The sequence below is a fragment of the Bos grunniens genome, chromosome 27 (genome assembly GCF_055505025.1).
Source record: "Bos grunniens cultivar Pamir isolate PY7600 chromosome 27, Bosgru_T2T1.0, whole genome shotgun sequence".
Taxonomy (NCBI): domain Eukaryota; kingdom Metazoa; phylum Chordata; class Mammalia; order Artiodactyla; family Bovidae; genus Bos; species Bos grunniens.
In genome coordinates this window covers 18124733-18401594 of record NC_141191.1, presented here as the reverse complement: position 1 = coordinate 18401594, position 276862 = coordinate 18124733, and the positions used below count along the sequence as shown (strand labels likewise).

Here is a 276862-nt window from a genome sequence, read left to right as displayed (position 1 = left end):
AAATGCAGGCTGTCTTCCCTGAGGGCTGATGTGTGATGCTAACTAGCTTGTTCTGACTGGAGGCTTTCCTCAAGCAGAGGGCAGGGAAGGGAGGTGGGGAGCAGTAGAAGTCTAGAGACAGGGTAGCGGAGGAGTGACAGGGGGGTGAGGAGGTAGCAGTTGGTAAGAAACCCTCTCGACTGCCAACTTCCCACGTAATTCTGCCAGGCGACGTGAGCCTCACGCTCTGTCTCAGCACCGTGGGCCCCATTTGCCACCGTCCAGCAGTGTGTCGTGTCAACCAGAAAGCCTGCAGTCCTTGCTGCTCTGAAGCCAAGGCTTCGTTCATCGCAGTTACAGTGAAAAAGGGTGAGAAAAGCAGGTGATAACACAAGACAGTCTCTGAAGCCATAGCTGGTCGTTTAAAAAGTCATGTATATCTGGTTCTTAAATTTGAAACAGAATGGATAATTCGCATGAAGGGATATTTGTCAAAGATTATACATTTTGATACAACTATGACCTTTCAGTCCCATAATTCAGTTTTAGAAGTCTATGTCAGGATGAAACTTGAACTATTTAAAAACATATCCTTTACATTAGCTAAGACTATCTCCATATCTTTTACTAAAACCACTTTAATAATTAGAGAAGAAGCGTAACCATGATATGTAAAAAACGTGACTTTACCTGTTTTTCTTATATCATATGCCCTATAAACACTAAATGTGTCAGGTGCTTGCTGTTTAATGCAGTATCAACCTGTTCTGTTGATGATTATTTTGATGGCTGACATCCTTTGTTTTGAACCAGATGGAATACTTTTTTTTATTGCTGCAGAGTCTCCTTGGTTTATATTTCCTTTTCCTAAGAGAACTATAGCTATTTCTGCGAGATGCTCAATGCCGAATGAGGCTAAGATAAGACATCAGATAAAGGATTCATCTGATCACAGAGGTCCTTGTGTTGCACTGGGCTTTTTAAATATATAGTACCATGTGCAAGAAGGTCATGCCTCCAAGATGAATGGAATATTTATTGAAAGTCTTGCAATTGTGTTCTAACAATTGTGTCTAGTTTTAAAGATTCATTTTCCAGCACTCAGATCCTGGATCACTCTGATTGCACTCCATATCTGCAGAGTGCCAGATTCGTAACAGAACAGGGGAAGGGTGTCTAGAGGCACACTCTAAAACAACAATGGAATAAAGCCCAGAAACAATGTCCCTGCCCTGCAATCAGCTGCACCACGGACTTGTGAGAGGAGCTGAAGAGGCCATGAAGGGAGGTTGGCTTGTCAAATGGGATTTTCCTTTTCCATCTAGAGAACATTTATAATTCCTCCTCGACCCGAGTACACAAAGGCCCTCTACTCTTCTTCCTACATACAGTCTCCATTTAGAAGAAAATTACTTCACCCGTTAGAATTTCACCCTTGATGCTGTAAATCACAGTGACTAAAGAGGAGTCTTGATCCTCTTTGCAAGCTGGGACTAGATTGTATCAGGAAATGTTTCATCACATTCTTTTCCTGTCATTAGAGTCAATTATCATGTATATTTATGCATTCCTTTGTATGAAAGTGCAGTTTGGGTCTGAAAAGAGCCTGTACAAAAGGGCATTTTTAATTAGACAGCCTATGTGTCTCCTGACTCAAAAAAAGGGAATAAAATGATATGTACCTATACTGGACAAGCTCACAGAAGCGAGTTTCACCGCTCAGCGGTCCTTATTTAATAGAGCTGATGAGTAGTCTGCTGCATTCTCACGACCTCACACATCACCCGCCAAACATCCAGCTGAGCTCAGACCCCACAGATTATTATTGGTAATGATGTTTAAAGCAAAAATGGTTTGAACATAGCACCCGGAGCTTCTAATTTGGCAGTTAGAGCAATCTTGTTGTGACTTGTAAACTTTGCACTTAATTTGCGGGGTATTTAATACATAAATTAGGTGTAGAGCTGAAAGCCATGGTGCAGATTTAATGCCTTAAATTGTGTCCAGTCTATGATTCAAAATGAGCATTCCTAAATTTCCAACCAAAAGAAAAAAATAATAATAATAATGCTCCTCTCCTAAATCTAGGTAAAGTATTCTTTGGCAGATTTCAAAGCCTATGGAATGTTAAGGGAACATTGTTTTATTTTCATAGGCAAAAATAAATAAACTCCCTTCCTTTAAGAAAGATCCAGAACCTTCTGAGAGAGAGCTCAAGTGCTAATATCAAAACTGAAAATGTCCAGCTCTTGCCTGCCCAGCTCTCGCCCTGACAGCTGGGGTCAAGGCACACAGTGGTCCATCCACACAGCGGGGAGCTCCCCCAATTAAACAGATCCACTTCTTCAGCTGATGACAAGAAGGGGCAGGAGCCATACTGAAGTAGATGCAGTGGTAAGGGGGCCAGCGGTTGCTGCAGCAACATCTGTTTTCAAAAGCAGCAGTTTTGAACAGGGTTCTGTGATAGAGACACCAATACCGCAAGCCACAGTATATGTCCCGTGGTGGCAGTTGTGGGTTTTCATTGCTGGGCAGAAAAACTTCTCTACCAGTTTAGGTCCAACTAGGGGGACTTGTCAGTTAAGTGAGAACAGCGAGATTAACAGGAAAAAAAAAATTATCACCCATGCATGTACAGTACCCTTTAGAGAGAGAGTAAGTAACTCTGGGAACAGCTGGGGATAAAGGTTATATATAGACTTAATAAAGGGGAAGGGACCCCTAGGACATCAAGTATAAATTTCATACACAGTTTGGACTATCTAGAATAGTAGGGGAAGTGTCTCTGTTGACTCACACTAATGCCAAATTTTACATAATTTTATGAGTGAACACATTAAGCCTGTTACCTAGCTTCTCTCTCATAGATCGCTTGACAATTCTTTCCCCCAAGTCCTTATTATCACACACCCCAGCGGTTCATCTGCTATTATTTCTCTGCATTTCACAAGCTATACTCATCGATGCTGCATGGGAATGTATTTAATTTCCTGCCCGAGTATCAGCCTGCTGGTCCAGACCTGCTTAGAAAATTTTCTTTCATCTTTCCTCTTACTTTCCATACCAAGAGAAGGAAACCACAGGAATCCAATTTCGATACTGACGATTCACCCCAGTCTGCTACTACTGCTAAGTCACTTCAGTCATGGATCTCATTACTGGTTAGCTTGTCTTTCTATTTTATCATGAGAATGGCTTGTTGGTCATATTAATACAATGCTTTTTAAAAAAATTTTTGGACTCTCATTTGTACTGGCTTTGACTTCTTATTGTAGGTTTTAGGTCAGATATTTGTAGAGTGCTTGGTAGACTTAGCTGCAAGTTGACTGATTGTATTGCTAGTCAGTGTCTGAGAGAACCTTGATAGTTCTGCTCAATTGTTACTATTATAAATATAGTAGTATTTATATTAAATATATAAATAGTATTTATACTAAAAGTATAAATCTTTTAGTGGACTATTTTTGAGTTCATTGTTTGGCAGCAAAATTGAGACAAGTGTATTAACAACAAAAATCATCATCGTGGTTCTCCTACGGTGATCTTCGTGCCTCAGTACTGTGTCAACTCCACAAAATGGCACCATCTCTCCTGAGTAGTTTTCTAAAAGTGTTTCCATGTGTCCAAATGTGGCCCACGCCGCCATCTGAATGACTGTGTAGAGAAGGGTCTGAGAATGCCATCTTGTGTGAGAAGAGCTTCTTGTAGGGGTGGTGGGAAAACAGTCCACAGTCAGCTACCAGGTTTCTAATTGCATCCTTGCATAATGTTGGCTGAAGAGACTGAAAAAGCTTTCAGTGTGTTTTTAAAAATACCTAAAACATCACTAAAGTTCATACCTGCAGGATTTGTGCTGAGTCTTGCCTCCAGTCTTTCTCTGTTGTGTGGAGTTTTGGAATCCGTCCAAGAGCACCCCTTCAGGCCTTCCGAGTAGTCTCCTTTCCTCTGCGTGCAGGGAGGGCAGCAGTCAGGCTGATTACATCTGAGCTGTCATGCCATCAGCCTGGTGACCAAATCAAGCCAACTGCCTAGAATTTCAGCAGAAACTGGAAATGTGCATCTAACAGGAATTAGCTTGAGCAAAGAGACTTCTTGGTAAAATGCCTGGAATGGTTGGTGCCATGATATTTGCCTTTTTTGTTGAAAGCAGATGTTCACCACGGCTCCCTTCACAGTGAGCCGCCAAAGCCAGCCTGCCTGCGACACTATCTTACAGCATAATCTTTGTGGTTTCACTGTCTTGGCGTATCAGTCCTGATTTCTATAACAAATACCTTTCCCTGTCTACTCATTATTATTCCTTTGTCTCTTCCTGAGAAATGCATTTATCTTTTTTATTTTCCGAGTCGGATGTATTCTTTCCTCACACACCTTCCCTTAGTCACATAAACCATGCAATTGATCGTGATAATTACTGTTAGCCTAATTTATACTCCTCAAGCAATTCATATTTTCTTGCACTGTCTACTATAATTTAAAAGGGTTACTTCTTATAGAAAAAAGTAAGATTCTTCAATGTCTTCTTTGATTTATAGTTGAATATGTCCTACACTATGATATTTCAGAAATCAGAAAGGCTAGTTTTTTGTAAAATATTTTAGACAACTCTAGATTTACATTCAGTTCTGTTCAGTTCAGTTGCTCAGTCGTGTCCGACTCTTTGCGACCCCATAAACCGCAGCACACCTGGCCTCCCTGTCCATCACCAACTCCCAGAGTTTATCCAAACTCATGTGCATCGAGTCAGTGATGCCATCCAACCATCTCATCCTCTGTCATCCCCTTCTCCTCCTGCCCCCAATCCCTCCCAGCATCAGGGTCTTTTCCAATGAGTCAACTCTTCGCATGAGGTGGCCAAAGTATTGGAGTTTCAGCCTCAGCATCAGTCCTTCCACTGAACACCCAGGACTGATCTCCTTTAGGATGGACTGGTTGGATCTCCTTGATTTACATTAACTCTGTACAAATACCAGAGTGTCTTCTTTAAGAATTCATAAAATAATAGACTCTTAGAGCTAGAGTTTATAAATTCTCTAAATAATGATTTTCAGATTAACATACAGGAATTCTACAGAGGTTTCACTGGAAAAAAAGGAAAAAGGACACTCCCCAAAACATGCATACACACACCACACACACACACACACACAAATCACTCACATAAACACTCCCATTTCAAATACAGCAGTTCTGGTATATTAGACTTCTCCCTATAACACCTATAGAAAAGGGTCATCTGCTACATAAATATCAGTGGAAAAGTTCTGATTACTGGGGTACAATCTCCTCATTGTTCTAAAAAGATAATAAAGGTCCAAATGGCTTAAGTAGTTTAACCAAGGCATTGGCTTCTTATCTTCTTGTCAAGTCCCTTCTCTACTCACTTTCTTTTTAAATTCTTATTTGTTTATAAAATATATGTTTAAGGTCTTTTAAATTATGGTTGTTTTGATTTTTTATATTTAACTTTTATATTTAAGTGGTATATTTAAGTATTTGGTTTACAATTATCGCTGTAAGTGGAGGCAGTTTGAGTTTTATGACATAACCAGAAAGCTCTTTTTCACTTCCCTTGAGCACCAAAAGCTATCACTGTGAACTGTGCTCAAAAGGCATATTTATGTATCTTAGTGCTGGCCTCACCAAGATTACAATGTATTTTTCTTATTTTATATACAGATCAGAGAACTATAAAATCCAGGACAAAGAAAAATGATACACAAATATAGCATGAGTTTCATTCTGCTTTTCAAAACAATTTACTACGCTTCTTTGGCGATTATGCAAAGTTTATCCAAATGCTGCTCAAGTCTGTTAATAAAATATATTTGACAGTCCTAAAAAAGTTTAAGAATTTCAGAAGTATTTATGGTATGTACTTAAAAAGGTTTTCTGGAGCTGTTAAGGATAGCAAAAAAAAGGATTAGAAACTCCACTATTTGATCTTAAAAAATAGGTTTACCTTACATAAATAATTTCAAAACCATTTTTTCCTTGATAATTTAGTGCAAAATACTTGCAGTTAGAAGTAAAGATGGCCTTGAAGTTTCCCAAGGATGTGATGTGATTAGGACCTTGAAATTTATCTGTTAAGCCAGGGAACTATTGTGACTGCAAGCTCTTCTCTTCTGTTTTCGTCATTTAGAAAGCAAGGTTAGCTAATCTCATAAGATTTCTATGAAAACCTATTATAAACGACAGTAGAAACCTTTATAAAATAAGATGCAAAGGAATCCTATTAACTATGAAATCTGAACCATGGCCATTATAATGACAACTACACTCATGGGTGATTATGACAAAACAACGAAAGAGATAGTATTTAGCTAAGAAAAAGCAAGAAAGAAACACACATCCTCTATATTTTGAAAATGGATTTTCCAGACTAAGTAGTATGTATATGTATACATATGTGTATATATATATACACATACATACATGTAGATGTAGGTACATGTGTATACATGAAAGTGAGAGTCATTCAGTTGTGTCCGACTCTTTGCAACCCCGTGGACTACACAATCCATGGAATTCCCCAGGCCAGAATACTGGAGTGGGCAGCCTTTCCCTTCTCCAGGGGATCTTCCCAACCCAAGAATCAAACCAGGGTCTCCTGCATTGCAGGCGGATTCTTTACCAACTGAGCTATCAGGGAAGCCCATGCTTATATATGCATACACATATACACACATATAAACTTTGCAACCAGACATGAGTTTCAAACTTAGTTCTATCACTTACAAGCTACAAGACCTTATTCAAGTTACTGAATCGATTTTAGCCTTATTTTGTTAAATGAAGTTTCTAAAAACCACTCTGTTGTTGCATGGGTGAGGTAAAACTGGATGAGAAACTTTATATAATGCACCTGACACATAGTAAACACCCTGCTTTCATAAACACACCCCAAAAATGTAACATCATACAGTTAGTAAGCTTTTGGATCTTGCAGAAGGCCTTGTTCTATAATGGCAACCAGCTCCTCTGCAGGTCTTATGCAAGCTTAGCCTTTAGAGACAGGGTGATATTTTGATACAAATCTTGACTTTGATATAATTGCTTTTCCACATGTGTTTTGCCTTAGCGCAGACTCATATAAATGCCTTGAATGAAAATCAGGGACAACAATTCACCTATGGGCAGATCTGGTCCAAGAACATCATGTTTGCACAAGCTGCAATTCATAATACATACTTGTAAAATCATAAATAAATGAATCTGATGGCATGAATAGTTTCCCATGAACCAAAGTTGAAGAAACATCACAGTCTTTTCATCTTTTCATGTTATCATTGTTATTATTGTCTCTTAAAATAGCACAGTCCCGCACATAAAAACCTTATACCCTCTATTGATCAATCCTCTGTCCAATCTTCCCTTGAAGGGTGGTCTCTCTTGTGAGGCAGTAACTTCTTTATTCCCTTGTTGGATTCTGTTGCTCTTGTTTCTGTGGGTTTACATTATTTTAACATTAAAAATCAATACTTGTAAAAGGTCATGAAATCAACACATAGAACTTTGGAGGCATAGTAGAATGAATATATTTAATTGGGAATAATGAATCATTTTGTTTGATTTGAAAAAATATTTAGGATTTAGTATTTGGAACCTCTCTACCATTAAATCCTATATGCAGACCACATGGAAAAATGCTACCTAAAGCAAGGCTAACAGCCTTGGGAGTCTTATCTCTGTTCCCACCTCGTTTGTCTCCTTCACTATCAATACCACTGCTGACACCATCAAAGTGGCTCCGAGGAGCAATCTTCAAAATCTGTGAAAATGGTCTCTCTACAGTCCGTCTGGGAAAAGCATGACTTCTGCTTCTGGAAGCAAGAAGAATTCTGCCTGAGGGATTGCTGAGCTCACAATAAAGAGAGGTGAGCAGGGAATACACAAAAGAGACTATTTAAATAACTAATAAGAATACAAAAGATGTCAGGACTTCCCTGGTGGTCCGGTGGCTAAGACTCCAAGTGCCCAATGCAGGGGCCATGGGTTCAATCACTGGTCAGGGAACTAGATCCCAAATGCCACAAATAAGAGTTCCCATGCCAAATCTAAGACTCAGCACAGTGAAATAAATAAATAGAAAGAACATAAAATATGTTCACTAATCTTCAGCTATTCAGTTCAGTTCAGTTCAGTTCAGTTGCTCAGTCGTGTCCGACTCTTTGCGACCCCATGAATCGTAGCACGCCAGGCCTTCCTGTCCATCATAAATTCCCAGAATTTACTCAAACTCATGTCCATCGAGTCAGTGATGCCATCCAGATATCTCATCCTCTGTTGTCCCCTTCTCCTCCTGCCCCCAATCCCTCCCAGCATCCAGGTCTTTTCCAATGAGTCAACTCTTTGCATGAGGTGGCCAAAGTATTGGGGTTTCACCTTTAGCATCAATCCTTCCAATGAACACCCAGAACTGATCTTTAGAATGGACTGGTTGGATCTCTTTGCAGTCCAAGGGACTCTCAAGAGTCTTCTCCAACACCACAGTTCAAAAATATCAGTTCTTCAGTGCTCAGCTTTCTTCACAGTCCAACTCTCACATCCATACATGACCACTGGAAAAACCATAGCCTTGACTAGACAGACTTTTGTCAGCAAAGTAATGTCTCTGCTTTTGAATATGCTATCCAGGTTGGTCATAACTTTCCTTCCAAGGAGTAAGTGTCTTTTAATTTCATGGCTGCAGTCACCATCTGCAGTGATTTTGGAGCCAAAAAAATAAAGTCTGACACTGTTTTCACTGTTTCCCCATCTATTTGCCATGAAGTGATGGGACCAGATGCCATGATCTTAAGTTTTCTGAATGTTGAGCTTTAAGCCAACTTTTTCACTCTCCTCTTTCACTTTCATCAAGAGGCTGCTTTTGAGTTCCTCTTCACTTTCATAAGGGTGGTGTCATCTGCATATCTGAGGTTATTGATATTTCTCCCAGCAATCTTGATTCCAGCTTGTGCTTCTTCCAGCCCAGTGTTTCTCATAATGTACTCTGCAGATAAGTTAAATAAGCAGGGTGACAATATACAGCCTTCACTTACTCCTTTTCCTATTTGGAACCAGTCTGTTGTTCCATGTCCAGTTCTAACTGTTGCTTCCTGACCTGCATACAGATTTCTCAGGAGGCAGGTCAGGTGGTCTGGTATTCCCATCTCTTTCAGAATTTTCCACAGTTTATTGTGATCCACACAGTCAAAGGCTTTGGCATTCAGCTATTAGAAGAATGCAAATTTTAAAACTATACTGGGATTTCACAACATCCATATCGGAAAGGTCAAAATAAAGTACGAGAAGCCTCCAAAAGGCTCCCCATGGGAAAAGGCAACCCAAGCAGCCAGAGGTGAACACAGAGAAAGACTATGGTGACCTGAGCAGGCCAGGAGGCTGAGCCCCGGGTCTGCAGCAAGGCAGGAAACCTGAGCACACAACTGCTGAGACCATGGAACTCGACAGGGGTCTACACAATATTGAACTGGAAGAGAGATAGAAATGTTTATCTTATATATTTTAAGACTGTTTCCTAGAAAATTCAAATGCACACTGCTCACTGAATCTTCCTTTCCTGGGGGCTTCCCTAGTGGCTCAGAAGGTAGAGAATCTACCTGCAAGACTGGGGCCCCAGGTTCGATCCCTGGGTCAGGAAGATCCTCTGGAGAAGGAAATGGCAACCCACTCCAGTATTCTTGCCTGGAGAATTCCAAGGACAGAGGAGCCTGGTGGGCTAAAGTCCATGGGGTGGCAAAGAGTCAGACATGACTGAAATTCACCGGTAAGATTCACTGAATCTTACCAAAAACAAATACAAATTCTTCCTGGAGAAAAGCCTCCTTTATATAAGCTCCCAGGTTACCCTGGGTTAAAATCAACCAATGTGAGTTTACAATCAAAGATCAACAAATATTGGGGAAGAAAATCACCTTGAAGTAAGCAGATACAACAAGTTTAAAGTCCTTAAGTAGTCAACTATTAGTCTCATTAGGACTATTAGAGGGAAATCTTTTATTATTTTGATAGGTAAGAATGAGCAAGACAGAAATTGCTTGACATATTGGAAAAGGATTCCAAAAGTAATTTTATAAATACAATGTCAAATTAAAAGCTCAACTGACAGATAGAAAAGTAGATAGACGAATTGAGATCAGTGGACAAGCAGTGAAAAAAAGGTTAGGGGTGAAAAAAAGATGTGTCATGCAACTGAGGAGGGGCACTGTTAGATTACACATATGTGAAGCCAATTCATGGAATCGGCCACCACAGCTGTGGCTAGAATGAGACGGGAGACTGAGAGGATTTGCAATGATGGACAAGAAGCATCCAATAGAGATATACACCATGTTCATGGACAGAAAGCCTCAATATTGTAAATATGTCAATTCTTTCTACACTCAATTCCAATCAAATCTGAAATTTTGTATGGACTTTGCAAGCCCATACTAAAATTATGCAGAAGGGTAAAGGGTCAACCATAGCCTAGACATTTCTAAAGAAGAATAACATATGGATTACTGCCTTACCAGTTATCCAGTTTTATAAAGCTAATATTATAATGTGACACTAGCATACAAACAATTGAACGGTGGAAGAAAAAACAGTTGCTAGAAATAAATCATACATGTGGACACATGTATGATATAGATATTGCTGCTGCTAAGTCGTTTCAGTCATGTCCGACTCTATGCTACTCCGTAAATGGCAGCCCACCAGCCTCCCCTGTCCCTGGGATTCTCCATCTAGAACACTGGAGTGGGTTGCCATTTCCTTCTCCAATGCATGAAAGTGAAAAGTGAAAGTGAAGTTGCTCAGTCGTGTCCAACTCTTAGTGACCCCATGGACTGCAGCCTAGCAGGCTCCTCTGTCCATGGGATTTTCCAGGCAAAAGAGTACTGGAGTGGGGTGCCATTGCCTTCTCCATAGATATTGACAGATATCAAATATACTGTAGACTACTGGGAGGAAGGTGAATAAAGTATGTTTGGGTAATGGGTTATCTCCCTGAAAAAAAAAAATAAAAGAAAGAAATTGGACTTCTACATTAAGCCATTTACAAAAATCAGTTCTCATTGTATTCAAAACCTTAAATGCAAAAGACTAATTTCCAAATCTTTTAGTAGAAAATAAAGGGGAATACTGCTTGTATCTTAGGATCCAGAAGTTTCTTAAAACAATTAAAGCAAAGTGGTTAATAAAATCAACTAAATTAATGTTAAGGATGGTCATTAGTCAAAATATAACACAAACTGGGAAAAAAAATACACAAATACTTTCAGAGAATTTTTTAACATGTTAAAGCCATATTAATATTATACAGCCTTGAATGGAATTACAGCCAGGTACTGAAGCTCTACTCAGTTGTAAAGGAAATCAATCCTGAATATTCATTGGAAAGACTGAATACTTTCCAAAGTTCCAATACTTTGGCCACCTGAAGAGAAGAACTGACTCATTAGAAAAGACCCTGATGCTGGGGAAGTTTGAAGACAGGAGCAGGGGATGACAAAGAATGAGATGGTTGGATGGCATCACCGACTCAATGGACATGAGTTTGAGCAAGCTCCAGGAGATAGTGATGGACAGGGAACCCAGTGCTGCAGTTCATGGGGTCACAAAGAATCGGACACGACTAAGTGGCTGGACTGAACTGACTGAACTGAAGCTCCAATACTTTAGGCACCTGATTCAAACAGCCAACTCATTGGAAAAGACTCTGATGCTGAGAAGGATCGTAAGCAGGAGGAGAAGAGGACGATAGAGGATGAGATGGTTGGATGGCATCATCGACTCAACTGACATGAGTTTGAGCAAATTCCGAGAGACAGTGGAGGACAGGGAAGCCTGGCGTGCTGCAGTCCATGGGGTCACAAAGTCAGACATGATTGAGCGACTGAACAACAACAATTAAGCCAAAGGCAGTAAAAAACAACTCATTACCCAAGAGCAGAATCAGCTATGTGCTCTGTGTTTCCCAACACAGGCACCACTGGCATTTGGCACTGGACTTGCTGTATGAGATTATACCACGTGCTGCTGGAGGTTTATCACACTGACTTTCACCTCCTAAATGCTAGTAGCCACTATCAGTTACCATGACAACAAAAATGTATCAACGTGTTTTAAGTATTCTCAGGAATTGGGCAGCGCCTACGCTGGTTGAAAATCAATTTGATTCTACCTAGAAAATACTTTTTTTTTTTTTTTTAAACAAATAGAATAAGAAAGAGAACTGACCATATTTGAGAGCTAAACTTCAAGTGTTGGAGCAAATCATGTGTCTTTGCAAAGAGTGAAGGAGTTTCCCACAGCTCACAGGCCTCTGAAGCCTCAGGAAGAAATTCAGGGGGAGGCTCAATGCGGTGTTTCTTTTCTTTCCTGGGACCTCAGAGTGCAACCTGGAGCTCTCCACCCAGAGAAAAGGCTAAGAAACAGCATTTGGGGAAATGCTCCCATTGAATGATTTCCCCAGGTAAAAAACAAGAAAACTTCCAAACCATCTAAGAAAGACAGTACAGTTTTAGAAGACTAGGTTTCTTGATGTATTATTGGGCATCAAGAAAGAGGTTACTGAGGGGGAAAATGTTCCACTTCATAGTCAATCAGGGCAGAAAGAGACAGAGGAGGAAATAATAAGGTGCTGACTCTCAAAGATAAAATCATGGCAAATCCTTGAGGCTTGAGAAGAATGAAAAAGGCATATAAAATTATAATTTCATATTATAATTTTATAATTGTATAAAATTATAGAGCAGTCAAATGTCTGTCTCAAATAATGGACACAGGGATATCCCTTAATGTGCCCAGACTCCATCCTACTTATCTAAGATTTATAGATTAAGTTTTATAATTATTGCTTGTTGTACAATACTGGGTTCACATAAATTCAGTTTTCAAAGGCTAACTCATGTAGGATGATTATATATTCACTTAATAATAAAGGAAACATGAATTATTATAAAAGCATTTATCTATAAAGATTAATTTTACAGGAACACTGGAGAGGGCTTTGCTCACACACACAAAAAAGCCTGTATAGTACACATAAAATAAAATAAAATTATATTTATCATGTATTATAACATAATAAATTATTACATATTATAATAACATACATATGCTATGTTATGATAATGTGAAAAAATAATATATAGTTCATATAGTAAATATAAACAAGATGAAAATGACTTGTGTAAGCTAAGAGCTTACATGGGGTCACAAAGAGTCGGACACACCTGAGCGACTGAACTGAACCGAAAGCTAATAGCGTTGGTATTCAGCTATTCGGCTTTTTAAACTACTAATGATTATCCATGGTTCTAAGAGTAAAGGTCATCATCAGTCTTCTACATCACATAACTAGATTTTTTCAGAGACCCATTTGCCTGCCTAAAGCCATGCCTATTCATTCATGCATTTATTCATTCAATAAACACTAGCTCGGTTCCTACCATTTACCAAGCACTAAAGAAGCACTTAGGAATCTCAGCCCCAGAAAAGATCACAGCTTATTAGGGAAAGCAGAGAACCAAAACAAACACTGTAGTTAAAGATCAATTTTTTCATAGGGAACACTGCACAGCTAAATAATAATATATGTATGATGGGGGCCATGGAGGCAGTACAGAAGGCAGTTTCAAAGTTCTTCCTAAGGTGATACTGACACCGACTTGGATTTTGAAAGATAAACAGTGGTTAACCAGGGGGAGGCATTTCTCCACCCTCCCCCATGATGCCTGCCATCATTGCCCTGCATCTCGCTCTCATTTTGCTGCTTCAGCCCTCAGATCCAAAGAGAAATATTTCTCATTTCTTTCTGTCTCTGATTCTGGGTTCCAGCTACACTTTGTATATAACAATCAGCCAAATTTGTATGTTAAGGGGAGCTAAAGAAATTTAGAAAAGGCAGATCCTTCTCAGCAAAAACAATTGCCTCGCTGCACACTCAAGAAATTCAGCCTGTGACTAAAGTTGATCAGTCCTGCCTTTGTTCCAGGGAGAACTGTCGCTGTCCTCTTATTCGGTGGAGCACCAGCCAAACAGGTCAGAGGCTGGAAGGGGACATGATATTAAAGGGGAAATTAAAGTGCGTTGGTTTAATATCTTCAAAATGCTATCAACAGATACGTGCCTAAAAACCTTCCTTAGGATTATAACCAAGAGAAGTCAACTCCTCCTACTCCCTTCTCCCTAACACTGTTCTTCCTCTTAGTTTGGGAATTTAATCCTGTATTTGGTCACAGACATGCCTGCTATAATTTTATTATAGAAGTTTTTAATTTTTGCAGCCAGAGTGGGAGAGACTCAAGCTCATCAACATATTGCATCTTGAGAAAAAAGATTATTGTAACAAGGTTCTTTTATTTAGGACCACAGCTGAGTTGGATATCTAATGAGTCATACACAAATGAGAAATTTAATACAGAAGCAAGTATTTTCACTACATAAAGAAGACATATTCTCCTTACAGGAGTTCAGCTTCCAGATTTAGAGAGTAATAAAAGAACTACTGGTACTATTTACATCAGCAACACAGATATTCCAGCTTTAAAAGGTGGCATTGATAATTATTATAAGCCTGACTTCTCTATCTGCTTTAATGAATGCTTACATGAATTATATGTATCTGCATGCAGTAAGCCATTAACCAACACATCTTACTTATTGCTGGTTCTTTTAATGTAAGTCAGAAAATCATCTGTAAGCTCATGCAAATTAACAAGTGAAGCAATAAGATTCTAACAGATGAGCATCAGACATTTCAAATAAGAGAAAAAAATTAATAAATATGCAGGGAAATAGCTTTTTCATACTGAAGAAGAGCAAGCAAGGTCAGTAACATATGATCAGTGATCATTCAATTAAGAAAAATATAAAGGGATAAGACCCAATTATTATAAAGTTGAATGAAAGTGAAAGTGAAGTCGCTCAGTCGTGTCCTACTCTTTGCGACCCTGTGGACTGTAGCCTACCAGGCTTCTCCGTCCATGGAATTCTCCAGGCAAGAATACTGGAGTGGGTTACCATTTCGGGTCTCTCTCTATATATGTGTGTATATATATATATATATAAATGAATGAAAGACGGGTCCATATATACAGACATATATATACACACACACACATATATATATAGTTGGCAGCATTATAAGTCAATGTAACAGTTTTAGAAAACAATTTGGAGAGACTCTCTGAGATTATATTACAGTCACACACTTGCACCAAGTAATCCCAAGCTTGGGAATTTCTCTTAATGAAATGATCCAAAATAAGAAAAACAATTTGGGTTCTACAATAATTTGGAGTTGGCAAACTTTTTCTGTAAAGGTCTAGATAATGAATACTGATGCTTTTGAACTGTGGTGCTGGATAAGACCCTTGAGAGTCCCTTGGACAGCAAGGAGATCAAACCAGTCAATGCTAAAAGAAATCAATCCTGAACATTCATTGGAAGGACTGATGCTGAAGCTGAAGCTCCAGTGCTTTGGCCACCTGATGCGACGAGCCAACTCACTGGAAAAGACCCTGGTACGAGGAAAGATGGAGGGCAGGAGGAGGAGGGGGTGACAGAGAATGAGGTGGTTGGATGGCATCACTGACTCGACAGACATGAGTTTGAGCAAACTCCAGGAGATAGTGAAGGACAGGGAAACCCAGCATGCTGCAGCCCATGGAGCTGCAGAGTCAGACGTTATGTAGTGACTGAACAACAACAATAAATATTTTAGGCTTTGTAGACCATAGTGTTTCTGTCTCAACTACTCAACTCTGCCTTTATAGTGAATAAACAGCCATAGATGATATGTAAATGAGTATGTCTAGCTACGTTCCAAAGAAACTTTACTTACGAAAATAAGTAGTGGACAGGATTTGGCTTTTGGCCTAAACCCAGCTTCATAGTGGTGTTTACTAGTGGCAAATGAGTGGAAAAATCTAAACAATCTTAACAATTAGAACATAGTTTCATTAAATATGATAATCCACTTAACAGTTGATTATGTAGCCATTAAGATAACAACAATTATAAAAATTGTAGCAGGATGGGAAATGTTAAGTAAGAAACAGGATCCATACTGTTTGGATAAAGAAAAACTCTGTCCATACAAGGAGAAAGATTGAAAGGGAATACATAGAAATTGTAAATAATTGTTTGCTATGATGGGTAAGACTTGGAGTTCATTATTTTCATCATCGGTATTAAAAATTTATTTGAGAGGTAACACAGACTGTAATCACTCAGAGTAACACGGCATTGCTGTCATCACATGGCCTCTGCCTTTTGGTTAGAAAAAGTGCTAGGAAAACAAGGCCGAGGCTGTTGGCACTTTGGTAGTTCTAGGGTCATCATAACCACAGACAGATTCCTAACTCTGGTCCATCATCTTGCAAATTGGCTACAACAGCCACAAATAATCAGATGAAAAATTTTCATGACTTCAGTCCCTTTGCACTACTGGGACCACCTCAAAGGGTCTATCAAGCTCTGGGTCAATTAACAGCATGTTCGTTATATAGGGTGGGAGCCTGTACATTTTAGCTCTTATCCTTGTAGCAGCACACCAAAGGCCCTCCTTAAATAAAATCCCATATATCAGCAACTGAGCATAGCTTCAAGCCTTGGTCATAAAATCTCTATACTATTGTATACTGCTTAATGTGTTTATGTTATCTCCTTTGGTCTATGGCACTCACTGTAAAAGGATATTGGAAAATTTTAATAGATTTCTTCATTTCTTAGAACACATGAAAAACATGCATAACCACTCTATAGTTTGCTAGTTAAGAGCAAGATCTGGATCCAGATAGCCTAGATTCAAATTCCAATTTCCTAACTTCCTAGATGTTATATATGAATTTAGTTAAGCTGGTTAACTTCCCTATGCCTCATTTTCTCATCTATAAAAAACAGATATATTAGCAAAACCTACCTCCTATGGTTATTCTAAAGATTAAAGAAATTACTGATGCAAATTATTTATAATATAGTTTGGCATACTTGGTTATAGTGAGGATACACTGTTTCTTAATATTCAGTAACTGTCTATTGTTATCTTTAAAAACTATATTCCACTAATATTGTATTTCAAATCACTATTGTTCATGGAAATTTTGTCTCACTACTGTATTCATATTATTTTCTCCTCAGGCAGCACATAAAAGAATTATGGCAATTTCCTAAACAGACAATGGCTCATATACCACATCTCATAAATCTATAGCATTGTAAAAAGTGCAATGGAAAAAAAAATCAGATTTACTCTGGTAATCATCTTAATTTCACTGTTCCTCCACAAACACTGCTTTCTATCTATGAGCAATACTGACAGTCACTTTCCCCCGCCTGCAGTCAGTCTCCAAGAAGCACTGCGAATAAGGTAACAAAAGTCATCTTAGACTTTCAGTGAGAGTTACATGGGAAACGGTGGGTCCTCTCCAGGATGTTTCTAGGAAACTGGTAAAAAATTTGTCCTGGGATTTGTGCTGTCAGACAAAAGCAAGGATCTAACTCAGCAACATAGTGAATGCTGTATTTTTTTTATTGTAAGTCATAATCAGCATTCATAGGATTTTCAATAGTTGCTGTCAACACCCTACACTTACGCTCTAAGTGTTGCTGATTGAGCAACACTTAAGGTATCAATCAAACTCTGAAAACACAGAAGAGTTGAAAAGTAAATAACATATATAAGTGGGTAATAGCATGCTTTATTTGATGCCATTTGCAATAATAAATATGTTTGTATTTTCCTGCTTATACTAACATCACCATTTTTACACTTGCCGATAGTCCTTTTGTAATGTATCTAGCACAAAGATGCTTTTCCAACTTTGCTCATCAGTCTTCTACAGATCTTCCCACTTGCCCATGAAGTTTAGCCAGCCCTCACAATCCTTCTAACCGAGTGGATGACCAGAGTATCGTTTAGAAGTAGTTATAATCTCAACTGGAAGGTCAATATAAAAAAATTTTATAGAAATTATTTCTGTGGAGAAGGAAGTGGCAACCCACTCCAGCTTTCTCACCTGGGAAATCCCGTGGACAAAGGAGCCTGGTGGGCTACAGACGATAGGGTCACAAACTGAACAACAAAGCCAGAAGTGCTCTTCCCTTGTTAATTAAAATCTAAAACTTTAGCTACATTTTAGTAGCATACACACATATCTTACTAACTGAAACTGAACAGAACCCTTACAATTAGTCTTGCTGTATTTTTGCATAAAATAATGAGTTGGCACTTGAGTTGAAAAAAAATGGCCTTCTGGTGTTTTGCTTGGAAAAAAAAAACTGCCTTTGTTTTGAATATGTTTGTGTACGTTTCCATGCATATATCAGATATGCACTGAACTAAAGTGATGAGAATCAGTTTGTATTTACTTTGCAGGAGGTATCATGTAAACATGCATACGTTGAATGTAATATGGATCATGTCCAAGTGAGTGTTTTGGTGGATACAGTTTATAAATATGTCAATTATATACCTTTGTGTACTTGTCTGATTTGGAACTTGTAAAGTGAGGACTCCTTTTTACACATTTAGTAAAGAAAATGTCTGAAAGTAAAATATTTCCAAATACAGTCCAAGAAGGAGATATAGTTAAAAAAAAAAAAAGTTTGGAATGTAACCACATTGTGGCTTACATAACAATGTATGCATTGTATGCTTTATTATGCAAGACATGTTTCAAGGAAACATATTCAAGATGCAAATTCCAGAGCTCCACCCTCACAGACTCTGATTCAGCAAATCCAGGATGGGGCCCAGCAATCTGCATTCTTCCTGGGTATCCCAGTGTCTCTTAGAGAGTATATCTCAGACTACACACTGATAAAGACTGTGCTAGACAATCTGGCCACCTCATGCGAAGAGTTGACTCATTGGAAAAGACCCTGATGCTGGGAGGGATTGGGGGCAGGAGGAGAAGGGGATGACAGAGGATGAGATGGCTGGATGGCATCACCGACTCAATGGACGTGAGTTTGAGTAAACTCCAGGAGTTGGTGATGGACAGGGAGGCCTGGCGTGCTGCGATTCATGGGGTCGAAAAGAGTCGGACACGACTGAGCAACTGAACTGAACTGAGACAATCAGTGTGGACGGTGATTGCAGCCATGAAATTAAAAGACGCTCGCTCCTTGGGAAAAAACCTAGACAGCATATTAAAAAGTAGAGACATCACTTTGCCAACAAAGGTCCATCTAGTCAAAGCTATGGTTTTTCCAGTAGTCATGTATAGATGTGAAAGTTGGATCATAGAGAAGGCTGAGCACCGAAGAATTGATGCTTTCAAACTGTGGTGTTGGAGAAGACTCCTGAGAGTCCCTTGGACTGCAAGGAGATCAAACCAGTCAATCCTAAAGGAAACCAGTCCTGAATATTCATTGGAAGGACTGATGCTGAAGCTGAAGCTCCAATACTTTGGCTACCTGATACAAAGAACTTACTCATTAGAAAAGACCTTGATGCTGGGGAAGATTGAAGACAGGAGAAGGGGACGACAGAGGATGAGATGGTTGGATGGCATCACCGATTCAATGGACATGAATTTGAGCAAACTCCAGGAGATGGTGAAGGACAGGGAAGCCTGGCGTACTGCAGTCCCCGGGGTTGCAAAGAGTCAGGTACATCTTACCAATTGACTGAACACCACCACCACCACAATCACTGTGTTTCCACACCTCTATCATCACAGAATATTGAGAGTAGGAATCCATATCATAGTCTGTAGACCTCTGTTGACACACTAAATGATTTTGAATCATGTTGTAGATGAGGCTTTCCTGCTGCTGTATGACCACCAGGCCAGGATTCTTGGAATCTTTCACTCTTTATCATCACAGTTTGCTGGTTACTTCCTAGCATCTCTTACCAGAGATGAATATTCCAGCAGTACAACTGGTGTGGGACTTGATCCTGCTTTAGCTCTAGTTTTGAAAGTTGCTTGCCTTAAGCCATTCAGCAAATCTGATCCCACTAATCACAGAGATTATTTCCAAAGGAGTGACACATGACTCAAGTCAGGCCAATCAGGGCCAGGAAAACTCACTTAGAGGGATTTTGTTTGAAATTTCAGGAAGAGAGACTCTGTTTCCTGGTGGAAGTGCCAAGAAGCATGTGGTTAGGAGCTGCTAGCCCCTGACTAGATTCCCCAACCCAGGAAAATAAGACCGAGAAATAGAGCCTGGAAGCTGGACCTAAATTTGGGATCTGAGCTCTGAATAAAGTCTCTTCTGTCACTTGGAACATTGAGTTCTGTGGGTCCCCAGATTCTAATTTTCGCTTTAGGTTGTCTGAGTCAGGTTTGCATTACACACAACCCAAAGTATTCTGACTAATGTATTTGTGAAATGAGAATGTTTTGCTAGATTTCTTCCTTTACAAAATAGCTATGATCTTTAAAATTCTTTTAAACTAAAGATTAGGTTGATTAAATCACCCAATAATATCCAGACAATGGTCTGCATACAAATGGAATAGAGACCTTATCTTCTATTAACTTGTAAACTGACTGAGAAATTTCCCAATTGACTAATCTTTGGCAAATATTTTGGGAGTTGCTCTTAATTGGCTTCCCTGGTGGCTCAGAAGTTAAAGCATCTGCCTGTAATGCGGGAGACCTGGGTTCAATCCCTGGGTGGGGCAGATCTCCAGGAGAAGGAAATGGCAACCCACTCCAGTATTCTTGCCTGGAGAATCCTGTGGACAGAGGAGCCTTGTGGGCTACAGTCCATGGGGTCGCAAAGAGTCGGACACCACTGAGCGACTTCATTCACTTAATTGGCTCAAGTACTAAAACAACATGAAATGGGGTATAATTTACTATCCTATGTGCTATGGGACACACTAACAGCTACCAACAATTGAATTCTTTTATCGATCTTAACCAGAGGAAAAGTGTGATCTAAGTGATGGGTAGTTTGGGTAAAAGGAGAAGAGGAAGAACGTTAGCAGAGATTAGTCCACTGAACCCAGACATCACGATGGATCTGATGGTATTAAAAATGGTCATTTTACAGGAAGGAAAAGAGTTATTAGCAATGTATCAAAGAGTTCTTCCTGGAAAGGTAAAACTATATTTCCCAATTCCCCAAACTATATTTCAATTCAATTCAACTGAATTCACTGTCATCCCAGATACACAACATTTAGAAATTTTTTGCTATATTCTAAATCCGCAGATCATGTTCCACATAATATAGGTTTAACACACTGTATTGGGGAATAATTAAATATATTAAAAATAACATTCATGTTACCACATTGCTTTCCAAGTTAATACTACATGTGGTATAATACATTCTGTCCATCTCTTTTGAATTAATTGGGATCACAAGCCCTCAGTTTTAGACTCATCATTACAAAAGAATCTGTCAGATAATATGAAGAGACGGGGCCAGGCATGCAGCTAGATCTTACAGAGCTTACATTTTTCACCTCTGTAAGTCATAATTTCAGTGTTTGCAACATTTTGAGTTCAGACACCACAGGCAGTAATAACCGGCTTAAATGCCTTCACGGTACAGCTGCTTGCAACAATGCCTCCATTCATAACTCTCAAAACACAAAATGACGGCTACAAGTGCCTTGAAAGAATATATGCTCCTCTTTACATTGTCCCACAGGTTAACCCCTAGGATGCTCTCAGCTGCACACAACAGTAGCTGTAAATGAAAGCCTTACGCCCCACGTTATTACACACAGCCGTGGACAAGTACATACATCGTCACGTTTTCTCACTGCGGAATCTATGTTTGAATTGCACTGTGAAATCACTCTTTTGTGTTCAGGCGAATTTGTTCATATTACCATAAAAACTTCAAAATATCTTATCTGGTTGTTGGGCAGGCTAAAGGAGAAAAGAAAGTGAGAGAAAGAGAGCTTAAGCAGAATTACACTCAAGTCTTGACAGAAGAGCTGCAGCAGAAACAGTATTAGCAGAGACCCTTCTTTGGTTGCACATTAACAAAACCCAGCTCAAACTGGCTTCTGGAAAAGGGGAGTGTAGTGACTCTGCAGTTAGAAATTGGAAATGGATTTATCTTTGCAAGAGATGGATCTGGAGGTTTAAAAATGTGCTTGGAAAGCTCTGCCTCTCTCCTTCCCCATATTTCAGCGATGCTTATCTCTCCTTGTCATATCATAGGTAGGCTCTCCTTATGTGTGTGTGGTGTGTGCGAGGCAAGGTGAAGTCCCTCTGCCCTAGATACACACGCGCCCTGCTTAGCAATCACAGTGGAATCGGACATCCTCCACCCATCAAAGCCCTATGTCAATCTCAGAAAAGACACTGATTTATTTTCCTTGAGTCACATGCACATTTCTGAATGAAGCCTCGGCACTTCCGGTAGCTAGGCTTGTCCACAAGCTTACCCAGGAAGTGGGGACAGGCCGTTCTGATTGACATCACAAGCTGGATCACTAATAATGGGGAAGGAAGAGACAGAGGAGGGTGGAAAATGATGCTGAGCAGACAAAATCTACAGCTTCCACCAGTCCCTGCAAACCTTCTGTCCTCCTGACAAAACTGCAAGCTCTAGAGAAAAGATTTTCACAATATGAGAAAGACCATCCCAATAAAGGGGATTCTATAGGTTTTTCATAACTGTTCATTTGTGAAAACTTTTAAACCAATCAGCAGAGAGATCATTTATACTTGAACCAATGCATGAAAGGTCACTTGTGCATAATATTTCCTATGTGGATGGCGGACATTCAACATCTGAAAATTCTAAAGGCAAGTGAATAATGTGAAGTCATGAATCTGGAGAATATAATGGGTAAATAGAAAATAAATCAGGTGAATGCCTTACACCCAAAGTCTGAGGGAGGTGGGAATCAGATTATAATGTGGGAAACAAATTACTACCCAATGAAATTTTATCACTTACATTTAAATTCAAAATGAAGAATCTCACATTATTTTCTTCATCAATTTAAAATTATCATTGGACTTCACTGTGAAACTTACAAAAGCTGGCTTTTCAGTATCAATAGCCACACCTATTTCACCTCTGAAATTAGCATAAACACTTACGTTCAAAACTAAAAGCCATCCCTACCCTTAAAGTGGGTGATCATTCTCATATCCTGGGTTTCCCTCATAGCTCAGTTGGTAAAGAATCCACCTTCAATGCAGGAGACCCCAGTTCGACTCCTGGGTCAGAAAGATCCACTAGAGAAGGGATAGGCTACCCGCTCCAGTATTCTTGGCCTTTCCTGGGGGCTCAGCTGGTAAAGAATCTGCCTGTAATGCCAGAGACCTGGGTTCAATCCCCAGGTTGGGAAGATCCCCTGGAGAAGGGAAAGGCTACCCACTTCAGTATTCTGGCCTGGAGAATTCCATGGACTGTATAGTCCATGGGGTCACAAAGAGTTGGACACGACTAAGCGACTTTCACTTTCACATTCTCATATCCTAGTTTAAAGGTTCTTTGGATAAACAATTCTTTCTTAATGTGCCTTAAACTAGTGAGATATTATTGAGACTAATTCAGTTCCAACTAACTGAATGGAGTTAAAAAGGGAAATGGTTATTCTTCAAGTGCTTTCTCTAAATTTTGACAAAATTGTAGACTTAAGAATTTACTCACAGGTTTGAAGATTCACATTGAAAGAGTTCAGTGTGATCTTCTATCTGGCAAAACAGGTTCTTATTTTTGAGGGGGGAAAAAAAAAATCCTGAACCTAAGCACAATAATTCCCTGCTAACAAATCAAAGGTTAGATCTGTACACTCTTCCTACTGTGTAGCCTTTATGTCATTATGACAAAGTTGTCTGCTACTGCTAAGTCGCTTCAGTCCTGTCCGACTCTATGTGACCCCATAGACGGCAGCCCACCAGGCTCCCCCGTCCCTGGGATTCTCCAAGCAAGAACACTGGAGTGGGTTGCCATTTCCTTCTCCAATGCATGAAAGTGAAAAGTGAAAGTGAAGTCGCTCAGTCGTGTCCGACTTAGCGACCCCACGGACTACAGCCTACCAGGCTCCTCCGCCCGTGGGATTTTCCAGGCAAGAGCACTGGAGTGGGTTGCCATTGCCTTCTCTGGCAAAGCTGTCTAGGAGGTGGAAAATGGTTAGACATCAGAAAAATAATGATAGAAACTGTAAAACAAACAAACAAAACAGACAACTATAAATTTAAAGATGCTATTACTGTGCACGGGCTTCTCCGGTGGCTCAGTGGTAAAGAATCCACCTGCAATTCAGGAAATGTGGATTCAATCTCTGGGTCAAGAACATCCCCTGGAGAAGGAAATGGCCACCCACTCCAGTATTCTTGCCTGAGAAATCCCACAATCGGGGATGGGCGACAGTCCACGGAGTTGCAAAAGAGTCAGACGTGACTTAGGGATTTAACACACATACACATTGCTATGCTTGCCTACACAAAAGAGAAAACAATAGCTAGGTTAAAAATTAAGACAAAAAGTATAATTCAGTAAGTTTGCTGATCCCAACAGTTTCAGAGACAGGTGAGAGTTTTTGCTGAACTCACAGTGTGGCCAGAATCACCTATCTGGCTATTTATTTAGCAGGGATTTCAATCAATCAGATATGATTTACTACACAATCTTTCAAATTCACTTCATGAAATCCTTACAGTACTTTTAATTATCTCTAAGATATAATAGAAAACTCTCTCTAAGAACATGAATTCTGTTTCACTATGCATATGAGATAAGGGGACTCACACAATTTCTTTCACACTTTTGTTTCTTTACTAAAATCCAACTGAAGTTACAAGTCATTTCTCTTTTGACTGTAGTTATCCCCAACTCATAAATCCCTTCTTGGTCATTGGCATTATTAATTCACTGAACTTTTCTTACTTTATAACAAAATTTGACTTTCTCTCAATTCTCCCAGGTATAGAAGCTTTAAATAACCACATTTATCATGCTGTTCTCAGAATGAGATTCACCGAGCATTTCTTTGTAGATTTTTTACTTAATATTTCCACATATTTTAATTTAATTTAATTTAATTTAATTAAGTTGAAGGACCCCATTTGCCATATAATCGATTCACTATTCTAGAAAACAAGCTAGAAGCCAAGTATCATTCCAAACTCTCATTTTTTTAATAGAATTATCATTAACTTAAAAGATAAGTTTAAGTTCTTATCACTCTAACCAAGTAAGCATTATTTCAGTTTATATATATTGTATGCCAGCAAACTAAATTAAAATATAACTAGAACAAGGAATAAAATTTGTAATGGTTAACAATTACAAAAGGTATTCTTTAATTAGGAAACATTTTGATCTTTGATTTCAGCTTATCTAGAGACATTTTCGAGTGGTTAAACCAGGCCATATAAAGGGTTATAAGGTGCTATGACTCAGTTTTACTACATGAGAGTGGACCCATTCCACCTTTGTCATTTAGAGGGCAACTCTGCAATTGCCTCAGTCAAAAAAAAAAATTCCTTCCATGCCTGGACTCCAATCTGCCTGAGCATGTCTAAGAAACTGACATTATAGGCATGATGATTCAGAAACCTCTTGGGATAGCTCCATCACTTTGGGCCCTATCTTATGGAACATAATACAAAGTTTAAAGAGTACTTTGTCTTCCTGGATCCTCTTCAATACCAAACACCACCCGGATCTGGCACTCTAAAGGATGTCGGTTCTGAAGCCTGATGGAACAGTTGCCTGGACCTACCCTGCCATCCAAGCGACAGGAAAGATTATGGTGCCTGCTGGAAGGGCTGCTGAGAGAAATCCTGTCTGGTCTCAAGGCCAAAAACTGTTGTATCTCTCCAGAGGAACTGAGAATCATTTTCTTCCTGGCCTCTGTGACCATGTAATTGATTAGATTTCCCTCTTCTTGTTGGCTGCGAGAAAACTTAGAGCCAACTTCCGTTTCTGGCACTATTAAAGACTAGATATCCTGCAAGACCTTGCCAAAAAAGATGACTAAAATGTTGAATTAAGGGAAAAAATAGGTCTTTAATTGCCCTGAGGAGATGGCACGAAAGAGCACCGCAGAGGCCAAAATTAAAGTGAAAGCAGAAACCCAGAAGTTAGACAAGTACCAGGGCCAGCTTTCCCTCTGACTGCTTGTGCTGAGCCCTGAAGACCTTGAGTTTCCACCATGGCAGCTGCATAGAGTGTGAGGTGCAGGAAATAAATACATGCCCAAGTGGGAAAGTAAATAGGGAGAAGGGTCCACATAGTGCTGAGATATCAAAGAGTTACATACACTCAGCCTTAGGACAAATGAAAAATAAACCCACCTCAAAAAAACAGACAACATAGCAGTTTGCCTGACTCAATCTTAGAGCAAAGTAGAAAAGAAAAAAAAAAGATATCTTGAAATTTATACCACTGAAGTTCAAATTCATCTATCTATGTGATATAGGACACTTGGCAGATAATTTTATTTGAAGTGGTAAAATACTTTGGCCATCTGATGAGAAGAACTAACTCATTGGAAAAGACCCTGATGTTGGGAAAGATTGAAGGCAGGAGGAGAAGGGGACAAGACAGGATGAGATGGCTGGATGGCATCACCAACTCGATGGGCATGAGTTTGAGTAAACTCCAGGAGTTGGTAATGGACAGGGAGGCCTGGGGTGCTGCAGTCCATGGGTCACAAAGAGTCAGACATGACTGAGCGATTGAATTGAACTGAACTGAAGAGTATGTGTGCCTAAGATGACTGAAAAAGCAAATTCCAACTCTCTTTGGAAGAACATTACTTCAAGCCAGACATTAATGAATTCCCATAGTTAAAAAGAATACGAGCTCCCAATAAATTCACAAACAATAAAGGAAATAGTAAAACAAGATAAACTCAAGCAAGAACAACAGAAGATAACCAAAAAGGCTTCAAATATTGGAACTGTTAGATCTATAATATTACATTATTATGTTTGCAATCATTAAGAGGTTAAAAAAATAATAACTTGAAAAATAGAACCCAGGAACATAAGACTATAAAAAAAACCAGAGGTTATTCTTAAAAGAATCAAATAGCAGTTTTAGAAATTAAAAACTCAATCAACAGGACAAAGAGAATACATGCAACTACAGAGAGATAAACTAGAAGATAAATCCAAAAAGTTATCCTGAAGGTAATAGAGTGAAAAAGAAAAATATCAAAAAGAGTTTAAGAGATGTGAAGAATTAAAGCAATAAGGTTTATCATCTATATTTTCAACCAGAGTTCCAAAAAAAGAGAGAGACTATTGAAGAGACAATATAAAGGAGATAAGGACAGAGCACCTCCTCAATGGTGAAGCCCATGAGCAGAGTACATGTGGCACTTTAGCCCTGGAAACCTTCAGATAGCACCAACATGATAAAGGCCAGACTAATTAGAAGTGGCCTATGATAAAGTGGGAGTGGATACTTAATCAGTGGCTGGACTGGCCTCAGAGGACCTCATAAGCCGGATGTGTAGATGCCATGAGGCAGAAAAGGTTAAGCCTAGTGGCTTCAGAGGGGATGAAATAAAATTATCACGGGAGGTTTCTGAGTATTGCTCCTTAAACGCTGCCTATTACATTTGGAAACTCCACAAAGGCAGAAAGGTAGCAAACCAAAGTGACACTAGCTGAGTTAATGCTTTATGGATTATCACCTTTACTAATGGAAAGGAAGAAATTTTCTATTTTTGTGAAAATAGAGCAATATAAAACAATCCAAAAATCCCTTGATTGTAACTTCCAAGAGGTCTGAAAAATGGAAAGTGAAGAAACGCTTAACATCCGCTCTCACTTCTTTGCCTTCTCTTTGTGTCTCCCTGGATCTAAAACTCTCCTTGGAGTTTTCTCTAGTAACCACTCCTTTCCAAATGCCCTTCTATTTGTTCCCAGAGCTTTGCATGCCTATCACAGCACTTACTCTATTCTACAGAATTTTAATCTCTTCATAAGCTGTTAAACAGTTTGCTCCCTACATGCCAAACTACATTCTTACAAAATCAGACCTCATATTATTAGTGTTTGCATTCTTAGAGTCTGTTTGGATCTAGTTCAATGCCTTGCATATAGTTCCGTATGTCCAACTACAGAATTACATACGTGTATTTCTAGTCATCACACCATAATGTGTCAAAAATGAACCATTTCTCTTTGGATTACAAATGAAATGCAAAGAACTACATTTAATAAGAGAAAGGGTTAAAGAATAGCATAACACACTGCAGCCAAAAAAATTAAATGTATTTAACATTTCCTTATACTCCTTCTTATAGCTGAATTCAGTGATTTTGCTAAACTATTTTGTTTCCAAAATTGTTGAAAAGTAATTAGCATTCCTTATTTTCCAGACTGTATAAGTTTTATAAAACTTTTCTCTTTTCAAACTTTTCTCCCCCCAGGGCCTTCCAGGCCTCCACAGCTGGATATATTTTGCCTGCATGAAATCAAACAGCATTAATGCCTCCCCGTCAGCTGGTGCTATCATTCAACACACACTTTATTCAAAATTAACACTGCACCAGATTCCTCGTTAATTGTAGTAGAAGGTTTTGGAAAAGCTGGTGCTCTCCTGGTATGCAATGTGGACCCCAAGAACAGAGTTACAAAAATAGAATAATAGGAACATAAAAATTACTATTTCCCCCAACAGTAAATTATGCCCTAAGAAAGATGCATAATAAGATAAGGGATATATTTTTTATTTTTAGTAAGTTTTCATTTTGATGTAATTTCAAACTTTCAAAAGTTGCATAAAATTTATAAAGTCCAGTATATATTTTATACCATTTTACTGTATATTGCCCTCTCTCTGTCTCATATATATGCATATACACATACTTTCTCTCATATAATTTGGAAAAATGTATGTAAAACGAAGATCATGGCATCCAGTCCTATCACTTCATGGGAAATAGATGGGGAAACAGTGGAAACAGTGTCAGACTTTATTTTTCTGGGCTCCAAAATCACTACAGATTGTGACTGCAGCCAGGAAATTAAAAGACGCTTACTCCTTGGAAGGAAAGTTATGACCAACCTAGATAGCATATTCAAAAGCAGAGACATTACTTTGCCAACAAAGGTTCGTCTAGTCAAGGCTATGGTTTTTCCTGTGGTCATGTATGGATGTGAGAGTTGGACTGTGAAGAAGGCTGAGCGCCGAAGAATTGATGCTTTTGAGCTGTGGTGTTGGAGAAGACTGTTGAGAGTCCCTTGGACTGCAAGGAGATCCAACCAGTCCATTCTGAAGGAGATCAGCCCTGGGATTTCTTTGGAAGGAATGATGCTAAAGCTGAAACTCCAGTACTTTGGCCACCTCATGTGAAGAGTTGACTCATTGGAAAAGACTCTGATGCTGGGAGGGATTGGGGGCAAGAGGAGAAGGGAACGACAGAGGATGAGATGGCTGGATGGCATCACTAACTCAATGGACGTGAGTCTCAGTGAACTCCGGGAGTTGGTGATGGACAGGGAGGCCTGGCGTGCTGCAATTCATGGGGTCGCAAAGAGTCGGACACGACTGAGCAACTGATCTGATCTAATCTGATCTGATATAGTATATAATTTTACTTACAAAGAAGAATTTATAAAAATTATTTAGATATGATTTTTTCTAAATCATGAGAGGAAGTTACAGACATCATGTCCCTTTACCCTTGAATATGTCAGTATGCATTTCTTAACAACATAGACCAAACAGAGACCACATGCAATTTTTAAAATTAGAAAATCTAACTGACATTACGATCTAATCTATGATCCATGGTAAAATTTTGCCAGCTGTCCCCATAATATCCTTTATAGCTTTCCCCCCCACTCCCAAATCCAGCATCCAAGCCGGGATCACTCATTGCATGTGATGGTCACGTCACTTCGGTTCTTTTAGTCTGGAATAGTTATTTGGCCTTTTTTTGTGTTTCTTTTTAAGCCTATAAGCCAGTTATTTTGTAAAATGTCCTTCAAATTGGGTTTGTTTGATATTTCTTCAGGCTTAAATTCAAGATATGCACTTTTGGCAGAAAGACATAAAAGGGAAATACATTGGATCAGGAGGCATCTGATAATTTGGTCCATAATTGGCAATATTAACTCTGAAAAGTGTATTTTAGCTACATCAGTAAATCAAGAAGTAATACAAACATAGATTCTTATGAAAGCTTACCCCAAAATGAACCAAATATTAAAAATGTGTGACATTCAGAGAGCTAGTATATACTCACACTAGCTCCCTTTGATAAATGGGCAGGAAAATAAGTGAGGTGTTAAAAACAGAACAAAAGAGAAATTGTTGTGGGAAAATTTGAGAAACAAGCATATTTGCCTATTAAGCCAATCAAGTTGCTAATAGTTTCAGGGTATATGTAGTAAATCGGGAGTCATTTTTAAAAACTAATTTGAATTCCCCTAGATTCCCTTTCCAAGACATGACTGGTAATTATGTTTATAAATCATAACTGGCTTATGACAATGGAATATTTGGTATGTGTCTGGCAAAAAAAAAAAGTCATTTCTTTTTAAGTTCCCTTTAGTTCAAAAGCACTTAATTTTAAACAGGTTGTAAGAATATGTCCTATGACACTGTCTTTCAGTTCAGGTCAGTCGATCAATTGTGTCCGACTCTTTGCGACCCCATGAATCGCAGCACGCCAGGCCTCCCTGTCCATCACCAACTCCCGGAGTTCACTGAGACTCATGTCCATCGAGTCAGTGATGCCATCCAGCCATCTCATCCTCTGTCGTCCCCTTCTCCTCCTGCCCCCGGTCCCTCTCAGCATCAGAGTCTTTTCCAATGAGTCAACTCTTCACATGAGGTGGCCAAAGTACTGGAGTTTCAGCTTTAGCATCATTCCTTCCAAAGAAATCCCAGGGCTGATCTCCTTCAGAATGGACTGGTTGGATCTCCTTGCAGTCCAAGGGACTCTAAACAGTCTTCTCCAACACCACAGCTCAAAAGCATCAATTCTTCGGCGCTCAGCCTTCTTCACAGTCCAACTCTCACATCCATACATGACCACTGGAAAAACCATAGCCTTGACTAGACACAGTCTTTAGCAAAATTATAAAAATGTAGATAAATATAAAATACACAGATTTATGTGTATGTATATAATACGCATGCACATATTGCTTACACATGCATATTTACAAAAACAGGAAGTGTGTTTCTTTCTATTAGTAAAGGTCAGAGCCCACAAAGCACTCTACTAATGTCAACTTGTTTTCTTGCTTTTCCCCACTGATGCAGTTTTCATGTGTAACCAGCTGCATTTGGGTTTAAGAGTAATACTCATAAATCTCCCGTGGTAATTTTATTCTATCCCCACAACTGGATATAGTACAATGCTATTTAGAGTAAAGTAGAAGAGAATTTCAATGCATTACAATGTGCAAACTATAATTTCAGTTCCAATTTTCAGAATTGTTCTGTTAGAAAAAATAACTTCACTGGAGGCTTCAGCCCTGTACTATTTTTATGCAACTCTCTAGGCATGTAAACTTAAAGACTCAGATTGCACAAAGAAGCTATTTTTCCTTTGTTTTGTTAAGAACTCCATTCACTTAGCACTCAAGTGAAGAGTGAGAGATCCTTTTTTTTTTTTAGATGATGCTATATGATGGCAAGAAGCGGGGCAAGCAGTTAGACTTTTTGCTTTTAGTCCTTATCATTCTCCAAGACTTAAAGACATTCATTTTAATGAGGCTAAACCACGTGCAAGGCATCATTTTAAACTATAGTACAGAGTTTTACGAAAAGGACACCCCATCACTTGAACTGGTCATCATCAAAAGGTTGTAAAATACATCAAATACAAATAATTTTTGGATAATGCTGTCATGCAATATAATAATAATTCACAAATGACTCTGAGAGAGAAGGCATTTAGAAAAGACTTCTAAAAACAGCAAGGAAACCTGGCGTGCTGCAGTCCATGGGGTTACAAAGAGTCGGACATGACTTATAGACTGAACAATGACCACAAAAACAGCAAGGGCGAGAAGCTGGAGTGAGGTAGATTGGACTGAGCTTTGTGTGTCCCTAGTTGAGAATCTGCTTAGAGTTTAATCCCTAGGGAAAGGGATTTAAAAAAAAAAAAAAAAAAACAAGGTTCCTTCTTAGACATCACTGAACAATCTTCCTATTCATTTAAACTTCTGCCATAAGAACCTAAGACAAGAAGTTGTTCAAAGGTAAGGAAAGTTCATGGCCACATGAAGAAAACTTCTTATGCACGCCTCTTCTTTGCTAACAGGTCTTTTTGTGTTAACTCTCTTTTGCCCTGTTCACTCTGCTGCCGACACAATTAGGCACTTTCTCTTTCAGTCACCTTTCAACAGCTGAGCTCTCATAAGTGTTTCAAAGGATATATGGAGAAACAGTTGAAAGCAGGCTTGCTCATGGCCCTGTCTTTATTGCTTCTGGCTCCAGAGAAGATAAGAAAACCCTGCCACTTCTCCTTCATGTCAAATAACTTTATCAGAAGGAAGAAATGAGTGAATTATTCAAAGTCGCTTAGTGAATCATTGGCAGAGGAAGCAATAACTGACTTTTGGACCCTGCGGATCCTCTTCCTATGCCCCTTCACTTCACATCCACGAGACAGCCCCATATGGAATGCACAGCAAAATGATTAACTAGGATCCAATGATTCCAGTATGGGTTCCTTACAATCTACAGCTACTGGCAGATGGTTCCGTGGGAGCCCTTAAAAATAATCTTGTTTATACTTGAGCCCTTACAAGAAAGTTGGTCATTTTTACTCTTTTATTTTTATCTCTATGGAAAAATCAGGAAGCTGTTTATATAGGGATGCTGCTGGTTGTCATGGATGAAATGCAGTGACTCTGAGGAAAGGATATTAAATTTTTAAGGAATAAGAACACATATAAAAATATTTTTAAAAGGGGGCAATGCGAAGCAGTTTTCTAATTTTGTTTTTACATCTTTTGCAATGCCTATGGGTGAGAAGCAAGAGTTTTTCTTTTTTTTAAAGCAGTCACTTCTTTTTTAAAAAGTCCCTCCAGTTATGAACGTTGGCTGTTTTCACAGAAGTAGCAGAGGCTAATTTGAAAGAAAACTAACTTCTATGCTGCATGAAGGGAGATGAAGTAGATAAGTCCTTACCGTTTAAGAATGGAAAAGTACTACTCTTGGGGCCAGTTACGTTCTTGCAAAGTGTAAATCATTATGTAATATTTTCCCTGGGACAGCCCTCTCTTTGGGGTCATGAAAAATAACATTTACCTTAAGTGATCAATTTGATCCTCACCATTCAATAGCAACGCTGTGTGGTTTTGAACCACACACTCTTTCTACCACAGGTGTACAGGAGATATACGAACCTCACTTTCCTCATCCAAAATGAAAGCCAACATAGAAAAGCGGCAGAGAATGTCAACTGACTGAACTCACCCAGAGGGAGAAAAGAAAAAAAAACTTACACCATGAGGGGTTGGCTTTGAAGTAGTTGTCTCTTTATTAACCTAAGGGACACCCGGAATCTCTAGCATATCTCAAATAATCCAGGTTCTTGAAAAAAAAGTTCTGGATATAATTCAGAAACAGCAAGCCCCCTGAGTGTAACATTTCCACAGCTGACTTGATTTGCTGGCTTGTGAGCCAGACATTAAAAACGTCTCCTGGATAAGCTCCACTGTGGCCTCGTACAAAAAACAGTCGCTCTTCTTTCCTCCACCCACGCTCCTGGGTGATACAGTCGGGAGTGAACTGGGGATTTGTAAAAAAGAGGCTGATTCAACCTTCCCTTGTGAATTTAACCTCTAAATCAGATTTTGAGAAAAACTAAAGTGAGGCAGAAACAAAAGTGCCAGGGCAGAATTCAGCCCTCTGCACAGTTTCTCCTTCAGTAACCCCTTCCTAGCATGTTTGTTTACAACCAAGGAACAGCAGAGACAACACAACAAAAAATTATCTACCTTTGAGAGCTGTTTAAAAATGATAGAACGAGCCCATTGACAACGATTGGCTAGTTCACAATAAGAGGTAAATTATATGCATATCAAGGGCTTCTCTGGTAGCTCAGATGGTAAAAAAAAAAAAAAAAAAAAATCCGCCTGCAATGAGGGAGACCTGGGTTCGATCCCTGGGTTGGGAAGATGCCCTGGAGAAGGGAACGGCTGTGCCCTCCAGTATTCTGGTCTGGAGTATTCCATGGACAGAGGAGCCTGGCAGGCTACAGCCCATAGAGTTGCAAAGAGGTGGACATGACTGAGCGACTTTCACTTTCTTATGCGTATCAGTGTGGAAAAATAACCAAGACACTGTTAAGTGGAAAAAGCAAGTTGCAGATTAGAGAGGAATTATTGAGTCCATTTGTGGGGGAAAAAAATTCATATCAATGTTTAACTTTCTGAAAGAATATGCATACACAGCTAATTGCCGTCACTCTAGTCCAGGACACCACCACAGAAGCACTGAGGGCTCTGTGTGCCGGATGATTCTTGGCTATGGAGGCTGTCCTATGCCTTGCAGAACGTTTTACAGCAATTCTGGACCCTCTGCCCTCTGCCCTAGCTGTGACAACCAATGTTTCCCACTGGCAACTGTCCCCTGGGAAGCAAAACTGTCCCTAGTGGAGGATCACTGCTCTGAGGAATGAAGACGGAGGAGAGACTTGACTTCTCATCTCTCCTCTTCTGAACCATTTATTTTTATTTTTTGTTTGCTTGTTTGATTTTTCCATGAACATATACTACTTCTGTAAGGGAAAAAAAAAAGTTGATTTTTGTTTTGTTTTGTTTTATAGGAACAAGGGAAGAAGTTTCCAAATTCACCTCATAGCTCATATAGAACCTGGAAGAAAAAATGAACTATATAACTAATAAAAATGCTCCATAAAGCTGTGTTGCCACTTTGATTGATTTAGTAGCTTCACGTAGTACATTTACTCTGAAGAGCTTAAGGCTCTGTTTAAAAAAATTTTTTTTCAGGAAACACATTCTAAAATTTTTATAGTCAAAAAAAAAAAAATGACAGTAACAGAAACAGTTACAGAAAGTGGCAGCCAAAATCAAGCTATTTAATGAATGCAATCAGCATGGGTATGCAAGGTTAGGGATTTTTTTTCCACAGCCTAGAGCCAGCCCTCAGCAAAACTGCGAGAAATGGGCAAGGTCTTCAATACTCTTCCATCCTCTCCTGCCACTGCCCTCAATTATCAATTCATTTATTTATGCAAATATGCAGGAGGACTATATTAGACTCTTAATTCTTTGGGATTTGAGAAGCACTGACTGCTTGGGGATAAATTAAATTATGGTCTTATCCTTCCCGGTGACCTATGCACTTGAATGTACTACTCAGTGACAAGGAGCGTTCTCCTGGGGCAACTTCAGAGACCAGTGTCTCCTGGCAGGAGTTCCAGGAGGAAGAGAGCTGTCTGCCAAGTTGTACTACAAAGGCAGCCGCCTTGGTGAGATCGGGGCATGGCCAGGCTGCTCCCAGGGAGACATGAGGGAAACCCAGGAGGAGAGGGCGGCCATGTTGTTGACTCAGCAAAGAAAAACTCTGGAGGAGGATAGGGAACCTAAAAACTTTAAAAAGAGAAAAGTGAAAGTGTCTGGTCCAAAATGAGGGGAAACCCAAGCAACATACCAAACAAGGTGAGGGCGGGGACGGGAAGGGAGGAGAGGGAAGAAGGCAACCAACAATATGGAAGATGGCAGTATGAGGGGGAAGGGTCTCAGGAAAACGAAGATGGAAAAGGAAGTGCCTCGCAGGTAGTGGAGCAGCGGACAGGAAGTTTAGAAAGTGGGCTTGGTTAGACCTGGCACGCTCCTTAAGACGAAGGCTGTTCCCTTAAAACACAGAGCCAGTGGCGATTGTAAGGGTGGGGTAGATGAGGTACCATTCCTGAAAGTCAGAGACATGGATAAGCAGGTTCTACTTTGAAAAAAAGAAAGAAAGAAAGAAAGAAAAAAAAAAAAAACCCACAATAACTAGTATTCGTCTTCCTCAAGTCACCATATTTTAACTTCATGGTGCTTATCCATTATTCAGCCGTTCCTTTCACCAGTCTGCAGCCAGGACTTGAACTGCCATTTCCTGGTTCCGTGGGTGGTTAGGATAATGAGGGGTATTCTACGGCTTCGCTTCATTTCTGGCCTCCCTCCCTTTTTGAGGGTGTGGACTTTCTTTGCTCTGCTCCATAAAAGATACTGTCACACAGAAGGCTGTCTGTGTGTGGCCCTGGAGCCCCTCCAGCCTGCGCCTTAATAATAACAGCAGCAGCCAGAAAAGGCAGAAAATGGATTATAAACCTCAATGTTAACGTTAGGACTAGCAGTGGCCATGGTGCTGGCATTCTTTGCTTCTGAAACAGAAACAGAAAGAATGAATGCTCAGGACTTGATATGAAATCATTATTTGCAAGAACTTTTCTTCCTTGTACCTCAAGTTGGTCACAATGTGGACTTATGAAAATATCAGGGTTCTTAATATTTGAAAAATCACAAAATCAAGAACTCTCCATTAAAAAGAGTCAATAAGACTTTTTACTCCTCCCTCATAATGTGATTTATGGCAGTGTTTAAACGGTTTACCTAAAATTGAAGCATCAAGAATTATGAATTTACAAACTGGAAGCTTTTATACAAACCACTTGTAACAGTGGTGTCTGAGCTGAAAGAAATGGAGTTCCTGAAGGCATGTTCAATATTTCTAAGAGTTAAACAGAAATTGCAAGTTCACTTTCAATGAAGTTGCATGGGCTAATTGAAGTGTCAGGCACCTTTGATTCAGTGTGGAATTATATTAATGTAATGTGGCAACACTGGTTATCTCTTGCTGATCAGAATTTCTGTTACAGAGACAAGGAGAGAGAAAGGAGAAAACAGGAAGGGAGGGAGAAGGGAGAGAGACAAGAGGAACAGAGCAGAATTTCATTCTAGACTTGCATCAGTCCTTGTTAAATTAGGTGATGTGTAATCTCACCAGCCCTCAGTTTGCTTGTCTGTAAATACGGCATAATTCTATATCATGCCTCTATTAGTGTCGGGAATAATCCATGTAAGCATTCAGATTACTTAGACTGGAATCACCAGTCTTTCTTGGGCGCTTACTACATCCTTGACACAATTTTAGGTCATTCTAGGTTATTCAACACAACATTATGAAGTTACCACAATTATTATCCCTCTTTTCAGATGGGGACTTGAGACACAGAACAGTTTTTAAAAACTTATCTAAGGCCACACAGCTAATGAACTGGGGTCTTAAACAAAGCAATCTGGTTAAGATTCCATGGCTCTTCGTTACAAACCCACACTATTAACCACTTTGCTTCGTACCCTTTATATGTATTTAAACCTAACGTGCAATGATTTCTAGCACCATTATTCTATGTCCTTGTTATTAAAAATGAGAAAAAGATGTTGCTATCAAAAAAGTAGTGTTTCGTAGACAACATTCTTCAGAGCTCAAGATCTGTGTTGGTTAAAATGATTAGTAATCATTGTTCCATAATGAGGAGCTTGACATTTTATGGTCAGTCATTAGTTTAGTCACTAGAATGACTTTGATATAGTGACCCATCATTCACTCTTTTTTCCGGGCATTCATTCATTCACCAACCACATGAGAGGCACTCTACAATATGCTGCTATTTTAACAGATTCAAATATAGTATTATTCTGGTGTACCTATAATACATGTTTTATGCTCATTAAATTTAAAATATACTTTTAGATTAGTAAGTGGATGCTCTGAAATCACAAATCCTTTTCTTGATCCACTTTCCTCTTTGTATTACTTAATTTTTAATTTATTTATGTACAACTACCTACAAAAATATATATTGTCACCCTGCTCCTTTAACTTATATGCAGAGTACATCATGCAAAATGCCAGGTTGGATGACGCACAAACTGGAATCAAGATTGCCAGGAGAAATATCAATAACCTCCGATATGCATATGGCATCACCCTTATGGCAGAAAGAAAAGAGAAACTAAAAAGCCTCTTGATGAAAATGAAAGAGGAGAGTGAAAAAGCTGGCTTAAAACTCAACATTCAAAAAACAAAGATTATGGCATCCGATCCCATCACTTCATGGCAAATAGATGAGGAAACAATGGAAATTGTGGCAAACTATTTTCTTGGACTCCATAATTACTGCAGATGGTGACTGAAGCCACGAAATTAAAAGATACTTGCTCCTTGGGAAAAAAAGCTATGAAAAACCTAGACAGCATGTTGAAAATCAGACATTCTTTTGCCGACAAAGGTCCATCTAGTCAAAGCTATGGTTTTTCCAGTAGTCATGTATGGATGTGACAGTTGGACCATAAAGAAGGCTGAGTTCCAATGAACTGATGCTTTGAACTATGGTGTTAGAGAAGACTCTTGAGAGTCCTGTGGACTGCAAGGAGATCAAACCAGTCCATCCTAAAAGAAATCAATCCTGAATATTCATTGGAAGGACTGATGCTGAAGCTGAAGTTCCAATACTTTGGCCACTTGATGTGATGAACTGACTCATAAGAAAAGACCCTGAGGCTGGAAAAGATTGAAGGCAGGAGGAGAAGAGGACAACAGAGAACGAGATGGTTGGATGGCATCACCGACTCAATGGACATGAGTTTGAGCAAAGTCCAGGAGCTGGTGAAGGACAGGGAAGCCTGGCATGCTGCAGCCCATGGGGTCGCCAAGAGTCAGACACGACTAAGTGCTGAACTGAACTAAATATACAAAAAATGCATTTCTTAAATATATACAAGGTCACATGATTCTTCAGAGAAAATGTAATCTGAATTGAATAAGTGTAATATAAATAAAAAGAAGGAAAAATAACCCCCAAATAATCCTTACATACTATGGATCTTAGTACAAAAAATATATACGGCACATGATAATCCATCTCCCTTGTCCTGATATGCAGTCCTTACAAAACCAATTTGTGAAAAGTTTAAAAATAAAAAGCTTCTTCTAACTACAACCAATTAGAATGCAATTAGCTACAGTGAATGGTCTATTCCTGACTGTCCAAAAGCAGGTTATTCAGTTTATGGATTAACCATACTCGTTTTTCTACCATTTTCTCATTTTATGCTTCCCTGCTTCTCTTCTTTAGCTTTGTACCTGTTCATTAACATGTGAAGATAAGAGGCTCAAAGAAGAGTTTGGAGGTAGAACACAATGAAGCACTTGGATCCCTCATTAGTAGCTCTCACGGGGCTTTAATGAGAGAAGAGAGACAGTACAATGAGCTACATTAGGTCTCATGTATCAAAGTAAATTATCCTCCTTTCAATAGTTCGACATCTTTACCTAGAAACGTTCTCCAGTTCAGTTCAGTCGTGTCCGACTCTTTGTAACCCCGTGGACTGCAGCACGTCAGGCCTCCCTGTCCATCACCAACTCCTGGAGTTTACTCAAACTCATGTCCATTGAGTCGGTGATGCAATCCAACCATCTCATCCTCTGTCGTCCCCTTCTTCTGCCCCCAATACCTCCCAGCATCAGGGTCTTTTCCAATGAGTCAGCTCTTGGCATCAGGTGGCCAAAGTATTGGAGTTTCAGCTTCAACATCAGTCCTTCCAATGAACACCCAGGACTGATCTCCTTTAGGATGGACTGGTTGGATCTCCTTGCAGACCAAGGGACTCTCAAGAGTCTTCTCCAACACCACAGTCCAAAAGCATCAATTCTTTGGCCTCGGCTTTCTTTGAGATCAAGGATTCCTACCTCCAAACTTAACAGGTGATATTATAAAACTAGAGCTAAGAGAAGGCAGGTGACTTGCTCCAGGCCACCCAGTTAGACAACATCACAGTCAAGATGAGAAACTAGGATTTGTCAATGCCTCAACCTCCTCAATCCTCTCTTCTAATTTTCATCCAAACTCATGTCTTCCCAGTATATTATTCTGCTTCAGCATTTCATAGTAGTAAGGAATTGAGTGAATTCAACTTAAAAAATTCCATTAATAATTACAATAAAATTAGCTTATTTGAGAACAGTTTTGATTCTTTCTTTCCCATTGGTGGGATAAACCAGTGTTTATCAATCTGTTGTACATCAGGTCCTTCCAAATCATTTAAACAAAGAATATAGATTGAAAAGAATGGATGCCAAAAGTTCACTTTCTCCAAGAGCATTTAGTTTGGAGGTAAACACTTGAATGTTTTTGAGATGGCATATGAAATAGAAAAAGTAAGATAGGAAAGAAAAAAGGGAAAAAGAGGAGATGGAGATGGTAATGTTTTTACTTCAAGGACGTGATAGTTTAATAGTATCATTGAGGGGCTTCTGTGGTAGCTCAGAGGTGAAGAATCCCCCTGCCAATGCAGGAGACATGGGTTCCTTCCCTGATCCAGAAAGATCCCACGTGCCTCAGAGCAACTGGCCCGTGCGCCATAACTATTGAGCCTGTGCCCTAGAGCCCAGGAGCCACAAATACTACTGAGTCCGTGTGCAGCAGCTGCTGAAGCCTACGTGCCCTAAAGCCCTTCCTCCGCAACAAGAGAAGCACCACAGCGAGAAGCCCAAGCGCCACAACTAAAGAGTAGCCCCCAGGCCACAAGGAGAGAAAAGCCCGTGTACAGGGAAGACCCAGCGCAGCATAAACAAATAAACAATCCTAAAAAATAACAGTATCATTGAAAACGATTTTTCCTGTAGACTCTTAGTGATTGTTAGACTATCTTATGATAGACACCTATGGCCTCTGCTTGTAATTATCTATAATATATTTGTAATAGATTGCAAGAGCAAATACTCTAAAATTGATACATTCATAAACTATTATTTACATGAACAATCAGCTCCAAAATGAAATTTCTTTCCCAGAGTTTGCCCATTGATGGATTTCTGCTTTAAGGAGAATAGTGTAAATAATTCAGTATTTTAAAAATTGTCTGCAAAATTCAAGGCAGGTAAATGATTATTGTAATTTAATGCAATTAGTGTTTGGAACTATACAATAAAACACATACCATATTCATGTATTATCTAAGATTTTGATGGTAATACTTTCTTAAACATTTTGCTCCTTTTATCATCAAACTGCATTTGTTTGTTCATTTTAAAATTGTATTATTCAATTCACTAAATTTTTACTTATAAAATCTCTAAACTTGTCTTCAGTTGTCAATTTAATTGACAAACATTCCTTCAAACATTGCACCACTAAGAATTAAAAGCAACTCTTTTTATGTATCTTTAAAATATGAATAAAAAATGAAACAAAAGATATGCTTCATTTCATATGGATAATGTTAAATTAATTGTATTTTCTAAAATTAAATTTTAATATCTCATAAGAAGCCAAGGACATTTAGGGTACTTTTTAAAATTTTCTACTTTTAAATATTTTTGTACCATTGCTTTTAACGATGCACCATTCTGTTTGTTAAGTACATTTGTTTTTATTCATTTATTAGGCTATCCGAAAACATGCATATAAGCTAACTAGTCATTTTCAATAAAAGAAAAATAAGCGGAGAAATGATTATGATAACACTATAAGTGTTATAATTTTTTTAAGTAAAGTAAGTGTCTAAATATTTGAATTTTAGTCTCAGACAAAATTTCAAAGAGTAATATTTATATAGTTTATTAAGTTATATTTCTGGGGACATTCATGTCATTATTATTATTATTATTGCATTTTGACTATGGTATGTCTTTATAGGGAACAACAACAACCAAGAAAAGTTAAAATAAGTACTTAACCAATTCCCAACCACTCTACTGAGGGCTTTTTACTTGTTTATTTTCACAGTTCTATGAGGTAGCCGTTTTTATTATCCTCATGTTACAGAAGAATAAAAGGTTTACAAGTTAAACAACTTGTCCCACAGCTCATATTTAATAAGTGGCTGAGCTGAAATTTGAAGCAAGTTCTGGCTCTGAGCTCCTTCGGCAGATAACAGGCACTTTGTCACTTGGCAACACAATATATAAGTTTACTTACAGAGTAACTTTATAAAATCTATCTAAAGGTCAAAATTCTTCAGACTTGTGTACCCATGCAAGAAAACAGAAAAGGTCATTCTCTGGATAACTGAAGAAAAAGCTTCTTTTAACCTAAATTGACTAGCTTACTTGATAAGAATTTCCATATTATTAATTCAGTTGCCCTCTTTGCAACATAATCTTTGAAATGAAGAACTGGGTTTTGGAATAGCATTTTCTGTGCATGAGGCTAAGACAAATGGATTGAATTGATTGAGTCAATGAAATAATTTTTTAGTTAATTACATTGAATATTTGGAGTTTAAGTGGTCAAAATAAATTTATAATCAGTATTTTTCTGATTCTCATAAATAGCCTTCAACCCCACACACATAGTAATTCTGGGTATCTTTCACAATCTTCATCTTTACTAAACATCAAAAATCTCTCCCTCTCTCTCAAAATCTCCAACCTTCTTTTGCATTTCTCTATATTTTTTTTATAATCACTGTTTGTAAGTTAGGGGAAATAACCAATTCTCTATCAATGCTTTACATATTAGATAACCCAACTGTTCTGCATTACAATAACTAGAAGTCAGAGATGTAAGAAGGAGAGAGAGAGGTCACACACGATGCGGACACAGACCAGATAAAATTAACTTGTCCTTTAAGACCAACGAAGACCTTCCAAGCGAATGCATACCACAGAATTTTTACTGCTTCATTGCTGTGGCAGGATTCCCAAACTTCAGTAAAAGTCAGGGATGTATGAAATCAGAGATGGTACAAAAATGGAAATCCAAAGGATATCTACAAAATCTGAGGAATAGCCTTGCCCTTTCTATTTCCTCTGGGAACAAAGAACACAGTAAATAACTTTATCTAGATGCTAAGGCAGGGAAGGCAATGGCACCCCACTCCAGGACTCTTGCCTGGAAAATCCCATGGATGGAGGAGCCTGTTAGGCTGCAGTCCATGGGGTCGCAAAGAATCAGACATGACTGAGCAACTTCACTTTCACTTTTCACTTTCCTGCATTGGAGAAGGAAATGGCAACCCACTCCAGTGTTCTTGCCTGGAGAATCCCAGGGACTGGGGAGCCTGATGGGCTGCCGTCTCTGGGGTCGCACAGAGTCGGACACGACTGAAGCGACTTAGCAGCAGCAGCAGCAGCAGATGCTAAGGGGTGAGATGTTCCCAAGAGCATGCTGGAGCTACCATCTCTTTTGAGAATAATCCATCCTAAAATAAATGAGTTACTGAGTCTTTTAAAAAAGGCAAAATAAAACACTACGAGCTTTATGCTTTGAGAAGCAAAGATGGTCAATTAATAACAAAAAGGCAAAAACAGTTATACTAAATATATAAGTGTCACTGGCAAAGCTCATTAACAATTTCCAAGAAATAAAAATAGAACCTGGGTAATAAAATAAAGTCTAAACTTTGTTGTCCTCTATGTTTAGTGTCAGTTACTCACAGGGGGATATGTGCAGAGGTCTCACACCCAGCCTTTCAGATGAGCATTCCTGGTGTTAAACAGCGGCGCCAGTACCTCAGGGAGTGGCCATGTACTTGCTCTGAGAATGGATCCTCCATTCAAGGTGGCGTTGGCGAGTGGCTCCTGGAGTCGAGATGGAGTTGGCGTCCACATGCCCAGCAGACACCACACCATGTGCAGAGACGCCGTGTCTCCCACTGCAATCCGGAGCATAAGAAGTGCAGCTGCACTGAGGGGGTTACTCCGCCCCCTCACCCCCTCCTCCAGGCTGGCTGCAGACAATTGGGTAAAGAATTCACCTGTCCACGTATGCTCTGGAGCAGGTGTCGCCAATCTCTGGGCCACAGATCAATACCTCCTGTCAGATTAGCAGCAGCATTGGATTAGAAGCAAAGTCCACAGTAAATGCAACGTCCTTGATTCATCCCCAAACCATCCTCCCTACTCCTGGTTCTTGGAAAAACTGTCTTCCATGAAACTGGTCCCTGTGCCATGAAGGTTGGGGACCGCTGCTCTAGAGCGAGCTCACACCTCTCCATTCTCTGATCAGAGAAAAGAACTTTGCCTCTGAGCCAGACTCCATCTTGTTCTATTGGCTCCAATGACACACGAGCAGAAGGACCTTTGTATGCCGTGTCACACTGAACCCTTAACAAGAAAAAATAATTACTAAGAGCATTACAGCTTTAGAAAACTGCTTCAGGCTATTTCTTCCTGCTAACTGTTTGGACAAACATTTTTTTCTTTTTTACTTAATACACTTCAAAGTAAAGATTGTTCATCTCGAAATGGAGCAGGACGCTATGGTCCTTGCCCCTCTGTGTCCTTGCCTGCCCTTTGTCTGTGGAAAACTTCAGTCAAAGGATAAGTGTATTCAGAGAAATGAGAACATGCAAAAACAAAGGAAAACAGCCCCAAGCAGACCAAATAATAATAATGTAGTCATTAAGTATAGTCAAGGTCCTTTAGTTCCTTCTCAAGGGCCGTAGATAATATTCTGAGCCATCTCCTGTGAGCTGTCTTAAAGATACTGAAACCCCCACCAGGTGGAAGAAATTAACTACATGATGACCAGACTGCAGCTGTGACTTAAAATGCCACAATTCCGAGAACTGGCTTCAAAGAAATGGAACCAAACTGACCCTAGAACTGAAGATTCAGTTAAGTTCAGTCACTCAGCCATGTCCGACTCTTTGCAACCCCATGGACTGCAGCACGCCAGGCCTCCCTGTCCGTCACCAACTCCTGGAGTTCACTCAAACTCATGTCCATTGAGTAGGTGATGCCATCCAGCCATCTCATCCTCTGTCGTCCCCTTCTCCTCCTGCCCTCAATCTTTCCCAGCATCAGGGTCTTTTCAAATTAGTCAGTTCTTCACATCAGGTAGCCAAAGTATTGGAGTTTCAGCTTCAATATCAGTCCTTCCAATGAATATTCAGGACTGATTTCCATCAGGATGGACCGGTTGGATCTCCTTGCAGTCCAAGGGATTCTCAGGAGTCTTCTCCAACACCACAGTTCAAAAGCATCAATTCTTCAGTGCTCAGCTTTCTTTATAGTCCAACTCTCATATCCATACAGAAGATTAACTGAACCTAAAACAACCAAGATGATGCTGGTCAGATCATCGATGACCAATCTGAAGATGACTGTCAGAGATGACTGGGCTGTTTCTGCATGTGGCCCCCTCAGCCTATAAAAGCTCTTGCCCCATGATTGTCAGTGGAGGGAGTCAGTCTTTGGACAGACATCCCCCCCTCACTACCCCCCACCACCAGTCCCAGCACCTGAAATAAAGCAAACTGTCTTTTCCACAACCTGGCCTCTTTAATGGCTTTTGAGCAGCAAGCAACCGGACCTCCACCTTTTGGTAACAATAGAACCTGGTTTTTAAATTTTGAGTTTTTCAGGTAAGTCAAGAAACTTGATGCTTGGGGAGGAATATTCTTCTCTTTGCTTTATCTTCACAGCCATTTATGGGCTATCCTCCTACCACAAACACACATATCTGTTCATTTTTCATCACAAACTACTTCAGAGAGCAAAGTGTAGCTGAGACCAGAAGCTGTTAGATTCTCTCTGCACGAAGCCAGTTGCTGTGCTAATGAGTCGAGTGACCTGTGGGCCAAGAGGATGTGAAGTGGGGCACAAGAAGGTTCCATACAACCCACCCCTGCGTCATTCAGATCCACTCAGACTTTCCATTGAAACGGGCCTGTCAAAGAACCTTTAAGGTGTGACCTGACTACAATCCCTCCCACAGACCTAGCACAGTAAAGACACAGGAGGGAGAGGGAAGCAAGTTTCAGTAGCCACTACTCCACACCTGACCCCTCCTCCAGCACTCATCCCAAACTGCCATCACTCTTGGCTGCCCCTTGGTAGGTCTCGATCGCTTGCCTGGTGGAGCAGCCCTTCATCCCTAAAAGGACCTTCAGCCCCAAATGAATCTAGTACCGAGTTGCTTCATCCTTGTTGGGTATTTATAATTATTGTTGGTCATGCAGGCATCCAGACATCTCACTGAGTTTCCTGGGCTCCAGGCACACTTCCTCCTGCCTCTACTGAGGAGCAGGAACTGTAACTGCTCATGGTAATGAACATGTAACTGCTTCCTTTGTCTTATGAAATATCCAAAATGACCAGGCAGTGGCCACAGTTTCAAATTCTGGGCTGTGCTTGTTGTACCATCTATGATAAGCACTTCTGGGTACCAAGACCTCTGATCCAATAGAGCCACAAATTGGCAAGGACAGGAAACAGTAATTCTGCAAACGGGTCACTGGGAAGGATTCCTGGGCCTGTGAATTCTGTTGGAGATGAAGAAACACATACCTCAACCGAAGGCCAGCACCCCGATACTGTACAATGCATTCTCCAATTGTTGCCTTAGATGATTCTTCGGTGAGTCATTTTTTCCCTCTATTAGGCCGACTGCTCCCAGATCATGTTTGTACATGATCCAGGGGGTCCCAAGTTCATTTACCCAGTGTTGCATTTCCTTGCCAAAAACAAAAGGGGGTTCTTTGATCTGAAGCACTGCTGTGAAAAACCAGTGCTGGCAAGTTAAGCAATCTGAAAGCCCTCGGATGGTAGATCTGGAAGAGGCACTGCAGGCATGCAAGGCAAATCCAAGTCTAGCGTTGACATCAGTTCTAGTAAAGAAGAAATATTGTCCCTGCCAAAGTGGAGGGTTCAAAGTCATCAAAGTGCAGCCAAGGGGCCGGCTGGCCTCTTCACAGCAGTTCCAGCCTCAGTCTCTGCTGTTGACAGGCTGGACCGTGAGGGGCTGGGCACTGAGTAACTAGCTCAGCCTGGGACCATGAATAGCGCCCACACCAGCCACGAGGGCCCTGCTCTCCATAGGCCTCTTGAATGAGAACTCTGTAGCCAAGGACAGAGGCCATTTAACCTACACTGGCTGAGTCTTCATACCCAGCTTGTTATTCAAGACTCTTAGTGTTGATGCTCTCTGAGGGCATTACCTTAACACACAAAGATCCACACATTTTGTGCCCATCCCTGATTATCCAACAACATGCTCTTCCCCCAGATGTCCTCATCTCCAATGTTCCACTTTTTCTCCTTCCAGACCCCTGACCGACTAGCCAAGCTATTCACCACAACCCAAGAGTACATATACATCCTATAGTTCCATAAAATATGAATAATCGAGGCCCTGCGTTTCTGTCCATTGGGAGGAATTCCCTCCCTTACTGCCCCTTGAGGCCACCCTGAAGCTGTAAGAGCACAGCTACTCCATGGTTAGCACCGAGATACTGAGCCAGGAGACTCTCTCAGCTCAAGGTCACCTATGTTCCTCATCACTGGGCTCCCTCCATGCCAACCAGCAGGAAAACATGGAATCCTTCTCGGATGTGAGATTTCACCAGCTTTCTTCTTCTGCCACATCTTTCCTAATTTCAGGTAGAGAAAATTCTCTCCTTTTAAGTGCTCATGTGATTGAAGAAGGCAATGGCACCCCACTCCAGTACTCCTGCCTGGAAAATCCTATGGGTGGAGGAGGTGGGTAGGCTGCAGTCCATGGGGTCGCTGGAAGTCAGACACGACTGAGTGACTTCCCTTTCACTTTTCACTTTCATGCACTGGAGAAGGAAATGGCAACGCACTCCAGTGTTCTTGCCTGGAGAATCCCAGGGATGAGGGAGCCTGGTGGGCTGCCGTCTATGGGGTCGCACAGAGTCAGACACGACTGAAGCGACTTAGCAGCAGCAGCAGCAGCAGCAGTGATTAGAATGAGCCCACCTGAGTGGTCCAGCATAATCCTCCTGTTTGAAGGTCTGTAGCCTGAATTCCATCTGTAAAATCACATTTTGCCACATAACATAACATAGTCACAGGTTCTGGGGTTTAGATATCTCGGGCAGGGGCATACAGTACCTGCCACAGGGACTACGCTAGCAGGTTTGGATAAGGAGCAGAGTAGGATACGAGTGTACTTAGAGATGGTAGGTGGAGCCACAGAAGCTGGAAGCTCTGAAGTTTCCTGTGATGGCCCCTGTTTTCCAAACAGCTGGGAAACAAGGACAGGAGGTAAGGGTAGAGCTTAGGGTTGAAGGTGCTGGAAAAAGAAAGGAAGCATGAAATAAGAGTGGGGAAATGACTGTACTTCATGTGTCATTTCCAGGCAAAATGAAGGATTCAGCTGATGCTCATGGCCAAGAATTTAAAGAGACAAGTCAGCCCAGGAGTTGTTGAGCCTGAGAGCAGTAGAATTGAAAAGAAAACAAAAGAAAAAGAGAGATGATAAACTCGATGACTTAATGAAAATGTAGGGAAAGGGAAAGGAAGGAACTCTGTTCAGGGAGTAGGTAGCATTTGATTAAAAAAAAGACATATTTCAGAGAAATAAGGAAGTCAGAGGTTCAGGAGAACTCATTTGCTGGGGATAAGGGGGGATGGGCTTCCCAGGGGGCATGTAGTGGTAAAGAACCTGCCTGCCGATGCTAAGAGAAACAGGTTTGATCCCTGGGTTGGGAAGATCCCCTGGAGAAGGAAACGGCAACCACTCAAGTATTCTCGCCTGGAGAATCCCACAGACAGAGGAGACTGGCAGGCTTACAGTCCATAGGGTCGCAGAGTCAAACATGACTGAATTGACTTAGCACGTACTCGAGGGGAGTTTAATAAATTCTATATTCGACAGTTTGTGTTTGATCGAGTAGTGAGGGCACCTGTCAGCCAACAAGAGATATAGACTTGCAGACTGAGAGAGTGGCCAGCTCAGATACACAAAGTGGGGAATCTTTGAGGAGCTGAAAGCTGTAGCTGTGAGAAGAGCTACATTTTCTAATCATCTCATCATAGGGGTCGCACAGAGTCGTCATACACGACTGAAGCGACTTAGCAGCAGCAGCGTCATAGGATTGCTATAATGATTATAGATTATGTTCTATAGATAATAGATAAAGATAATGGATAATGCTCTATCCATAGCATCTTGCATACAGTAAGTATTCAGTAAGCATTAACTCAATGTTATTTTCATTATTATTATAAAATGGTAGTGCTAGAATGAAAACCCAGTTCTTTCTGACTCTAAATGCTATTTCTCACCTAAATGCTAGATTTACATTAAGGGTAAACAAGCTACAGAACTCATTTCACATGGATTATCCCTCTTTTATTTGTCTTTTATTTTACTTCTAACAAGATCTTTGTTTGAAGGACAATAGACATGTTACTGATAATACCAAAGGGACTAATTAAAATTCCGTAAACCCAACCAATGTTTATTTATGGATATATAGACGTATATACATATAGATGTATGTAATGATGTATGCTAACAAGTTGAAATAATCAAATATCATTTCTAACCCCATTTTGTGCTTTCATGGCAGGCTTTGTTTGGCATGAAAATATTAGTGATGTCAATTTGACATATTCAAGAGTCTCAGATCTCTGTTCCAAAAGCCATTTGAATGTTTACTCAGAAACCACATGAAGTACATTCGTAGGCAATGCATCGACTGGAGGATTCATACAAATTGTGCTTTCTGTGGTCTTCTTATGAAATGTCATGAGCAGCAAAACATTTGTATTTTGAATGTCTCTGGCTAGGTACTAACCACTGGGCCATTATTCATAAAAGGCATGGAATTGCAAATTTGTGATGCCCAAGCCAGCTGTAACATCACAATTCAAAGCACCCTGAGCTGGCGTAGCTTTGGCTCCTTCCCCATGGGGCTCACCATCTGGCTCCCATCAAGACAGCCAGCACCCTTCTTCAGGGCCTGCTGCCATTCCACTCGCTGGCTCTTCTCTACTTCTGCAGAGATGCCCACCAGTCCAGGACTTCCCAAACCCATCAGCTTCTGTACTCATGTGTCTCTTCCCCCCAGGCTCGCTAGAGGCAGATGCTTGCCTGATTTCCCTGACATACATCTTTTGGTTTAACACAGAGGTATTGTTTCAAACTTGCTAATGTGTGTGAAACACACGGAGTTCCACACGCTTGCCAAACATTATGAATTGCTTCATCCCCAATGGCACCCCACTCCAGTACTCTTGCCTGGAAAATCCCATGGATGGAGGAGCCTGGTAGGCTGCAGTCCATGGGGTCGCTAAGAGTCGGACACGACTAAGCAACTTCACTTTCACTTTTCACTTTCATGCATTGGAGAAGGAAATGGCAACCCACTCCAGTGTTCTTGCCTGGAGAATCCCAGCAACGGGAAGCCTGGTGGGCTGCCGTCTATGGGGTCACACAGAGTCGGACACGACTGAAGTGACTTAGCATAGCATAGCATAGTAAATTTAAGGGGAAGGCAATGGCACCCCACTCCAGTACTCTTGCCTGGAAAATCCCATGGATGGAGGAGCCTGGTAGGCTGCAGTCCATGGGGTCACTAAGAGTCGGACATGACTGAGCGACTTCACTCTCACTTTTCACTTTCCTGCATTGGAGAAGGAAATGGCAGCCCACTCCAGTGTTCTTGCCTGGAGAATCCCAGCAACGGGAAGCCTGGGGGGCTGCCGTCTATAGGGTCATACAGAGTCGGACACGACTGGAATGACACAGCAGCAGCAGCAGTAAATTTAAAGCAAGGCCTCTGAGGCAACTCCCTTCTTAAGTGAGTTCTAGAAGAGGCTGTCGTTCCTTCATGCACATTATGGAAACCTCATTCAATCAGGTCAAGAATTTATATCATTAACAAGGGAGTCCAGGGACTTCTCTGGCAGACCATGGGTTAAGACTTTGCCTTCCAGTGTAGGGGATGCAGTTTTAATCTCCGAGGAGTTAAGATCTCGTGTGCCTCAGGGCCAAAAAAAGCAGAAGCAGTGTTGTAACAAATTCAATAAAGACTTTCAAAAAATGGTCCACATCAAAAAAAAAAAAATCTTTTTTAAAAAAGGGAGTCTTTTTCATCGTTTTTAATCTATAAAGGATGATAAGGATATGATGATGACAGTAAATAGAGAAAAGTGTCTAAATAAACAGCCCCATCACTTCCACATTTCAAAATCTCACAATACTATTAGCTTTTTCTTTCCTAAGAAGTAATGTTTTCATTTCCCTGGTGAGTGTGTGGTGTGTGTACATGAGTGTGCTTGTGTGATGTGTGTGTGCGAGTGTGGTGTGTGTGTGCAGGTGTGTATATGTGTGAGTGTGGTGTGTGTGCTGCGTGTGTATATGTGTGAGTGTGGTGTGTGTGTGCTGCGTGTGTATATGTGTGAGTGTGGTGTGTGCGTGCTGCGTGTGTATATGTGTGAGTGTGGTGTGTGTGTGCTGCGTGTGTATATGTGTGAGTGTGGTGTGTGTGTGCTGCGTGTGTATATGTGTGAGTGTGGTGTGTGTGTGCTGCGTGTGTATATGTGTGAGTGTGGTGTGTGCGTGCTGCGTGTGTATATGTGTGATGTGTGTGTGTGAGTGTGGTGTGTGTGCTGCGTGTGTATATGTGTGAGTGTGGTGTGTGTGTGCTGCGTGTGTGTATGTGTGAGTGTGGTGTGTGCGTGCTGCGTGTGTATATGTGTGAGTGTGGTGTGTGTGTGCTGCGTGTGTGTATGTGTGAGTGTGGTGTGTGCGTGCTGCGTGTGTATATGTGCGAGTGTGGTGTGTGTGTGCTGCGTGTGTATATGTGCGAGTGTGGTGTGTGTGTGCTGCGTGTGTATATGTGTGAGTGTGGTGTGTGTGTGCTGCGTGTGTATATGTGCGAGTGTGGTGTGTGTGTGCTGCGTGTGTATATGTGTGAGTGTGGTGTGTGCGTGCTGCGTGTGTGTATGTGTGAGTGTGGTGTGTGTGTGCTGCGTGTGTATATGTGTGAGTGTGGTGTGTGTGTGCTGCGTGTATATGTGTGAGTGTGGTGTGTGTGTGCAGGTGTGTATATGTGTGAGTGTGGTGTGTGTGTGCAGGTGTGTGTATGTGTGAGTGTGGTGTGTGTGTGCTGCGTGTGTATATGTGTGAGTGTGGTGTGTGTGTGCTGCGTGTGTGTATGTGTGAGTGTGGTGTGTGTGTGCTGCGTGTGTATATGTGTGAGTGTGGTGTGTGTGTGCTGCGTGTGTATATGTGTGAGTGTGGTGTGTGTGCTGCGTGTGTATATGTGTGAGTGTGGTGTGTGTGCTGCGTGTGTATATGTGCGAGTGTGGTGTGTGTGTGCTGCGTGTGTGTATGTGTGAGTGTGGTGTGTGTGTGCAGGTGTGTATATGTGTGAGTGTGGTGTGTGCGTGCTGCGTGTGTATATGTGTGAGTGTGGTGTGTGTGTGCTGCGTGTGTATATGTGTGAGTGTGGTGTGTGTGCTGCGTGTGTGTATGTGTGAGTGTGGTGTGTGTGCTGCGTGTGTGTATGTGTGAGTGTGGTGTGTGTGTGCTGCGTGTGTGTATGTGCGAGTGCGGTGTGTGTGTGCTGCGTGTGTATATGTGTGAGTGTGGTGTGTGTGTGCTGCGTGTGTGTATGTGTGAGTGTGGTGTGTGTGTGCTGCGTGTGTATATGTGTGAGTGTGGTGTGTGTGTGCTGCGTGTGTATATGTGTGAGTGTGGTGTGTGTGTGCTGCGTGTGTATATGTGTGAGTGTGGTGTGTGTGTGCTGCGTGTGTATATGTGTGAGTGTGGTGTGTGCGTGCTGCGTGTGTATATGTGTGATGTGTGTGTGTGAGTGTGGTGTGTGTGCTGCGTGTGTATATGTGTGAGTGTGGTGTGTGTGTGCTGCGTGTGTGTATGTGTGAGTGTGGTGTGTGCGTGCTGCGTGTGTATATGTGTGAGTGTGGTGTGTGTGTGCTGCGTGTGTGTATGTGTGAGTGTGGTGTGTGTGTGCTGCGTGTGTATATGTGCGAGTGTGGTGTGTGTGTGCTGCGTGTGTATATGTGCGAGTGTGGTGTGTGTGTGCTGCGTGTGTATATGTGTGAGTGTGGTGTGTGTGTGCTGCGTGTGTATATGTGCGAGTGTGGTGTGTGTGTGCTGCGTGTGTATATGTGTGAGTGTGGTGTGTGCGTGCTGCGTGTGTGTATGTGTGAGTGTGGTGTGTGTGTGCTGCGTGTGTATATGTGTGAGTGTGGTGTGTGTGTGCTGCGTGTATATGTGTGAGTGTGGTGTGTGTGTGCAGGTGTGTATATGTGTGAGTGTGGTGTGTGTGTGCAGGTGTGTGTATGTGTGAGTGTGGTGTGTGTGTGCTGCGTGTGTATATGTGTGAGTGTGGTGTGTGTGTGCTGCGTGTGTGTATGTGTGAGTGTGGTGTGTGTGTGCTGCGTGTGTATATGTGTGAGTGTGGTGTGTGTGTGCTGCGTGTGTATATGTGTGAGTGTGGTGTGTGTGCTGCGTGTGTATATGTGTGAGTGTGGTGTGTGTGCTGCGTGTGTATATGTGCGAGTGTGGTGTGTGTGTGCTGCGTGTGTGTATGTGTGAGTGTGGTGTGTGTGTGCAGGTGTGTATATGTGTGAGTGTGGTGTGTGCGTGCTGCGTGTGTATATGTGTGAGTGTGGTGTGTGTGTGCTGCGTGTGTATATGTGTGAGTGTGGTGTGTGTGCTGCGTGTGTGTATGTGTGAGTGTGGTGTGTGTGCTGCGTGTGTGTATGTGTGAGTGTGGTGTGTGTGTGCTGCGTGTGTGTATGTGCGAGTGCGGTGTGTGTGTGCTGCGTGTGTATATGTGTGAGTGTGGTGTGTGCGTGCTGCGTGTGTGTATGTGTGAGTGTGGTGTGTGTGTGCTGCGTGTGTATATGTGTGAGTGTGGTGTGTGTGTGCTGCGTGTGTATATGTGTGAGTGTGGTGTGTGTGTGCTGCGTGTGTATATGTGTGAGTGTGGTGTGTGTGTGCTGCGTGTGTATATGTGTGAGTGTGGTGTGTGCGTGCTGCGTGTGTATATGTGTGATGTGTGTGTGTGAGTGTGGTGTGTGTGCTGCGTGTGTATATGTGTGAGTGTGGTGTGTGTGTGCTGCGTGTGTGTATGTGTGAGTGTGGTGTGTGCGTGCTGCGTGTGTATATGTGTGAGTGTGGTGTGTGTGTGCTGCGTGTGTGTATGTGTGAGTGTGGTGTGTGCGTGCTGCGTGTGTATATGTGCGAGTGTGGTGTGTGTGTGCTGCGTGTGTATATGTGCGAGTGTGGTGTGTGTGTGCTGCGTGTGTATATGTGTGAGTGTGGTGTGTGTGTGCTGCGTGTGTATATGTGTGAGTGTGGTGTGTGTGTGCTGCGTGTGTATATGTGTGAGTGTGGTGTGTGCGTGCTGCGTGTGTGTATGTGTGAGTGTGGTGTGTGTGTGCTGCGTGTGTATATGTGTGAGTGTGGTGTGTGTGTGCTGCGTGTATATGTGTGAGTGTGGTGTGTGTGTGCAGGTGTGTATATGTGTGAGTGTGGTGTGTGTGTGCAGGTGTGTGTATGTGTGAGTGTGGTGTGTGTGTGCTGCGTGTGTATATGTGTGAGTGTGGTGTGTGTGTGCTGCGTGTGTGTATGTGTGAGTGTGGTGTGTGTGTGCTGCGTGTGTATATGTGTGAGTGTGGTGTGTGTGTGCTGCGTGTGTATATGTGTGAGTGTGGTGTGTGTGCTGCGTGTGTATATGTGTGAGTGTGGTGTGTGTGCTGCGTGTGTATATGTGCGAGTGTGGTGTGTGTGTGCTGCGTGTGTGTATGTGTGAGTGTGGTGTGTGTGTGCAGGTGTGTATATGTGTGAGTGTGGTGTGTGCGTGCTGCGTGTGTATATGTGTGAGTGTGGTGTGTGTGTGCTGCGTGTGTATATGTGTGAGTGTGGTGTGTGTGCTGCGTGTGTGTATGTGTGAGTGTGGTGTGTGTGCTGCGTGTGTGTATGTGTGAGTGTGGTGTGTGTGTGCTGCGTGTGTGTATGTGCGAGTGCGGTGTGTGTGTGCTGCGTGTGTATATGTGTGAGTGTGGTGTGTGTGTGCTGCGTGTGTGTATGTGTGAGTGTGGTGTGTGTGTGCTGCGTGTGTATATGTGTGAGTGTGGTGTGTGTGTGCAGGTGTGTGTATGTGTGAGTGTGGTGTGTGTGTGCTGCGTGTGTGTATGTGTGAGTGTGGTGTGTGTGCTGCGTGTGTGTATGTGTGAGTGTGGTGTGTGTGTGCTGCGTGTGTGTATGTGTGAGTGTGGTGTGTGTGCAGGTGTGTATATGTGTGAGTGTGGTGTGTGTGTGCAGGTGTGTATATGTGTGAGTGTGGTGTGTGTGCTGCGTGTGTATATGTGTGAGTGTGGTGTGTGTGCAGGTGTGTATATGTGCGAGTGTGGTGTGTGTGTGCAGGTGTGTATATGTGCGAGTGTGGTGTGTGTGTGCAGGTGTGTATATGTGTGAGTGTGGTGTGTGTGTGCAGGTGTGTATATGTGTGAGTGTGGTGTGTGTGCTGCGTGTGTATATGTGTGAGTGTGGTGTGTGTGCAGGTGTGTGTATGTGTGAGTGTGGTGTGTGTGTGCTGCGTGTGTATATGTGTGAGTGTGGTGTGTGCGTGCTGCGTGTGTGTATGTGTGAGTGTGGTGTGTGTGTGCAGGTGTGTGTATGTGTGAGTGTGGTGTGTGTGTGCAGGTGTGTATATGTGTGAGTGTGGTGTGTGTGTGCTGCGTGTGTATATGTGTGAGTGTGGTGTGTGTGTGCTGCGTGTGTATATGTGCGAGTGTGGTGTGTGTGTGCAGGTGTGTATATGTGCGAGTGTGGTGTGTGTGTGCAGGTGTGTGTATGTGTGAGTGGTGTGTGTGTGCAGGTGTGATCATGACCTAAACTCTTCCAATACTCTCACATATCTTTATCTCCCCACCCATACAAACCTAATTTCTAGAAAGAACTAAAGTCATAGGGATTAAAGTGAAAATACAAGTTAAAATCCATAATATTTACAACATACATTTATAATGCTTTATGGTTTAAAAGACAATAAAATATAGTATCCAGTTTATGCCTGACCACCATCCTGAGCAGGGCACTATCTTCATTTTTCAGCTGATAAAACTGCAGCTCGTGAGGATAATGAGCTTTCCCACTGTCACCTACACAGGATTAGGTAGAACTTAGCGAGCAAGTGACAATATTTAACCACTTTTGACCAAAAATTACAATTTTATTTAATTTAAACTAATAGGTAGGACTCTCATCCAAAGCTTTTCCTCGCATATCCCAATGCCTGGACTCTTAGTTTATGTGATTTTTTAAGTACTGTAACAGTGAAAATGGTTAGATCATTTCTGTAAAGCACTTGAAAATTGTATTGCTGGCCACTTGTTATGCCTTGGCCTTAAGATGAACTTGATTATGCAGTCATAAGTTAAGAAGCTTTACACACTCACCAGAATAAGCAGTAAGGAAAAAGCAGGTAAAATATCATACAAGTTCATAGGTTTCATTTGGAAATAGAAATTTCATGACTTACTGTTTCATAGGAATAACAACTAAACAAATAATGATATTTAAGCCATTAGATCTATGAGTGGAATATATATAATGTTTAGGAGAGACAGTTGCGGAGTTCCTAAAAATTGGGTTTATTAATTCCTGTTATGCGGATCTTCCCATATCTACCATTTACACCTTTAGTAGTAAACACTAGGGGGAAAAAAGTTATTTTTACTTAAATTCCTAAGATAGTCCATCGCTTTATAACAATATTACTAAAGTCGTTGTTTATTCATGTATCAACTGGGAAAGCAGGTACATACACAAACTGGAAAAAGGAAATAAAAATTTGTAAATGAGGAGAATAAATATGTTAAGGCACATATTTAGCCAATATAGCCTGGGTTATAGACGAAGAATTGACGCTTTTGAACTATGGTGTTGGAGAAGACTCTTGAGAGTCCCTTGGACTGCAAGGAGATCCAACCAGTTCATTCTGAAGGAGATCAGCCCTGGGATTTCTTTGGAGGGAATGATGCTGAAGCTGAAACTCCAGTACTTTGGCCACCTCATGTGAAGAGTTGACTCATTGGTAAAGACTCTGATGCTGGGAGGGATTGGGGGCAGGAGGAGAGGGGGACGACAGAGGATGAGATGGCTAGATGGCATCACCGACTCGATGGACGTGAGTTTGAGTGAACTCCGGGAGTTGGTGATGGACAGGGAGGCCTGGCGTGCTGCGATTCACGGGGTCACAAAGAGTCGGCCACGACTGAGTGACTGAACTGAACTGAACAGTGATAATGGTTAATTTCAGCTCAAGTTACACCACCACCATTTCTGGAAGAGAAGAACAGTATCTTTATATAAATACTGTGAGGTAACGTGTCTGTGTAAGTTGCTTCAGTCATGTCCGACTCTTTGTGACCCCATGGACTGTAGCCCACCAAGCTCCTCTGTCCACGGAATTCTCTAGGCAAGAATACTGGAGTGGGTTGCCACGCCCTCCTCTAGGAGATCTTCCCAACCCAGGGATGGCACCCTGGTCTCCTGCATTGCAGGCATATTCTTTACCCTCTGAGCCACCAGGGAAGCCCTGCAAGGTAACAGCTTTAGGTAAAATGCTGCATCATAGTAGTGTTATTATTATTTCACATAAAAAAGGAGCATTTATAACTCTTTTAAAGTAAACAATTAGATAATTAGTTCTAACAATGGAAAAAGAGATAGAACTCAGTGGAATTCTAAGATTACATTTACTCAATGGAATTCTAAAATCTCACGTCCCTGATGTTAAACATTGATAACAAAGTTAGCAACTTGCTAGGCTATCCTCACTCTGATTTTGCAAAGGACATGAGTGACCACTAGAATGCAAACCAAGGGATTTTTTTTTATCAGTTTAAAATTTTACCGCATTCTCTGCACTCAGCTCTTAACTCCAGCTTCCTTCATTATCAAATTCTACCACCATTAAATCTTGCATCAATTAAATAGATACAATAATAATGATCAAAACTGAGTGTTTATGGCTCATTTTCTCACTTTTCCCCCTTCTCTCCTTAGCCTAAAGTTGTAAGGAAAAAGAAAAGATTTATCTCGCCATATCTTAGCAAGAGTTCTAAAGCATGCCATTAGAAAATACACAGGTGTGCTGGATGAAATACTAACAACCCTTACAAATAAATGGTTGGGCTTGGGGCAGGGGAGGGGAGGGCAGGGAGTGAAAAAATTCCTGGGGGACTAGAAGTGACGTTAAAACACAGCCCTAAGAAGTAAATCATCAATTAAGCCAACCATTGACCTCGGTGCAGCTACCAGTTTCAGATGACCTTCAACTTTGGTTTGATTTCTACACAGTCGGAGACCTCTGCCGAAAATGAGGACCCAGGAACGCATCAACGATAGGGTGAAGAGGGCGAAAAGCCACTGTGAGAGGCAGACAAAAATGATGCATAAATAAATTGCAAAGAGACAATGCAAACTACACATTCTAGCTATAACTCAATACAGATAGAGACTAACAGTGACAAAAAGGGTTGAAAAATCCCAGGCATTTGGAAACTGAGGACTGATACAGTTTCATCTGAATGACTGCGCCCACTTCATGAGAATAAAGTTTGCTAAAAGGCCTCACCTAAAATTTGATTGCACTAATTAGCCTGTAAATCTGTTATGATGTTATTGTGTGGCATAAGCATAATACTGGCTCTGTATGTTCTAATAATTCTCTATGTGAGGACTCATTTTTTTAAACCATATGAAAAATTTTCAAAGCAAAATGCAAATTAGTATTTTCAGCCAGGAGTCTTGATGTTTTCTGAAAAGCGAGCAGGAACAAACATCGAACATTAAATCAAGGTGGTTCTTCCATTTGATTCACTCATATACCTCACTCTTCCTTTTATTATAAGTAATTTTCTCTAAGTTATTCATAGAAGTTTCTCTGATGTTCTCTATAAATTGTCTTACCACCACAGACCTTCTTGAAAGATTACACTGCATGCTGTACTCAACAGACGAGACCTGCCACATTTAAGCACTGTAAAAATGAAGTTATTATTTCCTGAAAACCTAGCCACCTTTTTTCACTGCAACATTTATTCAGTCACTTCGCTCACTGAGGTCATTTATATTCATTCATTCATTCACTGCACAAATATTTCATGATACAAGCTATGTGTTCTGTATCTCGAGCCATGAAGGATACAGTGATGAAAAGACACACATAGCTCTAGCTATTATGGAGCTTGAGTGAAAGTTGCTCAGTCGTGTCTGACTCTTAGCGACCCAATGGACTATACAGTCCATGGAATTCTCCAAGCCAGAATACTGGAGTGGGTAGCCATTCCCTTCTCCAGGGGATCTTCCCAACCCAGGAATCGAACCGGGGTCTCCTGCATTGCAGGCAGATTCTTTACCAGTTGAGCTACCATTGTAGCAAAGACACATTATACATAATATGCATGAATTATTTAATTAATTAAACATGATAAATCTGTTCTTAAAATTGATTTAAATTACAGTATAGAAAAATAGCATGTGCAGTTTATCAAAGCTGGCCCCCAAAAATCTGTATTTACAAAGAGCTAACAAATTGCCTTTGTATAGAAATAACTGATAGCCTTTTGATTTCAAAACTTGTAATCACAGGATAAAGCTGGAAACTGTTGCTTGCTTTGCACAAATGTAGAAAAAGTCTTCCTTGAAAGAACATACAATAGCCTTTTGAAGTATAATGAGCTGACTTTAAAGATGAGGTGCCAGAGGAACAAATGACCCATTCTATTCAAAGACATATTGTGCCCTTGGACAGTTGTTATAAGGGCGTGTAATCCCCCCTAGAGAAAACTGTGAGGATTTTCCTTCGCCTCCACCAAGAAAAAAGTCAATTTGTCTGCACTGGGTATTCGACCACGACCTATTGGTATAGCATCATTCCCAAGATAATGCAACTCACAAAGGTGCCCATTTGTTGGACTTGCTGGTTGGAGCCAAATCTTAAAACTTGAAGTGGTGAGGGGAGTCCTCTGGGGGTTTAAATAATTGGGAGACAGAATCTAATCCTTCACAGCACACTGCCTGCCTACCAAAGTTCTCCAGGGCAATTCAGCAGTGCAGACCAGGGAATGCCGGCGTCTGGGCAGGTTGACTGACGACAGGACAGCCTGGGAGCTGGCACTTCAGCTCCATCCTCGGCTCCCTGACAGTTCTTGAGAGACGTGGAGGTACATCAAGAGAGACAGATAGAAATTCTGTATCTAACTGCAGTGCATCCCTCCCACCCAAGAAGGAGGGAGATGAAAAATGGTTTGGCTTTTCCACAGCAATCTATGCAAATGATTTATCTTAATTATTTTTAGATTGCAATATGTTGCTTCATATGTCAAATGTACATTAAAGAGCAATTAGCTTAAATGTCAGCATTAAACGATTCACTACTTAGCATTTCAGGCACAGAAACAAAAAATAATGAATCCAAGTGTCAGTGTACACCAACCTGAGAAGTTTCAATAGCAGTATACTTTACTTTCAGCTTTGAAACTGAAACAAGGCTTGCTGTCTTAAGTCCCACCCAGGAGACAGTCCTGAGGAAGTAAAAACAAAACAAAATCCAAAAGACAGCCACAGGAGTTAATTAACAAAGGGCTGTAAGCCAAATCTGGCCTGCCACATGCTTTTGTATATAAAGTTTTATCGGAACACAGTCTTGCCCGTTGGTTTACATACTGTAAATGCTCTCAGGCTGTAATGGCAGAGTTGAAGAGTTGCAGCAGAAACCATATGGCCTGCCAAACCTAAAATATTTACCATCTGGCCCTTAACAGGAAAAGTTTGCCAACTCCATGTTTACGATGTATGCATCATTCTATAAGGCGTATCCTTGGCACTGATGCCCAGGTACTGCACAGAGAGGACCATGGAGGTGGGCATAGACCCTCCTTGAGCATTAAGCAGAGTACTGAACAGTACCAAACCACCCAAGAAGAGGGTAAAAATCTTTAAAAGGTTTAGAATGAGCAGTGCCAGGGCATCACACAGAGACAGAAATAGTTCCTGTTCCTATCAGCCATACTGGAAAACATCATAATCCCAAGGCATTGAGTGGAATTCTCAAAAGGATGTTGCCTTAACAGGAGAAGCCATTTTTTTTACATATGCAGAATGAAATTAACATTAGACTGTGGTGTTGGAGAAGACTGTTGAGAGTCCCTTGGACTGCAAGGAGATCCAACCAGTCCATTCTGAAGGAGATCAGCCCTGGGATTTCTTTGGAAGGAATGATGCTAAAGCTGAAACTCCAGTACTTTGGCCACCTCATGTGAAGAGTTGACTCATTGGAAAAGACTCTGATGCTGGGAGGGATTGGGGGCAGGAGGAGAAGGGGACGACAGAGGATGAGATGGCTGGATGGCATCACTGACTCGATGGACATGAGTCTCAGTGAACTCCCGGAGTTGGTGATGGACAGGGAGGCCTGGCGTGCTGCGATTCATGGGGTCGCAAAGAGTCGGACACTACTGAGCAACTGATCTGATCCATTGCAGAAGAAAAGATTATTGAAGAAAATGCAGAAAAATTACTGAAAATCAATCCCAAGAAGAAAAGATAATTAAGTGAAAAAACACCAGTAATCTATGGCACAAAATCAGAAAATCTCATGCATGTTTCACTGGAGTCCTTGAGAAAGAGGAAAGGAGGAAACCAAAAATATTGGAAGAAACAATGACCAAATATTTCCAAATTTGATTAAAACTATAAAACCACAGATTCAAGGAGCTCAACAAATAACAAACTCAAAAAACACAAAGGAAGCTAAACCAAAGTTCTCTATTTTCACTGTTTCTATTCAAGATTGAACTAGCAGTTCTACTCAGTACAATAATGCAAGACACAGAAATAAAATGCATCTGGATTGGAAAGGAAGAAGCAAAACTGTCCATATTCACAACTAACAAAATTATGCAGCAAATTCAGTGAAATCTACTGCTACTAGCACTAATAATTTATTTCAGTAAGTTTGTAGGATGCAAGTTCAATATAGAAAATCAGCTTCACTTCTATACACTAGTGAGAGACAACTGGAAACTGAAATTTAATAAGCACTGCCATTAATAATAGCATCAAAACATGAAATACACAGGGATAAATACCTGTACACTGAAAACTACAAAACACTGCTGAGAGAAATTAAAGAAAACCAAAGTAGCAGGAGAAATGTATTGTTTTATGGGAATAAAAGACTCAATATTGTTAAGATTTGAAGTACCCCAAAAAGAATTGGGGCTTCCCTTGCAGCTCAGTCGGTAAAGAATCTGCCTGCAGTGCAGGAGACCCAGGTTCGATCCCTAGGTTGGGAAGATCCCCTGGAGAAGGAAATGGCAACCCACTCCAGTACTTTGGCTTGGAAAAATCCCATGGACGGAGGAGCCCGGTAGGCTGCAGTCCATGGGATCCCTAGAGTCGGACACGACTGAGCGACTTCACTTTCACTTTTCACTTTCATGCACTGGAGAAGGAAATGGCAACCCACTCCAGTGTTCTTGCCTGGAGAATCCCAGGGACGGGGAAGCCCGGTGGGCTGCCGTCTGTGGGGTCGCACAGAGTCAGACACGACTGAAGCAACTTAGCAGCAGCAGCAGCAGAATAATCAAAACAACTTTGAAAAAAAGAAAATTGGAACAATGAATCAGAATAGAATAGTGGCTACACGAACCAATGCCCTGTAGCTGTGTGGCAGCATTTCAATTTTGAGCTCGAAAGCCAAGGGCGCTACTCTCTCAATACACTCTGCCTCACCCAAAATCCTCTTGTTTGTTTGTGGGTTTTTTTAATTTTTAAAAATGTTTTATTTATTTTGGGGGCTGCACTAGTTCTTCGTTGCTGCACAGGCTTTTCTCTAGTTGCAGCAAGCAGGGGCTACTCTCTAGTTGCGGTGCTTGGACTTCTCATTGCAGTGGCTTCTCCTATTGCAGAGGATGGGCTCTAGGCATGCAGGCTTCTGCAGTTGCGGCTCCTGGGCTCTAAAGCACCAGTTCAACAGTTGTGACTCATGGGCTTAGTCGCTCAGCGGCATGAGCATGTGGGATCTTTCCAGACCGGGGATCAAAACCATGTCTCCTGCATTGGCAGGCGGATTCTTTACTGCTGAGCCACCAGGGAAGCTCCATCAGTTCTCTCTTAATAAAGAATTACTAAATATTAATTCACCACACATCCTGATTCTCTGGGGATTCTCTAGTGGCTCAGGCTGTAGAGTCTGCCTGCAATACAAGACATGGGAGTTCGATTCTTGAGTTGGGAAGATCCCTTGGAGAAGGAAATGGCAACCCACTCCAGTATTCTTGCCTGGAAGATCCCATGTCTGGAGGAGCCTGGTGGGCTACGGGCCATAGGGTTGCAAAGAGTCGGATACGACTGAGGGACTTCAATTTCACTTTTCATACATCCTGAGATGTTCTACACTCTCAACTGATAGAAGACAATTTAAAATTTCAATCTCTTTAACAAGTGGTGCTGGGAAAACTGGTCAACCACTTGTAAAAGAATGAAACTAGAACACTTTCTAACACCATACACCAAAATAAACTCAAAATGGATTAAAGATCTAAACGTAAGACCAGAAACTATAAAACTCCTAGAGGAGAACATAGGCAAAACACTCTCCAACATACATCACAGCAGGATCCTCTATGACCCACCTCCCAGAATATTGGAAATAAAAGCAAAAATAAACAAATGGGACCTAATTAACCTTAAAAGCTTCTGCACAACAAAGGAAACTATCAGCAAGGTGAAAAGGCAGCCTTCAGAATGGGAGAAAATAATAGCAAATGAAGCAACTGATAAACAACTAATCTCAAAAATATACAAGCAACTCCTACAGCTCAATTCCAGAAAATAAATAACCCAATCAAAAAACGGGCCAAAGAACTAAATAGACTTTTCTCCAAAGAAGACATACAGATGGCTAACAAACACATGAAAAGATGCTCAACATCACTCATTATCAGAGAAATGCAAATCAAAACCACTATGAGGTACCATTTCACACCAGTCAGAATGGCTGCGATCCAAAAGTCTACAAGCAATAAATGCTGGAGAGGGTGTGGAGAAAAGGGAACCCTCTTACACTGTTGGTGGGAATGCAAATTAGTACAGCCACTATGGAGAACAGTGTGGAGATTCCTTAAAAAACTGGAAATAGAACTGCCTTATGATCCAGCAATCCCACTGCTGGGCATACACACTGAGGAAACCAGAAGGGAAAGAGACACGTGTACCCCAATGTTCATCGCAGCACTGTTTATAATAGCCAGGACATGGAAGCAACCTAGATGCCCAATCAGCAGATGAATGGATAAGAAAGCAGTGGTACATATACACAATGGAGTATTACTCAGCCATTAAAAAGAATACATTTGAATCAGTTCTAATGAGGTAGATGAAACTGGAGCCTATTATACAGAGTGAAGTAAGCCAGAAAGAAAAACACCAATACGGTATACTAACACATATATATGGAATTTAGAAAGATGGTAACAATAACCCTGTATACGAGACAGCAAAAGAGACACTGATGTATAGAACAGTCTTATAGACTCTGTGGGAGAGGGAGAGGGTGGGAAGATTTGGGAGAATGGCATTGAAACATGTATAATATCATGTATGAAACGAGTCGCCAGTCCAGGTTAGATGCAGGATACTGGATGCTTGGGGCTGGTGCACTGGGACGACCCAGAGGGAGGGTATGGGGAGGGAGGAGGGAGGAGGGTTCAGGATGGGGAACACATGTATACCTGTGGCAGATTCATTTCGATATTCAGCAAAACCAATACAATATTGTAAGATTAAAAATAAAATAAAATTTAAAAAAATTTTAAAAATAAATAAAATAAAATTTCAATATTTATAACTCAAGCATACTGCTTCAAAGTTTATCATGACATAAAATCTTACATGTAGCAGCATATTAGAAAGAAATTTGCTATATAAAAGAAAGTTATAGCTATTTAAGAAAGGATTGGCTTTTTTATGAGGCAAGAGGAGGAGCCTGGAGGGCTACAATCTGTAGAGTGGCAAAGAGTCGGACATGTCTGAAGGGACTTAGGACACTCTTAGAGACAACATAAACTGAAGCCTACCTAATAGAAACATTTATCACTATCTAAAGGTCTCTTGAGAAATTTGTATGCGGGTCAGGAAGCAACAGTTAGAACTGGACATGGAACAACAGACTGGTTCCAAATAGGAAAAGGAGTACGTCAAGGCTGTATATTGTCACCCTGCTTATTTAACTTCTATGCAGAGTACATCATGAGAAACGCTGGACTGGAAGAAACACAAGCTGGAATCAAGATTGCCGGGAGAAATATCAATAACCTCAGATATGCAGATGACACCATCCTTACGGCAGAAAGTGAAGAGGAACTCAAAAGCCTCTTGATGAAAGTGAAAGAGGAGAGTGAAAAAGTTGGCTTAAAGCTCAACATTCAGAAAACGAAGATCATGGCATCTGGTCCCACCACTTCATGGGAAATAGATGGGGAAACAGTGGAAACAGTGTCAGACTTTATTTTTCTGGGCTCCAAAATCACTGCAGATGGTGACTGCAGCCATGAAATTAAAAGACACTTACTCCTTGGAAGGAAAGTTATGACCAATCTAGATAGCATATTCAAAAGCAGAGACATTACGTTGCCAACAAAGGTCCATCTAGTCAAGGCTATGGTTTTTCCTGTGGTCATGTATGGATGTGACAGTTGGACTGTGAAGAAGGCTGAGCACCGAAGAATTGATGCTTTTGAACTGTGGTGTTGGAGAAGACTCTTGAGAGTCTCTTGGACTGCAAGGAGATCCAACCAGTCCATTCTGAAGGAGATCAGCCCTGGAATTTCTTTGGAGGGAATGATGCTAAAGCTGAAACTCCAGTACTTTGGCCACCTCACGCAAAGAGTTGACTCATTGGAAAAGACTCTGATGCTGGGAGGGATTGGGGGCAGGAGGAGAAGGGGACGACAGAGGATGAGATGGCTGGATGGCATCACTGACTCGATGGACGTGGGTCTGGGTGAACTCCGGGAGTTGGTGATGGACAGGGAGGCCTGGCATGCTGCGATTCATGGGGTCGCAAAGAGTCGGACATGACTGAACGACTGAACTGAACTGAACTGAACTGAAAGGTCCTACATTGGAGAAGGAAATGGCAACCCACTCCAGTATTCTCGCCTGGGAAATCCCATGGACAGAGGAGCCTGGCAGGCTAAGTCCATTGGGTCGCCAAGAGTCAGACATGACTTAGCGACTAAACAAAACAAAGGTCCTACATGTAGCAAGGTGCTAGAAAGAAATTTGCTGATATTTATAGCTATTTGATAAAGAAACAGTTCTCTTATGAAGTACAAAACTTTGTTTTTCTTTCCCCATAATATACTTCTCTTATGAGAAATTAGTACAGCAATTCAGAGCTTTTGAGTCACTGAAGGTTTCATGACTTTTAGTCACTGAAGGTTTCAAACTAGAAGATTAATACCATCCCCTTCTACTTATTTCTTCATTCCAATCTGCCACATCAATTCAGAAAAACAAACTATTGAAATTTTGAGCCAAGAAAGTCATTGTTTTCAATTATAGGAAGTTTGCAAACCACCCCATGTGTTTGCTCAGTTTATTTAAATAAATGAAATTCTCTAAAAACTCAATTAGCCTTGCCATATTGTCTCTCCTTATGGATCTCCAAACATTTCATTAGTTGAGAATTTTACAAAGGCACAAAGATTGTTTTGTTTCTCTATTTCACAAGGAAAAAGAGAGTGAAAATGAAATCTCTAATTACCACTCTTTAGATTTCTTAAATAGATACAAGACCTCTTGAAAGACAGCTTCTTTCTCATCCAATTCTATGGTTACAACCTCTGTCCAAACCCAGCAGTATTTTACTTACATTATCAAAACCTGCTGGAAAACAAGATCTCTGGCTGCTTCAGATAGAGATGTAAACCCTAGAAAATATTCCATGAGGATGTCTTAGCGACTCACAGATTAAATCAAAGATGTCTAATAGAATCCTCAATCTCTTTCACTTGCAGTTTATTCCAAAATTCTTTTAATCCTGAACAGCTTTACTTATTCCTGGCAATTGGCCTATTATTATAGTCTCAGTGACACCTAAAATACTGCATTGCTCCTAATAAACACTGGATTCATTTATATTAGATAAATATATAACAGCACAAATAAGTTTATATGTTTTGTGACACACACAGAGACAAACACAGAGCCAGAACAGAATATAGTTCAGGAAAAGAAGATGAATTAGGTGTAGACATGAATAGAGCTACCGCTACAGATGCTAAATTTACAGATGCTACAGATACAGATTGCAATTTATATTTTTTCCATAAATTGGAAGGGAATTTAGAGATCTCAAATTTCCATAGAATGTAGGAATTCCTTCTTCCGTATCTCTCATTTTGCCTGGAGCACATCCAATGACAGAGAGTGCATCATTTAAAACCACTGTTCCTTTGTGGGACAACTGAAATTTTTAGAAAGTTAATCATTATAGTGAGGCTGAAAGCCGCTTCATATTTTCTATCCACTAGCCTTAGATCAATCATCTGAAGCTAGAATGTCTGTTCTTTTATGGATGGAGGAAGGAAAAGGCAGTCTCGTAGAAAGAAAAGTGTAAAAAAAAAAAAAAGAAGAAGAACATGTTGTGCAGTGAAATAACCACTGGGTAAACTAATGATTAATAGGTTATGAACTAATTTGAGAAGGCGCTTTCTGAGAATAATGACAAGAAGGATATGTTTCATTAAGCTGGATGTGCCACTTTCTGGGCTCAGAATCTCATTTATAAAAATGATTTAACTCATCAAGGGTTTTGAGCTCAAACACTATCAAGAGGCAGAGAGGAAACATCAATGAACAAAAGATCAGAGGAGTATTTGGGGATTGTGTTGAACTGAAAAACACTGCCCCTCTAATGACATTCATATTCAATTTAAAAACCACCCTACTGAGAACCCGAATAGACACATCGACACCATCTGGCTCTCAGGCTGCTCGTTCTGTCCCTTGAACTAGACGGCTTTTCAACCCACTTATCTGGTTCCTTCCACCTATCGTGTCCACAGCTTTACCGTTAACTGACCCCTCACCACACTGGTCTTCTATGAGCATCCTGCTCTGTGCAGCCTCCCTGCACTTGGGTCTCTGTTCAGAGACATGGGGAAATTTGTATGTTATCTGTTCTTTCTGCTTTTGTGCATTTCACCACTCTCACTCACTTCTTCCAGCATGTTATTCCCATGCTCTGAAAATTCATTCCCACTATCATTTTAAAAACATTCCTGCTTTTCCAAGAATATCTGTGTTTTGACATGGAGTCTCAGGAAGACTCCATTTAACCCAAAGGTACAGCGGGAGAATGATGACAATCCAGGCATGATTCAGGACAACCAGGCAGGATGAATATTTGGCGGGGGGCGGTGGTCAGGGTTGTAGTTCTCAGTGTCCTTAAACCCCACTGTGTATGTGGCTTTCCAGGTTTTTAACACTGATATCAAATTTTAAAACAAGACATAAAAGCTTCCTGCTGGTGTTAAGCCTATGATTAAACTGGAAGTATCTGCCAAAATGTTTGTGACTATTTTTGAACTTTTTAGTCAAAACTAGCTGTGGTGAGCGGAAAATAACACTGAGTATAGGAAATTAAAAAGACACAAGGTCCTTCTCTGACCTTTGGCATATTGGTCTTTTTGCAAGAGACTTAATTTACCGGACACTAGTTTCCTAATCCACAAAATAGAAATATTGTTGCACACATTGCTTAATTCATAGAACTGCTGTGAGAATACAAATGGAGATATCATATTTAATTTGTAAACTATGGGGAATTATTTAATGCAATATATAATTAAGATGAACTTACTTGACTTCTGCTTCCATGATGTAGAAGCCAATATTTCTACTACAAAAGTAGAAAAAGAGGGAGAGATGTTTTTAATGTTCATAACAACATCAGACAGCTGTGAAAACAACAAGAGTAAACCAACTACAATTCAGGGAAGGTGGAAATATTATAAGTGTACCTTGTGAAAAGTCAGGCCTTCACTGTTCTAGGTTTGGGCTAGGATAGGATAGGTCCCAACCAGAGATCATTATCATGGAAAATAGAAACCAGAAAAGCATTCAGCAGTTGGGCAATGCTAGATGACAAATTAGAAACTTGAGGAGACCCAGAAATGCTGTTATTTTACCTCGGGGGACATTTGTTGAGCTCTGAGCCTACACAGATGGTTGTGGAGCTAGGCCTGAGTTCCTCCTAAGAGGCAGATGAGATTTCCTGCTGTTTCTTAGAGCTTAGGAAGCGCACGTGCCAGGGGAGAGAACTTCCTAAAGCATGTGATCAGTCTTTTCCCTTAAGACTTTCACCGTTTCTTGAAGTTGCCTGGGAGAGGTGGCTTGGGAGCTGAACTGGGAACTTTCAAAGCAGAGAGCTGAGTCTCATGCAGGCTTTTAGGTCTGACTGAAGAGAGAAATCATTGATAGGCTTTCAATCAAAATACCATACAGCCATATTCAAAGAACGGGAGCAAGCAAGACATTGAATTTTACAAACACTGAACTCACGCAGCCACCACACAATCCAACCTCTGATTGACTAAAGAGATGCTCCCCTTACTACAGTCCATGGGACCGCAAAGAGTCAGACACAACTGAGTGATTCTCACTTTCACTTTCCCCTTGCTCTACATCTCTTTGCCTACACTTTGGTGGAAGACAAAGTCAGCTAGAGCCTCTCTGGTTCTTATAAATATAATGTACAGCATAAAATTAAAAAATTACTAGATATATAAGAGCCAAGGAAATATGACCAGTCATCAACAGGAGAAAATAAAACAATGGATGCAGATTATTTTAATATAAGAGTTGGCAAATACTTTTAAACAACTGTGATAAACTTGGTTTTTAGGGCAATGATGTACACAACAGAAATGCCTAGATATATTGACCAAAAAGCATGTACATTGATGTTTATAGCTGTGCTGTTCACAATCATTAAAACTGGGAACCACCCAAGAAACAGTAGAATGGATAAATAAATCACGACGTATTCACACAAGAAAACACACATAGCAATGAAAATGAACAGTCTGAAATTACTCATGATAGTAGAGATGAATCAATGTCGAGCAAAACAAGTCCAACCCCAAAGAATACATTCTCTATGACTCAAGTTATACAAAGTTTAAAAGTCAAAAATTATCTATAATTGAGAAGTAAGGAGATAGTGGTTACCTCGGGAGTGGGAAACGGGTTTGGAAAGAAACACAAGCAAAGGTCCTCAGATCCTAGGAATGTTACATTTCTTGATGTGAAGGCTGGATGCCTGCATGCCTGCTCAGTCACTGCAGTCAGGTCCGACTCATTGTGACCATCTGGACTGGAGCCCACCAGGCTTCCCTGTCCATGGGATTCTCCAGGCAATAATATTAGAGTGGGTAGCCGTTTCCTCCTCCAGGGGATCTTCCTGACTCAGGGACTGAACCCGCGTCGCTTAAGTGTCCTGCATTCATTGGCAGGCAGATTCTTTATCACTGACAGTACCTGAGAAGCCCCTGAGGGCTGGATACTACAGCGAAAATTCTGAAAACTCATCAAGCTGTGTGTACTCAAAATATGTGCACTATTCTGTATGTATTATTGGAATGAATATTTTAAGACTGAAAAAATATATAAATAAATGTACTTATTAACTTCAATAAAAGTTCTCAAACTGAATATGTAGACACAGCCTAAGTACTCAGAGAATTTACTTACAACCTATTTTGTGTAATACAAATTCACCAGAGACAACAGTCCAAAGGCAATATCAAATGTCTTACCTGCAAAGCCAATCATTTCTACAAATCACATTGTCATAATTTCCCCTTATTTCTTTATTATTTGATTGAAAAAAAAAACAAACCTCTCAATACATTCTTTCATAGAAATGCTTTCTCATCCCAGGGCATTTGTGTGTATAGTAAAACATTCCTCTAAATCTCTTACAATTTTTTTTGACTGCACAAAAAAGTGGTATATTTTATTTTTTTAATTAAATGCTTTATTTTATACTGGAGTACAGCTGATTAATAATGTTGTATTGAGTTAGTTTCGGGTGCCCAGCAAAGGGCCTCAGCCATACATGTAAATGTATCCATTCTCCCCCAAACTCCCCTCCCATTCAGGCTACCACATAACCTTAAGCAGAGTTCCCTGTGCTATACAGTAGGTCCTTGTTGGTTATACATTTTAAATATTGCAGTGTGTACATGTCCATCCCAAACTCTTTGACTATCCCTTCCCCTCACCCTTACCCCTCTCTGTAACCATAAGTTTGTTCTCTAAGTCTGTGAGTCTCTTTCTATAAAACTCATTTTGCCTGGCACTGTAATCCTTGACTAAAAGCCTCTAACCGAACATCATCTATTCACAACATCATGAAAGGCCTCTGTTATCCCCCTTGTAGTTGGCTTGATCTGGATCTTCCAGAACTAGTTGCCACTATGTCAGAAATTCCTTGTTTAAGGGATATACAATCCTTTACAGGTTCAAAACTTACTCATTCACTTGTATATAACAATACAGTTAAATCTGAAATACTTGCCAACTGCAGCAATTTAAATCAATTTTATTATATATCAGTTCAGTTCAGTTCAGTCGTTCAGGCGTGTCCGACTCTGCGACCCCATGAATCGCAGCATGCCAGGCCTTCCTGTCCATCACCAACTCCCAGAGTTCACTCAGAATCACGTCCATCAAGTCAGTGATGCCATCCAGCCATCTCATCCTCTGTCGTCCCCTTTTCCTCCTGCCTCCAATCCCTCCCATCATCAGAGTCTTTTCCAGTGAGTCAACTCTTTGCGTGAGGTGGCCAAAGTACTGGAGTTTCAGCTTTAGCATCATTCCTTCCAAAGAAATCCCAGGGCTGATCTCCTTCAGAATGGACTGGTTGGATCTCCTTGCAGTCCAAGGGACTCTCAAGAGTCTTCTCCAACACCACAGTTCAAAAGCATCAATTCTTCAGCGCTTAGCCTTCTTCACAGTCCAACACTCACATCCATACATGACCACTGGAAAAACCATAGCCTTGACCAGATGGACCTTTGTTGGCAAAGTAATATCTCTGCTTTTGAATATGCTATCTAGGTTGGTCATAACTTTTCTTCCAAGGAGTAAGCGTCTTTTAATTTCATGGCTGCAGTCACCATCTGCAGTGATTTTGGAGCCAAAAAAAATAAAGTCTGACACTGTTTCCAGTGTTTCCCCATCTATTTGCCATGAAGTGATGGGACCGGATGCCAAGATCTTCGTTTTCTGAATGTTGAGCTTTAAGCCAATTTTTTCACTCTCCACTTTCACTTTCACCAAGAGGCTTTTTAGTTCCTCTTCACTTTCTGCCATTATTATATATATAATCTGCTAAAAAGATAATAAGCAAAAAATTGTATTAGAGTAACAGCTGTCCTATAAATATTACCATGTACTTTTTTTTCAGGGGAAAAAAAAACATTTTATACATTTCAGAAAGCTGTACTGTATCTTTCAATTGAAAATATGTCTTTGGTTCCACAAAAACAGATACCCCAAGAATCTTCTCAGACTTAATGAGTATATGAGCCATTTTTAATTACTCTGCTCTAAAAGCCATATTTTTTAAGTTGGTAATGTTCTCAGTTCAGTTCAGTCGCTTAGTTGTGTCCGACTCTTTGCAACCCCATGAACTGCAGCACACCAGGCCTCCCTGTCCATCAGCAACTCCCGGAGTTCACCCAAACCCATGTCCATTGAGTCGGTGATGCCATCCAACCATCTCATCCTGTGTTGTCCCCTTGTTCTCCTGCCCTCAATCTTTCCCAGCATCAAGGGCTTTTTAAATGAGTCAGCTGTCCGCATCAGGTGGCCAAAGTATTGGAGTTTCAGCTTCAACATCAGTCCCTCCAATGAACACCCAGGACTGGTAAGGTTCTGGGGTAGAACAAAGTGTAAATAAATAGAGAGCTGACCAGAATGCATCGTGTATTGTGGAATCTGTATTCTATTAGCAGGGTCACTGCCAGGATTTTTGTAATTAAAACTCTATTGACCCATCTCTTTTTCTTCCAAAGCTGAGAAAGATTATTTACTAGGTCATAAATTTAAAGGTCATCAGATCTAAGACTGTACAAATGAGCAGAGAGCAGCCAGAAATTCTCTCAAAACAAGCATTTCTCTGATGAGATCAGAAGCACACAAGCAAGAACAGGTACTGAGGACATGTTCCATATTTAGAGTTTCATCATTAAATAAAAACACTTTTATATCTAAATTCAAGTCTGTGTTGAAAACCATCTCTGAAAGCATATAAATATGTTTAGCAAACACCCCATAGTGCATCGCTGTGTAACCTGTGGCCCTTTCTTCTTTTCGCCCTGTCATTTAGGAGCTGAATGCCAAAATCATAGTGTTTCACTGTAGCTACTACAGGGACAACTTTGTGGGAAATGCATTCCTTAATCTGTCTCTTATTAGCAAGATCATTAGTAGATTTTATAAATAGCAGTCGTAGGCTTGTTTACCAATTCTTCTTTTTCCTCTGTATATAATAAGAGTACTTATCTGTGTCCTCAGTATTAAAAGTTTTCAAATGTCAAGCCTCATTTGAAAGGCACCTATTATAAAATCTTCCCTCATGTTTCAAAAGTTTAATTTTCCCTTGAGCCAGAAAAAAAAAAATGGCTATGGACTCCAGCAATCTTGAGTCCGCTTGACACTTCATAAAACTGGGGAAAATGCAAATAGTAAGGGTTAGATCATTTGTTGACTGTTACAAATTAAATCTTTTCAACATTTGAAAAACAAGTTGGACCACCTTCCAGGAAATGTCCTTTGAAAACAAATCTGAGCTTAAAGATGTATTTTTGCTACCAGCAAAGAAAAATTATTTCACCCTAAAAGGGAAAGAAAGTGACATATAGATCTCCAGGTTTCAGTTCATCACAACTGATCACAACTTAAAATGTTCTTTCCTTGTATGTCCACAATTGAGTTTGTGTTAGGCTCTTCTGTAAATTTTAAAATATAATAAAAAGTCATTTTGATTTAGGTTCTTCCTGATTTACCCAGGGACAAAAATTAATCAGAAAATCTATGACAAATTTCTATCAGACTGAAATAAATCGTCTTTGCTCTTTGGAACACATTCATTTGGGCTTATAAATCATATTTTAAATGTAATATTATAAAATCCTTTAGACCGAGGACTATTTTTGCAACGAATAATTATACAATTTAATAATCTGTTATAACAGAAGCTAATAGTAAGCAAATGTGAGATATATAGAACATATTTATTTTTTAATTGCAGACAATGAAACAATTTATAACAACTTCTTTGAAGTGAGTTGCCAACTTTAAATGAATTGTAAAGTTTTAAGTTGTTATTGTTGTTGTTTGAATTAACAGGAATACAAAGTTCATGTTTAATGTTACAGTTAATGATTGATTTCTTACCCTGACATAAAATTTTTTTTTTCCTCTCTCTTCCTTTTCTCTATTCTTCAACTTTTCTTTGGTTTTCAACTTTGAAGTATTTGCTTTATGAAACCAAGTAAAAATGCACAAGGACTCCTTTAAGTATTGGCCCTACTTCTGGCAGATTTCTTTTGTTCCACGTAGGACAATCCATTCTTATCCTTCATTAATTCTAATAAACTCAGACAGGTGGCTGGCCTTCTCAAAGGACTTGCTTTAAAAATGTAACAAAACTTGTGTCGACAAGTATCAAATGAAGTGAAGAATGAAGCTACCTTTTGCTGAACTCAATTAGTGTGGGCAGCCAACCTTGATTATGTAGAAGAAGAAGGAAAAAAAAATACAACATATTTTCTTCAATAGGCAGTAAGATCTGACTGGAATTATCCAGATTAGAGGGTCAACAAACTGTGATTCACAGGCAAAATAAGCCCCACCTCTTGTTCTTATAAATAAAGTTTTATTGAAACATGGGTGTTTTCATTCATTCACGTAATATCCAGGTATGCTTTCCTGGCACAGTAGCATAATTGAGTAGTTGTGATAGAAACCAAATGACTCACAAAACCTAAAATATTTACTATTTAGACTTCTACAGAGAAAAATGTGCCAACTCCTGCTCCAGACAAATCTCTCAACTTTTACTTCGTTTTTAATTCCATTGTTGCTGTTGTTTAATCACTAAGTCCTGTCCAATTCTTTTTGATCCTATGGACCATAGCCCACCAGGCTCCTCTGTCCATGGGATTCTCTAGGCAATGGGGTGCGTTGCCATTCCCTTCTCCAGGAGATCTTCCCAACCCAGGGACTGAGCATGCAAGGCCTGCCGCCTCTCCTGCTTTGCTGGCAGATTTTTTTTTTACCACCGAGCCACCAGGGCAGCCCATTTTACTTCCACAAGAGTAGCCAAAAATGTGAGAAAATAGGCCTTTGGGCAGCGCAAACTAACACAGTTTCTGTTGAATTTCTGTGACTCTTTATTTTAAAGAAGATGCAAATGCAAAGCATTTCAATCAGGACTTATTTTCATATGCAGATGTATCTACTGGGCTCCAGTTTTGCTAAAGCCTCAAAGAGCATATGATAGCACCCTCCCTGTAAATTGCATCTTCCTCAGTTAAAGGCACTTACTGGTTTGATATGTGTGGGTTTTCTCTTTAATTGCTGCAGGGATTTGAATTGCAGGTGAATTAAAATTTAAAATTCTGATCATTTTGCAAACTTGTCATTATGCATGCTATAGGCAAGTTAGTAGATTTAGTTATGCCAATGATTGAGAAAAGATACATTATTGCTGCATTATAATGCATAAACAGGTTTTATGTTCCTCTGCATAATATTAGAAACTCAAATTTATGGAGTCACCGAGCTGTGATCATCATCCAGTTTTTAAATAAGGAAGCAATTGGTGATTTATATCACACATAAAGAAGTTTCCTTGTCAAGGCACTTGCTGATCCATGGCGTGTAATTTGGATAAACGATACAAACCTTCGATAGGGTCATTAGGAATTATTTACATTCGGGGTTTTTTGTTTGTTTGTTTGTTTCTCCACATTATTTAATATTTCTTTTTTTAAATTTTATTTTATTTTTAAACTTTACAATATTGTATTAGTTTTGCCAAACATCGAAATGAATCCACCACAGGTATACCCGTGCTCCCCATCCTGAACCCTCCTCCCTCCTCCCTCCCCATACCCTCCCTCTGGGTCATCCCAGTGCACCAAAGTGTTTTTTTGTTGTGGTTAATCTCAGGTGGCACTTACCTACTCTCTCTCAACCAATTTTGGTTCCTCCGAAAATCCATTTCAAAAGGTTTTACACCAGAACTTTTTAAATTAAAGTATGTGTATAAAAATTTAGGCACTGTGCAGCAACAGCTGTTACATCATAATAAGAGGACACACCAGAAGTTATGGGTCTCCTACTGAAAAAGCACTTCATCTATGAAGAAGTCTTGTCTAAAAAAGAGAATTAACTTCATCTATGAAGTTAATAGATGAAGCTAACTGATCTACACTCTATATCCAGTTACCAATTGATAGGAAATACACAGAGTAAAGGAGCGAAGATGTTGAATCACATTCTGGGGCTTTAACTCCCAAAATCTAGACTGAGAGAACTGTATCAGATAATGAGCCAGTGTCCTAACCAAATAAATTGCAAGGAAAAAGAGTGAGGTCAAGTGAAAACTACAGACTAATAAAGACTTAATCATATCAGGCAACTGCAATGTATTCACCTTATTTGGGTCCAGACCCAAATAAACAATTAAAAATCTATTTTTGACATTGAGGAGATAATTACAAAATTGAGCCTTGGCTAGATACGTAATGAAAGAATTACTGTCAATTTGTAACCGTTATAACAATATTGGGGGTATGTTTTTCCCCAAAGAATCCTCATCTTTAGAGACATATGCTGAAATTTGGAGGATTGAAATAACAATATTTGGGATTTTCTTCAAAATAATAATAAATAATAACAAGGGGAGAAATTTTAAACTTTTAAATTTAGAAAATAATAAGAAAAAGGGTAAGATGAAACAAGATTGTGATGAGATAATAAATGTTGACAGTGGGTGATGGGTACATTGGGGTTTATTATGCTGAGTCTACTTTTGTATATATTTAAAATTCCCACACAAGTTAAAAATATATGCAGGATACAATATAAAATAAGATGCCTCTTTATGACTAATTTTACTAATTCTTGGTGATAAGTAAAAGACACAAGTAATTTATTTAGGTATAGAATTACTTCTGGTACCAGCTTACACCTTGGAAGAAAAGCTATGACCAACCCAGAACGCATATTAAAAAGCAGAGACATTACTTTGCTGACAAAGGTCCATCTAGACAAAGCTATGGTTTTTCCAGTAGTCATGTATGGACGTGAGAGTTGGACTATAAAGAAAGCTGAGTACTGAAGAACTGATGCTTTTGAGCTGCGGAGTTAGAGAAGACTCTTGAGAGTCCCTTGGACTGAAAGGAGATCAAATAAGTCCATCCTAAAGGAAACCAGTCCTGAATATTCATTGGAAGGACTGAAGCTGAAGCTCCAATGCTTTGGCCACCTGATGTGAAGAACTGACTCACTGGAAAAGACCCTGATGCTGGGAAAGATTGAGGGCAGGAGGAGAAGGGGATGACAGAGGATGAGATGATTGGATGGCATCACTGACTTGATGGATGAATTTGAAAAAACCCTGGGAGTCAGTGATGGACAGGGAAGCCTAGTGTGCTGCAGTCCATGGGATGCAAAGAGTCGGACATGACTGAGTGACTGAACTGAGTGACTGAACTGACCAGCTTACGCAGAATATGATTCACTGTCTGGTTAACGGTAATAAACAAAGATTTTTTTAGGGGGAAAAAAATGCAAAGCTAAATAGCTTTGTTTAATGAAGTTTCAGAAGTATAGAATTTGTGTTTGTGTTTATCTTTCTGTTCAGTATTACTTATATTTTGTTCTTAAAACTCAAAATCCTCCACATACTTCTACATAAATCTTAGAACACTTATCGCGAGTCTCCTATGTGTTAGGCAGTTTAGCTTAAGTTCAGTGGCACGGAGTTTCATGTCTTCCTTCTCCATTTCTTCGTGGGAAGAGGAAGGATTTCTCTGCCAGAGATTAATTCAGGAAACACCCACAGAGAACCCTCACATAGTTCTATACTTCATATCTCACACTTCCATTATATTCTCAACCTACCAAATTAGTATCCCCCTTTTGTCTCAGGCTGCTTGTCAAATCTCACCTACAATGTGAAGCTTGCTGCCCTTCCCCTGGTAAAGGTTCTGCAGATGCTCCTGCACACACCTGCAGACTCAACCAAATCAATAAGGACACACACACACACTCTTGTGCATTAGGCTTCCCACGGGGCGCTAGTGATAATGAATCTGCCTGCCAACGCAGGAGACATGGGTTCGATCCCCGGATCAGGAAGACCCCCTGGAGAAGGGCATGGCAAGCCACTCTAGTATTCTTAAACCTGGAGAATCCCAGCAGGTTACAGTCCATGGGGTTACAGAGTCAGACACGATTGAGTGACTGAACACAGATGCACACACACACATAAGAAATATGTTGGCATTGATAATTCACAGATCTAATAAAAGTCAACTAGACGGAAGAGGTAGATTTTTTAATCCTTTCAGAACATTTGTATTATGATGGGTTTGACACCCTTAAGAGTGAACAGAAGCCTTTCCCCCATGTTCTAAAACCTAATTAGTAAGGTTCTTGTGCCTTTTTAATTCCAATTTTTTTTCCCTCCTATCAGCATAACTTTTGGACTTTTCTACTAATCTTCTTGGCCATAACTTTTATTGTTTAAGTTTTAAATGCCTTTCTAGAAAATAAAACCATGTGAGTTAATAGAAGCGAAAATCTAAATTTCTGTGTGAGAGCAGTAAGCAGCTGGGTAGCCATCTGCTGCCCTCCATCACCCCTGACACCAGCAGAGTCTCAGCCTTTATTAATTCTCGCCTAGACACTCACAGCAGCTTCCGAAGTAGGTCTTCCTATGCTCTGTGTGCTTAGTCATTCAGTCATTTCTGACTCTGTGATCCTATGAACTGTAGCCCGCCAGGCTCCTCTGACCATGGGATTCTCCAGGCAAGAATACTGTTGTGGGTTGCCGTGCCTCCTCCAGGGGATCTTCCCCACCCAGGGATCGAACCTGCGTCTCCTGCATTGCAGGTGGATTTCTTACCCACTGACCCATCCTATCTGTGGTAATTCTCGACCCTAAACTGTCCTCCCCAGTGCTACTGGAATGACTGGTACTTTCCCAGTTTAGAATCTGTTATTGTCCCTCCATCACTTACAGTGGTATCAATAACAAATAGTAAAAGTTTCATTAAAAAACATAAACATTATTCAAGTACTGTCGAACAATTAATTTGATTAAATCCTTGCCATCTCGCTAAAGAGTGTACCTCTTGGCCATTCCTCCACTAATTTACACAAAAACATGCTTACATTTTTCGATGGGACCTGTGGGGTTTTGTGCTTTCTGTTTCAAATTCAGTGACATGCATACATCTTCTGTCTCAAAGCACAAAGGATTGACTCTACCCGGTTCAGTTTTGTAATCTGCAAAGTGCAGGGCACAGTTATCTTACACCAAGGGCAAATATTTACCAAACAACTGCCTGAATTATTACAGAAGATATTAGCCAGGATTTACTAGATGGACCAAGCATTCAGGGGCTTCCTAGGTGACACTGGCTAAAAAACCTGCTTGCCAATGCAGGAGACATAAGAGATGCGGGTTCAATCCCTGAGTCGGGATCTCCTGGAGGGTGCCATGGCGACCCACTCCAGTATTCTTCCCTGGAGAATCCCATGGACAGAGGAGCCTGGAGGGTTACAGTTCACTCACAAAGAATTGGACACGACTGAAGCGACTTAGCACGCCCGCACGCCGCATCATTCAAATTCTTTGTTTATTCATTCACCAAACACTTGATAAAGGTTTACTGTGTACCACACGGTGGACTGAGAGCCTGAGATATAAAAGGAAATATAGTTGCTAGAATTAAAGGAGCTTATAAAATAGCAGACTGACATTTAGCAAATAAATTACCATGTAGCGTGATATATCAACAAGGTAGGAAGTGGTGGCGTGTGGCCGATGGTAAAGATTTCCTAGACTAGAGGATGTTATTTCTGAGCTAGGAATTAAAGGATTACTATGTGTTTATGAAGCTGACCCTGTGTGCTTGCAATGTGTGTGTGTGTGTTGTATTCCAGGGACAGAGAGTGATCTGGGCCCCTCAGGGAGGAGAAACAGCAAACAGCAAACAGCTTCCTTGAGGCAGGCTTAGTGGGAGAGAGGATACTAGCAAGGAGAGCCTCTAGGAGGCATGATGAAAGATGAGGCTGAGAAGCTGTGGGCAGAGGTATCAATACTACTCTTTTAGTTAACGTTCAAAAACAAGTTCTTATAGCTTAGAAATAAAAAGCTGAAAAAATGATAAAGATGTTGTAGCCTTACTGCCTATTTTATAAAGAAAAAAAAAAAGCAAAGCTAGGTCTCGGGGCCTCTTTCTTTCATTCTGCAACTCTTTCCACAATGATAAACTGTCTTGAATTTTAAAAGTTAGCTCTATATATTCTGCTATTTGATTGTATAGACTCTAAAATATGGATATAAAAAAAACTGAAAGACTAAGTTTTCCTGGTGTGTAGGAGTCTAGAGAATTTTAAATTTGTTTCAAAATTTGCTTCTCTGTATTGCTATCTTTTAAGTATTATATACTTACTATATTAAGTATTACATACAGATAAAAATTAAGATGAATACCAAATTATATATGACTTACTTCTATAATAAAACTACTTTAAAGTTATTTGAAGTATGGATAATGCATAATGTTTGTTTCTTTATGGACTTTTAAGCATTTGGCAAATTACAGACTCATACTGACAGAAAATAATGTATGATTTTATACAATACATACTTGTATAGTTGGTATTGGTAAATAAAACTGATACAAATAAAACCTATGACATCTTTGAGTTCAGTGATTCAAAGATATTACTTAGTGTCTTTCATGTTTAAGGCACAGTGGTATGTAAACAGAATAACCTTTTTTACCTTTTAATACCTATGCAAAAGTTGAAATTAGATAGCCTCCTTCTGCCTGTCCTCTTTAGGAGTTACATTTTATATCTGTAAACAACATTCTGTACCCAGACTTTATAAATTCTTTCTATTTTGTTCATATCAGAGTCTTCTTCCATAACTAGCATTTGGCAAAACTCTGCATTGTATCTGTTTTATTGTGCATTACACTAAATAGCTAGGTGGAGAAAAGATATAACAACACCTTAATGGAACATCTGGGACTAAAAACCACCATTTATATTTCTGCAGATGATTAGATTTACCAAGGGATCTTCTTCTGATGAAAACAGTAGAGAAATATATAGCCTCAATTCATCATAAACCACAACTCAAAACTAAACCTTGTGATGTAATCCTTCAACTCCCAATTCAGATAATTATTTCAAAATTGGAAGAAGGTGTTAAAAACATCTCTTAAACTGTGGCCTGAGTCACATTCAGGCTCAAGCAATAGCATTTGTAAATCACACTTTGAGATGAGATGAGATGAGAACCACAAGAAGACCAATCTGATGAGCATCATCCCTTGGAGTTTGACCCATGTGGTGATTCTCTGGGGGATGAGTATGGAAGCCCTAAAGCCAGAAAAAAGCCACACCTAAAGCCAGGTGTGTAGAGGGTAGATGTTGGATAAAAGATAATGGCCAACTGGAAACTTGACAAGTGATGCCTTATCACCTATTTGATGTGAAAAATCATCTATCGTATTCTTGAAAGCATTTATAATCTCTGCTGCCAAGTGTGTTCCTTTCAGAGAAATCTGGAAGGACAGAAATAGGTTTTACGTACAGTTGTGCCTGCCAGACTTGGAATTTCATAGATCAATAAAGTTTCAAATATGAATTTAGGGATGAATGTAGAGTTACTTGGAGAAGGCAATGGCAACCCACTCCAGTACTCTTGCCTGGGAAATCCTATGGACAGAGGAGCCTGGTAGGGCTAGTCCATGGGGTCGTGAAGAGTTAGACCCGACTGAGCGAATTCACTTTCAATTTTCACTTTCCTGCACTGGAGAAGGAAATGGCAACCCACTCCAGTATTCTTGCCTGGAGAATCCCAGGGATGGGGGAGCCTGGTGGGCTGCCGTCTATGGGGTCGCACAGAGTCGGACACGACTGAAGTGACTTAGCAGCAGCAGCAGCAGCAGTAGAGTTACTGACCTAGAGTTTTGTCAGGTAAGAACATTTTTTTAAATTTAAAAAAAAAATCATTATAATGACAATCATATCTCAAAAAAACAGTTCTAGCCAAAATGGTAGGAAGGTCACAATATCAGAATGAAGAAAAATCTTTCAAGATAAAAAAGAACAACTTGGTTTAAAATCCACCATGTTATACCAATTTTCCTCACTTCAGAAAATACCAGTTTTCCTCACTTCCTCATCTTCAATTCACTCGAGATTAAGAACAAATATTCTTCAACTTACAATGGCATTACATCCCAACAGACCCATTGTAAGTTGAAAATAAAAGGCAGATTTTCTTTTAAAATTCGAAGAGTGTTTTTGTCTGTATATCAATCAGAAAATAAATACTTTAGGAAAAGGTGGTCATAGCTAAGAGAAATAAAAAAGAAAATATTGTAAGTCAAAATTGCATTTAACATACTTAACCTACAGAACATCATGGCTTACTTGGGACTACATTAAATGTGCTCAGAAGACATCCATTACCCTACTGTTCAGCAAAACACAAAGTCTGTTCTATAATAAAGTACAAAACATCTCCTGTGCTTTATTGAATGCTGTACTGAAAGTGAACCAGACTGGCTGTCTGTACAGAATGGTCGTGTCCGTCGCTTCCTCTGATGAGTGCATGGTGGCCTGGGCACTGTGGCTGCTGCAGTCAGCATCACGACCGAGGAGGGGACGAAGTGGCGCTAGTCGGGGGAATGATCACAATTCACAATTTGAAGTACAACTACTACTTTCAGACCATCACAAAGTCAAAAAATTTTAAGATGAACCATCATAAATCAGAGTGGTTAGGAACCACTGAAGGAAGGGAGGAAAGACCAAGAGGATTCAAGGAATTTAACGGAGTACAAAAGTGGGCCAATAATATCTTATTTTTGAAAGTACTTGTTTCCTAAAATTAAGAGCTCGTTTTTTCATTCACAGGTTTCCCTGCTGGTACAGAGCCAAGCAGGTAGTATAGCCAGCTGTGTGGACTCTAATGAAACCCCCACACAAATCTTAAAGGAACTGTAGAAATTCCTGAGCATATTGTAGCATTTATGCTAAAGCACTGCTTATTTTCTTGGCAAATAGTAAAACAGGACCTACGATAATATTTGGGGCTTAATAATGCTGTAGCTTTCTTTGAAAGGCTCTTAGGAAAGACCTCTTAGACGGCCTTGCTAAGATATATTCAAGAAGAAAACTGCTGACTCTATGTACCACTCAACTGCAGAGCATCAGCAGTCTTGTTCTCCCAGATCTACCCAGCTGATGTTCTTGCAGCACCTACAATACCGCCTGAGAGGCAAGTGCCAGGCATCACTGATACCAAGAGAAGTCCTGATCTATAGGTGACTTAAAGCCAGATATGCACACATCTCAGCTATTCAGAGTGATAAAAAAAAAAAAAAAGGCGTAGTTATTCCTTAACAACACTGCAAAATGGCACAGATACATATCCTTAGGATTTTAGTCCCCAAACTATTTTAATGTTGGTTGTTGCTGCAGGGTCCCTAAACCATCTGATTAGTTGACAATAAGAACGACGACGATTGTTACCCTGTGTGAAAGACAATGCACCAAAGCAAAAAAATCTGATGTAATAGGATGATTCAAAAATCTTTGGAATATATATATAATACTCCTCTTACACTGTGTTTTCCTAAATTTTGAAAGTTTCCCTCTCTTATTATACTAGTTTTTAGCAATGTACAGTTTATGGGAGTAATATGATGTGTATGGAGCCATCAAGATGTCAAAATAAGGATCATGAACATATCCAAATGGCCTCAAAGAATAATATGACCAAAGTACAACTAAAAATTTACAGGTCATATCATATAGGGCTGCCCAGGTGGCACAGCGGTAAAGAATCCTCCTGTCAATGCAGGAGACACAAGAGATGCACATTTGATCTCTGGGTCAGGAAAATCTCCTGGAAGGAACTGGCAACCCACTCCAGTGTTCTTGTCTGGAGAATTTCATGGACAGAGAAGACTGATGGGCTACAGTCCATGGGGTCTCAAGAGAGTCAAGCAAGGCTGAGCATACACATGCACATATCATACACAGGTAGTCATATATTGCATATGAAAGAGTAAATCCTATATACTATTGTTAGGAAAATGATTGATAGCAAATTCTTGAATTTTGGAGAAGCATGGTGCATAAATGTTAAGTATGTGTCAGTAAGGGATCCGCCTTCACATCAAAACACTTCTGAGTTAATGGTGGTGGCTTTCACATGCCATATATAATGTGACTGTCTCGAGAACACTTTGGCAGAAATAGTACCACTTAACTTAGCATACTTTTTGTCCTTCACATATCCTCTGTTAAGAAATAAATTATTGTACTAAAGAATGGAGTTTGAGATATTAAATTAACAGATATAAGCTAAGCACTTCGGTTGGAAATGCCATCTTTGGAGTTATATCCTTTATAAATTGTTATTGGAAGTTCTGAAAAATCAATTTTAACCTTGTACAGGAAATAAAAGCAAAATAATCATGAAGTGTGTGGAGACAGAAAGGGACCATCAGCCAAAGAAGAGAAAAATGCGGACTTTAGAGAGGGAAAACAATAAATCTTAGACACACTGGTCCAATTTCAATAGTAAATGAGCTTTTGATTATTTATACTCTATGTGCTTTTCTACCATTATTAAAACAATAAATAATATCCAAGAAGAGAAGCAAAACTTTTAGTCTAAAAAAATCTCTTTTTTTTTAAGAGAAAAAAGCGTAATTAATATTTTGGAAATGCAGGCCACTGTTTGGCCCAAATGAATGTACAGTGTTTGATGCTTGTAATTCACTTAGTCTTCAAAGAAGAATTCAGTTATTTTATGAGAAATTAATGTCCCGTTGTGCATGCCTGTGTGCTATTCACTTCAGTCGTATCTGACTCTTTGCAACCCTGTGGACTATAGCCCACTTCATGGAGTCGGTCTAAAGATTAAATGAGAATATATTTGAATGATATCACACAATAAGCATTCAAAAGGACCAATCAGAGAAGTGATGAGGGAGGAAGGAACAGGCCAAGCTCACTCCTTCTTGAAGAAGGAAACTCCATCTTGCACTTTCAGTGAACTTTGGACTATGTGCCTGGTAGCCATGGGGATAACATACCTAGGGCCAAACTGGCCTCCTGGACTGATAAACACCAGATTCCATACCAAGATTTCTCGTCTCCAAAAAGAATGTAATAATCCCCTACGTAGTCAATCGCCTTTGTAATCTTTATGGCACCCACTGGTGTAGGCCACAATGTATAACCAGCTAACCCTTCTGATTATGAATCATGGCTGTAACCTGACTGTAGCTCTCTTTAACACTTTCCAGACTAGGTTTAAGGAATTTGGGGATGTGGGCTTGAGCAGTACACTTAAAGTATATAAGGTTTTCACAAAAGTCGGTCGGGGTCCTTGGCTAAGAGGAGACCCTGCCTTGGGCCCGCCGTGTAATAAACTGCGCTCCACTATCTGCATTGTCCTTCTGAGTGAGTTTGTTTCCCGGAACGCGTGGCTACAACAGTAACAGTAGGAAGAATTGTAATGTCAAAGTACATGGATCAGAATGAGGGAAAGGAACTGAACTAAACATTTATGCCATGAGACATGATCGTCTGATTCATCAATCTCACAAGTGGATGGTGTTGCCAATGGGATTCAAATAGTCCATGCAGAAAGACATTCTGCAACCCACCCTATTAGGGATGCCCTTTCTAATAGGATAGGAATAGCTGAAGACTCTTCTCCCTTTGAGAGTGATCGGCTGGCTTGGCCATCATTTGCTTCTTTTACTTCCATTTTTCCAGGCCTCCACTATTCCCTGACCTCTCTTTTGATAGAAATCCTTGCTGCTGCTGCTGCTGCTGCTAAGTCGCTTCAGTCGTGTCTGACTCTGTGCGACCCCATAGACGGCAGCCCACCAGGCTCCCCCATCCCTGGGATTCTCCAGGCAAGAACACTGGAGTGGGTTGCCATTTCCTCCTCCAACGCATGAAAGTGAAAAGTCAAAATGAAGTCGCTCAGTCGTGTCCAACTCTTCATGACCCCATGGACTGCAGCCTACCAGGCTCCTCTGTCCACGGGATTTTCCAAGCAAGAGTACTACTCTTCCCTTAAACATGCTAACACCCAAAATAGAGTTACAGTCTTCCAGACTCAAAAGCCATTCTCCTTTCTCCCTACAATATGAGATGATCAGTTAAGGAATCAACCTTACAGTTTAACTTCCTAGAGGGCAGTCTTTATCTCCCTTTCAAGTTGAAAAAGGGACACCACCAAGAATAGTCAACAGGAATATCTCCGAAAATATGATTATTTTCACTTTTCATATTTTTTACATAAGTGTAGTATGAACCCCAGTTTAAACCTAAGTTAGGTTAAACCTAAGATTTGACATGTCTGGACCTGTCTGGAAGACTAGTCAGGTCAACCTAGCAGGGATCTATTTAATAACAGGTAGGAAGTTTCTGTGAAATGGATGGCATCATGGACTCAATGGACTCTGCCACGCGTGAGAAGTGCTAACTTTGCTAATGTATGGCAACTGGCAAGACATGAGGCAAAAGGAGATGAAAGAAATGGGCAGCTTTTGAATATGCAGCTTGTCAGCATGAACTCTGGATGCACCTTGCTGCTGCTGCTGCTAAGTCGCTTCAGTCGTGTCCGACTCTGTTCGACCCCATAGACGGCAGCCCACCAGGCTCCTCTGTCCCTGGGATTCTCCAGGCAAGAACACTGGAGTGGATAGCTATTCCCTTCTCCAGAGGATCTTTCAGACCTAGGAGTCGAACCAGGTCTCCTGCATTGCAGGTAAATTCTTCACCAAGTGAACCACTAGGGAAGCCCCCATCTTAAGGGACGACTTATTCAAAATATACACATTTACTGAAAAGACAGTAGGGTGGGTTGGACGGGTGATTCTGAGCACAAGGTACTTTCTGTCACTTACATGGTCCTCAGCACAAGTTCACCTGCGCTAAAGTTCCAGGAAAAGGAGCTGCAGTAAAACAGTGAATAAAACCCAAAAGACCCATTTATTACAATCCCATTAAGAATAAAAGGCCTACTAGACAGGACTATTTTATCATTTTCTGCAAGAGTGTAGCTCAGTTTGGAGTGTCAGAATTATGAACTCAGGGAATGGAAGCAGGTGGCTGGTCAATCACTGCCAGTATCCAAAATGTGGACAAAATTTATTATTATTACTAATAACCAAGAAATAATGCTTTGAACCATGAATAACCCCCGTAAGATAATTTTCAGTGTCTTATTCATACCCAAAAACAGCTTAGATTGTGGAATACTGGACATTTGTGGCTAGAAAATCGATAGTATAAAAGCATGCAGAAAGAGTCCCTTGAGAATTATTTCCCACTTGGAGTAGTTATCACCTCATGTTCTCAAACTTTTATAGGACAATTTTGATAAGTATAGTTGTAATTAAAAGTATATCTATTTACAGTCACATATAAAAAAATATTCATTTGAGGACTATTTCTGCTTGCAGCTCTGTAGTGTAAAATGGATTAAAGATCTAAATGTAACACCAGCAACTATAAAACTCTTTGAGGAAAACATAGGCAGAACACTCTCTGACATAAATCAGCAAGATCTTCCATGACCCCACCTTCCAGAGTAATGGAAATAAAAACAAAAATAAACAAATGGGACCTAATTAAACTTAAAAGCTTTTGCACAAGGAAGGAAACAATAAGGAAGGTGAAAAGGCAGCCTTCAGAAGGAAGAAAATAACAGCAAACGAAATGACTGAAAAAGAATTACTCTCCAAAATATACAAACAGCTCATGTAGCGCAATACCGGAAAAACGAACAACCCAGTCAAAAAGTGGGCAAAAGAACTAAACAGATATTTTTCCAAACAAGACATACGGATGGCTAACTCTGTAGTATAAAGTCATCATCCATTGTTTTATCTGATATCCCTGACTTTAATGCCAGCAAGTGTGTTCTCCAGAAGAACTTCCCGGCTTCCATTTGGGGAGGACAATCGAAACATCAGAATCTTTGTGTTTCCTTGGTTATGAACTCAGGACTAAATTTAGGACTCGGCTGCTATAATACACAAACCCTATACCTGATGTATGTACTTCCTCATTCTGTTTAACTAAAGTTGTTTTGTTTTCTTTTTAATTGTCCTGCTTATTACATTTTTGCATATTCAAAGCAGAATCAAATCTATGTCCGAAGAAATTGAGCTTAGACATCATACATAAACAGATTATATTAAAACCAATTAAGGGGCTTCCCAGGTGGCTAGTGGTAAAGAATCTGTCTGCCCATGCAGGAGACAAAAGAGACAGGAGTTCAATCCCTGCATCAGGAAGAAGCCTTTGAGTAGGATGCCACTCCACTAGATACCAGATGCCACTCTGGTATTCTTGCCTGGAAAACTCCATGGACAGAGGAGCCTGGCTGGCTACAGTCCATGGCGCCGCAAAGAGTCAGACATGATAGTGCACACACACCATGGTGCATGTTCAACTAAGCATGGCATGAGAAAGGGTCCAAGAACAGTTTATTACCAAGTACTACAGAGAAAAATGGTAACCTGGCTTCAGTGAGCAACTACACAGCACAAAATACTTGGGTGCAGTATTAATCTCTGCATATGGATAAACTCCGGGAGATGGTGATGGACAGGGAGGCCTGGCATGCTGTGGTTCATGGGGTTGCAGAGAGTCAGACATAACTAAGCGACTGAAATGGAGCTGGATGGGTATAATTTGAATTCAAGAACTATTGTCCAAAAAAGATAGTTCATTCTTTAAACCAGTGATTGTTCCCACTGAACTGGTAATTTAAAAAGAAAAGTAATACCCTGGGTTCAGTCAGTTCAGCTCAGTCACTCAATCATATCCGACTCTTTGTGACCCCATGGATTGCAGCACACCAGGCTTCCCTGTCCATCACCAGCTCTAGGAGTTTACTCAAACTCATGTCCATCGAGTCAGTGATGCCATCCAACTATCTGATCCTCTGTAGTCCCCTTCTCCTCTCGCCTTCAATCTTTCCCAGCATCATGGTCTTTTCCGATGAGTCAGTTCTTCACATCAGGTGGCCAAAGTATTGGAGCTTCAGCTTCAGCATCAATCCCTCCAATGAATATTCAGGACTCATTTCCTTTAGGATGGACTGGTTGGATCTCCTTTCTGTCCAAAGGACTCTCCAGAGTCTTCTCTAACACCATTGTTCAAAAGCATCAATTCTTCAATGCTAAGCGTTCTTTACAGTCCAACTCTCACATCCATACATGACTACTAGAAAAACCATAGCTTTGACTAGATGGACCTCTGTTAGCAAAGTAATGTCTCTGCTTTTTAATATTCTGTCTAGGTTGGTCATAACTTTTCTTTCAAGGAGCAAGCGTCTTTTAATTTCATGGCTGCAGTCACCATCTGCAGTGATTTGGGAGCTTAAAAAAAAAAAAATCTCTGTTTCCCCATCTATTTGCCATGAAGTGATGGGACTGGATGCCATGATCTTAGTTTCCTGAATGTTGATCTTTAAGCCAACTTTTTTTTTTTTTCATATTGGATTTATTTATTTTAAGCCAACTTTTTCACTCTCTTTCACTTTCATCAAGAGGTTTTTGAGTTCCTCTTCGCTTTCTGCCATAAGGATGGTGTCATCTGCATATCTGAGGTTATTGATATTTCTCCCAGCGATCTTGATTCCAGCTTGCGCTTCATCCAGCTCAGCATTTTGCATGATGTATCTGCATAGAAGTTAAATAAGCGGGGTGACAGTATACAACCCTGACGTACTCCTTTCCCGATTCGGAACCAATCTGTCATTTCATGTCCAGTTCTAACTGTTGCTTCTTGACCTGCATTCAGATTTCTCAGGAGGCAGGTAAGGTGGTCTGTGGGTTGGTTAGGGTGCAGGAATTCTCATATACTTCTGATGACAGTGTTAATTGGCACAACTTTTCAAAGGCAGCGTGCTGAGTGGTTAGCAACAAGAGCGCAGTGTCAGGTGGATGGGAGGGGAGTTTGGGGGAGAAGGGATACATGTACATGTGTGGCTGAGTGCCTTTGCTGTCCACCTGAAACTATCCCAACACTTAATTGGCTATGAAAGAGAAAGTGTTAGTAAGTTGTGTCCTACTGTTTGCAACCCTGTGGACTGTAGCCTGCCAGGCTCCTCTGTTCATGGGATTCTCCAGGCAAGAGTACCAGAAAATCCCTTCTCCAGGGGGATCTTCTTGACCCAGGGATCAAACCCCGATCTCTGGCATTGCAGACAGATTCTTTACCGTCTTACCTAAATCCCACTTCTGCTTTTTTTACTTACTGGTTGTATCATCTTTATACATAAATAAAGGGTCAGACTTTATTTTTCTGGGCTGAAGGCAATGGCACCCCACTCCAGTACTCTTGCCTGGAAAATCCCATGGACAGAGGAGCCTGGTGGGCTGCAGTCCATGGGGTCGAGAAGAGTCGGACATGACTGAGAGACTTCACTTTCACTTTTCACTTCCATGCATTGGATAAGGAAATGGCAACCCACTCCAGTGTTCTTGCCTGGAGGATCCCAGGGACGGGGGAGCCTGGTGGGCTGCCGTCTATGGGGTCGCACAGAGTCGGACACGACTGAAGCGACTTAGCAGCAGCAAAATCACTGCAGATGGTGACTGCAGCCATGAAATTAAAAGATGCTTACTCCTTGGAAGGAAATTTATGACCAACCTTGACAGCATATTAAAAAGCAGAGACATTACTTTGTCAACAAAGGTCTGTCTAGTCAAGGCTATGGTCTTTCCAGTGGTCATGTATGGATGTGAGAGTTGGACTATAAAGAAAGCTGAGTGCCAAAGAATTGATGCTTTTGAACTGTGGTGATGGAGAAGACTCTTAAGAGTCCCTTGGAATGCAAGAAGACCCAACCAGTCCATCCTAAAGATCAGTCCTGGGTGTTCATTGGAAGGACTGATGTTGAAGCTGAAACTCCAATACTTTGGCCACCTGATGCAAAGAGCTAACTCATTGGAAAAGACCCTGATGCTGGGAAAGATTGAGGGCAGGAGGACAAGGGGACGACAGAGGATAAGATGGTTGGATGGCATCACCGACTCAATGGACATGGGTTTGGGTGGACTCCGGGAGTTGGTGATGGACAGGGAGGCCTCGTGTGCTGCGGTTCATGGGGTTGCAGAGTCAGACATGATTGAGCGACTGAACTGAACTGAACTGCATGATCTTATGTCCTTTAACCCCCATTTTTTTACCAACTTTAAAATGGATATACTGATAAAATTAAATTAGTCATGTTGTAGTGAAGATTGAGAGGTACTACCTGGCACATTGTAAGCATTTACATGTTCAATTTCCTTATGTGTTAATATTACTTCTCAATTTTGAGGTTTGGCAATACAAACAAAACCTTTAGATTAAGCATGAGCTTCTGACCCTGAAATTCCACTTTTCAGAATTTAGTCTAAGGAAATAAGGCCACCCACAATGTTTTAGTTGCCAGGATATCTCAGAATTCCAGTCATTAATCTGAACATCAGCTGTAGGTGTGTGTCGAGTCTTGAAACTAGAGTGAGAAGGTACAAACTGAGTCTTACTTGCTGATAATTAATCTTTTAGCGGTTCTTTCTAAGTGAAATAAAGAATTAAAATATTTGATTATTGTATGAGAATAATATTATCTGGAATAGCAGTCTTGAAATTTAGAGGAAAAAAATTAGAAAATGATCTGCAATTTGAAAGTTTTGCTGAAGCTTTGAGTTTGAGGGTTTTTTTTTTTCTCATCTCCAGTGAAGAAACACTTTTAGCTGACAATAGCTAATTAATAACAAGATTAGCCCTAGGGCAGTGTTTACTTGGCGTGATTCCCTAAACTCCCTGCATTAAAATCTACTGGTTTGTTTGTTAAACAGGCAGATTTCTGTGTCCATTCTGGTCTGCTAAACAAAACCCTGGCAGAGGCTTGGAAATCTGCACATTTTAAAAGCACCCAGAGGTTAAACAGGCTAAAGCTTTGGTTCCAGTCCCCTTGGAGATGAAGATCACCAATCCACATAAGAGAGGAGTTACAGATCTTCTCTGGTTGAAAGATTCAAGGTTGTGGCCTTATTATTTTGGAAAAACAGCAACAAAATAAATGACTTTTTAAAGGGAAATGGAAGAATACAGTCTTGATTGCACTATTCTGACTTTAGAGGATTTTAAATATCGCCCTTTGTGTTCACATATGTTTCTGTATGTGTACATTCACAGGATTCTGTCGATGGGTTTTTCTGTAAAAGCAAAGAATGTATATATAAGCACTCCATCCTTTGAGGGGCATTTTCTTATAAACTCTTATATCCCTAACAAAAAATAACAGCTGTCCAGCCAAGCTCTGGCAAAGGGTTTCATCTTTCTCTCTCTGCTCTCTTCGTTGGTATAAGCGTTAAATTTATTGTCACAGATGAGTGCAGTTGAAAGATTGGCTTTCAAAAGGCAAATAGGGTTCACTCCACGGCAAGCATTCTGGAGAGGAGGAGGAATTCCCTCTGAATTCTTTCTACATTGTAAATGGTTTCTCACTTAGGTTGTGTGAGATGACAATAAGGAATTCCATGATTCATTTTTAACTTCTATACTACCATTTCAAGCAATTCAATTTACAAAAATAAAAGAGCAACATCTTACCCACACTCTACAGTTATGGACCTACTAACATGAGGCGGGCATACCACTTCACAGACTCCCATATATAATGTCACACTAGATGTTTAAGGATGACAATGGTCAAAGAAAATGACTGATGGGTGAAAGAGAAGGAGGTAGCAGTTCCAGCTGATATGAAATTTCTTAGTTGGCTAAAGGGGTACAATGTGTGTGGGTATTCAATTCAAATGTGTTAAATATGTGTGCCTATCTCTGTACAGTAGGATATGCACACGTCTCATACTAATTATTAGACATACCTGTTAAGAGAGATTTGCATTAATGACGAAAATTAAAATTTACTTTAATGCAAACCAGTGTTTTACGGATTGTTTTTCTGTATTCCAGTATCCAAACTCTGAGTCTAATATGTAAAATCTGAAACCATGTACTTTTTGGTATCTTGGTCTGTCTGGCACCAGGATCAGCACCCTGACGCTAGGAAAAATTGAAAGCAAGAGGAGAAGGAGAAGAGGGCAGAAGAGGAGGAGACTGTGCGACATCTCCCGTCTGATGGACATGAATTTGAACAAGCTCTGGGCGATAGTGGAGGACAGGGAAGTGTGGCGTGCTGCAGTCCACGGGGTCACAGAGAGTTGGACACGACTAAACGAGTAAACGACAACAACTGGCAAAAACCAGTCCCACCCATGCCAACCTAGCTCCCATTTTTCCCTTTCACACACAAATTCTCCACACATATAAAGGCAAAGTCTTCTGATACAATTTCTCAGCAACTAAGACTTCCCCTCTCCACTCCAAGCTGTCATATCTAGATGCCCCAAGGCTGAGATTCCTTGTGCTTCGTAAATCATTGTAAGCTACCACCCAGTGTCTGCCTGTCTATCACATAACAGAAGCATCCTCAGAGCATGGAAGAGTGAGAAATCCTGGCAAGGGGTCAAGAGGCTAGAAAGAAGAGAAGGACACCAGGAGAATGTTCTCCTGGCATTTGGGGATCTTGAGACAAAGAGATGGGGGTGTGGGAGCCAGACTGGAGAAGCAAGGAAGGGACAGTCTATAGAGAGAGCTTAAAAATAATACCCAAAGCTGCAGATGTGTATAGAACCCTTAGCACTATGTATATTCAAAGACCATCCTTTAGATAAGTGGGGAGGCTGCAGAGGGACATTTATCACACGTTCTCACCCAATCTTCCCAGCATTATTTGAAAAGTTGTTGTCAGCATTTCCACTGCCTCAGTAACCTGCAGTTCTTGCTTACTAATTTAAAATTAAATGAATCTATTGTTCAATTTCCAATTTAAAGTTCTTTTAAAGACTTTGGCAAAAATCACACTTTTTTTTTTTTTTTAACAAACAGCAAAATAACTGTAGTTAGAGTTTGTCTTATTTTTAACTGAGAGAATTTTCTGTAGCTAGACATAAAATAGGAGCTGAAACAGGAGTAAGGAAATAGAAGGGATAGGCCAAAGGCATCTGACACAAGCTCCACTGGGCTGCTTCTTAGCTTTCTCTCGGACCCGCCTATCTCTCTGCTGATGGAACTGAAGATATGTAGATACACTTTCGGTATCTAATATTCTACCTGGGTGGGAACTAACTGTGCTGGCCTGCATTCTGCCCAGCTTTGCCCAGGCATGGCACATGCCTCTACCCTGCTGGCTCAGTACTGCCTAACAATTCAAGAAAGCTCCTGCGACATTCGCATGTCTGCACATAGAACAAGACATGATCACGTTATTCATTTGGAAACTCGATCTCACATCTCTAGTCTCCCTTTGAAGTTGCCTTTTCAATTTCTCTTCATTCCTCCAGCCACCAACTTTACTACTTCCTCAGTCCCCAAACAGGAGTTCTGTCTTGGGCTTCTCACTCTGCCCACTCTTTTGGAACCTTCTCATCCCTTCCCATGGCTTCCGTTATGATCTTTCTATCCAAAGCATCTTCACCTGTATCTTCTTCTTAGAGTTCCCTCCTGAGTTCTAGACCCTAATGTCAAACTAGCCAACCCCTCTTGAATATCCAGCAGACACCTCCAACACCAATGTCAAGGATGGAACTCATTATTATTTCCCACCCCCCGCCCCCAAAGGCTGCATTCCACATCTCAGCACACAACACCGTTGTTATTTTCCTGGATCAACAACCTGGGGCCACTTTGGGCTTTTCGTGCTCATTCACACAAGTATCCTCTCCCTCCCATAGATCACATCAAAATAATTACTTAATCCAGTCATCCTAAAGAATTCCACCATTCTTCACTCCCCTGCTTCCAGCCTAGTCCAGGCTAACATCACCTCTTTCCTCTGTTAAAAAAACATGATGTTTCCATATTCCCTTGCATTCTCTTTAGTTCCCACTGGAAAAATCCAGAGTGTTCTAAAAAGGTAAAACTCACGAAGTCAATTCACCATTAAAGTATGCTAATAATTTCTAGGGTTCATGGATTCAAATCTAAAAGTCTTAATGTTGCATGAAAGTCTGCTTATCCTTCTTGACTTAATAAAGAGCTATCCTTCTCTCTTTCTGTCAGCATTAGCTTCAATTTATTCTCCTTTACACACTTTAAAGTACCAAGTTCCAACTTATCTCAGAGATGACCTTCATTCCAGGTGTTTTTTTTTTTTTTTTTCCTTCCAGCTTGAACTCTTGCTTTGGCCTGGCCACTTCTTAGTATTAGTAATAATATTACTTTGTGAGATTGGCCTGGAACCATATTCAATATCTTATAATAACCTATAATAAAAAAGAATCTGAAAAAGAATATATACGTAACTAATCACTTTGCTCTACACTTAAAACTAACACAAAATTGCAAATTAACTATACTTCATTTTTTTATGATTAAAAAAAAAAAGATTGACCCTTCCCCTGCTTTCAAACTACTTAGATCCCTGTGGCAAGCATGGTTAGTTTCTCATAAGAAATTCACTCAAATCATCTTTCATAATAACACAACCTAAATTGTGTTCGGTGTGATAATGTGACCAGTTATTAGCGTCTGTTTAGAAGTGGTCATGTGACCTAGCGGTCATTCTGATCGTTAAGAGTTCATCAGAAGTCTCCTAGGGAGGCTTACAAAAACAATTTAAGTGAAAATTGGTTGACACGTGTCTTTGCCTTTTGCACTTTGCCTTGCTCTTTCTTTTTTTCTGCTTGTACTTATGGATGATGTCGGGATACAAGGTGAAACGCAACATTTTAGGACCATGAGGACAAAACTCACATTATGATGGTGGGACAGGAAAATAAATGGAACTTGAGCACTTTCTGGTTTCTCTGGACCCTGATATATCAGGGTGGAAAACCTCTTATATTTTTAAGCTTACTGTCTTGTTCCTTACTATCTACCTTGAATAATGCCAGACACAATGTAGAAACAATAACTATGGAGTGAATAGAGATGAAGAAGAAAAATCAAATGTAGCAGTTTCTGAGGGTCGTGGATATGAGCTCCTCCTAGACTCTATCTCTTCATTCCTTTTAAAGGCTTAAAGTGTTCAAGATTCTATGGAATAAACACTTGGATATGAATATCTAACTCTCACTGATCATTCATCTGATTTGAAATTCAAAAAGCTTGGTTAAAATGCAGGCATTTTATGGGTAGGGAAGGAGGTCATTAATATCAATGCTCAAATTAGTTTATCAAGTCATCTATTTATGGTGCTCTCTTATACCTGGGGAGACTACGGCCAAGACCCTACATACATGTTCCCAGGGAAAAGGAAGCAAATTGGAGATAATGAGAAAGGGGTTTCAAAATAAAGTCTGAAATATTATGAAGTGCTCCTGTACCAATATCTGTGTTGGCCAAAAATAGAGACAGTTTCTAATTTCACACAGGACAGCTCTCCAAGGATCACCGGGTATAATCTGTTATTGCCTTTACGTTTGAAGCATTGGCTCTACTGACACAGCCACCAAAGAAGTGATATCATTTTTACTAATGGTTCAGTTCAGTTCAGTTGCTCAGTCATGTCCGATTCTTTGCAACCCCATGGACTGCAGCACACCAGGCCTCCCTGTCCATCACCAACTCCCGGAGTTTACTCAAACTCATGTCCATTGAGTCGGTGATGCCATCTAACTATTTCATCCTTTGCTGTCCCCTTCTCCTCCCACCTTCAATCTTTCCCAGCATCAGGGTCTTTTCCATTGAGTCAGTTCTTTGCATCAGGTGGCCAAAGTATTGGGGTTTCAGCTTCAACATCAGTCCTTCCAATGAACATTCAGGACTGATCTCCTTTAGAATGGACTGGCTGGATCTCCTTGCAGCCCAAGGGACTCTCAAGAGTCTTCTCCAATCTACAGTTCAAAAGCATCAATTCTTTGGTGCTCAGCCTTCAACTCTCACATCCATACATGACTACTGAAAAAACCATAGCTTTGACTAGAGGGACCTTTGTTGACAAAGTAATGTCTCTGCTTTTTAATATGCTGTCTAGGTTGGTCATAGACTGAGATCCAGATAAAAACAGTTACAGGGATTCTCGGGTGGTCCAGCGGTCAGTACACTGGTCTACCACTGCAGGGGGCCCAGGGACAATCCCTGGTCAGGGAACTAAGATGACTCATGCTGTGCAGTGTGTCCCCCTCTCCCCCGCAAAAATGACTACAGGATATACAGTATAGTGATTTAGAGTTGTAGTTGTGGTAGGAATTGTTGATGGGAATAAAAATACTTTTTCTTCCAATTGCCAATCTAGGGTATCATCCATGGAAATAATGACAGATTGCCATATAGCACATAATTTATACCTGCTTAATATGCAAAATGGAGAAGGAAATGGCAACCCACTCCAGTGTTCTTGCCTGGAGAATCCCAGGGAATGGGGAGCCTGGTGGGCTGCCGTCTATGGGGTTGTGCAGAGTCGAACATGACTGAAGCGACTTAGCAGCAGTAGCAGCAGCAATATGCAAAATGGGCTTCCCACATGGTGCTAGTGGTAAAGAATCCTCCAGCCAATGCAGGAGACAGACATAAGAGATTCGAGTTTCATCCCTAGGCGGAGTTCTTCCCTAGGTCGGGAAGATCCCCGAGAGTAGTAAGTGGTAACCCACTCCAGTATGCCTGCCTGGAAAATTACATGGACGGTGCAGCCTGGCGGGCCACAGTCCATGGGGGTCACAGCTTAAAGTCGGACACAGCTGAGCACAATATGCATAATAGTAAGTATAGGGGAGAAAAGGGAAAAAGATTAAAATAGTGTCTTCTGAAGGATGTTACTTAGCATGTGACTTTAAGAAGGAAAAACTGAAATTAATTGTTACAAAGTTAATTCTTAGTGCCTAAGAAAAAAAATTGAATGCTTATTGAACTTCCTTAAAAACAGTCACTGAAAAGGCAGACAAGTAACAAGGAGACAGAATACAGAGAGAAAAGAAACAGGTAGAGTTTTCTAGCTCTTGGATGTTGAGTCTACTTTTTAAAAAATTCTAACTATGTAAGGAATAAAGAATTTTTTTTTTTTTTTTTGCCAGTGGCTAAAAAGTACAATATAATGAAAAGTAAATCAGAAATCCTGACAGCTGACACATTATCACTTTAGGTGTTATACATGAGCCAAAGTAAATAAAATATAGGTTAATTGGGATTACAGTTTTCAAAAATACTTTTGTTGGGATTTAAGAAGTGAAGAATCTCTGAATTCAGACAATTAAATTAAAATGATACGCTTTTTCTTTTTTATTTGTTCTTTATAATGAAAGAAATTTCACTAATGGTCTTCATTTCCTGAAGAGCTACAGCGGTTATTTTACTATGTTAAGCACTGTGGTCTGTGAGTTTAAAAAAAAAAAAAACAAAAAAACACGACATGTGGAAACGTCAACCTCTGTTAACAATCGAAGTACTGTTAGCAGCAAAGAGACAAGCTTCAACAAGACAAGCTAGGTATGGCATTTATCTTCCTTTCGGAGGAAAATAAACAATTTGGATTGATTAAAGAAAGAGATTGAAAATGTATTGAAAGACAAGTGGAAGACCAAATATAAATGTGATGAACACTTGTCCTTTGTTTGGAAAGATAAACTTTATATCTTCCATCGGAAAAAATGCGGCTCAGAATCTAGCCCCTGCAAGCCACGGTAGGTGTTAAGGATTGCTGAAAAGCCAATTCCAGGGGAAATCTGCTGTGCTTCACTCCTGAAAATGCTTGAAAAAGAGTAAAAGCCCTGAGGCCTGGCTAGCAGGTGTGTGACCACCTTCTCATCACAAGAGAGACAAGAGAAGAAAGAGTCTCTTTCAAATTTGTTTGCAAAATGATATTTCTATCCTACCACCTTAAATATGCATGGTTGATGATGACTTCAAAGTGGGGTCTCTACAGCCAAAGACGATACTGATTGATTGAGTCATTCGCAATTTAGCGGCTGATAAATTGCCTTCACATGCATTGTGATGTCTGCAGCCCAATGTAAGATTTTTCGGCATGGGTACAATATTTTAAAAAGACTAATTCAGGAAAAACTGCAGCCTAAAAAATGCCTTTTTTTTTTTTTTTTTTAACTACAGTTCCAATGACAGATTGATGATGCATGTAGGGCAAGCTTCCGATTCTAGCAAGAGAGCACAGGCTCCCCTGCAGTCACTCTGAGTCAGTCACCTCGGGCAAGCATTGTACACACATAATCCAAGCACTGAAGGGAATAAAGAAAAAAAGGGTTGACCAGATGAACATTGCTTTCTCCACTTCCTCAAACTTTCCTCCAGGTCTATACTGGGCACCAAGTCAGGGATCCAAGATCCCCTTCTTGGGTGCTAAGCCTGACTGCCAACAGCCACCTCAGGCATACTCTTTCTTTTTGACCATAAGATGGTCAGAAGGGTAATAAAATTAAGATGTGGTTGCAGTCCTGGGAGAGAAGGGTGGCCAAAGTCCTTTCTCCTTCCGGCCTTCATCATCTTCTCCCAGAAGAGTCACAGGCAAGTGAAACGATGAGGTCATGGGGTTTTAGGTTGGGCATCAACCCTCAACAATGATGCCAAGTACAGCAGAAGCATCGTAATTATTAGGCTAGTCTATGAGGCATTTCCTGCTTCCTTGAGCCATAGTTGGTCATTCCCTGATAATTACGGCCTCAGGGCTTTATATCTACTTTTATTGCAACACTTAATGAGTTGAAGTTGAATGATTTATTTATATGTCCATTTCTTCACTGCCCTATGACGTGTTAAATTATGAGTCCTCCACAGCACAACTAATGTCTTTAGGTCCCGTCTCCTCTCTCAGGCCCATCCCTCTCTCCTTCTGTCCCCAAACCTGCAAGTGTCTAGCACTTACATGCCACTTGCTAGACAGTCATGAAACATTCACTTGTTGAACAAATAAATGGACAATTTGCAGATCTGAGCCAACATAGTAAATGGAGAAAAGTTTCTAAAGAGAACATCAAAAATGACCTGTCACCTTTTCATCCCCAAGTATTGAAATATACTAACTTTGAAGTCAGAAAATAAAGGAACTTGTATGAAAAAATATGGAATATTTCACGGGCATGTGGTTACATAGGTAGGCATTTTCCTCCAGGTATAATGTTATTTTGAGTCTAACAATGCCAATAACATTCTTCTGAACGAAATGAAATATCACACTTCTGTTTGTGAAACCGTTTCCCACTGGATATTTGAGCAGATGAGTACACTGTGAAACGTGGATGTAACAGCAGGTCCAAACCAGGAGCAAACATCACACCTGAGATCCAGGGTGCAGTAAGTGCAGCTAGGGAGGAAACAAACAAAAGCCAGCAAAAGAGGGAAGGTCCTTAATAAATGAAAGAAGGGGACTCACAGGTGCTTTAAAGTGAAATCACACTCCTCCAGGGAAGTGGGTACCTGAGGGTGTCCTCTGTCATTTTGTTGGAACTTGGGAGGATAACTCTCAGTCCTGCTTAACTAAACTGCTGCTCCTCACCTAGCCCTTCCCAAATCAGGTATACCCTCACATATGGGAACTAGCAGCTTAGAGGAACATGATAGAAAGGTGGTGTTGCTTGGAGGAGAAGCCAGAATCCAGCATCAGGGGGATGAGCCCGAGCTGCTCTGGGGGAGAGGTGGGGAGAGTGAGCCTGAGAAGGGGTGGGCTCCCAGGGCCCAGGGAAGGGTGGGTGTGATGCTCGCCCACGGTGGTCCCTGCATATACAAAGGCAAGACCCCCACACTCCCTTCTAAGTGGGTTGAAGAATCACATTCAGATTGCTTCCTCTCACCTCCTCTCCTTTTAACAACTGATACGTCAACAGACAACATTTTACCTTTAAAACCTGCTGCTGAGGCACCTCTTTTGGAAGCACTAGAGAAGGAAAGCGAACATTCACCTGTTCCTTCCCTCCTGTGTTTTTTGGTGCTGCCAATGTGAAGGCGAGGTTAGAGAATAGCAGAGGGGAGTAACTCAGAGGCCTTCCTAATAGCAATTCACAGAGGAGATTCGAGAGAATTCCAAGCCTGGTAGAGAAAACTAAAAGAACACTTGTGGAGTAGAGGTGGCCCCAAATATGAGATTTTTTTTAAAGATTTTTTTTTTATGTGGACCATTTTTAAGGTCTTTATTGAATTTGTTACAACATCGCGCCTGTTTTATGTTTTGTTTTTTTTATGCCAGGAGGCATGTAGGATCTTAGCTCCCCAACCAGGGATCAAACCCACATCCTCTTCTTTGGAAGACAAAGACTTAACCACTAGACCACCGGGTAAGTCCCCAAAGATGGGATTTTTATAAGCAACAGTCTGAATGAGTGCATGAAAGACAACCTATGGATGTCTCCCTTAATTGTCTTTGTGTATATCAGGGAAGAAAGACTGAGATGGGGTAGAGGGTGAACAAGGGCTGCTGGCAATTCCTGTTCCCATGTCATTGGAGAGACTTAACAGTCATTCATTAGTTTCAAATGTTAAATATAGTTCATTTTGTCTAAAAAAAAATAGTCAAAATTCTAAGTTTCTTATGATCAAATGTGCCCATTTGGACAAAAATGCATCTTTTTCTCATTTTAGCATAAATGAACTTATAGATTGTTTCATTGGGAATAAACCTATTAGAGAAAAAATTACAGATAAAGCACTCAATCTTTGGTTGTGGCATTTAATTTTGAAGCCTCTTAGCAGAGATCAGACGCCTTCTTTCTTCTAGTTCGTCTAACTCTTATTCATCCCTAGAGAATCTTAATGACTATATTTTTATATGCCAATTTGCCTCCTGCTGAAAATTGTCTTCTAATCCTCTTTAAAAATTCTCTAATTCTAATCAACCTCTGGAGGAATTTATTGTCTGAACAGAGGTGTTCTTGCTTTGATTTACACAAATCACTGTGCAATGTCAACAAATGCTTGGCTGATGACTTGGCTTGCACAAATTTGCCTGGAAATTATAAATACCATCTATCTAATATTCCAAAGGAACCGACATGTCCTGTTGTGGCATTTCCTCCTGCATTTCATTTGGTTCTTTTGTAAATGAAATGAAATGAATGAAAATCATTTCATTCTAAGTGTGTACCTAAACTGTTTTAGGTATTTTAATATTTAAACGATAGCACACTTGTGTCCACTTTGTTCTCCTGTATTCTAAAGATTAACGTGTAGACATTTTGATTAATGTGTAGCAGTCTAAATAACATGAACTATCAAACAAAAATGGGCTTCCCTGGTGGCTCAGCAGTAAACAATCTGCCTGCAAAGCAGGAGACACAGGTTCGATCCCTGAGTCAAGAAGATTTCTTGGAGCAGGGCACAGCAACCCACTCCAGAGCCTGGAATGGGAAGTAAACTTCTACTAGTAAAACAGTCTGTAAATTAATATATCCTAAAATAAGAAAAAGATGTATTTTGTCCAAATGGGCATATATGATTCTTGCCTGGAGAATCCCATGGACAGAGGAGCCTCGCAGGCTATAGTCCACAGGGTTGCAAAGAGTCAGACATGATTAAAGTGACTGAGCATGCACACACATGTGTATTGAACAAAAATAAAGGTTCTTATAACTGTTTCTTTACAATCAGTTTTTCACTATTAGACCATCAAAATGTTTTACCTGAAATTTTAATGCTAGGGTTTTTTTTGTTGTTCAATAAACACTTATTAAGCAAGTTCTATACTCAAGTTTCGGAGAAGGCAATGGCACCCCACTCCAGTACTCTTGCCTGGAGAATCCCATGGATGGAGGAGCCTGGTAGGCTGCAGTCCATGGGGTCGCAAAGAATCAGACATGACTGAGCAACTTCACTTTCACTTTTCACTTTCCTGCATTGGAGAAGGAAATGGCAACCCACTCCAGTGTTCTTGCCTGGAGAATCCCAGGGATCGGGGAGCCTGGTGGGCTGCCGTCTATGGGGTCACACAGAGTCAGACACGACTGAAGCGACTTAGCAGCAGCAGCATACTCAAGTTTACAATGGTAATTATTTCAGGAGAGAAGGAAAAAAACTTAACACATCATTCCTATTTCTAAAAAGCTTAAAACACCATCTTGAACACATGGCTGTCAGGGTCTCTCTGAGCATCACCAGTGGCCCAGAGACAAAAAGTTGCTCTTGAGGAAGTTGGGTGAAACTAAAGACCTCACTTCCAGACACACTGCTTTGATGAGTCCTGGGGACACACTTCCTTGCTGGGGGCTTGGAAAAAGTAATCCCTTGCTGGACAGTTACAGCCCAGCTACAGTTCTCTTTCGAAGGAAGAAGATGAGAACAGATGTTGGTGATGAACTAAACACTTTGGCCACAAGCGTCTTTAAAAAGAAACTCTTAATTGTGGCTTGTGCTCCAGCACTCATTCTTCTAAACAAGATGATAGAAGTGGCTTTGCTCTTGAGGAAATCTCTTCCAGTTGTAAAGAAAGAAGCCTAGAGAAGAGAAATAAATGATAAGTTTATTTCTTACTGGCTGAACTCTAGATAACTCCCCCCCCCCATTTGGAAGGACAGATAAAAGTCCAATAGGTTATATATGCCTATTAATTATTTACATAAGCAACACTTACTAGCCCTCATTTATGTGATCTGAAAATTCTGAGTGCAATTAATTACAAATGAGATCAAAGTTACGTATTCCCTTTGATGTCCTATTGATATAATTTATTTCTGTCAGTGGAAAGTAATCACAATGTCACGTGTGCCGTGTGAATACAGGAGCATCCTTTCTGACACTGTTGCTTTTAATTTCTTAGTTCTTCCTCCTGAAGGGTATGTTCTGTGATGTGACATTTTGTCTATTCTCACTGCTTCCTTTTCTACGTACAGACTTGGTGGTCTTTCTAACTGTTTAAGTGTTCTGGCTTATTTTTGCTTTATTGACATAACTTCTCCAGACTTCACATTGTGCCCTTGAAGCTCTGAGATCTTGAGTCTATTCTTAGGTAAATATCACAGTAAAGAATATAGTGGTAATATCTGTAAATGTGCTTAAATTGCAATCCTAATGCTTATTACCTATATTCACTCCCTATATCATGTCTTGGCATTTTCATAGGATAAAGTTGCACATTTAAAAAGCTAATTAGACATATTATTGAGTATTTGGAAACAAGTTATTTCTAATTCAAGCAGTTGCCTGCCAAAAAGTTAATAACCTATCAAATGTTCTGAAAATAACCAACTGTGAGTTATCAGCAAAACTCTGCTTTTTTAGTGCATCTGCATAAAATTGATTTCGGGTTCGGCCCTACCGTAAGATAGTTCTATCATTTGAGTCAAGTCTCTTACTTCTTCTGAATAACTGTTACATCCCAGCAAATGGAAACAGTGCCTTTCCACCCTGCCTCATCAGGTGGTTAGAAATTTTTTTAAATCAAAGTTATTTCAAAGGCAGAATCATAAGCATCATCATTCCTCAAAATGATTTCAATTTATTGACATATCTGAAAGAGTAGCAAGAATTAACAGAAGAGTTAACACCAAGAGATCACACCAATAATTGCTGGTAAAAATTCTGACTTCAATCTAAGGATTAGGAAAATCATATTAAGACACTTTTTCCTCTAAGGCAGAGAAACCAGAATATCTCAATATTAGTAAGAAACAGGACTCAGAATGAAAAAAATAAATTTTTCTAAAACTATCACTCATTTTAATTTGACCTTTTTTCATTAAAAATCAGGTAAGATTTTAAATCATTAAATCAATTAAAATTGATTTTGAAATAGGAATCTACACTAAGAGAATATAAGGACAACATTAGTTATTTATTAATTAGGTACAGGCTGTGTTGCTATAACAGAGACCCAGGATACAACAATTTAAATAAGATAGCTTATTTCTTACACAGTAATAGTCCAGAGATGGGCAGAGAGTCCAGCCTGGCAAGACAGCTGAGCTTATATATTCATTCAGGGATTCATGGTTCTTCCATCTTGTTTCTCTGCCTTCTTTTATGGCAGCAATTCTCCAACTTTTTGGTCTCAGAATTGCTTTACATTTTCAAAAATTACTCAGGACTCCAAAGAACTTTTGTTTGTAAATATTATACCTATAAGTGTTTATTGTATTCAAAATGAAAACAAGTTTAATTAACTCATTGATTTCTCATTAACTAAGAAATAATTCTTTTAAAAATAAGACTATATTAGTTTTCAGTTTCTACTATAATAAATCACCACAAATGTAGGGACTTAATACAGCATTATTTTTCTATGGTTCTGGAAGTTAAAAATCTAAAGTCAAGGTCTTGGCAGGGCAGCTTACTTCTGGAAGCTTCAGAAAAGAATCCGTCTTCTTATCTTTTGCAGCTTCTGAAAGTTGCCTACGTTATGTGGATACTGGCCTCTTCCTTAATCTTCAAAGTATATGACTCCAGACTCCAGTTCTTTCATTACATCTTCTTTTTCTGCTTCTGACACTTCTGCCTCCCTCTTGTAAGGATCCTAGTGACTGCATTGTGCCCACCTATTTAATCCATAACATCGCCAGAAAGAAAAACACCAATACAGTATACTAATGCATATATACGGAATTTAGAAAGATGGTAACAATAACCCTCGTTATTGTTATGCGAGACAGCAAAAGAGACACAGATGTATAGAACAGTCTTTTGGACTCTGTGGGAGAGGGCAGGGGTGGGATGATTTGGGAGAATGGCATTAAAACATGCATAATATCATATGTGAAACGAATCACCAGTCCAGGTTCGATGCATGATACAGGATGCTCGGGGCTGGTGCACCGGGATGACCCAGAGGGATGGTACGGGGAGGGAGGTGGGAGGGGAGTTCAGGATGGGGAACACGTGTATACCCGAGGTGGATTCATGTTGATGTATAGCAAAACCAATACAATATTGTAAAGTAATTAGCCTCCAATTAAAATAAATAAATTTATATTTTAAAAAATCTACAACATCTCCCCACCTTCTTAATATCTTCACAGTCCGTTTTACCATATAAAGGAACATATTCACAGATTCTGCCCACTAGGATGTGGTTATCTTTGGGGGTAGGAATTGTCATTATTCAGCCTACCCGTCCCCCAACACACACACAAGCCATTAATTTTAACATAAATAACTGTATCTTCCAAAACTAAAACTGAAGTTTAGCCAGAAGAGTGACGTTGTTTTACATTTTGCAGATCTCTTCATTGACTTGATAACTAGAAGACAGCTGGATTCTCATATCTGCTTCTGCACTCAATCTGTTCTGATGTGTTATTTTGGTTGAAGTATAAGAAAAATAAAAGGGCTTTGCAGGTGCCGCTAGCGGTAAAGAACCCGCCTGCCAATGCAGGAGACACAAGAGACTTGGGTTTGATCCCTAGGTCAGGAAGACCCCCTGGAGGAGGACATGGCAACTCACTCTAGTATTCTTGCCTGGAGAATTCCATGGACAGAGGAACCTGGTGGGCCACAGCCCATGGGGTCGCAGTCTGACATGACTGAAGCAACTTAGCACGCATCCATAAGAAGAAAATTCACCTTCACACAGTCACATATTTGTAAAAAGGAGGGGTATTTTAAATGACCTCTCAGATAATTGTGGATATGTTTATTTCACACTCCACCACAACTTGACAAGCGGCAGTTTTTTAAAGGTTGGCTGCAATGTAGAATCTGAAACGTTTAATGAAGTTTTCATATTCTGCCATGTGAAAACCCATGTGACACTTTGAACTCTCTTGCCACATCGTATCATCATTATTTGGAAAATACCAGTTCACTAGATGGTGCCTATCTTTTGATTATTAGAACATTTTATGACACAATATTTAAAAACATTTAGTATATCCCCACTAATCTCATTAGAAAAGTCTTTAAACCTTGGGAAGCTATTAAGCTCCCAGTGGAAGACATAAGCTTTCCGATTCTACTTTTTGTTTTTCTTTAAATCTTGAATCTTATCTGTGGCAACACGTACTGCACTCGTTTTCCTTGAAGCACCAGACGTCCTTTGGTCATTTTCAAGAAACTGTCTTCCAAGGATCCACGTCTGAATAACTGTGGTTTGTCTGTGAGCTGTTTCTTCAAGTAAAAAACGGTGTGACATTTTAAAAAATACTAAGTGAACAGTCCAGTCCTCAACTCAAACAGTTTCGTGAGGGCTTCTCTTCCGGACAAGCATCACTGCTCCGCGTGCACAAGTGTTACGTGTGTATTTCTTGGTTCTTTACGCCTGCTATCGAAAAGTCATTTAACGATAATGATCATTGTTGGTGCTTCATCAAGGATATTTTTAAGCGAGTCTGCCATTTTTTCCTTCTGTGAGAGTATGGCCGGAGGCATGCCAGGACCACTTGCTTTACTACCACTTTGGTTCACACTAAGGCGCTGGCCTTTCTATCCGTCTCTGCTTTAGTATCATCAGCGCCCATGTCAACTCAGTGAGTAAGGCGAAAAACATCCCAGGATTATTTCTGAAACCAGTTTTGACAATGCAGACCCACTGAAAGTGTCTCCGGGACCTCTAGAGGTCTGGGGATAGCAGATTCAGAGCAACTGCCTTAGGGTGTTACCTTTGCCTGCCTCTAATCAATGCCACCTCCACAATCCAGCTTTTTAGGAAGGAAGAACGGAAGCAGAGAGCAAGTGATTTCTTCTCAGAGAAGTGACAGAGCAGTGATGCACACTCCATTACTGGAGACTTAGTCACATGACCACACCATACTGCTAGGGATGATGGGAAATGTAGCCTCCAGCTAAGCAGCCCTGGGTTTAGCAACAGCCAGGTCACTATCAAGGGGAGAATGCTATTAAGGAGACAAGGAATTTTCTGCTACGTGAATCCCATCACATTCTATTGTTCAAGTTGCCATATAATTAGCTTTCTACATATTCATTTTCGCTCATGTGCATCTTAAAAAAAAAAAACATAAGTTTTCTAAGTAATTCTTCTTAGGAGTTAGGTTTTCCTGACAAACATCCATAAAAATGGTGCAAATCTGAGATTAAAAATAGTAATATTAATCCAACTGAGGCATTCTTAGAACTAGGACAAGTCCTTAACAGTTATTCTGAGGTGGAAATAAGAATAGTGGGAGTGAAGCATAGTCTTCTGTAGATGGAACAGGACTGAAATAAATATAAGGATACTTAAATTTCTTTATTTTTTAAGGAAAAAAATGAAATGTCTATATATTTCTTTCTTATCCCATACCCTTTACAAGACAAGAGCATTTATAGTAATGAAAGAAACATGAGCTTTATGTATATTCAGTTCAGTTCAGTTCACTCGCTCAGTCATGTCCAACTCTGTGACCCCAGGGACTGTAACACGCCAGGCTACCCTGTCCATCACCAACTCCTGGAGCTTACTTAAACTACTCAAACTCTTTTCCATCAAGTCGGTGATGCCAAAAACCATTTCATCCTTTGTCATCCCTTTCTCATCCCGTCTTCAATCTTTCCCAGCATCCGGGTCTTTTCCAAGGAGTCAGTTCTTCACATCAGGTGGCCAAAGTATTGGAGTCTCAGCTTCAACATCAGTCCTTCCAATGAATATTCAGGACTGATTTCTTTTAGGATTGACTGGTTGGATCTCTTGCAGTCCAAGGGAATCTCAAGAGTCTTCTCCAACACCACAGTTCAAGAGCATCAATTCTTTGGTGCTCAGCTTTCTTTATAGTCCAACTCTCACATCCAAACATGACCACTGGAAAAACCATAGCTTTGACTATACAGACCTTCATTGGCCAAGTAATGTCTGTTTTTTACTGCGCTATCTAGGTTGGTCATAGCTTTTTTTCAAGGAGTAAGTGTTTTTTAATTTCATGGCTTGCACTCACCATCTGCAGTGATTTTGGAGCCTCAAAAAATAAAGTCTCTCACTGTTTGCCCATCTATTTGCCATGAAGTGATGGGACCAAATGCCATGGTCTTAGTTTTCTGAATATTGAGTTTTAAGCTAACCTTTTCACTCTCCTTTTCACCTTCATCAAGAGGCTCTTTAGTTCTTCACTTTCTGCCAGAAGAGTGGTGTCATCTGCATATCTGAGGTTATTGATATTTCTTCTGGCAATCTTGATTCCAGCTTATGCTTCCTCCAGCCCAGCATTTCTCATGATGTACTTTGCATATAAGTTATATAAGCAGGGTGACAATATACAGCCTTGATGTACTATCTTCCCGATTTGGAACCAGTCTGTTGTTCCATGTCCAGTTCTAACTGTTGCTTCTTAACCTGCATACAGATTTCTCAGGAGACAGGTCAGGTGGACTGGTATTCCCATCTCTTTAAGAATTTTCCACAGTTTGCTGTGATCCACACAGTCAAAGGCTTTGGCGTAGTCAATAAAGCAGAAGTAGATGTTTTTCTGGTACTCTCTTGCTGTTTTCAATCTTGGCAATTTAATCTCTGGCTCCTCTGCCTTTTCTAAATCCAGCTTGAAAATTTGGAAGTTCACAGTTCATGTACTGTTGAAGACAGCCCTGCCACACCCATTGACAGAATATTGAATTAAAAATTTACTGAGCATGGCCCTGCCCATCAGAACAAAACCCAGTTTCCCACTCAGTCAGTCTTTCCCCTCAGGAAGTTTCCATGAGCCTCTTATGCTTATCCATCAGTGGGCAGACAGAATGAAAACCACAATCACAGAAAACTAATCAAACTGATCACATGGATGACAGTCTTCTCTAACTCAATGAAACTATGAGCCATACCATGTAGGGCCACCCAAGATGGATGGGTCATGGTGGAGTGTTCTGACAAAATGTGGTCCACTGGAGAAGGGAATGGCAAACCATTTCAGTGTTCTTGCCATGAGAACCCCATGAAGAGTATGAAAAGGCAAAAAGGCCACTGAAAGATGTACTCTCCAGCCCAATATGCTGCTGGAGATCAGTGGAGAAATAACTCCAGAAAGAATGAAGAGACAGAGCCAAAGCAAAAACAATACCCAGTTGTGGATGTGACTGGTGATGGAGTAAAGTCCAATGCTGTAAAGAGCAATATTGCATAGGAACCTGGAACGTTAGGTCCATGAATCAAGGCAAATTGGAAGTGGTCAAACAGGAGATAGCAAGAGTGAACATTGACATTTTAGGAATCAGTGAACTAAAATGGACTGGAATGGGTGAATGTAACACAGATGACCATTATATCTACTACTGTGGGCAAGAATCCCTTAGAAGAAATGGAGGAGCCCTCATAGTCAGCAAAGAATCCAGCAAAAGAAATGCAGTACTTCGACGCACTCTCAAAAACGACAGAATGATCTCTCTTCGTTTCCAAGGCAAACCATTCAATATCATAGTAATCCAAGTCTATGTCCCAATCACTGCTGAAGAAGCTAAGTTGAATGGTTCTATGAAGACCTACAAGAACTTCTAGAACTAAGACCCAAAACAGATGTCCTTTTCATTATAGAGCGTTGGAATGCAAAAGTAGGAAGTCAAGAGATATCTGAAATGACAGGCAAATTTGGCCTTGGAGTACAAAATGAAGCAGGGCAAAGGTTAACAGAGCTTTGTCAAGAGAATGCACTGGTCATAGAAAACACCCTCTTCCAACAACACAAGAGAAGACTCTACGCATGGACGTCACCGAAATCAGATTGAATCACATTCTTTGCAACCAAAGATGGGGAGAAGCTCTATACAGTCAGCAAAAACAAAACCGGGAGTTGACTGTGGCTCAGATCATGAACTCCTTATTGCCAAATTCAGACTTAAATTGAAGAAAGTAGGGAAAACCACGAGACCATTCAGGTATGACCTAAATCAAATTCCTTATGATTATACAGTGGAAGTGACAAATAGGTTCAAGGGACTAGATCTGATAGACAGAGTGCCTGATGTACTATGGATGGAGGTTCATGACACTGTACAGGAGGCAGTGATCAAGACCATCTCCAAGAAAAAGAAATGCAAAAAGGAAAATGGTTGTCTGAGGAGGCCTTACAAATATCTGAGAAAAGAAGAGAAGCAAAAGGCAAAGGAAAAAAAGGAAAGATATACCCATTTGAATGCAGAGTTCCAAAGAACAGCAAGGAGAAGTAAGAAAGCCTTCCTCAGTGATCAATGCAAAGAAATAGAGGAAAACAATAGAATGGGAAAGACTAGAGAGCTCTTCAAGAAAGTTAGAGATACCAAGGGAACATTTCATGCAAAGATGGGCTCTATCAAGGACAGAAATGGTATGGACCTAACAGAAGCAGAAGACATTAAGAAGAGGTGGCAAGAATACACAGAACTGTACAAAAAAGATCTTCATGACCCAGATAATCACGATGGTGTGATCACTCACCTAGAGCCAGACATCCTGGAATGCAAAGTCAAGTGGGCCTCAGGAAGCATCACTAGGAACAAAGCTAGTGCAGGTGATGGAATTCCAGTTGAGCTATTTCAAATCCTAAAAGATGATGGTGTGAAAGTGCTGTGCTCAGTATGCCAGCAAATCTGGAAAATTCAGCCATGGGCACAGGAGTGGAAAAGGTCAGTTTTCATCCAGTCCCAAAGAAAGGCAATGCCAAAGAATGTTCAGACTAGTGCTCAATGCACTCATCTCACATGCTAGTAAAGGAATGCTCACAATTCTTCAAGCCAGGCTTCAACAGTAGGTAAACTGTGAAGCTCCAGATGTTTATTTACATAGAGAAAGAAAAGAAAGTTCTTTTCTCAGGTTCCACATTTGAAAAGGGTGATAAATAATACCTATCTCACACTGATATTGTGATGGATTAAATGAGAAGCTGTGTCAACAAAACTATGATGCAAATCACTAGGCAAGTAAGTAATTTTCCTGGTGGAGCCAAAGCTGCCGGTACTGAATTATCTGGAGTTTTTTAGTTCTGGCACTGCTCTTCAATGATTGAAGTCAATGCACAACAGGAGTTAGCGTCTCAAATATTCCCAGATAATTAGGTTAAAGAGACCCTTTCTAAGGTCAAATGTGCTAGACCAGAGGGTAGACTACATCCCTGATTGGTCTGAATCCAGTGCTTCTATAAATATGCTTTAATAGCCTCTGCCCATATAAGGAAATGGATCTTTTAGATCATATGCATTAATCCACGCAGCATGCTCTCTGTAGGGATGAGAAATCAAGACAGTGGTCAAAGCCAGAAAACAACCTGTGAGAAGGGATTTTGCCAAGAGCTCAGGAACAGTCTCTCTGTGGAAGTAAATGGTAGTCATTTACTTATCAGGGGGCTGTGAGCTTCTCCCCAACAGCTAGGGAGCTGGCCTCAGGACTGGGTGGGGGGGTGTGCTTACTTAACAGATCCTTATCAATCCCTAAGGCCCAAACTTTGCCTTTTGTTAATGTAAATAGAGAAAACATCTACCACCTACTCAATAATTTCCACACAATGTGAACCTTTGGGGACAAAGATGAATTTCTTTTCAATTGCTTGCGGAGTCTGTGAATTGATCAATGAAAGACTGAATGCTTAGATTGTGTAAGAGAAATAGGGTTTCTACTGAACTTGGAGGCGGGGTTTGAGGCCATTTCCCTTTAGGACTGCCGGCAGGGCAGGGGCAGAGTGCAAAGGAAGACCTGTCATTACCTGGGCGATGCTGGAGGATCTGGGAAGGCGCGGCCATCCTGGAGCCCCAGGGCCACCACAAGCGCACCAAGCACATCAAAAGGAAGACGGAACTTGAGAGACAAAGCACTAACCAGACCCTGATGCTGCTGAAAACAAACGCCGATAAGTTCGGTTTAACCCTAACAGACTTCAGGATGAATAAACAAACCAGGGAGTTAGGGTAGCCACGAAGAACATGATACAGTGACTACATCTTGTGTGCTACATTTAAAAAAAATCTGCACCAGCAACATGAGGCTCAAAAAGATTTTCTAAATGGAACAAAGCAAGCTTACAAGAGACAGGAAACGGCTATTTATTCCTCTTGACTTATATGTGATGACATGGAATGGAGCATACAGCATCACTTCAGTTCAGTTCAGTCACTCAGTCGTGTTCAACTCTTTTTGACCCCATGAATCACAGCACACCAGGCCTCCCTGTCCCTCACCAACTTCTGGAGTTCACTCAGACTCACGTCCATCGAGTCAGTGATGCCATCCAGCCATCTCATCCTCTGTCATCCCCTTCTCTTCCTGCCCCCAATCCCTCCCAGCATCAGAGTCTTTTCCAATGAGTCAACTCTTTTCATGGGGTGACCAAAGTACTGGAGTTTCAGCGTTAGCATCACTCCTTCCAAGGAAATCCCAGGGCTGATCTCCTTCAGAATGGACTGGTTGGATCTCCTTGCAGTCCAAGGGACTCTCAAGACATAGACACATAAATACAGGGGCAACCCCAGTTCATCTTTGCAGCGCCCGCATTCATAGAGGCAGCAACCACCACTGCTCAGAGCCCCTGGGAAATCCATGTGTACTGGCGGTTGGGCATACTCAGGATGGTTGGAGGACTGGGTAATAAGAGGACCTTGGCAAACCATCCACTGAGAGTTCCTTAAAAATCTTGAAGCATGCCACAATGGCCAAAGGATAGCTGGTATTGTCTTAAGTAGCTATTGCAATAATGATACTACTCATAATAACATAATTCAATAAATAAAAATAAATAGGTTGTAAAATCAGAGTTTAAGGAAGCACAAATGGGAAGCAGAGTGTATTAGGAAAGCATAAATAATTTAGAAGTGGTTACTACTTAAAATTTTTTTTTTTTGCAAAGTTTTAAGGGACGGTCATATTTCATAATAATTTCAGATCTCAATGTTGATTTACTTTTTCTAGTACCATCCTGTCTCCTTCTACTCTATTTGGAGAATACATGTAGTTTATTTTAAAACATTACAACTGAATGGAGGATACTTCCCCTCTGCCCAGGTTGAAAATTGTCAAACATTTCCCCCCATTGTTTGCTTTAAAAAACACTCTCATTCAGATAGAAAACTAAAGATTAAAAAACAATTCTAAACCTTCCAGACATGTATCGATTTGTAGCAATTCTCTTGCTTCTTTTTTTTTCCCATTCTCTGGACATGTGAATCCTACAGTTTCTTTCCATTCTTCTCACAGGTCTTTATTTCTCTGATTAGAGATCAGAATGCTTATTTCATTCAGCCCAGTGCTGTCAAATTATTGGTACTCAGGAGATTATTATTCCCAAGTCATGCAGAGAGAGAGTACTTCCTTTTTTTCCATACCTGAAATGGAAATCACATAGTTTAAATGAAATTTTCATCAAGATTAGTGATTAAGTCAATATGTAATTATTTGGAATTTCAAAACCTTTTTCTGTTCTTTGTAAATAGAAAATCTACAAATGAAAACTTGTGAAGAGGTTGAAATCAGCCAGACATCTCACTTCCTCATGCCGGCCAAAGGAGTCCACTCTATTTCTGGGTCTCCTGGACTCCGTGTAGGAAAGCTCTCCCATGCTTAGGTCTGTAGACTGTCCCACTGTTATACCCCCACTTGGAATACAGTAAGCACCCAATTAATGTTGGCGGTTACTATTATAATGATTAGGATCAAGATCTAGAATCTATACCATTTCTTCAAGGCCCAGACCTAGGAATCTTACTGTCTTAGCCAGCTTGGGCTTTCCTAACAAAATCCTGTAGACTGAAATACTTAAACCACAGACACTTATTTCTCCTAGTTCTGGAGGCTGGGAGTTCCAAGATCAAAGAGCGGGCAGATTTACTTCCTGCTGAGGATCCTCTCCCTGGCTTGCAGATGGCCACCTTCTCACTGTGCCTTCATGAGGTGGGGAGAAAGAGAAAGAGGATGGAAGTTCTCTGATGTCTCTTATTATAAAAGCACTATTCCCATTATGAAGTCTGCCTGTAGCTCAGACGGTAAAGAATCCACCTGTGATGCAGGAGATGCAGGTTTGATCCCTAGGTCAGGAAGACCCCCTGGAGAAGGGCATGGCAACCCACTGCAGTATTCTTGCTTGGAGAATTCCATGGACAGAGGAGGTTGGCGGGCTACAGTCCGTGGGGTCTCAAAGAGTCAGACATGACTTGAGTGACTGAGCACGCACATTCCCATCATGAAGGCCCCACCTCGAGACCTCAACTAAACCTAATTACCTTCCAAATGGTCCATCTCCAGACGCCTTCACATTGGGGGTTAGGGTTTTACACATGAATGGTGGGCGGGGGAGCCATAATTCAGTTAACAACATTCAGCTCCTGACCCCCCCCAATTCATAAATTTCTCATATGAAGAATACATTTATTCTATCTCAATAGCCCTAAAAGCCTTAACCAGCATCAAGTCTAAAGCCTAAGGTCCATAATCTCACTTAAGTATCATCTGAATCACCTATGGGTGAGACTTGAAATATGACTGATCCTAAGACAAAATTCCTCTCCAGCTGTGAACCTGTAAAACCAGATGTGCTTCCCAAATTCAATGATGGGCTGGGCATAAGAGAGATGTTCCCATTCCCAAAGGAGACATAGAAACTAAGGGTGACAAATCCCAAGTAAACCCAGAAGGCAGCAAAGCAGATTCCGTTATCTCTTAGGGCTCAAGAAGAATCCTCTTTGGTTCCAGCTTTACCCTCTGAGCCCTCTGGAGAGGCAGTGTCACTCCCACCGTGACACTGAGGAAGCTTGAACGAGGCACCCTCTCCCCAGGGTTCCACAGGGCCTCCTCGAGTGTGTCTCTTAGAGGGATCCCTCCCCTGAAGCAGTGGGCAAGGGCCAGCTGACCATTACTTTGATGGTCAAAAACCAGGCTGACATTTTGTACCATATTCTTATGTCTTTAAAGTAGGCTCTGTTGTATCTATAATGTCCTAAACTTAAGCAGCAGGAATTTCAAGTTCACCAGTAAGTAGAAGCTGCTGCTGCTGCTAAGTCGCTTCAGTCATGTCCAACTCTGTGCGACCCCAGAGACGGCAGCCCACCAGGCTCCCCTGTCCCTGGGATTCTCCCAGGCAAGAACACTGGAGTGGGTTGCCATTTCCTTCTCCAATGCATGGAGGTGAAAAGTGAAGCTACCCTTTGGCAAAGGTTCTCAATGCGAGGGAATAATCAGAAAGGACAAATGTTAGTGATCCATTGTGATTTTTAGGTTTCCTGAAGCATTTCGTAGCCCTCTGCTGGATTAAGATGTGCAAATGTCTGTCTTGAAGCACTGCTCAGTTGTAAGAGATAAGACTCACCTCCTTTGCTTTTCATGGCCTGGAATATCTGACTGCTCATGCTTTAAATCCTTTACCTGACAATGAATATACCCTGGGATAACATTCATCTCTCAGGCAGCACACATCAAACATTTTTAATCCCTATCTTTGACATACACCATACACCTCATGAATAATTAAGTAATGACTCACAATTGGCCCATTTTTCTTCCCTTTCTTACTTTGCAGACTTCAAAGGACTTTTGTACAGGTAGAAGGTGAGGCTGGTGGTAAAAATCAACCTAAATTATCTTCTCCCTCAGTATACGCTTTTGCTAAGGAGAACTTCATTCTTCAGTCATGATGAGAGAAAGCCAAATCTTCAGCTTCAAAGCTTTCAAGTCTTGAACAAATCCCTACTCGCTTCAAACCATCATTGTGAATTCCACCTGCAACTACTCACTCATCTGAGCGGATCTGTGTGCAGTTACTTAAACCGTCCCTAACCAAAGCAGGATCCTCCTACTGAGCAAAGCTGTGCAAGTGGAGACCAGATTTTCCAAGGTCAGAACACGTGGTTTCCACAGCAGCAGGGCGGTGTAGGAGCGCATAAGGAGATGGAGTCAGGGCAGTGTACGATAAAATCTGCAGTTCATGCTCTCCATTAAATATTTTAATGGCTTGGTTTTCATGGCAAAAAGCTAACTGAAAGTAATCCTTAGAACAAATCCTCAGCGAATCAATTCCCTTTGAAAAAAAAAAGTCAAGTGACTCACTGCTCTGTGGTGATCTAGATGGGAGAGAAATTCAGAAGGGAGGGAATATGTGTATACATATGGCTGATTCACATTGCTCTTCCACAGAAACTAGCACAACCTTGTGAAGCAACTATACCCCAATAAATAAATTTTAAAAAAATGTCATGAGATACTGAATTGAATCCAATTACAGTGGAAGCTAAAACAAAGCGTACTTCAGAAATGTGCTGCAGACATTCATTTAGTATTGATGATGGCATATTTGCCCTTCAGTGAGTCATAGTTCAGGGCTTCCCAGGAGGCACTGGTGGTAAAGAATCCACCTGCCAGTGCAGGAGACACAAGAGATGTGGGTTTGATCCCTGGGTTGGGAAGATTCTTTAGAGGAGGGAATGGCAATCCACTCCAGTATTCTTCCTGGAAAATTCCATGGACAGAGGAGCCTGGCAGGCTACAGTCCATGGGGCTGCAAAGAGTTGGACATGACTGGGCACAGCAATACAGGTCATGTTAGGTATTTAATAATTTTATGAGACTTTTGGATTTGATTTAACTTCGCTTAGTTATTTTAATCCATTGTTCTTAATAAGAGGGAAAAATGCGTTCAGTGCCCATAAATAGGATGAAATTAGCTTTCCTGCAAATCCATGTTGGCCCCTGGGTCACACCTTGGGAGGCATCCCCACAGGGACTGACGTTGGCACTGGGCTGTTCTTGTATTCTACCAAAGGCACAGCACATAATCTGGCACCTTCCTAGACAAGTTCAAGATGAACATGGGCCCGGTGCACATCCCTTATGAGTAAACAATTAGTACCTTCCCTGTAGGATTGTCTTCCCCATTAAATGTCATGCAGATTAAATGAGTTCATTCACAGAGAGTGTTCAGAACAGTGCCTGGCACCAGGGAAGCGTTCAGCGAATAATCATCATTATTTGGTTAACACTGTTGCTCTTCCTGTTATTGCGTCAACCCATTAAAGGACAATGAGGGCAACAAATCTTTATATATCTTTGGTCCTTGCTGAAACAGGTGACTTCCTGTATGGTGTGGACACGTCCAAAGGGAAGACACTTCAATAGAACACTTGATATTTTTACAATCAATTTCATGTGGAGATCTCAGAGAAAACCTTTCATAACACACAATATATGATTGGATAAAGGTAGCACAGAGAGAGGGCACTGTGTCAAAATCAAAAACAAACTTTTCTCTATTTCAGGGCTGGTGTTCTCAAGTTCTGAATGAGTGTGTGGCCAAAGCAGATAAAGGAAGCTGTAGAGAAGGAAAGACCGGAAGAAAGAGAACAGAGTATAAATTTAGGGGAGGAGGAATTTAGGGAAGTATTCTTTTTTAATAGGACAGAGCCAGGCATATCACACTCCATTCATTCACCATTCATTCTGAATTTTCCAAGAAAATCAAACCTGAATTCTCAACTGAATTCTGCTATCCTCCCAAAATAATTCAGTCCATCAAAGCACACATTCCAGGGGTTTACTAAATCTATATGCAGTCATTTCATTAGTCAAGGGATCCCATTTTCCCACTTATTCTTTCCCAACACCCCAATATGAAATAATTTCCCACACCAGCCGATGCACAAACCTTGCACTTCACAATCAGGCTTTATGCATGATGTTTGAGTATCTCAGATTGCCTTTGACTTTAAAATTCAAATTAAATTAGATGTTGCTGAGTTTAGAGTGTTTCCAGGAACCACACTTTATGTTTTAAGTTTTGGCTGCACCTACAGTATGTTGGGCCTTAGTTCCCTGACTAGGGATTGAATGGTCCCTGTCTCCAGCAGTGGAGGTGGAGTCTTAATCACGGCATCACCAGGGAAGTCTCTGCAACCACCTTTTGGCAGTAGTAGAAAAGAGAGATGCTAGGCTTAAGTGGCGATTGGGAGGGAATACTGAGGGAGTAACAGGTGAATAAAAAGTCATAGTAAAGGCTCAGGATCCACAGGCAAGTTAGGAGTCTTTCAAGATATTCAAATGTTAGGCCTAGACAGGCATGTTGGTTGAATAGGAATGACAAGGTGCTGAGGTATAAAACCAGGGTTAAATGAAGGCTCTGTATAGTATCAGGGCTTCCCTGATAACTCAGCTGGTAAAGAATCCACTTGCAATGCAGGAGACGCCAGTTTGATTCCCAGGTTGGGAAGATCCACTGGAGAAGGAATAGGCTACCCACTCCAGTATTCTATGACTTTCCTTGTGGCTCAGCTGGTAAAGAATCCACCTGCAATGCAGGATATCTAGGTTCAATCCCTGGGTTGGGAAGATTCCCTGGAGAAGGGAAAGGCTGCCCATTCCAGTATTCTGGCCTGGAGAATTCCATGGACTGTATAGTCCATGAGTTTGCAAAGAGTCTGACATGACTGGGCGACTTTCACTTCACTGTATAAAATGAATATTCTCCAGGGACATAAAAGGGTGGAAGAGGCATCAGTTCCACTAAATCCTCAGGGAGAGGGCAGTTGTGTCCAGAGAGCAATCTGCTGGTGATCAGTCCGCAGAACCAACAGAAATAAGGGCTTCTGAGCATTTTCCTTAAACTCAGCCCCATGAGCCAATAGCACAGTCCCCCCAGGGGTGACTAATAGTAAGAGAGGAAGAGATTCTCCCTCTGCTTTGGTGGATTATAAACCCGGACTTGGAAAGGACAAGTGGCAGCTTGTTTTTCGAGAATCAGTTTTTAAAAACAAAGGATTTACCTAGATGTCTTTTCCAGGTGAATCCTTTGTCTCTTCACTGTACTAAATTCCTCATTAACTAAAGCAACTGCATTTAGTTACCCACAAATGTTGGAGCCGCTTGGCAGATGGTCCAGCATCAGTACATGAGTCATGAGGAAGTTTTTCATGTCAATACCTTTTGGAGACCCAAGTAATATCCATGCAGTGTTCAATTAATATTTTGGTACTAATCCCAAGAGGCTTCCCTGGTTGCTCAGCAGTAAAGAATCCGCCTGCCAGTGCAGGAGATGCAGGAGACCTGGGTTCGATCCCTGGGTCAGGAAGATCCCCTGGAGGAGGAAATGGCAACCCACTCCAGTATTCTTGCCTGGAGAATCCCATGCACAGAGGAGCCTGGAAAGCTACAGTCCATGGGATTGCAAAGAGTAGGACATGACTGAGTGACTAAACTGAAACTGGACTAATAATCTCAAGTAAATCTTTCATTTCTAATACCTTTGGACTTTCATCATCTATAAAAATTCTTCATCCCCTTAAAAATTTAATTTAATATCAGCGGGTTGGAGAAGGACATTTATTTATATATAAATAAGTAAAACTCAAGTCCTAGGTATTTGTATGTTAACTTCAGAGCAGAAAAAAAAAAAAAATTTAGTTGGTAGGTGGTGTGGTAGAGAGGTCCAAGAGGGAGGGGGTATATGCATACAAAAATAGTAATAATAAAATTTTATTTTATTTTTTTTTAAACTTTACAATATTGTATTAGTTTTGCCAAATATTGAAATGAATCCGCCACAGGTATACCTGTGTTCCCCTTTAAAAAAATAAAATAAATAAGTGATACACATATAAAACAGCCATGTAGTGAAGAATAGCATACCCTAACCTACAGAATCAGGGATGATCCAGAATGGGAAGGTGACTGCCACTTCTGATCCGGTCCCACAAAAAGGAAGATGTAGAACAAGAAGCCTGGCAACTTCTGAGGGCAGAGGGTAGGGGCTTTGAAAGACAGACTGTGAATCTTTGATGAATGGCTTGAATCTACACTAGGAAGCTGTTGGTATTTAGTTGCTATATCGTGTCCGACGTATTTGCAACCCCATGGACTGTACCCGGCCAGGTTCCAAATGAGCACTCTAAATGAACTTAAACTCAAATTTCTAACCTCAATGAGATCCAACTGTGAATTGGTTATTCTATCTCCAGTTTAATATGCAAATAAACCGGGGGCCCGGAAGTAGATTGATTCACTTAAAGTCACACAGTAAGTACAGGAAATGAGATCTGAGCTTAGGCCTGACTGTCTGAAAAGTCATATTCTTTCCAACATACTATGTCACTGAATGTAAGATGTGGCCTCCCTCATGATTAGAGTCAGCTTTGTTTTAGGTTGCAGACATTCCATTCCTATAGTCTTCGTCCCATATTTTATGATATTTAGTAAATTTAGTAAACTTGCACATGGATTGTGAGCGAATTTTTTTTTAATGGACTGTTGTAAATAAAAAATGAGCACTACTGTCTGTAGTACTTGTTTGTTGACCAATTATAAATAGATCCTCACTGATGTGCAAATTTTTTTGCAAATTGAATGCCATGTTCTAGAAAAAGTATGAAAAGTATGAAAAGATGATTATTTTTTGTTTTTCCACCTTGCGGCCTTTATCCCTAGTCCTAAGTGTTCTTCCAGAACAGAACCAGCATTAGGATCATGATGGCAAGTCAACCACAGGAATATCTTCCATGACATGTTAACTGAGTTGGTATGCCTTCTGAACATCTTCCACTCTGCAGCTCCACATGTGTCGCTGGGCTGAGACCAGGAGGATATCAGAGGACCAAGGTTCTTCAGATGAGGGAGCAGCCAGCCTCCTTTTCAAGCAGTCAGCTTTCAGAGCCTCAGCGAGAGGATTAGAGAATTTGAACCTTAGCAATGCAGCTTTTTTTTTTTTTTTTTCTTTTAAACACTATCCCATCTGTTGGCCTCATGCACAGACAGCTGCACAAGGGCCTGAGTATCAACATTCTAATGTCAAGGGGCTGTGAAATTTTACTATTATGACAAGAAGTCTTCAGGGCCATAATTAACAGAAGAGGGAATTTCAACCCAAATATTATAACTTCTTTAAAACTACACCCATCTGTGAGCCTTATGTCCTCAGTTGAGCTTAAGTCCTGAAAGCAGCAGGAAAAAAAAAATTACAAAACATCATTTTTTTCAAAAAGGTTTTTTCTAGGGTGTCAGGGTAGTTAGGAAGGAGGGACTGGGCGTTGTTCACAATGAACAAGGGAAGTCAGCAGAACTATGATCATTGCAGAAATCATAGCAGAACGATGCACTTCCCATTCCAGCACTGATTTAATGGGGTACAGTTAGCAAAGCTTACATTTTTGTTACTGCTGTTGCCTCCTCTTCCCTTTCTCCCCCTTATCCCATTCCTTTCCAGGCTTCCCCAAAATTTACAAACCAACTTTAGTTTCCTTCTGTGATGTAGTAACATGGATAAGTGCTGTAGCAATACTTCCTGTGGCCAAGGTGAAAGTCCCAATAACGTGTCAAAGGTATAGAATCTAGCTGTGTTACATGGCTATCTTTCTGATTGAAGATATCAGAGGATATCTTTTATATCAGAGGATATAAAGATGAATAAGACATACTTTCAGGACTTCCCTGATGGTCTAGTAGTTAAGACTCCATTCTTGCAATGGAGAAGGAAATGCCAACCCACTCCAGTATTCTTGCCTGGAAAATCCCAGACACAGAGGAGCCTAGCAGGCTACAGTCTACAGGGTTGCAAAGAGTTGGACATGACTGAGCATGCATGCACTTCCAAAGCAAGGAATAGATTCCTGGTTGGGGAACTAAGATCCACATGCTACTCGGTGAGGCCAAAAAAATTAAGAATTAAAAATGAAAAAACAGATCATCACATAATGATTTTTAAAAAGAGGCAGTCTCAGTCCTAATGATGAGACACATAAGAGTCAAATAGATCATTTCAGTTCAGGGTGACAAGGCTACAGTTAAGGAGGGCCCAGAAAATAAGAGAAGTGGAAGGCAAAGGAGAAAAGGTATCCATCTGAATGCAGAATTCCAAAGAACAGCAAGGAGAGATAAGAAAGCCTTCCTAACTGAACAATGTAAAGAAATAGAGGAAAACAATAGAATGGGAAAGACTAGAGAAGACAAAGAGAAGGGAATGTTATCCAAACTATTCAGTGGTTAGGTTCAGTTCAGTTCAGTTGCTCAGTCGTGTCCGGCTCTTTGTGACCCCATGGACTGGAGCATGCCAGGCCTCCCTGTTCATCACCAATGCCCAGAGTTTACTCAAACTCATGTCCATAGAATCGGTGATGCCATCCAACCATCTCATCCTCTGTCATCCCCTTCTCCTGCCTTCAATCTTTCCCAGCATCAGGGTCCTTTCAAATGAGTGGTTAGGTTAAAACTGCGTGTGATTGATTGTTCCTTACCTATAGGAATTACAAGAGAGTTATCTAGATTACCACCGTGAATGAGATGATAATGATCTAATGAGTTTAAGCAAACTGTGACAGACAAGGAGTCTGTCTGGATGCAGTGAGGACAGGCAAAAGCTGAGTTCAGTTTTCTGTATTTTCTACAAAGGTATAATATATGCAAGGCTGGTAGAAATACAGCTTAAGTTCAGAAAGAGCAATAGAGATGCAAATGTAGGATTTATCTGCATATAAGTGAAAACCTTCAGCATGGAGGAAATGATCCATAAACAGTATATGAAGTGAGAGGAGATGCAGTCAATGAACCCTAGAGACCTCACACCTCAGCAGCCCCCAGAGTGTTATATCCTGTGGTCAACACGGTGAAGGGACTCACTGAACACCTGTTTAGCCATAAATCAAGTTGTACCCACACTCAGAGGACGATAGATAACATAGGCATCAACCTTTCCTGAAGGGTGATTCCCCGTGTGTTGACTGAATGCCTAAGTCATTCATCCATTTGTCAAATATTTGTTGAGCTCTCTAAGGCAGGTGACCATTTAAGACCCTGGGGATGAGGGCCTGAATGTAATGGTTGTTAGGATATTGAAATATTTCTGTGCTTCCCTGGTGGTACAGACGGTAAAGAAACCGCCTGCAATGGAGGAGATCTGGGTTTAATCCCTGGATGGGGAAGAATCCTCTGGAGAAGGGAATGGCTACCCACTCCAGTATTCTTCCCCGGAGAATTCTATGGACAGAGGAGCCTGGTGGGCTACAGTCCTTGGGGTCGCAAAGAGTCAGAGACACGACTGAGCGACAAACAAAGGCAGGTGACCGTTTAAGACCCTGTGGATGAGGGCACGAATGTAACAGTTGTTAGGATATTGAAATACTTTTGTGCCAGATGCTATATAACCGTAGTCCTCAGCCTCGCAGGAGACATTTGACAATCTCTGGAGACACTTCTAGTTGTCACAACTAAGGGGGCAGTGATCACAGAACCCAGGGAGTAGAAATCAGATACACAGCTGAGTACCCTATGCAAAGGACAGGTCCCAACGACAAAGAATTACTGGTCCCAGAATGCCAGTAGTGCCAAGGCTGAGACACCCTGGTGTGTGTGTGTGTATATATATAGTCACTAACATGAGCCCCATCGCAAGCTTCCTCCTCTCTCCTCTGCATCGCTCTTGCTTTATCCCCTCCTTCCCCCTTCTCAGGATCCAGCGACTAAAGGGTTAATATCTGCCCCCAAAGAGGCCTGCAGGACTTTGTTCAGCTTTATGGCTCCTGCCTGTTCTGATTGGTTAGTGCCCTAGCCTTATCAGTTGTTAAATATTTGGAATATTTTATAAATTATGGTCTCACTGGTCCATAAGTGTACCTGAATCATCTCAAGGATGATTATTATTTCCTTTAAGAAAGATTATGCCTTTTACTGAATAATTTGTATCCCCTGAAAAATGAAGATTTGAGACATCAAGCTGTGTGCGAAGGGTGGAGAAAATGCAAATTAGGGATACATGATGGTACAAGACAGCTAATAACATGCCTGTTGCTAACACAAAGGAAAATCTGGACAGAGTCTGAGAACTTTAAATGGAAACCACCTGGACTTAGTTTATCCCAAAGTATATGAAGGTATAAAGATTTAAATATAGCAGGTGATAATAGGAAAGAAACATCCCTTAAACCATTGTTGAACCAATAATTTTCCAGCCTTAAAATTTTATTTAAATGTTATTAAAGGTGCAGTACAAATGCTATTTGGCTAAGCTGTACAACATTGAAAAGCTTTAATATAAACATTTTAAAAATGAAATATCTCAAGAAAATTACATAGCAAAGAAAGTCTGTTTTGAACATTTGCTGCTTTCAAAACATCTTCACATACTGACATGGTTACTGACTAAAGATAAACATAAAATATTATATTAATCAGCCACCTACAGTGTTGCTTTCTGTTCAGTGCTACTGGGAATTAAACAACTGAATTATGCTCATGAAAAATGCACTATAAATTAGAAAAACAGTTTTGTAAAGACATAATCTTCATGGTCACACAATTTAAAACAGGGCAGCATGCCTTTTTATTTACCTGCCCTCAAAGTTCCCTTTAATTTCACCAGAATATTCAGACCTTAAAAGGTGGCATTAACATGAAAGTTTTCGTTTTCCCCAAAGGAAACAGTGTCAGTATTATAACTATAAACTGCCTAAATAATGTATAAATGTGTGCTGCCTCCAAAGTACACTTCTATTTCTTTCATTACATTATTTTTAGCAGGAATACACTAACCCCCTACAAAACTGGGTTTGTCCATTTCCCACTTAAAATTCAAGCCAATGTTTACATGAATATGTCATCAAGAATTGATATTAAAAGTTAAATGAGATATAATTAAAGTGCTTTGAAAAGTATAAAGTGAAAAAGAAAGACAGCTATCTTTACTCTCATTGCCACTGTGGATGTCAAATCTTTAGAACAACACAGGTCTGGTTTTGCGCAAGAAAATCCACAAAGAACCAAGTATCTATTATCCTTAAAATAATAACCTGATTTATTGCCACTTGAAATCTCACCTGCTCAAACGGCCTTAACCTTGACTACTTTTTACCTTAACCTTGTCCTCATGTTAGCTTTAATTCAATATTTACTTGCTGAGCACCTCCATTATATACAAGGTTCTGTTATATAGCATAAGTAGTTTGGCATTTTGAACTTTCTCAGAGACGCCAGTATTTTGATTACAGAGCCAAAATGCATTGGGCGTGGGCTAACAATGCTATGACCCTGGAAATCAGGTAGATAACAAGCTCCATCCTAGGACACCTGGACAGGAACTGAGTCCCATCCTATCCAGGTGGCTTTTGAACCACGCTAACGATTCAAATTCATTTAGAACAAAGAGGTGCAGAGCGAATGCTTGTGTGTGCTCAATCAGTTGTATCAGACTCGTCCTGCCAGGCTCCTCTGCCCATGGGATTCTCCAGGAAAGAATAAGGGAATGGGCTGCCATTTCCCACTCTCCAGGGGGTCTTCCCGACCCAGAAATCAAACCTCATCTCCTAAGTCTCCTGCACTGGCAAGTGGATTCTTTGCCACTTAGCTATCTGGCAAGGCAATGGCAAATGTTTACTAAATACTTGAGTGAGTGAGTGAAAGTCTCTCAGTTGTGTCCGACTCTTTCCGACCGCATGGACTGTATAGTCCATGGAATTCTCCAGACCAGAATAATGAAGTGGGTAGCCTTTCCCTTCTCCAGGGGATCTTCCCAACCAAGGGAGCGAACTCACAATGCAGGCGGATTCTTTACCAGCTGAGCCACAAGGGAAGCTAAATGAATAAATTTGGTCTTTTAATATTTAGAGATCTTTTGTTTATTTTACAATACATCTTAGACATACTATATACTATTGATTCATTTAAAGTCCTTGAAATTTTAGGAAACTTATTTTCACACATACACACACACAAATCCAGCTGGAAAGGAACATATTTTATAGAAATGCTCTTATCATATTTTAAAAATGATAGTTCATATTGAGATGTAAAACTTTTATGACCGTTAAGACAAATCAAACTTCTCTAATATTTCACAGTTTGCAATGATTTCAAATGTCTAAGTGCATTGAACCTCAGCTACTAATAGTAAACAACAGTACACATAGGAGAAGTCAATGACTGGATATTTCTGTAAGAATGAAAATCAGGTCACACCTAAACTTTCATTGTTCATTAGATTATTTACTGTCTCTATCCTCAGTTTCTACATCTGTCAGCTGTGAATAATAAAACTTCCAATGTCATAAGTCTGATTTAGGAATAAATGAAACTGTGTAGGCAAAGGAATGAGAACATTTTTTAAATTCAGAGACAAATAGAATTTTATAGCTGGAAGGACCTCAGACATTTATTCTGTTTTCTGTTTAGAAAAAAAGAAAAAAAATTGAACCTCAGAGGGAGTAACTTGAAGAAAGTCACATGCCTTGCCAGCGAAAGATCCAAAATCAAAACCTGGTCTCAGAACATCCAGCTCAGTGCTATTTCCATAGCATCTTATGAGCTAAACTAACTTGGAAATAATTAATAGTAAATGTTGGTGTCATAAAACCATGAAGTTCTACCCTCAAGCTAGCCACTCATCAAAAAAACGTATCTTATTTTGGTTTGTAATGCAAGCCCTCAACAGTGACTAATTTGATTTATTTTCTGGATTAGTTACCATAGATGCTTTGCAAAATGCTTTTCCACAGGCTTTTCATGGAAATAGAAGCTAAATATTAATACCCATTAATCTTTTTCTCAGATCAGAGAAGGAATTCTATTAAAATTCTATTAAAAACTTCCAACTATAACATCACGCAAGTATTCTTGCATCCTGAGTTCTTCTGTACTTTGCCCATCATTAAAACTGAGAACCCTTGAGAGCAGGAGAGTGACTGGGAACTGTTTTGGGCAAGGTGGGGGGGAGACATGGGGGGAGGGTAGCATTAGTCAGTCACTCAGTCGTGTCCGACTCTTTGCGACCCCATGGACTGTAATCCACCAGGCTCCTTCATCCAAGGAACTCTCCAGATAAAAATACTGGAGTGGGTAGCCATTCCCTTCTCCAGGAGATCTTCCCAACCCAGGGATCGAACCAGGGGCTCCTGCATTGCAGGCAGATTCACTGACGTCTGAGCCACCAGAGGTAGTGGTGGGGGGAGGGGTTATTCCAGCCTCTCTACACTTGCCCCTAGCATCATTCCAAGGTCCTCTCCACCTAAATGATTCTCAAAGCTGGCTTATTCAACAGAACCCATGAGAGGTTGTACATTTGTTTAAAAAGAATTTGTTCATATATTGTCATTTTGTAATCATTTTTCAAGGATTTTTCAAACATACACAAAAGTAGTGATAACAATATAATGAAAGCCACATATCCCCACCCAAGTTCCACAAGCCAGCAACATTTGTCCCTACTTTCTCCTCTATTCCTCCTCACTTTTTTTGCCCTCTTCTGGATCCCAATTATCATATGGTTTCATCCATAAATACTTCAGAATATTTAACAGCTGCTGCTGCTAAGTCGCTTCAGTCATGTCCGACTCTGTGCGACCCCATAGATGGCAACCCACTAGGCTCCTCTGTCCCTGGGATTCTCCAGGCAAGAATATTGGACTGGGTTGCCATTTCCTTCTCCAATGCATGAAAGTGAAAAGTGAAAGGGAAGTCGCTCAGTCGTGCCTGACTCTTAGCAACCCCATGGACTGCAGCCCACCAGGCTCCTCTGTCCATGGGATTTTCCAGGCAAGAGTACTGGAGTGGGGTGCCATTGCCTTCTCCTATATTTAAAAGATGAAGACTTAAAAAAGATGTAATCACAATGACACTATCATACTGGACAAAATTAGCAGCAAGTCTTTACTATTGCCTAATACCCCGTTTATGTTCGATTTTACCAGATTTTCTATAAAATGTATTTCAAAGTTGTTTTGGTTGAATCAAAATCCAAACAAGATCCTGAGGACTGTATTTTGTTGCTATGTTTTCAGAGCCTCTTTAAATATCTACTGTTTTTGTGCCTCACTCTTGTTTTTTCTATGCTATGGGATTTCCCTTATTCTGAACTTGGTAGATTGCATCCTCAAGGTATCAGTTTACATATGCTCTTCTGTCCCTCACATTTCCTGTCAACTCGTAGATCAAGATGCTTAATTAGATTCAGGTTCAGTTTTCGAGACACTGATATTTCACAGCAGGTACTTCGTGTCTGGTTGCCTGCTCACTTTCAGTGGTAAGATTGATCAGTGGGTTCTGGTATCATCAGACTGCCCCGTCCCTTATGAAGTTTACCCCTTAACCTTTTATCTAACGGTTTTAAGAGCCTTTGTTTATCACTGCCTAGACCCACTAGTTTATTAAAGTTTGCAAAATAAGCATTCTCAAATTCTGTCATTCCTTCTGCATTTTATTTATCTCTACCTTTACTGAGCTATACCTGACATATAACACCATAAACGTTTAAAATGTACTGCATAATGACTTGACCTATACATACTGTGAAATAATTACCACAGTAAGTTTCATTAACATCCGTTTCCTCTTATAGTTACAAAAAACCTGGGGGGACTTTCCTGGCAGTCCAGTGGTTAAGACTCAGTGCTTCTACTGCGGGGTGCATGGGTTTGATCCCCAGTTGAAGAACTAAGATTCTGCATGCCATGTGGCATGGCCCCCCCTGCCAATTTTTTTCCTTGTGATGAGAGCTTTTAGGATCCACTCTCTAAGCAGCTTTCAAATATACCACACAGTAGTATTAATTATAGTCACCATGCTGGAATGACATCCCCAGTCCTTATTTATCTTATAACTGGAAGTTTGTCCCTTTTGACTCTACCAAAATTGCCCCAGCATCCACCCTTGCTTCTGGCAACCACAATTAATTCTTTAGACCATCACTATTAATCCAAAATTTTTTCTTTATATATTTGTTGTGTTGTCATCCATCGCACTCATTCTTTTTGCTCCTGAAATTATCATGAAATGTTCATGCGCGCATGCTCAGTCGCTTGGTTGTGTCCAGCTCTGAGACCCCATGGAATGTAGCCCTCCAGGCTCCTCTGTCCATGGAACTCTTCAGGCAAGAATACTGGAGTGGGTTGCTGTTTCCTCCTCCAGGGGATCTTCCTGACCCAGGGGTCAAATCAACGTCCCCTACATCTCTTGCAATGGCAGGTGGGTTTTTTACCTCTGTGCCATTTTGGTCAACAGGTGCTCTCAAATGGGCACTGGCGTCTACGTGACAAGACCCACATCTGGCAGCCTTCTTACTTTCCGGTACAAAAGGCCAAAGAATCAGCCTCTCTGTTGGCTGCACTTCAGACTTGGTGCAGTGGCCCCAGGTATGTGCCACCCAGGGTTTGCTTGGTTATCATTTTTGGCTGAAGAAGGAAATGGCAATCCACTCCAGTACTATTGTCTGGAAAATCCCATGGACAGAGGAGCCTGGCAAGCTACAGTCCATGGGGTCACAAAGAGTTAGATGCAACTGAGCGACTTCACACACACACACATATTTTTGGCTGGCACTGTTGAAGACCACGCAAGAAGGCCAGACTGGCACAAAAACAGCCACAGAGAAAGCAGTTAAGAGAGTCTCATGGTGAGGGGGGTGCGAGTTGGGGGAGGCTTAAGAGGAAGGGGATATATGTACATAGCTGATTCACTTTGCTATACAGCAGAAACACATAACTGCTACTGCTACTGCTAAGTCGCTTCAGTCGTGTCCGACTCTGTGCAACCCCATAGATGGCAGCCCACCAGGCTCCGCTGTCCCTGGGATTCTCCAGGCAAGAACACTTGAGTGGGTTGCCATTTCCTTCTCCAATGCATGAAAGTGAAAAGTAAAAGTGAAGTCGCTCAGTCGTGTCCGACTCTTAGCGACCCCATGGACTACAGCCTACCAGGCTCCTCGGTCCATAGGATTTTCCAGGCAAGAGTACTGGAGTGGGCTGCTATTGCCTTCTCCAACACACAACACTGTGACGCAATTATTTTCCAATTAAAGAAATTTTTAAAAAGCCTCATTAAGCTTCATTACCACCTCGGGGTGGAGGCCAGTCACTGTAGCACCCTCCCACACTGGGCTCGCTGCAGTTGCTTCCTGTCCTCTAAGTCAGGGGTCTCCAACCTCCAGAATCTAATGTCTGATGATCCGAGCTGGAGCTGATGTAATAATAATAGAGATAAGATACACAATACATTTAATGCACTTGAATTATCCCCAAACCATCCCTCCACTCCCCCATACCCCTGGTCTGTGGAAAAATTGTCTTCCACAAAACACACATACATACACACAAATACACATCAATAAAAGGTTAGCGTTTAAGTTTTAATCATAAAATATATTAATATTTCCATAAATGCCAGCAAAGCATTAATTTTCAATTAACACACAAATGGGGGCGTCCCTGTTGTTTCAGTGGCTAAGAATCTGTCTTGCGCTCTCCGCCCGACCACCGCCGCGCCGCCATCATGGACACGAGCCGTGTGCAGCCCATCAAGCTTGCCAGGGTCACCAAGGTGTTGGCAGGACCGGTTCTCAGGGACAGTGCACGCAGGTGCGCGTAGAATTCATGGACGACACGAGCCGCTCCATCATCCGAAACGTGAAAGGCCCCGAGCGCGAGGGCAACGTGCTCACCCTGTTGGAGTCAGAGCGAGAGGCTCGGAGGCTGCGCTGAACTTGTGACTGGGTGCTGGATGTCTGGGTTGACGCCTTGGCCCACCAGGATGCTGTTAATAAAGTGTTTGTATTGTATGTAAACCTGAAAAAAAAAAAAAAAAAAAGAATCTGTCTTGCAATGCAGGGGACACGAATTCAATCCCTGGTTGAGGAACTAAGATTCTACATGCCACAGAGCGACTAAGGCTAGGTGTCGCAACTAAAACCCGACTCAGCCAAAACAAAACAAAACAAAACAAAATAAACAGGAAACACAGATATCCCTCATGGCCAGGCACAGCTGGTCAACCCGGCTCCCCGGCCCACGGAGGCCAAGTCGGGCGGGCCCACAAGAAAACCTATTAACAGGTTATCATTACAACAATTTCAGTTTGAAAGACACCAGTTTCCAAGTCAGTGTCCTCCCAAGCTCTGCATATTTCCATACTCTACACCTTGAATGGAAGAGTTAAGATATTTTTAAAAGAAGGCTTACACACCCAGGGAACAAAGATACTCTAAGCATAGCTACAAGGAATCTTCTACATATGCCAACTTCTAAATGAGTTTCAGCATCTGGGACTCAGTAGGGTAAACTCTATAATTGGGTTGCTCTCCTTTTAACAGACCCACGTAATTTTATAACACTTGTGTAAATTGATTTATATATAACGTTCCTACTTTATTGGTTTGCTCTGTTTTTAGCACTTGCTTACTGCTTTATAAGGTAGAAAAAAATGAATGATATGCAGCAGTGAGTGGTAAATCGGAAAAGAAATTCTCAGCTGGTGGAAGTTAGGGAGATTTTGGTTCCCTGAAGGTAACAGTGAGTGTAGAAAGCTTGTAAATAAATGAATGAGTGAATCAATGAATAAATAAACAGATTCTCTGTCTCATATTTGGAAAATTCAGATTCACTAGGATGTGAGATGGGGCCTGGAAAATTGTGCTTTTCAAAAGCTCTCCAGATTATTCAGCTGCTCTCCGTAGAGTTTTTAAAGCAACACTACCCTTTTGCTTTCCTCCTGAAGGGAAATGAAGGAAGTGTGTAAAGTTTTGAAACAATCACACCCATTCAATTATCCTCCTTTCTTGTCTCCAGTAAACAAAAAAAAAAAAAAAAAAAGAGAGTGAGGGAGAGAAAGGAAATTGGGCTTCATGTGTAACCTCTGAAAGCCTAGCCCAGCATTTTTAATGAATTAAAATCAGTATCAAATGTTCCAACCGAGTAAATAAATCAGCATTCAAGAAAAAGGATATAGCTGGTAAGCATGCTGACTGCCACTATCTGGCTTGATATCTGTGCCCATGTTTAAGACAGGTTTAAGACTGATTCACAAATAGTTTGAACTGCTTATTTCTATTGTTTTGTTTTTATAACCTGGGAGAATCTCAAAATTCCAGGCTCATTCCTCTGCCACACACCTGCAGCTGCTAGACCCCATGAGTTGCAAAACACATTTCTAATGCAAGCTCCCTCCTTGAAAAGATATATTTTATTGTGCTATGAAGAACTCTAGTCATAAAGGAGAGTATACAGACCAGTACATCCCTACCATCTAACTTTGCCTGATCTTGACATCTAGTCCTCATTCTATGAAGAAACAAAACTTTACAGTTATAGGTTCTTCACTCCTCCCTAATCTCATCCTTTTCACTCCCCTCTGACATGTAAATATTCTTCTGAATTTAGAATATGTTATTTCATTCATATTTTAACCATTTCACTACATATATGCCCATAATACAGAGGAGTATTTGGCATTTTCTAAAATCTATGTAAATTAATATTTTTACCCTCATGACTGGTTTTAAGATTTATATATTAACAAAGATGGCGTTTATTCACTCAGTTTAACTGCCAAATTTTATACCACTTCCTGAATAGTCCACGATTTATTTATTCATCTCTTTAAATAAATATTTAGATCACTTCCAAGTGTTACTATTCAAATAATGCTAAAGTGGACTGATACAGTAGCCACCTTTTGATGGGATAACAAACAACCCCCAAACCTCAAAGGCTTACAACACAAAACGTTTTTCTATCAGTGGGACTATGGTTTGGCTACAGCTCTATTCTAAGACTATAAGCATGAAAGAGCAAAGAGAAAAAAGGAAGTAAACCAGACGGGGGAATCTCTGTAGGGTCTCTAAGCATCATGCATTTCCTTTCCTGCTCTTCCAGCTAGAGCAGCATCACATCACCTGGGGACTTGTTAGAAATGCAGATTCTCAGGCCTCAATCCACATCTACTGAATCTGACACTGAGGGTGGAACCCAGCAATCTGTGTTTCAGTAAGTTCTTAGTGGTTCTGATGCCTGATAAAGTTTGAGACCCACCAGCACAGAAGTAAGGGCTTACAGTAATTAACATTCTAAGATAAGTAAAGGGAGGACACGTGTGCTCCGTAAGGTAGGTAATTGGATATTCATTAAACAATAGAATCCTTTTACATTGCAAAGGCACATTATAAATTATTGCAAATTGTATAAACTGTGGAACATGAAGAGAAACCAAGAGATACTACACTATTTATTGACATATTTATAAATAATCCTGACTGATGTAGTAACTGAGTGTATTGCTGCTGATTTATAGGAAGATTCTACTTTGATTTATGGTTTTGCTTTATTACCACTGACCTCTGTGTGATCCCATTTTGTGAGGAAGTTTTCTGGATCAGAGAACTACAGCATTGGTCTCTAAATAAATACTTCTACTGGAGTTCATTTTCTGGCTAATTTGCATCCAAATGGCCCTATCTGAAATACCGATAATAGGGCTAAAGATAGTTTAAAGATCCAAATCTTTGGAAGAAAGCTTATTATTAATAGAGTTTGATTTGAAGAGTTATATTGTTCTAGGAGATCAAATTTCCTATATAAAAATTTTCTAATCTATGCCTTTTAAAGATATAAAGTAGACTTTAAGATTATTGCTCAAATAAATAGAATTTGAATATGCTTTATATCAGTTAATAGATAACTTTTTTAAAAGGGAGAAAGCTGAAACCTATGCTATGTATCAGACTTTGTTAGATACTAATACGTGTTATTTCAACAACCTATTGAGGAAATATTATTATATACATTTTTAGATAAGAAAACTAAGGCTCTGAGCTCTCAAGTAATTTGTCCCTCATCACAAATAGCAGCCTAATCTAGGTCTGTCTGGCTGCAAATGCCATGAGCTTTTCATTGTATCACTTGTATACTTCAGCAAAACCATCTTTCCATAAACCTTCAACACATGAATACTGGGTAGATGCATTGAAAAAGAAGTCTTTGCACATGCAAAGTGCAATATAAACTAGTCAAGCAAGAGGCAGATATGAGCCTAAAATAAAGTCAATTGACAGGTAATTTCATAGAATGCATAAAAACATTCACCATGTTTTAAAGTGGGTATTTCAAATAGGCTTTCCACATTTGACTATGTAATCTCATCCACAAATGAATTAGAGCTGCATGCCAAGATAATATGGGTTTCCTTGGTGGCTCAGATGATGGAGAATCTATGTGCAATGCAGGAGACCCGGGCACAGTCCCTGGGTCAGGAAGATCCCCTGGAGAAGGGAATGGCAACCCATAGCAGTATTCTTGTTTGGAGAATCCCATGGACAGAGGAACTTGCAGGGCTATAGTCCATGGGTTCGCAGAGTCAGACACGACTGAGAAAGTAAGCATGCACACACTTCAGCAGGACATCTCAGAACTAGAACATTTCTAGGGAAATGGGTCTGTAACTATCTATTCTATATATCAGGCAAAATTTAGAGACCTATCTTCCTGTTGCCTCCCTGAGACAACTAGAAATGACCAACGTACAAGTTCAAAAGAGAAAAACTAAAACAATAAAGAGAGGTAAACCAGTTATTTAGGCTTATGTAGTCAAAGTATTCAATTTATTTATAACCTTTAGTTTCACATCCAGGCAAATCTGACAGCAGGGAGTCAGCGGCAAATGAAACACATGTAAACACATTTAATGGCTGACTAATCAAAATGCAGTTTACCTCAGAGTCATTAAGAGACTTGATAAAGGAGGGTGTCCGCCCCCAAAAAATTCAAAAAATGTTAAAAGTGAAGAAATAGCAATTTTTTATTAAACTGAAGATTAAGCAATGAGCTTCTGCTAGGTACTATGGTCTGTGTAGCAAACATTAAATACTGAAGCCTAAAAAGACCTTAAGTCCTGGGCGCTGACCAGGTGGTGCTGGTAACAATATTGAATATAACGCTATAAATAATTTATGAGGTCATGACAAAACTGTAGTTTTTCACAGAATCATTTTTAGTCCTTATCTGAGATGTAGAAAACTTTAGAGAACTGTTCCACCTGATGTGAAGAGCTGACTCATTGGAAAAGACCCTGATGCTGGGAAAGATTGAGGGCGGGAGAAGAAGGGGATGACAGAGGACGAGATGGTTGGATGGCATCACTGACTCGATGGACATGAATCTGAGCAAACTCCAGGACAAAATGAAGGACAGGGAAGCCTAGGTGCTGCAGTCTATGGGGTCACAAAGAATCAGACACCAATCATTGACTGAAAAACAACAATTCACAAAATTAACATAGTAAACCCTAGATCCCTAGTAAGCTACCAAGTTCTTTTTTAAACTCCAGCTACTAGACCCTGGCCTACTTTTGCCCTGACTAGAGTAATTTATCACATGCTGAAATTGTTTTGTTTATATGCTTTTTCTCTCACTACCAAATTTAGAAAGGGTATGGGCTGTAGAATTAGATGATGATCCAATCAGCACAAATCTCTTCAACAGATTCACTCAGTTCATTAATCTTCAATAAAGTCATTTATTTAGGGCATTGTTAAAATAGCCTTGAGTCACTTAACATCATGATATAATGATCCCCTAAGACTTGCCCCACATTAAATTCACCAAGAGGAAAAATTTTCCCCTACTTTTAAAGCTTCCCTCCTAAGTTCTTCCACTTCTACAGTGTGGGAGAATTCCATAAAAATAGCCACATAGGCCAACAGAACAGAATAGGAATTCCAGAAATAAACCTAAGCATATAGGGTCAACTAATTTTCGACAAGAGCACCAGGAATACACAATAGACAAAAAAGAATCTCTCTCTTGAGAGAAACAGTAAGTCAAAATGGTGCTGTGAAAACTGAATAACCACATACAAAAGAATTAAATTGAACCCTTACATTGTACTATAGACAAAAATCAACTCAACTTGGAGTGAGTCTTAAACATGTCTTGGTAAAACTCCTAGAGGAAAACACAGGGCAAAGCTCCTTGACATCGACCTTGGCAATGATTTTCTTGGCTATGACACTGAAATCATAGGCAATGAAAGTGAAAATAAACAAGGGCTGTATCAAACTAGAAAGCTTCTGCTCATCGAAGGCAATAACAAACAAAAAGACAACCTACAGAATGGGAAAAGATATTTGCAAGTCATCTATCTGATAAGGGGTTAATATCCAAAAATACGCAAGGAACTCATACAACTCAATAGCAAGATAACAATCCAATGGAAAAAATGGACAGAAGACTTGACATTTTTTCCCCAAGAAGGCATACAAATGGCCAACAGATACATGAAAAAATGCTTGGCACCACTAATTATCAGGGAAATGCAAATCAAAACTACAATGGGATATAACCTCACACTTGTTAGGAGGGCTACTGTCAAAAAGACAAAAGATGACATGTGTTGGTGAGGACGTGGAGAAAAGGGAATCCTTGTACACTGTTGGTGGCAATGTACAGCCATTATGAAAACAGCATGGAGGGTCATCAAAAACTTGAAAATAGATCCAGTTATCCTTCTTCTGTGTATACATTCAAAGGAAATGAAATCATTATCTTACCCATGTTCATTGCAGCATTATTCACCATAATCAAGATCTAAAACAACATCAGTGGATAAAGAAATTGTGGTACCTTTAATGGAATACCACTCAGCCTAAAAGACATCAGTCCTGAATATTCATTGGAAGGACTGATGCCGAAGCGGAAACTCCAATACTTTGGACACCTGATGAGAAGAACTGACTCATTTGAAAAGACCCTGATGCTGGGAAAGATTGAGGGCAGGAGGAGAAGGAGACGACAGAGGATGAGATGGTTGGATGGCATCACTGACTCAATGGACATGAGTTTGGGTAAACTCCAGGAGTTGGCGATGGACAGGGAAGCCTGGTGTGCTGCAGTCCATGGGGTCACAAAGAGTCAGACATGACCAAGGTACTGAACTGAACTGAACTCAGCCTTTAAAAGGAAATCCTGGCATTTGTTACAAATAGATGGACCCAGAGGACATTATGCTAAGCAAAATAAGTCTGACAAAGAAAAATACTGCATGATCTCACTTATACATGGAAGCTAGACAAGTCAAAGTTACAGAACCAGAGAGTATAGATAGAATGATGGTTTTCAGGAGTGGGGAGGTGGGAGGAATGGGGAGCTATTCATCACATGAGATAAAGGTCCAAGTTTCAGTTACATAGGATGAAGAAGTTCTCAAGAACTTATATACACCGTGGCGTCTACAGTGAATAGTTCTGTACTGTAGACTAAAAATTTGCTAAGAGCCTATATCCTAGGATCTGGAGAAGAAAATGGCAACCTACTCCAGTACTCTTGCCTGGAAAATTCCATGGATGGAAGAGCCTGGTAGGCTATAGTCCATGGGGTTGCAAAGAGTCAGACATGACTGAGCATCTTCACTTAGATCCTCGGATGGGCTCTTACCAGACAAAAGATAATCATTCTGTGAGGATATGGAGATGTTAATTAGCTTGACTGTAGTAATCATTTTACTATGTATACGCATCTCAAAGCATCATGCTATACATGGTAAGGAGCTACAATTTTTCTTTTAAACATAAAATATTGTCTTTGAGATGCTTCAGTGTCCACTGCGAATTCCTCATGCTAATGGGTCTCACGGTGTAACACATATAGAATCACCTACAAGGCTTCTTCTTTTTCTTAATTTTTGCTGTTTTTTTTTTTTTTTTAAACATGTACACACTGCTTTATTTATTTATTTTTGGCTGCTCTGGATCTTCATTGCTGAACGCGGACTTTCTCTAGTTGCAAAGAGCTGGGGCTACTCTCTCATTGTGGTTCACAGGCTCCTCGTTGTGGTGGCTTCTCTTGCTGGGGAGCACAGAATCTAGGGTGCACAGGCTTCAGAAGCTCACTAGTTGTAGCCTGTGAACCCCAGAGCATGCAGGCTTCAGTAGCTGTGGCACACAGGCTTACTTGCTCCAGGTATGAGGAATCTTCCCAGACCAGGGATCAGACCCATGTCCCCTGCATCGACAGGCAGATTCTTATCCGCTGCGCCACGAGGGCAGTTCCTGCAGGGCTGCATGAAGCGGGTTATTGCGCCCACCTCCAGAGTTTCGGACTGAGTTGGGTCGCACAGAGTCAGACACGACTGAAGCGACTTAGCAGCAGCAGGCCTTGGGCGGGGCAGTCTTTGCATTTCTAGCAAGTTCCCAGGTAATGCTGGTGAGGCTGGTCTGAGACAGCACTTTGAGAATCACAGCTCTATACTGACATCTTTGTTTACATGGAATCGAGGCAAATAGTGTAGGGTAATAGCTGCCAGGAAACCACGCCTAGGATTGCCAACAGCTGGTTTGAGAGAGATAATTAATAGGCCTGCTTGTATCAGTTAGGGTCTCAACTGGAAACAGATGGCATGCTTCAGATAGGATAAGTCCTGACAGCCAAGAAGTGAAAACCTTGTTAGGCCCTAGGGTTTTGCAATGAAGACCTAAGCATCCATGTACAAGATTGAACTCGGCCCACCTTCACACACAGTCATTTAGAACAGCTGACACAACGCAGGTTGTGAGGTTACCTCCATATGCACGCTAGCCACAATGCCCAAGGAGGTATCCTAGCTGTACGTTCTGACACGTTTATTTCTTTTCTCTCAGAGTATCTGGAGGCATTGCCCTCTTCAGCTCTCTGTCGTCCTTACCCAAAGCATGACTCAGGACTTCACCTGAGAAAGTAAAGTATCTGGGAAAGCTTTACTGCTGTATACAAATTTTATCTGAGTAGTCTTATCTCCTTTCCTCTGATCAATGGCCCATTTTTCTTCTACCTGCTGTAACAACTATTCTCACTTCAACATATATGCAGGGGGTTATTTTATCTCTTTAAATTTCTATATGTGAAGTTGTGGGCTTCCCTGGTGGCTCAGATGGTAAAGAATCTGCCTGCAATGTGGGAGACATGGGTTTGATCCCTGGGTAGGGAAGATCCCCTAGAGAAGGGAATGGCAACCCACTCCAGTATTCTTGCCTGGAGAATCCCATGGATAGAGGGCTACAGACCATGGGGTCGCAAAGAGTCAGACACGACTGAGTGACTAACATGGGAGGTTACAGCCATTCTTCCATCTCTTCTGGTACCTGTCGAAAGGACACTCAGCAGACACACTGGCAACTTTAGATTATAGATGATCTCTGTGTAGCCCTTGTTATTATAGCATTCTTCTTTACTTTTTGTTTTGATACTAAATATTTTTAATAATAATCTTTTTAAAAAAACTTATGTAACCTTCTTAGTTAATATGCGCAAAATGGATACAATTAGGGATCCATTCCACATCTCAGGACCAGAGTATTCCTGGACCAGCATATACCTCCTTTCCCATCACCGGTCTCCTCTGCCCCCAAGTAAACACCATCTTTTTTTAAAAAAAAAATGCATATGCTATATCTTATGTAGACTTCCATAAGCAGCATACTGTTTAATTTTGTTGGACTCTGAGCAAATTTTGCAGCTTCTATTCCTTATTCCATATTATATTTCTAAAAATTGTTTATATTGTTACATGTAGAAGTTGTATATTCATTTTCCCTGTGTAAATTTATAATGTGAAGATGCTTCAAATTATTCATTTCCCTGTTGCTAGACATTTGTGTCTTTTCTAGTTTTTGTTTTTATGAACAAAGTGGCAGTGAGTTTTCTTGTAGATGTCTCCTACATGGTTCAGGGTCCCTCTTGAGTGTACTGAACCTAGTCATAGCATTGCTGGATTATAGAATACATACAGATTCATTTTCACAGGGCATTATGCACTTGTTTTCCAAAGTAACTGCACCAATTTACAACCCTACCAGTATGGCATAAGAGTTCTCATTAAGCCACATCTTTACCACCTCTGATATGATCGGTCACCTTAATTTTTGCCAGTATAGTTTGTGTACAGGGTATTACATGAGGTTTTAACTTCTGTTTGACTAATCACTAGTGAAAGTATCTCTTCTTAGGTATCATATCAGGTTCTTAGGGCTGCTGTAACAAATTTCCATACACTGGGTGACTTGAAACAACAGAAATGTTTTCCCTCCCAGTTCTGGGAGCCAGAAGACCAACATCAAAGCACAGGCAGAGTTGCGCTCCTTCTGAAAGCTCTCAGGAAGAATCCTTCTCGCATCTTCCTGTTTCTGGTAGTGTCAGGCCTTCCTTGGCTTGTGGCTGAATAACTCCAATCAAATCTCTTTCTTTGCCTTCATGTGGCCTTTTAGATCCATGTGTCTCTCACCTGAATGACTCTCATAAAGATGCTCGTCGTTGGATTTAGGACCTACCTGGATAATTTGTTGTTTAGTTGCTAAGTCGTGTCTGACTCTTTGCGACCCCATGGACTATAGCCTGCCAGGCCGCTCCGTCCATGGGATTTTCCAGGCAAGAATACTGGAGCGGGTTGCCATTTCTTTCTTCAGAAGATCTTCCTGACTTAGGGATCAAACCTGTGTCTCCTGCGTTATCAGGAGGATTGTTTACCACTGAGCGGCCTGAATAATTTAGGATGATCTTATCATGAGATTCTTAGTTATTTCTGCAAAAACCTTTTTTTCCAAAAATGTCAGATTCACAGGTTTTAAGAATTAGGACATGGACATTTAAGGATCAGGGCATGTAGTTGAGGCACAATTTAACTCACGACAAAAATAATTACCATTCACACTTTGTAAAACACAGGTTCATGTTTTTTTCTCCCGATTATCTATTGAATCTTTATTATTTTCCTATTAAGCCTTTTTCTTATTGATTTGTAAAACTTCTTTAAAGATATCCATTTTATGTCTATTTGCTAAACAAGTATTCTCTCAATCTGTGACTTACATTTTTACTTTTTAGTATGATGTCTTGATAAACAGAGGTTCTTAGTTTTTATGTAATTGAATTTGCTATCTTTTCTTTTATGGTTAGAACATTTTATGTCTTATGTAGTAAACTCTTCCGTGGCCGCAAATAAATTTTCTTATATCTTCTTCTAAATATCTTGACCATTGTTCTTATAGTTTTACATCTTTCATTCATCAAGAGAAAAATTCTGTTCACAGTATATGAGATGAGGATCCAATTTTATTTTTTTTCATGAATAATGGATAACCAATTCCCCCTCATCCTGTCTTGATCCATGTCTAGAGCCACAATAGTTATCTTAGGATAAAGTGACAACAAGCTCGAGGATGAAAGACATAATCTAATGTGATATAGGCACTTACAATAGCACCAATATTTAAGTGACAGTCCTGTATCATTTAGAAAGAATAAGAAAATCCAGTTCAACATTCCTACTCAACTAACAGCATAATCTACATGACATCCTGCAAACCTTAACTGATACAATTTTATACACACTGAAGTCTATCTTTAGCCAGGTTTAACTATCATTGCAAGTAACTTAGAGTAGCTACTTTGAACTTGGGGTTACATATTTACCAAATGACATCACTGAATAAATTGGTGCCAAGAAACACCCAGGTTATTAACCCTCACTCAGCCGCCAGGTGGATGAATCAGCAGTGCCCTGTACATTCTGGGTAACTGTGGGCACAGGTGGTTCCCTGCATGGCTCTTCCATCAATCATGAAAATTAGTCAACTGTGTGGGACAGTCCATTGAATCCATAATTTCATGTCTAATAAATTTCACATGTACACACAAAAGTAAAGCTACCTGAGCTCTCAGAAAACCCAGTTTCACTAAATGCATTCATTTTACCACTGCCCTTTTTCTACACAAGGAAGGAAATAATTGCTTAACTGAAGTCAATTCGTAATCTCCAGATCTCATGAAAAACACAAGTCCTCCTTTAGAAAAGTCATCGTTGGAGAAGAAAACCTGACCCGGATTTTCCTGTACTGTGTTCTGACTGTTTTGGAATAGTCATTTGTGGGTTTAGAAACCTGTCCACACCTGTTCTGGCCAAAACAGTACCATTAGCCACCTATGACTATTTCCATTTACATGAATTAAAATAAAACGTTCAGCTCCGCATTTTGCACTAGCCATTTGTTCAGCGCTCCATAGCACCAATTCAAGACAACAAAGACAGAACATTTCCATCTTCACATACAGTTCCTCTGGAGAGTGCTTTTCTAGACGCTTTCTTCCACTCTATTCACATTCACATCTAAATTCATGTCGTACTTTAAAGTTTACTAAGTGCTTTCCAGTCCATGCTTTGACTGGGTGCTTACTCTATGATTGGTAGAAAGGCATTATTCAAAGTGTCTTTATCTACTGTTGAGCAACACATTCCCCTCAAACTTAGCAACTGAAAATAACAAACATTTATTACCTTGTGGAGTTTCTGAGGTCAGTAATCTGGGAGCAGCTTGGCTGAGTAATCTGGCTCAGGGTCCCTCATGAGGCCGCAATCAGATACGTGCTGAAGCTGGGGCCAGGTGGCTGTTGGAAGAAGCCTTCAGTTCCTTTTTCCTGTGGCCTTTCGACTTGCTCCAGAGTAAATACTTTGGAAGAGAGAGACGGAGGGGGCAGGGGAGGGAAGGAAGGGAGAGCATTGTCTTTTATAACCTGATCTCTGAAGTGACACACCACCCCTTCTGGCTTATCCTACTGTTACACAGACCCTGGTTGGCAAGATATGGGAGGAGATCACACACAGGAGTGACTGTCAGAAGCTGGAGATCATCCAGCCCATCTTAGACTTCAGCCAATCATGTTGCTCTTTAAGACACTCGGGAACGTGTCAAACTCACACAGCTGATAAACCTGAGAGAACATTAGAGAAGAACACGCATCTAAAAGAATTCCCAGGTGGTGCGATGGTAAAGAACCCGCCTGCCAATGCAGGGGATGCAGGAGTTTCCTGGGTTAGGAAACTCCCCCGGAGTAGGAGATGGCATCCCACTCAGGTATTCTTACCTGAAGAATCCCATGGACAGAGGAGCCTGGCAGACTGCAGTCCATGGCGTTGCAGAGTTGGACATGACTGAGCGTGCACACACACACACACACACAACCTCTGACTTTTTACTCCTTTCTTCCACAGTACTCTGGCTTCACACATCAAGGTGTTACTTCAACTTCCTTAAACAATTTGACTTTTTTTTTTTTAATAAACCAGTGACACAGACTAATATCATCAACCTGCAAATACTACAGCTGGGATTCAGGGGGTCTTAGTAACAATTGCTCCTCTTCTTTGCTTTCTCAGGAAAAAAAAAAGAAAATAAAATAACAGGAGAGTAGAAAGAACAGAAGGAGCCTGCTCCTGACAAGCACTCTGTCCTGACCAAACTCTAGATTGGCTCCTCTTAGCCCCTTGACCTTGACCTTGATGTCCATCTTTGTCGGTCCTGCATGGCCCAATTGTAGCAACAGGCCTGTGAAGTTGGTTTAGCCAGAATGCCCCACCCTCGCTATCTGACAGATTTCCTTTTCTCTCACCAAGCTCCGTGCTGAGTCACTTCAGTCATGTTCTACTCTTTGCAACCCCATGGACTGTAGCCTACCATGCTCCTCTGTCCATGGGGATTCTCCAGACAAGAATACTGGAGTGGGGTGCCATGCCCTCCTCCAGGGGATCTTCCTGACCCAGGAATCGAACCAGTATCTCTTATGTCTTCTGCGTTGGCAGGGGGCTTCTTTACCACTAGCGCCACTTGGGAAACCCTTTCTTTTACCACTCCCCAACTCCCATGTAATATCTGATCACCTTGGCCTGCCTTCAGCAAAAAGCCTGTCATGTTGGTTTATCCAGAATCCCTCTTTGCCCCTGATAGTCTCCTGTTAGTAATTTTCCATCCACTGACCCCCACCTTGCTCCTTGAATAAAAATTCCCAGTTTTCCTTACTGCATTTGAAGTTGTTTCTCTTTCCTGTTGCAAAAATGCCATCTCTGTTGACCCCACACCCATCATAATGGTCCTGATTAAAGTCCGTCTTAGTGTCAAACAAGTGTCATGAAAACTTTTTTTTAGTGCCTCTGGAGACAGCAAGTGGAGAGGAAGAAGTAAGAGGAAGATTCCTCTCCCACACCTAACCACACAGAAGAGACTTTCTACAAATTATTGCTCAGGGAAGGGCCAGAGGCAAACTGCCTCCCTTCCAAAATATACAAAACAAAAAAAGCTGACTTAGTTTACACAGCATACACATAGATGTGCTATGGTTTACCTCCAACCATAGCACATCTTAATTTAATTTTTTTTTTTTAATAATTCTATTTCAACTCAAGGGCAAAGTGTAGAAAAAGTGGGCTATGGTGAATTTCAACTGATTTCACTTTTTGGCTTGGCATTCAATATTGGCAGTCAGGGCTACAAGTAGATTCAAATTCCAAATGTCATGGATTTACTGGCTGTGGGTATTCCAGCTGACTGCTTTATCCTTTGATAATTATTTGAAATCAAAGTTTGGTTAACATTCACTGTCGATTCTAAGAAATTATTTCTGGATAACAAAGATACTGGAAAATATGCTAGAAATATTTTTGGATACTTGAGAGGAAAGAGCAGTAGGAATAAAGAAAAATCTTTTAGTTGAACAAATAAACTTTCAATTTTTTGTCTTTATTATGGTAGAAAAATGGGCAGTTTGCAAGACTGAATCATGCTGCTTCTAAAACCTTTTTTCATCATTAAGGACTCCAACGGTCCTTCCATTTGTCATTAGAGTCAGTCTCAATTCCTACTGACCTATGAGTTAAGGAGGTCCATCCACGTATCTTTTCTTTCAATATGGCATTTAAAGGCTAGCTGCCAGAGATGAAGTCAGGTAAAAGTAAGCCAAATCCTGACACAATCCACCTTAAGTAAAATGAAAATGTATGCTCTCTCACACAAAGAAGTGTTGAGTTGGGGTGGCCTTTGGAGATAGTTTAGGCTTCATCCTCAGCAAGTGATACGACAGCAGCAGTCCCAGGCATGACATCCTGATCTGACAACATCCACAGGACACATGATGTGTCTTGAGGCTCTCTCTTAGGAGGGAGGAATTTTTTCCCCCAGTGGCCTCCAGTAAACATCCTGGATGCTTCCGGATATCTCATTGGCTACAATTGGTCTATTGCTCATGACAAAGAGTACAGAACCACCACAATGGGCTTAAATAGATCATCTGTTAGAGAAAGGATGTTGGTGAACCATCACAATTCTTGTTTCCCAAATAGGAACCTCTTAGACTCTATATCAGGTTAGTTTTTATCACCAAAATATACTACCAGAAAAAGGATCTTGGTAGTAAAAAAAAAAAAAAGTATAGATATGGAAAAGCATAAATTAAAGATGGAAAGGAGAATTGGAGGAAAAAACCCTAGTGGTTCCAGACCAGGAAAACGAAAGGCAGAATATAAATTGAAATGCTGATCATGAAAATCCTATGAGATAATCCTTGTCAGAATTTAGTGAGAATTATTAGTATATATTTTTTTGCTGCTCAGACCAAATAAGTTGAAGTCTGACAATGATTTCAAGTTGCAAAGAAATGCGATCCAGAATTGGCATATCTACCTAGGCAAATAGGTTAAGCCAAACAAATAATGGATGTATTACATATCTATTATGAGACCAAATCAGTGGTACGCTCGCTCGGTGATTAAAGGACCCTCTTTTAAACAATTTTTTGGTCTGTATTTGGTACAGCTGGTACAAAGGAACATCTTTCTTCAATCATCATGTGAGTTTTTTGTTCTCCTCTTAGGCTGCTTCTTAAACAACATTGCTGACAAAGTCCTTGGTTCATAAAGCGCAAATGAGGAGTAGGGTGTAAGGAGCTGGGGGTGTTATGTTGACAAGTGTGTTAGCTATGAAGACAGTCAGCCTTGAGTTTCAGTCCAAAACATGACCCAGCATGAGTTATCCAATCTACCTCAACCTCACTATTTCATCTGGAATGAGGAGGTAGGTTATTAATTGCTAATATCCTACAGAATTTTGTAAGAACTACATGAAATGATACATATGTACAAGCTGGAACGGAGTTCAGGCTATAATTGGCATTAAGTCAATGTTACTTATTACTATTGGTTATATAAAGCCTCGTAGCAGAGAGGGAGTGGTAGGGGGAGAAAGAGTGGGTAAATTTGAAAATAATGATATTGTAGTTATCTTCATTCTTTACTGTGTCTCTCACAACAGACGAGGTGGGTTTTTGTTTTTGGTGTTTTTTTTTTTTTTTTTTAAGATCGCTTTAGAAATGCATGTTTATGAAGGAAAGCAAGACTCCCAAAATTCAGTAATGAAAAGTACATTAGATTTCATGTGGCAAAGACAAGACTCAAACCAGATTTATTGACCTTGGATCTAATGTTCTTTTTACTGCCTCTATTGAGAAAGTATTTCAACAGTTTCTGCATGATTCATTGCTTACTGTTCAAAAAGGTAGACTTGGAATCTTTCAGTCACTGAGCTGGGAAAGCGTCACAAGCTTTGGATGGTACATATCCAGCAGAATCTGTTCCCAAACCACATGGGGAGGTTGATCTCATATCTGTAGGGACAGAAGGTCCAAACAAGCCTTTTCTACTATACTATTTACGCCTGACATGAAGGTAAATGTTTTTGTTTGTTTTTAGTAGTTAGCCATCTAGTGTAACACTCCCAAATATCCCCCGGCACCTGGAATATTGGCACTGCCATCTGGAATTTCACCATTAGAATACAATTTTACGACTAAGGTTTAGCTTTAAGAAAGCCCTTGTTATAATGGACTTGGAAGGGACCAGGAAAACGAACACAGACATACCCCTAGTTAACTACTACTGATTCTTATCCGCTGGACTAGTTGTCTGTTTCAATGGCTCCCTTGGAGAGTGCAATGGCTTCGCTTCATCTCTCTCCTGAAGGAGAGCTGTATTTGAACGCAAAGGATAAAATATGCCTCACCTTTAGGAAGTGTAGGGGGGAAGAGGGTGTAGATGAGAAAGCACTGAAAAGGAGCAGAGAGGGTGGGATGACAGAAATCAGTCAGCCTTCCTACAATTATGTCACCCTAGGACTATTTTTAAAATGTCTTAGAATTCTTTTCTACTTTAAACTGAGTGACTCCCCCTGGTTTTCCTACTCAGCAATAGTTGAAGACAATGAAAAGGCCATTTAAGCCATGTTAATATTTCTTAATCACCAAACACACCTAAGTCATTAAAATTTGAATCCTTTATGATTTCACTTAGCATACTGTTGGTAACGTGATAAAATCTGGGACATGAGTGAATCTTTCTGTGATAGTTTTTTTTTTTTTTTTTTTTTTTAAGGCTTTGGAAGTGAGTCAGTGTTGAATGTATCAAAATTATAATGCTTGATGTAGCCTTCCAAAAACAATAGCAAAGTCTGTAACAACATTGTCCAACAAAACCCTACCATGATAAAAAACGTTCTTTCATCGGTCCTAAATAATACAGCTGCCATTAGCCACAAGTGGATATTGAGTACTTGAAGTGTGGCTACTGACACAAAGGGATTGGACTTTACTCAGCCACTTGTGGCTGGTGGTATTGGACTGTGTAAGTCCAGAGGTGGTCTTTATTTGTATTTATTTATTTTTTGGTTGCACTGCTCTGCCTGTGGGATGTTAGTTCCCTGACCAGGGATGGAACCCATGCCCACTGCAGTGGAAGCATGGAGTCTTAACCACTGGACCAGTAGGGAAGCCCAGTGTAGTTTTGTTTAAAGTTTTCTGCTCTCCTCACTTTGTTTTCAAAAGTACCTATTTCGATTAATGCCATCAATTTTATATATAAATTCCGTGGTTTTTTTTTTTTTTTTTCTATTGGAAAATGTTTCTTTACCTATGATAACTCCAAGGTGAGCAGAGCAAACCAAGTTGCCTTGCACAGCAGCATCTTGGGCAAATTTATGTATATTACTCATAAAATACTTGTAATATTCGGTCAATTTCTAATGTCAACTATTGACATAAAAGGAGCGAGCCTGTGTAGATGAAACGGTGAAGCATCAGACGTCTGTCCTCCGCACCGATGGACTGGCCTTTCAGGTCAATTGTCCTTTGATTTCCTCCTCCCCCCTCGGAAATCCGGCACCTTCTGGGTGCCCCTGGGTCTGCAGATTTATGGTGCCCTTCTCTCCCTCTCGTATTGAAATCATTTAAAATCATTTAAAACCTCCTTTAAATTCATCCTAATTGTATAGAGGAGAAACCCGAGTCATTGCAAAGAACCACGGAGGGAAAGAAAAGGACTATTGATGAGCTCCTACCTGCTTGTGCTTAGTCGCTCAGTCAAGTCCAAGTCTTTTCGACCCCACTGGACCGTAGCCCTTATGGCTCCTCTGTCCGTGAATTCTCCAGGCAAGAATACTGGAGTGGGTTGCCATGCCCTCCTCCTGGGGATCTCCCCAACCCAGGGATTGAACCCAGGTCTCCTGCATTTTGAGAGGATTCTTTACCAGCTGAGCTACCAGCGAAACCCCTACTATGTGCTTACTAGACACTTTATATGATGTTGGGGAAAAGGGTTCCCTGCTTGAATGCTGCTTCCCTGGCAAATAAATGACATTCAGTAAACATTTTTAAATGGAAAAACACAAGAATACAGTTTTACAACGTGAAACTGTTATCATGCCCTTATCAAGACGAGGGAACTGAAATGTAGAGAAGTTATATGACTTCCTTTAGGCTAAGTTCACCCAACGCGCCAACATTTAATAGTCTTTCCTCTTAACTGTTTAAGTCTTTGCCTTGCTTCCTGTGTCCTAGGGGTTTTGCTCTTTGCCTTTCAAAGATAACACAAGCTAAATTGACCACTAGATATACACCAATGGCTGCAAAGGTATTAACAGAACCCGTTCCTAGCCGCCAGCCCTTTTCCAGGGGTCTTTGAATTTTAATGCCAACCTTCTGGGGACAGTGTAAACTCACAGAAATGGCTCCCTAGAAATTTCATGCTGTTGAGGAGAGATTTTTATTTTGGTACTTTAGCGGCATTAAAAATATATATATTCCACAGCAGATATTTTCCTGGAGTGGATGTTTCCATAAAGGAGTCTGGATGCTTCCACAGAAAGACGCATTTCACTTACAAATTCAACTTCAACAGCGTTTGCCTTTATCTGATCCTATATTATGAGTAGACGATTGATTAATTCGTATTACCCCTATCATGATAGATGACTTGTAAGAAACAGAAATTGGCTCCTCCCCCATTCTCCGCCCCCCCCCACCCCTTCCCCGGATCCTCTGATGCTTCAGAGTACGGTCTAAAAACGGAGGCGCCTTTGGAAAGGATTTGCACGTTAAAATATGGCTCCGTGATTTTCAACGCACAGACCACAAACAGCGCTAGAGCCCGAGAAGTATTTAAAACAGATCACATCCTGAAGTTGGAGGGCTGCAAGAAAAGTACAAGTCGTCCAGGCCAGTCTGCAGAGGTTGTTCGGGCTTCCGCCCTGCAAAAAAAAAAAAAAAAAAAAAAAAAAAACGGGCAGGCGACACGTCGCGACGAAATCTCAGCGGCAGAAGGGGAAGAGCATCACCTGCAGTTCGAGGCGTGGGAAACGCCGGCGGAGGAGGCCGGCGAGGAAGCCCGCCGGAGAGGTGCGCGCCGCGGGGCCGCTCAGGTGCCGGGGCTCGGCGGCGCCGGGGGAGACGCGGCGCGGTGCAGAAGGGCGGACGGTCAGCCGTCGGGACCGCAAGACACCGCTGCGGCAGGGAGGCCGGCCCAGCCTGTCCGCTCGCCGCCGCTACTGTCCGGGAGGCGGACCCCGCGGGAGCACCCGGGTCCGGGGCGCGGGGCGGGGGGCGAGGCGGGGCGCTGACGTCACCTCCCCTCCCCCGCGGCCTCCGGGAGGGAGAGAGGGAGGGAGGAGCGCCGAGAGAGGCAGCAATCCGCCGCAGTTCCCGGCCGCAACTCCCAAACTCCGCGGCTCGGCTGCCCGGACAAGTCCTGACAAACTTGGTTTCTCCCCGGCCCTCGCGCACTCGCCTCCTTTTTCGCTGCTCAAGTTTTTTCCCCCAGGACGGTAAGCCTCCGGAGATGCGGCCACCTGGGCGGCGCGGGCGGATCGCACCCTCGCTGGGGACATGGTGAAGATCGCAGGGAAGAAGCAAAGTTGGTACTTCAGACACGGCTTCTAACAAACATCCAGATAGTGTGGGGATTACGGAGCTGTCGGCACTTTAAAGCAGGGCTCCGAGGACTCGGCTGGACGGGTGAGTTCCTTCTTTCGTGCAAGCCTTTCTGTCTTTTTAAGTTTAAACAGAAATGAAATAATGTGAGGGTGCTTGACTAGTATGGGGAAGCGTGTGCATCCTACCGGCTTTCCGCTTGGGGAACAGCACCCTACCACCCCCCACCACCCCCAAAGGCTGTGCTTAGCTCGGGAATCAAAGATCAGTATGCACAGGTTTTGGAATTCGTGAAATACTTGCAGAGCACTGTTCAGAAGAACTTGAAAAGCTACGCCGTTTGTGCATTATTTCGAATGTAACTTATTATAGAAATGGTGCGCGGGGAGGGCGCCTCCGTGCCGCGTGATCCGCAGTGGCGCAGCGCCCTCTAGTTCGGACACCCGGCGAAGCGCGCGCTCCCTGCGGGGTTCCGCGCGGACCGCGAACTTGGACCTGCCGGGTGCTCATGGAACGTGGGCGTGAGGTCCCTGGCCGTCACCCTAGCCTTCACTTACCACCCACTCCGGCCCATTCTGTGTCTGATTTACAAATACCAGCGTGGGTGAACTGGATACAGAAGCGGTGCTGGCAGAAAGTGGTTTTGTTTTTTTTTAATTTATTTAATTTTGGGGAACCCAGCCCCCATCCCCCTAATGTCCCAGAACCTATGGGTACTGGGTTAGGGAGGACTGACTATTGAGAGGACAAACGTGGAGCTTGAACTCCATCTCTCGTTCATGTGAAGGTAATTAGAGGGTAGCTAAAAGGCACCTCCTTTTCGTTTCTTTGGGGCTAAAGGATCAGTTAAAAACGTGGCAGCACCGGACTCTGAAATCTACATCTCTGGCTCTTGGCTGTTCCTCTGGCGACAAAGTGCGACTTCTTCCAGGCAATTAGGTTTCTCAGTGGACCTGGCCGGCAAATCGGGATTCCCCAACAGATGTTTAGTTCAAGTAAGCGGTATTATTTATTAATGAATAGTAATTTTTTTCTCCAGGAATTCTTTTGCGCCATTTCAAAATCTTGTGATTGTATGTTATAGGATGGTGTCTTTTTAGCCTTTTTACTCACCCCCTCCTATCCCCTAACCCCGCATACTGCCCCTACAAACTGTTGGCGTTCGCGTGTGACTGTGTTTCGTTTAGAGTTAGAATTCGGCCCGGGGCACCAACGAATTGAGCTTGGAGATCAGGTCACCTGCTTCCTAGGTGTTTCATGTATGAAGCTGACCTGTAACCCCGGGAGCGCTTTGCGCAGTTATGGCCCTAGCCAAATGTTTGGATGATGATGTTTGTTGGATGTGTGAATTTGTGTGTATTCTAAATAATACGCCGGGAATACACTACATACTCTTAGTGCCGCGAATCAGCACACTCATTCTGCAGGCGTGGTTTCTCCTTCCCAGCCACGACCTGGTAGACACTTTTTTTCTAACCACCGTCTTTGAGATGGCGTAAGAGTAGGCTGCATTAACTTTGAACTAAGGCATTTCCCTCTTTAACCCTAGACTCCTTCGCCCCCATCGGCCTGGTAGTTCCTCCAGCAGCCCCCTCCACCGGTTCTGGGGAAATCATCTCTCTTTGTCCTCACAGTGTTAACGTATTCTAGCTCCACAAACTTTCCGAGGTCACGTCCGCCCTCTTCCCCAGGCTGTTTCTCTACGCCCGGGAGCATTCCGGGCTGCGCTGAGCCTGCGCCTGGAGCTTTGCCCGCGCCGAGGATGGGCTCACAGCCCTGGGATACCCCGACTGCGCGCTCGGGCTAGCGGAGGTGGGGGGAGGGTTCCCCGAGGTTTCCCCTTCTCCCTAAAGAACCTGGAGTTTCACTGCGTTCACGCTTTGCGGGTTGTACTCACCGGGTGGGAAAGAGCACGAGGCGGCACAAGCTGCCTTTTGTCCCCGCAGCCCTGGGGATCCGGGGGCGTGCGCCGGGGGAGGCAGGCCTTGGGGTTCGTAACCCGGGCCTGAGAGGTTCCGCGGTCTAACCTCTGCACAAAGAGGTCGCGGAGGAAGCGTTTTCACTTTCCTGGGGTTTCAGTGTAGATTGAAAAAGGAAGTAGATTCCCATCAGACTGCATTCCTTTTCAGACCTTTTTTAAGACTTGATTCCGCCGAGCTAGGGCAGACCGGCAACCACGGCATTCAAATGCAGATTTAGAAATTCCCTCAAGGTACTCGGAAATCTAAAGGGGGGGTGGTGAGGAGGCGTGGGAAGCTTTTTCTTTAAACCCATAGCTGACTTTTTTTTTTTTTTGGAGCTAAGCTAATGTTTCCCCTCTCCTAGCAGGGAACATTCCATATTAATTCCTTGCACAAATGTGTGCTGGCCATAACTAACCTCGGCGCTAGAGCGATTTGTTTTCTCCTCGCGGTGTCGCTAGATCTTCCTGGGCATTCACTAATCTCCTGGCAAGGAGCCGGTCGCTGTAGCGGCCGGGAGCTCCCTGACCCCTTGGCCAGGCTTCGCGGCCCCGGGGGCCTGGCGGGCTGGGGGATGTCCGGCAGCCCGGGGGAAAGTAGGGTCGAGAGTTTCCGCGCGGGAGAAACGAGCGCCGGCGCGAGCGGGCGTGGCCGGGAGCGGAGGGATATCCCCCGCGCCGGGTGCGTGAGCCGCGCGGGTGTCTGCGCCGGGCGGCCTGGGAGAGCGGGGCGCGCGCGCGGCCCGCCGGGCGCTGCTTTGGAGTAGGGGCGCACGGAGAGCGCGGGCAAGCCGCTCGCTGGGACACGATGCAGCGCGGCGGCCCCAGCCAGGCGCCCGGCCGACCTGGACCCCGCCCGGGGGCGCGCTGAGGCGGCGAGGCGCGCGCCCCCGAGAACTCTGTGGCGGCCACTTGGGGCCAACTTTGCTGTAAGTTGGAAGGAGGCCAGAAGGGACCCGGGGACTGTGGGCGAGAGGCGCGGCGGCGCTCGCGGTGCCATCGCCGGCCAATCGGTCGGGCACCTTGCTGCTGAGAGGTTGGAGGGCTTCCACCCGGCTCGGCGTGGGTGGGACGGGGGGACTCCTGCCCGGGAGTGTCCAGCCCAGGATCGTGCCCCGCCGGCTCCTGGGAACGGAATGGAGAGAAAGAGACCCCCCGGATGGGTGGTAGGTGCCCAGCCGCCTGCTCGTTGGGAAAGTTCAGGGCAGCCCCCGGGGGTTCGAGCGGGTGGCGCGGGGGAGGCGGAGAGGCGGGAGCGGGCAATTCACGACGTGACCTGCCTGGTAATCAGCGATCCAAGCGCTTGGATCGGGCGGGCGGGTGGCCGCCCCGGCTCTGGCCCCCGGAGCCATTCTGGAAATCTGAGCGGCGGCTGCGGCGCGGGGCTCCGGGCGCCCGCGGGGCCGAGAACCTGCGCGCCGGCGCCTGGGAGCTCGGAAACTTCACGCGCGCGCTCCGGGCTCTCTCCCCTCCGGTAACACGCGTGTCTGCTGAGGACCTAGCCGATCTCGCTCCGCGGCTGCTGCTTCCGATTTGCGAGAGATTTCACGGCGTATGTGTGATGGGAGGAGAAGCCAGCTACTGAGGGATGAGTTTTTGAAATGGAGTGGCCGGTTTCCTTGGATGTTTTGTACCCTGGCGGGGTGGCGGGGAGTGCTGCCATGAGGTTTGAGTGGTAGCTGGTTGAAGGTAGTTAGAATAGGTGCGGTTGAGAAATCTCCGGACTAAACATTTGCAATTGTGCTGTCAGGGTGTTTCTAGCTTTTTTGAAAGTGAAACTTTAAGGTCTTTTTTTTTTTTTTTTAAGGAAGAGATTCTGCTTCTTTCTTGCGTTTTTTTCCTCTAACTGCTTTCCTCTAGGAAGCTAACTTTCTTTAGTCTCTGAAGATATTTTTGTTCCCACGGATGTGAACTGCGGAGCTTTGAAGACAAGAACGCAATTGTATGCATTAGGAAAGTAAACTCATAAATATTTTCTATGCAGTTAGAGGTTTGTTTTTTTTTTCCCCCTTTCTTTCCGCATGTGTCTGAACTGTGGTTTCATTAAATAGCTTTTGTTAACCAATTCCCTGGTGCCCAGTAGAGGAGGTTTTTTGTTTTGTTTTGTTTTGGGTTTTTAAAAAGCTTGGATATTTACAGTGATTATGAAAATTGGAAAAGATCTGAAATGCAAGTGATCTTCAGTTATTTATGTATTTTTCACAAAAGCCGATTCTTAACGCTTCATACGTTCAGAGTTAGGTTTCAATAGTTTTAAGAAGATAGCTGCACGTGTTAAAACTGGATGATGGTGCTGTTTTTTCAGTTTATTCTTAGTTGTGCTTCTCCAGCATATCCAGTACTGCAGTTACTCATAAAATCCAAGTACGTGGGGGTTTCTCCAGCTGTATAGGTTAATTCTGATGTTTGGCTTTGCCTTCAGTGTTTTCTGACAGCTCTAGTTCCACAAGTGGAACTACCGTCTCCCTTTCTTTTCTGTGGGGTTCCCTCGTGGCTCAGAAATTAAAGCGTCTGCCTGCAAGGCGGGAGACCTGGGTTCGATCCCTGGGTTCGATCCCTGGGTCAGGAAGATCCCCTGGAGAAGGAAATGGCAACCCGCTCCAGTATTCTTGCCTGGAGAATCCCATGGACGGAGGAGCCTGGTGGGCTACAGTCCACGGGGTTGCAAAGAGTCGGACATGACTGAGCGATTTCACTTCACTTCACTTTGACTTTTCTTTTCTATAGGGCTGCCCTGGTGGCTCAGAATCTGCCTGCAATGCAGGAGACCTGGGTTCCATCCTAGGCTGGGAAGAGCCCCTGGAAAAGGGAATGGCTACCCACTCCAGTATTATTGCTGGAGAATCCCATGGACAGAGGAGCCTGGTGGGGGTATAGTCCATGGGGGTCACAAAGAGTCGGACATGGCTGAGTGACTAACACTTTTCTTTGCTATTTATTTAAGCTTTAAGATGGGTGAAAAGCGCTTAAAACATTCCATAATTTTTAAAAACAGCAATGGATATAATAGGTTTGATCTGAGTAAAGTGTGTGATTGTGTACCTGTTTCTTGAAAAATGAATACCTTAAATGAGCCAAATTCTTTGGCATTCTGAAAGGAAGTAAGATTATTAGAGGACTTCATAAAATATTTCAGGCTTCCTGTATATGTATTCATTTGTGTCTTAATTAGTCACTAAAAGTACTTCTGGTAGCTCAGTGGTAAAGAATCTGCCTGCCAAGACAGAAGACTGCCAGTTTGATCCCTGGGTGGGGGAGATACCCCAGAGGAGGAAATGGCAACGCACTCCAATATTCTTTCCTGGGAGATCCCATGGACAGAGGAACTTGGCTGGCTGCAGTCCATGGGGTTGCCAAGAGTTGGACATGACTTAGTGACTGAGCGCACGCGCACACACACACACACATACACATACACATACACATACACACACACAAGTACTCCTAGTGGGTTCCCACCATGTTAATAGACCATTTAAATCCGTGTTATGGACAGGTGCCAAAAGAGGACTGTAAAAATGATGTGCAAAGTAATACTGTTTTCCTTGCCCTGGTCCCATGCCTTGCTAGTGTATGTGTTTGGACTTAGCTCCTAAGTCGTCTCCGAAGTAGTCATTTGTTTGAATGCTAGAAGTGAAAGAGATGTTACAGACTTTTTTAACTCTCTTATCCCTGTTTTCCCACCCAAGTTTGGTTGATTTTACATGGAATCAGTAAACTGAATCAAATTAGTGCATTATTATTGCCTTAAATGTCTCCGTGGCTTAATTTGTGGCCTAAAGGACCTGATTTAATAGCAGGAAGCTGGAAGGCTGGGTGTCTATTTAATCTTTATGAGTAGGAAACTGTAATAGGTAAGCTTTCTTTTGACCAAATTACATAGTTGATGAAGCCAAGGTATGTCTTTTTGTCTCAACTAATTGTTCAATTTGCAAGTGTTAGTTTGTCCTTAGGCGCTGGTAAGGAGTGTTTGAAGTGAGCGATGCAGATGATTCATTTAACTAACATCAGTAAGTTGCTGTTTTTTCCTCTTCTCATGTCTGAAAGCAACTTTTTATTTGAAAAATCTATTGAATTAAATGAGGAATCTATTTCACAGCATATAAGTTTTAAAAATCATCTTTAAATCTGAGATTTAATTATATTGGCCAAATTCTGGCTTACCTCGAAAGGTTTATTATATATGTGGAGATACGTCTATAATTAAATGTCTTCTACAGACCACTTAGGAAAATCAGTAATTATTTAATTCTTATTTTCATGGAATGTTCAAGCGTAATACTTCATAATAAGCTCACTAATCTGGCGTTGCCCGTAGCCATTTTGGAAGCATTTTGAGGTAGATGGTGACCCCTTTCTGAGCTGCTGGAAATTAGAGCCTCCTTGAGGGCACCTGTCTGCGGTACTGTTACTGGCCTAGTGGTTGGGCCTGGATTTTCTGTTAGGTTTACAGTGATGGAAGAGTTAATTTCCCATGTTATTCCTCCTTTTATTCCCCCTCCCAGCAGCCTCCCTTCAGTCCTGCCTTCTGTTTTCCATCCCCAAACGTCGTCCGTCTGTCCATTGATGAACCCATCTGTGGATCTCCTCTGTGCCAACCACTGAGCCAGATACAGTAAACAGTGGTGAGCAAAGCAGGTGTCCTCCTCTCAAGAAGCTTACAGTCCAGCAGGGGAGAAGGCCAAATGAACAGTGATCTCCAGCGTTATAAGAGAGATCCATCCGGGTCAGGGTAGTCCGTCATAGCACCTCAGTGAGCTAGGGATCTGGGATTGGGTGCGTGTTAGGCTAGGGTGAAGTCTGCAGGAAGAGGGAATCCAGGGGGGAATGGTTCAGAGAGAGGACATAGATGCAAAGCAAGTTGTAGAAGTCTTAGCTGTGAACTTGATTTGTGGTTTGATGAATGGCGAGAGAAAAAGACCAAAGCATACCAGTTCTGGGTTGATAGTGCCACCCATCACCTCCATTTTTACTGAAAAAAAGTATAAAGATGGCTTAAAAGGATTTAGTACGCACCCAGAAATAAACAAGACTTGCCCATTCATTTTTCAGTGTTGAGAATGAAAGCTTTTACAATTACTCTCTGTGGCTATTATAATTTATTAGAAAAATGCAGGGTTTTTTCCTGTTTTGAATGTCATCTGGAAGCTGTGAATTGGTTATAGCTGAGTAACAAGCAGGCTTTGTAAGACAAACAGTACTCTTTATTGACTCCTGTTAAGTGATTTTAGAGATCATTAAACATTTATTTAATATACAATATCTTCAAAAAGCTAGAATCGTTTACATTCCTTATTGTCTTTTGACAACTTCATGACAGTTCTTTTTGAAAACAGTTATCTTCCTCACTATTGAGACATCTCCAGAAGATGCTTTTAAATTGTGACCCTATTCAAATAGAACAGAAAGCTCTAAATTGCAGTAATAAGTTGAGTTCTAGTGACATTCTCACTGAGGTAGATAGAAGATAGGAGTATAATGAGGGAAAACACAAAATTCTTGAATATTTCTGTGTAATTTTATTATTGTATGTGGGATGGAGAGTCTGATCCTGCTTTCCTCTTAGAGGGCTGGAATGGCTAATGGTGTGCATAAGAGTTGTGACTTTGAATAATAAATACGAAACATTTAATAGAATGTATGAATTGCATCGTGTTGGGTCCCACCTAGCACTTGTGAATCTTCACTCAGAAGATTCAGATCTAAATACTAGATCTGCATACTTGATCTAAAACTTAGGCAGTATGTTCTCAGCATGGGGCTGTGGTCTGTTGTGTGAAGCCTGTGTGATCACAGGAATTGACTGAAACACTTTACATGGAGGTCTTGCTGATGAAGAAACATGAACGTGTTAATACCTGACTTCTACCAGTAAAATGATCTTTATTATATATGGATTTTCAGAAATCTGTGCTAAAGATACTTAAGCTTTCAATCTGAGGCCCTTTTCCTTAAAGGCTGAACTAGATAAACATTCTTTGTTTTCACTTTGGAAAATGTACAGAAGAAATCCTGGATTACTGTGTGTTCAAATAGTGTGATCACCTTCTAAATATAAAAAGTGTAGCCTTTGGCTAAAATGGTTTTTGCAGTTTAATTTTCATAAGCGTGAGCGCTGGGTAATAATGTACTTTTTAGATGAAATGGTATTGGTATCTTTCTAAGATTTTTTGTATGTGTGTGTGTGTGCGTGCGCTTTCCAGCTTTGCTGTTTGTTTTACCTAGAGTAGTAGCCACAGTTTCTTTGATCATGGCATTTTAAGGTGAAACCTGAGTTCACAGTTCTTGGTTAAATTACAGTTAATCTCTTGGGCTTCCCTAATGTCTCAGTGGTAGAGAATCTGCCTGCCAATGCAGGAGACACAGGAGACACGAGTTCCATTCTTTCTAAGTCAGGAAGATCCTCTGGAGAAGAATACTTCTGAAGTGGAATAATACTGGATCCTCCGCTCCAGTATTCTTGCCTGGAAAATCCCATGGATAGAGGAGCCTGGCAGGCTACAGTCCATGGGGTTGCAAAGAGTCAGACACAACTTAGTGACCAAGCAACAACAATATAAGACTATCTCTTAGAAAGTGGATTTTTTTTTTTCTTTCTGATGAAAAGCCTTTCATTTAATAGTTTATTATGATTACAGTGGCATTCTATTAGCCAAGTTTGCAGAGTGAATTCAGGGTTTTAAGAGGTCTTTGTTATGAACATGGCCACAAAAGTTGATTCCAGCTGTGGTGTGTTCCCTGAGAACTGCGGTGGGTGAGTTGTGAAGGGCGAGAGATGATGGGAATCCAGCTGTGAGGGAACTGTGGGGGCTGCAGAGGCTGCAGGGGCTGCTGGTCACAGAGATGCTGTGCGGAAAAACCGCTGCAGTGGTTTGACATCTTGAGCCTTCTCCTCGTGCCGTGGGGGTGTCCAGGGCACCCGTGGTGTAGGGATCCGCAGGGCACCAGCCAGTATAGATGGGTCATTTCCAAGTCCTCATGTTAGGATTCAGATGTTCAGAGAGATCTGTTAACTTACCAATGGCATTGTCAACCACTCTTTGTTGCTTCTGCCCCAGTGGCTGGTTCCTCTCGTCTTCTGTCTCCTACATCTTGGAGGACAGCAGGGCTCTGTCCTTGGTTTTCCTTTCTTGTCTGTCGGTGTCCTCTTCGCGGGTGAGCTCATTTAGTTTTCTGCTTTTAAATATATTAATAGTATCTTCCACATTCTGACCACTGTCAGGCTTCTGTCTGCAGGGGTGGGCCTCTCCTGCATGTCTAACTGCCGACTGGAAATCAGTTACTTGGATAACAGTTGGCATTTTTGTCCTAACGTGTCCAAAGCTGAACCCCCGATTGTGCTCCCTAACATCTGCTCCTCCCTCAGCTCAGGCTTCCCTCTCTCAGAACCTGAAGCCCACTTCCAGCTCAGCACACAATCTCCAGGATCTTCTTGGATGTCTCCCCCTTTCTCTCCTCCTGCCTCTACCCTCCGGTTCATCAATGGGTCCTGAAATGGATCCAGAATGTCGCCCTCCTCCCCACCCCCTCCATGACCACATTTGGGGCAGAGACACCAGGGTCTCTAACCTGTACAGTGTCTACTGCAGTGTCTTCTAACTGGTCTCCCTCCAGCTTTTACCCCGGCCACCCTCCCTTCTTTTGTCCACCCTCGTACTTGAGCAACCCTTTCACTTTGAGTTCGGTTCAGTTGCTCAGTCATGTCTGACTCTTTGCAACCCCGTGGACTGCAGCACACCAGGCCTCCCTGCCCATCATCAACTCTTGAGTTTACTCACTCGGGTCCATTGAGTCGGTGATGCCATCCAACTATCTCATCCTCTGTCATCCCCTTCTCTTCCCGCCTTCAGTCTTTCCCAGCATCAGGGTCTTTTCCAGCGAGTCAGTTGTTCGCATCAGGTGGCCAAAATATTGGCATTTCAGCTTCAGCATCAGTCCTTCCAATGAATATTCAGGACTGATTTCCTTTAGGATTGACTGACTGGATCTCCTTGCAGTCCAAGGGATTCTCAAGAGTCTTTTCTAACACCACAGTTTGAAAGCATCAATTCTTTGGCACTCAGCTTTCTTAATAGTCCAACTCTCACATCCATACATGACTACTGGAAAAACCATAGCTTTGACTAGACAGACTTTTGTTGGCAAAGTCATGTCTCTACTTTTTAATATGCTGTCTAGGTTGGTCATAACCTTTCACTTTAGATTCCAGCATGTCACTCGCCTGTTTTAATTTTGCTTGTAGTATTAATAGCATCCAAAGTCCTACAAATCACCCTTTATCCATGAAGCCACACTGATCAGAAGAAATGATAAAGACATAATTAGCAGAGGATAGCAGATATCCCTTGCAGAAGAACTCCAAATGATTTATGTAGCAGAACTCTTCTCCTGCTGACTGGTGGACTGCCTAGTGACTTCCTTCCAAAGGGTACAGTAGGGAAAGCAGGGAGCGAGTCTCCCACTGCAGAGAAAGCAGACAAGCCCTGTGTCAGCCCGGTGACCAGGGTCAGCATCAGCACCGAGGCGATGTGATGAACATGGCACTTCACCCCCCCACGCCCCCCTGCTCAACCTCCCCTCAATGCATAGCCCCAGTCTAATCATGCGAAAAACATCCGGCAAATTCCAGTCCAGGGACAGTCTACAAAATACCTGACCAGTACGTCTCAGAACTGTCAAGGTCATGAAAAACAAGGCAAATCAGAGAAACTGTTACAGTCCAGAGGAGTCTGAGACGATATGGTGACTGAATATAACGTGGCTGTCTTGGCTGGGATCCTGGCACAGACAAAGGGCATTGGGACTAGACAGTGACTGCTGCTGCTAAGTCGCTTCAGTCGTGTCCGACTCTGTGCGACCCCGTAGACGGCAGCCCACCAGGCTCCCCCATCCCTGGGATTCTCCAGGCAAGAAGACTGGAGTGGGTTGCCATTTCCTTCTCCAATGCATGAAAGTGAAAAGTGAAAGAGAAGTTGCTCAGACATGTCTGACTCTTAGCGACCCCATGGACTGCAGCCTACCAGACTCCTCCGTCCATGGGATTTTCCAGGCAAGAGTACTGGAGTGGGGTGCCATTGCCTTCTCCGAGACAGTGACTAACTGTGTTAATATTAGTTCATTAGTTGTGACAAGTGTACCATCATCAGGTGAGATGTTATCAGTGGGGAAACTGTCTTTGTCATTTTTCTGACAATCTAAAGGTATTGTAAAATGTCGGGCATACTTAAAGAAAGGATCTGCTTTGCTACTCTCCCCTCACCCACTGTGCCAAGCCACCGCCGTCTGTCTCTTTGTGGTTTCTCTAACTAGCACTTCTCTCCCGGACATGACTTTGAGCTCCAGGGGCCATTTGGCACTGTCTGCAGACATCTCTTTTGCTGGGGCTGCAGGGAGGAAAGGCTGTAGGCTTTTAGTTGGGTGGAGAGCAGGCTTAATACCAAAGGATGCCTGGGGCAGCTCTCTGTCCCACAGCCTCTCTTCCCCAGTCAAGAATTATCTGCCCCGAACGTCAATACGGCTGAGGTTGAGAAACTCGCATCATTTTTGTCTTTTCCTTCCATGTTTCTGACTACCGTCTCTATTTGCTTCTACTTTATTTTTCTCCTTAACACTCATCATCAGCCTCTGACAGATTCTTTGTTTCCATGTTTGTTTGACTCTCACCAGGAACTGTACCTTCCGTGAGGAGTTGATAGTTTGGTTCACTTATGTATCAGCTGCTGCTGCTGCTGCTAAGTCGCTTCAGTCGTGTCCGACTCTGTGCGATCCCATAGACGGCAGCCCACCAGGCTCCCCCGTCCCTGGGATTCTCCAGGCAAGAACACTGGAGTGGGTTGCCATTTCCTTCTCCAGTGCATGAATGTGAAAAGTGAAAGTGAAGTCGTTCAGTCGTGTCCAACTCTTAGCGACCCCATGGACTGCAGCCCACCAGGCTCCTCCGTCCATGGGATTTTCCAGGCAAGAGTGCTGGAGTGGGGTGCCACTGCCTTCTCCGTATGTATCAGCAGCATGTAGAATGATTCCCGACGTGGTGGTCCAGCACAGTGGTTCTTGCATGCTTGGTACTATCTGACTCTCTGCAACCCCATGACCTGAGCCCACTAGGCTCCTCTGTCCATGAGATTTTTCAGGCAAGAATACTGGAATGAGCTGCTATTTCCTACTCCAGGGGATCAAACCCGAGTCTCCTGTGTCTCCTGCATTGGCAGGCAGATTCTTTATCTGCTGAGCCGTCGGGGAAAATGGGTATGGTAGGTGTTCATTAAAAAGGTGTTGAATGAATCAAATAACAAAAGAAAAGTGAATTCACGATAATGTGTGTATGTGAGTGTTTGTATGTATGTATGTGTATATATATATATATGTATGTATGCTAAAAATTCACATAGTAAAGTGAAGGTGTAAACATCCCCCCAGCTGCCTATTCTCTAGAAGTTACTGCTGTTAACAGTTTAATTCTTATCCGTTCAGAATTTCTCAATCATTTTTAAGCACATCCATGAACTATGCACGTATTTATCTCCCCTTCCTTTTTGCAAATGTAAATGGGATGGGTTTAGTTTTCCCTGTTACTATATCTAGACTTCTTTACATGTCAGTGTATAGAGTACTGTCTTACTCTTTTTGATGACTCCATAATATTTTATTTGTAGAATTAAGCAAAAGTATTTTGCAGTAGAATCCTGGATTGAGATTTTGTTGTGAAGTGGATACTGTTGATAGTAACATTGTGTTCTAAAATAAAGGTGCTTGTGCAAACATCATCTTTTTAATGGTTTTTTAAAGCATTTTCTTTACATCTTATCCCTGGTTTGTAAATGCCTCAGAATCAGGATCTTTGCCTTTTAAAATAATTCTATGAGTTGTTGAATTCCATGTACCTAGCACAGTCTGGGCTTCCCTGGTAGCTCAGCTGGTAAAGAATCTGCCTGCAATGTAGGAGATGCTGGTTTGATTCCTGGGTCGGGAAGATCCCCTGGAGGAGGGATCGGCCACCCATTCCAGTATTCATGGACTTCCCTCGTGGCTCAGATGGTGAAGAATCGACCTGCAGTGTGGGAGTCCTGAGTTTGATTCCTGGTTGGGAAGATCCCCTGGAGGAGGGCATGGCAGCCCACTCCAGTATTCTTGCCTAGAGAATCCCATGGACAGAGGAGCCTGGCGGGCTGCAGTCCATGGGGTCACAGAGTCGGACACGACTGAGCGACCAAGTGCAGCACAGTAGTCTGTCTGCTTTCGGGTTCTCGATACCTGTAGGTTGAATTCAGTCATGAATCAAAGTTGTTACTTATTTTGATAAAATCACCAGATTGTTGCATCCTCCTCAAATTTCCCTTGAGTATTAGATCTGTGGACCAAATTAAGAGAGTTTTGGGAAAAGATTGTCTTATTTTGTTTAAATATCAGTTGTTCTAGAGGCCAAAAATCTGTCTGCTTTCCTGACTTGATCTGGTGAGAAGACGCGGTCACTAAAGAACAAGTTAGGCTGCCCGACTTCAACGTGATTCAGTATCAGTTAAATGTCTAATTGCTTTCAGCATATCAGCTTTTTCCTTTTTTTTCCCTAATGAAATGACTCATGGAGCAAAGTTGGCAGTCGCTGAGTTAAGCTCCTCTGAATTTAAGTTGTCATGCTAATTCCCTGGCTGTTTGGCCAGCCCTCCAGCCTGCTGTTTCTCTCAGCTCAGGGAGCAGTCCCATTTCCCGGGTGTTCATTGGAGAGGTCCTTCTCAGGGCCACAGTCCTGTCCTCTTGTGAAGCTGCCTTGATTTACCAAGTGAATGATGTCGGCCCCTAGGGAAACAGTTGGTCTGAAGGTAGTTGTCCTGCTTCCCAGCCAGGCCCCAGCCCAGTGGTCTTGGCTGCCTTGCTGCTGGTTCAGGGCACCCCTTTCTCAAATGTGCTCTTTCCTCCTGCTTCACCCTTGGGCCCTCTGCAGTGCCTGCTACCTTGCTGATCCGGCCCCTCTACATGTGTTTGCATGTGTTTGTGTTTTGTGTTCAGGGGACAGGTTATTCAGAGCCCTGAAGACAGTGGGCCCTCTGAGTACTGGTTGTGGGCAGCAGTCATGACACCCCAGTGCTGATGCCAAGATCCGCGTCCCTGGTTGAGAGAGGGCAGGTTCTGTTGGACAGCAAGCTAGTGGTCTTCTCTTTCTGAACAGACTTTTTTTGGCTCAGTTTGTTGGTTCAGAAATGACCTTAGTATTAAACTTGATGATATAATTATTTTAATACCTTTAAATAGTTATATAGTGCCAAATGAGATGCTAAACCCTTGTATTATGTAGGGAGTGAACTTAATCATTCTTATAAAGAAATATAATTTCAGGATAAAGTTTGAAATGAGATTGTAAGCTGTCATTATGGGAGGTTATATAGAACCACCATTGAGAGTTTTTTTGGTTGTTCTGATTTAGTTGTCCGAAGCTTCTCATGCTCAGGATACTGTAATAGTGTTAAGTTCATGAGGTTCTGAGCACTTAATTTACTGTATACAAGGAAATGTAGGCTTCCCTGGTGGCTCAGATGGTAAAGAATCTGCCTGCAATGCAGGAGACTTGGGTTCAATCCCTGGGTCAAGAAGATCCCCTAGAGAAAGTGAAGTCACTCAGTCGTGTCCGACCCTCAGCGACTCCATGGACTGCAGCCTTCGTCCATGGGATTTTCCAGGCAAGAGTACTGGAGTGGGGTGCCATTGCCTTCTCCCCTAGAGAAGGGAATGACAACCCACTCCAGTATTCTTGCCTGGGAAATCCCATGGACAGAGGAGCCTGGTGGGCTACAGTACATGGAGTCACAGAGTCAGACATAATTGAGCAACTAACACTTTCACTTTCACTTCATGTAAGTTAATGTAAACAAAGACTTCTCACATAGCGTAGTGGTAAAGAATTCTGCCTGCGAGTGCAGGAGACACAGAGACGTATGGGTGGGGAAGATCCCTTGGGGAAGGAAATCGCAACCCATTCCAGTATCCTTGCCTGGGAAATCCCATGGACAGAGAAGCTTGGTGGGCCCCAGTCCTCGGGGTCACGAGTTGGTCACGCCTGAGCATGCACACACCTGTACCAAATGGAAAGAGTCTTCACTGTGTACCTTTTTCAGTTCAGTTCAGTCGCTCAGTCGTGTCTGACTCTTTGTGACCCCATGGACTGCAGCACGCCAGGCCTCCTGTCCATCACCAGCTCTAGGAGTTTACTCAGACTCATGTCCATTGAGTCGGTGATGCCATCCAACCTTCTCATCCTCTGTCGTCCCCTTCTCCTCCCACTTTCAATCTTTCCCAGCATCAGGGTCTTTTCAAATGAGTCAGTACTTCGAGTCAGGTGGCTAAAGTCATGGAGTTTCAGCTTCAGCATCAGTCCTTCCAATGAACACCCAGGACTGATCTCCTTTAGGATGGATTGGTTGGATCTCCTTGCAGTCCAGGGGGCCCTCAAGAGTCTGCTCCAACACCACAGTTCAAAAGTATCAATTCTTCAGTGCTCAGCTTTCTTTATACTCCAACTCTCACATTCATACATGACTACTGGAAAAACCATAGATTTGACTAAACAGACCTTTGTGTACCTTTTTAGCAGTCATAGTTGCCTTCTGGAGAAGGAAACGGCAACCCACTCCAGTATTCTTGCCTGGAGAATCCTGTGGACAGAGGAGCCTGGTGGGCTGCCATCTGTGGGGTCGCACAGAGTCGGACATGACTGAAGCGACTTAGCATGCATGCATTGGAGAAGGAAATGGCAACCCACTCCAGTATTCTTGCCTGGAGAATCCCAGGGATGGAGGAGCCTGTTGGGCTGCTGTCTGTGGGATTGTACAGAGTTGGACACGACTGAAGTGACTTAGCAGCAGCAGCAGCAGCATACTTACCTTCAAGATTGAAGTGCAGGAATAAATTTTGTTGTTACAGCTGGCAGATGGTCATTAAGATCGTTGGAGTCAATAAACTGAAAATTGTTCTTGACCTTAGTAATTCTAGAAATATTAGCAGTGTTGATACTTCTATTGGAAAACCATTGCACTTACTCATATTCTGTGTAGATGGCGAATGCTGTATTAAAATGTGAGGTCTGAAACAAGAAAAGATGTACACTTTTTGTTCATTTCCCTGAAGTAATGTTTCTTATTTGCTTGGCTCGTAGGTGCCTGACAGTTAAGCGATGGGGAGGCACTTGGCCTCGCTTCTGCTTCTGCTGCGCCTCCTCCAGCATTTCGGAGATGGTGATGGAAGCGGAACGCTGGAAGAGATGCCCCTGCAGTTCACACATTTCCAGTACAATGTCACAGTGCATGAAAACTCTGCAGCGAAAACCTACGTGGGGCATCCCGTAAAGATGGGTATTTACATGACAAATCCACTGTGGGAGTTAAGGTACAAAATCATCTCAGGAGACAACGAAAACCTATTCAAAGCCGAAGAGTACGTTCTTGGAGACTTTTGCTTTCTGAGAATAAGGACCAAAGGAGGAAATACAGCTATTCTCAACAGAGAAGTGAAAGACCACTACACGTTGATTGTCAAAGCAGTGGAAAAAAATACTAACGCTGAAGCACGAACAAAGGTCAGAGTGCAAGTGCTGGATACAAATGACCTGAGACCCCTCTTCTCCCCCACCTCGTACAGCGTGTCTCTACCTGAAAACACAGCCATAAGGACCAGTATCGCGAGAGTCAGTGCCACGGATGCAGACATAGGCACCAATGGAGAATTTTACTACAGTTTCAAAGACCGAACAGACATGTTTGCCATCCACCCCACCAGTGGCACCATTGTTTTAACGGGCAGACTTGACTACACAGAGACCAGTGTCTACGAGATGGAGATTCTCGCTGTGGACCGCGGCATGAAGTTGTACGGTAGCAGCGGCATCAGCAGCATGGCCAAGCTCACGGTTCACGTAGAGCAGGCCAACGCGTGTGCCCCCGTGATAACAGCCGTGACCTCGTCACCGTCCGAACTGGACAGGGACCCCACGTACGCCATCGTGACCGTGGACGACTGCGATCAGGGTGTCAATGGGGAGGTCGCTTCTTTAAGCATTGTGGCGGGAGACCTCCTTCAGCAGTTCAGAACAGTGAGGTCCTCTCCAGGGAGCAGAGAATACAAGCTCAAAGCCACTGGCGCCATCGACTGGGACAGTCATCCTTTCGGCTACAACCTGACGCTCCAGGCGAAAGACAAAGGAACTCCTCCCCAGTTCTCTTCTGTGAAAGTGATCCATGTGATTTCGCCACGGTTCAAAGCGGGGCCGGTCAGGTTCGAGAAGGAGGTTTACAGAGCAGAAATCAGCGAATTCGCTCCTCCCCACACACCTGTGGTCATGGTAAAAGCCACGCCTAGCTACCCTCATTTGAAGTATGTTTTTAAAAGCACACCTGGAAAAGCTAAATTCAGTCTGAATCACAACACTGGTCTCATTTCCATCTTAGAACCCCTGAAAAGACAGCAGGCATCCCATTTTGAACTCGAAGTCACAACCAGTGACAGAAAAGCCTCGACCAGAGTCTTGGTTAAAGTCTTGAGTGCCAACAGTCACCCTCCGGAATTTACTCAGACAGCCTACAAAGCATCTTTTGATGAGAACGTGCCCATTGGTACTACGGTCATGAGTGTGAGCGCTGTAGACCCTGATGAGGGTGAGAACGGGTACGTGACTTACAGCATTGCAAACTTAAATCACGTGCCGTTCGTCATTAACCATTTCACAGGCGCCGTGAGTACTTCAGAAAACTTGGACTATGAGCTGATGCCACGGGTTTACACTCTGAGGATTCGCGCATCAGACTGGGGCTCGCCCTACCGCCGGGAGATTGAGATCCTTGCCACCCTTACTCTCAATAATTTGAATGACAACACACCCCTATTTGAGAAGATAAATTGTGAAGGAACGATTCCCAGGGATCTGGGCGTTGGGGAGCAGATAACTACCGTCTCTGCTATCGATGCAGATGAACTTCAGTTGGTGCGATACCAGATCGAGGCTGGAAATGAACTGGACTTGTTCAGCTTGAACCCCAACTCCGGGGTACTGTCATTAAAGCAGTCGCTGATGGATGGCTTAGGGGCCAAGGTGTCATTTCACAGCCTGAGAATCACGGCTACAGATGGAGAGAATTTTGCCACCCCGTTATACATCAACATGACCGTGGCTGCCCTTCGCAAGCCGGTCAGCCTGCAGTGTGAGGAGACGGGCGTGGCCAAAATGCTGGCGGAGAAACTCCTGCAGGCGAACAAGCTGCACAGCCAGGGAGAGGTCGAGGACGTCTTCTTTGACTCCCACTCTGTCAACGCTCACGTGCCCCAGTTCAGAAGTACTCTTCCAGTTGGGATCCAGGTCAAGGAAAACCAGCCTGTGGGTTCCAGCCTGCTTGTCATGAATGCTACTGATCTCGACACTGGCTTCAACGGGAAGCTGGTCTACGCCGTTTCCGGAGGAAATGAAGATAGCTGCTTCATTATGGACATGGAAACGGGGATGCTCAAAATCCTGTCTCCCCTTGACCGTGAGACGACAGACAGGTACACCCTGAACATCACAGTGTCTGACCTGGGACTGCCACAGAGGGCGGCGTGGCATCTGCTGGAGATCCGAGTCCTGGACGCCAATGATAATCCACCTGAATTTTTACAGGAGAGCTACTTTGTTGAAGTGAGCGAAGACAAAGAGATAAACAGTGAAATCATCCAGGTGGAAGCCACAGACAAAGACCTGGGGCCAAACGGACACGTGAGGTACTCTATTCTCACCGACACAGACAAGTTCTCAATCGACAGCGTGACTGGAGTGGTTAAAATCCTGAACCCCTTGGACCGTGAGGAGCAGCAGGTGCATTACTTAAAGGTTGAAGCCAGGGATCAAGCCAGGGAAGAACCCCAGCTGCTCTCTACGGTGATTCTCAAAGTATCCTTAGACGATGTGAATGACAACCCGCCCAAGTTTATTCCCCCTAATTACCGCGTGAAAGTTCGAGAGGACCTTCCAGAAGGGACCATAATCATGTGGTTAGAGGCCCACGACCCTGATTTGGGTCAGTCTAGTCAAGTGAGGTACAGTCTCCTGGACCACGGAGAAGGAAACTTTGATGTGGATAAGCTCAGCGGAGCCGTGAGGATCATACAGCAGTTGGACTTTGAGAAGAAGCAGGTATATAACCTCACGGTGAGGGCCAAAGACAAAGGGAAGCCCATTTCTCTGTCTTCCACTTGCTACGTTGAAGTGGAGGTCATCGACGTGAATGAGAACCTCCATCCGCCCGTGTTTCCCAGCTTCGTGGAAAAGGGTGCGGTAAAAGAAAACGCCCCTCTTGGTTCTTCAGTCATGAAGGTGTCCGCTCGTGATGAGGACATGGGAAGAGATGGGGAGATCCACTACTCCATTCGGGATGGTTCTGGTGTTGGTGTTTTCAGAATAGATGAAGAAACAGGTGAGTGTGTTCTCTTTACGCTGGCTTGCTCTTCCCTCTCATTTCTTTCTAAAGTAAATGTCCCCCGTGTTGACTCTTTCACAGTTCCCCTTTGGCCCCTAGGGCGCAGTGCACATCCATGCTTTTTGTCCTGTTGCCTGTGTCTTTGTGTAGTATGGAACCAGAGGAACCTGAATTGAAACCATGACCCCTGATCCTGACCTCCAGGTTTGTTCTGTATCTTATCAAAAGCTTCATTGTGATTTTTCTGTAACTCTTGAGAGGCCCTTCCGAAGTTTCTCCAGCTGGTGCAGGTGCAGACATAGGCGACCACTCCGCTGCCTGGCGTGCTATTCAGATGTTGGTGCACACCCGCAAGTAAGGGAGCCTACAGAGAGAGGACCGTGTACGTTCTCTAGGTTTCGTTTGAACAGCAGATGGAGGCTGTAGAAGGTGGAGTTGGAGGGACCTGGCTTTGAATCGTGGCTCTCTCAGCTGTTAATTTGATGGTCTTGGACAAATTGATTATCCTCTTAAAATTGACTTCCTCCACCTATAAGATGGGGGCACCCCAATTTACTGAAAGATTTTTGTGGGGATAAAGTGAAATAACGTGTTATCGTCTGTTGTTTAATGTCTTTTGGAAGTGGTAACAATGCTCCGTTATACATCCTTCCTCCTGGAATGAGGACCTAAAAACAGAACATCCAGGACAGCCATTTATGCTAGAGTATATATGTATTATTTTGCATTTTGTACATACCTCTAATTTAACTGCTTTTCATGGATTTTATAGTTATATGTCAGTCTCCCCTGCTGGCGTGTGAACCGTGTTATTACTTTGCTGGGGCAGCCATAACAAAGGTCTGCCACAGACACAGTGCTTAAACAACAGAAATTTATTTTTCACATGTGGAGGCTGCAAATCAAAGATCAACGTGTTGGCAGAGTACGTTTCTCCCGAGCCCTCTCTCCTTGGCTTGTAGTTGACCATCGTCCGCTGTGACATCACATGATCCTCTCTGTTAACGTCTGTGTCCTCATCTCTTTGTATGAGGGACCGCCCCCTCATTTTAACTTCTTTTTAACTCGTTTATCTCATTTGGGGCCCTGTCTCTAAGGACAGTCATGTTTTGAGGGACTGGGGATTTTGGACTTGGACACATGAATCTCGGGAGACACAGTTCATAACAAAACTACCTTTAAGGACAGGCTTTTAGCGCATATATTTTCTGTCCTCAGCACCCACCAGATATTGCCTGATAGAAGCTGCTTATTACATGGTAAAAGATTGAATGAGTAAATTAAAGATTATTTTTGTTTTGAATGTCCTGCCTTCTGAAACTGCTAGGGAAAATAGAAGGAAACTGGGTAACCCCAGCAGTCATCAGCCACAGATGGAGTTCGGTTTGTTTATTAATCTCACTGCTATTTCCTTTACGAATATGTCCATTCTAAAAGGCATATTTTTTCTTATTGTTTTAAATCTTCAAGTTTTTATTCAGTAATGCCACAAATAAGTTCTTCACTCAGTACCCACCCCAGTGTGCAGTTCCATGTCTAATAGGTGTACAGCAAGTGAAAAATTTAATTATTGTCCTAGAAATAAGTGATTTCAGAGGGTACACAATTTTTAACATGTTTTTGTTTATTCAGAGGATTCTTTCTCTAGTGAATTACATACCTCTAGTGTGTGGTATAGATCTGCAGAGTCATCATCTGCCACTCATCCAAAAGATCTGTAATGGTTAATTCAAGAGAAAATAGCGTTGCCAGCAGCAGTTAGTAATCACCCACCTGAAGAGTGGAATGGATCTTTTCCCTTATCATACTCTCTGATATGAATTAGTTTTCAGGTACATTGGCAACATAGAAAAATACCCAGAATTTAGTAACTGAAGCTGAAAGTATGAAGTGTTTTATGAATTTCATAAGGACAATTTTTCCTACTTATTTTTTTCTTTTCCAAGGTGGGCTTTGAACACCTTGAAAGAGAACTGTCATAGTTGAAAGACAGAAAATAGAAACAAAATCTTAATTTACATTTCCTTTATGTCTTAAATTATGTGAGCACTGTCTTTTGGGTTTTTTTCTTTCAAGTTCAGAAGAGTATTTCTATTGTTGCTTTTTAAAGACCTATTTAGAAACTAGCATTTTTGGTCTATAAATTGAAGAGACTGGAATAGTCTTACTATTGGGGGTGGGCGGATAGGGGAGAGGGTGTGCAGCCAACCAGCTGAACAGGGCAGCGTTCTGAAATAATTTTAGTCGTTTTCAAGCTGAATGGCAGGGCTAGACTTCAAGGGTGGTAATTTAGTGAGAGGCCGGGCATGGGTTGGGATTATGGGCATCGGGTTAGGAAAGTGTATGATCAACTGTTATGCATTGGTACGAAGATTGAGATTTAAAGGTGAGAGAAAAATTGGAAATTTCTAGGTCATCTCTTCTATAGTCCTTCCGTTATAGAGGAAAATACAGCAGATTTAGGTTTATATGCTTTTGAAGTTGCATAAAGGTGATGTAATAGTTTTTATACATTGCTCTGGTATACGTTGCAAGATATTTTCTTTTTGTCAGTAGGATTATCAGCCCAAGCAATTACAGAGATCCCCAGCAAGACATCTGATATCATGGTGTCGAATTCCTTCATGAAAAGTCAATATGTTTGTGCGATAGAAATCCTAAATTAGATATGCCACTTTTCTGTTTGGGTTTTGCCTCACTGATTTTGAAGGCAGGTTGGGAGTGTGGGGAGGTGCCTGGCAGATGAGGAAAAGTAGGAGCAGTTCTGAAACACCAGTGGGTACCCCCTCAGACAAGGCAGGCAAACTCCAGCATGAGTTGGGGTTGGCCTGGCCCAGGTGGAGTCATTAGCATCTTTCTAGAAGGTCAGTATGGGCTTCCTGGTGACTAAAGAATCTTCCTGCAATGCAGGAGACCCAGGTTCAGTCCCTGACTTGGGATGATCCCCTGGAGAAGGAAATGACAACCCACTCCAGTATTCTTGCCTGGAGAATCCTATGGACCGAGGAGTCTGGTGGGCTTCAGTCCATGGGTTCCTGAAGAATCAGACAAAGAGAACTTAAGTCTCTGCTGCTTGCCCACTTCTGCTGAGCTCTCACCTTCTCCTCTAGTGATGCCTTTCATACAGGGCTGATGGCCGTGGGCCTGTTCAGAGCTGCTGTGACTGTGAAGACCATGAACCTGCCTGCCTCATTGTCGCTTTGCTTCTTGCCTTTGACTTAACTTTAAACTAGATCATTGGCTGAATATAATAAAACCGAGTTTTTGTGGTGTTTTACCTATTTCAGCATTGTTACATAGGGATATCATTTGTATGCTTCTCATAGAACAGAGGACATATTCAGCTGTCTGAATTTAGTTCTTACTATTTTTAAGATCCTCCCTTTTCCCTTAAAAAAAAAACAAAACAAAAAAACGCTGCTTAAACTTGAAATATCCCCTGACAATTTTATTTTTTTTGGAAATGGAAATTCTATGGACTACCGAAAATATGTATTTGAGTGAACAGCCCTGTCAGCTCTGGGTGTTATGCATATTTTGCTAATTGGCTTTGCAGGGAGGTAACACATACTTGCAGTGTAGGGGTGACAGTCATTTGACTCATCAGTTAATCTCTCACTGTGTCATATGCTTTTTCCTGGAGAGGCTTCTGGGTGTTAGTGAACCATTCTGACAAATCCAAGCCCGCATGATTGAGGTTTGGAAGGGTTGAGTGTTGGGTGAAACATTATTTGGAAAGCCTGCCGTTAGAGATCAATCTCCAGTACTCTATAAAGAGTCTCCCCTTTTTGTCTCCTTAAAATCTGCAGTGAGGATTGTAAAGCAGGTTTAACAGAAATGTTACAGGAGTAGGTATCTTGGAAATGTGTAATTTCACATTTCGGTTTTTATTTGCCCGACTTTATACTTCTTAGCATTCACCCCATTCTCACTTCCAGGACATTGCTGGTTGCTTTGTCGGAAGCTTCCGAGTTGAGCAGAGTAGAATCTTAGGGCTTCCTCCTGGAGATTTGTGGAATTAATTCAGCTTAGTATTCTTGGCTGGTGAGGACCAAACCAACTTAATTATTACTTGAGCGCCAATAAAACGTTGCAGGTCTTTGCTCATTTTTAAAATAGGGTATAATTTTTAAAACTAGCGAAAGGCTTGGCCAAAAGGTTTACTTTTAAAATTGTTAATGGGACCTCATATCGAAGCAGGGTTTAGTTGAGCCCTGCTCCACCCGTGTCTGTATTGTAATGAACGCCTTCTGTGTGTGATTTCCCTACTGTCTGGAGGGCCTCAGTTGGGCTCTTACTGTAATGCAACCCGGTAAGAGTGTCTTCCCTTTCTGACTCGACGTATTTCGGGAGACCGTGTTTTTCACTAAGATAAAAGCAAATTTTTGAACTTCTTAGGGCTGTATTACTCTTAGAACACCAATTGTGGTTTCAGGATTGAAATTTACATTCCAGTGAAAAGACTTGGAATGAATTAACATGGAAGTAACAGCTGTTGCAATGGGATAAATCATCGTTCATGAATGACGGGAGGGAGAGTAAGGACTACGTCTTTCTTGAGAGAACCCGGCTACAGTGTCATTCCGGGGGAGTGTTACTGCACCATTCCTAGGTCTGGAGACTGGCTTAGGGGACGAAGGAGCAATGAGTTAGCCTGGTGGAAACAGAAGGGAATTCCAGTCCAGTCTCACCTTATTGTTGACTTCAGTGAGGAGGGAGAATGCCTCTGGGGATTCAGTCTGGTTTGGCAGAGCTCTTGAGTGTTTTCATTATGATTTTAATTATTCGCTCAAGTTTAAAAAAGACCTTTTCCCAACTTAAAAGTAGGATATTCTGCATACAGCCAGGGACCCATGATTTTTCCTACGGCCACTTCTCTCGGGACAGATAGTAGCCTGTAGAGGAGAAGGAAGGCTATTAATGGGCTCAAGCTGGAGGACTGAAAAGCCTGTAAGAGTGGCTGAGGGCCGGGCGGTTCCTAGAAGTGTGATCTCCTGGGGTGGGACCAGTTACCCTGCTTGGAGCTGGGTCTAGAATTCCTGGCAGCAGGAACTAAAATAGGGACTGGTGGGAGGCCGAAAGGGAGTGAAGAAATGTGCTGGTGAAAGGGCTTTTGTGTCGCCATCTCCTCCCTCGAGTGGCCGCAGCTGCTTTCTGTCCTGTTCTTTATTCTCCTCCCCAGAAAGTTGAGGAGAAAGGAAACTGGTTTCATGGCCCCAGTGAGACTGAAAAAGGGGCTTTGGCAGGAAGCACGTTATGATCATGTATGTGCCGTTGCTCTGGTCGGGAGTAAAGAATCTGTGACTCTGAGTCAGAGGATGGAGGGCATGGTAGTCCTTTCTGCTGGGGTGGGGATCCTCTGGGGAGCCAGGAGGGTTTTAAGGTGAAAACAGGATCTCATTAGAAATCCAAAGGGAACTCTGTTTTGGTTTGTGGGTTTTTTTTTTCACTTAAAAATTAAATTTATTTATTTTTAATTGAAGGATAATTGCTTTACAGTATTGTGTTGCTTTCTGCCGTACATCAGCCTGAATCAGCCATAGGCACACATGTGTCCCATCCCTCTTGAACATCCCTCCCACCTCCCTCCCCATCCTACCCCTCTAGGTTGTTACGGAGCCCCGGGTTGAGTTCCCTGAGTCATACAGTAAATTCCCATTGGCTTTGTATTTTACATACTGTAATGTGTGTTTCCATGCTAGGAAACAGGGCTCAACTTTCCTTTGCTGCTGCTGCCAAGCCGCTTCAGTCACATCCGACTCTGTGCGACCCCATAGACGGCAGCCCACCAGGCTCCCCCGTCCCTGGGATTCTCCAGGCAAGAACACTGGAGTGGATTGCCATTTCCTTCTCCAATGCATGAAAGTGAAAACTTTCCTTTAGTTATTTGTGTATTTAACAAGTTGATGCTTTAGGTGCCGAGGGACGGTGCTTGGAGGAGGGGGCGGGATATAACACCCTGTGCCCTGTGGTTCCGCGTGGTCTCGTGTTGTTGAGCAGCATGTGGTGAAGGTGTGCAGTGCACTGATCCAGTCCTGCGAGGCGTGTGAGGGTCAGAACTGGGAGGGGACGGGCTGGAACCACTTGGGGTGCTCTCCGGCCTCAAGCCTTTGGTGATAATGACAGTAGTGACGTGGACGTTGTGGTAATAATGAGCCACAGATACTGAGTGTCACGGCCAGTGCTGTCCTAAGCCCTGTATGTATGTTAACGTGTTTAATCCTCACAACTAAGACTCACAACTGCAACTCACACTTGACTCACACCTGTGACTTCCCTGGCGGCTCGGCCGGTAAAAGTGTCTGCCTACAATGCAGGAGACCCAGGTTCCATCCCTGGGTTGGGAAGATCCCCTGGAGAAGGAAATGGCAACCCACTCCAGTATTCTTGCCTGGAGAATCCCATGGACGGAGGAGCCTGATAGGCTGCAGTCCATGGGGTCACAAAGAGTCAGATAGGAGTTCACTTTCACTTTCACAACTACCAGATAGTTTCTCTTATCCCTATGTTACCTATGAGGAAACGTTCAGAAGTTAAACAACTTGCCCAAAACCACCTGGGACTTCCCGGGTGACTCATTAGTAAAGCGTCTGCCTGTGATACAGGAGACACAGGTTCAATCCCTGGGTCAGGAAGATACCCTGGAGAAGGAAATGGCAATCCACTCCAGTATTCTTGCCTGGAGAAGCCCATGGACGGAGGAGCCTAGTGATCTGTAGTCCATGGAGTCGCAGAGTTGGATGCCACTGAATAGGCAAAACCACTTGAGTGCTAAGTGGCAGAACTAGGGAGTTGTGTGCACGGGAACCCTGCACTGAACTGCCGTCACTCAAGAGTGGTCTTGCCACGCTGTTTGTGGTCAGTCGTGTCCAACTCTTTGCAACCCCCATGGACTGTAGCCCACCAGCCTCCTCTGTCCATGGCATTCTCCGGAGGGAGCCCATATAAAAACCACCAGTTGAGTAGGAGTCTGGGCTGAATAGGGTGGGCTGGGCTGTTCACTTCAGTCCTAAATTTGAGGCTTGGTCTTGAAAGGAATATTGACTCAGAGACTCTCCTTCCTTCATTTTTATTCCCAGAATGATGTGTGGCTCTTTGGTACATTTAGTAGAACAGAGTTTTAGCGTTACAAAGTGGTGGCATTTAAACACTTTAGATTATTGCTCTGAAGTGTTTAGTATCTGGTGCCGAATATAGACGGTAGTGAGCTCTGCTGTCTGGTGGCTGTGGACAGGTATCTCACCTGTGTTTGCAATTGTGACACTATGATCTTCCCATGAATAAAAATGCAGTCTGCCTGCCTGCCTGAACTCTATTGGATGTTAATCAAAGCCTCTCGTCCTAGAAACATTGTTTTAGCTGGCTGTTAGGGTCCTGGCTAACCTTTAAAACCAGTTTAACCCGCACAGCGGCGGGAGCTGGCTTAGCCCACGCTTCCTCTTTGAATGGATTTCCTTGTGTCCTTGTTGTCTTGCCCTGTCCTCCTCGGTGCCCTGGCCTCAGGTGCTGTCCTCGCCACCGTGACGCGTGTGGCTCGACGCCCTAATGAGCCTCTTCTCCCCCGCAGCCCTCCTGGCAGGGAACCACCTTTATGTTCTGAACGTGTTGAAGACCTGAGTGTTCATACTTTGAGTGGCCTGTGTGTGTAAAGATTTAATACCCCATTCACATCCAGGCTGTTCTTTCCATGTTGCCTGCCTTGCCCAATTCTGAAAATTGAGTAGATCTTGAAACTCGAGTTGTTTGCTCATGTTGGAATTTTTTTTTCCTTAACCATTTCGTTGCTGTTGTTTTGACTTTGTGGATTATTTGCATTCACAAGCCTGGGTTTGTCAGGTTGTTAATTACCTATTTGTATTTTGTGTGCTGCTTTGCTTCGCAGCTGCCTTCATAGCATTTAGTTTTTTAAAAAACCAAGCGTATTGGTGTACAGAGTGCGTGCTCACCGTACGGGACGCAGTGCCACGAAGCACAGCCTTTCATGTCTTTGTTACTGAGGATAAATGGGCTTGGAAAGATTGTTATTCAAGGGCACATGCGGAACTTGTTGAGTTGGCAGTTATCCAGTTTAACAGCAGTGATAAAAGTGGAGGAAACTATTCACATATATACTTCAAGGGCCAGTCTTATCAATTAACTTGCCTTGGGAATTGAAGTATGCCCTCTCGGAATGTCTGCTATCGTATTTAACCTGTTTCATTGCTAGGCCTCTGTGTAGCTGAGTAAACGGATCCGTTGAAAGAGATTCTTTAGAGGTGTCTTATTTATTTTATACTGGAGAAAGTCTACCAAATGTGGTCTTTTTAATTTTAGCCTAGTTGATTTTTGCTTTTCTTTCTTTCTTTTTTGATAAAGTTACCCAGCTGTTTCTGTGATGTAAGACTTCTAATTTGAGCCAGTTTAGCCATATTGTACTCTTATTTCCTTCATCTTTATCACCATTGACATGTACTTGTAGTTAATATTCATTGAGTGCTTTACCTGGTGGCCCACATGGTAAAGAATCTGCCTGCAATGCAGGAGACCTGGGTTCGATCCCTGGGTCGGAAAGATCCCCCGGAGAGGGGCATGGGAACCCACTCCAGTATTCTCGCCTGGAGAATCCCATGGACAGAGGAGCCTGGTGGGCTCCAGGCCATGCGATCGCAAAGAGTCCAACATGACTGAGCTTAGATCTAACTTAACCCCACTGTGTACTAGCCCTATTTTAAGCTCTTTATTTTATTGTCTCATTCAGTTCAGTCGCTCAGTCATGTCCGACTCTTTGCGACTTCATGGACTGCAGCATGCTAAGCCTCCCTGTCCATCACCAACTCCCAGAGTCTACCCAAACTCATGTCCATTGAGTTGGTGATGCCATCCAACCGTCTCATCCTCTCTCATCCCCTTCTCCTCCTGCCCTCAATCTTTCCCAGCATCAGGGTCTTTACAAATAAGTCAGCTCTTCACATTAGGTGGCCAAAGTTTTGGAGTTTCAGCTTCAACATCAGTCCTTCCAATGAACACTCAGGACTGATCTCCTTTCAGATGGACTGGTTGGATCTCCTTGCAGTCCAAGGGACTCTCAAGAGTTTTCTCCAGCACCACAGTTCAGAAGCATCAATTCTTCAGCACTCAGCTTTCTTTATACTCCAGCTCTCACATCTATACATGACTACTGGAAAAACCATAGCCTTGACTAGACGGACCTTTGTTGGCAAAGTATAATGTCTCTGCTTTTTAATATGCTGTCTAGGTTGGTCATAACGTTCCTTCTGAGGAGTAAGCATCTTTTAATTTCATGGCTGCAGTCACCATCTGCAGTGATTTTGGAGCCCCCCAAAATAAAGTCAGCCATTGTTTCCCCATCTATTCGCCATGAAGTGATAGGGCCAGATGCCATGATCTTACTTTTCTGAATGTTGAGCTTTAAGCCAACTTCTTCAGTCTCGTCTTTCACTTTCATCAAGGGGCTCTTTAGTTCTTCTTCACTTTCTGCCATAAGGGTGGTATCATCTGCATATCTGAGGTTATTGATATTTCTCCCAACAGTCTTGATTCCAGCTTGTGCTTCATCCAGCCCAGCATTTCTCACGATGTACTCTGCATAGAAGTTAAATAAGCGGGGTGACAATATACAGCCTTGACGTACTCCTTATTGTCTCATTAGATCATCATCATAATTCATGAGTAGAAATAGATGGGAATGTACTCTGTTCATCGAATTTTGAAGTATTTATATGCACGTATTTCTTTAAGTAGTGTCATAGAAATTGATGTGGTTTAAGGTGTGACACAGGGCTTCCCAGGTGACTCTATGGTAAAGAATCTACCTGCCACTGCAGGATTGGGGCTGATCCCTGGGTCAGGAAGATCCCCTGAAGAAGGAAGTGGCAACCCACTCCAGTACTCTTGTCTGGGAAATCCCGTGAACAGAGAGGAGCCTGGCAGGCTATATAGTCCGTGGGTTTAAAGAGTCGGATGTGACTTACCGATTAAACAATCACAAAGGTGTGATACATTGAGGGTATTCTGGGTAATACAGAGATGGTTCTTGACCAGGGGCTTCCATCTCTCGAGGAATTCCTCCTGAAAACCTTTCGAGTCCCTATTACACGAAGTCCAGGCTCTCCAGCGTAGCCAGTGATGCCCTAGTGAACTCGCCTCTCTCCTCCTGTGTCCTTTGCCTGTGCTCCCTCATCACTACCGCTCATCCTGTGCTGCGGCCACGTGGGGCCCCTCCCTTCCCCGCTCCGGCTCACCTCTCTGCACCCCACCCTTCCTGTCTCCCTGCCTTCTGGTAATAACGCTGACTGATCTCCTGATCGGCTCTTATTTTCCGACTCTGCTTCATAAATCTTTCTTGACAAGCTTTCTCCTTCATATAGAGCTGATTCTTTTCTTGCATGTGGCTTTTTTTTTCCCACATTATTGTGAGTTTCACTCTAGTGTAATTGTTTATTTACAGTTCTTTTCTTCTCAGTTGTCATCTCCTTGTGAGGGTGGATGCTAAACTTTTTATACTGGGTTCATGTCATAGGCACTCAGGAAATATTTCTTAGGTTGGCCTAATAAGCCACTGTTGCCTCTCCTGAGAAGCGTTTCCTGAGACCAGGTCGTTAGTCTGATTGTCTTTATTCCTCTTTCTGTACGTATCTGACTCAGGGTTTTTTGTTTTTTGCTCTTATTCGTGTGTGTGTCCCAGAACTCAAGGACAGAGCATGGTCTTACTCATTTTCCTGCTGCTTTTAATCACAGAGGCTGACGCAGCACGCATAGCCTTTGTTCTGCAAACAGACTGATTGTACCAGATAATAATGGTGTTCGTGAAAATGGTGTAAGACATTTCTTCTCCTACCTGCCTGGATACGTGAGCCCAGATCTTCAAAACAGGCTTGTTTTCAGAACCACAAAAACTTTTCAGAACCTGTTGAAAGCTGTGTATTCTCTATTCAGAGATTCAGCAGTTTTCTTACCGAACCAGGGACTCATGAATGGCTAACTGTATTCAAGACCCTCAGTGTCCTTGGGCCCTGGGTCTAAGTCCCTCGTCCTAGAGGTTCCAGGATGACCAGTCCTCAAAAGTTCTCATGAGGGAGGACCAGAGATGGGAGGAGCAGCGATCACAGTGGTGACAGTGGAGAATACAGCATTTGTATAATGCTCCACAGCCCGCAAGTGTCTTACATACAGTATATGGCACTTAGTCTAATATGTGCTTCTGCGGTGGGTTTTATTTCTGCTTTATAAATGAAGGAGGTAAACCTTTACAATGGACAAATGGAAATCACTTCTTTGTGTGTTTGTGCATGTGCGTAAAATGATTCAAGAGAATCTGTTATCCAAGTCTGTTTCCAAGTGAAGTAATAACCTGTGGTTTGTTGCAAACCTGTTATCTTCAGATATTCCTGTCTCCCCATTAAGATTGATTAGACAAACGATTGTAGTAAAATGATAGGCAATATGTCCATCTTTAAATAAGCAACCCTCTGGACCAGGATTTGATATTTAGTATTGGCAGCTTATTCTTGCCTGGAAAATTCCATGGACAGAGGAGCCTGGCAGGCCGCAGCTGATGGGTCTCAAAGAGTTGGACACGACTGAGCACACACACACATGCAGACGTGTGCGCACACACACGTATATTCACAACAGCCAGCTTCCCGTGGAAATCCTGCATAGCCCAAATTACAAGTATGCCTTTATTTATCAAAGTAAAACAGGGTGAGAGAATGTGGACTTCTAATAATTGAATTTAACTCTCTTGACAGACTGGATTTTTATTTAAATGGCCTTAAAAAATCAGAGCATTGGGGATTTAATAAACTATTTTAGTTTTGTAAGTAGTCTTTTATTAAAAAAAAAATTTGGTGAATAATGCCTGTTTTTAAGGCGACTGTTTGTTGTAAAAGGAGCATTGAATAATTTTACAGTGAAAGATGAAATAAATGTTTGTGTGGGAACATTTTCTGATCGATGTATGGGGATTCTCCAGACAAGAGTACTGGAGTGGGTTGCCATGCCCTCCTCCAGTGAATCTTCCCAACCCAGGGATCAAACCCAGGTCTCCCACATAGCAGGCAGATTCTTTACTGTCTGAGCCACCAGGGAAGCCCTGAGATTTATACGTAATGAGATTCCTATCACTTCCAGTAAATATGTTTTTTCAGTTTTTGTTAACAGTGATTTTGAAATCATTTATGAAGTAATATGTTTTCTTTATCACAAATTGAAAGCATTTTGTTAGTTGAAAACAGCTTTTTGGAAAGAAAGCTGTTTTGGAAAACTTTTAATTTAAATTAACTTTTAAAGTATTTTAAAGCATTTCAACCATAAATTCTTGGTTAAAAGATTCTCTGAGATCCATTTGCTTTTAGCTTTTTTTTTTTTTTTTTTAATCTTGGTCACACCTTGCAAGACTAGTTCCTTGACCAGGGCAGTGAAAGCACCGAATCCTAACCACTAGACCACCAGGGAACTCCTTGCTTTTGGCTTTTCATTAACAGTTTTACTTGCCTGTTTAGACTTAAAACTACGTGACTTCAAGCTATCTCAGACATCTTCATTTATCTTGTCACAGTGCTTGGCACACAGTTACTCATCAGTAAATACTTGTTTGGTGATGGTCATCTTTTGATAAGGCCAGTAAATGTTTGTTCCATGATGTTGTTCTTCTTTGATCTGTTCCTCAGCTGAAGGTGTTTACATTTTTAAATGAAAAAAAAAGATGAGTTTGCCGTGTAAAAAACAAGTTAGTTCACTGTTTGAGACATGTGAATGGAAATCCATTGCTTTTAAAGGATAGAACTAAAACAGTTTAAGGACTCTTTCCTAAGAGAGTGATGACTTCATGGAGAAGATGAAAACTGATTAGAAAAGAATGAACATGAATAGTATCCATGTTTGGTTTTAATTAGCTCAATGTTGTTGGTTTTAGAAAGAAAAGCAAACGCGTCTACAGAATATAAGGTTTAAAGCCCCTGAGTTTTCAAATAATGTGTTTTACATAAACTGTATGTTAGAACTATTCTAGCATATTTTTAGGAGAAGGCAATGGCACCCCACTCCAGTACTCTTGCCTGGAAAATCCTATGGATGGAGAAGCCTGGTAGGCTGCAGTCCATGGGGTCGCTAAGAGTCGGACATGACTGAGCGACTTCACTTTCACTTTTCATGCACTGGAGAAGGAAATGGCAACCCACTCCAGTGTTCTTACCTGGAGAATCCCAGGGACGGGGGAGCCTGGTGGGCTGCCGTCTATGGGGTTGCACAGAGTCGGACACGACTGAAGCGACTTAGCAGCAGCAGCAGCAGCATATTTTTAAGAAAACCTACTTTTGTCATTTCACTTACCACAATAGTAGCTAATGAGGGCAGGGACTTTGTGTTGTTCTTGCTGTTATTACTGGTGTCTAGAAGCGTGCCTGGCATGTAGTAGGTACACAGCGGCACTTGGCATATGAGAACAATTTGCACTTGAAATAGATTATTACCAAATAATAAAAGGAGACACATATGCTAAGTAACTATGATTGGGAAGGACCTTTTAAATTTGTTCTACCTGGAATATTGAGAGAAAATTCTAATTGGGATAGAAAGGTGTCATATGTGCTATAGTTAAAACTGATCTTCCACTTAGAATACTGCTTTTTCCATATCTCTGAAATAATTTAAAGCAAAAGAATTAGATTTACAGCCACAGCAGAATTTCAGTAGTGGTACCAATTCCTTTTGTTATAGTTTGCCTTCTCCAGAAGCAACTTCATTTGTCAGATTGAGTTACCAACACCTAGAATTAGAAATCCTTGCTTTTGTGGCTTCCTAGGTGAGGACACCTGCTTTAGGGATTGTTGTTTTCTTGGGCTGTAGCATAGCCCGTGTAATTCTCTGGGTTGAAAAATATTTCTTGTTTTAAGTACTGAGATGAATATCCATTTCTATTGTCTGTTATTTGGCAAAAATTTGAACACTTGAAAGACTTTTAGATTGATAGAGCCTTTTTTTTATTTGTGAGTATCATTATTGATGAATTTCTTAAAGCTTGAAAGAAGTAATTACTTCTAGAGTGTTTTTGAAACTGTCAGCTTTCTGCAGTAGATTGAGCATATATACACTGGCCTCTTAAAAAGCCATTTGTTGTCGGTTATAAATCTCTTGGTTATTTCTGTTAAAGGGATGCTGTTTACTTACAGCAAAACCTTTTTTTAAAGCATAGTAAAATTAAAGAGAAATTCAATGCCCTGACTCTAAAGAGAGTAATATATGCAAAAACCAAAAAATATTCTCATTTAAGTGACTGCATCTAGGTGAAAAAAGTTTGTTAACTAACATTTGCTCTTTGTCTGCTTTTCTTGCTTATTTAGGCATCTGATTCCACACCTTTCATCTCTATGAATAGATGGTTAGCAGTGTCCAATTCAGTTAACATTTTCCCCCTCCTCCCTCTAACATATAAGTAACTCCTTAGGATGATTCAAGGAAGAGCAGAAAACCTTTATGGAAGTTCTTCTCTGTTTTTGGGTAGAGATCTGTTCAGAGGAGGCACACTTGGTGCTTGAGAACAGTTGAGAGTTACAAGAAAAGGAGAGATGATGTCTGGGTTAAGTTTAATGAGGGAGATTAGAAGATTTAGTGGAGTAAATGCAGACAAATTCAAAGCTGAATTGAAACTTTCATCATCATTGGGCTGATTTGAAATACTGCGAGGAAAATCACGGAGAACTCTGCACCTTTTATTGGGAAGTAAACCACCTTAAACCTAGTGGCTTCATACCACCAGTTTATTTAGGTTACATTTCGGTAGGTTGGCAGCTGGGGCTGGATTCAGCTGGGTGCTTCCTTTGCTAGCTTCAGCTGAGCTCTCATGAGTTGGGTCGTTTGCTGTCAGCATGATGGCTCAGCTTCTGGGAGATGGTTAAATGGTGGTTGGGGGCCAGGGCTATAGACCCTATGTCTGTCATCGCCCAGCAGACTAGCTTGAATTTGTTCTCATAATGGTCTCAGGATTCTAAGAGCTTGAGAACGGAAGCAGCAAGACTTCTTGAGGCCTGTGCTCAGAACTCATCTGTTGCCACTTCTCCTACATTCTATTGACTGAGCAAGGTGACTCAATGGATAGGAAAATAGACTCCACCTCTCGATGGGAGGAGTTGCAAAGTATTGTTCATTTCTCAGTCCATTACAGTCACCGTACCTGACTTTTTTCCCTTTAAGGAAACTCCTTTTGCATATTAAATGTAATAAGAATTTAAAAGCATTTGAAAATTGTGAAAATATCTATCTATAGTGCCTTGAAAATGTTCTCCCTTACATATTCATGTATACATAAGGTTTTTAATGCTGTTAAAATATTTCATAGTTTTAAAATGCTTCAAGCTGTTTAAAAGAACATTTTCATGAAAGCTAGAACTTGAGCAAAGATAGCAAGTCTAAAGACATCAAACCCATAGTCTTTATTCCCAATTGTTAGCACAGAGATTTCTGAAGTTGCTTGCCCCCAGGGGAATTTGAGGATCCCAGTTCCTGAACAGCATTTTAATGCCAAAGGCAGAGAGACTGAGTGTCTGGTAACAGCAGCCAGGCGTCTTCACAAATAGCTTTTGGCTTCTGAATGTTCTTTTGTATGCCACTTGTCTTGTTGATTAATTTGTCACAAGTTATTTCGTCCATTTATTACTTTTTCTTAGAGGAAGACTTGGGGAAATGGGAAATGGAGGGACGATCTGGGGAATATCGAAAGAGGGAGGGATATAGGAGGGTTGCTTTGCTGTCTCTTGGCTTCATGAATCTTCCTTATACCTCTGTATAGCTTAAGTGGAAATGTATTAAAAATAATTTAAAGATGTATTTTAATGCCACTTAGTATTATATTAAAGTTAACTTTTATTAGAGTTATGGGACAAATGCAACAGAATAAATTGGAAAATCCCCCCATGACATTTTAAATCTCAGGACTTGAAACCAACTTTTAAATGTACCGACTGGCAACAAACTCATAAATGTACTGACTGACTAAGCATTGTGATGTTTCTGTCTGGAAATTTGGGAGATTAATGGCTTTGATCACATTGACTTATCCATGGAAAAGGAAATTTGTGGCTATCTTTTTATTTTTTTAAGAAGATATAATTAAACCCTGGTTAGTTTTATTTTCTGCAAAGAGATTAGAAAAACAAGGAAAAATAATCCTCCTTAGAGAAGAAAAGGGTAAATGACCTCAGTAAAGCGCAAATATTTGTTCATTGTTTATCTCTGTACAGTCATAATTAAATATCAAAATGAATGGTCTTGTTTCTAATAAAATTCTTTCATAGGAGGAAATTAAGGTTCTATAACAAGTTTAATTTAGGTTTCATTAGAAACCTGGTCTAGAGATGCTAACCTGAATTTTGATATTTTAATAGTGACTCTGAAAATAGAGTATATGGAAGATCGTTTTATATAAGATAATTTGCTGCTGTTGTTTCATTGCTGAGTCATGTCCAACTCTTTTACGACCCCATCAACTGTAGCCCGCAGGTTCCAATGTCCATGGGATTTTCCAAGCAAGAATACTGGAATGGGCTGCTATTACCTTCTCCAGGGGATCTTCCTAACCCAGGGATCGAACCCATCTCTCCTGCATTGCAGGCAAATTCTTTACCACTGAGCCACCTGGGAAGCCTCATCTAAGAGACTAGCACTCTTAAATTCTCTATTTGGGGATTAGAGATGAACCTTCATTATAGTATTAATGACACCTAATCAGTACAGTCTGCGTAACTAAGATAGTCTGTGTAACAACAAACAAATTCATGTCCCAGAGCAGACAATACAACCGTTTATTGGAAATACCCTATTGTTGAAGCATTTTATTCCAATGCAAGTGCCTGTATGAAAAAAAGAGCCTGTTTTCACAGCTTATATTTGCACAATTATATAAATTCTGCAAATGTTTGCTTTTATTTTTCAAATATTTAATGAAAAATTAGTTTACCAATTGAGGCAATATTACTCAATAGGGCTGTCCATGTATATAAGTTGGTCCTAGTGGTAAAGAAACTGCCTGACAATGCAGAGGACATTAGAGACCAAGGGTTCCATCCCCGGGTCAAGAAAATCCCCCAGAGAAGGGTATGGCTACCCACTACAGAATTTTTGCCTGGGAAATCCCATGGAGAGAGGAGGCTGGCGGGCTACAGTCCGTGGGGTCCCAAAAGAATTGGACATGACCGAGCTCCTGAGCACATGGATGCCACACACACACACCCGAGATTGATTTTACTAATGTACTTTATTTAATCTAACATATATTTCAGCATGTAATCAACATAAGTGTTGAGACCTTGCATTTTATTCACCTGAAGCCTTGAGTTGATGTGTATTTGCACTTACATCACATCCCCATGCACACTAGCTCCACTTCCAGTGTCTGTTACCACAGTGCAGACCCAGAGATTTGTGTTCAGTTACTTTAAAGAATACTTGCCGCCCCAGAGCAAGGCCCAGTCACCCAGTGAGGTGATGGCCGCACGTCTGTTCCTCCGTGGTTGGTTGGTGCACCTTGTGGGGAAGGGTGGGTGGGAAGAGTTGAGTATTTCTGTGTGATGAGTTGAATGTCTGGGATGGTATTTAGTTAGGATGTTAAAAACCCATTTTGCTGGTGTTGCAGAAATTTTCTTTGTCAAAGATGCTGATGGCCTAGATCCTGGCATATAAAATATTACAGTGGAGCAATTCTTGTGATGTTAAGCTAGTGTCAGAGTAGATGGAAGCTCATTTTGCAATCATTTAACTTGGCCTCTCTCTTGCTTTGTGTTAATGGACATTGGAAAACGACTTAGCGCTTCATTTCAAATTAGAACTTTGCTTTCAATTAAAAACTGCCTAGTGATAGCTTTTGTAAAATTCTCAGTCAATTAAGTGTCCTTTTTTTTCCAGGATAAACATCTCTTATTAAGCCAGTTCCATTGTATTGTCTTTGTGGTGCATATTTGGAATTGGTAACATAATTCTGGTCCTATTTGACATGTGGGTCAAATCTTCTTCATGTGAACATATATGATGTCTTAAGACAGTATTTTATAGAATGATTTTCCAAAGGATGTAATTAGGCCAGGTCTGCCATTTCCAAGTGAAACGAAACCTGTAGTACTTAACAAAAAAGTTCTATGGACTTGCGAAATTGCTAACCTTTGTAACTTATTCAGTTGTTCAGTTGTGTCCAACTCTTTGCGACCCCATGGACTGCAGCACGTCAGGCTTCCTTGTCCTTCACCATCTCCTAGAGCTTGCTCAAACTCATGTCCGTCGAGTCGGTGATGCCATCCAACCATCTCATCCTCTGTCACCCACTTCTCCTCTTGTCTTCAGTCTTTCCCAGCATCAGGGCCTTTTCTAGTGAGTCAGTTCTTCACATCAGGTGGCCCAAGTATTGGAGCTTCAGCACCAGTCCTTCCAATGAATATTCAGGGTTGATTTCCTTCAGGATTGACTGGTTTGATCTTCCTGCAGTCCAAGGGACTCTGAAGAGTCTTCTCCAGTTACCACAGTTCAAAGGCATCAATTCTTTGGTGCTCAGCCTTCTTTGTGGTCCAGATCTCACATCCATACATGACTACTGAAAAAACCATTGCTTTGACTATGTGGACCTTTATCAGTAACGTGATGTTTCTGCTTTTTAATATTGTCTAGGTTTGTCATAGCTTTTCTTCCAAGGATAAACATGTCTTATTAAACTAGTCCTATTCATATTGTCTTTTGGGTGCATATTTGGGGTGGTAACATAATTCCAGTCTGATTTGACCTATGGTGCCTAAATCTTCCTCATGTGAATGTGTATGATGTCTTAAGACAGTATTTTACAGAGTGATTTTCGAAAAGATGTGATTAGACCAGGTCTGCCATTTCCAAGTGAAGTGAAACCTATGGTGCTTAAGAAAAAAGTTCCTATGGGCTTGTGAAATTGCTAGCTTTTGTAGCTTAAAACCTGTACTTTTCATAATTCTCTCTGAGATGAAGGGCAATGATGATAAGCAGCCCTTCTGTAAACTTGCTCTGTGTTACTTCAGTTTTAAATTCATCTCAAAGTTTAAAAGTTCACAGTTTCAGCTTTGGGGATTTTCTGTGTAAATTTTGGGATGTGCACCCTGGGATTTTTTTTTTTTTTCCTCCTGTCATATCCTAGTAATGACCCTCTTTAGGGCATCTGAATGGACAGACCATTAAAACTTGCTGTGCTGTATGTACCTCAACTGCTGGCCTGGGATCTCACAGATCTACCTGTTTCCTTTGGGGCTTCAGCAGTCTCACATCAAAAGTTATGAATGAAGCTTAAGTAAATATGTTTATTTTGTGTTGGCTGCTGGCTGGGAATCTGCTGAAGCAGCTGGAGTTTGGGGTTTTTTTTTTTAACCCCTGCGGGGTGAGCCATCACTGTGACAGGTAAATAGCATTCCTTAATAAAGCTTGAGCTCTCCTCCCGCCCCTCTTCAGGACTGTAGATTGGAGGGATTGTCCTGCTCGGGCCCTATTGATTAGGTCACAGGAAAACAGAGTTGCCCTGGGGCCACCTCACGGCAGGAAATTTGCTAAAGCCCGTGTGAAAGGGCCACATGCGGGTCTCCAGATTACCTTATGAACAGGAATCAGTTCTGGGAGCCGAGTCCTTATTAAGGACCTATTAACTTCTTCAGGCATTGAAAAGCACTTGGGAGCGAAGGAACAATAAAAGGAAATTGTTCCCCCAGCCACTGAAGGTGCATCTCGTCCCATCTCTGGGGGTGCATCTGTTCACTTGCAAATTTATTTCCTGCTTGCGGTTTCTGTTAGCTTTAAAAGTTCCCTTTAAAGGTCTTGAAAGGGGAGTTTGAAAATGATTACATAATATTGATTATTTTCTTTGAAGAGTTGACTCTCCGTAGCATTTGGGCAAAGTTGGCAGGGAACCACATGCATTTTTAAAATGAGCTTTATTTTCCAATTAAAAGAAAGAAATATATAACCATTGTAGAGCTCTGGGAAAATGTAGGCTATTATAAAGAAAAAACTCTTAAGGTTCTGCTCTTTAGAGCATCACTGAAATGTTTTCCTAACTTGTGTACACACATCCCTATATAACTCCCAAGTGCTGGGTTTTTTAAAGAGTTAATTTACATCGTACATATCGCTTTGTTGACTTTCTTTCAATATTCATATCCTTTTATGATTTTTAAATATTCTTAAAGAACTTGATTCTTGGTAAAATAGTATGCCATCACAGAGGTTAATGGTGATATGTATAACAATACCCAGTTTTTAAATACTTTTAAATTACTTTCTTGTGTGTGTATTGTTTCTCTGTTGCCCTAGCATGGATTGCAGAAAGTGGAATTACTAGGTCAGAGGAAATAAAAATTTTAAAAACTTTTTGATACAAAACAAATTGCCACATACTTATCTAGAAATGAAAGCTTCATCAGCAATTTAAGAGAGTTCCTCTCTCTGCATTCTGGCTGCCACTGACAATTTGGGTTTCAAAGCAAAAACCCAAAAGATGCCAATATTGTTAGTCAAAAAAACTTACTTCATTCAAGGAACTATCATAATTGAAATGGTGATTATTATTTTGTGGCTGTATTTCTGGTGATGTGTTTGAAGATTCTGATTTTTACAAGCAAACTTTTGGAGACTGTCCTCTGATTTAATTCAACTTTTTTTAAAAAGCTCTTTCTCCCCAGTGGCATCTTAATGCTGCCTTTTTTTTTTTTTTTTAATGTATGTCTGCTGTGTACTAAAGTTCCTTTGTGGGTGGGTAGGGTGGGAAATAACTCTAAAATGAGACCTTACTTTTTATTTCACTTGATCTGTTTTGGGGAACACATGTATACCTGTGGCGGATTCATTTTGATATTTGGCAAAACTAATACAATTATGTAAAGTTTAAAAAAAAAAGCATATGTTTAGTATGAATTTCTAATGTTAGCTGTTGTGAGGCTTTTCAAATAAAAACTGTTCTTTTGCTGTTAAAACCAAGAATACAAGTTCTTCTCTCTTCCTTCCCTAAGTGGTCCTTGTAAATTAATTCACTAACACACATCCATAGTTGATATATACTCAGCAGCACAGGGATCGAATTAAAACAAATTAACTTATTCATGGGATGATATGAGAACAGATTATCCAAGCTCTGTTATCAGGCAACAAGCAATTCCTTGACAGCTATTAACTCAAATTAAGTACCTGGGAACAGCTCTTGACGCTGATAAAAGACACAGGGTTCTGTTCAAAGAGAATTGTGTGAAGAATAGCTTTTTAGAAAACCAAAGTTTTGAGATAATGACTTAGGCAGTCGACCTGAGAATAAAATATTAACATTAGATTTGTAATTGAGGCAGAGTACTGCGTTTAAACAGATTAGACCTGGATGTTATGAGGTTACTACATTGATTTAAATATGCCAAGGTGATTTTATTGAGCCCTTGGAAAAAAGAACACTCATTTGGAAATCCACAAATGTCTGTTTTTTGTTAGCTTCCTGTTGCATACCTACAATGGCAGTAAATCATAACGAGTGCCTTTTAGAGTCTAATTTACCAATGAAATGATAAAGATAGGAGGAAGTATGCAGAGCAAAAAGTCTCTACGTGGTTTCTTCAGAATTTAGGTGGAGAAAATTCACAAATAGTTATGTGCACGATGCCTTATGCATTGTGGGGGACTTGTTCTAAAGGCGACAATACCGAATGGATGCATCTTTAATCATCTGGAAGTAAAAATTCCATTATTTTTCTAAACCAGACAGTAGTTGTCTCTTTTAATGGAACAGTTGGTTGATTGCAGCTCTTTGGGGCTGTATTTCCCAATGCTTCCTTCCTGTATGTATTTGAATTCTAGCTTCAGGGATTGTCGTAAGTGAGTCAGAGAGTCAACGGAGGTAGAGTAGGGATCTGAGGTTGATTCATTTATTTTAGTAGGTTTTTTGGGTGGGGGAGGGTACATTGCATTCTGTTTCATCAAGGGAAGCAGGCTTCCTTACCGCAGATTCCCACAGCCTGGGTGTTTTGAAATGGACGTGTGTGCATGCTGAGTTGCCTCAGTGTGTTCAACTATTTGCAACCCTATGGACCATAGTCCGCCAGGCTCCTCTGTCCACGTGATTCTCTAGGCAAGGATACTGGAGCGGGTTGCCCTGCGCTTCTCCCGGGGATCTTTCCAACCCAGGGATCGAACTCCTGTCCCTTATGCCTCCTGCGTTGGCAGGCAGTTTCTTTACCACTCTTGCCACCTGGGAAGCCCGCTTCAAAATGGACTTGGATAAGTTACCAAGCAACCTGCCAAATGGATCAGAGAATCCAGAGTCTGCCAGTGTTTTTTAATTCGAGAGAGAATAATGTTTCTTACCTAATTTGAAGCAAATAAAATAGTCTAAGGTAAATGTTACCCCGAAGTCTTAATGGCATAAGTAACCAAGTGTGTGTTGGCTTTCTGGAAAGCAGATTTCTGTTATTGTCACAGAATCCTATGTGTAGAAAGCCTTATACTGGCTGGAAAGTTACTAGCTAAATGCTTCAAAAAGCTAAAGAAGTTGTGTTCAAAAGAAAAGTTAACTGGATTTTTTTTAAAATGTTTACTGTGTAATCTTCACCTAAGGAATAGCTGGAGGCACTGAAGCCAGGCCGTTATTTGCTGGTTGCAAAATCTGTGATTTTAAGGAAATCTTTTTGCAGATTTTTCCTCTGAAATAGGAAATTGCAGGTCTTCGTGTATTTGACGTTCTTACTAAAAAACGTGGGTGTTTAACTCTGCGGCTAACTGCCTCTCTTGCAGTGGTTAACGCTTTGTATTGCAGTCCCATATTCTAGCAGCTCTTTGAAATTTTATGTAAGGACACAGACCAAAATGCTTCATTACAGCTTATCCATTCATGAAATGCCAGGCTTGTTCTTCCTTTCCCCCTGAGAAGAGTTCACTTGTCTGCCTCTGCTGGTTCCGAATGCTTTGTTTGATCTGAGGGGAATGCCCTTGGACTGCCCTTCCTGTGTTGAAAGCAAGGTGAGGTGAATCAAAGTCGAGCCAGATAAGACAGGAATGTGCTTCTCGGTGACTCCTCCGTCATTTCTGGCTTTGAGACCCGGGCCCTATACTTACCTTTCTTGCCCAGGGGATTAGGGCACTGGTCTTTCATCCTCTTAGATACAGTATTTCATGCACAAGTGGAGCTTGCCTGCTGCATTCCTAAAATTCATGACTTGACTCTGGACATAAAAGAAGTTGCCAAAAATAATAAGAGATCAATATTTTCGGTTAGTCAAAACTCAGAATAGTAAACGGAAACCACACCTCTTTTATTTAATACTGTACCCTATCCAAAAGGTTTGTTTTTTTTTTAATTTGTTGAGTTTTTGTTTCGTTTTATTGCCATATACAGATGATTTGCCTGAAAGTGTTTCACTGTGCTGCCTCTAATATTAGTGGGGTAATGGGACCTGTAAATTTTTTTTTTCCAATTATCCCCTCCTCCCCCTCTCCCCCCACCCCAGTTACCCCTTCTCCCCTCAAAAGTTAATGATTAACCTGTGATCATTCACTTGTGAAAGGATGTTGATTGCTCGGGAAAATGCTTGGTAATTATTTGAAGTTTTCTAAAGAAGTTTCTTCGTGATTTCATTCTGCTGAAAGTGGGCCAAATATCAGTTCCACTTTCTGTGCCTGGAAATGTACAGGTGTGGAATGCAGGTGCCTTCTAGGTGAGAAGCACAGTAGCGGGTGAGTCTTGTCTGGGAGCCAACAGGAAATTTACACAAGCACTCTCTCCCTCGCACAGCCGCAGGCCTGGCCTTCCTCAAGCACTCATCACTCATTTCATGGTGTCAGGCAGAGAAGCCCTAAACACACCGTACAGCAGAACCTTAGTCTGGGCCTGGATCTAGTGCATCTGCATGAAGGGTCAGTCTGTGTGTGCGTGAGCGTGTGTGTGTGTGTGTGTGTGTTACTTGATCAATGTGTCTGACTCCTTTGACCCCAGGTACAGTAGCACACCAGTCTCCTCTGTCCATGGGATTCTCCAGGCAAGAATACCAGAGTTGCTGGCCATTTCCTTTTCCAAGGGATCTTCCCAGCCCAGGAATCAAATTCAGGTCTCCTTCATTGATGGCAGATACTTTACCATCTGAGAAGTTCAATTGAAACCTTATAAAAAAAATTATGTAATTTAAAAAGTCTTTCAAAAGTTTGTCTTTTCACAAAGAAGATAACATGGCTGGAGGTGACTGCTGGGATGCACCTTCAGGCCAGAGCAGGGTGTGGCCCTGACTCACCCAGCGGAGGTCCAGCTTGCCTGCCCTCCCAGTTTGCTGCTGAGGTTTCTTTTTTCCGTGCCACCTGCTGCTCTACCCTTTGGAAGTCCCACTGTGAATTCTTATGCCAGTCCAGGCTTTACGCCTGGCTCCTCGAGGACCTCTGTGATAGCTGGTAATCACTGGTGTCAAGGAGGAAAAGAAGAAAAAGGCTGCTTTCGGTTTTGATGGTGTGCCAAATCAATTTTCCTCTTTGGTAATAGACTTTTCTCTTGGATATAAACCTTTGAAATAAGATTGCTGTTTTAACAAGTTAAAAAATATCATTAAAACTCAGCTGATTTCTTTCAGAAGCAAGTTTTTCTTTGTGCTTATACATTGTAAAAAGTCTGAATTAGAGACACTTTAGGGCTTCTCCTGGTGGCTCAGCAGTAAAGAATCCACCTGCTGATACAGGAGACACAGGTTCAATCCCCGGGAGGGGAAGATCCCCTGGAGAAGGAAATGGCTATCCACTCTTGTATTCTTGCCTGGGAAATCCCATCAACAAAGGAGCCTGGTGGGCTATAGTCCGTGGGGTTGCAAAAGAGTCAGATACAACTTAGTGACTAAATAACAACAGCAACAATTTTTTGCAGTGTAGAAGTAAAATTAATGAACCTTTGAAAAGAATCTTGGGAGGTTTCTGCTTCACCTTCCTGTACCCAGCTCTTAACTTAGACAAAGAAATCCTCTAATGTCCCTTATCTCCAATACTAACAGTTTTATACCCTTTGATGACAAAGGGATTAACTATAATATATAGTTTAGTCTTCAAATTTTTTTTAGTAATCAAGTGTTCTAATTTGACTTTTTTTCTAGTTTTGATAATCACATCATATTTGAAATGAGACTGTATAGCATCTTCTAAAAGTAACTCTGTCCTTTACTGGGGTTCTGGGAGAGGGTTTATAACAGGCCTCAGTGACCGCTTCTGCAGTCTGGATGCAAACATTTAACATATTTTTTTGTACGGACAGTGAAACAACTAACTTACGTGCCTCTGTGTAAAGTGTGGACACAGCAATCTACTAGTCCCCTGCTCTGCAGTATCCCATTCAGGACACTCAGAGTGGTTTAGTCACCTGGTCTTCAAGTGATTCTAATATTTTGCTTCAAACACTACTTCAATATAATGTGGTTTCTGTTCTTTAGTTTGTCTCTGAAGTAATGGTAGCATCCTTGTAAAGTACAAAGTTAGGGATTAAGGTGTCATACCTGGAGAAGGGAACAGCTACTCACTCCAGTATTCTGGCCTGGAGAATTCCATGGACTGTATAGTCCACGGGGCCTCAAAGAGTTGGACACGACCGAGCAACTTTGGGCTTCCCGGATAGCTCAGTTGGTAAAGAATCCGCCTGCAAAGCAGGAGACCTGGGTTCAGTTCCTGGGTTGGGAAGATCCCCTGGAGAAGGGAGAGGCTACCCACTCCAGTATTCTTGGGCTTCCTTTGTGGCTCAGCTGGTAAAGAATCTGCCCGCAGTGCGGGAAACCTGGGCTCAGTCCTTGGGTTGGGAAGATCCCCTGGAGAGGGGAAAGGCTACCCACTCTAGTATTCTGGACTAGAGAATTCAATGGACTGTATAGTCCATGAAGTCACAAAAACATGACTGAGCGACTTTCACATTCACATTTCAGCTCTATAAGAATCTTCCTAAATCTTGGCTCTGCTTTAGCTTCTTAAGCATCAGTATGGACTTAGTAGTAGTTATTGCCTGTATTTTTTAATACTAATCAAGTAATCCTTGAAACACATCTATTCTCCCCATTTTATATGTGAGGAAACTGAGGCACTGACAGTAATAAATAACCATCAGTCACACATTTATTGAAGTGCAGAGTTGGGACCGTTAACAAGGACACTGTAAGAATGATTGATTATATTGCTTGAAGACTAATGTGCTTCAGAGTGATGGATTTGAAGAACAGAGCCTACATTTTCTGAAAATCCCGTTGCCCTCTCCAGTTCTGAAATGAGTAATACCCTTCATCAGTGATTGGCAAGTGTGATTAGGTGAGAGTCGTGGAGAGCGAGGTAAAGTCGGGCCAGGAGTATTTTGAGCTCTCTAGTGGTTAACCTTGAGATTGTGCCACTGATGCTTACTATTCCTGATACCAGTCATCTCTCCCACAAACCCGAAGCCTCATTTCACTCCCACTGGAATTTGGGCTAAGACAGCCCTTCATTTCTCTGCTAGGTACTGCTCTTGAAGGTAGGTTGGAATCTCAGGAGATGGGGTTCCACTTAGGGCTTTGATTCAAGCTCTGCAGCCTAATGACACGTCTTGTATCTCTCGATCACGGCTCCCTCATCTGTGAAGTTAGAGGGTTGAATTAGATGATTTTTATCACTTGTTTTTTAATTCTTTATTTTATCTAGTTTGATGGTTGAAAGTAACTAAGTACCACGAAACTTCATAAAAAGTAATTAAGTACCACGAAACTTCATAAAATGCTGTTTACTTAGGAGATCAGCTGCTTCCCTGTGCCTTTGTAGAGGTATTTGGGAGTATGGATCCCATTATGTTTTCCTCCAGAGGAGTGGGGGTTGAGGGCCCAGGGAAAAGTGGTAGTTGAGGAGGAGAGAAACACTGCAGAAATGACTGCTTTATGGAAGCATGTTAAATGATTTATTATGGTATCATCAATAGTCACAAATATAATTCAGATCTCATGGTTATGAGTTCTCGTCGTTGAATCTTTGAATTAGCTGTTTTTCTCTTTTGGAAAACATCAGTTCTGCTAAAGGAATCTCAGTCTTTTATTCTGACCCCTTGCAATTTCTTTTGAACAGATTAGGTTAGTCTGTTGGGTTATATTTCTCTTTTTAAGACAATAATTAAAGCCATGGCTATGCCAGCATTATTTCAGAATATGCTAGTCAAGTGAGCATCTTTAAAATTCCTTGAATATTTAGTTGAGACTAAATTTACAAACACAATTATTTTGTTTTTCTGATTTGGTACTTAGATCATTTGGGAAATAACATATGTATTCTTTCCATTAATTGATATTGTTAGAAGTAAATGGATTAGCTTACGGGATCTGTGAGTTATGCTTGAGAAGTTACCAAATTATAAAGTGATCATTTATAAATTTTTTCAGATTTTAACAAATAGCTTGTTATAGCAAACCAACCAAAAAGTAAAATAACTGGAAAAGATATGATTGCTTTACTACTTCTTTCGTGAATGGTTGGATGAAGAGACAAATCTATCCAGGAGTTTAGGATTGAATCTCTTTTTTAAAAATCATTTTAAAAATGATAGAGTTGATAAGAGAACATCTGGCCTCCTTCCTTTGAACTTATCTGATATCCTGTCATGTGCTAGAAATCGTTGAGGTTTTTTAGAAATGCCAGTAATGTTTATGTCTCGTGCTTTTTTTTTTCCCCTTTGCATTTTGAATTTGTATTTAGTTTTGGTGGCAGGGGCGGGGTGGGGGGAGAATTTTGGAAAGTAAAGATAATTTTCAAAACAAAATGTGAAAAACTTCCATTTTATTAGATTACCATTTACTTAACTATTAAGGAAGATGTGTTTTTAGTGTTTTGTACTTTTGGTCGGTTGTACCTTTCATCAAGAAGGTTTTATTTGTATTTATTTATATTTTTATATCATCTCTGAGACGTTTCAGTAACTGTTTTACTAGTTAATTACAAGTAGTATGCGATGGTTGAATGGCATCACTGACTCAGTGGACATGACTTTGAGCAAATTCCAGGAGACTGAAAGACAAGGGAAGCCTGGTGTGCCGTCCATGGAGTTGCAAGGACGTGGACACGACTGAGAGACTGAACAACAGAATGCTGTAATTAATTGTTGTGCAATTTTGACTATTTCTTCTAACTAGATTGTATATACTTTTCTAATATCTATGGCTACGTGGGCTGCAGTCCATGAGGTCGGTCGCTAGAGTTGGACATGACTGAGTGACTTCACTTTCACTTTTTACTTTCATGCATTGGAGAAGGAAATGGCCACCCACTCCAGTGTTCTTGCCTGGAGAATCCCAGGGCTGGGGGAGCCTGGTGGGCTTCCGTCTATGGGGTCGCACAGAGTCGGACACGACTGAAGCGACTTAGCAGCAGCAGCAGCATGGCTACATGATATCCCTGTGCTTATTTTCATAGTCTGTATCTTCTATTGTCCCCCCCCCGCCCCCTTTTTAGCAATGGTTGGGAGAACTAGAGAAGAAAATATTTCACTTGTTAATGAAATGTTCATTACTACTTTTTTAAAGAACAACTTTGGTCTCAGATGAAGTTAAGAAAAAAAAATAATATGAGAACTACTGTGGTTATTTATTCTATACAGTTAATTGTTTTCCCAAATTCAGTTCTCTGCTTTAGTGTTTTTTTAGTGTAGACACATGACAGCTATTTGAGACCCCATCCATCTACTCTTGTATAGCCTATTATTGTCTCCAGTAAGAATTATGTCTCCATCATCTCTAAGGTAATGGATTACTGATTTCAGAGTACTTCATGAAGTTTGTTTTCCTATTTGCTTAGCATAGTGCAGACTATATAATTCCTCCCCTATCTTTTGTGATTAAAAAAAAAAAATTCAAATTAGGAATCTTCTGGTCTGTTGAAGTCCCTTCCTAATACCTTTTCTTCGTTTAAAGAAATGTGAATTCAGAAAATAGGTGAAGTTAGAGAGGGGACTGTGTATAATACACAGTGATGTTTTGCCTTGGTATTCTTAGTAAGGTTTAATCAAATCTTGTAATGAGTTTAGGTCATTATTGATAGGTGTTTGATTTAATTTGTTAGCATAAAACACAATTTACCCAGAGTTTATCCTAAGTTATTAGTGGCGGTGAGTGAGTTTGCAACTAGGTTAGCTTCACCTGCATTGTGAGATCTTTTAGAGACTGGGGTTTGGCAGCATATTGGATATTAAGAGTAGCTGAATATTACCTCTAAATTATAGCTTTTCAATTTGTACATTAATTTGAATTTAATTTGAAAACTGCTTTATTATTAAAATGGAATTTAATAGAGAAACAGGTTTGTTTCATTCACTGATCAAAAGTAAAAAAAAAATGCTGTTTGGGAGTAGCTAGGAAAGGGGGGGATTTATACGGTATAGGGATTTTTATTTTCTCCAACTAGGATTCAGATCATGTAAAACACATGTACCCTTTGCATAGCTGAATGGCGTATGGGTCGCTGAACTGCATGTGGGTCTCAAGTTTTATTTTAAGAAAAGTAGTTGCAGTTTTCTGTGTTTAGAATCTGTTTTCTAGAAACCTAAACAGACTTGAGGAAAAGGAACGCTTGCTCTTCTCCCAGCCCGGTGCCTTCCAGGACTTCGGAGACAACTGTCTCTTTTGGAAAGAGCTGTGTTTATACAGTGGCCACTGTAATACTTGACTGTAGCCGAGGAATCTCATTCCATTCCTTCTTTAGCAAGGGAGTGCGTTAAGGAGTTTGGCATGAGGCAGAGTCCTCTCAACTGACATTTGAATCACTGAATAGTCCCTTGTCCTCTCCATGTTGGAGCACACTTCGCAGTACAAGTGTTTCAGGCAGTTGTTACCCGGCTTAAGAAAACCTCGAAGTCACTCTTAACTTTTAAAGGTTGCTTTTACATTTCTGAAATTTCTCAAGTTCTAGTTGATACACTTTGGATTAATCCTTTACACATGTGGGCTAAAAGAAGTATTTTTATGCAACACATATGTAGTTCTTATAGAAAAATTAGAAAATGAGAACACAAGGAAGAAAAATTTCACTTACCCTGTAATCTACCAGTTTTAGTGTATATATACAACTTCTCTCTGTCTTTTCTCAGAAAATGGAATTAATGTTATAATTTATTTTTTAAAATCATGTATTACATGTTGCATCCTAAAGTTCAGTCGGGCACTGATAACCTAAAAATGGATTTGCATGACTTCTGTGCAAGAGATAGAAATAATAGAAAATAAATGTTCTGATAACTAGTCATTAAAATACTACGTTGCCCTTCTGAAAAAGGCAGTTTGAAGGAATACATTACTATTTTGTTTAACTACCTTCCCCCATAATAATTTGTTTGACTCTTCTTGGTTTCTTTAGTACTTCTTTCTAGGCCTGGCCATTTTAGGACCCGTGTGGTTGTTGAATGACTGAAAGAAGGTATAAATCAGTAATACCAGGTTCCAGAGTAATTTCTAGCAAGATCCAGGCCACCTTAAACGATAGTAAATCCTTTCTGATGAAACCAGTATTGTAGAGTACAGTTTTCTTTTTTAAATCTGTTATTGGAGTATTGGATATTGGTATAGGTTTTATTGAGTATTGGAGTCTGGATTAAGATGTCACCAAGATTTCTTTTCCAAAGGAGGGTTTTCTTAAAGCAATCAGTTTTTGTCTGACACAAAATGTTTACAACTTGCTTTTAAGATTTAGAACTCCATCTCTACCTCTCAATATTTTAAGATTAATAACAGCACATTCACAACTAACTCAGTTATGATATTCTTAGCGTGGTATTCCAATGCCTATAACTTTATGCTTCATTTAATGTAAATGAAGTTTGCACTTCTATGTAACAGGATGGCATGATAAATATACTAACTTGATGGATACAGGATCGTGTGAATTGTTTTTTCTATCCTTTTCCCTTTTTTATCCTAAACTTAGTCACATGGGATCCTTGAACTTTGTGTGGGGATCCATTTGGCCCACATTTAGTTGGGTTTATGGGCTTCCCTGGTGGCTCAGCTGGTAAAGAACCCATCTGCCAATGCAGAAGACACAAGAGACACGGGTTCGATCCTTTATACTTTAATTCTTTTCATTCCTCCCACTATGGGCAGGTGAGGTAAACTTTTGATGTGTTGATTTTTTATTTCCATCCATAGTGATAGATTTATGAAGATCACCTTTTTGCTGTTTAGCCGCTAAGTCATGTCCAACTCTTGGTGACCCCATGGACTGTAGCTAGTCTCTCCTCTGTTCATAGGATTCTCCAGGCAAGAATACTGGGGTGGGTTGCCATTTCCTTCTCCAGGGGCTCTTCCTGACCCAGGGATCAAACCTGCATCTCCTGCATTGGCAGGCAGATTCTTTTTACTACTGAGCCACCAGGAAAGCCCATGATCACCTTCCCAGGCTTATGAGGAAAGAACCGGGACTTGAAGAGTTGGCCGGGCCTGTTAAATCACATCTCTTCACCCCGTAAGAACAGGAAAAGCAGAAGGGAGCCCCCTGGTGGCTGTGAGTTTCAGCTGTGGACTAGTCAGCCAGGTTTTGGATTCTCTGCCGCTGCTGCTGCTAAGTCGCTTCAGTCATGTCCGACTCTGTGTGACCCCATAGACGGCAGCCCACCAGGCTCCCCCATCCCTGGGATTCTCCAGGCAAGAACACTGGAGTGGGTTGCCATTTCCTTCTCCAATGCATGAAAGTGAAAAGTGAAAGTGAAGTCTCTCAGTCGTGTCCTCTTAGCGACCCCATGGATTACAGCCTACCAGGCTCCTCCGTCCATGGGGTTTACCAGGCAAGAGTACTGGAGTGGGGTGCCATTGGATTCTCTCTGCTCTGCAAATGGCAACCCACTCCAGTGTTCTTGCCTGGAGAATCCCAGGGATGGGGGAGCCTGGTGGGCTGCCGTCTGTGGGGTCGCACAGCGTCGGACACGACTGAAGCAACTTAGCAGCAGCTCTGCAACTGGTTGGGTAACTTAAGGCAACTTACTCAACTTTTTGAGGCTTAAGACAGGTTAGTGAATGTAAGTGCTTAGATGACTAAGAGTAAGGGAATTCTTTAATTAATTCACTGATGAATCTGTACTATGATGATGACCTTAATCCAGTGATTTTTCAGCTCTAACCCTCTGTGTTATGGAAGATGAGGAGAGGCCGTTGAGCTTACAGAATAATTGTGAGTATTCAACAAAATGGCATATATAAACCATATGCTGAGTGTGCATCCAAGAACTATAAGGTGGAAAAAGTAATCTACGTTGGAATTGAAAACCTTTTAAAACGAGAAACAAACTGCTAGAAGCAGTGCCGTTGGAATGTGATACGCTTGCATCCTCTGGCTCTTAATCCCTCCCTCCCAAGACTGGCTGGTGTACGTAGTTTTATCGCAGCAGTATGTGTTCAGATGATACGTTTGATACCCAAGGATGATCCTCTTTAAACGAGCTTACCCATGGAAGCCCTCATTAACAATATTAATGATTCTGACATGGAAATCAGAACTTGGAACCATTTTCCACAAAGCATAAAAACATGATTTAGCAGGGCTTGCCATGGGAATGACTCTTTGCAAAGCTAAAGCAATCCCTGGACTTGAAACATGATGCTTAAAATCTGATTATGAACTTTAATTAATACGTTTTAGTAACTTGGCAAGTCAAAAAGCTTCCTCAGCTGATTTTAAAACTGAAGCAGTTTTAATTGAAAGAGTTGATAGATATACAGTTTAATTAAAATGATTTAAATAGGCAATCTAAATAATGAAAAAACAGATTGACAGTTACTGCATAAGAAGCTTTCCCTTTAATCGTTAACTTATGATCTAATTCAATGCAATATAATTATATAATTTCCTATATATAATAAGACTTTTAAGAAGTCTTTTTTGTTTGTTTAGTTCTCATTGTAATGTAATTTGTTTCATAAAGTTGTACTTCGATCTGGCACTGGAAGTAGTTTCATATATATTAATAAATACTTTTGAATATTAAATCATTGAAGCTGTCAGTTGTTATCCATTGACTCAGATTAAATGAAAGAGATGAAAGTATATCTAAGCTATAAAGAGAAAATGAAAGAAGGTTATACTGGCAAAACTCTTAAAGGACTGTTGGTACTTAAGTTTGACTTGGCTTTTTATTGTGTGCATTTTAAATATGACTTAAAATTCATGGTTAGGGAAATTTACAGTTAAATTTTTTTTTAATTCATTGCTTTCCTTTATTGTCCCTCTGTCACTGTGTTTATTCTGGACTTTCCCCCCTGTCCCCCCACCGGGCATATACTTCTGTGTTTGTACTTCTGGTGTTTGAAATATAACTAAACCAAATCAAGGTTGTACTCTATATATACAGTTTTATAAAGATTTATATTTTTGCTCAATCTGTATATTGTTGACACTGTTCCTTATAAATAATAGACATACCATTTTTTAAAGCTGTGTCATAAATACCGTAATAAATTAGCCACGTCCCCTTTTTGTCCTGATGCTATGAAACATGCTTAATGTTTTAATGACACAGAATAGCAAGGTTTTTTGCAGCATCAGATCTTTTACCCAGATCCCCAAATGTTGGGAAAACAACAAAACCAGTTTTTTCCATCTAGTCTCTGCATTTGTGCATTCTGTTGAAGACAGGACTTTCCCAGGAAATGGCAGGCTGTGTTGAATTTCCCGCGTGCGTTTCTCCAATCAGAGGACACAGCCAGAGACTCAGAGGTGTAACAGAATGGCTGGAGCCAGACTCTTTGGGATTGAGCCCCGGTTCCACCAGGAATAAACTTAATTGTGTGACTTTGGGCAGGTGGCTGACATTGTTTCCTCATCTGAAATAGACATGGTTTCCTCTTCTCTATTTAACTCTATTAAACTAACTAACAACCCACTTCTTAGAGTTTCTAACTCTATTACCCACTTCTTAGAGTTTCTGTAAAGATGAAAAGCTTTGAGAAATACTTGAAATCGTAGCTGGTATATCGTGAACTCTGTATAATAGATGGATTTGCTGTTTTATAATAATATCACCATTACCACTTGACTTGACTTTGCTGTGTTCTTAGTCACAAATAGCTTCTCACAAAATAACACGGCAAACTCTTGCTTTTGGAAGACTGGATGATGGTCGCAGTAGGTACCGTGTTGTTCACCTTTGTGACAGGTCTTACTCTTTTTAGCCATGAGAAGACAGAGCGGTATACAGTGGACTGTGCTGTATGCTGATGTGCTGCATAGGAGCTTGCGTGGCCTGTGGGGGTTGCTTCTTAGTGGACTCATTTTGCCCTTTTTTAAATTTATCAAAAGCATGGGATATTTATCCTATTTGTGTGCTCTTGAGCATTTAGTGAAAGTGTATTACTCTCTTTTTAGAAATGTAAGATTTTTTTTTTTTTTTGGCAGAGAATTTTTGTCTGCAAGACTATTAAACATGACTCTCTCTATATTTTCCTTATGTTTTATACTTACCAACGCCAGTAAAAATACATGATAATATCTTATATTCTTGAGGTGAAAGGAAGTATGAAACTTTTATTTGACTCCCAAAAGCATTTTTTCTGTGTCATTCCCTAGGTGGACTGTATAGCCATTTTAGCATCTGAAATGTCTTTAATTTAACAGACTCTTATCTCATTTGTTGCTATATTTTAGTCAGCAATAACTATGTAATTTTGCCAACTAATGCAAAAACAGGCAGGAACATTAAATATATACATGTTACATATTTATATTATGATCTACTGTACTTAACGTTTCTAAAAGAACTAAAGAGTTTTCATTTGTTAGATACTATTGCATGTCAGATTGGTGCAGTCATTTTCAAGAGTGGTTAAATTTCAGAAATAGAGCTTTTTATATCAAGAAACTCATTTTATCACCTTTGCACATTAATGTTATCAAGGCAAAACTTGAGTGATAGCAGATCTTTCTTATATTTACAGTAAATTTAGAAGTTACAGTGTAAACAGATAAATAATTGGATTGCTGTTTAAATCTTTAGCCCAACATAACAAGGATTTTCCTATGGACACTCCAGGATCTCTCAAGGTGTTATGTTAATAACATTATCAGTCTGAATCTTTTGTTTAATGAAAATGAGATTAAAAAGAAAATTCAGAAAAGTTTTTATCACTTAAAGAAGAAACATTGTATATTCATTATCTCTGATGGACGTCTTTTGAAAAAATTTGGTAGATTTACAGAAAAGTTGAGCAGCTAGTACAGAGTTCCCATATGGTCCCCTGCCCTACACAGTTTCCCCTATTATTGTCTGTTTGTTATAATTGACGAACTAATATCAATATGTTCTTGTTGACTAAGGCCGTTACTCAGTTCCTTGGTTTTTATCCAGTGTGCTTTTTCTGGTCCAGGATCCTACCCAGGACCTCACATGACCTTTAGCCGTCATATTTCCTTAAGTTACTCTGGTTTGGGACTTGTTTTTCATACTTACCTTGTTTTTTGATGAACATCTGTTTTTCAGCACATCCTTAATAAGCACCCATTTACCAGGCCCTGAACAAAACAGGCAACAAATCCATGCCCTCAAAAGATTTAGTTTTTAGGAGAGAGCTTATCGTTTACTCTTTAAATTTAAAGACGAATGCCTTGTAGCACATTACTAAGCACATTGCTATTTAATATGACAATTGAGCGACTTCTGATTTTTCCATAATGAGCAGAAAAAAATGGAGTAACCATTTGCAGATTAACTGCAGAAGCATAGCTGTTGTATCTCTAGTCTGTAGAAGACAGCTGTTCTTTTTAAGTGAGTATTGTTTTTACATTTGAGAAAACATTTAGTTCCAAAAGAGTTACTCTGTTTATGATGAGACTATAGAAATGGAGAAAAGAACGGTCAACCCCTTGTTGCCTCCAGGGAAAATATCATCAAAAATTACAGTTGAAGTTTTTCTGGTGGTTGACTAAGAAGCTTTTCATACAATTGCTGCCATAAGCTTGGTTGCAGAGAAGTTTAAAAAAAAAAAAAAGGTATGATGATACGGTATATCCGAGATGAGGGTAGGGTTTGCAAGTTTATGTTGCCAAATTGTTGCTGATTGTAAGTAATTTTTAGCTGGAGTAGCCAAAGAAGCTGAAATAGCAGGGTTTTGTTGAAAGCTTTGGTACTAGAACTTGATATGGGGCCAACACCTGTTAAACCAAGAAAATAGGAAAATTCCAGGAAGAAAAGGTACTCTCTGGCCATGGGAATTTGAATCAGTTGAATTCTTTTGGGCACTATAGTGACTACATATTATTTTATTTCTGCCTTAAAGATTGCTGTGTTGAAAGCATCTTGCTGACTGGTGGCAGCTGGGGAGACTGCTGGCCGTTCCTGTCCAAGGCCAGTGTTCAAGTTAACAGGCCATCAGCCATCAGGGATGGGCAGCAGAAAGCAGTTATTTTTGGAAACTTTTATTTACTTTTGGGCCACTTACTTGAGCAACTAACACTGTACCCTACAGCCTTTGAATAATTGGACTGTGTAAGGAAGATGCCATCGGTACCTGTCTAATCATGGGCCTGTTTAAATATATGGACATGAATGAAACCTTTTTGAAAGAAATTTTGCTGTGAGCAGTATTTTCAGCCACATTGGTCAAGCTCTTTGAACAGTTACATTGTATTTTTTCTTTCAGCTCTATTTTTCCACTGTAGGCACATTTAAAATCAGTTTCCACAGTGACATCTGGTGGTAGTTTGGAAATCCTAGAGAGTATGTTAGGAATGATAAATATTTTTATTTAATAGCTCCAGATTTCCGGCTTCTTTCAAATTTTTCAGCTTTTAACAAACTCCCCCTGAAAATGCCTTCCTTGTATTCTTGAGATTGGAGAAACTAGCCATCTCTTGCTTCCGTTGTGTTTCATTAAAGCTGATAAATGATTCTTAGAACATTACTGGATGGTGCGTATATACCAAGCTTGTCTGAACTTGTCTTCTGTGCTCAGCATGCACAGTGTCGAATCACACAGCAGCATCCTTACCTTGCCTGCTGCTTGTGCGCTGTAACCTTTCGACGAGAAAGGTGTCATTTCCACCATAGCCATCTCACTGGCTTTTTCTGGTACGTCACGGATGATCTCGTCTGGCTGCAGGGAGCTCTGCCGCAGCCCTGGGCTATCACTTCTTTGTCTCTCACAGCCCAGGCTTACAGATCATCTAGCCGGTGCATGCCATTGTTGCTCCCCCAGAAAGTGAAAGAGGAACAAAAAATAGGTACAGAGAGGGAGGTATTTGAAGACAAGAGGGAAATCATTGGAAGTCAGCATATGGATGTATATACGTGCCAAATAAAATGGAGTGTGTTGAAAAAAAAATCTCTTTAAAACCAGAGTTTAGGTATTTATAGTTTTGGTTGGTTGTTTCAGGAAAAGTGAATTTATAACTCAGTGTGCAGAAAAGTAGGAGTTATTGAAAGCTGGTTTGGTAGAAGATCGTGGACTGAGGAAAATGGGACTGGGTTTAGTTTTGAGAATGAGCACAGTAGGTCGATTCACTTCCAGCAAAAGGTACCAACGAAGAAGTCTTCATGATGGAATTTTGAAAATTTGTTTCTTTTGAATGAGTTAAGATAACTGGAGTTACAGAAGAGAGCCATATATGCATGCTAGCTGTGGCTCTAGGAAGGATGGGGGAGAGAATGGTGACAAGTGTACAAGAACTGGAATGATGACTGAAGGAATAAGGAATAACTGAGTAAGGACTGAAAGAATAAAAACTGCTGTGGCCAGATTTCTAAGTAGTTGCTTTGTTGGTTGTCTCAGCAACCAGGATGCCTATAAAGAATAACCAAGATTCTGATGAGCCCCTGGTTAAGGAGGTACCTCACTCTGGACTCTTACAAACCCTCTGCAAAAATTTCTCTGCCAAAGTATGGTCTATTCCCACCTACGCCATGCTTTCAGAATAGTGGTTCGAATTAGAATCTGCAATTAAAATAGTGCTTAGGCAGTGGACCCTGGACCTCTGTGACCAAGCAGAGCCCTGGAATCTTCTCTGCTTTACTGTCCTTTAAGTTTGGGAAGGACTCTTACCTCCACAGTGGGAAACTGCTTGTGGAGTCTCATCATGGCAGCCCCCACCCACGTCCGTGGTACCCAGCACCCTTGCTGTGGTGGTGTGTGTGACAATGAATCTGTGGCTAATGATAACAGGATAGCCTAATGGTGAAGAGCCAAAGTTCTGGAATCAGACTGGCTCATTCACATCTCAGTTCCAGCTCTTTAATTGTTGACTGACTCCTTAATCACTGTGCTTCTCAATCACTCTTATGGCTACGGCCATTTGCTTACTTTATCTAAACTTCTGCCTCCTCGTTTGTGAAGCTCGGAAGAAAATCAAATGATTCCTGTGTTCTTTAAATGATTTAATGCATGTAAGCACCTAATGAAGTCCTTGACATGCAGTAAATCCTTATACTATTAAATTATTATAAATATAGCAAATTTACTCATTTTATTATCTAAGCTTTTTTTTTTTTTTTAAAGAAGGGATTATTCCATATGCCCTCCTTTCCCTTTGGAAGTTAAAAATTCACCTTATTTTTTAGTAATTTTGCTCTTTTACAAGGATTTAATAAAAGACATTAAAACATGAACATCTCAGAAGTCACTATATGAAATATACATAAAGATAATCAGTCCAAGAATTCATGAAATAGGAACACCTGAGTATCTCACTTAGGCATGTTTAATTGCTGATTCACGCAATTTTAGTTTCTCCCATATTTGAGTGGAGCGGCTTTGGTGTCTCACTTTGAACTGATGGTAATATCTGGCGATTCCCTGGACCTTGACACCTTCCCTCCAGACTGTGGCTCAGCAGTCAGGCGCAGACAGGTGGGCTCCCCCTCAGTTGCTAGGTTGATTGGGAGAGAGGGCAGTTCCCAGCCGAAGCATCTGTGTCATACATGTGCACTGCAGTCTGGACGCTTTCAGACCAGACTCCACGTGGAACTGGATGGAAAATCAATAGCTGTTTTTGTCTGTGATTTAAATCTTGTAATGTATTTGCATTTTCTGTCTCTTTTTTCCTTCTACCCTGACACTAAAAAAAAAAACCTATTGTATATGAATGAACACTTAATTTACTCCTTCTGAATACTGATCTGCAAAAAAATGGACAGAACAGCATTGACCGGTCTTTTCAGGGTTTTCACAGTAAATTTGGTTGGCTGCACCTTTGTCATACTAATGGTAAGACTGATGGGATTTTGTTGGTACCTGAAGTCAGAGATTCCTGGTGTTGGAACTCCAGCTCTGCCATTTCCTATGACCCTGGGAAAGCCTCATCACTTTTAATCTGAGATTTTCATTCACAAAATGAGAATAATAACACCACATATATGGGAAGATTAGATATAAGGAGTGAATAAAATAATGCATGTAAGATAGTTATAGTGCCTGATATATAGTAAAGACGGACAAACCTTTTCCTAATTATTGTTATTAAATGCCTACAAATGATGTTGAGAGGGAGACACAGCTTTTAAAATGAACTAGTTGAGGATTAGCATTCAAAAGAGGTGAGTACAAGTACCGTGTACCTGTCTTGAAATTTTCTAATAATGCTTCACCTGCCAAGTGAATTATGTTGCATTTTCATGACAGGGCAGAAATGAGAAGCATGTGTGCATTCATTTGTTTATGTAATCCTCTTAGGACATTCAGTTATTCCCTGATGTCCTTTGTTATCAATTGATGGGAGCGATAAAAAAGAAAAACTGGAAAAGATTACTTTCCCACGGTTACACAGGGCGCTCTTCTTTCAGGCTAAAAACAGATATAATTTTGCTAATTTAGTGAACAGATTCAGTATGCATAGCCTCATGTTTGGACAAGAGAAAGAGGAAAACATGTTTGACTTATCTGCTGCACAGACACCAGCTAGCTCCTTTTTTATTTAAGAGTCCTGAGTCTTTGTTCTATAGTTTTAGGAGATCCATTTTGAGGGTTTGCTAAGAATTAATGAAGCAGTAGTCGTAATGCTTCTGAATAGCAATACATATTCATTTTATGGTAATCCACTTCACATTTTAATATTTAGGTTTGCTCTTTATAAGTTGGTAACCTTTGGGGAAGGGTTAGATATAATTATTTAACATGTAAAATAAAGGAGGTCTTTTTTTATATTAATAACCTCAGATAAGCATATATATAAATTTACATTGTGATCAAAAAATAAGAAATCCAGATGTATATTTGGTCAAAATAAATACTGCTTCATTTCTGAGCACAGATTAAATTAATATTTGTTACTTTTTCTATAGTATTTTGCATTCAATGGAAAACTTTAGGGATTCTAGAGTTGTGCTAAGTCGCTTCAGTCATGTCCGACTCTGTGTGACCCCATAAACGGAAGCCCACCAGGCTCCCCCGTCCCTGGGATCCTCCAGGCAAGACCACTGGAGTGGGTTGCCATTTCCTTCTCCAATGCATGAAAGTGAAACGTGAAAGGGAAGTCGCTCAGTCATGTCAGACTCTTAGCGACCCCATGGACTACAGCCTACCAGGCTCCTCTGTCCATGGGATTTTCCAGGCAAGAGTACTGGAGTGGGGTGCCATTGCCTTCTGCATCTAGAGTTGCAGGATTTCCAAAATTCAACCTGGATCATATTGAACACTAAAAGTAGCATTAATTCACAGTGATGCTCTTTGCTGTGGCTCAGATGGTAAAGAATTCACCCGCAGTGCAGGAAACCCAGGTTCAGTCCCTGAGATGGAAAGATCCCTGGAAAAGGATATGGCAGCCCACTCCGGTATTCATGCCCAGAGAGTCCCGTGGACAGAAGAGCCTGGTGGGCTACAGTCCATGGGTCATAAAGAGTCGGACATGACTGGGTGACTAGTACACACACACAGTGCATAAGAGAAAAAATGCAGTGATGTATTTTGGGAAAACCAAATGACAAGATTACACCATTGAATAAAAAGGTGGCGTGTGCCCAAGACAAATGGATATGTCTGCTGTTAATCATCCTGAGACTAAGTAAGCCTGTGAGTGATTTCAGACAGACATTCTAGCCGTCTTCCTAGTAATTTTATAGCTCTACCTCTTACTAGTTGACTTGTGTCCGAGTTTGGGTCCATATGAGGATGATTCTGTACCAAGTTCAGTTAAGATATACATTCATTCTTGTTCATTCATTTAATAAATAGTTATATAAATAATAAACAGTAATGTGCTGGGTAAACTGGTATTTGACACGGAGGCTGTCTGCCCCTATGGAGCTTGTAACGTGGTGAGAGCACTGATGTTTGTAGCATCTTGATTGTGTTGCCATTTGTTTAAGGCAACACAATCTATTTAGGCAACACAATTCTATTAAAAGAAACAGAAGGATTTCAGGACGTAAGAGACCATATTTGCCCATTCATTTCTTTGGGCTGTTTTGAGACTTAAATCAGACAATTTTTGTAAAGCAAAGCACTCCACATAGTGCCTGGCACCTAATACTAAGGATGACAGAAGCTTCTGTAAGAGTGATACGTGCCGGATGCTGTATTCTGATCACCGTAAGTGTATTAGTTCATTTAATCAACATACTGTTGTTATCCCATTGTATAGAAGAGGAAACCAAGACGTAGAGAGGTGAGAGAGTTTGCTTAAGATGGCTTAGCTGTGAGCCTTGCATAAGTCAGAGCTGTCATGTAGACTGACACTTTACCATGGAGACAGGTTGTTATTGTTGTTGACATCGTGCTTCATGCTTTTCTTCTTCCTTCGCTAGGTGTCATAGAGACTTCAGATCGGCTGGACCGCGAGTCAACCTCTCATTACTGGCTGACAGTCTACGCATCTGATCAGGGCGTGGTGCCCCTGTCCTCCTTTGTAGAGGTCTACATAGAGGTGGAGGATGTGAATGACAACGCTCCGCAGACGTCAGAGCCTGTTTATTATCCGGAAATAATGGAAAACTCTCCCAAGGATGTATCTGTGGTCCAGATCGAGGCATTTGATCCAGACTCTAGCTCTGATGACAAGCTGACATACAAAATCACAAGTGGAAATCCACAGGGATTTTTTTCAATTAATTCTAAAACAGGTATGTGTTAATACTATTATGTATGAAATATTCATGCTTGTATGCTCTTGATTTGGGGAAATTTAAGAATTAAATTTCTTTATTTGCCACTTTTCTTTCATTTTTGATAAATCATTTTCCCTTAGAATTATTCAAGACAAGCCTTTATTCTCTGATGAAAATTTAGCCCCATTTTTTTTTTCCTTTCAATTTGCTTTTATAAAACTACTTTGCTTCTTAGTAGAGTTTCATTTACAGGTGAAAAAGCAAATATTGTAGTTTTGTTAATAGCTCTTAAATTTAGTAATGTATTTTAAACTTAACTGCAGATTCTACTGCTGCTGCATTTTCCAAACTCTCCATTTTATGAAAACTATCAAAAGAGTTTATTTCACAGTTCACAGTACTTTTTTTTTTTTTTTTAATGTTGTTTTGGAATTTTTCCATAGAGCAATGCTGTGTGTCTGCAGGCAGTAAAGGATCAGAATTCAGTAATTTTCAAATTGGGAGCAAAGTTTTGAACTCACACATCAAATTTTCCTTCTGACCATTTTTTTTTCTCTGAATGTCCCACATTCTAAGAAGGTAATTCCTTGACTCCAAAGTCCTTATAAACGAATGTTTGAACTTTTACATTTGACAGTGCATCAACTTTTTCCTTAAGTCCTGGTTCTCTTTATCCTATTTCACATACACAGAGGTTCAGCAGAGTTATCCTTTGTGTAGTAAAAAGTTAGCTACCGTTTATGCATGGAAAGTTTGCAAGTGGAGTTTACAGGCTCTCTTGATCAGAGTTAAATAGGAACTGCCGCATGACGCCAAGAGAGCAGTTCCTTCATAGGAGATAAAACTTCTCTTGAAGGAGGTCGTGAGCCTTTGGACCTCGACTGTTCAGTGAGTCAGTACTTTCCATAGAATCTAGTTTCCATAATCTAGATTATGAAGAGGTAGATTTATAATTTACATACCTCTGTCGGGACTTTGCTTCTTGTGTCTTATTTGGGGGAACTGTCCTGTTCAGTTTTTGAGTTGTCTATCTGATATATCAAGGAAATAATATATAAAAACCAGAATTAAGAAGGCATTCTCAGCTTCCTTGCCAGTCTTTGTTATTCTTTTTTTTTTGTTCTGTTCTTATTTTATAATTTACTTTGTTGAACTTAAAAGGAAGCAGTTTTTAAGGTGGAGAGAAGCTTGAGTTCAATATCCATGTACTGAAATGCCTGTAAAAAGATGCTTGATAAGGGAACATGTGTGTATGTAATATTTTGTGTCTTAAAATGTATGTTAAAAAATTAGTTTTCAAACCTCTTGTCACCATATTCCAACCTGTCCTATAGACTGTCTTTCTTGATGAGTACAAGTAAACAAGATTGATTTTTGATTATACTTTTGCCTTGAGATTAATATGCTCATGCTCTTTGGCCAAATTCCGATGTGTTCCTCTGATGGAGATTAAGAGTGAGGTTTGGATTGTTAGAAAACCAGTAGCTGATTAAGAATGATTAAGCCCTATAAGAATTTAATTATGTGGGAGAGAAACAGGACTTGAGGGTCTTTGCTTTTGGAAGTATTAGGAGTAGGATTCCAGGAGGGTTTCTTGAGCCCAAGAATAAGCGCTGGAACTAACAGATTGTACAAGAACACCCTGGTGGTTCAGACAGTAAAGAATCTACCTGTAGTGCAAGAGACCCAGGTTCAATCCCTGGGTTGGGAAGATCCCTGGAGAAGGGCATGGCAACCCACTCCAGTATTCTTGCCTGGAGAACCCCCATGGACAGAGGAACCTGGCAGGCTATAGTCCGTGGGGTCACAAAGAGTCGGACTCGACTGAGTGAGTAACAATTTCACTTTACTTTTTCAGAAAGATTGGAATCAGCAATACCTCTGGTTACTAAAGGCTTGTTTAAGCAGTGTCTTTTATACTGTTTCACTGCATTACTCATAAGTCAGTTCAGTCTCATTTTTGGGGAAATAAAAGGAAAGAACTAAGAGCTAAAAAATTTAGAATGCACTGTCAAATATAAAAGAAGAAAGATAAGATATTTATAAAAATTTCAGAGGATGATTTCACAGTCAAGAAACTATTTGCTTGAAACGGGGGTTGGTCACAGACCTTGAGAAGTCTAGAATCCACAGCCTCGAGGTGGTAATTCAGGAACATAACCACCCCTTTTAAACAGTTGCTTGATTGGTTAGATTTTAAAATGTTTTCACTTTTTTTTATATCATCTCTCTTGTAGATTAGATTAAGTCCTCTGTGAAGAGACAGGCAAGCAGGCTGTACATATGCCCTTTGGAATATCTGAGCAGATACCGTATGTCTGGACATAATGTGTATTTGAGGAGAAGGAGAAGGAAACTGAGAGAAATTATATAAGTTGGAGCTACTGTGGGGAGCCTTGAAACCTTGGTTATCTGTCTGCAGCCTCTGAAATGATGATGACGCTGCTGTTGTGTTATGTCTTGAAGAAACAGGATTAATGTGGCATCGCCACTCCCTTTAAGTCCGTCTGTTCTGACAACTCTTTGGAAGGGATGTCTGCTGAAACCTCAAAACCCTTCCTTATCTTTGGGGAGAAGAAATCCCATTTCGGAGTCCACAGCTAGCTCCCAGACCCTTGGGCGGTATACAGATCCTGTTGATAAAACAGTGGGGAAAAATTCATGCAGATTCCCAAGAGGTTTTATTTATTTATGAGTTGAAGGCAGATAACAGTGGAGAATAACTATAGTTAGCACTCAGGATTATTTGTTGTGAAGCATGTAGTAAAGTGTTGTTCGTAAAAATGTCTGATCATTCTACAAGTCACCTAAGTCTCTAAAAGTCTAGAAATAACCATATGTTAGCATGGGCACTGTAAAAGAAGATAGTAAATATACAGCCTCACAAGGTCCGCCTCTGGATTCTTCTGTTTCCGCAACTCAGCAGATAATTTGGGCATGATCTTCAGGGTCCAAATGTAACGCCTCGTAGGATACATGTGCCTTGGAACTTTTAAAGCAGATTGACTTTCAGTAGGCTGGTCAGGATCACTGGGGGCCAGATTGTGATAGCTGGTGAAGACAGTCAGGTAGAAGAAAGTTCCTGTGATGCGCTGACCCATCACACCACCTGGGGTCCCAGAATCATGTTGCTTAATTATTAATGGCAGAGGGAGAAAATCACCGGGCTGGAAGGCATGAGATGTGGGCTGTAGTGAGGTTTACCTCTGAGATCTTGGACAAAACTGGCTGCCAGGTCCTTAGGTTTATGATTAGTGATGAGCATCTTTGCAGCTGGGAGAGATGCCACGGCCTCGCCCGTGTGCATGTGTAAGTTACCTCTGCTCTGTTAACACTGCGTGAGATAAGCAGGGTCTCAGTAGATTGATAAATGCATGCCTGTCCTTTGGATGAGCAGATCTGATGGAGTAAAATGGGTCTACTTGCTTCTGAGTGGTGAAGAGAAATTTAGAACCTGGTGATGATCACAACATCCAGCAGACTGAAGGAAATCTGAATTCATTGCCATTCAAATCATTTTTTACACATCAGATGTTTACTGAGCCGCTGCTGTCTATTCAGCATGTTAAGAGATGCTCTGAGAGTTGGTAGTCTGCGTGTGTGAAATAGCAGAGAGAGACAGGTGAATGTGAGATGTGTGCCTGGGTGCTAATAAACGCCTCTGGAGGAAGTGGGAAAGTGATGATGACGGATGTGGTGGTGCAGTAAGGAGGATGAGGCCCCTTGGAAAAGTTAGTGTGCCGATACAGCAAGTAGTCAAGTGGATGGAGGGAGAAGGGGTTCGGGGGTGTTCTTCATGTTGGGACAGTTGGAAGGAGTGGTGAGGCCAAGAAATCCAGTTCGATGAGTGTATGAGAGAATGGCTGTGCTTGGTGGAAAGGTGTAAATACCAGAAGAAGGGTTCAAGGATAATATTTATGTTATTTTTATAAATAATGACCTATTTTGGAGAGTCTCTGTGCAATCCCTTGGAATGTTCTGTATAAACTTAAATCAGATGACCTCACTAAGTCCTCCTGGAGAGGAGGAAACATCCTTCTAGAACCTTTCTCTCTCCTATTGTCATAGTGGGATGCCTATGTTTTTTAAAATGGAACTAAAAAACCTTGTCTAGGACTGGGTTTGATCAGCTGAATTGGAGGTTCTCAGTGACAAGTTTGGATGAACATTTTAAAATGTATTTTGTGCCTGAAACTGCCTTTCTGCATCTCAGATGGTTCCAGTTATGTTGTTTATAGCTGGGGTGGCAGGGTGTTTCCTTTTAACAGAAGGTACAAGCAAAAGTGACTTGATCTAGTTTTCTTTTCTAATACACACTTTTGTTAACACCAGAAGTTCTTATAACATTTTTTGTTTGATTATGCTCAGTATCAGGGTAAATCTGCTTCTTTTAACAAAAATCATGCAGTTGCTTGATGTGGGAGAGAGGCAAGAGCAGAGAGTGTTAGATCGTCTGAGCCCTGGCAGCCTGGCTCCTGCACACACACACATGCGTCACAGCTTCCTTTGCAGAATGTCAAGGACAGAGACGAAGGGGGCCCAAACAATGGGGACCAGTGTGCACTCCCAGGCTCCACTCTGTGGGGAACCTCAGCAAACTGGAGCCGCCCCAGCAAAGTGTCTTTCTAGTCAGTGCTATCAACTTGAACTTTTGAGGTCTGATAGGTTCGAACGGTGGAGCCTGATGGGCTGCTGTCTATGGGGTTGCACAGAGTCGGACACGACTGAAGCGACTTAGCAGCAGCAGCAGGAGCAGGTAGCTTACAGTTGGCATGTAATTTCCAAGTGTTCATTTGGGGCCTGTGCGTGCTTTAGAAATGACTACGCTTTTATTCCCTTATCTCTGTTGGTATTTTACAAGTTTTGGACACAAAGCAAGTATTGCTCTTTACTTTTAAAAAAGTTGTATTGGAGTGTTGTTGACGTACAATCAATTGCACATAGTTAAAGCCTGTGATTGGATGAGTTTTGACATAGCTTCGCAGCTGTGAAACCATCACCACAGTCAGGCAGCAAACCTACCCATCTCTCTCCCTGAGTTCCCCAAGCCTCTCCCTTCTATTGCTGCCTCCTCCCGCCCCCAGGCAGCCACTGATCTGCCTTCAATCACTGTATATTAGTTTGCCTTCCCTAAAATTTTCTATAAATAGACTCATAGAGTATATACTTTTTTTTTTTTTTTTGGTAAAGGTTCTTACACTCAACATAACTTTCTTTTGGGAGTCACGGATGTTGTAGTGAGGACCGGGGCCCACTGAAATAGTTCATACCAGGCAGTTCTAAACCTGCTTGAGCTCCAGCATCTTGCCCTTTCCCCGGAAACAGCAGGGAAGGTTGCGACCCATTCTTTCTCCTGCTCCTCCTGCCTCCTGACTGACCCCGATGCAGACCCGCTTGGCTGCAGTGAATAATAAACTGTCTTTTCAGTGACAGTGGTCTTCTGATCTGGTGGCCTCACCATTCTTGAATGATAAGAAAGCCTACATTTTTAAGCACTTTGAGGCAACTACTGTTTGTATTTCTTTTACTAATGTACAAACAAGCGTGCATTATTTTTTTTTTCTCGTCTTTTTCACAGGGGTGGTAGCATACTGAACACGGTGATAAATATCTCGGGTTTTTCCCTTATTAGCATTAGAGGCTGTACCTTAGGAAAATTACTTTATTGTAGTCATTGATGGGCTTGCCACATTATTATAAGAATACAGGTACATATCCATGTACCTTTCATACCCATTTCACTGATGCACTTACTTTACACTATCTAGTAAATGTTTATGGGTTGTTGTTGTTGTTTTTTGTATCTTCCCATTCATTGGGGTACATCTTCCTATTTGGGAACAAACACTGGAAAAGAAATTTTTTATGGTTAAAAATAAATTCATCAGAAATTAAGTATTAATTAAGTATGTATTAAGTAGAGCTGTCCTTTTTGAATATAGAGTGTGTTTGTGGATGTGATTTCTGTGTGTCTGCAAGAACATCTTCAAAGGGTTTAGGCTCTTTGACAACTATTGGATCTGTTTCCATCTGTTTAAAATTTTAAACGGTTTAAAAATTTCTTGAGGCTGTTTCAGCTTACTGTTTTCCTAGCTGTTCCTTTATCAATTCTGGTAGAGTTAAGATTTCATGTGTTTTGGAGCCTGATCTCTACTCTAAATCTCTTATTATTAGATCTGGAGCATGTGGCACCGTTGGAATCACAGAAGCCACAGATTCCCTCTCTTTGGGCTGATTTCTGTGAGACCGTCACATGCTTGTTACCTTTGAGACTTGACCTTGAAGGAGACGGCCCAAGAGAAGCCAGCAGCCCTTGGCCTTCCTTCTTTTGCTGCGCTTCTGTGCTGTGTTCTGATCTTTCTTGTCCCACTCTTCCACTCCTGACCTCACTTTTAGATCAGGCTGAAATAAAACTTTCTCCAGAAGCCAGAAGGGCAGTGACAAGTGTAGCTTATTAAGCATGTGGCACTTTATATATTACAGCAGCCTCGCGGAGTTGATCTTTACAAGAAACCCTGTGAGATGGGCAGAGACTGCAAATGCCAGCAGTCTGCTGTCTTCTCCATTTGTGTTTTTCCCAGTTTTCAAGTAAATTATATGACTTCAGCGGAGAAGGAAATGGCAACCCAGCCCAGTATTCCTGCCTGTGAAATCCCACGGACAGAGGAGCCTGGTGGGCTACTGTCCATGGAGTCACAAGAGTCAGACACGACTGAGCAACTAAACCACCAGTACATCAGGCTTCAGGGAGAGGTAGAGGCTACCTGAGGTCAGAGCCAGGAAGACATGAGTTTCATAACCGCTGCTTTGGGATGCAGGATCCCATGTTCACTTGATGGGCTTTCGGGTTTGGGATGTACATGCAGTTTTGGATCTGTTTTTTCTGTACCTTCTTTGTTTTTTGCTGAATTAGATGATGGTTGCTTTTTAGGCGCATCTTATTTCTAGTAATATTTTCAGACCGAAAAGCACAAAGCTTGTAAATAACACTAAGTGTTTAAACTTGTTTTATTAACCGCGTACGGCAAGGATCATTAAACCTTTGCCGGGAAGGGCCAAGTCTGAAATAATATCAGCTTTGCACGCCACACAGTCTCTGTCACAGCCACTCAGCTCTGTCACTGCGGAGTGAAAACCGCCCTCGACAGCAGGGGAATTAATGAGAATGGCTGTGTGTGCCAATGAAATTTTATTTATGAGCATCGAAATTTGAATTTCATGTACTTTTCTGTGTCACAATATATCCTTTTGTTTATTTCTGATTAAAGATGTAAAAGCCATTCTTAGTTTGTAAGCTATACAAAATCAGTTTGGCAGTAGTTTTCTGACCCTTTATATGTTGATGTATTTACTAGATGGGCTGGTGGTACTGCTGATTTATTTCTGAGAGGGTAGAATACTTGATATTCCTGCAGTAAGAATTAAATTTATTTTCCATTACTCCAAGCAGTGAATACTTTAAAAAAGATGAGATCTGTATTTTGCTTCTCCAGGTTATTAAAATTCTTCTTTAAAGAATAGGAGTAGAATATTAGTTACCAAAGTTGAAATCTCAGAAGACATTTATCAAGTTGATGATAGACTATTATTCAGATCTCTTCTACTTTGAGAAATAACTATTTTTTGTTAGAAGATAAAATATTTTCAAGTTTTGAGATTTTTCACACTTCTTTGTGCTATTATATTCTGTTAAAAAATATTTCAGAGCTTGAAATTCCAGCTCTCACAGTTGATTTTATGTATATTTATCAAATTTTTATCATCTTCTCCATTTTTGTTTATTCCTTATTCTGCATTGAGATGTTCATGCTCAAATTAACCAAGTTACAGCTTCATATGCTTTGTAGAGGACAACTTTATACAGGGACCTTTTATTCATTGATTTACATGCTGAATAGAATAATGTAGGGTTATTTTATGTTCAATGTAAGAAATGTTCTTTAATTGCAGATAGAATAATGTATATATGTGTATATATGTATACATGTATATACATAAAATATATACACATGTACATATATATATATAGTAGTCCCTAAAGCATGAGAAAGTCATAAAATGCTATAATAGTGAATAGGTATGCTGGGTAACCATCCATGTTCTAGTCGAGTGTCATATTACAACTGATTTTTCTCAATCAGAGTAAATGGCATTTTATTGTGGCTGAACAAAGTGCAATAGGAAACAGCTATAGCTGCAAACAACTTCCGAGGGTTTCCGGTAACATTTGATAGCAGCACAGGAAGGAAATGAAGGGCCAGTCATTTTACAATGGGAGGAATTCATTAAAAAAAAAAAAAAAGTTTACTTATTTGTGGTCTTTTCCCAAATATTTGCAAATATTAAGGAAGACTCTATAGATTTTACCTGTTCTTCCTGCTTATTTTTTATTTTACCATGAAGTATGTTATCCTTAAAGTCTAATAAAAATCAGATTTTGTGCACTGCTTTTTCTGCACACGTTGGAATAGATAAGCTTTTCCCCCCAAAATCTGTTAATCTTGAATCCTTAAGATAAATTCTTTCAAGGAGTATTCTGTACTTTTCTATGTTGCTGGATATCATTTGCTAAAATTATTTTAAGTACCAGTATTTTAAGATTTTGCATTTAAGTGCCTAAGTGAGATTAGCCTCTTTTACATCAACATGATGTTAACTTTATAAGATGGGTTGGGTTTCTTCCCTTCACTATCAGTGCTGTATCTGACATTTGTGGGAATGTTGAAGGCAATTCCCAGTAAATTGCATTTGGCTTTTGATCTTATGTTTATCTCATGTCTCAGCACCATCCATTTTTTCAGTGAGAAGCAGCTAGTCAAGATAGAATTAAAGCCAGAAGAGAAGTCTGGAGATTTCAAGGTGCAAATTCTTGCTCAGCCCCTGCTTGTGTGACTTTAGGCTGGTCATTTGATTTCATTCTTTGAGGGTTTTCCACGGGACTGTGAAAGTTTGAACTAAATGAGTTCCGAGCGCCCCTCCAGCCTTGACAGCCTATGAATAGAGTTCCATTTTTGGCTCCAAGCCTAATCCCGCTGGCACCAGGACTGCAGAGACAAACAATAGCTGCTCAGATGGCGGCAGCTGCCAAGAGAGCTCCAGACAGGCTGTGGTTACATGCAGCCTTAGAACACCACCTAAATAAAGACAGTGCCGTGCTGCAGAGGATCGCTGGGCCCAAGGGCCAAAGCTCCAAGGGGACGGATGCTGAGTGGTAACTGTAGAAAAACTGGAAGTTCACTCTTGGCCTGTCAGGCAGTCTGTATTTTTAGATGCGAACTCCGGTAGCAATGCCCACCTCCTTGCCTGCCTTTGCGGGTGCTCGTCTCATCTTGCTTGTTTTGTGGTCATTCAGTCCTGGCTAAGGTCCTGGAGGGTCAAGGTGAGAACCAAGCATGATAGGGAGGATGTGGTTACTGCTTGATACTTATTCTCCAGTTGACTTGTCTAAAAATTAGCAAAATTTCATACGATTTCCATTTCACCTGTTAGAAGAGGAGTCTTAGAAATTTGAATAGGAAAACACTGTCCTTGGTCTGGTTTCTGTCCTCCCCCTTCCTGTGGTGTCCTCTGTCTACCCACTCTCCAGACCTCAGGACTTTTAGCTGGGCTCTTTGTAAATTGCAGTTAGCAGTCTTGTTTTGAGAACACTGTCACTTTATTAAAGCTGGTTGGGCACAAAGATCTGTAGACTAGATAGTACCTTGGGACAGTATTTGTCACGTGCTCCACATGGAATTCTACAGTTAATGGCTCTTGCTTTCCTGTCTCACTGTCCTTTGCTTCCTTTAATACTTTATTTTAAAAATTGGAATGGTGATGGCGTTCAGTCACTCAGTCATGTCTGACTCTTTGGGACCCCATGGACTGTACCACACCAGGTTTCCCTGTCCTTCACTATCTCCAGAGCTTTCTCAAACTCATGTCCATTGAGTTGGTGATGCCATCCAACCATCTCATCCTCTGTCACCCCTTCTCTTCTTGTCCTCTATCTTTCCCAGCATAAGGGTCTTTTCCAAAAATTAGAGTAAAAAATTAGAGTAACTGACAGTTATTACTAATAATTACCGATGTATTGCCTCCTTTATTTTCCATACATTTGATTAGTTCCTGTAGTTTTGTGATAGCTTAACAACTCAGAGCAGGCACCATGGAAACTAAAAAAAAAAATTCGAACAGTATCAGCATCTCAAAATCTTGGAAAGTTTCGCTATTTTCACTGTTTAGAGTTAAGACAGCTGCTTGCAGAATTTGGGTCTTGATATAACAATATGTTTGCTATTGAAATACTGCTTCAAATTTTAACCACAGAAAAAGATTCTGACTATTGTGGATGTTAAAATTGGGTTTTGACATGTATAATTCGAAATTGGAGACTCTCCAAAGGAATAGAGATGAGTTAAATCATTTAAATTAATTTGAAAAGTCAGTGTCTCATTCACACCAGCCACATTTCCAGTGCTCGGTGACCACGTATGCTGGAGGGGCAGCGTATCACGCGGTGCGCAAGGTGGGACTTGTCCATCATCTCCAGGAGTGCCGTGACCACAGTGCCTTTCCAGAATGTATGTTGCTGTAGTTCATGCATTTCTGTAAAACAAGCAAAAGGATGAAGACTGGCCGCAGGAGTAATCAGAATAGTGGGAAATGTTAATTAGGTGAGCAGGCTTTTGTTCTCTTCCTTGATCTTTCTCCTTCCTCTGCTTATTTTCAAGTAGAATAACTGGAAAATGACTCAAAGTAAGTTTTCTGCCATGCAAGGTGAACGCATGACCACACAGTGTTTTTGTTTTTGTTTTGTTTTTTTTCAGAGTCAGGACTTTTTCTTTCATAGTTTAGGTTCTTTAAAAACTCCTTCTGCAGATCACAAGTTATTTTCTCTCTCCAGGCAGTTGGACCTTAATCCTATTCAGAAATTCTGTTTTTTCGTTTGCTGTTTGTTCTCCAGCTGCCATCTCATTGCATCCATGGTGCTGATACTTCAAACCCTTCCTTCCAGAACCTAAGCCTCCCATCGTCCCTCCTTGGCTTCTTCCATTCTTAATGTGGCTCCAGGCTCTGATGCTCGGTGTTCACTCAGCTCCCATCTCGCCCCTTTGCTCGATGATGTTGAGTAAGCACCTTAATTTCTGAGCCTGTAAAAATGTTTATTTATTATGGTACAGGTATCGCCATATGTATACATATGGATCGAGTCAGATAATACATTTAAAGGTCATAGCACAATACTTGGGGATTTATTGAGCCAGAAAACAATTAGAGATGAATTGATTTGATGCATTAGTTAGCTTTTGTTTTGCAGCAAGGGATTCCCTGGTAGCTCAAATGGTAAAAGGAATCTGCCTGCAATGCAGGAGACCTGGGTTCGATCCCTGGGTTGGGAAGATCTCCTGGAGGAGGCATGGCAACCCACTCCAGTATTCTTGCCTGGAGAATCCCATGGACAGAGGAGCCTGGCGGGCTACAAGTCCATGGGGTTGCAAAGAGCCAGACCTAACTTCTCAAATAAACAACAATAAACTGTATTTGCTGTCTCAGTCCGTTTCTGTTTATAATGGCATTGGTCTACAAATGGGATGTTTTGTAGGGCAAGGAAATTGTTGTCTTTTCATTTCTATTTTTAACTTGACAGAGTTGAGGAGAAAAGGAAGAGAAAGATACAAGATTCCAAGAGGCAGCACTCGCATGTGCTTTTTTTCTGCCTTCTCCCACTCTATTTTATTCTCTAAGGTACTTTTTTGGACCTGTTAAATGACGAATAATTAACTGTTGCTGGTTTTTTTTCCCTTAAACTTCACGTAAGTGACAGTTGAGAATTTTCAGAGAGTTGAAATACCAAAGTGCAGGAAATTATACAGTGTGATGTGATGGGGAAGGGAGAATTAGACCCCATTCCTCTCATCTAGACTTCAGGAAAACTAAATTCTAATCCTGGCTTTGATGCTGATTTACTGGTGAATTGGAAGAATTTAATTTGTCTCCGGCTCAGGTAGCTGAGTTTGATCATCTTAAAGGCTTCTCTCTATTTCTGAAATAGTGCACTATTTCATGAAGTATAGCTGCTTCTGGGATTTAGTGGTAAAAATAACAGATGAGCACCGGTGTTTAAAGAGAAAGAAATGGATACATTTATTAGATATTTCATCCCGACAGGGTTAATAGCATGCATGTAGAAAAGGTATGCCCTGGATTCGTTTTTGAAAATAGATGTTTGTCAGGCAGGCAAGGCGGAGGATTAGCCGGCTTGAGATGTGAAAAAATTCCAGAGGTGAAAATGGAAGTGAACTGTGTCATGAATTCCAAAGCTAAATGGCTCCTTGGTGTCCTGCTCCCGGTGTGGTTGCCTGCCATGAGGTCAAGCGCCCCTCCAGAGAGCATCCACGGTCTTCCTCGATGTTCCTACTTCATTATAGTGTTTTGTTTTCTCTCCAGAGTTCATTCTGTGTGGAAATTCCACAGGAGGCACTCATTTTCTCCGAGGGGCAGCTGCACCTCACAGCACCCCGTGGTCAGGCTAGCCCTGCCCCTCCCTGTTGTGGTGTTAGGGACCAGGGAACTGTGGCCCTCGGGGTGGGCATCCTTTTGTACAGGTGTGCGAACGTAGGCAGGAAGCGCTGAAACACCTCACGTGTGGTTGGCTCGCAGCTCCTATACTGGTTAGTCCACGTCTGGATCTTCGTCTTCCTTCCTTCGTGGTTATAATCACTCTGCTAGCCTGCCGGACCGTCCCCTCCTCGTTAGAGAAATCCCTTTCCTGGTCTTCCTGCCTCCCTGGCTCTCGCTTGGTCTTCTTTTCCAAGCTTCCCTGAAGTTCCTTGGCAGAGGGACTCCCTCCTTTGCTTCTGAGGCTTCTTCATGGCGTTCTGGACACTTCAATAAGGTTGGCCAACCCTCCTCTTTATTTTTTTGGTAGGAGAAGGAAATGGCAACCCACTCCTGTATCCTTGCCTGGAGAATCCCATGGACAGAGGAGCCTCTGGCGGGCTATGGTCCATAGGGTCACAGAGAGTCGGACACGACTGAAGAAACGGAGCACACACGCACGCCCTGTTCACCATTCTTCATTCTCCTTTCTGTACTTGGGGAGTAATTAAGTCTGCCCGGCCTCTGGCAACTTCTCTGCACTTCACATCTGTGCCTCTAATTGTCTTCTGCTGGACACCAGCGTCACCTAGACCACCGGCCTCAAGGCCTGACGCCTCTTACCTGTAAACACATGTTAAATGGTCCTCTCTTATATAAGCTATAAATTTATATTATTTCCAAGTTTAGTGTAGGTTATTATATGCCTCTTACTCCAATACATGTTAAAAATCTACTCTTAACGGTTTTAAGAAATTCGTATGTTCACACATTTAAGTGTGTTTTTAAGGTAGTAGAGATACAGTAATATAAGCAAGGTACACGGGAAAGGCAGAGTCCTGTGGGCTTTGAAGGATACAAAAAAGACTGAAATGAGTGACTGGAGTGCCCGTGTGGTGATGTTGTGACAGAGCAAATGAGAGAGCCTGGAAGACCCAGGAGCAGAGCCCCAGGCTAGGCTTGTCACAGGAGACCTCAGAAGTGAGGTTTAAACTGAGAGGCTGAGGAATGGGTAGGAGCAGCTGGGATGATTAAATAATGGAACAGTAGAATTCATTGCATTTAAATGGAATTAATATTGCATTTGAATTAAGGGAGAATTAATTTTAAGTATATAGATCAATGCAAAGAAAGAGAGGAAAACAACAGAATGGGAAAGACTAGGGATCTCTTCAAGAAAATCAGAGATACCAAAGGAACATTTCATGCAAAGATGGGCTTGATAAAGGACAGAAATGGTATGGACCTAACAGAAACAGAAGATATTAAGAAGAGATGGCAAGAATACACAGAAGAACTGTACAAAAAATATTTCACGACCCAGATAATCACGATGGTGTGATCACTGACCTAGAGCCAGACATCCTGGAATGTGAAGTCAAGTGGGACTTAGAAAGCATCACTACGAACAAAGCTAGTGGAGGTGATGGAATTCCAGTTGAGCTATTCCAAATCCTGAAAGATGATGCTGTGAAAGTGCCACACTCAGTATGCCAGCAAATTTGGAAAACTCAGCAGTAGCCACAGGACTGGAAAAGGTCAGGTTTCATTCCAATCCCAAAGAAAGGCAATGCCAAAGAATGCTCAAACTGCCGCACAATTGCACTCATCTCACACGCTAGTAAAGTAATGCTCAAAATTCTCCAAGCCAGGCTTCTGCAATACGTGAACCATGAACTTTCTGATGTTCAAGCTGGTTTTAGAAAAGGCAGAGGAACCAGAGATCAAATTGCCAACATCTGCTGGATCATGGAAAAAGCAAGAGAGTTCCAGAAAAACATCTATTTCTGCTTTATTGACTATGCCAAAGCCTTTGACTGTGTGGATCACAAGAAACTGTGGAAAATTCTGAAAGAGATGGGAATACCAGACCACCTGATATGCCTCTTGAGAAATTTGTATGCAGGTCAGGAAGCAACAGTTAGAACTGGACATGGAACAACAGACTGGTTCCAAATAGGAAAAGGAGTTCGTCAAGACTGTATATTGTCACCCTGTTTATTTAACTTATATGCAGAGTACATCATGAGAAACGCTGGACTGGAAGAAACACAAGCTGGAATCAAGATTGCCAGGAGAAATATCAATAACCTCAGATATGCAGATGACACCACCCTTATGGCAGAAAGTGAAGAGGAACTCAAAAGCCTCTTGATGAAAGTGAAAGTGGAGAGTGAAAAAGTTGGCTTAAAGCTCAACATTCAGAAAACGAAGATCATGGCATCCAGTCCCATCACTTCAGGGGAAATAGATGGGGAAATAGTGTAAACAGTGTCAGACTATTTTTCTGGGCTCCAAAATCACTAAAGATGGTGACTGCAGCCATGAAATTAAAAGACGCTTACTCCTTGGAAGGAAAGTTATGACCAACCTAGATAGCATATTCAAAAGCAGAGACATTACTTTGCCAACAAAGGTTCGTCTAGTCAAGGCTATGGTTTTTCCTGTGGTCATGTATGGATGTGAGAAGGACTGTGGACTGTGAAGAAGGCTGAGTACCGAAGAATTGATGCTTTTGAACTGTGGTGTTAGAGAAGACTCTTGAGAGTCCCTTGGACTGCAAGGAGATCCAACCAGTCCATTCTGAAGGAGATCAGCCCTGGGATTTCTTTGGAAGGAATGATGCTGAAGCCGAAACTCCAGTACTTTGGCCACCTCATGCAAAGAGTTGACTCATTGGAAAAGACTCTAATGCTGGGAGGGATTGGGGACAGGAGGAGAAGGGGATGACAGAGGATGAGATGGCTGGATGGCATCAGTGACTCGATGGACGTGAGTCTGAGTGAACTCCGGGAGTTGGTGATGGACAGGGAGGCCTGGCGTGCTGCGATTCATGGGGTCGCAAAGAGTCGGACACGATTGAGCGACTGATCTGATATAGAGCATTCAGTTAATTCCAAACCTAGGTGATAGGTTTGCTTTTTGTCTTTCTGTGCTTAGTCGCTCAGTCATGTCCAACTGTTTGCGACCCCATGGACTGTAGTCCACCAGGTTCCTCTGTCCATGGGGATTCTCCAGGCAGGAATACTGGAGTGGGTTGCCATGGCCTCCTCCAGGGGACCTCCCCAACCCAGGGATCGAACCCAGGTCTCCTTCATTGCAGGCAGATTCCTTACTATCTGAGCCACCAGAGAAGCCCAAGAATACTGAAGTGGGTAGCCTAACCGTTCTCCAGGGGAACTTCCTGACCCAGGAATCTAACCAGGGTCTCCTGCATTGCAGGCAGATTCTTTACCAGCTGAACTACCCAGGGAACTCTTTCATCTTTATACTGAACTGGTAATATGGACATAAGGTCATCCTCATTAGCAGTCTGGTGTGCTGTAAGGAAATTGTAAAGTGAGGAATCGTATTTGCTAAGATACTTAACTTATTGGTCACAGAAAGTTATTTGCTAAGATTTCCTGTAATGAATCATTATGTTCTATAGAGCAGAACCCTGTTTTGCTGTGAACATGACAAGCTGTGGCCTCTTGCGATGTTAACATTAAGAGCAAGTTTCTGATAGGTACATGAGGACAATTAGATGGGACTAATCACAGCGATTTTCTGTCATTTTTGAATTCCTTAAAACCACAATCAGAAAGTGTGGTAAACTTTTGATAAGGAGAGAAAAAGGGGATTAACTTTAAAAGTTTTTCGACTAATGAAAATCAAACCTGTGTGACAGTAAGCCACATTTTCACACCATTAAGCATTGTGAACCATTTGCCTTGAACCTCTTTTAATCTAGAAATACGGTTTTGGAAAAACCCCAGATTCTAACGTACAATATAGTCTTTTGTTGTCCATATTAAAAAGAGAGCGTTGCTTCACTGAATTGTGGGGAAGATAATGCTGATGTAGATTCTTAGTGACTATTTAAGGGAAAAAAAGACGTTGAATTAAATGAAAACACAAACTTTTCATTTACAAGTTTAGAGAAATGCTTTAAATAGCCTTCAGTTGGTAGTTTTGTCAAATTAGCTAGGATAATAGGGGAAAATCAATTAGAATGATAAAATCTGTTCTTAAATATGAATTATTTGAGAAATTTCTCTGTGGAAAGCCACAGAAAGCTGGGCAAAAGGAGGCTTAGTCATGGCGGTGATTTGCCACCTGAAGGCCTTACCTGATCCTCACATCTGATGTCAGAACCACTCAGGTTATACCTGTCCATCATCAACACAATTTGCAGAGGATATTTTAGTGATTGGAGGGATTTTGTTTTTAATTTGTGTGAAATATAAGAATATATTTCATTAATTTTAATGAATTAAAATATATTAAGATACATGTATATATAATATATTATATAATATAAGATATAGATATTCTTATTTGATAGGAAAATCAAAGGAATAATGGACATGGGGTTTCTTTGAGGATAATGATCTTTTTCTTCTTTTTGGGGGAAATTGAAAGATTGTTATTTGACTAGCATTTACTGGAAAATCCCATTACTTTTTATGACAGTTCCTCATGTTTGAGGGTGGATGGCCCAGAGGTAATAAATCATAGTCAACATTATATTTTCCAGTAGTCCTTTTTGATATAGAAGCTTTTTCTGTCAATTCTTAATTACCTCTGCAGCAGTCACAGGAGATACGGATGAGGTTGAAATCCTGGATAATTTCATCTTTCTATAAAAATTTTTTCTGAGAAAATGTAATGTGGAAACTACTAAACAAAATTTTTAAATGGAACTGATTTTTTCCACTTAATTCTTGTCATTTATATGTTTAAGAACTATTAAAAAGAGAAAGTATGCTGTGTGCTGTGCTTAGTCACTCAGTCGTGTCTGACTTCTTATAACCTCATGGACTGTAGCTTGCCAGGCCTCTGTCCATGAGGATTCTCCAGGCAAGGATACTGGAGTGGTTGCTATGCCCTCCTCCAGGGGATCTTCCCAACCCAGGAATCGAACCCAGGCGGGCGTTACCGCCTGAGCCACCGGAGAAGCCCTGAGAAAGTATAAAGTATGTTAATAAATAATGTGTATTTTTGTCAATAAAATACACATGGCAGGCGGATTCATTACTGTCTGAGCCACCGGAGAAGCCCTGAGAAAGTATAAAGTATGTTAATAAATAATGTGTATTTTTGTCAATAAAATAATTAGCTATATATGAATGAATAATGTATTCCTCTTGAGAATAGATTAAGCGTTTACTCAAACTTCTACTCTCAGTGTGTGGTTTCAGGTACGGTGTTTTGTAATGGACTTTACTTTGTTAGGATTCATGAGCTGTTATCATTTCATAGGTCTCATCACAACCACAGCAAGGAAACTAGACCGAGAGCAGCAAGATGAACACATACTGGAAGTAAGCATTTCTTTATTTTTAATAATTTGAAGGATATTGTAATAACGTGAAGACTATTGTAATCATAAATATTATGAGAAAGAGCGGTCTCACATTAGTCATTCATAGCTGCTGCTATATTGTTATATTAGCTTCTGGTTATTAAGAAAAAGGAAAATAAAGAAAACACTGTGAGTATAGTTCAGGTCTCCTTTATACACCGTTTTATTCCCAGAAAATAAACAGATGCCACAACATCCAGAGCCGCAGGTTGCAAACGATGGCAGCCTTCGTTGTGTGGCCCTGTCACCCTGGTTAGAACCGCACTGCACACCTGTTAGCTGTGTGCCCCACTCTGGAGGCTGTTTTCTCAGTGAGTGTCAGAGGCCGATGGGAGCAGGTATAAGATACTTAGGGCTTCAAAGATGATAGTAAGATATTGATGGGAAATAAGATTAGTTTGCTTATAATAACATGTATGTTTTTCTGGAGTCCTTTTGTGGTCATTTATTTGAAGGCCAGAGTTGGCATGGATTTGACTGTCTTAAAAAAGAATTTGTTTTTTTTTTTGTTAAGTCACATGTGAAAAGCTTTGTGACTGGCGGCAGGTTAGGACCCCAAATTTAGGAACAATTTGATGAATGCTACAAAGCATAGTACATGGTGTATTTCTCTTTAATTTTTCCTTTTCCCTATGGATCATATGAAAACTGATCAAAAGGAAATATTTTGACAAGTTAAAATTAAAATAGTAAATACAATTTGGTTTTATTTTGAGAGTTGGGAAGGAAAATCATGTACTTTAATTAAAGCAGTTAACTTTACTTAAATAGTCTTGACAAGTACCCTCAGGATACATTCATTCACACTTTTATAAACAACAGAATTTACACCTGCCAAGCTTTAAAAGGAACATAGTTCCACAGGAAACTTCAGTCTACTTTAATGGTTTTAGTATTACATTGATTAATTTGGGAGGATGTGGGTGAGGGGAGAATAACTGAGGTCATTCCTTTTAATGTACATATTGAAGGGGAAATGAACATGTAATTTGAAGGTGAAATTGTTTCTTATGCATACAGAAGCATTCATCAGTGTAATCCTCAAGAATCTTAGATTTTCATACCTAAACTCAATACCCGAATACCTAGAATGAAAGTTATTTTGCATTTCTTTTACTGAAAACCTTCTTTAATAAGTTGGCCTTCAATTTAAGTGTTTGTGTCCTCTCTACCAGAACTTCTGTACAATAAAAAGAGAGCCAAGCAAAATGATCGCTAGTATTAAAAGGCTTGCTCCTTATACTTAATGTGTATTTTAACTGGCTGATTTAACTTATTTTATTGATGAGGTTTAAAAGTGATAGTTTTTAAATGCAGCATGTTAAGATTCTATTTTTAAACATATATAAGAGGACTCTTTAAGTACTTAACAAAATCTTCATGTATCTCTTCCTTCACTTAAAAATACTAAGTTTGTGAGAGCTTAACATTGGTGGCTGTCACATTACTGTTAGGGTGTGTGAGGAAGAGGGATAACGGGGTAAGGAGAGAGCCGGAGCTCAGAGCTGGTTCTTCCCTATCCCCTGCCCACCGCCCCCCGCCCCGAATTGCTGTGTGAAAGTGAAGAGGTGGTCCTGCCCCCTCACGGGGCAGTGGTCAGAGAACCTGTGTGTGTCATAGTGCTGTGTGAACTGCAGAGGCTTATACAAAAGCTGATTATCATTAGGAAGAAGACACTCACTTTTTATACAGTATATCTTAAAAACATTTCTTGATACTACCTTTTTTAAAAAAAAAAAAAAAAACAGGTTACTGTGACAGACAACGGTAGCCCCCCCAAGTCAACCATCACAAGAGTCATCGTGAAGATCCTTGACGAAAACGACAACAAGCCTCAGTTCCTGCAAAAGTTCTACAAGATCAGACTCCCAGAGCGGGAAAAGCCAGAACGGGAAAGAAACGCCAAACGAGAGCCTTTGTATCGTGTGATCGCCACAGACAAAGACGAAGGTCCCAACGCAGAAATCTCCTACAGCATCGAAGAGGGGAATGAGCACGGCAAATTTTTTATTGAGCCAAAAACGGGAGTGGTTTTGTCCAAGAAGTTTTCTGGAGCTGGAGAATATGATATTCTTTCAGTGAGTGAAGATCTAGTCTTTGAATTTCTTCCGTGCTTTGACTATTAATCTAGCCTTAAGTCTCTTCTCTCACAACTTTCTCTCCATTTACTGACCTCCCTGTGGTAACCTAACAGTGGGAAGTGTGGGTTTGTTTTTCCCTTCATTATTCCAGTTATTTCTGTTCAGCGAGGCATGAAAAGGTTGCTCTTTTTATCAGGCATTAAACACATGGAATAGACAGCACGGGATATTAAGTGTTTGAAATTGGTTCAGTGTTGCTGCTGCTGCTAAGTCAGTTCAGTCGTGTCCGACTCTGTGCGACCCCGTAGACAGCTGCCCACCAGGCTCCCCCGTCCCTGGGATTCTCCAGGCAAGAACACTGGAGTGGGTGGCCATTTCCTTCCCCAATGCATGAAAGTGAAAAGTAAAAGTGAAGTCGCTCAGTCGTGTCCGACCCTAAGCGACCCCATGGGCTGCAGCCCAAACCAATGCATGCTTCAGTTATGGGATGCAGCTTTTTATATGCGGTTTTTTTTCCCCTCTCTGCCCACATTTTATAGATTAAGGCTGTTGATAATGGTCGCCCCCAAAAGTCGTCAACCACTCGGCTCCACATTGAATGGATTTCCAAACCGAAACCATCCCTGGAGCCAATTTCATTTGAAGAATCATTTTTTACCTTTACTGTAATGGAAAGTGATCCAGTTGCTCACATGATTGGAGTCATATCTGTTGAGCCTCCAGGCATACCTCTCTGGTTTGACATCATCGGTAAGTGTTCATGATAGTTCTCATTGTCCTGTCTAGGTCACACTGAGGGGAGCCCATTTCTGGTTTTCTGCTTTTTGTGCACATCTCAGAATTTAAAATTGATAGTAAGACCTGTAAGTGGAGAATTTGTTTTAAATTGCATCATTTTGCCTGCAACATTTTTTTACGGTAATAACCAACATAAAAATAAAATAAAAGCACTGTGTTTAAAATAAAAGCACTGTGTATGTACCTTATTAATATAAAAGTAAGGTTTTTAAAAGTACATCAAAAGGACACAGAGAAATATGAATGTTTGGTCCAAAGCCACAGCTTCTTAATTTTTCCTTCTTGGTATATGACATATGGCACGTAACTATTTTTAGTGAATATGATTTGAATGTTTAAAATAACTGCCTGTGTGATTGTCACGTGTCAGTATTTTATAGGGAATATGGTTAAAATTTCTAATTTATAAGTGGTAGTGTCAACTATGACTTTTAAGTTTGATTTACCTCGTTTTCAGTAGGAAGCAGGCTTCACTGGATTGTTGTTGTTTAGTCACTAAGTCGTGTCCAGCTCTTTGCAATCCCATGGACTGTAGCCCACCAGGCTCCTCTGTCCAGAGATTTCCCAGGCAAGAATACTGGAGTGGGTAGCTGTTCCCTTCTCTAGGGGATCTGCCCAACCCAGGGGTCAAACCCATGTCTCCCGCATTTCAGGTGGATTCTTTACCACTGTACCGCCTGGGGGATCACTAGATTAAATCAGGCTAAAAAAATTATATGCCTCAGCCAATTCCTTTTTTTTTTTTTTTTTTTCTGTCATTTAATTTAGCTAGGCATAGAAAGTCGTACAACATCCTGAAAACTTTACATTAGACTTTGATATCTTAGTATTTTAATTCTTATGTCTACACAGTATTTTAATTACAAAGATAATTAAAATCAGAGGTATATTCAGGTTGTTTCTAGCTGGAACCCAGTATCCCTTTTCCCTCTTCATCCCCGAGCTCTCCTGCCCCAGCTGCTGTCTCAGCAGGTTGAAGCTTCTGGGACACGGGGTTCAGGCTGTACCCCTTAAACTTTCTCTCTAGATAGCTGGGCTATTTTCCCAACTTTGGTCTTTGAATGAAATTGTTGATCCTGTTGACACCTGTGAAACCATTACAGTTTAGTTTTAAATGAACAAAAAGGACTCTTCATAGTCAACTGCAGTGAGAGCAGTTTGCTTGCTTTGCCTTAATTCCTGTCGCATTTCCAGATGAGCAGGCTGCCCCCAAGCAGCACCTCACACCCTCTCAGCGCCTCCCCCATCCCCCTCCACCCCCGCCCCCCGCCAGCCCCCACCGCCGTGTAAGCGGACTGCCTCGAACCGCTGTGACTGATTGCTGTCCTTGTTCTGTGCTTGCCTTCCATGCTTGCTTCTTTTTGGCTGTGCCAGGAGACACACTTGCTAGAGAAGTGTTTTACATCTTTCCGATGACTTGTGACCTGAACTGTACAGCAGAAGGTATCTGCTGAGATCACATAATTTGCCTCAGATTATGAGATCTAAAGAAAAACAGCCATTTTTCAAATTTTATTCTTTCCAGTGACCATCTGTCATTGCTTTTTCTTTTCATAGCGGGTCCATGCTCATCCATCCCAGTTGCAAATGTACTGACTTTCCATACATCCGTAGATCCTTGGATTTTTAGATTTAACTCAACATTCTGTTTTGTGCATGTGCTGTTTTGGTTTTTGGTTAGATTTAGTCATAGAACTTCATCATGGTGTTTAGACTTTATTTTCATGCCATCTCATTTCATTGGTATAAGTATCTCAAGTTCAATAGCTTTGAAAAGAGAGTTTTGTCTTGAATATGATGGGGAATGCATTTGGGTAACGTTAATATTATAGAAAACTTTGCTTCATTAAGCTTTGTGTCCCACAGCAATGGGAAAAAATGTCCAATAGTGTAGAGTCAGGACTAACTGGCATTAACTTCTATTTTTTTCAAAGTTAACATTTGTTTTTAATAGTTATTTTATTAGATCTGTATGCTCTAATTGTCACAATTTTTTTAAGTAAAAAAAATTTTTAAGTAAAATTTTAAGTGGCCACCTTTGGTTACTAAATGATGCGATATGTAGCTACTGAGATGTAAAGTATTCAAAACCCTTGAAGAAACAAACTGAAAGTAATTCAGCAGTTGGTTGGTAGAATTATAAATGTTTTTTTGTTGTTGTTGTTCTCAGTTCTTGCTTCTTCTCACTTAGTAGCTTCCTCAACAGTCATGGATCAGCCTTTTTTCTTCCTTTTTTTTCAGTAAGGAAATGTTGTCTTTCTAGTTGGTCCTTGTTTTCTGGTCTTTCAAAATGAAAGCTCCCTGGAATCACTCTGATCACTGTATCAGAATTTTTTTCTTTCTTCTTTTTTTTAACTGCCATTAAAAATTAGAAAGCCACAAAATAATTGGTAGATTTTCATCCTGTGACCTGTTTCTACTTTTGTTTGTCCTAACTTAAACTAGGTGGCAACTACGACAGTCACTTTGATGTGGACAGGGGCACTGGAACCATCATTATTGCCAAGCCTCTTGATGCAGAACAGAAATCAAACTATAACCTCACAGTTGAGGCTACAGATGGGACTACCACTATACTGACTCAGGTAGGTGAATGGCTGATGGCACAGAATTCTGGTCTAGGGGTCCACAGGCAGTGGGGCAGTTGGTTCTGCCCTCTGAGGTTCCCACATCAGAAGTTACTGTGTTGATACAGTTTATATACATGTACACACTGAGGATTTTTATTTAGGCAATGAAAATTCACCATAAACCCTGATTTAGGTTTTGAATGCAATTAGCCAGTTTTAAAAAATTTGAAAGTAGACTTTAAAAAGCCCCACACATTTTTATGCCATCAAAATCTTTTAATTCTCATTTTGAATTGTGTTAGTATAAAGTATATCACTGTTGAGAACGACTTGTCCCAAGTCATTTGCATTAAAACTGGTTAAAGTGATTATCTTTTAAAATACCTTTTCGAATTGTTTTTTCCCCTTGGCTACCTTTGGTTGTGTAAAATAACTGATTAAACTGTTCTAATAATTCCTCTAACATCTTTATTTGTTCCTGTCTGATGATTAAGACATGGTCAGATCATTGAGTTTCAAATTTAAATGTCAGAGCCCTAAAAATTACATTTAAATTCTCTTCTTTCATATCAGTTCTCTTTGATTCATGGTGAGGGCTGGTTGTAGAACTTGTTAAATACTTGCTGTGTGCCAAGTATTGTTCCAAAAGCTGAATAACAGGACACAGAGTCCTGTCCTCTTTGAGTTTACATTAGAATGGTAGAAGCTAAAGGCTTGTGTTATGATTTGCTGTGTCTGAAAGGTAAAAGGAAGAAATTAAATGTTAGAAGATAAAATGCTTATGAATTCCAATTTCCTGTCTTTAGATTATAATACTTCAAATCTTAAGACAGATCATCTGCTAAATCATTTAGTTGTATTGAAGAAAAAAAATTACAGTCTGTGACGTCTTTTCAATTAATAAATGAATAGATAATTTAAAGTCAGTTGCGAAATGACCTTATTTCTTTCTCCAAATGCTTGTGATTTTTAGTGTATTTAGAATTGATATATGAATCGTGCTTTGGGGTCATTTTGAGATTGTCATGTAAAATTGCCAACACAGTATTAATTCAATCTTGTCAGTAACTGTTCTCATTGTAGAAGCTAGACTCTAGAGCATGAAAATGAGAGTAAAAGCATCAAAAGTTGTAATGAATTTAGCAGGATAATTTTGAAAGGTTAAAAAGTGTAACTGTATGGAGATCAGTTCAAGTAATTGACTAACCAGAAGTCTAGCAAAGGAAACTTAAAAGCGTAGAAATGACCCTGGGTGCCAAGCGTTTTCATTCCTGAAGATGGTATATCTACAGGTGGTATTTACCACTTAAAACGTAACTCCTGGTAATTGTAGTTTTCCTTGCTGTAGTTAGGAGCTTCATATGAAATATGGTGACTAAAATTCCCATAAAGTCCAGTAAATATGTTCTAGTTTTCTTTTCTCAGGGACACAGAAATTCTTCCATTTCAGTGCTTCAGGCATACTTCTGTAACAGTCTGAGTCATCCGCGGAGGATCTTGATAATATTGTAGTGAATTGCTGGCAGGGAGAGCTGATCAGAGTATCAGAGAGCAGCAGTTCCAGGGCCTAGGCTGACCTGTCCAGGTGTGGGCGGTAAGGGAACAATCAGTAATGAGGCTTTGATTCCCAGTCTGGGGCTGAGTATAGGAAGATAGGAATCTGAGTGGGAGCAGAGAGGCAAGCACCAGCTGTAGAAGAACACGGAGATCAGAGCCAGGCTGACAAGGCACAGCGGGTAGATGCCTGTTTGCCGGTGAAACTCGGGATCCAACAGAACAGGTTTTGCTGCATCAAGGTCAGGAGCGGCAGGCGTCAGGTCCATGGATGGAGAGCGTTGCTGTGGTTAGGCTGGGCGCATCCTCACAGAGGTGGGCGGTGGAGGGTTGTGACCTAGCGGTCGGTGCCCCGTTGGAACAACTGCCATCCTTGCCTTCCCGTCCTGCCGTCTTCTGTTGAGGATGCTGACTGGTATTAAATCAAGGCACTTTGCTTTATCTGATATCTCAAGGTAACTTGCCAAATCCAATTTACAGGGTTTTTTTTCCTTATTTTGGAAACAGCCTCACTTTCATGTTTTCTTTCGGTGTCTCTAGAGCATCATGATTGCATACCCTGGGGCAGGCCGTTTGGGTTGAATGGGGGCTCTGCCTCTTAACACCTGTATGTGGGCAGGTACCCTCTGTGGGAAATGGGCACAGTGACTCCCTCCTCATAGAGCTCCTCTGAGGGCGAAACAAGATAACACTCCAGTGTCCCCTTCTCCAGGCTCTCAGGCCTGTGCCCCGTGAGTGCTCCCCGTGTGTTCCCTCTTGCCCATGAGCACCGGTTTGGGCTCTTGTGACGCCTCTTGGCACTGAGTCACCTTCCTGCCTCCATCCTCTATCCCAGCGATTCAGCCTGCCCTGCCTGCTGCCAGACTGTCGGCCCGACTGGAAGGATGGGAGGTGAATTTTCCCCATCGGGCAGTTTAGAGCACACAGGCCATGAAGTTCTGTCTGGAGCACACAGGCCATGCAGTTCTCAGTTTGGGGCACACAGGCCATGCAGTTCTCAGTTTGGGGCACACAGGCCATGCAGTTCTCTGCCGCTGCTGGGAGACAGGTCTGCTCCTGGACCCCCTTCTCCCTGCTCTTACTGTGTCACCCCTTGTCCAGGCCCTCCTCTGCAGTCTCTTAGAGACAGGATGTTCATTCCTCCCTTGCCTTCATGTCTGTGCCCAAGCTTTTCCTTCCACTCCGGTGTATTTCATCCGCCAGTCGAAAAGCCGTGCAAGCGGAGTCTGCCTCCTCCTCGAAAGCTTCCTGAATGGCCCAGACCATCTCTAGACTCCTGAAAACCTCCTTGGTAATATAGGAAACCCGTGTGTGCAAGGTACTGCCCAGTGAGGTTGAAAGCTTCAACAGGCAGGGACGTCCACAATTCCTTTACACCCTCCGTAAACACAAGTGCTGAGTGTGAACGTGCCCAGAAAATATGTCAGTTGAATTGCTTTATCAATAAGAATTGTTCTTACTCCAGCTGTCCCTGTTTAGGTGGGATCAGGTGATCTTGAAGAAGGATTAAACTATTTCTGCCCAGCACTTGGTGAGAAAAATACATTTTAATGTATTTGTTGTTCAGTGGTTCAGTCGCTCAGTCATGTCCAACTCTTTGCAACCCTATGGACTGCAGTACGCCAGGCTTCCCTGTCCTTCACTGTCTCCTGGAGTTTGCTCAAGCTCATGTCCATTGAGTCGGTGATGCCATCCAACCATCTCATCCTCTTTTGTCCCCTTCTCCTCCTGCCCTCAGTCTTTCCCAGCATCAGGGTCTTTTAATGTATACTGGAAGTGAATATATAACGATTTAATTTATAGAAATTATCTTTATAGCTATGACTTTTAGATCATCATTGACCTTCAGGTATCTATAGTTTTAAATGTTTACATACATAACTTTTACATAAAACTCTTCTGGGGTTTGGTGGATGCACTTAGTATTCACATAGTTTAATGTTACAGATTCACCACTGAGGTTTTGGTATTCTTAGAACAGAATGGTAGTATCATCTTCATGAAAAGGGCTCTGGTCCACATACTTGCTAACCTCTGTTAACCCCAAAGTGGTTAAACACCCTCATGTGGTCCAGGGACTTTGGCCTCTTGTGCCATTCAAACTACTGAGCTTTATTCCATATGAGCTAGTGAAGCTCTGGTTTCTTGTTTATAACTGAACTGCCTTTTGTAATCATAGTGATTTCTACTATCCCTTATCCACATGTGTCTTTTCAATCTAAAAGTTAATCTTCTTACTGTCAGGGTAAATTTTTTTTTTTTTAGTTTAGATTGGGACTCACTTTATACACATCTGTTCTTTTTTCCTTTAAGATTTTCATCCCATGCTGGCATACTTAAGAGAACTATCTCCAGTGTACTTAACATTGCTTTTAAGTGAGAAATGTCTGTACTATCTATGTGTAGTTTGTGATCAAAAAATATAAGGCTTTTAAAGCACATTCTTAATTTTCCTTCTTATTCACAATATCTTATGGGTAGAGATTTGGAGTTGGCAAGATTAGAGCAAGAACTTCAGATATTGTGACCTTTAAGTAGCATCCTCACCTCAGTAGCTTAATAGTTACAGGTGCAAATCTGATACAGGAAATCAATCTATGAAACTTGGTAAAGTAAATTTTTTATCTTTCCATGAGTAATCTAGAAATATCTCTTCTCTGGAGACCTAAGAGAAAGTAAGTATGCATTTCAGAAAGAAATGTGTGTTACATTTTTCTTTCAAAAATTAGTCTCAATAATTTAAAAAGGTCTTTATTATCTTACTCATATTAATACAGGTAGTATGTCAATGAAAAATTTGAAATGTTTTTTTATTCCAGATTTTGGTTGCCTTTATTTCTCATGTTTGAATTCTGTTTTGCTCAAAATTAGTTTTTTTTCAGTGTGCATCTGATTTTTCCTGATTTTTTTTTTTAACACGAAAACATTGTAATTAGGAATATTGTTATGTGAGTCATTTTGTCGTTGCAGGTATTCATCAAAGTAATAGACACAAATGACCATCGTCCTCAATTTTCTACATCAAAATATGAAGTTGTTATTCCTGAAGACACAGTGCCAGAAACAGAAATCTTGCAAATCAGTGCTGTGGATAAAGATGAAAAAAACAAACTCATCTACACTCTGCAGAGCAGTATCGATCCATTGAGTCTCAAGAAATTTCGTCTTGATCCTGCAACCGGCTCTCTCTATACGTCAGAAAAGCTTGATCATGAAGCCATTCACCAGCATATTCTCACAGTCATGGTAGGGCTTTCGTTCATTGTTCTGCTACCATATGGTTCCTGGAGGGCTCCATGTGATTGAGAGTGATTTTTACCCGTAACAGGATTGATAATATGCTGATTCTTTTAGGTACGAGATCAAGATGTCCCTGTAAAGCGCAACTTTGCAAGGATTGTTGTTAATGTCAGCGACACCAATGACCACGCCCCCTGGTTCACAAGCTCCTCCTACGAAGGGCGGGTTTATGAGTCAGCAGCTGTGGGCTCAGTTGTGTTGCAGGTTACAGCTCTGGACAAGGACAAAGGGAAAAATGCTGAAGTACTCTACTCCATCGAATCAGGTATTTTTGGAGCACTGCATAGGTTTATAACTTTGCACTTGTTATAAAGATATTTCTTCTAAAATTACTTCTAGATGTTGAAAGATTTCTGTATATCACTATGAAAACTGCTTAAACCGAAAGGAGAAAGAGGAAAAAAGTTGAACTTTTAACTCATTAGAAAGCAAAGATAGAGAGTCCTAACTACGTTTGGGTGATGTTCTCAAAGATTTCATAATGTTAGCATAATTCAAGGCTCTGAGAAGTCCTGCAGTGAAGAAAACTTTATTTGACCAATTTAGGATTTCCAAAATGATTTTAACCACACAGTCACGGTCCTCCACAGATACTCTTAGAATAAGGCTGGCCCAGTGATTTAACATTTTTCATTTAGTCAGAGAGTGTTTTCTCTGGGGCAGAGCAGGAAGCCCCATGATGGGAGTGCTGACTCCCGCAGTTCTCACTGGGTCACGGCCGATGAAGGGTACTATGCTGCTCCTACCCCTTCCAGGTTTCGCTTTTCTGCCGCTGTCACCCCATGCATCTTTCACAGCTGCATTTCACTCATGGAAGAGGGTGGTTTCAGTAGGTCCCTGGGTTGGGACAAGGACTTGAAGAAATGCTGACAAGGCTGGGGCCCTGCTGGAGTCGGGCAAGAGACAGCAAGGGTGGGAAGTCCAGCTGGAACTGTGGGCCTGGACAGCTCCGGGTGTGAATGGCAGCCCACTCCAGTATTGTTGCCTGGAGAATCCCATGGACAGAGGAGCCTGGGATCGCAAAGAGTCGGACACGACTGACTCGGCTTAGCACCCGGCAGGGCGCCAGAGGCCTGCTGCCGATTCCTGGAGCAGCAGAGTGGCGGCAGCAGAGTGGCATGCTGTTCTGTTTGCGGCTACTCTTCAGTCATCTGTGTCTTCATCTGGACTGTCATTTTATGTGCCAGGTGCCCTGCTAGGAGCATTCACGCTTGTGCTTGGCAGGTAGGGGCTTCCATCAGTCCACAGACGTATGTTCTTGTGAATGAGTTCTGCCCCTGATGAAGCCAGGATCTGCTCTAGAACATGTGACTTATCCAGTCAGAAGTTACCTTGCTCCAGGACTTGCCTGACTCATGCCAAATACTATAAGTATTAGTATTAATATTAGCGCTTAAATATGGAGAAAGCAGCTTCCAATTTCCCATCTCTCTCTGCCATTAGTACAAGGCTCATACTCTCTTCCATTCTTTCCCTATGGTGATTTTAGGATATTGAGATCATCCCGTTAACCTGATTTTTTTTTTTAAATAAGTCCATACCTCTGCATATTTAGGAATTATATATCTTTCTAGGCATTAGAATTGATAGGGGTATAACTAACTCTAGATCACATAATCCAAAGCTGAGCAAATGGAGAGCACTTTTTAAAAAACAGTGCTTAATCACTGTATTTTATGTGGTTAAACGATTTTTATTTCTTAATATATTTGAAGTTTCATGTTTTTCCTGAAAATGACCAAATTTAGGCCATTTCTTTCAAATAAAACCTCATATACTGCCTGAGGTTGCAGTGTTGAAATGTAGTGTAGTGTAGTTGACTTGAATAAAGATGATTTTTCCACTGGTTCAGAAATTTATCCATTAAAAAAAGCAGCACATTACATTTGTGCATGCCTGAGCACTTCAATAAAATAATTTTCTCCTAGACAAACTGGCTGGGTTTGTGTAGGAGAAAATGCTAAACTTTCCCTTAGCTTTCACATAACTTTCAACAACTGGGTGTTTAAAATATGATTGTCGGTGCCTGACTGAAGGCATGAGAATTCTTTAAATGCCTGTAATGACTGATGGGATTAGTAATCTGGTATTCCAGGAATGGAACTGTGTCTCCACTCAAAAACCAGATGATACAAGGGGCCTATTCGGATATAAAACTTGGACTTAAGATAATTTCATAGATTTGGTAATGTAAAAATCATACTATTCCACTTGATTTTTAGGAAATGACTGCCACTAAAATGCAATAGAATTACGTGTCTGTAAATTTGTTGACACTATTAAATGGTCACACAGCCTTTGTTCAACAGTGTACTCATACTCACTTGCTCCTGACTTGTGTCATTTAATAAAGCTCAGAAGAGTAGCTATAAATTCTGGCCATAACATTGCCGGTTTAATTAGCAGCAATTTATTGAGCAAAAAGTTTGGTCTGATGACAAGTCTTTAGGGAAAATGGAAGTCCCTGAAGAATATTTTCAGAAACAGTTATGTGTTTAGAGACACATCTGTGCCATACTCTGAGCTATAGTATTTTATTTTTTTAAAGTAGATTGTGTCTTCAAAACTGTTGTAACCTCTGGAATTAGAAGACACTCAGTAAAAATATGTATTGACTAGAATTGGTTTTCTTCCCCAAACTTAGGTTAACCGTCATTGCAGTTGCCACTTTTACAGAGCTTGCTGTACTGTCAGGCAGTGGGCACCCACAGCGTGTCCTCCGTGGGTAGAGGCAGGTCCTAGCACAGCTCTCTGACATGCCTTTTGGGGTGTAGGTATATATAATACAGTCACAGCTGACATGCACACATTTGCATGTTTGTCTGGATAACTGCATTGTTCATATAGAAGGAACAAATTAAGACTTTAGAAATCAGCGATAATCTCCCCTAAAGTGAATGACCGAGGCCCCACCCTAGCACAGACTTTTGTCACTGCCCTGTCAATTTGTTCACAAATGCCATCTGTGTATTTCAGTAATGGGTGAATGTGGCTATTACTCAATCAGACAAAGATGCATTTTAGCCACTCAGCAGCCCTCGGGGTTTTTCCACGTAAACGTGACATTGCTTTCCCATCTACAAATCTGATGGTTTCTGCTGTAGTGTATATATGGGTAGGATCCATATATTAACTAACCAGCTGTGTTCCTGTTTAACCTTCTTGTTATCATTGACAAGCTCAGAACTGTCTTTATCAAAATAAAAATACTACACGTAGTAAAGAGTGTTTCTGAATTTCACATTGCCGATGAAAATTTTTATCACAGATTTCCAGTTAGTCCTTACACATTCCTTTTGTTAGTTCTTTTAAATAAGGTGCTACCTGTAATAAATGGTTGTTGGCAGTGATTGAAGTATAGTATCAGTGAGGAAAAGAAAACCAAATAGATATATATGCATGTTCAGTCACTCAGTTATGTGTGACTCTTTGCAACCCCGTGGGCTGCAGCCCACCAGGCTCCTCTGTCCATGGGATTTTCCAGGCAAGAATACTGGAGTGGGTTGCCATGCCCTCCTCCAGGGAATCTCCCCCACCCAGGGATCGAGCCCAAGTCTCCTGTATCTCCTGCATTGGCAGGCAGATTCTTTACCACTGTACCAGCTGGGAAACTGTAAATAGAAATGTAGTATTTAATGAACATATTAATTTTTTCCAAGCTGCTGATCAACCTGTTTGGTGATTAATTTCTTTTCTTTCCATACATGTCTAAAAGTTGTTTCATTCAGCAAATATTTGTGGAGTGTCTCCTAAGTATCAGGTGTTCTTCTAGGCAGAGGTGATAAAACAACGAATAAGACAAGCCCTGCTGAAGTGGAGCCGACATTCCAGTGGGGGAACAGATAAGAACCAAGTGGCAGTATGACGTGCTGTAGAAAAGGGCCAGGGTAGCGGGACAGACCAGCCGTGATGAGTGGGACAGTCAGGGACGCCTCACCGTCGAGTTCTCCAAGAAGGAGGCATTTGGGCAGAGCCTGAGAGAGAGAACGAATGAAGAATAGCTGGGGGGAAGGCTTTTCCAGGAGAGGACACCCCCCAAACCCACTGAGGATGTGTTTACCTGATTGAAGAGCCTCTCGGTGCAGATAGAATCCATTCACTCCTCCAAGTAAGGCCTTGTGTATTTGAAGCTTTCACTGTACAAAATAAGAGAAATGCATATAGATGGATGAATATAAAATATATTTTATCAGTACAGACACAGGATAGTAAAGGGCGGGGATGCAGACGGTTGTCCAAGGTTTTCACGGTCCCCGTCTCAGGCCAGGCAGCCACTCAGACACAGCTGTGGACGCAGGAAGACGCACAGGTAGCTGAGAAAGGGCCTCGAAATTCCGATGAGTGCCTGAAACACAGCGAGAGAGGATCCGGGGTCACTGGCTCTCGTAAATACAGACAGGCCGGAAATTAGTGTCTGCAAGGCCTGGCAGAGGCAGTGTGACACCGTTCGCGGGCCAGGCTTCAGCTCAGCACCTTGTGGCCTGGAGTCGTTTCAGGCCAAAGTCCTGCTGCAGGTCAGGACACGGCCCCGGGGCCTGGACACGGAGCCAGGCAGACGTAATGAAAACCAGACTGGGTCTGGCCTCAGGAAGAACTATCACGGATTTTTGGAAAATGTGTTGAAGGAAGGAAATGAAGGCCGTTGAGGAAGTGTTTACTAGTAATGATGTGAGGAAGGGAGTGCTGCCTTGGGAGCCCCTGGTTGGCAAGTCACTCCAGGTATTTCTGCTCCGTGAATGGGCCAAACTTGATGGCAAACTGAGAGGAAAGCAAGAGTTTGAGAAAGCAGTTAAGTGGCAAGTCAGCCTTGTTTTGCGTCAGTGTAAGAATTTGTTTGGGGAAAATAAGTTCAATTCTATGACTCAAATAAATGATTCTGGATTCTTTGTTTAGAAAACAGGAAAGGGACGAAGGGTTTGTGGATGGATCGAATCTGAGGACCCTCACACTGCCATGATCTACCCAAAAAGATAGTAAACTGTGTAACCGTAGTAAACTGGCTTCCTCAGATAGGTTTCAGTCAGTGATGCAAAACCACGGAATATTGTGGAGTTGTACGTGTAGCTGTTGTAGATAATGTAGCTGTAAAAAGTCTAAAGAAAGCAAGTAAAACTCTTAGGATTTTCAGTTTTAGCATTATTGACATTTTTGGATCAAAAAATGCTTTGTTGTGAGGCTGTCCTGTGTGTTGTAGGGTGTTTAGCAGCATCCCTGGTCTCTACCCGTTGGATGGTAGGAGCACCCTCTCTCCAGAAGTGGTGGTCACCTAAAATATGTCCGACTGAACGTCCCTCTGGGTGAAATCGCCTCTGAGTTGAGAAACACTCACCTAGAAATTAAATTGACCTGAAAAAAATTCAGAGAATATTATTGAAATCTTCAAAACCTGGAAAGTGGGGCAGATTACATACAGGCTTCTTCATCAGTTCCCAAATGTTTAAAATGAGGACTAACTCTATTGAAGTTTGTTGAATTTAATTGAAGTCTTCCCTTTCATATAAGATTCTGGAGAATTTGCAAGCAATGAATACATTCCAAAGGGGGTTTGAGGGACTCTCGGAAATGATTAACTTCACTGCTTTATGAAGGAGAATCAGCTTTTCCCACAACACATTCCTGGTTCAACCAGAGAGAGTTTTAGCTTTAGTTGCAGAGTGATATAGGTTCTGTTTTTTGGGGGTTTTTTTTGATAATTTATAGACAAAACTTGGAAAAGTTTGCCTTAGTTTCAGTGGATAAAAATGAAACACATTGAGAAATGAGACAAGTTGAATGAAACCAGTTCCCTTCGAATGTTGGTCGGTCCTTGTATTTTTCTCTCAACATGCTTCTCTCCGTCTCCTCCCAGGAAACATTGGAAATTCTTTTACGATCGACCCCATCTTGGGCTCCATAAAAACTGCCAGAGAATTAGATCGAAGTAACCAAGTGGCATATGACTTAATGGTGAAAGCTACAGATAAAGGCGACCCACCAATGAGTGAAATCACCTCTGTGCGGGTCTTTGTGACCATTGCTGACAACGCCTCTCCCAAGTTTACATCAAAAGAATATTCTGTTGAAATTAGTGAAACTGTTGGCGTTGGAAGTTTCGTCGGAATGGTTACGGCCCACAGCCAGTCATCAGTGGTGTATGAAATAAAGGATGGAAATGTAGCTGATGCCTTTGATATTAATCCACACTCTGGAAGTATCATCACTCAGAAAGCTTTGGATTTTGAAACCTTGCCCATCTATACATTGACAATACAAGGAACTAACATGGCTGGTTTGTCTACAAATACAACTGTTTTGGTGCACTTGCTGGATGAAAATGACAACTTGCCAGTTTTTGTGCAAGCAGAGTATACAGGGCTCATTAGTGAATCAGCTTCGATTAACAGCGTGGTCCTAACAGACAGGAATGTCCCATTAGTTATTCGAGCCACTGATGCCGATAGAGAATCAAATGCCTTGCTTGTTTATCACATCGTTGAACCATCTGTACACAAATACTTTACCATTGACTCTAGCACGGGTGCTATTCATACAGTCCTAAGTCTGGACTATGAAGAAACAAGCACTTTTCACTTTACTGTGCAAGTTCATGACATGGGAACCCCACGCTTGTTCGCTGAATATGCAGCCAATGTGACTATACACGTCATTGACATTAACGACTGCCCTCCCGTGTTCTCCACATCATTATACGAAGCATCTCTTTTGCTGCCAACCTACAGAGGGGTCAAGGTCGTCGCGGTGAATGCCACTGATGCCGATTCAAGTGCGTTCTCACAGTTACTGTACTCCATCACCGAAGGCAACATTGGGGAGAAGTTCCTGATGAACCGCAAGACTGGAACCATAACTGTGCAGAACACGACTCAGCTGAGGAGCCGCTACGAGCTAACCGTCAGAGCGTCCGATGGCAGATTTGCAAGCTTCGCGGCCGTCAAAATTAATGTGAAAGAAAGCAAGGAGAGCCAGCTGAAATTTACGCAGGATTTCTACTCTGCCGTAGTGAAAGAGAATTCCACCGAAGTCAGAACACTAGCTGTCATAACTGCCCTTGGGAATCCAATCAATGAGCCCCTGTTTTACCACATCCTCAACCCAGATCCCAGGTTCAGAATCAGCCGCACGTCCGGAGTTCTGTCGACCACCGGCATACCGTTCGATCGTGAGCAGCAGGAGGCCTTTGACGTGGTGGTGGAAGTCACGCGGGAGCGGAAGCCTCCAGCCGTGGCCCACGTCATCGTGAAGGTCGTCATCGAGGACCAGAACGATAATGCCCCGGTGTTTGTCAACCTCCCTTACTACGCCCTGGTGAAAGTGGATGCTGCCATGGGCCAGGTTATCCGCCACGTGACCGCCGTCGACAGGGACAGCGGCCGAAACGGGGAGGTTCATTACTCCCTCAAGGAGCGCCACGAACACTTCCAGATTGGATCCTCTGGGGAGATCTCACTGAAAAAGCCGTTTGAACCCGACACCTTGAATAAAGAGTATCTCATCACAGTGGTCGCCAGAGATGGAGGAGATCCAGCTTTCTCCGCCGAGGTCATCGTCCCCATCACCGTGATGAACAAAGCCATGCCCGTGTTCGAAAAGCCTTTCTACAGTGCCGAGATCCCAGAGAATGCACAGCTGCACAGCCCCGTTGTCCACGTACAAGCCAACAGTCCGGAGGGTCTGAAAGTGCACTACAGCATCACTGAGGGTGATCCTTTCAGCCAGTTCACTGTTAACTTCAACACCGGAGTTATCAGTGTCGTGGCGCCCCTGGACTTCGAGTCCCACCCGGCATATAAACTGAGCATCCGAGCCACGGACTCCTTGACCGGCGCTCACGCCGAGGTCTTTGTGGACATAATCGTGGAGGACATCAATGACAACCCTCCCGTGTTTGCCCAGCAGTCTTATGCCACCACCCTGTCCGAGGCATCTGTAATTGGGACGTCTGTGGTGCAAGTCAGAGCAACAGATGCCGACTCGGAACCAAACAGAGGGATTTCCTACCACATGGTGGGGAATCACAGCAAGAGCCATGATCATTTTCACGTAGACAGCGGCACTGGCCTCATCTCGCTGGTCAGGACTCTGGACTATGAGCAGTTCCGGCAGCACCAGATTTCCGTGAGGGCTGTTGATGGCGGCATGCCCCCTCTGAGCAGCGACGTGGTCGTCACGGTGGACGTCACCGACCTCAACGATCACCCTCCCCTCTTTGACCAGCAGCTTTATGAAGCCAGAATCAGTGAGCATGCTGCCCATGGGCATTTTGTGACCTGTGTAAGGGCCTATGATGCAGACAGTTCAGATGCAGACAAGTTGGAATATTCCATTCTGTCTGGCAATGACCATAAGAATTTTGTCATCGACGGCAAGACAGGGATCATCACACTCTCCAACCTGCGCCGGCACGCCTTGAAGCCATCCTACAGCCTCCAGGTGTCTGCGTCGGATGGAGTTTTTAGGAGTTCTGCTCAGGTTCACGTGACTGTGATTGGAGGCAATTTGCACAGTCCTTTGTTTCTTCAGAATGAGTATGAAGTGGAGCTCGCTGAAAACGCTCCCCTGCATACTCTGGTGACCGAGGTCAAAGCATCCGATGGGGATTCGGGTATTTATGGTCATGTTACCTACCACATTGTCAATGACTTTGCCAAAGACCGGTTTTACACAAACGAGCGGGGGCAGATCTTTACTTTAGAAAAGCTTGATCGAGAAACCCCAGCAGAGAAAGTAATCCCCATTCGTTTCATGGCCAAGGACGCTGGAGGCAAGGTTGCCTTCTGCACCATTAACGTCATCCTCACAGACGACAATGACAATGCCCCACAGTTTCGAGCAACCAAGTTTGAGGTGAACATCGGGTCCAATGCTCCCAAAGGGACGTCAGTCATCAAAGTCCTCGCCAGTGATGCCGACGAGGGCTCCAACGCCGACATCACCTATGCCATTGAAGCAGATTCTGAAAGCGTTAAAGAGAATTTGGAAATCAACAGAGCGTCCGGCGTAATTACTACAAAGGAAAGTTTAATTGGCTTGGAGAACGAGGTCTTCACTTTCTTCGTCAGAGCTGTGGACAACGGGTCCCCACAAAGAGAATCGGTTGTTCCCGTCTATGTGAAAGTGCTCCCACCAGAAATGCGACTTCCCAGGTTTTCAGAGCCATTTTACACCTATACAGTTTCTGAAGACGTGCCCATCGGAACCGAAATAGACCTCATTCGAGCAGAACACAGCGGGACTGTCCTTTACAGCCTGGTCAAAGGGAATACCCCCGAAAGCAACAGAGATGAGTTCTTTGTGATCGACAGGCAGAGCGGGAGGCTGAAACTGGAGAAGAGTCTTGACCACGAGACCACGAAGTGGTTCCAGTTCTCCGTGCTTGCCAGGTGCACTCACGGTGACTATGAGCTGGTGGCTTCTGTCGACGTTAGCATCCAGGTGAAGGACGCCAATGATAACAGCCCTGTCTTGGAGTCTAGTCCATACGAGGCCTTTATTGTTGAAAACCTGCCGGCAGGGAGCAGAGTCATTCAGATCAGGGCATCTGACCTGGATTCAGGAAGCAACGGCCAGGTCATGTATAATCTAGATCAGTCACAAAGCGTGGACGTCATTGAATCCTTTGCCGTTAACATGGAAACGGGCTGGATCACCACGTTGAGGGAACTGGACCATGAAAAGAGAGACAGCTACCAGATCAAGGTGGTTGCGTCAGATCACGGTGAGAAGGTTCAGCTCTCCTCCACAGCCATTGTGGATGTTACGGTCACTGATGTCAACGACAGCCCCCCTCGGTTCACGGCCGAGATCTACAAAGGGACCGTGAGTGAAGATGACCCTCCTGGGGGCGTGATTGCTATCGTGAGCACTACAGATGCTGATTCTGAGGAGATCAACAGACAAGTTACATACTACATAACAGGTAACACATGTAAAAGGTTTAATTTCAAATCAAGTGGTATCAGAAGCATGGATTCTGAGATACATTCTTTTATGGCAGTTGAGAGTTAAAGATTCAATTGTAGTATATTTAAAATAAGTAGAAAGTAACAATCTCTTAAGCTGTATTTCAAGTTCTTTGCCTGAGCAAGGCCAGTCCTTGTTTCATTAGTCAGATTTTGATTTTTATGATTCATTCTGTCGAACTTTATACGTAGTATATAAAAAAGATATTACAATTTAAAAAATACAGTTGCAGTATAGGCGAAAGTGTTGCTGATGGTCTTTAAATTCTGTTTGGCTTCGTGCTGTGTTCAGATACACATTTTAGTGCTACTTGCTTTGTTTTTTGGTTTTGTTGAGGCTTGGGGGAGCTTAGTAAACGGGAAAGCTAATAAAACACATATAAATGGAATTATTTTTTAAAAACTTTTAAGTTATATATCTTTTATACAATTTGTTTTTCCTACTACTTATTCCTTTTTTTTTTGAATTTCGACAAATTGGCTGTCATCTCCTTCCTTTGATTTCATAGGCGGGGATCCTTTGGGGCAGTTTGCTATTGAAAATATACAGAATGAATGGAAGGTCTATGTGAAGAAACCTCTAGATAGAGAGGAAAGGGACAGTTACCTTCTGACCATCACAGCAACCGACGGGACCTTCTCATCCAAAGCTATAGTTGAAGTCAAAGTCCTCGATGCAAACGACAACACTCCCGTTTGTGAAAAGGTAGGCTACTCCTGTCTGTAAGTTCATGTATTATGAATTCAGATTTCTTTCTTAAACCTTTCAGTCGGACAGTCACACGGTGCTACTGCACGTGGAGTAATTCAGATGTCTTCCACGTTGTAAGTTCTTAGTGTTTAAGTCGAGATGGGGTTGATGGAGCCAGAGTTGGAGTAGTTTCAGAAGTACTTTTGGGGTATGTTTAAAAAGCTTGAAAACATCATTCAAAAATACTGTGAATTATGGACAGGATTACAGTTGTGTGTTAACTTGAAACATGCTCTGTTAACATTTTCCTGAAGGGATTCCCTTCATCTGGGGGTGAGGTTATGGAGGGGGGGATATTAGGCCAGGAGTTCTTGATACACAGCTCTCTTCTGCTCCAGCAGACTGTATTTAGAGCCCTTGCTTTTGCACACACTGGAGGAACCCAGAGGTGCAGGGTGTGGCTTCTGCCCCCGCGGAGCCCATAGTTTTTAACAGAGGACAACATGGGTACCAAGGAAGAGCTGTAGTTCAGCATGTGGGGTTGTTAGCTGTGACTTGACTCCTCTTTTGTAAGAAAAATAGTTCTGCAGACCCCTTGGATTTTAGTTTTATTCATTTCCCATGTGTTCTGTGACCCCAGTTAAATGATTTCTGTTGCTCCCTTGGCAGTCATCTTAACTTTCAATGTTCTAAGTTAACGGTATTGTTTACAATCTTTGTAGACTTTATATTCTGACACGATTCCAGAAGATGCCTTTCCTGGGAAGCTGATCATGCAGGTCTCTGCGACGGATGCAGATATCCGTTCCAATGCTGAAATTACTTACACATTATTTGGTCCAGGTGCAGAAAAATTCAAACTAAATCCAGACACAGGTAAAGGTGGAATTTGGGCAAAACAGATTCTGTTTCAACAAAGTCACATATTCAGGTGGTTTTGGATCACACAGATGATTTGAAATTGTATTTTGTTCTTGTAAATTTTACTCTCCTACTATAAAAATGGCATCGTTTAGAAAGGTAAGGAATAATTAACTGTAAACTTTATGGTGAGATAAAAAGTTAACAGCAGCAATATCACCTACTTGAATCAAGGATTTAACATTTATAAGTTTTTTATATCACCTTCTTTAAAAAAGGAAAACAACTCAGAAGTTAAAGTATATCGAGCTTTCTGCTTTATCAACTTTCCATATAGTTTGTTTTATTGAACTTGTGACCATAAATTTATAATTCAGAATATTAATTAAAATGATTAATGATATTTTACCTATTTTTAAACCTCTAAGATTGTATTTCTCTTCGAATTTATATTTTGTTAAAATTGGGGATCAAGTAACAGTTTTCTATTAAGCTTGCCCCCAAATTAATTACAGACATTTGAATCTAATTTTTGAGTCAATTAAAAAATACCTTGAACTTGGTAAATTGGCAACTCTTCTGCTTTTTGACGCTGTATATAATACAAGAGACCCCAGCCTGGAGATCTTTATGGCTTAGAGCTCTTTATGGCTTAGAGCTGGCCCCTAGCAGGGTTTGACAACCTCCAACTCAGAGGGCTCCCCCAGCTGTTGACTCTGTCACCGACAAAATTATTCTCCAGAGAAAGGCCATTATTCGGATTTTATAAATGTAAGAGGAAGAAGCATGTCTGCTAGCAGTTACATCTTCACTTTCAAGTGAGCACCTGGGTATTTGTTTGTTTTTAGGGGAACTGAAAACATCAGCCCCCCTTGATCGCGAGGAGCAAGCAGCTTACCATCTTCTCGTCAAGGCCACCGATGGAGGGGGAAGGTTCTGCCAAGCTAGCGTTGTGCTTACATTAGAGGACGTGAATGATAACGCCCCCGAGTTCTCTGCTGATCCCTACACCATCACCGTGTTTGAAAACACAGAGCCGGGCACACTCCTGACCAGAGTGCAGGCCACGGACGCGGATGCAGGTATAGCCCGGAAGATGCTCTTGTCTTCAGACTGTGGCCTGAGGGGCTGTTTTAAAACACATTCATCCCCTTCCACGTACCTAACCTGATGCATGTTGAGTAACTCACTGTTGTTGTTGTGTTAGCATTGGGATTTCCTCCGTGGCCCAGTGGTTAAGACTTCCCTTGCCAATATAGGGGGTGTGGGTTAGATCCCTGTTTGGGAAGTTAAGATCCTGTACGCCTTGTGGCCAAAAAACCAAAACATAAACTATATTGTAGCAGATTCAGTAAAGACTTTAAAACTGGTGCATATCAAAAAAACAAAACTTAAAATGTGTTGGCATTAAAAATTGAATGAAATCTTCAGAATAAGGAACTCATTTTTCATGAATATTCAAAATCTCAAAATTGTTCACGGTGAACTTACTGTGATGCCTCTAAAATTCTAGCCTGTGATAACTGATTTTTATATCCCATTGAATTAATTAATAAAGGGTTATTTTTTGGTGAATAAAGCATTTGTGACAAAGAGATTTAGTATCATAGGAACATAACAGAAGCAAACAGTATATTGTTTTAGTTTTACAGATCTTTCAAGTTTTTTTTTGGAGAAAGTAAGACTCTAGGATATATATTCATAGCATTTTGATAGCAGAGAATAGAAATAACTTCTTTGGTCATTCCTATACTGAAGAGTTAGAATATCAAATATATTAATTTTCAAATAAATGTTTGTCACTGAAGCTAAGTAGTAAGTAGGCTTTATTTTTAAAGATCTGGGTTTTTAGAACATAAGTTCCTATATAATATGGTCTTAAAAAAAGTCAAATGAGGCCGCCGGGAGGACCAGGAGGATGAGCGCTGAGCACGGACAGCTGCAGTAGTCTGGGGGCCGGCGCGGCCGGAGTCCTGGGGACAAGAAGTCCAGAAGGCGCAGCCGGCGCAAAGAAACCTACTCCATGTACATCTATAAGGTGCTGAAGCAGGTGCACCCCGACATCAGCATCTCCTCCAAGGCCATGAGCATCATGAACTCGTTCGTGAACGATCTGTTTGAGCGGCTGGCCGGTGAGGCCGCCTGGCTGGCCCAGTACTCAGGCCGAACCACACTGACGTCCCGGGAGGTCCAGACGGCCGTGCGTCTGCTGCTGCCTGGGGAGCTGGCCAAGCATGCTGTGTCCGAGGGCACCAAGGCCGTGACCAAGTACACCAGCTCCAAGTGAGCCGGGGCCCGACCTTAATAAAGGCTGCACTGCTTAAAAAAAAAAAAGTCAAATGAGTATGAAATTATATTTGTTTTAACTCAGTGAATCTTTCATTTAAAAGTTACATTTTAAAGATCGTAGTCAACAAGAATTTTTAAATAATATATATTAGCATTTTCCCTTTTCATATGTATGCTACATGTATTTTTTAAATTTATTTTTTAATTGAAGGATAATTACTTTACAGATTTTGTTGTTCTCTGTCAAACATCAACATGAAACAGCCATAGGTATACATATTTTTAAGTAGCATGCTTACATTTCTTGAAATAAAGCATTCTGACATGATGTGGTGTCTTGACAGGACTGAATCGGAAAATCTCCTACTCACTGCTTAACTCCGCTGATGGGCAGTTCTCCATTAATGAATTATCTGGAATCATTCAGTTAGAAAAGCCTTTGGATAGAGAACTCCAGGCAGTATACACTCTGACTTTGAAAGCTGTGGATCACGGTTTGCCCAGAAGGTTGACAGCTACCGGCACCATTGTCATATCTGTTTTGGATATAAATGACAACCCGCCCGTGTTTGAATACCGTGAATATGGTGCCACGGTGTCTGAGGATATTCTCATTGGGACTGAAGTTCTCCAAGTGTACGCAGCGAGTCGGGACATTGAAGCAAATGCAGAAATCACCTACTCTATCATAAGTGGGAATGAACACGGAAAATTCAGCATCGACTCTAAAACAGGTAACCTACCACTACGAATGTGAGGAAGCCCTTATACTGCCAGAAAGTCTAGATTGCTCAGCAGTTTACTGGTACAAAGACAGGTCATATGTTGTCAGTAGATACCCTAAAAAAGAGAAGACTCAAGTTTCGTTTGTGTTGTTATCTGAAGTGGGATTCACAGTGGGATTCATTTAGAAAGCTTTAAAACTATAGATCTATACCGGAGAAGGCAATGGCACCCCACTCCAGTACTCTTGCCTGGAAAATCCCATGGATGGAGGAGCCTGGTAGGCTGCAGTCCATGGGGTCGCTAGGAGTCGGACATGACTGAGCGACTTCACTTTCACTTTTCCCTTTCATGCATTGGAGAAGGAAATGGCAGCCCACTCCAGTGTTCTTGCCTGGAGAATCCCAGGGATGGGGGAGCCTGGTGGCTGCCATCTATGGGGTCACACAGAGTCGGACACGACTGAAGTGACTTAGCATAGCATAGCATAGCATAGCATAGTTCTACACACTAAAATCATTTCTGGCTTGTCTGTTATAGATATGAGCAAATTTAAGGAGAAAATTAAAGCATCATACTCTAGTAATTTAGTAAAGATATAAGATGTAATAAATCAGTAAAGATAAAGAGTAGAAAATAGTAGAAAATTTTGCATAATGGCCCCTTGTGGATCTCATATGAAATAGCTTCCCAAGTGAAACAGGAGTTGTGACCTCTTTGATCTTAGATTCAGTAGGGGCACCTGATAATTCATTAAATTGACTTCTTCATTATGCTAGCTGTGTACAACTGACAAATACCTGGACTGAGTTCCTTAGTGAGGGAATGCCAGGGGGGTCACAAGTCAGTGGAGCTCTTGACTCTGGCTGCATAAATACTTTTGTAGTCTTGTTAACCTGTCGACTAAAATAGCTATAAGGAAGTTGCTCTCTCCATTCAAACTGTGTTTAATTGTATGTGACTATTTCAGATGAAGGGTAGGTGTGTGATGACGCGATCTTAAAATGTATTTTTAGCACATATAAAATTGTTATTTTTAGGACTCTTTAAGTAGGATAGACTGTAAGGAGGTTAAAAAGAAACACCTTGAAAGACATTAAAGGAATTATTAAATCAAAAAGGGATTTAAAAAAATGATAGAATGTAAACAAAGAGTTATTCAAGAGATTTTTAAAAAGGATACGAATTTCTGTAGAAGTAGGAGAAGAAAAAGAAAATGAAAAGCCAAAGATAGTTTTTATGTTTTCTTTCTGTTCTATTAAAGTCTGTAGTAAACTGTCATTTAGAAGAGATAAGAAATGTAATCATTTTTATAACAGGGATATGGTGAGTACTGAGCAATTTAAGTTTAAAAGCAATTTAAATATTCCAAAGAATATCAGGAAAGTAAAAGCAATAAAGTTCCCAGGATGAGCCAATTCCTGTTTTAATTATTGAATTAAGAAATTAGAAAACATACGTAAGTGATAAGTAAACTCTTGAAGATTTCAGTCATAGGAGGAGAAAGTGGTGGCATTTTAAAGCACTGGAAGTAACTCTGATTTTCTACTCAGGAGCCATATTTATCATTGAGAACCTGGACTATGAAAGCTCTCATGAGTACTATCTGACTGTGGAGGCCACTGACGGAGGCAGCCCGTCACTGAGTGATGTTGCCACCGTGAGCATCAATGTGACAGACATCAACGACAATGCCCCAGTGTTCAGCCAAGACACCTACACGGCAGTCGTCAGCGAGGACGCTGTTCTCGAACAGTCTGTCATTACGGTGTGTATCTTTCCCTCTGCAGTTTTCTTCTGAGTCTTTGCAAGAATTTTTCTAGGGATTTATCCAGTTTTCTTATTGTTGCTGCTGTTGTTTTAATTCTGTTTGTCTGTTTGTTTATTTCTGGCTGTGCCGGGTCATTGTTGCTGTTTAGAGTTTCTCTTGTTGTGGAGAGTGGGGGTACTCTATCAGTTGCAGAGCACAGACTCTAGGGCTTCTGTAGTTGCAACACGTCAGCTCCGCAGTTGTGACTCCTGGGCTCTGGAGCACAGCTCAGTAGCTATGGCACACAGGCTTAGTTGCTCCGTGGCATGTGGGATCCTCCCAGACCAGGGATCAGACTCGTGTGTCCTGCACTGGCAGGCGTATTCTTTCCGGCTGAGCTACCAGGGACGCTCTCATCCAATTCTTAGAGTGGGCTTCCTTGAAAATAATTGGAAGATGAGGAAATGTCTCTTATTAACCCAGTTACTGGCTCTATTATAAGTAACTGCTGTTGATACCAGAAATTAGCTCAATAGACTTCTGTCACTTCCTCATCTGTCTCCTAAACAGGAGTGTGATGTTTTCTAGGTTATGGCAGATGATGCTGACGGACCTTCAAACAGCCACATCCACTATGCGATTATAGATGGCAACCAGGGAAGTCCGTTTACAATCGACCCTGCTAGAGGAGAAGTGAAGGTGACCAAACTTCTAGACCGGGAAACAGTAAGTGGAGAAATGAAATTGTTTACAGATTATCAAATAAATAGATGGAAGTGCCAACATTTTGGGAGATGTCGAAAGAACCAGCCTTGTTCTCAGGAAGTGACAAGCAGAATGTAAATACCTGAAAAGCAATTACAGTATGAAGATCTCTGGAATATGTGATTTGTTTCATACTTGTGGAGTTTAGAGAATAAAATTGTGTATTTAGGATGAAACTGCTGTTGGTACCAAGTGTCTTGAGACACTTCGCAGAGCTAGAATCTGGGTTTTACATAACAGCAGAGATTTGGGAGACGCTAGTGTTGAGAGGAGGGAATTCCCCATGAGGAACTGGCAGAAGGAAGAATGGAGAAAGGCAGTCACAGGGTGTATTTAGGAGATTTTATTCAGTTGTGTTGGAGGAGAGCTTACAGACAAGTGAGGGAGAGGAGATACATCAGGTGTTTTAGGAACAGATTTCAGGCCACAGACAAAGCCAGGATGCTAGGTTCAGGCTTGCACTGTGGGCATTAGGTAGTCACCGATGTCTGTGTGCCCAAGTGTGGCAGCACAGGGGGATGGTCTCTGAGGACCAGGCCCGCGGGAGGTCTGAGTGTCGTGAGGGGGTAGGAGGACCAGTGACAGTCATTACAAGGCGACAGGAGCCCTACTGGGGACAGCAAGCAGTGACACGTGAGTGACGAGACAAATGCGGACGCTTGGCAGAGGAAGAGTGAGGACCACAGAGCTGAGCCGTGGCCCGCCACGGAGAGCGGAGGTGGCTGATGCCTTGGTGCTGTTCAGGCTTGCCGTGACTGAGGAGTGCCATTAAAGGAGCCCACAGGGAATAGACTTGGCACTGGGGAGAGGTGCTCGAATGTGGTTTTGGGTGTGCTGATCTGTCAAGGAAAGTGGCATACTCAGTCAGTAAAATTGTTCAGCCGGTTTGGGGCCACTTTAGTCCAACTTGAGACTTGAAAGCTGGAAATACAGAAAAGGCATGTGCTTCTGGAGATGATCATGGAAGTGATCTGAGGTTTGGAGGTAAATGTGAGCGAATGAGGAGAGAGGCAAGCCCTCCCTCCCTGTCTCCATCCCTCCACCGATCCACCCATCTACTTATTTACTCACCCTCTCTCACAGACAGGAGGGGAGCTGCCACAGAGGCGATGAAGGGAAGAAGTGAAAGAGCCTTCATTCAGGGAATTAGAAGGGCATCGGGGGTAAGGCAGACTGTGATTTCAGAAGAATAGTGGGCACATCCAAGTTGAAAGGCGTTTGGGGAGATAGTGCTGAGATACTTCATAAAATCTCCATTCTTTAATTCCTTTTCTGACCCGTTATTTTTGAGCAGGGACTTTGCAAGAGATTGGGAAGCATGACCATTAACGCTTAGGATTGCAGTGCTGCTGGGCAGAACAAAAGTTAGTGTTTTTGACTTGAAACCAACTTCTCAAAACCTTGAGTAAACTCATGTCCATTGTGAGGTGGCAGGTGAGTTCCCCAGGCAGAGTCGCCCTCTCCTGTGGGCATGTGGGCATGTCTCGCAGGACTGGTACTTCACAGCACGTCCTCCAGGGTGCAGCCAGCCTCCTGGCCTCTTCACTGCTTCCTCTGAAAGAGAGACCTTAAAAGGAGCTGTCCTAGAAAAGCAGCCACCCCACTTAAGTCACCTTTTCTAGTAGGAAGTCACAAAGAGAAGGGTCTTGGGCGATTCAGGCAGGTGACGGCAATCCAAGTGCAACGTTGATGGGGAAGATGAGCTGGAGAGTCCTGAGCATTGAGAATGAGTGAGCCCTCAAGGGCCGGAGACAGCTAGATGTGTGTCTGCTTCTAGCTGAGAGTCGCACTGGGGCAGAGGGAAGGTTGCACTCTTTGACACGTGTGCACGTTTTTTCTCATCATTTGTGTTCCTTTTCTGTCTTAATTTCTGTTAATAGATCGGCACGTTTTCAAAGTTAGAACACCTTAACAGAGCAAGTACGTTTTTGAGAGGCACCTGAGATCCTCCTCCGTGTTAGTAACTTTTTCTGTCGGGCAGACACATTCCCTTCTGCAGGTGGCTTGTGGCCATGCCCCTGTGTGAGATTAGGGAATCGCCCGCCTGCAGGGCTCAGGGGACGGAGACCCTCAGATCTGCCCCTCTGGGGGTGTCAGAAGCACGCTTGAGACTGAACCCTGTTCTTTGGTCTTGTGGAAACGGACACGCTTCTCTTTGTGTTTTCCCCAACAAGATTTCAGGCTACACGCTCACCGTGCAGGCCTCTGACAATGGCAGTCCCCCCAGAGTCACCACGACCACCGTGAACATCGACGTGTCTGATGTTAACGACAACGCCCCCGTCTTCTCCAGGGAGAACTACAGCCTGATCATCCAGGTGACTGTGGGTCCTGGGCTCCTGGAATACGTCCTGTTGAAATGTGTGCTCTCACGGGGCTCGATTGTTCGTTCAAAATAGCTTTCCTTTTCCAAAGACGGCTTTTGAGAAAAATGGGAAGGGTGACATTACAGGGCTCTCGGTCAGTACTGAAAGATGAGCCATTTCCAAAATGCTTTCGTCTTTGTTTTTTTTGGCTTTGGTTTTTAAGTTAGGCTCAGTAGCTTGGTTCTTAACCTTACCTTCTGCCCTGCGTTTCCTCCTTGCCCCACTCAGACCCTCCCACTCCTCCGCCAAGCACCTCTCCCCTCCCCAGTCTCTCTACACACCCCCTCCCCTCCAGTCCCCCCTTCCCCGCCCATTCTCCCTACCCTTCTTGCCAGCACCACCAGCCCCTCTCCCCTCTCCTCCTTCCGAATGAAGCAGCGATGTCTGTCTGCTGTAAATGCCCTGTTGTAGAGAGCTTGCGCGGCGTCTTGTTGACAGCTGTGTGGTTCTCTTCCCTTCTGCAGGAGAACAAGCCCATGGGGTTCAGCGTGCTGCAGCTGGTGGTGACGGACAGGGACTCCTCCCACAACGGCCCCCCCTTCTTCTTCAGCATCGTGAGCGGGAACGAAGAGGGGGCGTTTGAAGTCAACCAGCAGGGAGCCCTCCTGACGGCGGCCACCATAAATAGGAAAGTGAAGGATCATTACTTACTGCATGTTAAGGTATTCACGCCTTTCTTCATGGTTTTTTTTTTTTTTTTTTTCTTTTTTTGAGGACTCATAGAAAAGAGCCACTGCGGTGATCTATCTTCTCATGGGTAAACAGCTTATGCCTCTTGAGAAGACAAAACTGCAAAACTGAATTAGAATTACAGTCTGGTTTTCTTTTTTTTGGTCAGATCTTCATTTTTATCCCATAGCACTTGGCAAGGGCATATTTATTTATTTGGTTGCTTTATCATAGACCTTCCCAGCTGGCGCTAATGGTAAAGAACCCGCCTGCCAATCCAGGAAACATAAGAGATGCGGATTTGATCGCCTGGGTTGGGAAGATCCCCTGGAGGAGGGCATGGCAGCCCATTCCAGAATTCTTGCCTGGAGAATCCCCATGGACAGAGGAGCCTGGCAGGCTACAGTCTATGGGGTCACAAAGAGTCAGACACACCTCAAGTGACTTAGCACACACTTTAGCGTAGATGTTGCTGGAGCTAAGTTTCAGCATGAATCAGTGAAAGGGCCAGAAAGAAGTATTTATCTTGTGGTTTCTTTCAACAACCCGTACATGCCAGAACTGTACACGATTAATTTTACCACTTGGTCACTGCTATTAACAATCTCTTTCCTATGAATTCAAGCATCATACCCCCAATTCCACTGTGACCAATTAACATAGCTACTCTGAAAAAGCTTTCTACCCTGTCCCTTGATAATGCTTCTCACACAAAGAATTAAGTATCTATCAGTTGGTCACGTTTTAGAACTTGAGCAGTGTAAATATATTTGTATTAAGAAGTTGTGAACGATGACACAGACGAAGGTGATTTTTCCCCCCTTTCCCCGCAGGTGGCAGACAATGGAAAGCCTCAGCTGTCGTCTCTGACGTATATTGACATCAGGGTCATTGAAGAGAGTGTCTATCCTCCGGCGATCCTGCCGCTGGAGATTTTCATCACTGCTTTTGGAGAGGAGTACTCGGGCGGCGTCATCGGGAAGATCCACGCCACTGATCAAGACGTGTACGACACGTTAACCTACAGCCTCGACCCGCAGATGGACAGCCTCTTCTCTGTGTCCAGCACGGGGGGCAAGCTGATCGCGCACAAGAAGCTGGACATAGGGCAGTACCTCCTCAACGTGAGCGTGACGGACGGCAAGTTCACCACCGCGGCCGACATCACGGTGCAGGTCAGACAGGTGACGCAGGAGATGCTCAACCAGACGGTCGCCGTCCGCTTCGCCAACCTCACCCCGGAGGAGTTCGTCGGCGACTACTGGCGCAACTTCCAGCGAGCTCTGCGGAACATCCTGGGCGTGAGGAGGAACGACATTCAGATCGTCAGCTTGCAGCCCGCCGAGCCTCACCCGCACCTGGACGTCTTGCTGTTTGTAGAGAGGTCGGGTGTCGCCCACGTTTCCACCAGACAGCTCCTGCAGAAGATCAACTCTTCCGTGTCAGATGTCGAGGAGATCATCGGTGTGAGGATCCTGGAGGTGTTCCGGAAGCTGTGTGCGGGCCTCGACTGCCCCTGGAAGTTCTGTGACGAGAAGGTGTCCGTGGACGAGAGTGTGATGTCAACGCACAGCACGGCCAGGCTGAGCTTTGTGACCCCACGCCACCGGCGGACGGCCGTGTGCCTCTGCAGAGGTAACGCACGCGGGGGTGGACATGGGCGTGCGGGCCGCTTCATGTCACAGCCTTCGATGGTGACACAGTAAAGATCTGTTTTCTTGAAATTCCTGTTCATTAGCTCTCCCTCTCCCCTCTTTTTTTTTTAACAAAGAAGGAAAATGCCCACTTGTACATCATGGATGTGAAGACAATCCGTGCCCTGAAGGATCGGAATGTGTCACTGACCCCAGAGAGGAGACCTATACCTGCATCTGTCCAGGTGGCAAGTCTGGTCAGTGCCCAGGTGAGAGGTTCAATTAAGAATAAAAGAGGGAAAAATTGTAAAAGTGTTAGTCCCTCAGTCGTGTCTGACCCTTTGCGACCCCATGGACTGTAGCCCCCCAGGCTCCTCTGTCCATGGGATTCTCCAGGCAAGAATACTGAAGTGGGTTGCCATTTCTTTCTCCAGGCGATATTTCCTAATCAGGGATCGAATTCAGGTCTTCTGAACTGCAGGCAGATTCTTTCCCATCTGAGCCACCAGGGATGAAATGACATCTAACTATTTAAATTGCCGTTTTTATGGCTACTTGTGAAAGTTGTCTTTTCATTTGTTCATGGCCTGGTAGCACTTCCTCTTCAGGGATTGGCCAATTCATGCTGTCTGCTCGATTGTATGGATTATTTGTCTGTTTCTCATTTTTAATGGATGGAACTCTGTATAATTTTGAGCATTAACATTATTTACGTGTTAACAGACCCCACTGTCTGTCTGTCACTGGTCTTTTGTTTAATTTTTATTTTCTCATTTGTGATTAATTTTACAAAATAGTTTTCATCTCTGGATTGATTCTGGTTTCATCGTTTTTGTAAAATATGAATTGTTTTACGTCTTGCTTGAGAACATTTGGCAAACCACCTTGAGGCTACGTATTTTTCTAAATTGTTTTCTAATGATTTTTTAATGGATATTTCATATGTGGATCTCTTATTTATCTTAGAATTCATTTCTCTGTGTTTTACAGTAGTCTGACTTATTCGCTGCAAATGGAGATCCAGTTTTGCTGTTGCTGTTTTTGAAACAAATAGACATTTCCCATTGAGTTGAATTTTATACTGTAAAATCTTAGATCCAAAACTTGAATTGGGGCATGGTGGTGGTGCGATAACATATAAATATGCTTAAACTTGTTCTGATTTATTTCTTCTCTTTGTGATTCCCAGGGAGTGCATCCGTAACATTTACTGGAAACAGCTTTGTGAAATATCGTCTAATGGAGAATGAAAACAAGTTAGAGATGAAGCTGACCATGAGGCTTCGAACGTACTCTGCCCACGCGGTTGTCATGTATGCTCGAGGGACCGACTACAGCATCTTGGAGGTGAGTGTTTGTGCATATTTGTATCTGAGCTTGTGGGAGACTTTAAAAGTATAAATTCCATTGTATATTCAGATGGCCCATTTTTTAAAAGAATAAGATAAGCTACATGAAATGATTGAGTTCTTCCTTTAAATGATTCATTGATACCAACACATAAGTTCTGTGGGATGAAAGGCTGTTTTTGCTCTACAGTAACATAGACATTCGGAGAAGGCAATGGCAACCCACTCCAGTACTCTTGCCTGGAAAATGGTAGGCTGAAGTCCATGGGGTTGCTAAGAGTCAGACACGACTGAGCGACTTCACTTTCACTTTTCACTTTTATGCATTGGAGAAGGAAATGGCAACCCACTCCAGTATTCTTGCTTCGAGAATCCCAGGAACGGGGGAGCCTGGTGGGCTGCTGTCTATGGGGTCGCACAGAGTCAGTCGGACACGACTGAAACGACTTAGCAGCAGCAGCAGCAACATAGACATTTATTTCTGTTTTTTACAAACATTTTCAGGTTCTTATGACCATTACATTCAAACTCTGATATTAATCTTACTAATATGGAGAGTTTATGGAAAGGTCCTACATACACTTGAAGAGATGATCAGCTTACCTTCTCTCTTTTTTTTTTAATCAAGAGTGATTCGTTTTTGGCTTTAAACAAAATCTGATGCTCTTCTGTTGTTCGGTTAGCAGTTGTCAGTCACTTACACAATGCCTTTAGGTTACGTAGTTGGAACTTTGATATCCCTGAGAGGCCTGTTTTTATTATTTGTACAGTAAACCAAGAAGCACGTGTTCTATGGTACTTAAATGTGAGGCCTTGGGTTTCCCTGGTAGCTCAGCTGGTAAAGAATCTGCCTGCATTGCGGGAGACCTGGGTTCGATCCCCGAGTCAGGAAGATCCCCTGGAGAAGGGAAAAGCTACCTTCTCCAATATTTCTTGCCTGGAGAATTCCATGGACAGAGAAGCCTGGCAGGCTACTCTGCCAAAGAGTCGGACACAACTAAGCGACTTTCCCTTTCATCCCTACTTGCTGCCTTCAGGCGGCAGACCCAGCCCCTCCTTTAGACGCGTGATCCGAGGCTGGGCTCGACGATTCCGCGAGAATAACACGCACAGTGATTGTCTCTGTCGCAGATCCACAACGGGAGGCTGCAGTACAAGTTCGACTGTGGCAGCGGCCCCGGCATTGTCTCGGTGCAGAGCATCCAGGTCAACGACGGGCTGTGGCACGCCGTGTCCCTGGAGGTGAACGGGAACTACGCCAGGCTGGTTCTGGATCAGGTCCACACCGCCTCGGGCACAGCCCCGGGGACACTGAAAACCCTCAACCTCGACAGCCATGTGTATTTTGGGGGCCACGTCCGCCAGCAGGGCTCGCGGCACGGACGGAGCCCCCAGGTGGGCAATGGTTTCCGGGGCTGCATGGACTCCATTTACCTGAACGGGCAGGAGCTGCCCTTAAACAACAGACCCAGGAGCTACGCACACATTGAGGAGTCGGTGGATGTGTCTCCCGGGTGCTTGCTGACGGCGACGGAGGACTGCTCGAGCAGCCCCTGCCAGAACGGGGGCGTCTGCCACCCCGCCCCGACAGGAGGTAAGCCTCACACCAGAGCCTCCCCTAAGTGATCCGTCCACGTGTGTGCACTGGGGCGAGGCCTCCCAGCGTTTCTGCTTTTCTTCTTCGTGTGCAGTTTGGTCACATACTGCAGCCGGTGTAAGAGAAGCTCGAGTGGAGCTGGGTTTAGGGTTCATCCTGGGAGTGGCTGGAGGGGTCAGTTTCTCTCCCACTGAGCAGTGGCCTCACTACATTGCGTTTCCAGACGTGTGTCATTCTGCACTCTAGCCTCAGGAAACCACGGCTGACCCTGAATGCCTTTCCAGCCATAAGGACTCCAACCAGGGGGTTGGAATTGGTTCCACATAGTTCTCCCTAAGCCTCCTTTTACCCGCCGGCCCAGTGAGGGGCCTGCCAGCCTTGCTCACTCGAGATGGAGGTGGGAGTGTGGTTTTCCAGAAGGCCTTGGGCCCCCTTGGGTAAGTTAGGATGACCTTGATCGAGTCACGAGTTCCCTCTTCAGTCCTTCGTATTTGTTGATACCAGCGGTGAAAGGTTTGGTAATGCAGACAGCTTTGTGCCCAGAGGGTATAGGGGATCGAATAGGATTTACAAGTCTTAGAGAGCCAAATTTTCACTTAAACGTAAAAACCAATACCCTGAGACTTCTCTTTCTGAGTTACTGAGTGATAGTACTTTGGGTTCCCGTTTGCCGGTTTAGGTTATTACTGCAAATGCAATACCTTGTACGTTGGGACCTACTGCGAGGTGAGCGTCAACCCGTGTTCCTCCAACCCCTGCCTGTACGGCGGCACCTGCATTGTGGACAACGGAGACTTCATCTGCCAGTGCAGAGGACTGTACTCTGGTCAGAGGTGCGTAGGTTTGCCCAGACTCCATCACTCACTGCAGCAGTCGCACTTCCGGTGTCGTCGTGTGTGCGTGCAGTGTCCACATTCACTTGCTCCTGTAGGTACAGAAAAAACACTGGGTTTTTATGCTTACTTTTCCCTTGTCCTTCAGGTGCCAGCTCAGCCCCTACTGCAAAGATGAACCTTGTAAAAACGGCGGAACGTGTTTTGACAGTTTGGATGGTGCTGTCTGTCAGTGTGACTCAGGTTTTAGGGGAGAAAGGTAACTGACTTCTTTCAAGATCTGTGTTTGCAGCTCTCTGTAGGGTCACAGTGATTGGCAGATGCGACAAAACTTCAGTAATTTGGACTGTGTTGCTTTAGAATTTGAATTCAGAGCTCATGGTGACTCTTTGTATAATTTATCTTTTCATTCTTTAAAAAAAAATATTGAAAAAAAAAAATACTGAACAAGTGAACATGATATAATGCTTGGAGTACTATATGCTTTGAATATAAAATGCTTCTATATTTTAAAAATGTTATTTATAAACAAGGAACATATGGGTACTTGCAGGAAGTAACTGGAAACAGTAAGATTGTTTTTTTTAAAAACAGATGCTCATGGGGTTGTTACCTATCTATAAGATAGATGACTTTTTTTTCATTGTTTATGTAGCATCTAAAACATTTCTCAACTCTTTAGGTATCTTTTGTGAGCCTTGCATAGTCTGAGAGGTGATCATTATTTTTGATGAAGAATATGAGGCACTAAAGATGCCTCTTGTCGACTTTGAATGAAATGGTTTTCAGTTCCAGGGACCATTTCACCTTAGACTTTCCCCCAGGTTCAGTTTAAAAACTTGGTGCTTGTTACATACAAGTGCCTAGTGCTATACATCTAGAAAAGCCTTCACCTGCCCCTTTTGTTAGAAGGCTTGAAGTGTGACCTGCCTGCAGGGATTCACATAACGTTTTGTTCTCGTAGTAATTCTGAATTTCACCGTCAGTCACGTGGTTTTCATTCATTAATCTACTTGTATCTTAGTCAGTACTCAATATAGTTGACAAAAATGTCCCAGTAATCAAAATTGTAATGCCAGGTGAGTATAGGGGTGTTAGAGGAGGATGCATTTTGTTAGAGGAGGAAGGGTTTGAGCGGTGACGGGAGGACCCACACAGGTGCCAGAGATGCCCACTGGGAAGGGGAGGGGAGGAGGGGGCTTGAGGGGACTTTCCTGTGGGCGATTCTGTAAGGGTGAGGAGCTAAGGAGGGTTTTCAACATGGAGAAACATCTAAAAATGAAAAACAGAGAGTTTTCTGGCCTTTCACATGCTGTATGGAGCAGTCATAGTCCCCTGTGGGAAAGTTATTGGAGAAATTTAATCCAGCCCTCTTGGAATACATTTATTAGCATGCACTTGTCTAAATCTCTGGATCAGAAATAGAGACAGACTGACGTTTAGCCAATGAGTTTGAGTCAGTCGTCTGTTGAATCCTTAGAAAAATGGCAGCTAAACATTGACGTGACATGTTTATCTCTCAGGTGTACAGGGTGTAAACTCAAACGAGTCATTCCTCCACGAAGGATTTTTGTGTAGTTATTGTTGATAGTGTGTTTTGGCTGTTCTACGTCTGGGTCAGTGTTGCTAAGTCACTTCAGTCGTGTCTGACTCTGCGACCCCATGGACTATAGCCTGCCAGGTTCCTCTGTCCATGGGATGCTCCAGGCAAGAATACTGGAGTGGGCTGCCATGCCCTCCTCCAGGGGATCTTCCCCAGCCAGGGATGGAACCCGTGTCTCCTGCGCTGGCAGGTGGGTTCTTTACCATTAGTGCCACCTGGGAAGCCCCGGTCAGTGTTGGCTGAGTCTTAACTAGGAAGGGATGAATAGCCTTTAGTCTCTATGATGCTGCCAAGGCCTCTCCTAACCCTGGGCTATCTCGGCAGGTGTCAGAGCGACGTGGACGAATGTGCTGGCAACCCCTGCCGGAACGGGGCCCTCTGTGAGAACACGCACGGCTCCTACCACTGCAACTGCAGCCACGAGTACAAGGGGAAACACTGCGAAGACGTGGCCCCCAACCAGTACGTGTCGACCCCCTGGAACATCGGCCTGGCCGAGGGGATCGGCATCGTCGTCTTCATCACAGGCATCTTTCTGCTGGTGCTGGTGTTCGTCTTCTGCCGCAAGATGATCAGTCGGAAGAAGAAACCCCAGCCCGAACCCGAGGACAAACACTTGGGACCCAGCGCGGCTTTCTTGCAAAGACCGTATTTCGATTCCAAGCTGAATAAGAACATTTACTCCGACATACCACCCCAGGTGCCTGTGCGGCCCATCTCCTACACCCCAAGCATTCCCAGTGACTCTCGAAACAACCTTGACCGCAACTCATTTGAAGGGTCAGCTATACCCGAGCACCCAGAGTTCAGCACCTTCAACCCCGAGTCCATGCATGGACACCGGAAAGCTGTGGCCGTCTGCAGCGTGGCCCCAAACCTGCCTCCCCCGCCGCCTTCAAACTCTCCTTCTGACAGCGATTCCATCCAGAAACCTAGCTGGGACTTCGACTATGATAGTAAGAATGGTTTTCTTCTTTTCGATAAAATGTCTCTGACCTCGCGGCAGTGTAGCATCTTTGTTAGTGATGAACGTGCCCAGACTCCACAGAGCTCTGGTACGACTGGGAACCTTTTCCTGGCTTCGCATCTCTGACCGAGCACTGTGGCCACGATGTTGCTTTAATTTAGGAATTGAATCTAGTTGTGTTCCATTCATCTGGAAAGATCATTTTGTTTTTGTAATTGATCTGGATTCTCAACTCTAATTGGTGGGGGGATTTTTATGACGAAAAATTGGGAGGGCATTTGCATGATAGGATTTTTTTTTTTTCTCAGATGTGGCTGGAAGAAGCGACAATATTTAAGTGGCCTGACGTCTATTGGATGCCTAGAAAAAGCTATATATTACCATTTTCAAATAAAATTTTAATTCCCCATGTTGTCTGATAGTCTCCCCCACAGGCCGGTTTATTGAGAATTTCTATTCTTATGAGTCTGCAAGCTGTATTTGTAGGTTTTGTATTTAGTATCTTGTTCTGTTTTGGAGATGTTTCTTTTCTTTTCTTTTTCTTTCAATGTTCTTTCATTGAATAAATCCCAGGCAGTCCACGGGTCAGGATACAGCAGGGAAGAAAAGAGAGTCTCCTGCCTTCATGGCATGTAACTCTTTTGTCTGTCATCTCCTTTTAGCTAAAGTAGTGGATCTTGATCCTTGTCTCTCCAAAAAGCCGTTGGAGGAGAAGCCATCTCAGCCGTACAGCGCCCGGGAAAGCCTGTCCGAAGTGCACTCCCTGAGCTCCTTCCAGTCGGAGTCTTGCGATGACAATGGTGAGTAAACACGCATCCGCAGTGCTCACCGTCCGCAGCCCCACTCATGTGACACAGGACAGGGACATAGTCGCTGATTCCATCTCAGACGGTCTTCACACTCACGTCAGACCACAGTTACACAGCCTTGCATGAACATCCGCCGGGGACAATGTTGCAAACATCCTTCATGCTTAGGAATTGGAACGGTAGTGACTGGTCATACTAAGAAAGAAAACGTAACTGATTGAAAGATAAGCTCTGTCTGATGGGTTAGTTCTGCAGCGACCTTTCTTCCGTGACAGTGAATGCTATAGAAGTTATGTGGATTTTTAAAAAAAAAACACCTCGTACCAGCTTCCTTGAGCACACCTGCGTTGCACACACGCTCGCACCCCCACGGCCCTAAGAGGAGATGCGATAGTCTGACATGGGCAACTTGAGCAGCACCTGTGATTGTTACAAGGTTCTATTTGTCTCTCCCCACCGACTCCTTTGCGGCCTCAGCTCCCATTTGGATCAGAGCGTACTGACTGAGAGCGCAGTTTAAGAGATTGCTAGTAAGTTGGATTATATTTCTAATGAAGAAGGTTTGACAGTGGGATCTTTGCTGCCAGTTTTGTTTCTTTGAGGGTGAATGGCGTTGATAAGCAGCTTTACCATATTAGCACATACCAGTAGAGAAAACTGTCAGTATCCAGAAACCCAATAAAGTGAGTTTTTAGTGGAAATTTTTGAATGTCAGAATTAGTTTGATTGTAATTTTTTTGCATAAAAATGCCATGTGTAAACAGTTTATTGATAGAAGGAAATAACCCACTAATAATTATTTGATTGTTTGTAAACCCAGAGTAGGTAGTCCATAATACACTGCAGAGACCATTTCGAAACTAAGGATGGCCATATGTATGTTCTATTCATTCCTGAGTCATTTCAAGCATGTTATATATGATATGAAGGTGCAACAGTGTTTATTATTTAGCGATAAAGTATTTGGACAGAGCTCTGCTTATCAAACCAACAACAAAGTAGAATTCTTTCTTTCATTAGGTTTAATTCTAAAACATTATAGAGTTGCCAGTTTACATAATCATTTATATCTTTGTCCTTAAATGCTCTTCATAAATCTCAGAATTTTGCCAGTATTTTCTTTTTTTTCCTAGGTTTTTTTTTCTTTTAACTGAAACATCATTCTTCTTAATAGTCTTAGATACTTTTAGTAAGCTATGGTCAAACTAGTTATGAAAATTAATTGCCAGATAATACAAGGTGAGAAAAAATATATTATCCAGGAGTGTCTTTATTTTAATCTTTATCATAATTTTAATCATTATGAATCATAAATTTGAAGCCTGTATTAAGAGTATATTTAAGTCATATTTCTAGTTTTCTAAGGCTGTTGTAATAGATTACATAGTGGCTTAAGACAAGATAGATTTGTTATAGGTCTGCAGTTTAGAAGTGTGACGCTTGTCTCAGCAGGCTGAAATTAAGATATCAGCAGGACTGTCTCCTTTCTGGAGACGCCAGAGGAGAGACCCTGTCCTGTACCTTTTCCAGCTTCTAGAACCTCCCCACATTCCATGGCTCATGGACTCCCATCTGTCAAAGACAGCAGCACTGCTCCTCACCGGTCTGTCTGCTGCAGTCCTAGCTCTCCAACCACAGCTGGGAAAGTTTCTCCCCTTAAGAACTCTTGCCATTACATGGGGGCTGCACAGATCATGCAGGGGAGTCTCTTCATCTCAGGCTCTTTAACTTCATCACATTAGCAAAGTCCCTTTGGCCAAGGATGGTAACTTGTTCCCAGGGCGAGGATGTGGCCTTTTCAGAGGGCCATCCTTCTGCCTGTTACATGCACACTTATTTATCTTGGCATAAATACTTTGAAACAGTTTGATACAGGAATGAAAAGGGGATTTACACAGGAAACAGCCAGGCAGACAGTCTGCGTTTCTCTGCTGGTATGTTAGCTCACCAGCTGTTAACTCGTCTGCAGAGACAGGAAAATTGGGGTGGGAGTACAGAGAACAGATACAAAGCCATTTTTGTATTCATATTGCATATTTTACCTTATTATGCAGCTCTTAATTTTTTTCCTGCAAACAATGTATGAGTGTATTAAATGGACCTAGAAAATTGGCTTAGCCAAGTATTTGACTCTTTGAATGTGAAAGCTTTTGCCCATGGGATGTTAAAATCAGGGTTGTTGTGTCCTGACTTGATTCATAATTGTAATTGTAAAACAAATTTATGGCTGAAAGTTATTTTCCTAAATTACAGTATAATATGGTTACTCTTTATTCCTTTGATTAATGATAACAAATATATAACTTGATTGGAAAAACCTGAGACATATAAGGAACAAGTGCAAAGATCATACATAATTATATAGCTATGTTTCGAGTATTTACGTCATTAAACTATGAGGTAGAAACTGTATAGTATGCAGACATCATATTTAATGCAGGTTCCTGACTCACTGAAGGTCTTTCTAATTTACTGCTCTTGTGCCTTTTCACAAGCTTCCATAGTGACTGTAATACACCTTGTCAATGCTGTCGTTGACATGGTGACTGAAGAAGGTATAGTTGTGTGTGTGTTCTGTGTTCGTGTTCACAGTGACTGTCCCTGGAGTGGTGTGCTTTTGCTGTTGTAGTGTTGTACAAAGTCCTTATGTGATGGTTCTGAAGAGGTTGAATACTTTTATGCTATGCAGGTGTGTCCATTCATAATCCAGAGGTATTACAAAATATCATTATGTATGTATGTTACGTATGTTACCTATGTCTGTGGTCTTTGTTACTTTTTTGTGGTTCACAGTGAATTTACACAGTTGCCAGAAGTCACCCATAGGGTCTTGACAACTGCCTTTACATGGAACAGTATGAAGAAATTAAAAGTAATTCTATCTAAAAAAATGTTTTAATATAGAAAATTCTCTTCGTGTGAATAGGAGTAAAACTAAGTATAACACAGCTTTTATAATTGCCTATACCTGAGTCTTCCCTTTTGTATTTTCCCTGGTATGGTTGAGGAAAATTGTAGAACATGATAGAGGGCAATATTTTTATATTTGGTTGAGTAAAAATCATTTTCTAGGAAGCTTTATCTGTTCAAAATTTTAAGAAATTCCTGCCTTAAATTATTTCAAATTAGCCCTCCATCAGTGCACTGGAATTCAAGCTATCACATGCAAAGTGCACAGGTATTTTCAGACTAGAAATCAGATCACTGTAGGGCTTGTGAAAAGCTTAATCGTTAGGCCTTAACTCCAAGATTTCTGATTGAGCAAATCTGGTTGGGGCCCTGAGAATGCACATTTCTAACAAGCCAGCCCCCAGTTGATTCTGATGTTGCTGATTTAAGAACCACACTTGGAGAACCACTGGCCTAGACCACTGGGGCCCACGAAGCTTAGGGAATCCTTTCTGCTGGGACAACAAATAGGTTTGCTGAGACATGGGTAAGAGAAGGATGGTTTCAAGCCAAGTTTGATGGGTGCAGCTTACTCATTTCGGTTACTGGCGAGTCTTACACTTAGTTTCCAGGAAGTTACCTTGTCTTCACTTGGTGTATCAGAAGGGGATCTATATTTTGTCTACTGAACCTTAGTTCTCCCATGATGGAACCCTAATATTTATATAATATATTGACTGAGTTTAAAGAAACAGAATTCGAATAGTTCTTTCATGGTAATCTCTTTCATTGAAAAATGTCTTTGACATATTAAATATAAATTGAGTTTAAAATGGAAAACTAAGAATAATGGAATGGCTGTTTAGTAAACAGAAGTTGTCAATCCTCTTTTTGGAAAGAAACTACCACATTTTTAGCAGGCTTTTTAGAATAGTTCCAGAGGTAAATGTTAGCTAAATACTGGCTTACTCATGTTTTAGAAATCACAACAATTTTTTCAGTTTTTGATTTAAATTCCTAGAAGAGAACCGTCAACCAAATCTTATTTGTTCCAAGTTACTTTATCACTGGGTTTTCAAGAGCATCATTGAATGCACAGAAAGCATGGGTCTACTTTAGAAAATTACTTGTCATTTATTTCACAATAAGAATTACAATGATAGTCAATGGTTAGTGCTTGACCTACATTATGTGATTTAATCCTCATAATAACTAAGGGATTTCCACCTCCATTTCGAAGAGAAGAGCCTGAAGCTTAGCCAGGGTAAGCAGCCTGCCCTGCGGTCACGTGATTCACGTTGACTTTGCCCCATGCAGAGTTCTGTGTGCAAAACAAGGACTCCAGGAGAGGGAGAGGCCAGACAGATTTGGGTGGGCTCAGGGTTAAGGTCAGCTGATGGTGTCTCTAAGGAAAGGTGGACAATGTGAATATAAAATCATGTTCACCCAGGGCAAGGTCTGGTGAGGTTTTCTCTTAGCTGTTCATCAGTATCTAAGTGTGTTTGTGGTTTCTCTGAATTACGGACATGTGAAGGCTATATTGTGCCGTAAACTTTGTGTCTGTCATGTAGCTATAGCTTATGTATTTTGCATTATCACCTAAGCAACCTGATGTTACCCAGCGTTAGGAAAAAAAAATGATTTTATAATCTTTCTCAGTAACATGAGGGGGTTATTTAAATTCCTTATCAGTTTACATTTTATTAGAGCCTTATAGACTCCATTTCAATTACTCCTCACAAAATTTTGTGTTTTCAGGAGTAGCTTAACAGAAACAAGGGAAAGTAAAATCCTGCCCGAATTTCCTGGCCACATCCCTAGTTCATCATCCCTCATCTTCTCCCTCCACTCCCACGTCCCATTTTATTTGTGCTACACAAATTTCTCACCATTTGGGATTTTCGTAGATAATGGCATAGAAGGCACAGTACATGGCTGGCTGGGCCTTAATAAAACAGTTTATATTGTGTTATGGACTTATCTTTATTGCCTTTTCAGCCGTCTTTCTCTTTTAATTACAAGTGTTTTCTTTTCTCTCTACTCTGCAACCAAAAGAGTCTTTGGCTGCTCCTGACCTCAGCAAATCAAGAGGTGACTTATGCATGCCAGTTGTTCATTCATTTTTCACTAAACACATGGGCGGAGACTTGACCCAGTGCTGACTTGCTGCACGTGTCTGCACCGTAACTGCTGCCTCCTCGTTCGCGGCCTGCATTCTAAATGTGCCTGCCTCACCTTCACTGGCTGCCAAAGGATTTCAAAAATCCTGGGGTGGGGGGCTACCCCCAAATTGGAAGGGTTTTTTTTTTTTTTTAATAATTATACCTTTATATAGTTGAAAATGACCCTTAGTCCTTTTTAAAGAAACAAAATTACTGTAGTTTATCAAAAATTGTATTACATTTGTCAATGTTTAATTGCCTTTCATTTGATTTTGAGGCATGCTTTGCTGTGTTACTAAATTAATATAATTTATTGTCTTTCTGAGGACTCATGGAAAATAGTACAATTGTAACATTAAGTTTATGACATTCTAAAGGAAATTTATTTTTAAAATTTTGCATGCTAAGTGATTACTTTTATTATCTGAAAGACACATTCGTTGGTATCTTTTTTTAATGACAAGTAGTGCAGATCAGGTGACATTCTTGAGCCGCCTTTCTGCAAGGACAAAATTTCTTTATCAAGGTCCTAAGGCTGAACTAACACTCTTCTTCATAGAGGGCAGAGGGTTTTCAATGACTGCAGGAAGCTGAAAGGATGATTGGAATCGTTTGAAGAAAAGTGCATGTCCTCTAGGCGCTAGCATACTGCTGCTTCTGTTAAAAACTTAACGTTTCTTTGAAAGTTAGGTACTTACCTAAAACTGTAAGTCCTCATTTCAGGAGCAGAGCCTAACTCATAGAGGGTCTCAGAAGCGGCGCGGGAGGGGAGGGGGTCAAAGCAGGGACCGAGGCTTCCCCCGATGGTGGCCCTCGGTGCGCGGGACGGATGCCTTTGCGCCTGTGCGTGCTGCATACACTGGGCCCTTTGCCGCGGGGCACACGCTGGGGAGGAAAACACGTTGACATCTGGTTTTCTTTTCCAACAAGGGTATCACTGGGATACGTCGGATTGGATGCCCAGCGTTCCTCTGCCGGACATCCAGGAATTCCCCAATTACGAGGTAATCGACGAGCAGACCCCCCTGTACTCTGCCGATCCCAACGCCATCGATACGGACTATTACCCCGGAGGCTACGACATCGAGAGTGACTTTCCGCCCCCTCCAGAGGACTTCCCCGGCGCGGACGAGCTCCCGCCCCTGCCCCCCGAGTTCAGCGACCAGTTCGAATCCATACACCCGCCCAGGGACGCGCCGGCCGCGGGGAGCCCGGGCTCCGCCTCCCGAGGCCGGCAGAGGTTCCACCCGAACCAGTACCTGCCCAGCTTCTATGCCGTGGACCTGTCCGAACCTCAGAAAGCCGGCGCTGGCGACGGCAGCGCCCGCAGAGAACCCTACGCCCCCTACCCTGCGGGGTACCCCAGGACCTTTGAAGCCCCCGCCGTGGAAAGCCTGCCGCTGTCGGTGTACGCCTCCACGGCGTCCTGCTCCGACGTGTCTGCTTGCTGCGAAGCCGAGTCGGAGGTCATGATGAGTGACTACGAGAGCGGAGACGACGGCCCCTTCGAGGAGGTGACGGTCCCTCCGCTGGACTCGCAGCAGCACACGGAGGTCTGACCCCGCAGACTCGCCCCCCGCCCCCACCCCCCCAAGTGCCTGAACCCCAGCGAACCTAGAGCGATCCCTGCAGCGGATGCCCTGCCCTGCACCGTTCTCTGCAGCAGCGCTTGCGCCCCTTCTTCTGGGGAGCCGCCCCCGGGCATGGCTGCACTGAACCCCCACCCGCGCCTCCTGACCTGTCCGCCATCGCCAGTGTCCTGACCTACTGTTGTCGGATGCGGTTGACGTCTGCCGCACCATTTCCAGACTTTATTTTTTTTTGTATTTACATTTGTCCCGTGTTAAAACAATGAAGCGAAAATCAGCTCTCCTCTCTCTCGTTAGCATGATTCATGTATTTATATAGATTTGATTATTTTAATTTTCCTTTTTTTTTTGTAAATTTTATGTACAGATTTGATTTTTCATAGTTTTCCCCTAGATTTTCAAGATAACTTCGTGCATTTTGTTTTTGACCGGATTTTGGTGGTGTTCGTGTCATTTACCTAGCACCCTGATTTTTTTTTTTTTTTAATATAACCAGGGTTTCACTCTGTCCTTTTCAGCTGAAGTAGGACATTTCATTCATACATTTCAGTATAGTCATTCATTTCCAGCTGTACATAGGATGAGGACAGATCTGATCCATGAACATGTCTTAAATAAATGGGTTGCTGTATTTTAGGATTATAAACATTTTTCATTATTGGAAAGTGTAATGAGGACCTTCTGCAGAATCGTTTAGAACCAAAACCACCATGACACAATTTTTATAGTGTCTGTATATTTGTGATGCAAGGTCTTGTAAAGGTTTTTACTGAAAACTACCATTAACCAGTCTTTCTTACTGACAATAAATTATTAATAAAATACTTTAGCTTTGCTGCCTGTTTTTTCCTCCGTATTTATACTCCTGTTCAGGATTCGGTTAATGAATTGAGAAAGAAGGGTGGATGGACATAGAGGGATAGCTTTTTTGGCTTAAATGTGAAAAGTCTCTCCCAGCTATCAAAACCAGACTGTACTTACAGATGTTGCCACTAGGTGGCAGTATATGGCCACGTGATACCGCTCAAAACTATAGGTATAGAGGAATAGCACTTTTTTTTTTAAGCACTCATAATAAACATTTTCTAACATTTAAAAATTTTTTTCTTATACATTATTTTATTGCTATTA

General features: G+C 41.7%; 3 protein-coding genes and 1 pseudogene across 11 annotated transcripts; 3 read left to right on the top strand and 1 right to left on the bottom strand.

The window, feature by feature from the left end:
* The first annotated feature begins 131066 nt into the window (after positions 1-131066).
* Positions 131067-131275, top strand: LOC147343601 (small ribosomal subunit protein eS28 pseudogene; annotated as a pseudogene).
* A 19282-nt stretch (positions 131276-150557) lies between these two features.
* On the top strand, positions 150558-276555 carry FAT1 (FAT atypical cadherin 1). Of its 9 annotated transcripts, none has more exons than XR_015156156.1 (29): positions 150558-150694; positions 166714-169996; positions 211698-212012; positions 229821-229882; positions 231672-232001; positions 232544-232754; positions 235248-235387; positions 239897-240172; positions 240281-240491; positions 246075-250142; positions 250695-250891; positions 251599-251752; positions 252586-252819; positions 254371-254760; positions 256303-256517; positions 257088-257225; positions 259439-259582; positions 260095-260292; positions 261133-261934; positions 262074-262202; positions 263123-263280; positions 264414-264876; positions 265559-265712; positions 265861-265971; positions 267640-268271; positions 268945-269082; positions 269569-269621; positions 274036-274071; positions 275073-276555. XR_015156156.1 is itself a non-coding variant. In XM_086380150.1 (29 exons), the coding sequence occupies exons 3-29, from the start codon at positions 166732-166734 to the stop codon at positions 275699-275701; spliced, it is 13803 nt and encodes a 4600-aa protein (XP_086236276.1). In that variant the 5' UTR covers positions 150560-150694; positions 151451-151605; positions 166714-166731; the 3' UTR covers positions 275702-276555. The 9 variants fall into 9 exon arrangements, 7 of the variants coding, with proteins under 7 accessions (XP_086236279.1, XP_086236274.1, XP_086236281.1 ...); XR_015156155.1 differs by having other exon boundaries at positions 262071-262202; XM_086380150.1 differs by lacking the exon at positions 269569-269621 and adding an exon at positions 151451-151605 and having other exon boundaries at positions 150560-150694; positions 262071-262202.
* Positions 150589-153570, bottom strand: LOC147343600 (uncharacterized). The gene is made up of 3 exons (XM_086380417.1): positions 152990-153570; positions 152508-152677; positions 150589-150726 (listed from the first exon to the last, which is right to left on the bottom strand). Exons 1-3 carry the CDS (start codon positions 153568-153570, stop codon positions 150662-150664), a joined length of 816 nt encoding a protein of 271 aa, XP_086236543.1. The 3' UTR covers positions 150589-150661.
* LOC147343599 (histone H2B type 2-K1) lies at positions 252832-254071 on the top strand. The gene has a single exon (XM_086380156.1). The coding sequence runs from the start codon at positions 253761-253763 to the stop codon at positions 254022-254024; it is 264 nt and encodes an 87-aa protein (XP_086236282.1). The 5' UTR covers positions 252832-253760; the 3' UTR covers positions 254025-254071.
* Positions 276556-276862: the final 307 nt, after the last annotated feature.

What these genes read in the sequence shown, in the direction of transcription:
- LOC147343600 (XM_086380417.1), bottom strand. Translation starts at nt 153,570, where the DNA reads ATGGCACCGCGAGCGCCGCCGCGCCTCTCGCCCACAGTCCCCGGGTCC. An exon ending in CAAATCGCTCTAGCGCCGAG is followed by an intron (nt 152,678 to 152,989) that starts GTTAGTTATGGC and finishes CTGAAACCCCAG; the next exon opens with GAAAGTGAAAACGCTTCCTC. An exon ending in CTCGTGCTCTTTCCCACCCG is followed by an intron (nt 150,727 to 152,507) that starts GTGAGTACAACC and finishes AAACTTAAAAAG; the next exon opens with ACAGAAAGGCTTGCACGAAA.
- FAT1 (XM_086380148.1), top strand. Translation starts at nt 166,732, where the DNA reads ATGGGGAGGCACTTGGCCTCGCTTCTGCTTCTGCTGCGCCTCCTCCAG. An exon ending in GGCCACGGACGCGGATGCAG is followed by an intron (nt 252,820 to 254,370) that starts GTATAGCCCGGA and finishes GTGTCTTGACAG; the next exon opens with GACTGAATCGGAAAATCTCC. An exon ending in TCGAACAGTCTGTCATTACG is followed by an intron (nt 256,518 to 257,087) that starts GTGTGTATCTTT and finishes GATGTTTTCTAG; the next exon opens with GTTATGGCAGATGATGCTGA.
- LOC147343599 (XM_086380156.1), top strand. Translation starts at nt 253,761, where the DNA reads ATGTACATCTATAAGGTGCTGAAGCAGGTGCACCCCGACATCAGCATC.